The following is a 285,679-nucleotide window of genomic DNA, read 5'->3' as shown; positions in this document are numbered from 1 at the left end:
CAGGTATTTGTGTGTGTATCTGTGTGTAGAGAGATGTTGCGCACATTGTCAGCCATGTTGTCAAAACTGGTCTCTAATTTTAGTGCCTCACTTTCTGGCACCCAACTATTAGACACCTTCCTTGAGCCTGATTTTTTCAGAGTTGTTAATAATAAGACCTAGCTCGTATCTTGTGCTTTTCATCCCTAGATCTCAAAGTGCTTAATAAAGGAGGTCAGTATCATTATCCCCATTTTACAGATGGGGCAACTGAACCACAGAGATGGCACTTGCCCGAGGTCACCCAGCAGCCTACTGGCAAAGCCAGGAACAGAACCCCATAGTCCAGTCTAGCGCTCGATCCACTGGCCCATGTTGAGCGCTCACAGAGCCCATTGGCTTCTAACGGAGTTGTGGGTGCTCAGCACTTTCTGAAAATTATGTCCAAGGTGCCTCAAGACAGACACCCCCAAAACTGAGGCCTCTTAAATTAGTGGCCACTTTGGAACATTTTGGGCCTATATGTTTGTGTGTGTGTCTGCATGTGATTGTATACAATATAGAACAACAGCGTGTGTGTGTGCATTTGAGTTTGTGCATAAGTGCATTACTGTGTTAGGTGTGTATGGGACTGTAGGTGTGTTTTGAGTATACCTGTGCCTGTGGATAGGCCTTCACAATATACACTTGGGTCAGTCTGTCTCAATGTACAACCCAGAGCGGGTCTTTTCTTCCTATTTTTAGTACTCAAGCTGTAGCTTTTATTAAAGGGAGATGGAATAGAAGAAAACCTATTGCAGATTTCTGAGCAATGTTTATCTGGTGTGTCTCGGTGGAATTATATTTCAGTTGGTGTAGCTGTTCTTTTTGATTCGGGCTGATCATGGTGCCTTTCCTATAGCTAGATTAGGCTGGATTCAGAAAATGAATTTCTAAGAAACCCCCAGTTGGGCAGGGGTAGGAAAGGGTTCTCATTAGTCAGTTTACTTGGAGAAGAAAGACCAAGGAAATGAGAAGCATCAGCTGATCCCTGACTGCAGCCATCCAGAAGAAATCAGCATATCAATTCAGTCTTGTTTTCTTTTTCTTTTTCTTTCTTCCACCAACTTGTTGCCTCTTTTATCTGCTCTTTAATTTTATTTTATGGAGCTGGTCCAAACAAGGCTCACATTTTTCAACTAAAATGTCCGCAAACATATTGTCCCTTTTTTCTCTGCACTACGCTTTAAAATTTCTCAGGAATCTGCTTGCCAGCTACTTTGTTTGGGACAAAAAATGCAGCATGTTACAGAGGAGAGAGACGCACCCAGTGCTCTCTTGATATCAGGGAGAAGTTACTTTTGTTCTTTCTTGTTTTGTCGTTTGCCTTAATCTAAAATATTCCTTTGACTGAAGATACATGGCTGCTCATTGTGCATGGAAAATCATAGCTCAAGGTTCAAAGAGTGACAGTGGAGGTACTAAGGTGAGGGCTGGAAAGATGGTGACAATAAAGGCGATGGGGAAATTAAGATGTTGCCAAGGCTGTGGCAAGGATACAGGGAACATCTTCTGGCATCAATAGAGAGTGTTATTTGTTAGCGGCTTCAGCTCTCAACTGACAGTTCTCCACTCCTTCAGAGCCTCTAGCCTTCTCCTCATTAGTAATCCCCACACTCACCCTTTCCTCATCTTGCCCTGTCTCTTATGTTGGTCTTGTCTCCCATAGACTAAAAGCTGATCAGGAGACGGTCAGTGCCTTCTCTCTATGTGTTAGGCACCACGGTAAATTAATGTTGCCACGTAAATGTGTTTTCAATAATAAATGTATTCATATTTAGATGTCCATCTGAGAATTCCTGTCTGACTTGAAATTTAATTTGCTCTTTTCTTTGGGTGAATGGGACAACCTGTGGCCCACGTAACCCGTTCATTGTTGATTGATTGAAATGACTGCCCACAAGCTAGAGATATGATGCTGGACAGCAGTTGCAGTTAGTCCGTGTGGATGTGCCAGAATTTCAGATGACTATGTAACAGACTACTAGCCTGCATCACTAGGCAGATATGCAAATACTGGAATCATGGGCGGATAGAAGGCTAATGGATGGAAGTATTTGTTGTCCTCATCTCTGATTGACAGGTTGTAGTTACTTGGATTGTGGATGTTTGTGTCTGAAGCAAGGACCAATTGAATGCCAAGCGCTGGTAACATTGGGTACACTGAGTTGTGAGAATATTGTAATAGGGTCAGCCGCCTTTTGAGCACCCCCTTGTGGCCAGAGATCTCTCTGTGGAACCCTGACTCTGTTTCCCCCTCTTCAGGGCCCCTTAAGAACTTGCACACAGACTTCTCCCTGGGTTAACACCACCCCTGCCTGGGGCAGGTTTAATAATAGAAAAGGTTCAAAACAGTCCGCAGGTCCCAAAATAAAGTCTGTCACCGTAATACAGAAGTTCATACTGTGGCATCTTCTCTCACAACTAGAGCTCTTTCTTCCATCAGTTTGTTCTCACAGACAGTCCTCTCAGATCTTCCTATCTGGAGCTCAGCCTTCTGGCTCTGAGCTCCAAGCCCAAACACAGGCAGGATTTCCCACACTGAGCTCTGGCCTCCAAACTCTCCTTGTATCAGGGTCTTCTCTGCAGGCACCTTTCTCACACTCTGCAGTTTCCTACACCGCCCCTCTCCTTGCAGCTTCCTGCTGCTCGTTAGAGTGGAATCAGCTGATCTCTCTCAGGTGTTGCTCGTTAGTAATCTGGGGTGATTAGCCCTAGGCCCTCCCATCGTTAACGGGCAAGCCACCTGGTTACAGACAGATTTGTACAATGGCTTCCAAGAACCTTCCTTTGGATCTTCTCACTGGGCAGATAGCTGCTTCCCCCAACCTGCATGCTCCAGCCACCCTGGGCATGTCCAAATCAGACCTGGGTCCTAGCTGAGGGGTTTGGATTGGGATCCAAACGTTCCCTGAACATGGGATGTTCAAGGCTGAGGTTTGGTCCTGCCCCATCATTAGTGCACAGGTGGGGTTTGTGTTTGTGATACTTACAGCTGCAATTTTGGAGTCTGTTTTTGAATGTTTGGTCCTGATGTTGAGCCCTAAAAATGGACCCGAGGAGCAAAATGTGCGTCCTGAGCAGGAGTTGGGTTTTGACAAGCCCACAGTTTGGGATGAGGGCTGGGAGTCTGGTTTGACTCACTCTGAATATAGGGGAAATTTACAAAAACAGAGCTGGAAAATCTCCACAAAGACTGATTCTTTGGATTTTGGGCATCGGTTTGAGACAGTCTGTAAAAGAAATGGTGGCCATGGTCTTTCTGACAATGCAGTGAGGGAGCTCACATTGTCAATTTTCTCCCCCATCGCAGTAACGGCCGCTGGTTTCCTAGGAATGACCTCTGCTGCCCTCTTCCAAGTGGCAAGTAAATATCATCGGGTCTTTGAGTTAACAGACACCCAGCTTGCCAGACTTCACCTCTGTGTGAGCATCTGGCAGAAGTGAAAGGAAATCAGGAACAAATGAATATTCAATCAGCCGGCACAAACATCTGAGTGCAGAATGGGACATCTCTGTGCACAGCGGCTATTTGAGCAGCTTTCCGTTTGACTGCTCCCTCCGCAATTGCCAGGCACCAGAAGCATATGGGTAAATGTGAGTGCAGCAAGAAAAATTGCACCCATTGTAGCCCACGCAGCAGTATGTTAGCCTGTAGTCTGCAGTGCCCAGTAAAAACAAGCAAATGTGTGTTGAGTGTCATGGAATAAATTCAAAGTGTGATAGAACAGGGTTCTTCATTGTTAATATCTAATACCTTAAAAAAGGTTTAGTTCCAGATGGAAATCAATACCACCTGCAAGTGAAGTGATCATTAGTCATGCATCTTAAAGTGAATGGGATGGGTTTTATTTTAATGCAGCCATATATTTTTCAGCTGTGTTTATTAGCAAACATTTACTGCAAAGAGATGCACCTGGCTTTGATTTATGTCACATGAGAAATGTCTTGACCAAGGCAAAACCAGAGAACTTTGAAAGGAAAATGTCCTTTTATTGTGTGGAATTAGAATCTCTCTCTGTGACAATGACAGAAATGTTTTCATGTACGTGGATGCAGAACAATTATATGAATACAGCCTGTATTATAATCTTCATTATTTTACTGATGGTCTGCTTTTCCAACAAAGCACAATACATGGGCTAAAAGTTTTATCTCACACCAGCCTAAATTCATTGGCTTCAGTGAAGTTTACTGTGGATTTATATCAATTTTGCCGAAAGCAGGTGACTCTATATTCATTTTACTTCTCACTGTATGTGTGTGTCTTTGTGGGTGTAGCACATGGGCACTGTGCATATACACTATGTGGGCATGCTATTGTGTTTGTGTGTGTTTTAAAAACATAGGTCTTTTCTAAATTTTGCAAAACAGATGTTAAGACAAGCGTGCTAGTGATGTTCTCTAGAGAATATGTGACATACTACCAAAGTGATGCATTATATGTGTTCTCCATAGTACAGAGGTCTAGAAAGGAGAGGGAATTATATAGTTTCCCTGTCATAGATACTATTGAACTATAATCCCTGAACCTGCGGAGACTTATGTACATGCTTAGTCGTGGACTAGTCACATACTTAGGCCACGTCTGCACTACCCACCGGATTGGCGGGTAGTAATCGATCTATTGGGGATCGATTTATCGTGTTTCATCTAAACATGATAAATTGGTCCCTGAATCGATGCCCGTACTCTGCCTCGGCAGGAGGAGTAATCGGAGTCAACTGGGGAGCTGCAGCAGTCGACTTGCTGCCGTGAGGACGACCGGGTAAGTCAAACTTCGATACTTCGATTTCAGCTACGCGAATAGCATAGCTGAAGTTGCGTATCTTAGATCAACCCCAGCCCTTCCAGTTAAGCCCATGCAGAAATTTCCTAGGATGAGGCTGTGGTGGTAAAGGCTATAGTTGTCTTGAGGTGTGAGCAGGACGCTTGGGTACTGTTCCCACTCTGATTTGCTGGGTGACCTTGGCATGCCACTTCATCTTGCTATGTTTCAGGTGATAATGCTCATTAGATCTGGCTGGAAAATGGGGAAGGGTGAGTAGAGGGACAGTGTAACATTTTTCGAAACTTTACTTTCTGTTTCTCATCAGAATAGGTTTATGTTGCACTTTGAGATCCTTTTAAGGAAAGTCACTACAGTCGTGCAAACTAGTGTGTGTTATTATATATCGCTTCTCTATAGCATGTAGAGCTGGAACGAGAGAGAATCTATAGATTTATCTTTGTGTCGGGAACTGTAAAGGAGCACACGATGCAGGTTGTCCATATTATATAAGACAATAGTACAAACTATGACACAGATTCTCTGTAGTATATAGCAATGACAATACAACTGAGAAATGTTTGGTTGCTTTTGAGGCTTACATCAAAACCACATGCATTTTATTACCATCAAAGCCAAAAGTAGTTTTAGACCCAGTACTCCAATCTGTTAATCCCCAGGCCATCTTCTCAAAATCATTTTGTAGTTGTTCCCATATACAATATAAACATATGCGCTTATAAATATTATTGTATTAGAATCAGTTTGGATGGTGTCCAGCCTATGATTTTTATTGAAATACCACTTGATTGTCAAGATTAGATGACAAATAATTCTCTGCATTTATGGAGCTACATACATAATAAGCATAATTTGAAAAGGAATTTGGTCTTCATGCTGTGGAAACCCAGATTGGCTTCACATGGGATTTCAAATGCTGTAACTGCCTCTCTCAACAGAGAAAACGGGGACAATCCTTTTTACCTTTTAATCATTAAAAATTACGAGGAGAGTATTGTTTAAACAAGACGCAAACCATCTAATTGTCATCTAGGGAAAAGGGCAGCATTCTTCTTTTAGTTACACTGGTGTAAATCAGGAGCAGCTGCAGTGAAGTCAATGCAAATAGAGCCTGATTCTGCTCTCATGACACCAGTGTAAATCCAGAGCAGCTGCACTGAAGTCACTGGAGATGGGACCTGATTCCACTCTGTTACATTGGTGTAAATCAGGAATAACCCCACTGACACCAAGAGAGTGACTCTGGGTTTACACTGGTGTAACTGAGATTTGGGGTGCGGAGGATAAATGTCTTTGATACTGTAACCTAAAATTGGCAGCTTTCCCTTCTCTGGCAGGAGTTTAGAAATGTCTCCATCTGAGATTGTTTTACAAAAAGACCTGAAAATGCAGTCCATTATCTGATATTTTGTAGGAGCTTTTTTAATTAAGGTCTTGGCTAAGTTTTGATTAAAGGCGTGTGGTGGGGTTTTTTCCCTTCGAGATTTGGCATGCACCCATGCCTGTCATCCTACCGATGCTATGGCCCTACTTTTCCCCCTTTGCTATATTTTGAGCTGGGTTTTTTCCTTTTTTTTTTCTTCTTTCCACCAGAGGTGCAGATAAATCAGTATGGTCTCTGCTCAGCTTGTCTCCTGCTCCTGTAGACTAACTTCTGTGTGCTACTGGCTGGTGCAGCTTCGAGGGGGCGTGCGCTGCAAGTCTCCGTGCCTGTGGTCAGTAATGAAGACTTCTCTTTTTATCCACAGATTACTGAGGAACTGCACAGGGCTAGACTGCAGCTCTTAATTCCCTTACTTTTCCATTGAAACTCCACACAGGAGAACGCAACCCTTCCATCCAGCAGATTTATAATGAGGTAAGTAAACACCCTTTTGTCATTTAGGGTTGTTCACTGATGTAATGTGAATATTATTTGTGTTTGGCCTGTAGACGGGGAGGGAAAAAAAATTGCTGTTTGCCACATGTCAGTGTTCTGGGTTTTTTAATACCTCGCTCCCAGCGTGTGCTTCAGTTATTTCCTAGGGTTTTTGTTTTCTTTACTAATCTGCTTTGCTACGGGGTCCTGCATTTGCACTGAAAAGTACCTTTAACTTAACTTTTTTTTTCCTCTTTCCTTTTTTCATTCAGTGTCACAACTGCAAGAGTTAAAAATGATGCTTCTCTGCTCTGAGGTATTTCAGCTATTTGTGTCATCCCAGAGCTTTTTTTAAATAACGGCCTTTTATTTTTACAACTAAAAAGTCCTTCCCTCTACCCCCACCCCCTTTTTTTTTTTTTTTCTCTATTAGCTGTCGATGTGGTCATGCTTCCGCGGGTTAGGTATTCGTCACGGGAACCCCTAAGATAAACATGGCTCAGCTTCTGCTGTCATTGCTCTGTTGCCTTTGGTAAACTCAAACTGCTTGCATCAAGAAATGCTGTGATTTTTCTTTCTCCTGGTGTGTGATAGTCCCTGTGTCTCTGAGAGACAAGGAGTTAATGCAGTTATTTTCCCCCTGAGTTCATCTGGTATTTTTTTTAAAAAAGGATGTGAAGATAGATCTGTTCATCTGCTGTACAGAGACATTGCCTTTGATGTGAGTTCTTCCTTGGTTGTATCTTTTCTTTTTTTTAGCCCCTTTCCTCCTGCCTACTGTCTCTGGAGTGCCCTTATGAAACTGCATTCCCCTGCTGGCTACTACTAGGGACGGTTTAATGTGCACTTGCAAAGTTTTAGGAATCACACATGCATTGTGTCACCAATACCTATGCTGTGAAAACCCCAGTTGGCTTTTCCTTTGCAGAATGCGACCCTCTGGGGACTCTGTCAGTGTCTCCTGGCTTAGCTACTCATCTTGTGGAAAACACCTGGACTTGCTAGGATAGTACAAGAAAATGGCTCACAATGGCATGGCACCTCTCATTGCACAAACCAGTTGCACCTTCACAGCTGGGCAGATGAACTGCATTCTACTGGCATTTGCATGGTTTGGTTTGGTTTGGTTTTCCTTTTTCTCCCATAACAAAGAAAATGGATCCTGCCACTTTAAGACAGGAGTCACTTTAAGTGACTTTCCATTTGCCTCTCATGGAGAGCTGAGAATTGTGGTTTCCTATATTTCCTTTGAATCGTGTGCAGTAGTTAGAGTGAGTTTTTAAAAAAACAACTACTGTACGTTTTGGAAGCTTTTTCTTCTGCAGCAAGGTACAGCCGAGGGGAAGGGAGGGGAATCTCTCCTATATTTGGAGGAGTGAAGAAGTGGAGAGATTTTTTATTTTTCCGTTAGCATTTTATTTTGGCTCCCTCCCACCCCCAACCCCCCTCCTTTTCTCTGTGTGGTGTCTCCATATGATGAATTGTGTAAGAAATAATGTACAATGCCAGATAGGCATTTCCTCAGTACAGTGCGTCCTATTATGAATTGGCATCCGGCTTAGGCTATTGGGGTGATAGATCACGGCTCTCTGCCGTACCACTGAAATAAACTAGGATTTTTTGAGAAAGGTGGACTCTGCGCATCTTGTGTCAGGCGCAAGTTTGCTGTGTTTGCTTGAACTGCTGTGACGTGATTCCAGGGTTCGTGAACTGATGGAGTTAAAAGCAGGCACCAGCTTGGGGTCGGGGAGAAAGGAATCACCAAATTAAATTTCACTTTCTTTGCACAATGTTCACTCTGAAAAAATAAGCAGCAGCCATGAGGGGGGTTGAGGGAAGAGTTCTGTTTCCTCAATTAACTGGGACTTGCCTTCTTTTGACAAACGGAAGACAGTGTGTTTAGACTCTGGATTTGTGGAGCTGTCTCAAAATGCCAAGTCTGGTTATACAGCGACTTTTGAGTGTTAGGTTGAGGAATCTGAGTCACTCTGTGCTACTTAACTCCATAGAGGCTGAACAGCTTCAGAAACTATAACCTAGTCATGTAGAATTCAAACACCAACCCTGCCTGGCATGAGGCTGTTGGCGACTGAAGGAAGCCCTTTGAAAAGAATACGCCTCCAATTCTTACCTCATCTGTTGTGGGTGTCAGTAGCATATTGGCCTTTACCTGTCCAGGTCCTGAATACATGACAGATGGGCACCGGACGGTACAGGGCATGGGTGAATTTTCCAAAACCAATAATAACATCATAATCACTTAATTTTATTATCACTACCACTGTTGTAATAATATCAGTGGGTCAAATATGCACTTCAATGGGACTCTTGAATGAGTAAACACTAAGGACGTAAGTATTTTGCCCAATGATAATATATGATACGAATGTAGTCCCTTTCCTACAAAGGATCATAAAGCAGTCTACAAACACTGTAAACAGGGGTCACTTTTCCCACCCTAAAAGCAAAGTCACATCTGGGGTGGAACATGACAGATGCACAACAGGTTGGGACAAGGAGTGGAGGAGGACACCTTAACCATTTGCAGTTGCAGGGGGAATGCTTGTAGGCAGAACAGAGTTCTCTAAAGTGTAATTTGGCCAGAACACTGAGGTTAACATCTCTACTTGTATGAAAAGTGACCTGGGGTTTTTAATAATCTAAAGAAGCTAGAACTTCAGTTCTGTGTCCCATCCAAGGAAGGCACCACCAGGGTGGGACACTGGGTTAGCATTGACTCAGGCCTGGTCTACACTACGTGCTTAAACCGAATTTAGCTGCATTAAACCGAATTAACCCTGCACCCGTCCACACAACGAAGCCCTTTAGATCGATATAAAGGGCTCTTTAAACCAAATTCTGTACTCCTCCCCGACAAGGGAGTAGCGCTGAAATCGGTATTGCCATGTCGGATTAGGGTTAGTGTGGCTGCAATTCGATGGTATTGGCCTCCGGGTGGTATCCCACAGTGCACCGTTGTGACCGCTCTGGAAAGCAATCTGAACTTAGATGCACAGGCCAGGTTGACAGGAAAAGCCCCACGAACTTTTGAATTTCATTTCCTGTTTGCCCAGCGTGGAGCTCTGATCAGCACAGGTGGCCATGCAGTCCCAAATCCAAAATGAATTCCAGCATGGACTGTACGGGAGATACTGGATCTGATCGCTGTATGGGGAGACAAATCTCCCAGTGCCTGAAGGGTCAAAAACATTGTCTGGGGTGGTTCAGGGTATATCTCGTCAATTTACCCCACCTCCCCCCCCCATGAAAGAAAAGGGAAAAAAATAGTTTATCGCCTTTTTTCAATGTCACCGTTTGTCTACTGCATGCTGCTGGTAGACACAATGCTGCGGCGCTGAACAACAGCATCCCCTCCCCTTTTCTGATGGCAGACGATACAAAATGGCAGAAAACCGTTCTCATCATCCCGTGAGTGCTCCTGGCTGGCCTCGGTGAGGTCGGCCGGGGGTGCCTGGGTCAAAATGGGATCTCTGGGGCTCTGACATGGAGCGGCTGTGCTCTATGGTTCTCTAGTACACTTGCCCCATATTCTAGGCAGGACTGACTCTATTTTTAGACAAAACATAAAGAAGGGAATGACCCGGGGAGTCATTCCCATTTTTGTCCATGTGTCCCCGGCTGATCTCAGTGAGGCCAGCCAGGAGCACCCATGACAGCAGCAGACAGTACAAAAGGTTTGATAACCGTCATCGCCAATTTCCAAATGCAAACGGTGCAAAATGACTGATAACCATCATCTCATCGCCAATTACTAATGGCAGACGGTGCAATAGGGATGGTTACCGTCTCTGCTACCTTGCAAAGGCAAATGAATGCTGCTGTGTAGCACTGCAGTATCGCCTCTGTCAGCAGCATCCAGTACACATATGGTGACAGTGACAAAAGGCAAAACAGGCTCCATGGTTGCCATGCTATGGCGTATGCCAGGGCAATCCAGGGAAAAAGGGCGCGAAATGATTGTCTGCTGTTGCTTTCACGGAGGAAGGATTGAGTGACGACATTTACCCAGAATCACCTGCGACACTGTTTTTGCATTGGGATCTCAACCCAGAATTCTAATGGGCAAGGGAGACTGCGGGAACTATGGGATAGCTACAGGATAACTACCCACAGTGCAACACTCCGGAAATTGACGCTAGCCTCGGTACATGGATGCACACCGCCGAATTAATGTGCTTAGTGTGGCCGCGTGCACTCGATTTTATACAATCTGTTTTAAAAAACCGGTTTCTGTAAAATCAGAATAATCCCATAGTGTAGACATACCCTCAGCTGACTCACCAATATTTCTTCCTGCAATGCCTGGTTTGTCCTTCCATTCAAGTCCTGACAAAGCATAATGTTGCTGCCCCTTGAGAGAGCGGATGAGAACCCAAGGCACAGAACGTGTTTGCATTTGGGTGAAGCAGCATCATTAAGTTAAGAGATTTATTTTTAAACAACCCAAAAGGTGTCACTAAAATCAAAAGGCCTATTTCTCATTTACACTAGAGCCCCATTACACCACTGGGACAGTATAAGGGAGCCTTAACATGAGTGCAAATTATATTTACTTTAAGGCCCTCTTACACTGCAAGTAAATAAGGATTAGGCCCAAAGTTTTCAGCACAGATTACCACATCCAGCTGGAGCTGGCTTGACTCATATTTACACCAAGGTTACTTTTTGCGCCATTTTGGCAGTGTAAAGCAGCCTTTAAAAGGATGCAAATGTACTTAAATATAACTTAAAGTTTCTTACATTGTGGTGTAAAGGGAACTTAATGTAAGCAAGAATCAGGCCCTATGTATATATTAAATTTGACTGGTGAGTATTTATTCTGCAGAAGACTTCTCAGACTTGTATCTAGCTGGTTTTTTAATAATTCTGGAACCCAGATTGAAAGTTGTCTATGTGGATGTAAACAGAGTATAAACCAGTGGAGTTACTCCTGATTTACAGCCGTGTAAATGAGATCAGAATATGGCTCCTGAGGAGGAGCAGTCACTTGAACAAAGTATATTCTTGTTTTGCAAAGTAGTTCAAAACACGTCATAAAAATCTGATGTAAAAGACCCAACAGTGTATCTTTTATCATTTAAAAATCTGTATCTTACTTTTTTTTTTTTCTTTTGGAGGCTGGAACTTGAAATCTGTGTCATTATTGCCATAACTTCCTGCATTGCTAAAGCAATCCCGGTGGTTTGTTATTGTAGGGTTGCTTCTGAGCACTTGGTAATACATGCTGGTTGGTTACTATAGATTGCTTATGAGTATTGGATGTGCATGCAGGCGTTTTATTAATGAGCATGCACTCACACTCACTTACTTGTCATTGTAGGGTAGCTTATGAGAACAGAGATCCTGGCACTTGTATATTTGAAAAACACATAGAAGTGCTTGTGGTAGAGGAAAAAGGCATTAACATTTCCATGGAGATTGCTAGTAGATAAGCAGGAGGGGTGGGTAGATAAATGTAATATCTGAAAACACTGACAGTATTCTCTTAAAGAGCCAGCACTGTGTATTCTACTCTCATGTGTGCCCTGTACATCTTGGATTTGGACATCATTTAAAGGATAGAGTTCAAAAAACTTGGCTAATCTAGAAGACATTTCTGGTAATGCAGCTGCAGCAACATATCCTTCCTTCAGCAGCATGGGCATTTCCTACAAGAGCAAATGTCCTATGTTTTCTGTATCATAAGTAGCCTTGTTCCAGTTCTCCTCTAGAAGACATGAGCTATATCTCAACCAAATGTATGTGGGGAGGTAGGTATGGTCCAGTGAACAGGACACAGGACTCAAGAGACAGGATGTTTGAGTTCTGTTCCTGCCTCTGCTATTGACTTGCTGATGTGTGTCACTGGGCAAGTCATTGCCTTTCCGTGTGCCTCAGTTTCCGCATCTGTAAAAAGGGAGTGGTGCATTAGCTTTCTAAAGCACTTTGACGGATGGCAGGAACTGTGTAAGTCCTAAACGATTATTTATTCTCTCTCTCTCTCTCTTTAACTGGAGCTCAGCAGGACACATAATAGCAGGAGAGTGCAGATGAGTCATCAAGTATGCATTTCATTTTGCTAATGATGTTCCTTGTAGTTTTTACACCCACTCCCCTACTGGTGACTTCCTGGGAAATCTGATAGAGCTCTCGCATCTGCTGTTATCTCAAACCAAACAAAGGAGATGCACAGTGTTCTGTGAAAACCCTGCTCCCCAAGCTTCTTGTGGGGTACAGAGCTCAATCTCCGAGTATTAACTCTGGAGACACAGTATTTTTGTTCATTGTTTGTTTGTGCTCAACTTATTACAAGTCACAGGCTTCTACATCAGTCAAGGCCTTGCCGAGGTGGTTCTTCATTCATAGCCTTAAAACCTGGCTGCCACACCCCAGCAAGCTGCAATATTTAACGTCTTGATCCGAAAATCATTAATCAAAACCTTTCCTCTCATCCCTTCCACGCCGAGCGCTGTAACTTACCTTTTCCTCCCTTGTCCTGCTTTCTGAGTCATCTATTGATGCTGTCATAACATATTCCCAGATTTGGACCTTAGCGTCCAAAATATGGGTGTTAGCATGAAAACCTCCAAGCTTAGTTACCAGCTTGGACCTGGTAAAGCTGCCACCACCCAAAAAATTAGAGTGTTTTGGGGCACTCTGGTCCCCCCAACAACCTTCCCTGGGGACCCCAAGACCCAAATTCCTTGAGTCTTACAATAAAGGGGAATAAACCATTTCCCTTCCCCTCTCCAGGTGTTCCCTCCCTGGGTTCCTGGAGAGATATACAGAAACAAGCTCCGTGAATCTAAGCAGAGGGATTCCACCCTCCCTATTTCCAGTCCTGGAAACACAAATACTTCCCTCTTCACTCAGAGGGTATGCAAAGTCAGGCTTGTAAATCTAACACACACACAGATTCCCCCCTGACTTCTTCCTCCCACCAATTCCCTGGTGAGCTACAGACTCAATTCCCTGGAGTTCCCCACTAAAGAAAAACTCCAACAGGTCTTAAAAAGAAAGCTTTATGTAAAAAGAAAGAAAAATACATAAAAATGGTCTCTCTGTATTAAGGTGACAAATACAGGGTCAATTGCTTAAAAGAAATATGAATAAACAGCCTTATTCACAAAGAATACAATTTAACACCTTCCAGCAACTACACACATGTAAATACAAAAAAACAAACCTATGGTCTTCCTATTTTTGTACTTACAACTTGGAAACAGAAGATTAGAAAAGCAGGAGGCAGAAAAAATCCTCTCATAGCCGAGAGAGTACAGGCAGAAGACAAGAACAAAGGACTCACACACAAACTTCCCTCCACCCAGATTTGAAAAAGTCTTGTTTCCTGATTGGTCCTCTGGTCAGGTGTTTCAGGTTACTTCTTTCCAGGTAAAAGAACATTAACCCTTAGCTATCTGTTTATGACAGATGCCACAGTCCAGCTTTTGTGACATCACAAGTGTTTCAGTGGGGATGTCATCACTGGATTGTCGGATGCGGCTCTTTCTCTGCTCTCTTGTTTATGAGAGACTATAGGAACAGAAATGCAGGAAAAGCACAGCACTTACAGGAGAGTTTAGTGGCTTTTGAGTCACACACTAGGATCCTGGTTATAAGCGAGCCATGAAGCTGTGGGGAGTGTGTAATTTTGCCTGCGTGCACACTTAAATGCACTACTACCCAAATGCCTGCACGTGCAGTTGAAAGATTATCACACCTCTGTGGACAGGTGATAGAACTGTATGAACTCTGGAGTTGCCATTTCCAGGCGGCTGAGGCTTCTGTGTTCCTGAAAGGAGGACCATGGAAATCTCTCATCAAAAATATTAAGAAGCAGGGGATGAGATACCGTGGTAATGGAGGGTCCATTGATGCCAGAGACAGATGTTTGCTAATCCTCGAGGGACTGTTATGGGCACTGGAACCTTTTATCACTAGGTCACTGGCTTGAACCTGGGCAAGGCATATGGGGCTGATCTGATACCCACAAAAGTGAATGGTAAGACTCCCCTTGACTTCACTGGGATAGGTTCAGGACCTTAGTGACCCACAGTAGAAACTGTCTGTTGGCTGGACTGTTCAGTAGCCTATGTGAAATGAGTGCATGATTCTCAGACCTGTTCCCAGAGGATAGGTGCCATCACCAGAAGAGGTCACTGGTTGGCATCCTTTTGGCTAGCTCCAGAAGAAAGTCCAAGGCTGGCGTTAACTCAGAGTCAATGTTTGACCTCCTTTCTCATGCCTAATGGCCAGGTCTAGGTCAGGGTAGGGCGACAGCAGCAGAGTGATGTGTGTGAGGGGAAGGTTGCCCTGCTGTTGCCCATGCCGTACCTGTCCTGTGGACAGTCCAATCAGACAGTAGAAGTCACTGCCACAGGAAGGGATTGGAGACCTGTATGGATAACAAAAATTCTCATCATAATGATAAACATTTTGGCAGGGATATTAAACCTCCTGCTTCAGGGCATCAGCCAGTCTCGAGCTAAAAGACACCAGAATGAGAATTAAAGTGGGGGCAGGGGGGACAGACTACCTCACATCTCTTACTGTGGGGTTCTCTTACCTCTATGTGAGACAGACAGGGGACTAGATGGGTCTCCAGGACTGTTAACTTAGCCCCTTCCACTGGCACCAAAGTCGTTTGATTGAAGTATTTGTGTGCTGCAAGTGAGCAGGATGTTTGAAGTGTATAGTTTGGCTTTGTGACGATAATAAATGTATCGCTGAAGGTGCCTGCCCACTGCAGCTACTGAGTCGTCCCAGAAAAATGATCTTCTAAAGACTTCCAGTGGCAATGTGTAAACGGCAGCGCCCAAATGCTTGCATTTCCCACCAGCCATTTACGAAATACATGAGCAAAATCTGGAGCTCTCTGTGTTAAGTGGGTTTTGGTTTGCTTTTTTATTTTAACTCTGTTTCTCCTCCTACACTAGCGTACTAACAGGTATTACAGTACAGACCGGTTTACGCGCGGATGTCGGGAGTCAAGTTGTCACGACCACGTGTTAACGGATCACAGGTTAAGAGGGCCATGCTGAAATATCTACATATCTATATCTACATGTATCTACACAGATAATAAATATCTATATCTACATGTATAATTATCTAGGATTACATATGTATTCACAGCGTCCCAAATACTGCAGGCCTATCTGTTAACGGCACTTTGCAAGAATATAAATTCAAATGTGTAATCTAATAAAAACATTATTATTACTACACAGGGGTGAAAGCAACTCAGGACACTTACCAGTACAGGGCAGGGGCGGCTCTGGCCCCCGGAAGGGGTGGGGCCTTGGCCAGAAGGGGCGGGGCTATGGGGTCAGCATCCCCCAGCCAGCCCTTGCAGGCCGCCTGGTCTGCGCCGCCCGGGGTTCCCATGGTAATTTAAAGGGCCCAGGGCTCCAGACGCCACTACCTGTAGATCTCTGGCCCCTGAGCAGCTGCTCCCTTTGCCCTCCCGCCTGTCAGCAGCCAAGGAGGGGCAAAAGGGGCAGGGACCTTAAAGCGCTGCAGGGTTCTTTGCTGCAGCAACGCCTTAATGTCCCTGCCCTTTTTGCCTCCCCCGTCTGCAGCCCTGCTGGTAGGGTCCCTAAAGCACTGCGGTGGCAAAGGACCGTCGTTAAAGCACTGCCGCGACTTTAGTGCTTTAATGTTGCTGCCCCTTTCCCCCCTTCTCCCCATCAGTGGTAAAGATGTAGGACACATTTCCGCTCCACACTTTCTGTCGATTTCTGTGTCAGTGAGTTAGTGAGCAAATCTGTAGCACTACATAGTAAGTTCCTGTACTGCAAGTTAACGAGTCTCGCGTGTTAAATAGGTAGCACTGGGAGGCATGGTGCTACTGCGTGTTAAGTGGATTCGCACGTAAACAGGTCTGTACTGTATTTTGAATTGTCATGTGCAATTGGTTTGATCAGCGCACAACTCTGTTTACGCCTCTCTGGTTGGAATTTGCCAGTCATTCTGTGTGCCTGGGCAAGCAAGAGCACAGTACATGAATTGCTCTCACAATAGCTCCGGCTTTGAAAAAGAAATGGTGTCCCTAGCCTCTGCCATAAGCTGGGAATGGGCAACAGGATGGATCACTCGATGATTCCCTGTTCTGTTCATTCCCTCTGGGGCACCTGGCACTGGCCACCACTGGAGGACAGGATCCTGGGCTAGATGGACCTTTGGTCTGACCCAGTATGGCCGTTCTTATGTTCTTAACCATGTGTGGCTATTGGAGAGAGCTGTTTGACGAGGATCTATTTCTCTTTTATGGTTGATCATTCATAGAAATTGCTGTGGCTCCTGAATTTCTAGTGCTGCTGAAGCTGGTGGAGAATGCAAGCATAAATGCTCAGGAGTGAGTCTTGTGTACGAGTGCCCAAGGGCATGGTAGTGAGAGGCCCCAAGGCTGTTACTGCCAACACCTATCTAGCTATCTAGCTAATTTCTGGAGTCCACCTTGGCATTGACATGTTTCTTAATACAGACGTGAATTGCTTTCTTTTTCCTGGTTTCACCCACTGGAGGGGCTTCTCTACCCACCTCAGGATCATGTATTAACCCACCCACCCCCCAGCCTTCTCAGCCCCATATCATGGCCATGAGCAGAGTTGGGTGGAACTCCTTTTGGAGCCAGCAAATGCCTCCTAGCTTGTCCAGAAGAGTAGCAAGGAGCAATGTGAGGCTCACCCTTCCCTCTGGGGAGTGGGAGGGTTGTCAAACTTATTTTAAAGCATGGCAGCATTCGAATTACAAAACCACGGCTGGAATCAAATTTCTGCGTCCCTCCTATAGATAGTTAGGGATCTGCTTATAAAGACTTGAAAAACGTGGCCCAGAGCGATTGTTCGTGTCACTTTAAAAAAAAAACAAAAAACCAAAAGTTCCTCTCTGCTTTTGTATTTGGAGCTGCTTCTTGTTAATTAAGGATACCTGTCTTAGCGCTGTGTGTTGATGGCAAGAGGGAATATCTCGCCGCGCCATGTGTCAAGAATCATTTCATTCCCCTCCTGTCAACTATCATCTTCAGTTAGCAGCCTCTGACTCAACTGCAGCTTAAAAATGCGCTTCAATAACGTGCCGAACGTAGCTCTGGGGGTCTGGCTCGGGGCTTCCCATTCAGAGAAAACACGTCCATGGGAAGTGAGTTTAATGGGACCCAAGTGCTTTGTTCAATGTTGCACAGTAGGTTTGTTTTTCTTCTTAACCTAAACGTGTCTTTGAAATCCAAGGGAATCTCTGGATAATGAACCCATTTGCTCTCTCTGCTGTCAGTTACATGCCGGCACAGCAGCACGGATTTCAGCGCTGTTCCCGTTGGGTTACAGGATGGAAGGGGGCTGATCCTGGGCCTAGAACAGGAGCAATGAATAGCTAGTAATATAACCTAAGGCCTGATTCACCACTGTGTTATTCCAGTATTACATCAGCCTAACTCCACTGACCTTACAACTGGAGTAACAGTGGTACTTTGAGGGGGAAAACCCTACTGTTAATTTTCTTTCCAAAGTCAAAGGCCCGGTTTTAAAGGTATTCAGGCATTGCTGTGGTCAGTGCTGCAATACTGAACTCACGTCTCATTTTCGAAAGGGATTTAGGCACCTGTGAGCCTAAATTGGCTGCCAATGGGATTTTGGTTCCTAAGTACTTAAATTACTTTTGAAAATGAGCTGTAGGCTCCGAAATCAATTAAGCAGTGCAACACTGACTGCAGCAATGCGTAAATACCCTTAAAAATCGGGGCCTAAGTCTGCTCTGATTCTCCTGCTCTTGTTCCCTGGAGATGCAGCAAGCCAGGCACGGCATAAAAATCCTGGACTTTAAAAGGAAGTAGACCTATGGATGCAGAGAGGACATATGTGATTGCAATGCAATATGTTGTAGTAGGCTAAGTATCAGACTCGGGACATGGCTTCTGCTATCAAATCACTGTACAGCCAGTGAGTAGCCTCTGCCTCAGATTCCCTATCTATATAATGGGGATAACAATCCTTATTGCTCATTCACATGGGGGGTGGTAATTCACTGGTGCTTGTCAGAAACACTGCTGATGCTGGGAATTGCCCTCCTGCCTTACCCATGTCTGGATCCAGTGGCCATTCGAGCTGGACTCCCCAACCTGTACTCTGGGATGGAACTGTCTGTTTAAAAGGACAGTGTCTTGCTTTAATAGACTCAGTCCCAGTTAGGGGAACTGGTACATTTGCCACTGTTAGGCCATAGAGAATTGGACCAAACCCTTCTGCTCTCCTGGTATGTCAGTGTCGAAGAAGCAATTTTTTTTTTTTTTTTTTTTTTTGGTAACTGACAAATAGTGAAGAACAGCCTTTTACAGGGATGAGAGGAAGCCGACTGTCTATCAGGCATGCTATTAAATTGGAAAAGGAGAACATCCAGACTCCAGCTCCAGCTGGTGGAGTGTAACTGACCTGGCTTGGCCAGCTCAGGACCAATAATTCACTTGTTTTTGTGTTTAATTACAAATGTAAAAAACCCTTTCTTTTAACAACAACAAAGTCTTGAACCACACTTCAAAGTTCTGGGACAGTTGCATACCTTTTAAAAATAGCCTTCTGAGTGATGCCAAAAGCTAAATAGATTGCAGAGAACAGGTCCTGCACATGGGGCTTTCAAACAGCATGTCAAGTGCTGCTTTGCGATCAGCCGCGCTTTGTGACTCTGCCCAGGATTCTTCAGGAGAAGAACTCACAGACTCTGAATATTAACACCAGGGGAGCTGCAGCAGCACCCTGTATTTCTCAATAGCCTTTAGCTATTATTTCGCTCTCATGTGCTTTTCCCTGCGAGTGAAGGCATTGAAAAACCACAGGAGAGATGAGAGAATGTAATAACAAAGGATGTAATTGGCATCTAAAGCCAGTGCCTTAAAGGGATGCTGTCAACTTAGATGTGCTGAAATTGTCTTATTATTATTGATATTACAGTAGCACCAAACAGAAATCAGGGCCCCATTGTGTGTAGAGCTCTACAAACACATCATAAGAGATCCTCTGGCCTGAACAGTTTATGATCTCAATGAACATGACAAAGGGTTGGGAGAGGTGGGGGGAACTGAGTCAAAATAGAACTCAGGTCTCCTTTCTCCTAGTTCAGTTCCTCTTTTTATATCATCCTGTCTCTCTGTGATGCCAGTCCTAAATCACTATGCAAACCTAGACTAGATTCCTGTTTCTGACACAACTCCCATTAAATAGAATGTCGTGACAGTTGCCTTTAAAATTACCTGTAAAAAATAATAACGATTTTCTGCTTCCTTGTGTGTGGTTATAAGGATCTTTTGAGTTAGTTCATAGTTTCATAGATTCCAAGGCCAGAAGGACTGACCTCCTGTGTAACACAGGCCAAAGAACTGCCCCAAAATAATTCCTAGAGCAGAGCTTTTAGAAAAACATCCCATCTTGATTAAATTGCCAGTGCTGGAGAATCCACCACAACCCTTGGGAAATGGTTCCAGTGGTGAATTCCTCTCAATGTTAAAAATGCGCAGCAGTCTGAATTTGTCTAGCTCCAACTTCCAGCCGTTAGATCATGTTAGACCTTTCTCTGCTAGACTGCAGAACCCGTTATTAAATATTAGTTCCTCATGTAGATGCTTTCAGACTGTAATCAAATTACCCCCTTACCCTTCCCTTTCTTAAGCTACACAGTTGGAGCTCCTTGAGTCTATCACTGTCAGGCATGTTTTCTAGTCCTCTAATCATTCTCGTGGCTCTTGTCTGAACCCTCTTCAACTTATGAATATCCTTCTGGAATTGTGGGAATCCCTTGAAGCTGACTATGCAAGGAAACAGTGAAACGACTATGTTGACAAAGTGCTGTCAAATGACCAGAGTAAATACACTGAAAATAGAGACAGATGGTTTTCTCACTAGCTGCATTCAGTGATGGGGTTAACTTAGGTAAAGGAAAAAAATTCAAACAGAATTATGACTCAGTACTTTAATGTCTGCTTTGATATCACTGGGTAAGGTTTGGCCTGTAGAGGCAAGATATTTAGGTCCCAATTTAGGCAAACACTTAGGCACCTGCTTAAGCCCCTTTGATGTGCAGGAGAATTATGCACATGCTTCAATGTTTTGCTGACTTGGGACCAAATTTGATCCAAATCCCCTCAAAAGTCGGGGAGGTATTTGAATTCAGGATTTTGCCAGGAGCCTGCCTCTTTTTCCAAAGTATAGATGCAGCAGCATATTTGGCGCAGATTTTAAAGAGCAAAGTCAGAGGCTTCCGATGGCTGGGGTCAAACTGTACTGTGCCATATTTTCAGCGTGAGGCACAATCTATGTGCTGGTCAAATGCATGTGCTCGTTGAACCCACGACCTCTGAATTTTGCAAGCACTGATTAGGTAGCTGACCCCCGGCAACCTGCTTGCTCATCAGTTATCCTGCAGCATACATGCAAACAGAAATTATTCATGCAAATCAGATAGCCAACTTCTTCTAAATTATATGTTTGCTGCTTCCTACGGCAAGCAAGAATTTTTAGTGGAAGGTTGTATTAACTCTGTAGAAATAGTTTTCTTTGCTGATCTAAGGAAGATAAGTTAGAGCTAGAGACTAGGAGTCAGGCTGCGTTTTGCTGATTTTTGTCAGTGCCCACTTAACTTTGATAACTAATAAACATTTTGGAGAAAGAAAGCTGTTGTTAAAGATTGCACCTTTCCCCCTGTGAAGATGTTAGAGTTCCTAAGATGCATCTAGGACAGACCAGATTTGACTTTGCAGATATTTCTAAAGTAAAAACTAAGTTAGTGTACAGGAGGAAACGTTTCAGTCTTCCTTGTACATCATAAAGGTACCACTCTGGCAAATCACCTTTTGGACTGTTTTAGTGATGAAAGTGGTAGTTATCTTTGCAATGAACAGTGAATTTCCAGAGCTTTGATTTAGTCAAAGTAAAATTGTGGTTGTACCATAAAAAAAAGGTAGAGCAGGATAAGAGATGAAAAGTAAATCTTATTGCTTCTGCATTGTAATGTAGTGCTTTCAGCCTGGTTTTTGTTTCATTGTTAAGAAAATCAGATGGCAACCGCTCCACTATAGTTCTGCGTTGCTCAAATGGCCCGATGTATCGTTGACAAAGTCAGGTCCTTCAGCTTAGCCATTGGCTTTTCACGTTGGCTCTGTAATGGGGCTTGTTCAGCTTCTGTGGAGGCAGAGGTTTTCAAGACATTATGTTCAGGGAGTGGCAGGTCGCTAGTGAAGTTTATTATCTTACATGGTTTGCATGAAGCCCTGCAAACCAATGGAAGCAAATTGCTATCTTCCGTAGATGAAACTTGGCTCCTGGGAGAAGCAGGCTACATTTAACTCTGGGAACAGCTCTCCATATTTGAAGCGTGCTTTTCTTGGATGTCTGCGCTGTATTTATGCGGGCTGGTATGTGGGGAATAATTAGAACCTCATCCCAGCTACTTGACGAGCATGTTTTCCATTCTCGATGTTGACAGGTCAGGCCATCAGGCTGTTCCTTTGTGCCTAAAAATGTTGATGTTTTATCATTGCTGAAAACAAAACAAGGGCTAGTGGAGTTCTTGGACCACAGAGGAGGATGCTTGTTATTTATAGCGTGCCAGAGGCAAGCATGATGCTTCTCATGCATGTAAAAATGCCAGGTCTCTGCTCCTAAGTTAGACTCAGTACGGTGAGGGAGGATAAACACAGAGCCATTGTGAGAGGCCCTTGTGTGACCGTATGGGGTGCACACAACTTGTGTGGCTGTATAAGTGCTGCTCACGATATCTGTGGCTGGGAAGAAAGATGCTGAATGAGGGCAGGGTCAAGGTGGGGCCTTGGGTCCCGCCCCCACCCCCTTGCTAAGGACCATAGAGCAGGGCCTGTGCACCACAGGGAACAATCTGCTGCATTCTGGTGGAATGGATTGCACCCCCTGGTGCACACTACGCAGCCCCTGGAGCGACAATGCCCTGCTGAAGCGCACATCTCTCCAGCACTGCTCTGCACTGCCTCCTGTTCATGGACAGCGCACCGGACTGGGGTTCTGAAGGCCTAGGCTCTATTTCCAGTTCTGCTACTAACCTGCTGGGTGACCTTGGACCAGGCTCGTCCCCTGTCCGTGCCTCAGTTTCCCCCTCTGTAAAATGGGGATTATGCTGACCCTGCCCGCCCCCCTTTGTAAAGCACTTTGAGACCATCTAATGAAAATGTGTGGGCCATGTCCAGGGTGGAGCTCATCCCTGGAAGGCATGACAGGCTGTTTGAGGTTGCATGGCATATGGAGCTGCTGTTCCAGGAAAGAGGGCTGTTACAATTCATAATTAACCAATTAAAAATAAATGCTAAAGAGCTCTTGATCCTCTTGCTTCCTGGGGTGTAAGATGATCGTGAGCAGCGGTCAGCGATAACACCTCCTTCTGCCCTGCCCCCCATGGGATTGTACGTCAGTCACGAAACGCGCTTTTGGTGTCACTTTACACTTTCCTCTCAAACATTCCTTATAGGCCACAGCTGAAGACACAGTACCAGCTGGTTTGGGATAGCCATCTGTTCTGGTATGCCTGTTCTGAAGCAAATGTATTAATAAAGGGAAAGGATGTTATTACAGTGACAGCACTGGACTGGCAGTCAGAAGTTCTGCGTTCTGTGCCAGTTTCAAAAGAGCTCAGCTCCCAATAGCTCTCGTTCAGTCGGGCACCTGAAAAAGAGGCCACGTTTTCGATGGGAGCTGTGGGGTGCTGAGCGCTCTTGCAGATCTGATCTATGTTCCTGGCTCTCTGATGGGCTCCTTGAGCAAGTCACTTAATAGGCTGGTCTACACTACGGGGGAAAATCGATCTCAGATACGCAACTTCAGCTACGTGAATAATGTAGCTGAAGTCGAAGTATCTAAGATCGAATTACTCACTGTCCTAACGGCGTGGGATCGACGTCCGCAGCTCCCCATGTCGACTCCGCAACTCCGTTTGGGTAGGTGGAGTTACAGAATCGATATAAGCGCGTTCAGGGATCGATATATCGCATCTAGATGAGACGCGATATATCGATCCCCGAGCAATCAACTGCTACCCGCCGATACGGCGGGTAGTGAAGACGTAGCCAATATCTTGGTGCCTCCGTTCTGATGTATCTGAAGTGGAAATAATACTGACCCAACCACTGCAAATTTGTAAGGTGCTTTGAGATCCTTAGCTGGAAGGCATGTTATGAGTACAATTAATTATTGTTGGGAGTGTTCCTGAGAACCTCTGAGCACCCACAGCTCTCAGTGACTTTGATGGACATTACTGGGGCTCACCTCCGCTCAGGATCTTGCCCCTCAATAGCACCTTCCAATCCATGCTCCCAGTAGCTCTTTATGGGCCTGATCCAAAGCCCATGGAAAGACTCCCATTGCCTTCCATGAAGTTTGGATCAGACCCTATAAACATTAATGAATTAGAGATTAAGTGATGGACACAAGATCACAGAGTGAATCAAGTGGCCAAGCTGGGGATGGAACCTAGTCATTCCAGACTCTGCATGCCCCCTGCTCTGACCAGTGGGTACGCTGTCTAATAGATATTTTCTAGGGGTAATTATCATTGACATTCAAGATGCTGTCATTTTCAGCTCCCCTTTTACTCAGCATTGAGGTCTCTATTACAAGCTGTGCTGCTTAAGGATAGGGTAGAACAGCGGGTCTCAAACTGTGGATCCGGAGCCCAAAGTGAGTCGCGGCCCCATTTTAATGGGGTCACCAGGGCTGGCGTTAGACTTGCTAAGGTCTGGGGCCAAAGCCCGAGCCCCACCACCCAGGGTCAAAGCCGAAGCCCAAGGCCTTCAGCCCTGGGTGGTGCAGCTCAGGTTACAGACCCCTAATCTGGCGCCGAAGCTCTTGGGTTTCAGCTTTGGCCCCACTAGGCTTGGGTTTTGCCTCTACCCACCACCCAGGGCAGCGCGACTTGGGTGGGCTCAGGTTTCAGTCCCCTGTCCTGGGGTCATGTAGTAGTTTTTGTTGTCAGAATGGGGTCACGGTGCAGTGAAGTTTGAGCACCCCTGGTTTAGAAGCAGCTGGATTGCTTTTCTTCAGAACTTGGGCTTTCTGTGCAAAACAGCCATGGTGTGGAACGTTTCTTATTTCCGCTCTATGTTAACGAAGAGGTGAAGTGAAAAGTTTTACACTTACACTGACCTAAACCCTAACTAAACATTCTGCAACAGGAACACAATGAGGAGGCTGTTTTGACTGCTCTGGCACTAGCTGCTTGGGCTCTCGTAATACAATGATGTTTTTATTGGCAGGCTTTCTGAGCAGTAGTAGGGAGAGGGTTATGGGGTGTCACAGTCGGGGATGACCCCCACATATTCCTGATAAAATTTCTCCACACAATAGCCTCACATTGTTGGGACTGTATGTTCTTCTTACTACCATATCACCCTTGAACGCAGGCAACCACAATAGGATTTCAGTAAGTTTTGAACCAAGGCAATAGGTTACTGGAGATGAAAGGAATATTGATAGTTCCTGTTTATAATCCCATAGGTGTGCCAATAGCAAGAGTGCTAATATAGTGATATTATTATATGCTGCTTAATCAGCACTCACTTAAATAGTACAGGCAAATTATTGCGATCTGTCCCTGAGAACCAGTTAGCCAGATGCTAATGAGTGATGTTTAACTCTTGATCGAGACGGTATTAGGTAAAGTTCCACTTAATGGGGAAGAGTATTTAGCTAATGCCAAGGGGTTAATTAGTGTTTAACCAAGTGTGACATTCTAAACTGGTGTCTTAATATAGAAACAGTCACAATAATACTATGAAAAGAGTAAGAGAAGAAATGAGGACGCAATGCAGTGAGTACAGTGTTTTATTTCATTTAAAGTGTTTCTGAATGTCTTTTTTTAATGGCCTCTTCACTTATTTGGGATTCTAGACCATTCCTTGTACTGTTCTAGTTGAGAAGAGTCAGCTGCATTTTTGAGGAATTCAGTAAGAGTGAGCTAAGCACACTTTTGATCAGGACAGGGCAACTTGTAGCGTTCATCTATTGCTGGAGTTTTTATTGGGACTCTTGTTCAATAAGGTGTGTGACAAAGTTCCTCCTCTACCTTGGTGGGTCCTGCGCTTATTGGCGGATTTGCTCACCTCAGTGATCTTCCCCTCTGGTGGAATCCACAGTCTAGGTCAACTCCTCCTGTGTCTGATCAGAGTTGGGAGGTTTGAGGGGAACCCGGGCCCGCCCTCTACTCCGGGTTCCAGCCCAGGGTCCTTTAGATTGCAGCTGTCTATAGTGCCTCTTGTAACAGCTTCATGACAGCTACAACTCCCTGGGCTACTTCCCCATGGCCTCCTCCAAACATCTTTTTATCCTCACCACAGGACCTTCCTCGTGGTGTCTGGTAATGCTTGTACTTCTCAATCCTCCAGCAGCACACCCTCTCACTCTCAGCTCCTTGCTCCTCTTGCTCCCAGCTCCTCGCATCCCAAACTCACTGACTAACTGGGAGACTTTTAACTAGTTCCAGCCAGCCCTTGATTGGCTTCAGGTGGCCCATCAATGTAGCTATCTCCACTGCCTTCTAGAAAGATCTCAATTGGCCCAAGGTGTCTTGATTAACCTGGAGCAACTGCCGTTTGGTTACCATGGTACTAGGGATTTGGTTAGCCTGGGGCTAACATGCCTGTTCTTTACTACTTCACTGTAGCCATCTGGCCTTCCCCATCACAGGTGTCATCTCTTCTTCAAATAGGGATCTGGAATATGGATAGGCAGCAATAAGTCAGGGTCTCATAGTGCTCTTCGTGACATCATGCATCTGCCGTATCCATTTAATAATATATTTTCAATTAGTATTTCACCTGCCTTCAGCCTATACCATGCTTTGATAATCTCATTGCAGTCACCTTCCGGCGATGTGAATGGTATGGATTGTAATCAAATCAGGTACATTGGAGATGGCACACTGGGTTGTTGAGATGAAATATTAGCCTTTCGGGTCTTTCAAATTGCTTTTCTGTCCTGAGTGAAGCACGTGGTGAGCTATAATCCAGATCTCAAAATGACCCCATTCTCTAACCATGTGTTCCAAAGTTCTACTCTTGCCAAACTGCTCAAGAAGGAAGCAATTATTTGACTGCTACATACCACCTGTTTATGTCGGGTAGAGGCAAAAAACAAACTTTCCCAAACCGCTGTGCCTTGAAGCCATTGCTTGAGGTCCCACCTCCTGAAGGTAATATTTCCTGGAACAATGTCATACTGTAGGTTTCTGGCTGGTGGGTCTTGCCCACATGTTCAGGATCTAACTGATCACCATATTTGGGGTCAGGAAAGAATTTCCCCCTGGGTTAGATTGGCAGAGATCCTTGGGGGCGGGTTCGTCTTCCTCTGCAGTGTGGGGCATGGGTCACTTGCAGGTTTAAACTAGTGTAAATGGTGGATTCTCACTAATTTGAAGTCTTTATATCATGACTTGAGGATTTCAGTAACTCAGCCAGAGGTTAGGGGTCAGTTACAGGAGTGGGTGGGTGAGGTTCTGTGGCCTGCAATGGGCAGGAGGTCAGACTAGTTGACCATGATGGTCCCTTCTGGCCTTTGAGTCTGTGAGTCTGAGTCTGTGAGTCATTTCCGCCTTGTAACTTCTTTCTCTGTTGAAGCACCATGGTCCTGTTCCAGAAGTGGTGCTCCTGGACATGATATAGTGGTGGAGAATCCACTGCATCCCTTGTTAAATTGTTCCGATGGTTAATTACTTTCACTGTTAAAAACTTGTATCTTATATCCAGTCTGAATTTGTCTAGCTCCAGCTTTCCATCATTGGATCTGGATTTTACATAAAATCAGTATAGTTTCATGAAAATCAGGCCTTGTCAAATGAATCTTGATTGCATTCTTAGACCAGGTTATAAGTCTGGTTGATAAAGGTAACTAAGTTGATATAATATATTTGGTCTTCTATAAAGTGTTTGACTTAGTGCAGGGGTAGGCAACCTATGGCACATATGCTGAAGGTGACATGCGAGCAGATTTTCAGTGGCACTCAACACTGCCTGGGTCCTGGCCACCAGTCCGGGGGGCTCTGCATTTTTTTAAATTTTAAATGAAGCTTCTTAAACATTTAAGTATCAGAAAGGTAGCTTGTTTGTCTGGATCTGCTTTTAAACATTTTAAAAAGCCTTATTTACTTTACAAACAGCAATAGTTTAGTTATATATTATAGACTTATAGAAAGAGACCTGCTAAGAACGTTAAAATGTATTACTGGCATGTGAAACCTTAAATTAGAGTGAATGAATGAAGACTCGGCACACCACTTCTGAAAGGTTGCCGACCCCTGACTTAGTGCCACAATAGTCTGATTAAGAAGCAGAATTATATAAAATCTGTGTGATCTATATTACATGACTTGAATACTGGCTAACTGATGGAGAATTTCTCAGCCCACTGCTATTCAATATTTTTTATCAGTGATCTGGAAGAAAATAATAAATCATTACCGATAAAGTTTGTAGATGACACAAAGATTAGCAGGGTGGTAAGTAACAACAGAGACGAGTCACTGATACAGAACTGTTTAGACTGCTTGATTACTCCCAGCTTTCCAAAGCATATACATTTTAATACAGGCAAATGCAAGTTCACAGGAACATAGGAATTGCTTTACTGGATCAGAGTCATGGTCCATCTAGTCCTGTCTCCAAAAGTGGCCACTATCAGATGAATCAGAAAAAGGTCCAAGAATCCTGACAGTGGTCCAACCTCTGCATAGGTGGTGAGTTATATGGTCCCATGGCGCCCATGCTCCATCAATATTCAGGAACGTGGGCCCGGCTTCACCAGTGTTTGGGGTTTGGGCTTATATTTTCAGAGCCGTCTCGTCCATAGGATGGACCAGGGCAACTGCCCTGGGCCCCATGCTTTGGGGGTCCCTGTCCTTGAGGAGTACGTGGAGCCCTGCCCCTGCCCCATCCGCAGTCTGCCCCTGCCCAGCACCTGCCCAGCTCCCACTTCATCCCAAGCCCCTTTCCCACCTCTTTCCGGCTTCTGTCCCCTCCCCTGAGCGACGTTGGAGGAGGGGGGCAGGCTGGGGCCGGGTCACTCCCTGCTGCGGGCACAAGGCCCCCCGCTAGCCTCCCAGGCCACCCTGGACCCCATATTCCCCTGAAGCACGGGGGCCCCCAAAACGTGCGGCCTGGGGTGGTTGCCCCGGTCTGTCCTGTGGATGGGACGGCTTTACTTGGACCCATTCTGGGCACCACCAAAAATTATACAAACCTGGCGCCCATGATGGGCTGCATGTGTAATTGTGCAGCACCTCCACAGGTAACATACGCTACACAGGAGGTCACAGAGAATGGAGGATGCCAAATGGAATCCTATGTCCCTTTCTGCTATCAGCACTTTGAGAATGATGTTGAAAAATTTAAAAGAATTCAGGTAAGAGATTCAAGAGTGATTTATAGTTGGAAAAATACACCTAGCAATGAGAGACTAAAGGAGCTCAATCTATTTTATTGAAGAAAAGGTTAAGTGGTGACTAGATTACAATCTATAAATACCCATTCAGGGAGAGAATATCTGATACTAGAGGGCTCTCTAATCTGGCAAACAAAGGCATAACAAGATCCAGTGTCTAGAAGTTGAAGTCAGTGAAATTCAAATTGGGAACGAGACATTTTTAACAGAGAGGGTGAGTGACATTGTAACAGATTACCAGGAAGGTGGTAAATTCTTCATCACTTGGAGTCTTTAAATCAAGGTTGGATGTCTTTCTAAAGGATCTGCTGGGCTTGATGCAAGAATCAGAGGGTGACGAGGGTCAGACAGATGATCATAATGATCCCTTGTGGCCTCAAAATCCATGAAATAATAATATCTGAATTTATATTGCACTGTTAATCCCAAATCACTTTTACAAACCTAACAGCCATAACTGCCTACTATGTACAGGATCGTTTGAACCACCAGAAGCAAGCTCTACCTGCTCTGGGGTGAAGCAACAACAAAAGCTGCTCCGTAATTTAGAGCAGATTGTTGTGAAAAGTATCTTTTCCAACTGAAAGAAATTCTTACCAGGGGTATTTAAGAAAAGAAAATATAGGTACCGAAGTTGGAATGTGGGCAGGATAACCCTTGGTTCCCGGTGAGTCCCATGGAACGGTTACAGAACACATGCCATCAAGATCTGTTTTACATCTCCTCTGATTTTACAATTGCATGACAACCATTGGTTTCAGCACACACTTCAGAAGAAAAGTGCAGTAGTACTATAGCACCCACTGCGGGGTTCTTTTGCAATCTCCCATCTAAGTACTGGGAACGTGCTTAGATTACGAGATCTCAAAGGCATTGATCAGGAATGTTATCATATAGAAGACAGGGGCAACAGCAATGCAAATAATCATTTTATAGAGAGGAACCAGAATGAAAACCCTGGATTCTAACCCTGGGTCTGGATCAGGACTTGTATCTTTCCAAAGGACCCACCCAAACCCCTGGGTCCAAATACAGCCAGGCAGGTGGTTGGAAATCAGAGTCAGATGCAAACCTTTCCTAAATCTCCATGATAGGTTTAAGTTCAGAACTTTAGATCTGTGTTTTGGATCTAAGGTTTGGGTTCAAGCTCATCTCTGTTGCCTTGGAAGCCTCATGCTTGGTTTGTAGCCTGGGAGAAGTGAACTGGAAGAGAACTAGGGCCAAATTTGTCATCGTGTGTTACAGAAAATAGGTAGCAGAGATTTTTACGATCATTTCCATTTCATGTTGGGGGCAGGACTGTTGGCTCTTTATTGAACAATCTGATTCAGGAGGTCAGAGGGATGAAAGAGTCTCCATGTATCATTCGTCACAGACCCCCTATGCCCCGCATCATAGACTTAGAACCTCCCAGCTCAAGAGTCTTGACTTTGCAGTTTTCAAAGACATTCTTTGTGAAGGCCAATTCCTGCTTCCTTTGAGGGCTCAAGAGTTACGTGAAAAGGTCATTTATAAAACGTGACTCTCTCTTTCATTGTTAATGCCCCAGCTAGGTTTGGAATTAAACTCCATTTTTATAACACTCTGCTCCTATTTATTTTTCTGATGGATTAGTAAATTACAGCTGTCACTAAACATTAGAATGGCTGTTTCATCAGCCTTCCCTCTGTTAGCTGACAGTTCATTAAAGCATTTTACCAGTAAGGATCTTGCCACCAGCTTGCCGTCTGAAAACGCCTTTTCTTAGAAGCCTTGCAAAAGCAGCTGTGGAAACTGTTCAGTAGCTTTGCACAATCTGAAACATCTGTATAAATGCAGCCAGTGATAAGTTAAAACTAACAAAAATAAAGGACTCCCCAGGTAATGACTTCTCCAGTTATCAGTTCTATAAAAAACTAATGGAAAAGATGAATAATGCACAAGTGTCTGATTATTGGCATTTTTCAGGCTCCATGTCAAATATTTCTCAGTGCCTGGCTACCTGGAGCGCTCGTACAATTACATATTTGTATACCAAGGGATTCCAAACAGTAGCCCCATTTGAAGGAGCCTATGACTTTCCACAAGCCCTAAGTAAACCCCTTGTCCCCCTGTCTGCTTTGATTTGTAACAATATTCGTGGCATCTGTTTTTCATATGATACGTGTAATACAGGAGATGCTGTCTGCTCTTTCTGCTGCCCAAAGCTATTCATCTGGGAGTTGACTAGCGAAAAAAGGAAAGTTCAGTGTGACTGTAAGGCGCCGATAATTGAAAAAGATGGAGACGAAAAGGCAACAGCTGCCTCCCTGCACTTTGAGGCATCAGAGCAAAATAAATAAATTACAAAATGGGAGGCGGGCCACATAGGAAAGTTTCCATGGTTTCTAGCAAAGTGCATATCCTTGCTTGAAGGAAGGGGTCTCTGAGACGGGAGCGTACTTCCAGCCCTGTCGTGGATTTTGGCACTCTGACGGTAGCAACCTCGCGTATGCCCATTGGAGGTGTAAGGCAATATGACTCGACGTAACCAGACAAGGCGTGAGCAAGGTGGGAGGATAGAAGCAGGAAATTTAAAAGGAGGTGGGTTGCTGGAAAATTACGATTCAGAAAACTCTGTGTGCGCGTTAGGAAAAGATCTAGCTGTTGACAAATTGATCCCCGTGTAGTAACATACCAAGGCCCTGAATTTTTTTCAACTGGGCCTCCAGTTCTGCTTTCAGAAATAATTGCGTGCATAGTTTTACAGCACATGGGCATCTGACTATCAGATTTGTGGGCACCATCTTATATGTAGGGTGACCAGATGTCCTGATTTTATAGGGACAGTCCCGATATTTGGGGCTTTTTCTTATATAGGTGCCTATTGCCACCCTCACCCCCAGTCCGGATTTTTCACACTTGCTCTCCGGTCACCCTACTTATATGTCAACATTTTTAAAAAACACCCAGGCAGTTATTTGTGTCTACACAAGTGAGTCTGTACCATACTGGCCAAAGTGCAAAGACCCACACACTTGTCACAAGAATCATGCATGAAATGTGCAAGAATCTCCTTAGCAAAGCCCAAGTGTGATCTTTTTGCATGTTCCATGCTTGAGACATTGGGCCTTGCCTGATCTTTGTCTTTTTTGCTCCTGTGGGAAAGGGGGTTCTCGCCAGGTATAAAATCAGAGGCCACGTTTCAAACTCACTTTTAATCTGTATTATGCTGCTTATGAAACTGGAAAGAAAGGACAGTTATGTGCCCCAATCACAGCACAGCACTGCCAGTAAGTTATGGTCCATGGTGCAAGAATCATTAGTTTCCTAGTTATAGGAAACAATCCTCTTGCTTGACCACGTGATTATTATTCGTTATTATTTCTGTTATAATAGCACAGGGATCGGCAACCTCTGGTATGCAGCTCGCCAGGGTAAGCATCCTGGCAGGCCAAGCAGGTTTGTTTACCTGCCGCGTCGGCAGGTCCGGCTGATTGCGGCTCCCGCTGGCCATGGTTTGCCGTCCCAGGCCAATGGCGGCAGCGGGAAGCAGTGTGGCCAAGGATGTGCTAACCGTGGCTTCCCACCACCCCCATTGGCCTGGGACAGTGAACCGCAGCCAGTGGGAGCCGCGATCGGCCAAACCTGCCGACGTGGCAGGTAAACAAACTGGCCTGGTGTGTCTATGCCTACTGCAGTCACACCTTTGATTGCACACACAGCAGTGCAGAGATAGCCTGAGTGCCCTGAACTGCTGCAATGCTGGGCGCCCCGTCAGGTGGTATTTCATGAGAAAGCTTGGCTCAGAGAGTTCTGGATTTGTGCAGGTTCCCATTCGTTATTAAAGGTCATTTGTTATCATCGTTGTGATGCTGATCCCAGATTAAATTTAGAATGTGGCTAGTGGGATGGATCTGCAAACCACTGTTGGCCTTGCTAGAGTCGGAAACCTGGGTGGCACCTATAAAATAAAAAAGGCTGGCCATGCAGGGGGCAGATGCTGGATGCGGGTCATCTTCTTTTGGAGGTGTGCCGGCCAACTGCCTTTGTGCCCTGTGAGCTCCCTACAAGTGTGGGGGTACACCAGTGCCTGGACTGTCCCTCCTCTGCTCCATCCCTCCCCTCCCCTTAAGCACAAGTGATGGTGGGGAGGGCGCGGAGAGGAGTGAGCAGCAGGTGGGGCCTCGGGCGAAGAGGCAGAGCAGGGGCAAGAAGAGGCGGAGTGAGGGCAGGGCCTTGGAGGAAGAGGTGGAATGGGGGAGGAGCGCAGGCAAGGGCAGGAATGGGGGCAGGGCTGCGGTCTGCATGCCAGTGTCTCTCCCATTTCTGGCACTCCTGGGAGTAGCTTCCCCAAACGAAAGACTCATGTGCCGCCTGTGGTTGGAAACCCTTGTTACATGTGCTGCACGGGTCAGGTTCAGAGGACATGGGGAAGGGGAATGGGTTTTTAGCTCCTAGGATTCTTTTCATTCATCACTTTGGTGCTTTTTCCTTAGCAGAGTTGTGACTGTGCTTCTTGGTGCTATGTATGTCAGGGAGAAGAAGAAAGCCCTCGCTGGCCGAGGGACAGATCACCCCCTCTCATTAGTGTGGTGGAGGGGAAAAAACCATCAGAAAACCCTTGGACAAAACACTGCCGGAGGAGGAGAAGTTGGCATCATCCCCTGCTCGCTCAGCATCACCCCCATGTGACCTCAGTGCGACCGGGCCCCCTTAGTTTAGGAAGGGTGGCTGGGCAGGAAATGTGCATGGCATTGGGTGGAGGGGGAGTCTGTGCAAACTCAGGCTCCTTGCTGAGAGGGTAGAGGCCAAGAGAAGGCAGGGGGCAATGACCCTATGTCTACATCTGGAACTGCTGTTCCAAGGAGACACATGCAGTTCCTTGCCCTCAGCATGAATGCTACAGCAGCCACCCCAGCCCTGCGGTGTGTGGATATCCTCCTTGTGGCTCTTGGGACACCCCCAGGCCTGCAGAACTGTCCCCTTTGTTAGGTGTCCCCAAACAGATGATTCCTTTGCCCTGGGGGAGCTGTCAGAATCTCTCTCGCCCCCAGGCGTGATTCCACCCACTGTGCATTTTACAATCAGACTCAGACTCCCTTGCATATTCAGCACCAATTCCTTCCGATCTCTTCTGGCTGGAGTGGATGTATACAAGCGGACATACCCTGGTGCTGATGTCATGGCTCCAGTGGGATCCCTGCCATCTGATAATGCCCCAAAGTGGAGAGGATTGCAAACACCCCCCACTCGCACCAGCTGTGTTTGCAACCAAAAACGGTGTGGCAGGTGGGAAATTGCCTTATAAAGAGGAATGTTTTTTTTTTCCAGGCAATGGTACGTATGCAGGGCAAGGTGCGTGGGAGTGCTGCCTGCTCTTGGCCTCACTGTGAAATCTGAGGCGGGGTCCACCCTGAGATCTTCATTCCAATTCTGTTTTTCTTTGGGAACTGCCTAGTCTCTCTCTCGTCAAATCAGGGGTGTAGCTTAGAGCCTGAACGCACACACACGCTGATCCACTGTCTTCCCCTGTAATCTCCCAAGATAGTCACCATTACACAAAAGCACTGTAGTTGGATAGCGATCGAGGGAAAATAGCCCTCCAGAAGGAGTAAATTACAGTCAATTACGAAGCACCCTGCACGTCCCAGCCAGTACCTGCCTCCTCTCCACTCTCAAGTTCTCTGCTGTCTCCCTGCTCTTATTTCTGTTCCATTTGGCCTCCTTGCCCTTCCTCTCCATCATGGTTGTGCTGCGTGCTTTCATTTCACTTGCGATGCATTCTGCGTGTGAGCAGCGTAGTGAAACTTATTAGCACCAGGTGGCGTAGAGCCAACGTAGCGGCTCAGCAGCACACCCCTCCCTGCCCTTTGTGCAGAGATCATGGTCGGAGCCCTCTTTTCTCACCCAGCTGATGGAACTGCCCTTTAGAGCACTGGAAGGACAGCTGGGGCTTAGAGCAAATCCATTTGTGCTCTGTCCTCCGCTGGTCCAGCTCTGAACAGAGCTTGACCAAGACAAGATGCTGCTACCCTATCTGCAAGGCGAGATTTAAACTAGCACCTGAAATCTGCTGCAATCCCTGAGCTCTCCCAGCCGGGCAAATAGTGATATAGGCCAATGAAAGCTATTCCGAATTCTTCCCTCCACCCCTCGAAGCCATTAGAGTCATGCTTTGACGCCATCTGTCATTTTAATATAGTGGTTTAATTTTCATAAGCCAACAGCTTGATTACAGCAGCTAGAAATGCTTTCAAGGAAGTGATTTTTATTTTGTCTCTTCCCTCTCTGGACTTCCTGAGATGCGGCCTTTGATTCGGCCTCCTGATGTTATCAAGTAGGAAGCTGCAGCCCTTTGAAGTGAGCTATGATGGGCTTCATGTTGTGCTTTAAACTTCTGGGGGCTTTATACCCTCCGCGCTGTGGACATTTTGTACAGATCGCCCCTCATTTAGATGCATAAACCATGATTTTAAAGGGACACACTCAACTGGTTTGAATGCCAATTTTATAGTTTATGGAGGGGGAAAGAGTGTGATGAAAGATTCCCTCCTTTCACGTATATTAGTTCTACTTAACCTGTTCATAGTGATTTTAATCTTCAGAGATGACAGATGTGGATTGTACTCAAGCCAACAGGATTTGGGCACCTAAGTATCCTTAACAGCACTCCCCTTTGAAAATCAGAGCCCTCCCTCCTTGCAGCTAGCGCTGGGTGAATAGTTAAAGCCCTGATTTGTGAAGAAAAGCAGCTAGTTCACTTCATTGTGATTGTTTCACAAATTTTAGCACAAGCGATCACTTGTCTGAACATTTGCACCGGAAAGTGCATTTTTCTCTCTTCCTTATTTTCCTGTTTCAAAAAGAATCACTCATCCAGTCGGGGGGCAGAAGCAATAGCATGAGACCTACCTGTCCCCACCCAAATAGTGAATTGCTGATGGGGACAGTTTGTGAATAACCCACAGCCTAAAATTGTATTCACCTGGTTAAAGAGAATTGGGCTCAGCTTACAAATGAATTGTGGACCAGAAAAGAGGCTAAGTAACTAACAAATAGTATTAATAATGAATGATTCAGCCAGCCTGCTTAAAGCGGATGAAATGTTGGACTTGATCCATACAATTCTTTGAGCTTTAGTTAGTGAAAAAGCTGGAGCTCTCTGGAGGACGTGATGTGTCAACAATCATGCATGGACGTGCATTGCTAACATTTGTCTTCTCTCTGGCTTGCTGCAATTTCTTCCAGGCACTAGGTTTTTTCCTCAGCACAGTTCCAATGAAATAGACCCAATTTTGTGAAGCATTTCAATGTTTCACGACTTCTTGTTTCGGTTTGTCTATTTTGTAGTATCTGGTACATTATCCTGTAACGGCACATTTTTTAAAAGAAGGTTGAAACGTTTCAATTTGATCAAAACAAAAATGTTTCAAATGACTGGAAATGGAGGGATAGATATTTTCAGTTTTTGCTCAGTCATGAACCAGGACCCCTCTGTATCAGGTGCTGTACAAACCGACAGTCTCTGCCCCCAAGGAGCTTACAATGTAATTATAAGACAAGAGACAACATAGAGACCAACAGGAGAGCACAAGGAAACAATGAGACAGGATTGGTCAGCATGACAGACACTGGCTTGTGCACACTAGCAGCCTAGTAAAGGATGACACATAAATCAGGTGCTTAATAGTTTCTCCATTCTCATCATCTGTGGTGCTATGTAAGATACATAAGAAATGTTTTTCAGGGGCATGTGTTTTATCTAAAGGTCCTTTAGTGTAACCGTAGCCATATATTGCTTTCAGAACACAGTGTCTCTGACCTTGGCTTCCCTCTCTGCTGTGTAGGTGCGGGGGGTCTTGTTTGCACTGGTGCTAGGAGAAGAAACTGTTTTCAGATGGATCGACTAATAGGGAACTAGAAGTCCGTTGAAGCAGCTTAACAAATTGCTGCGAGATGGGCAACTGGAGGCTGAAATCAATGCTACTTAATGAGTAAGCAATGAAAATAATGACAGACCCAAGGGGGAAAAAATCAAAGGTAACGTACAAGTGGCCTAATTCCCTCTGTGTGAACTGCCTCCCTGACTGCTTCGGCCAGGAGCTACATTTGGAACAAGCCGTGTGCTCCATTTTGGCAGCCGGAGATTCCTCTAGCTGGCATTGCTGGCATTTTATTAGAGAGACCTCTCATCTGATTGTGGCTGCAGTGGTATGCGCTGCATCTGATTACACAATGCCTGTCCCCCTGCCTGCCTGGCAGAGTGGGCCTGCACACATTGCTGGGATTGGAAGGGATGACAGACAGCTGTAAAGCAGTGCATTGGCTGAGGTGGAACAAACCTTGCCCCAGTGTGATGATTTATTTTTTTTGATGTGTGGTTCCTCAGAGTGGGTGACCCTGCAAAGGCTCCAGGTCTGGGTCAGCCCTGGATAAATATCCAGACATTCAGATACTCCTGACCAAATCTCAGGCGTGTGTAAAAGGGAATTGGAAACTCACCAGAACAGCCCTCCGTAAGGTGTTTCTGAGCTTCCACCTACAACCCCAGCTGGATGAGACAAGAGTGAAGAAACACTTTCCCATGGAATATTGATGCTTCTGCCTCAGGATCAGCTTCTTTCTCTGGCTCAGTGGCTCATGGAATTAATAACCCAACTGGCACTAACTGGTCCCTACCCTTGTGTTATCCAAGAACTGAAAGGGCCATGGAAAGTGAACCTCTCTCTTACCTCTAGGAGGGGCTCTAGGCCACGGTTGAGGCGTATTAGGGGGAATTAGTGGGGAATATGCTGCTGCTCCCTATCGCTGTTTCTCTTCTGAGGTCAGAGAGAAGCCTTTGGTCTGCAGGGCTGTCAATCAGGCTCCTTTCACGGGCATTAAACGTAGCACCAAAGATACGGACAGGAAGGCGCATGGCTGCAGTCCCAGGGGAGAGATGTGCAATGTGCTCTGTGTGGATATTCCCAGCAGTCCTGTTGGAGGAATCACTGATATGTAGCCAGCACCCTGCTAATTCCAGGAGCTGGTCATGAGCATGGCTGTGCAATCTCTCTGGAGCAAACACAGCCCTGGGATAGTTAGCTGCAGCTCCTCCTGAAGTTGCTGGGAGTTGTGCCTCTTTATGCTGGAGCTGAATTTGCCCTTCTATGTTATCTTGGGGAACAGTGTTGCCTGAGTGCCACCATTATCTCTTGCTAGCATGCCCTCTGGATTCTGAGCCTCTCGCAGAGGAGAACCTTGTATTTCATTCCACTTGAGGAATTCCCACCATGACTTCCCCTAGTTCTCCTTATCTGGCTCTGTTCCCATGAGCTTTCTCCAATCTGGGATCACCCCAGGTCACGCTGAGAGTGCAGTTTCTCCAGGGCAATCACTGTGGGATGGGGAAACAAGAGGATACCCCGTATTCTAGATGAGCGGCTCTCAACCAGGGGTATGCAGAGGTCTTACAGGGGGTACATCAACTCATCCAGATATTTACCTAGTGTTACAACAGACTATCTAAAAAGCACTACAGAGTCAGGACAAACTAAAATTCCATACAGATAATGGCTCGTTTACATTGCTCTGTATACTATACGCTGATATGTAAGTACAATATGTATATTACGATTGATTTATAATTATATGAGGAAAAAGAGAAAGTCAGCAATTTTTCAGTAATTGTGCACTGTGACACTTTTGAATTGTTACGTCTGATTTTGTAAGTTTTTAAGTGAGGCAAAACTTGGGGGAACGCAAGACAAATGAGAGTCTGCAAAACTGAGAACCACTGTTCTAGATGAAGCAGAATGGAGGCCTTGTACAGTAGCTGCAGCCCTGCTCTTTCTTCTGATGCATCTCCCCATATTAGCTCCTTTGTCTCCTCTTGTTCCTGACACATTGTGTGACACCCGATGCTGCAAAGTGACAGAATCTGACCCCAACTGGCCAGTGGGGCATTCCACCCACATAAGAGGGCTCTCCGCTGTAATAAAGTGGTGTAGGTGATTCTTAGGCCAACTGCCCACCCACAGGCTTGGGGGTATATTGAGGACGGGAGTGGGTGGGGCGGGGTGTACCTGTGCACCAGTAATTCACACCCGTATACGGTCCCACGGGGTATGTCTACACAGCCTGCAGGAGAAAGTCTCCCAGCCCAGCTCCATCAGCATGAGCCAGCAGGGCTCACGCTAGATAGTTCTGCAGACAGCGCTGTGAATTGGCAGGGTGGGCTGGAGCTTGGGCTCCAAAGGGCTGTTATTTGTAGAGCGTGAGCCCTGCAAGCCCAACTCTGTCAGCCCAGGCTGGGCAGCTCCCTCCCATGGACTGGGCAGACATACCCGTAGCAGCCATAGCTAGCTGGTATAAGTTAGAACAGCACCTGGGCTGCTCTGATTTACACTGGTGGGCTGGGGCTGTTGAGAATCAGAGGTGTAAATTTCTCCCATGGTTAGATTGCCAGCGTTTTGGGGCAAGGACCATCTTTTTGTTCCGTGCCTAGACAGCACCTAGCAGAAAAGGGCCCTGGTCTGTGGCTGAGCCCAGGGACACTGCAGTACCTATAATCTCTGTCATTAGATTCCAGGATTGTCACTTGTCTGTGTGTCCCTCTGAAGCCTAGACTGTCTTTTGAGTCAGTGTAAAGCAATGGGAACAGCTATGAGCATGGTTGAGAGGTGTTTGGGTTCAGAATATCACCAGCTTCAATCATCGCTGGGTTTCACCATCTGTTACTGTCCTGGTCTTAAGTTCTCAGCCATTTTCTCCTTTTTTTACACATCACGAATTGTATGCATGCAACAGCCCAGCCTTTCTCCCAGTAGGTAATAACATCGCACGCGCTGCACTGAGTGATCCTGGCACTGGGGAGCATGGGGGCCTTTCTTTTTAACTCGGCTGGGGCTATCAGGAATTTTTCTGAATCTTTTCTGGTTCATGACCTGCATAACTGCTCCGTTAATTAGGCGGTTTCTGCTGTTTCCACTTGCCTCCTGCCTTACACTTATCTACATTTTCAATCACTGGTCTCATCATATAATCTCTGGTGGGGGCTTCATAAAGCTTTAGCCTGTTTTGGTTTGGGGAGGTGTGGATGGGGCAGTTGCAGACCCGGAGAAGAGATTTGCACTGGTTTCTGCTTTCTCCCAGGTGAGCCGCCCACCTCCACCCTCATTTGATCTGTCATTGCCTGGTGTGTTTTCTTTTAAATAGTGGGTGTTACTGGGACACCTGCCACTGTCTGGTCAGCATGACTCTGACCTGACACTATTTAAAGCTTCACTCACTCCCATCCTCCTCCCAGTGTGTGTTGAAAGGACATGTCCGCTACATGAACCTGGTAATTCGGCTGGTATCTTTCTCAGTGGAAATAGACCATTTGGCCTCACAAGCAGGGCAAAGCCACAGTCTCCTGGGTTTTACTCCCAACTCTGCCCTGGGCTCACTGTGAGGCCTTGGCCCAGTCTGGTCACTCGGTTTCTCCATGTGGCCATGACACTGCTGCTCTCCCTCAGAGGATTAACTAACTACCATTGGCAAGTTGCTTGGGTGAGCTAAGTGCTGTGTACTCTCTGTCCCTCCTTCCCCACTGTGCCTTTGGCTGATTTCGGTCATCTTCCTCCTCTGGAAAGCCGGGAACGACATGAGTGAGAGTCGGTTGCAGGCAGAGCTGCTGCTCTGGTGCACTTGTCCTGGCTCCTCTGCCAGTTGTTTAAAAACTATTTCCCACTTCTCCTTGCAAGATTTCTCCCTCTGTGGTAGAATTTGAGTCCATTCTTTGCCTGGTGACTCCCTCTTCTCTCAGATCCACCTTCCCTGGAGTCTGACAACCTGCATTGCTTTCTCTCGCTATTATTTCATGTCTAGCAGTACTTGGCCCCTTAGCTTCAGAAATACAGGCCTCTATCCTTTGAGCTAAGGAAGATTTCTCTTAGGAATAGCAGCTCCCTTGTCCTTTCCGAGAACCAGCCACTAGAGAGCAGTAACACTTCGAGAGCCAAACTGGGACAGCAGAATTCCTGTGTGGCACGTAGGTTAACCTATTAAATCAGATGCTCTTAAGCGGTGTACATGGGACATCCGGGTCTAAGCTAGAACAAGGGGGTACGTGCAGTCGTCTTTCAGTCCCTAGTTTTGTGGGCATTTCCCCAGGCCAGAAGCTAGTTATCTGGGAGTTCATTTAAGAACCTTTTCTTTGTGGCCGGAGGGCTCGGAGGGTGAAGGGGCTATAGAGGTGTTCAAAGGAATGAAATCGGATTAAATTCACTCCAACCCCCATTGCAGCTGAGAGACACAAAGGATGGTGCTGAAGCGGAGAAGGATATTTCAGGCCTTCTTGGCTGATATGTAGGGGATGTAATACAACACAGCGACTCAGCAGAGCAGAAGGGATGACATGTGCTACCTGCCTGTGAGTGAGTGATGAGATCCCCAGGCTGTCAGGGCCACCTCCTTGCCTGTGCATCTCTCACTGATCTCTTGCACTGAGGCTATCAAACTTTTGCTTGGGCAGCAAGTGCCTGGCTTATTTTGGCCAAGGCTTTTCATTCAGGAGCTTTCCATATGAACACGGGGTGTTGAGTAGGAGCAGCGTTAGCCCTGTGCCCTGCACCTTGCTTTGATTTACATCTTGCTGAAATCCTATACCATGGATCCCATGCTGGCATTCAATTGCATACTCCTTGGGGCAGGGATTGCTTTTTGTTCTCTGGGTGTGTCATTCTGTAGCTCAGTGGGGCCCTGATCGGATCCCTGCTCCTGCAATACATGTAATAAACGATCACCCCGAATCAGTACCGTGTCCGGATGCTACCAGGTATGTTCCCTAGCACAGGAGGTGCATGTGGCAGCACCGTAATTGAGGGCACTTCATGAATGTATCTGGTTTGTTCAGTATTACAGGAGAGTGATGTACCTGGCACATTCACCAACACTGTGAGTGCCCACTTGCCTTCTTACCTTCTGCAGCAAAGGAGATGCACCCTTGTCAGAGGTACTTGGTACATTTTGCACCATGGGAGATGCAGGCCTGAAATGTACACCTGGCACGTCTGACAGCACAGGCGGTGGCATGCAGCTTGTCCAGCAGCCAGGTATCCTCCTCCTGTTTATAGTCCAAGCTCATCACTGTAGCTGAGATTCATGGCCCACAGACAGCAGTTGTGTCTCTTTAAGTGGACCTAAATAGCCCCATCCCCTGGCAGAGCTGCTAGGAACTGTGCTGAGCTACTCTCGGCCAGCTATTTCCCCTGGCAGGCCTTATAATCAACCCCTGGTAAAATGGAGATTATCCATTTCCTCAGCCCTGATGGACCACGCAGTACCTGAGCCATCCTCATGCAGTAAGTCAGCATTCATCAAGAATGGCTTTCTCAGCTTCCACATCCCAGGAGCTTCCAGAGATGAACTTTTGCATCGTGAACAAAAGCAGCTTTTGATTGTGCAGCTGAGACCACCATAGCGTGGATGGTACCCCTCACTTGATAGGTCGCAGGGAAGATGGAAATAGGCCCTTAATTCCCTAAGAATTTTCCACAGTTGTCTCTCCCCTCTTCCCCCCCGCCCCATCTCTGTCCATGAACTTTTAAGCTCATCCAGAAAGCTCAGCTTTGGGGTATATACATTGATCAGAGGGCAAATGAAGTCACAACCTTGCCAGCAATGCAGGATTTCCATTGAGTTATAAGTGGAAGCAAATGGTTTCAAAGGAAATGAAATTTATAGCTCTCTCAAGGATGCATTTGGTTGCTTTGCCTCTGTCATTCCATAGAGGCAGAGAGATAAAGGCATGCTTTGCATTTGTTCCTTGTCTCGGAGCCCCGAGGCAAAGAGGAACAAGCCCACCAGTCACACAACTGGGCCATCCAGGCTCATCCAAGATCCTGAGCCTGGCTTCATGAAAGTCAATGGCAAAATTTCCGCTGACTTCCATGAGAGATCAGTCTGAAACCTTTGGGGTATTATCCAGGGACTCTCTAGTTGCTCCGCTTCACAAGGGGCTGAATGAATCTTTCTATGTCCCATCCCTTGGAAAACTTTGCTCACGCACTGTGGCAGGGAAACCTGGGTCCAGTCCCCTGAGCAAGGATCTGCTTCCAGTTTGCTCCTTGTTTTGTAGGACAGACGCATGTATGCAAATAATCTGTCTGTAGGGTCGAAGACCAAAGTCCAGGCTAGCAGAGGGGAAAATAGGGAGGCAGGATTGTTAAAAGGGGGAATGTGTGTGGGTTTCTGTGTAACTGACACTGGTGGCAAACTGACAGAAGGCTGCCTTCTTCCCTCTTCCCTGCAAACACATGGGGCCAGATCCTCGGCTGGTGGAAATCAGCACCACTCCATGGAAGTCAGTGAAGCTGATTTGGCCTATCAGCTCACAGGTTTGAAAGCCAGAACTGTTTTGACGTTTTCCAAAACCAAAAAGGCAGCTTCCATCGGTGGGAATTTACCTGGGGCAAATGCACTAAAACCAAGAACCCAATATTGCCAACATTTAAGCACGTGAGTGATGTTACTCACAGAGCAAGTCCCATTTAACTTGGTGGAGCTGCTCATACGAACATAGTTACACATATTCTTACATGTTTGCAGGATCAGGCCCCACATTTTTTCCTGCAGGGTAGAATCTGTCTGCCAGAAGAAACACCATTTCATCCCAACTAAAATCACAGAGAATTGCAATGATGTCCCTTTGCATCTATGAACACACATGCCGTGAATGCGGTGGCTTATTGACTGAGAACTGTGTAACGAGCCCCTGTGGTTTATTAATTGATCTCCACATGTCTTTAATGTGTCTGTAGATGCACTGAGAGTAAATTACAATAAAATATGCACTTTAAACATCTAACCAGTGTGAGAAATTCTAAAGCAGGAATCAAAAAAGAAATAGAGAAAAGGCTATGTCTTAAAGATTACCCGTGTAGACAAAGGGTTGGCCAAAACACTGGGCCTTCCACATGTGCTTTGAAAGCCAACAAAGTCCAGCTCACCGGAGAGAACAAATTCCAGTTTGAGGCCCTCCACCAAGAACCCCCAGGGTGAAATCTCGGCCCCCATTGAAACTAATGGCAAAACTCCTGTTATATTCAGTAGAGCCAAAATTTCACCTCCAGTCTCCAAGTGGTCATCAGCCACTGCACCTGCCTGCAGAATGTACCTGGGTGCCTCAAGTGTATTTCTAGGGGCTGTCAGACAAATAAATACACCTGTTGTGGTGGTGCGCTGGGAAATAGATGGTCTATCAAATAGCCAGGTATCAAACCATATTGGTCTTTGCCCAGTGCCTAGAAGTGCATCCAGAAGCAGATGGGGGCAAAGGTGTAGGGCATTTATGGTGACCTGCTCTACTAGGGAGATGGGCGGATGTATTGTCCGTCATGCCTTTGCCTTAATACATCTGCCAGCTCTAAGCATTTATACCTCACTCATCAGTAGCCGTGAAGCGCCACATCCGGGCCATGTTGCAATGGCTCACAGTGACGATATAGCCTCAGGGGTGAAGATGGCTAACCATCATGTGGTGACACTGGTATGCTGGGGCAATGTCGGCAGGATGTGATGACGTTGACAGTGCCTCGCGGGGCAGATACTCAAAATGATTGCCCGGTCTTCCTGTTGGGAAGATGAGATACAGGAGAGAATTCCCTAGCTGGCTGGGCAGCGGAGATCCCTGCACAGCTGTGAACATGGCCAGAAACCTCCAAGAGGCTGTGCTAACAGAGACGTGGCGCTGTCGTTCTGCGTTCCATAGCCATATGTTGACTTACCAGAAGTGCTCCCTTCTGGGGTTTGTGTAATCGGACAGGACGAACCGGGGAGTCGATTGGGGAGACATGTTGTTCTTATTGACCTAAATTAGTCCTAATGAGCTGGGAAGTTCAACCAATCCCCTTGATGGAGGAAGGGGACATCTGAGGGGCTTTTTCGCAGGAAGCTCATGTGAGCTAGACGGAGGTTTGCTTATTCCAGTTCTGCCTGAGCGACAAAGCCAGTATGTGGAGCCTATTGGCTTGCTGTCCTCCCAGCTGTGTCAACAGACAAGGAAGAAAAGTGCTCTTTATTTGTGCTTAGTTTTTGAAGAGGAGGACAAGCTGATGGCAGCTGTTGTGTTGTGACACTTGCTGCTCGGGACAGGCGTAGGCTGGTGCTGGCCAGGCTATCTGTATCCTTCTGGGAGCCGTTTCACAATGGGGAGGTAACGGAAGAACATCCGTAAAAGGTCTCCGCGCGTTTCTTTCCCGTAACTTTATTGTGAAGAGAGATCAGAACACTGAAGGAAGACGCCTGGAGTGCATAGGACGTTGCCTCTCTCGCCTTCCCAGCTAAGCCAGGAGCTGCAATTCAGTGTTATGTGAGGAGCACACTGCACGCTACAGTCTTCTTGCTTCAGCTGGGACGGTCTTGTATTGACTCAATTTGGGTTCTTATACCGTGGTATCTGAGGGACTGTCCATTTTTCTCCCTTGGCTAAGACCGGGGCACAGGCCGAGCCATTCTCTCTGCTCCTTCCTCTATTCTGACTGTTCCAGGGCTTCTGTCCTCCCACAGCTCCTCTTTCAGTGCATTTCTGGGGCACACATCTTAGGCTGAGAGTTCTGCAGTAACGTGGCCATCTTCCCGTGTGTTGTAACCCATTGGCATTCTCTCTTGCAGTGTATCACTGGGGATCTAGTAAACATGGAAAGCGCTGCTCACTTCCATGGACGCGTACTGCAAGAGAGCAGGCAATGCTAGGTGTCAGCAGTGAGGTATTTAGATTGTCCATGGGTCACAGGGGAAGGAGTGACAGGGTGCTCATGGACCAGATTTTAGTTAACTTTTCCAAAGCAAATTCCACTGATTTTGATGCTGATTTTATCTGGCAGCCTCTGATGGGTCCCTGTAGATTACAAAGATTTCCCAGTAGATCTTTCCTGCCCGTTCCCTTGCATATGCATTACCTGTAGTTTCCATCTCTCAAACCTGTGCGAAGGGTGCCCTGGGAGGCAGAAGATGGAGGGAGGGTGGACTTTTACTTTAGTTCCACCCACAGTCCCAAGTTCCACCCATCCAGCTGCAAAACAGCTCAGTGTTTCAGCTAAAATTATGGGAACTAGTTATGCTGCCATCATGAGGTGGAAAAGGATAGCTCTAGTGGTTTGAGCATTGGTCTACTAAACCCAGGGTTGTGAGTTCAATCCTCAAGGGGGCCATTTAGGGATCTGGGGCAAAAATCTATCTGGGGATTTCCTTCTTTGAGCAGGGGTTGGACTAGATGATCTCCTGAGGTCCCTTCCAACCCTGTTATTCTATGAGTCTTCAGACCTGAAACCCCTTTAGAGATTATCATAGTAGCTTGTACTTTTCCCAGCACTAATATTTCAGAGTGTGTGCCTACCAACTCAAGAGAGAGCAGGGCTTCGGGTATGTCTACACTGCCAAAATAAGGTGCATCCTTAACTCAGATTAGCTCACCCTGGTTAAACTAGCAGGAAAGACAGAGCAACTCATCTTTTACCTCAGGTTAGCAATATAAGGATAACCAGGCTGCCCGTTTGGCTTTCGCTCATGCTGCCAACCCAAGTGAAAAGCCAAATTGCCCTGTCTTCACTGCTCTTTTACCCCAAGTGACTTCACCCCAGTAATGAACACACCTTTTACTATACTCTGACAGTGCATCAGCTCTTATTAGGCACATTTCCATTGTAACCGTCAGAACAAGACAGACTTTATTTTTCCAACGTGAAAACTCGAAATGCTGTAGAAAGTGAGGAGCCGGCAGAGAAGTGCTGATATGGCATAACCACCCCATACCGATTCAATCCATCACTGCCAGCATGAGCCAAGACACCCACCAGGAATGCTTCCTCTTTACAAACAATTGCAGGTGCAGAGAACTACTGCAGACAGCTGTAGTTTGACCCTCTAATGCATTTCCTCTTCAGTGTATCTACATTACACCATATCCAGAATCGCCATCAGCTGTGAAAATAGCAGGAATTGCCCTCCTACATAATGCATGTTATGCAAACACCTCCTCAGTGAGCCAAATGTCCTGATGTGCCAGTAGAAAAGAACAAACTCTAGCAAGGAAAGTCCCTTTTGCCTGCAGTAAAGAGACCCGTGCTCTGCCTCCAAGCTCTGTTACAGCAGGAGAAATGGACTGGCATATGCCAGTCCCCGAGTGACAGCCCTGTGAAATGAACTGGTTTGCTCAGCATGTGTTAGACGGGTGTGCTGAGACGACGGCTTATCAAGGTGCCCAAGATTGTCTCATTGTTTCCTTGTACTCCCCCATCGGTCTGTCTCCTTCCAGTGTCTCTTCTCCTATACTTAGACAGTAAACGCTTTTTGTTGTGTGTTTGTACACACAATGGGGTCCCTGGCACAATGGGGTCCCTGCTCAGTAACCAAGGCTCCAAGGTGTTACAGTAATAATACAGTGAAGCAGACGGTTTACACACCGGCCGCACTACGCTCCTTGTGTCAGCAGCGGGCTTCCTCCCCAGGAGCACTTGCACTGATTTTACTGTCCATGTGAACATTGTGGGATGGTTTCTGAAAGGCAGCAACCGTTAATGTCAGCAATGCAGCGTCTGTGCTGGCACTGTGTCAGCCTAACGACGTTGCCCGAAGTGCTCTGCCTCTCCCAGAGGGGGAGTTAAGTCGATTAATGGGCATGTTACATCAGTGGGAGCCCCATTTTAGTGTAGACGCTTACAGAGTTAGGCCTAACTCCGTAGTGTAGACCAGGCCTGAGCTGTAGCACCTCCTGGGCCTGCTGTTTCAGTGGAGCAGTTCACACATCATACCTTGATCAGGGCTGGGGCTAGCATCACAGTCCAGCCCTAATCTTGTGAACTGTAACAACTTTGCCCACAGGTCACTGATTTTATTATAGGGCTGTCAAAGGAAGTGGGATGTGGGGGAAATTTCAAATGAACACAGTGCCGTGCAATCTCTCTCCACTCTGTGTTAGCTGAACATCATCACTAGTCAACAGTGGGGTTTCTACTTCCAGCAAAAACCAGAAGGGATGCAACAAAATCTAGTGGTTAGAACAGAAGACCATGAGTCAGGACACCTGAGGTCTCTTCCCAGGTCTGCCCCGACTGTGAACGAGGGAGCAAGTTGTGTTATTGCTGTATCTCAGTTTCCTTGCCCATAAAATGGGAATTGGGGGTAGTAATGCTTTTTGCGAATGCGTTGAGATCTTTGGATGAACCGTACGAGGGATCGTCGTTATTATTTATCACAGTCCCTCTTTACCGAGACTCTGGCGCTGACGAGGATGAGTCACACTGGAGAGGAGATAAAGTGAAGTTTCTAAGTGCTACTTTGACTCATGCTTTTCCATGAAAAGCAGCAGATTTACGTTTGCTGTTTTCATGGGCAGCACGATAGAAATCAGCAGCTCTCTTAAGTCATTTCCATTCTGGCAGCTGATTCCCACACATCTATCCATTTTAATCTCCAGTCTGACAGGGAGAAATCCTTCTTCGGTGACGTGGTGGACAGCGAGGGTGCTTTGGGCAGAGGCGGGGGAATCCCTGAGCAAGGGGAAAAATTTTGTAGAAAAGTATCTTTCATCAATTAGGTAAATATTTAGATGGCTGCTTCTTCTGCCTGCCCCCCTCCCCTTGCTGCCAGTTTGGGTCCAGTATGTTTGGAAAAGGGGATATTGCATGCATGTGGAGGCAGAGGGTGCATACTGGTGTGCGTATGCCTATTGCCTTTGAACATGGCTCTGGTCCTTTAGGTCAAATAGCAGTGGCTTATGCCCTTAGCGCTGAAGGGTCTGGGGTCCATCCCTCCCAACAGCCTGCCTAGGTGCATTGTCACATGTGCATTGCACGCAGGGGGTTGTGTGTGCCCAGCGAGTGTGACTCCATGTTTCCGAGAGCCAGCGCGTCCAGGTTTGGCAGTAACTCTCCTGTTGATAAACTAGTTGTTGGCAGCTGGAATGGTGGCGAGGAAAACAATAAGCGATCAGGCTGCAATTAAACGTCCTCCTAATTGTAGTGCTACATAGCACACTTCCTCTGCTTTCTAAGTTTGGTGGTGTAATTACAGCACCAGGGTTAAGACAGCATCTGTGTTCCCTCTGCGCTAAACCCTGTCTTTCAGGAATTTTTGACTTGACTGCCTAAATCCTGCGGAAACTTGGCATCCAATAAAAGAAAATACGATTCATTGGCTTGGCCATTGTAAAACTCTCAGGGCAGAATCCTCCTCTGTGTCTTGAGCTGTGGATCTCCAGTGTGCTTCCTGAGTGATTCTGTGTGAGTACAACTCGCCGCAGCGTGCGTAGGTGGGAGAGCAATGTTAAGAGCCTGAGGTGCTTGAGGCCTCTTGAGAGGGGAAAGGATTTATCTTCAAAATTGTGGGGGGAGAATATTTAAAATGCACTTGTGTGAGAGACGGCATGCCTTGGCGTGGGCGTACGTGTGTGACTGCATGCCTTGGCGTGGGCGTACGTGTGTGACTGCATGCCTTGGAGTGTGTACGTGTGTGACTGCATGCCGTGGCATGTACTTACATGTGCCTGCATGCCTTGGCGTGTATATGCGTGTGAGTACATGCTGTGGTATGTGTGTACATGTGACTGCATGCCTTGGCATGTGTGAGGCGCTAGCCTTGGACTTGGGAGACCTGGCTTCAAGTCGCTGCTCTGCCACCACCACAGGCTCCTTTTGGGACCTGCAGCAAGTCACTTAGGGCTTGTTTACGCAAACATACAGATCACAGCAAGGTGGGGTGTGAACGTAGTCCATGCTGGCCTGCTGCGGTCTAACTGTCCATGTGCACCCAGCTTTGATCTAGTACTCTTTGAAACAGGATCAAAGCGCTCTGATGAACTTCAGTGTGCTACAGCTGGGCGCCTGTGGACAGTTAGACCATGGCAGGTGTGACAAAGTTCCTCCTCTACCTTGGTGAGTCCTGCGCTTATTGGCAGATTTGCTCACCTCAGTGATCTTCTCCTCTGGTTGAACCCACAGTCTGGGTCAGCTCCTCCTGTGTCTGATCAGAGTTGGAAGGTTTGAGGGGAACCTGGGCCCGCCCTCTACTCCGGGTTCCAGCCCAGGGCCCTGTGGATTGCAGCTGTCTATAGTGCCTCCTGTACCAGCTGCATGACAGCTACAACTCCCTGGGCTACTTCCCCATGGCCTCCTCCAAACACCTTCTTTATCCTCACCACAGGACCTTCCTCCTGGTGTCGGATAACGCTTGTACTCCTTAGTCCTCCAGCAGCCCACCCTCAGCTCCTTGCACCTCTTGCTCCCAGCTCCTCACACGCCCACCACAAACTGAAGCGAGCTCCTTTTTAAACCCAGGTGCCCTGATTATCCTGCCTTGATTGGCTGCAGGTGTTCTAATCAGCCTGTCTGCCTGAATTGGTTCTAGCAGGTTCCTGATTACTCTAGTGCAGCCCCTGCTCTGGTCACTCAGGGAACAGAAAACTACTCATCCAGTGACCAGTATATTTGCCTTCTACCAGGCTCCTATACCCCACTGGTCTGAGTCTGTCACACAGGCTAGTGAGGCCTGGGTTCACACCCCAGTTTGCTGCAGTCTCATTGTTTGTGCAAATGAGCCCTTAGCCTCTCTGGGCTTCAGTTGCCCATCTGTACAATGAGGAAAAGAGCCTTTCCCTGCCTCAGAGGCATGAGGATAAATTAATTAAAGCTTGCAAAGTGCTTAGATACTACAGAAATAGGGGCCATATAAGTACCTGAGGTGGGTATTGTGCATGCTTGAGAGTGTGTGTGTGTTGTGCAAGAAAGCACAATTATAGAGCTCCACATACTATTTTCCAAAAGGGTTTTCTTCAACTACCAAGCCTAATCCACAGGTTACGTCTACACTTTGAGCTAGGGATGTGATTCGCTGGCTTCACGTACCCATACACATGGTCGCTCTCAGCGAGCTAGAGCGAGTCTAGCAGTGTAGCACAGGGAGCAGCAGTGGAAACAAGGCTCAGCCATGCCAAGTGTGTACCCATCAATTTCAGGCGGGTTTCTACTCAGCAGGACTCAGCCGTGCTTCCTCTGCCTGTTCTGCTGCAGCTATTCGTGCTCATGCTCGCTCTCACCCAGCTAGTGCGAGTCCGTGTGCACGAGCTCAGGAATCACACCCCAGCTCACACTGGAGACGTACCCTCTAATACGTTTGCAAAAGGAATGTGAGTGCACATCTCCCCCCAGCCGTAATTAATACTCCACCCTTCTACGGAGCACTTTGTTAGGAATCGCCCACAAGCCCTGGGATCTTGATCAGTATTATCCGCCTTTGAGAGCTGGAGGAAAGCGAAGCACTGGTAGTCCAAGGCCTTGATTTTACAAGACCAAGAAGCCCAGACTCTGTGCAGTTACCACAGTTGTGTGTGCAAGTAGCCAGTTGGGAATGCTGTGCTGCAGTCGGTGTGTGTGAGAGCAGCACGTGCAGACGTCTCTGAGCTGGCTAGCTCGAGTACCGCCATGGGTAAAGCTCTGGCAGTACAGGGCTTCCAAAGCCCACCTGGGACCCTGGCAATAACTCGGGTCGCTAGCCCGTGCCGAAGCCTTTGCTGCCATGGCTGCTCTGGTATTAGTACATGAGCGAGCGGGATGAAAGCTAGCTCAGGGATGTCTACATGTGCTGCAATTCCACCTCCTGAATGCAGTGTAACAAATGACAGGCACGCTGTCTGGGCCTGGTGCTGTGGTAGCTTAACCCAAGAAAGAAGGACTCAACCTCTTGAGCTAAAGGTGCTGTCCCATAAGTGGCACTAATAGTACGTCCTTTATCCTCTGTGGGGCCAGCCCCTAATGGAGAATGACACTGACTGTCTGTCTGTCTCTCTCCCCCTCCCCATCCACACCAAATACATCAGATTTGACCTTCTCTGATTTTGACCGTTTGTGTTCTAGTCTGACTGTGACTGAAATGTGGATATATATGTTTTGCGGGGAGGAGTTGTTTGTTAATTCGTTAACTATCAGCTGGAAAGTCGTTAAGCTTTTGAAGTGAAACGATGATCTCTCTAACCTCGAGCTAGAGGCAGGGAGAAAAGTTTGCTGCCTTTCGAAATCTGTTTAAAAATGCATCTGTTTGGTTGATCTCTGTAATTCTGGATTTAGAAACATGTGGAGAGGAAGATTAAAGGGTGGTGGATGTAGAGGTTAGAGCGAGAGATTGGGTGTCAGGACGCTTGAGTTCTATTTCTGACCCTGCAACTGACACACTGTGTGAACGAGTCGCCTAATCTCTGTCTGCCCCAGTTCTCCCTGATAATACTTTCTTCTCTTGGGAGTGAAAAGGTTAATTGAGTTAGGTCTTTGAAGTGGTCCTGACCGCTTGTGCTAGCTGGCTATTCCAGGGTCACTGGTGAGGGGCTGTGCACGCTTGTTTGTTATGGTAGCACTGCCCGCAGAGGGCTGGCCGTACAAGCTTATTTGTTATTGCACAGCTGTTTTGCGGGAGCAAAGCAGGAGACAGAGAAGCCCATTGAATTTCTTATCGTAGGGTTGGTCATGAGTGCCCCTCCTGCTGTTTGTTTGTTTACACAGAAGAGCATTGGAAGCATTTCGTTTGGGAAAGGGGGAAAGATGCAGTGTAAAAATCTATGCGGTGAACGAGAACAGAAAAGCAGAGTTACTGATGGCTGGGTTCGGGGACCAGTGAGACCAACAGGCCAGGCAGTGTCCTAGCAGATGGGCTGTAGGGGGGTTCTCTGTTGAGTTCCTCAGGGACTTGCGGTCCAATCCTGAGCCTGGTGATGTCCATTGACTTCACTGAGAGCCAGCTCCAACTCCTGGTATGTATGTCTGTCGTTAACGCTTGGCCTGCTGGCTTGTCAAGCAGCGGCTCCTGCGGACTCCACCTAGCCGCGCCGGTTGTGTGCTGTGGGTTTGGACATCTGTTGAGTTGATGAAATCACTTTAGAGGAGTTCCCCAAGGAACATGATATATTTAGGGAGTGAGCTGGCTAGAAATAGAAGGTTGCACAGGGAGAGAGGATAAACTGGACCTGCCTTTTAGCACCAACTGATCCACCCAGTTGGTCACTCGTCTCCTGATTTACGCTGCTCAAAGTGAGTGACATCTGTCCCCCCATAGAGGAGCCAATGTAATGGTGACTGACCCTGGTCATCGGTGGGCGGGATCAAACCAGGGACCTCTGGAGCTTAGTGCATGAGCCTCTACTGCGTAAACTACAAGCCAAGTGACTGTTAGCTAAGGCTGTAGAGCTAGGGTGACCAGATGTCCCGATTTTATAGGCACAGCCCCAATTTTTGGGTCTTTTTCTTATATAGGTTCCTATAAGCCCCCCACCCCCTGTCCCAATTTTTCACACTTGCTGTCTGGTCACCCTATGTAGAGCAAACTCATTAATCTCTCTCTCTCTCTCAGTGATCTGGGTGCCACTAGCTGGGACAGAACACCATACCCAGGAGGTGTGCGAGTTACACCAGCATTAGGTCTAGGCAGCGCTGAACCCCCATGAGGCAAATTTCATCCAGCGTCCTCAGGGTTTGGGCACACGGCCGTTCGGAGGTGTGGCACTAAGGCGGATACTGAGGGGATTCCAAATGATTCTCCCCCTTCCCCTCATTGTGAGAAATGGAACCACTGGTGAGCTGTGCCATTGCAGGTCTGCTGGGCAGGGAGCATGGCAGGGTTTGTGAGGACCGTGTCAGGCATGAGCGCTACCTGCATGCTGCAGAATCTACCTCTGAACGGGCTCCTTCCCTACCACTAATCTGCAGGTATGTAGGAGGCCAGGCTGGTGGAGCCATCGCTTTGCAGATCCGCAGGCTGTTCCCCCACAAAGCTGGGGTGCAATGCAAAGGCTGTTCAGCCCTGTCGTAGCAACTCAGAGCAGCTCCATTGCATCAGAGTGGCAGAATTCAGCCTGGGTGTTGGTGTGTGCCCGGGCCAGGATTAGGCCTCAGGTTCAGCATGTATCTGGGCTGTTTCAGGGGCTGTCTGCCTCCAGATTCAGGAACAAGAAGACCCAGCTGTGGTCCTGTTAGATTCAAGGCCAGTAGGTTTCCCTTGCAATATAAGAGATGGAAGCTAAGTGAAAACTCTAAATGAAAGCTTAGAATCTGCAGGAGTTGATGGGTAAGCCTGGCGTAAAGCTGCTTCCTCTCTGCAGGTGAATGGGCAAGTAGATTTCTCAAGCCCTGTATTTAGCAAAGAAGTAAAATGTGAGTGGAAGAAAAATCTCAGTCTTTGCAATCTGTGTCCTTAAAGCATAGACTAGATGTGTGGGAAGGAAACTGGAAGAAAAAGCTGTCGGATGCACCATCTACTGGATTTTGAGGGTATGGGCGACGATTCAGGTCCTCTGAGACCTATGCAGACAAATACATGCTCAAAGGATAAACCAGGGCTTAAATCCTGCTCCTGTTGAAATCAGCAGGAGTTTTGCTATTGACTTGGGAGCATGATCAGTCACTAAGTCTGTTAGAAGAATTATACTGCCTGGGACTCTCCTGGCAGCGGAAGAAGCAGACATCCACAGGGAACGCCATGATGGGGAAGGAGGTGTGTCTGGAGCACCAGGGGCTAGTGCCATTCTGCTGTGGCATGAGGTACCATAACACTGCTGAATGGTGTAAGATCATTGGCACGGCGTGGCTTCTCTGCTCACCAAGTGCAATAAATCCTAGAAACAGAAAGGGAAGAAATCACTCTGGAGTCTAATCTCATCCAGCCTATATTTAAAGGGACTCAAAAGTGGTTTTTCTAAATGACTTCTTTGCTCACTGCTGTTTAGCGAAATCCCTTGGATCCTTGGAGATGAACTGTCTTCTTACCGAACGGCATCTGGAGGGGCTCAGAAAATTCACCTGTACTCCAGAGATAAATCCATGACAATCTTGTTATTATTCTTTCTTTATATTCCAGTAGTACCCAGGATCGAGGCCCCACTGTGCTAGGTGCTCTATAAATACCTAGAAAAATGCCCTGCAGTGCTTATAAGCTATTAAATGATCTCTCACTACATAAAGGTGTTTTTTTAACCAAACCTCTTTAGCCTGGAAATACTCCAACTGTCAAACTCCCATTCAGATCCCAGAACCTCGGCGAATCAGTGCTGAGCTGAAAAATATTTAAGCCACAGCACAGCCTGTAAGGTGAGGGTGTAAATGGCCATAGCTCCATTGCTGATTTCCCCTGGCTGAGGATCTGGCAGAAAGAGTCTTTCAAAGCACAGGGATCTCTGAAAAGCACCATTTTTGCGCCGATACAGGTGTTCAGAAAGGCGATTTGTTCAGTTTGTTCAGCAGATGTTATTGGGCAGCTGCCATGCTTTCACCCCCTGAGATATTGATTACAAGGATGTTGAAAGCACTGGAGCAGACGTCGCTGGAGCAATATATATAATGTGGGTTTAAAAAATCTTGAGATAAATGCTACTTTTTATTTTAAAAGGAGGACATCTTGGAAGGCTCAGAGGGGAAGCTGAATCGCAACCTGTGTTTGAGTGGAAACGTGTCTAGGATGCAGAATGTTTTCCATAACACAGGCCGGTTTGTGTGGGTTCACCTGGGCAGGAAGTTCTGGGGTAAAGTGATACCCCACAAAGCACAGGGATCCTTCTCTGACACCCCCTTTCCTAAATCTGATAGCTGCAGGAGATTGTTAATGAGATAAACATCCACTTTGCAGCAGCTCTTGTGTGCAGGCAACATGTGTGAAAATGATCAGTTGTGACATTTCGGCAGAAAGTGCAGGAAGCATAATGGGCCAAATCCTGCTCGCAGTGCAAACCCAGAGTCACTGCACACTCTTCACAGGAGTTGCTCTGGGTTTGCCCCAGGGTCACTGGAAGCCCAATTTGCCCCTTTATGCTCTTCTTTAGCTTCCACTGAAACTTCGTGGTGTTTTCACACTTCCAGCTTTGTTCCCAGTGAGAATCACCAAACGCAGAGGTGCACACAGAACTAGTGCTCTGGAACAGCTACTAGTGGCATGAAACCATGATCTAGTGAGAGACCCCACTGTCAATCCTCCAAACTACCCAGGCCCCTAATAATTTCTTACTATACGTTCAGGACCTGATTTTAAAACACTAAGCTCCATTTCTCTAGGTACAATTAACTGAAGCTGCAGTTTTGTGCCCCTATACACCAGCGTCTACTCACCTATATATCTACAGGCCTAATCCAGTGCTCATTGAGTCCATAAGACTTCCAGCGACTCTAGTGACAATGGGATCAGGCACCAACCAGCAAATCATGGATTTAAACATCTAGGTGTCCTAATTTGTGGGTGCAAAAAGGCACCCATTTATATGTTGCTCCCAATCTTGTATCTCCAAAAATAGAGGGTAGGTAAGGCCAGGCTGAAAACTTGGTTCTCAATAGCACCCTTTGGAACAACCCCAAGACAATGGGAATTCAGGACATTTAGCCCTTTGTAGGGCTGGAAAATGTAACAACACATTTTGCTTTTTATAGGAAATAATCTAAATCCCAGCTCTTGTTACTTCCCATCTCCCAGCAGTCTGAGGTATTGTGACATTTCTGAGGAAGTCCATCCACTGGAGTGAGAGATATGCCCAGGGGTAAACTTTGTGTATCATGTAACCGTTGGTGTCTCAGCAAGTAGACATGTCCTCATGGCTAATACTTGCAGTGACTGGCTTGACTGGGTCACTTGCCTGTCAAAGATGATTGTGCCAAGTTTAAACATCATTGGATTTCCGGGTGAGGTAACAACCACATTGTTCTGTGAATTCATTGTCAGACTAAGCAGGATTTAATGTGATCCTAAATTCATGCTGATTCAACAGTGCTAAACAGCTGACCAATATAAACAGTTTCTGGTGTCCATCAGATTCGGGATGCTCTCTTCTGGGAGGGAAAAGAATCCAGCATCTGTGTTCATGCCCATTGCAAGTAGATGCTTTCCTTTTTCATAGCTCTGCCAATGCTACTGAATAATGATTTGCAGCGCCTCTGCTGTGTAATGGTTGGGTCTCCCCTAACCAGAGATCACTGCTCATGCTGTGATTAGAGCTGGATGAAACCTATGAATGAATGTTCTTCATTGAAAAACAGCCTTTTCCCCCAAAAAACAGAAATCTTCATGAGAAAATTTCACATTTTTCTGACAAAACCTGAAAACACACACAAAAGAAGAACTTTTCCAGAGGTTTTGGGTTTTTTTCTATCTTCCGCTGTTTCCTTTTCAGTGGCAAAAGGGAAATGGGGGAGAAAAGGAGAGGAAAAGGCCCTGAGGGACAAACGTTTTGAAAACTTTCCATAAAAAATTTGTGAATAAACCTAAACTTGGTCCTTGATTGAAATCTGTGGAATTAAAATTAGCAGCCTGAAGTCTTTGCAATTTCAGCATCAGCTCTAGCAGTGATTTACGTGGCAAGGACATATGTCCTCTTGGAACTTGTCAGAGACCACCAACCCTTGATTCCTTTTCAGGTCATCTCGGTCGTCTCGTCATCTGAGATTCTAATAATTGGATGCATGTGCTTCTTCAGTGGAGTGGAAATCTTGGCAAGCCTGTGAGAAGTTAGTACTCCCTTTTACTAATGTAATTCCAAGCATCCGTGTTCTTAGGGTGACGTCTGACAAGGACCAACAGCCTTCTGAGATACCGAGTATGGAAGGTGCTGCAGAAAACCTTGTTCTGTTCTCTTGGGTCCTTACGGCCCCAAGAGGCAAAGCAGTTACATTTACTGTGAATGTGCTGTAGCTATGTCCTGACTAGGAAGGCATTGTAAGGGCTGGAGGCTGGCACAGGGGGCCGGTGATTCATTACACCTCTAAGTCACTGGTTAATAGTCAGCCTACGTAAGTATCAAGAATGACTGTGGGTGGGGGGTTGTTAAGTAGCCTGGGTTGTAGATCTTAGTGGACAAATGTCCATCTTACCATGCCTCTGGCGCTAATTGGCCTCCTTGCTGTCAGTCTTAGCAGAGATTTGAATGGATTGTGGAGGCTTTCTCATGCCTAGAAGAGTGCCCTCCAGAAAGGGGCTGGAATATATTTGTATGAGGCCTGGGGAATCTTGTGCTGCCGCTCAGCACTGTGTCTGCACTAAGGATAGAGGAGGTCAGTCTCCAGGGACATCAGTCCAACACCAGAGCTGAAGCTGTATAGGGCTGGAGTTACCAGGTTCAGTTCCCAGTGCTGGCCAACCTGTCACCTTGCACACAGTGTTGTGGCTGTTCTTGAGGAGAGCGGGTTGGCTTCCAGATACCTTTTGTTGGTAGGGGGCTGGCATTGTTTCCCTTCTTGATGCTGCCAGAGGCTGAACCTGGCCAGCTGACTGGCACGGAACTCCCTTCACGGGGATCGAGGAGCCCCTGCCAGTGCCAGCTTTTGCCCATCATACAGGCCTGGGGCATTGCCACAAAGCCAACACGTGAGGGCAAGACACCAAGGGCCGCTCCATGCTGAAATGGCCAGCACTCCACCCGCCATGCTACTGCCCAGGGAATGCCCTTCCAAAGGGGACCAATTCATCACTAACTGACAGTTCTCTGGTACACACATACCCCATCCCCAGGGCAAATATTTTGCTCCAAAGAAGAGGAGACTTCCAAGAGCAGAGAGTTTCCATAACCACCCAGGCAGACGGCAGTCTCCAGTTGGAAGTCAATGAGGGTGATTGAATGTCGGCAGCCGTTACAGGCATTACAGCAGTATCCTTAGCTCAGAACTGATCTTACTCAATCGATTTCTTTAGAAGCTCCTGTCTCTAGCTGAAGAATAATATTCTGAGGGAATAGGAACTTCCCAGAATTTCCCAGTCCTGTCTTGGCTAGAGGACATATTCTGGGAATATTTTGAGATGAGTAGTGTTCTACTTGACCAGGGGCAGTGATCTTTAACACGACACCTACATCCCAGCTGGGGTTTGTTGTCCTGAGCAGTGCCGGAGCAGAGAGACATTGCTGCATCCAAAATACTTTTACACCTCGCACAGCAGCGGCGAAAGGAAAATATTTTCATGATGCCTTTCTTCAGCCCTCTGAAATATCCCATTTTAATTTTTTTGAACCGTTGACAGAAGAGTACATTGGAGCGGGAAGGGGATTTTCATCCCGTAGTATTTCTCTGGAGAAATGACCTCCTAACCAGACAGAGGCCAGGCTTGTCTGATGGATGAATATTGGCATTATTCAATCACATTTACTCACGGATGGGACCTGTTTAAAAAAAAAATACAGGCATCCACTGAGTTTCCCTCACCCAGGGTTTGTGGGGCCGAGTTGTCTTGTAACCTGCCATTGTTGGGAGATAGTGATCGTATGAAAGACCTGGTCTATGCTTGGCTTGGCTGGGAGCTGGCAGCCCTCACAGTTTATGAAGTGTGTGTTCTTTCTGTGGTTGCCGTTGCTGCGAGAGATGTTTTCCTAGACACATCTGCCGTCCATGCTTTCTGTCACTGAAGAATGAGGTGAGAAAGGTGAGCGGAATCCTTCTCCCAAAGGATTTAGGAGGCCAGCCTAATTACTGCCTGTTGCGTTTGCCGGTGGAGTCATTGGCTGCCTTTCTGGTAATGACTGGGATTCGTGCTCTGGTAATCAGCTAAGGGGCAGGTGGGAGCCCTGGAGCGCTCTTCATTTGCCTTCCCTACTCCCCCATGGCTTATTACAGAAGCAGGTCCATCCCACTGTATCGTGATGGGCCAAAGTCGTGGCAGTTGTGCGTTTTCAGGGTTAATTTGCCATCGCCAAGTACAAAAGATACTTCCTCCCACTCCCACTGACTTAATTCATCTCCATATATCTGCAGACAAAGGACGTGGGGGGGGGGGCGCGGGGGATGGAGGGGAAGAGACTGTAAATGTCCAGCAGCCATTACTAGGTGAGGTTCATTTTCTAGTTGGCTGTTCACCTCTTTTAAAGTGCTGGGCTATCACTTACTAATGCAGCCAGCATTGTGTTATGCATATACCTGAAATTCACTGGCTTGCTGCCAGCCACCTCCACGATATCCGCATGATGTTCCAGTCTCGAACTTGTCGATGGAGAGAGCAGTTTTCCCCTCTATAGTGTGTTCACCCCACTGTTTCTCTGGGGGGCGCCCCACCTCTTTGTGCATTTTAAAGCATTTTAGCCGGAACAGCACCCACCATAAAATTGAAGAGTCTTCAGAATGTCCGTTGGAACAGAGAACAATCCACCAGGGTGGAGAGTTTCCACAGCACGATTTCTGTCTTGGGGTCTTGTGACTGTGATGTGCCGGGTAAATTGTAGGTTCCTGGAACGAAGTTTTCTGTTCGGAGGCAGTGTTGTCCAGTGGATAGAGCATGGGGCTGGCACTCGGACACCTGCCTCTGCCACTGACCTGCTGGGTGATCTTGGCCTAGTCCCTTCCTCTCTCTGTGACTTGTTTATTCCTGTCTTGTCTGCTGGGGAAGGATTGTGTCCTACTATGCGTATGCACAATCTTAGCACAGTGAGGTCCCGATAACACCATCCCATTAGTAGTGGAAGTACACAGTACAATAATAACAGTCATTTACAGCAGGCATCGCTCTGACTAGAGATGGGCAAAAGGTTCTGATGAGGAAAGCAAAAGGGGGCTGGCAGGACCTGCCTCGAACAAGTTGTCTCATGGGATTTCTGCAACCGCCATACCGGCTCCTGGTTAGGCCAGAAGAACCATGAGATCCACCTTCCCTAAGAGATTAAGGCACCGACTGTTGGGACAAGAAGCTGCAGGAGCCGCCTGTGAATATGAAATGGAGCCGTTCTGAAGCTGCAACTAGGTTTGTGTTGAGGTCTGGCAAATAGGGGAAAGTTTGAGGCTGTCCTTATATGCTTCCAAGCGGGTTCCCTCATTCCTTGTTTCTAACCTGCGCAGTACATGGTGCTGTCTAGATGCTTTTTCATTTGATCTGTTGTAGTGAAGTGGATAGGGTGTCGATGCCCAGCTAGTCCCTCTGGAATAGAATCAGAACTGCCCGCCAGTGTCTCATAGGCCCTGTACTGCTAATAACTCATTCTTTAATCAGGCAATTAAGGTCCGGGCTTTTGGGGTAGTGGGATCTGGGTTTTAGCCTCAGTGTCGCCGTGAAGTTCTGAGTTACCGTGCCCAGGAGTCCACTGACAATCACGTCCTAGGTAGCCTCAGACGTGTTATAATGGAGTCAAACTTTGGTAATTCGGTAACTCGGCCTATTTATCATGTTTCTCCTGTGGAAAAGAAGTGTTTCTTGAGATACTCATGAGAAACAAGGGCCTTTCTAGTGAGAACGTGCCATCTGAGACGTTTTCTTTAGGTTCTGCCTCCTGGCATGATGCCACAGCAGCTGTTATCAGCAGAAGTCTCCTTGTTTACATTCCATAATGCTGCTGGCAGGGCGTTCTCAGAGTGCCACCCTCCTCTCTGCGACTGACTCTGCCACGCGTTCTGCCACACCCTGGATGTGCAGCCCGTCCCAGACAGATGTGGGGTGGGGGTGGGAATATGCTGACTCAGGGGTCAGAGGTGATGGCTGGGAACAGTTCTGTGCCAGCATAAAGCCAATTAGTACATGCTTTCGCTTAGTTGCTGTTTGAAGTTTTATGCCTGTGCGTGATCCACGATTAGTGCCTTTAAACAAATTTAAATAAATAGTTCTCGGTGCTGAGCCGAGCCATGTGCTTCACGCAGGGAGGTGTTACTTCCCTTGTATATGGCTCTGGAGCTCTGCTGTGTTCCTGCCTGGGAATCCCATTACCACAGAGAGATTGACTGACTGATTGGCAGAGCTTGGACAAAAGCAGGAAAGGGAGAGATGTTGGCTGAAACCCTTCCTGGCAACGGGATCTAGTCGTTTCACTGGGACCGCGGGGGGAAACACCTTTAGATGGCATGTTTAAAACTAATGTGGATAAAACACCAGTGAGTGCAGAATAAGGAAACAATCCTACATTGACTGGGAGGGACTGGGTAAACCTCAGCCAGCCCATGAAGCATAGAGGGGGTTTTAAAAAAGCCGAGGTGAGTTAGAAACCCGACTTCCATTGAATTTCCCTAGGATGCCTAACCTCCTACAGTGCTGAAATTTTAACCATGTGATGCATTTCCATGTCAAACAGATGGAGAACTTCACGTTTCACAGCTTTCTTAGGCTGGGAGGAGGTGAAGGACCTGCTGCTACATACAAGGTTGGCCTAGCAGTGGTTCTTACGTTCAGGGAGATGGCCCAGAATTCCGAAGGATGGAGGAAATCCCATCATTTTATGCTACACTTGGACAGAGCAATGGGCGGTTTGAAGAGTTGCGTTCCCACCCCACCACAGTCCGCTCTTGTCTTGCAGCATTGGCAGGAAACACCAGGGAGGAACTGCTTTGTGCTAGAGTGAAATGGAACGGTTGTCCAGTTGGCGTCAGTCAAGGTCAGTCCCAAGTCTGCACCACGAGGGAGTTTCCTCAGCCTAAATGAGCAAGTAGAGCTTAAAAACAAGGGCACAGATAAGAGGTGCAAGGCAAGCTACCATTGCTGAGTTCTCACAGGGCCTCATTTGCTAGACAGATACCTGGAATCAGGGAAGATGGTGATATAAGAGGCCTATGAGGTCATCTTGAGGTGCCCGGGCCAGTGCAAGATTGTTCCCTACTGCATATTGCTTAGTGTTTAGGACAGTTCTGGACGGTGTGTTTCCATTGCATCATGACATCGCATTGCATCATGACGCACACGCGGGGTTAGGTTTGGATCCAAGTTAAATTCAGGATATTTGTGGGAGGTTTAACTTTGCATGAGGAGGGGATGGGGTCTTGGCAGAGGGAATGGTGGCAGCCCTAAGAGAAACATGAGTAGTCCGTACACAGCAGCCATTACCGAGGCACCACTTTGCAACACAACAAATCAGTGTATTGACGCCCCCGGCAGAGAGCCAGTTGGTGACACGCCAAGGATCCAGCTCTATCTGAAGAGCAAATTGCCATGGAACAGAAGCAAGCAGGGATGATAAAAGCCTGTGCCTTAACGAGCCAGGTGTTATGGAGCTGGTCCTTGCTGCTAAGGGTTATTTCTTAACTCTCCCGCCTATAAAATGCTATGAATCTAGCAGGGAATATTATTTAACGTGCTGGAGAGGATGCTGTCTGTGTTATTTACCAAGGGAAATTTTTCTTCAGAGGGGCCAATTCTTAACCGGACTGCAGAAAGCCAAACCTGGTTGTTCTTTGAATTGCCAGTGAGAAGCCATGAGCCATAAGGAGGAGGTACTGCCTACTGCACTGCATCAGACAGAATTCCCTTTGTTCCAGGGCACGTTCGCCTCTGCAGATAATGAGGTTGCTGCAGATACATTCTTCCCTTTTGACCCAGTGCTTCACACACACAATATCCCAACTGAATATTGTCCAAAATGATCACTAGTTCTTCCTGGACTCCAGTATGCCTAGGAATTCTGCAAACTTGCCATGCCATTCTTGCACCTGGTTACCCCCAAAGTTCAAGACCACACAACTGGCTGCATCTCATTCCCTTTGGAGTTGAAGATGGCATTGTAGGAAATGGGAGGCCTTGCTGTTGACAAGTAGCACTGACAGAACAATAGGGAAACATTTCATTACGTATATAAACTGGGGAAATAGGGAATGGGGTCCTATTTTTAAAAAAAATTAATAGCGAGCATAATTTTAAAGAAGGCGTAAATACACAGTAAATTAAGTGTCCAGACAGAAGCAGCTTTAAAAATCTCTCTCTGTAAGCTGTGAAAGTTGGCATGAGTCCCCGTTTTCCAGCAATGACATGTGTGGGTTGTTGTCTTTTGTGGGAGGAGGAAGGTTGTGAGTGTGGGTTTTTTTTTATCAGAATGTCTGTGCTCCAGTTACAGGTCACTGAGAGTCTAGGCTGTCTGGGAGAGCAGCGGGTCTCCCTCTTTTCTGTCTCCTCTTCTCCAGCCATATGTTGGAGTCGTCCTGGCTCCTGCACAGGGGAAAGAGATTTCATCATTTTTATCTAAATACAGTGGGCTAGAAAAGAGACTAATACCTGCCTTGCCTGTTACTCTCTGCCCAACTCTAGGAGCAAAAAGCTGCTTTTTTCCCCCCATAAACTCTGAAAAATACTTCTGTGCCGTTTTCTCAGATTATAATGTGTGCAATGACAGTGTTATCCTTGCACTGGGAACATCTAGGACTTTGCATGGGAACAGTGTAGGAATATGTACAGTGTATTTGAGTGTGTCCCAGTCCTAGGAATACGAAGAGGAAAGGGGATGTCCTTGTGTGTGCGTGTGTGTGTCTGTGTCCCAGTCCACAGAAGATGTGAGACTCTGAAAGCTCCCAGTCACACAGCCTGGTTCTTTCGCTCAAGCTGTAGAGACTTATGCTTGCAGCTCTGCCGGTTCCTGGGTGTGTTGGCCAAGAGAGGAGCTGTCACACATAGATACAGTTGTTGAAGTCGGTGGAGTTACGCTGGTGTATGGTTGTAAGAGAAGAGTTGTACCCCATAATATATATTGAACATACACAGGCTTATTGGTATATATCACAGATCAAGGCTCCGTTGTGCCGTGAGACGTACAAATACATAGTAAGAGACAGCCCCTACCTCAAATTGTTTACAGTCTAAGCAGACAAGACAGACAGGCGGGAGGGAGGGAAAGGGGAGGAGCGCGTAGAAAACAGAGGGTAAGTGTCTTGCCTGGGGGCACATAGGATATTAATAGCAAAGCCTGGACTAGGAGCCGTGTCTTTAATTAAAGTCCAGCATGCTCTCCACTACAGTGTTTCTCGACCTGTTTGATAACAGGGACCAGCTTGCTGCCTTCCTAAACTGTAAAGTCTATGAGTCTCAGGGAGATTTCCAAGGACCAGTCGTTGAGACCATACTGCCTCCCCATGCTGCCTAATCTATTTTAATCTACCCTCTCGCTAAGGCAGCCCTTCCCAGTGCGTCTGGGCACTAGCAGTTAAACACATACATGAATATAGTGACACTTGAATCTACTCTGCTTCCAAAGTAACTTACTGGCTTTCCCCCTCTAGGCCAGTTTGAGCTATGCAGTTGGAACCACGGTGGCTCTTGAATGGAAGGGTTGAGATCTACCAGACTCCATCAGGCCTGACCCCTCTTTGGTTCTTGACATTGATTCAGAGGGTACTCAGCAAAACCTAAATTAATGAGCCCTTGGTATAATGCAGTCAGTAGGGACCGAGGAACCCTTTTAAAATGCAGACTGCAGACCCGACAGCCAGCTGCTATGGATTACCATGTGCTTCCTCCTCCATTCCTGGGCCACTGACATGGTACGCAGCTCTGCAGTGCTGCCGGCTGGACACGCTAAGGACTAGTCTACTCTAGAAGCACTACAGCAGTGCAGCACTGATGCTGTTGCGTTGCTAATGCAGGTGCTCTAAGCTGACAGGAGAGAGTTCTCCCCGTCAATTTAATTACTCCAGCCCCAGCGAGCGGCAGGAGCAGCTGTCCACGTCGGCGCTTAGGCGAGTGTATCGGTGCTCAGGGGAGTGACTTATTCGCACCCCTAAGTGACATAAATTGTACCACCGTAAGTGGTAGTGTGTACAAGCCCCAGGTGCTCTCCCAGGCCCCTCAGGAAGTTGTAATTGTTTGGTTTTTGGGATGCTGCTGCTAGTCAGAAACTAGGTGGCTTGGATCAGGAGTGTAAGAAGCAATCTGAAGCTTGTATGCACAGCCCACAGCATCCCATAATCTCGCAGGCCCTATATGACAATAGACATAACAATAGCTAGCTCTTAGGTCATGCTGTTCATCCATAGAGCGCAAAGCACTTTACAACGGAGGTCAAGATCATTATCCCTATTTTACAGTTGGGGAAACTGAGGCACGGAGCGGCTGAAGTGACTTGCCCAGGATCACCTAGCAGGCCAATGGCAGAGCTGGGATTAGAACTCCTGAGATCCTGTCTAGGGCGCCTATTCCCCTGGGTCACGCTGCAGTCACTCACAGAGAAGGTGCAGCGAGGTAAATCTAGCCATGTATCAGCCAGAGGCCAGACAAAGCTGCTTGTTCCAGTAAGAAGTGGTGCACCTGAGTAATTAAGAATTGTCCTCCAATATGACCTATGTCACCTACTGCACACCCCTGGCAGCGTTCTTCCAATTCCCCCCTTCCTCCCATCTTAGTCTGTGTTGTACAGTAACAGGTAGCAAAATGGTAGCTTTTTAAAAAGGCCCAGTGTAATCTCGAGATTAAAGCTGCGGATGAGGGGTCAGGATTCTTGGGGTACATCTACACTGCGAAGAAAAGCCTGTGGCACTGAGCCTCAGAGCCCAGATCCATTGTAAAACTAGCAGGGTAGACGTTCCCTCTCAAACTGGAGCCTGCAGTCAGAAACCTGGCAAGGGGGGAGGGTCTATGTCTACACTGCTATTTGTAGCCCCACAGCTCAAGACTCATGGGCGTGAGTCAGTTGACCCAGGCTCTGAGACTTGGTATGGCAAGCTTTTCTTTGCAGTGTAGACGTACCCTGGAATTCAATTCCTGGCTCTTCCACTAGCTCACTGTGTAATTTGGTGCAAGCCCCTGTTACTCCTGGGTAACGTGGTAATAGGATCTATCTCACGGGGAAGAGGCACGGTTCCTAATTAGCATTTGTGCAACACACGGAGATCATCTGACAGAAGGTGCTGGGAAAGTGTAACCCCAGGGACTTTCACTCCTGGAGCTTTAAAGTGGGCATTTTTAAGACTGAATCTGAGCAGCTTTCTCCAGCCTAGAGAGAACTGTTACTACTAAGGTACAAACCCTGAAGGGAAAGTCTTTTTGTAATGGAAACCCTACTGGACCCTTAATTATCATGAGCCCTTCAGCTCAGCTTCGCACATACTCTGTCAGACTTTTACACTTCTAATCTACCGAGCACCGGAGATATCTTCCTCCTTTAAATCCTGTGTTACAGGAGTAGGAGATCAGAAGGGAAAAATGATTTACCCCAAAATAGCTCTTGCTGTCAGTGCCTGGGATAGCAATTCCCTTTAGATTGACAAAACTGAGAGCCTGTTTGATCTGAACGGCTGGAAATTAAGGAAGAGGCTAGCTCCTGAGAGAAGGTGCCCATTTGAGGAAAGGCACAGGATTCCCTTTGCAAGGGTATTTACGTAGGTCATTGGCCCTCTCCCTTAGGAAGTACTTAGAGGCTCCCATACAATCTCCTCCTTGCATTTCATCCCTTTATAAAGTTAAGTCTAAAGAGAGGACTCCATATTTAGACAGCTTTGGCTCCCTCTTTGGGAAGTCTGAATAAACAGCATCACATTCCATCTGTGCATTTATTTGTACCACCATCTGGATTTGGTGTTGGAACTTAATGAGTAGAAGGGAGCAGTTGTGAGGGGAACGTCAAGTGTATGTTTGCATAGTTGAAATCTGAATGGTATGTTCTGCAGGGGCTACTGGTTAGTTTTATCTCAGTCGTTCTACTATTATACTAAATCAGGAAGGGATTTTTATTTTTATTTGAAATCTACTTTTCTTTTACATAGAACCAAATTATAATCACTTTTAATTGAAAAAAAAAACTGATAATATTCTGAACCAAATTTCTGGGAGATTAATTAACAGTGCAATAAATCCCCAAAGGAAATGCTCATTAATCTTGCCTTTCAGAAGCAAATTTCAGAAGAGAGCTGATTTAAAACATTGCTAATAATTAGAGGAAAGTTGACAGCTGAACCCCCCACCCCGCCCCAAATCTGGCAAAAGTCTTCTCCTATCAGATCTTGACTTAAACTAGTCCACGCTAAAATAAGTGTAGCTGGTGGTGGAAATCTTATGATCAGAGAGGGAGAAGATGCAAGGAATCTTTGGCATGAACTGTGCAACTAGATCTGGAACAAGACAGGGGATCTCAGCCTTGTTTATTCCCAGGTGGCTCATCACTGGGGTCTGTGAGGGCCTAGGGGAGCTCACCTTTGGAGCAGGACTTTGGAACAAGCAAAGGAGAAACAACTGTCCCCCCAGATCAGGAGCCCTGCCTGGGCATGCTGGAGAAGGGCATTATAGGTGCGTGCTAGCAGCACGTTGCAGACTTCCAGCCCAGTGGGGTGCATTCCCTCTTGCTGCTAGTTCTGTACCAGGATGCAGAATCTTATGGTGTTAATTAAAGATCCCTGCTGCCTTAAGGCCCGATGGGAGTTATAAGTACTTATTGAGACCCACTGCTACATTGCAAAGCACTGGTATTTCCACCCGACCCATGTCCATTCATCCTCTGGGCCCATATGCTGCTCTAGGCAGCCCCATCAGGCAATCTGCAGAAAATCAGCTGCTTCCCTTTTTGGGGGCATCTGTCGGTAGCGCGTCAGTTACATGTGTCACTGGAGCAACCAGGACAGCTGTTTATGTGCAGCTTGGGAAAGGGGCTTTGCTCTGCGCTAGTCCATTGCCTGGTGATTGCAATGTGGCAGCTCTGCTTCCCAAGCTGATCCGGCTCCTGTGTCAGTCCAGAATCTTTGCATAAGTCATCTCCACTTTCATGCTGGTCCAGCCATCTCCCAGCATCAGAGTATCACAGTCTGGTTTGATTTAATGGAAATTTTGCCATTTAAACAACAACGATATTGGAACTGGAAATTGACAACTTTGCTGTCATCACAGCGGTCTGAACTGGCTACCTACCTACCGATCCATCTATCTATCATTGTGGTACCTGAGGACCTTTCACTTAAAATCAATTTCAATAGCAAAATGTCTAGTGGACTTCATGGATCTCTTACACTTCTCCCTGTCTGGGGTCAAAGCGCTGCTTGGGGGTGGGGTTTTTGCTTCTGCTTTGTCATTGCATTAACTGCTTCTATTTTTTTGTTGTTGGTAGAGGTTTTCGGGTAGAGGGGTTGTCAGTGGAGGATGACTAGCATTTTAACTGAGCTGCAGGGACCATCTGGACTGAGCGTCCAAAGCACAGACTGATTTCTCTTACGTCGGGTTTATTGTGACCTAAGGAGGCTGGGATGAGCAAACTGCCCCCGGTGCAAAAGGGCCGTGCACAGCCAGAGAGACCCACATTTGCATCCTTTCTAACATGTCTCCAGTCTACATTGAAATGAAACTCCATTCAAAGCTTTGGACTGTCTGAATCGCAATGAGCCAATTAACTTCAGTGGGAGATATGGGCGTCTCTATCCAAGGGCACAATTTGACCAAATTACTATGGAAAGAGTCTGATCTTTGTTACTCCAGCTCTTGATTTCAGTGGAGTTACTCTGGGTTTAAATTGGGGGGGGGAGCAAGTGAGAGAAAAATTTGTCCCTTGGCATTTGTGTGTGGTTGGCACACTGTGGGCCAAACCGTGCTGCCTATTACGCTGGCGTAAATCAATAATAATTCAACTGATTTCAATAGAGTTGCTTTGGGTTTACTGCACCATAGTCTAAGCGAGAGCAATGTTTGCTCATGGCACTTCATTTTCGTTTCCTACAGTGTGGTGTTTTAACCCAAACAAACACTGCAATGTGTTCCCTAGATGTAAACTATTGGGATGGACACGAGTGCAAAACATGGACAAATCATGTTACTGCCATTTTCCTTTGCTCTGATTTAGCATCTTTCCCTGGTCAGTAGGACCCTGCTGGAACTTGCCTACTCTTCATAGCCCAGTAGTGATCTTCTACCTCCCCATTTGATAGCAAACAAGCGCTTTGTCTTTGTGGCTGTGCAGGTGACCTGCATTAGGTTTCTCTGCTGGGGGCAGCTGGGTTTTATCTCCTCTCTGCATGGTGGTGATGTGGGATTTATTACTGTGGAAATGGGGCCAGGGCATTAGACAAACATGCACAGTGGTGACATTGTCAGGGCAGCTTCAGATTTAGCTGGGGAGGTGGGGTGCCAGGTGAAGTATATTTCATCAACAGGGAGAGGAGGAAATGTTGTCTGCGGGTGACAGGCAAAGGAAGGGAGAGCCGGGGGCAAAAATGGCGTGATCCTACCCGCCGAAATCCAGTGCAGAGCGAAGCACAAGGAATAGGAGCAGCTCTGTGTTGGTTTCTGTTGCTAATCAGTGAGTCTCTTGGTGCTGCTGTCTATATTATTGTTGTTGTTATTATTGTAGAAAGTTACCGATCCAGGTTTGCGATCAGCATGATAATCTCCCAGCAAAGTTCAGTTATTGTCCCTAGCAGCACACCAGCTGGCTCTCCAAACTCCTCCAGAGCCAGCTCTGCCAGTCCCAACGCTGGCTTAGCCAGTCAGGCAGCATAAGGGTGATCTTCCAGAGGCACAGAGCCAGCCACAAGACTTTTATGCCACTCTCCCCACCTCTGCTTCTGGTATAGCAGGGAAAGGAGCCATGGCTGGGAGTTCATATGGCAGGCGGATCCTTGTCTCCGTTTCAGGCCTCCGTGCTGGGAGGACTGGCTCTGCGCAAAGCAGCAGCAGGATCGGGGGAGGACAAAAGTGAGGACTAAACCACTGTGTGCTCCCAGCACAGCACAAAATAGGGTCTGTAGTAACTGGCTAAGCTACCCTCAGTCTCACGAACCTATTCTCCATTTCCTTTACTTCCTAAAGGCAAGATAATATTTGTGTGCTGGCCTGTGCTGGGGTGATGCAGGGCTTCACTGCCCCAGCAGGGTCATGGGGCAAAATGCCTTCTAAAGATGCCCATTGTAAGCTGGAGATGCACCCATGGCCATCCCTTAGGACGGTGTAGCCTGCTTCTCTCTCATCTCTTGGCTAGTAAAAGCAGGGAGCTGGGCGCTTCTGCCAAACAGGGCTTAAATTCAGCTGGAGCTGTCTGGAGCAGAGCTCTGGTAAATATTTTCAAATCCGCAGGAGTCCTTCCATCCCCAGCTCTACCCACGAGGCTGAAGTCCCAAGCCCCAGGGCTCCGGGAAATACTCACTGAGAATTTAAGCCCTTCTGCCAAGGTTTCTGACATTGCAGGGGGAGCCTGGGAAGTGGGGTAGGAGACATAGACTTAGTGAGGGCAAGGGACTGGTAAGGTCTGCAGTTGCGAAGCGGTGATGAGATGAGCTAGTTAGCCAGGGAGGCAGCGCTGGAGGGCAGAATCAAGGTCAAGCAGCCTTCGAGGCCAAAACCAAACCAGTTCTCTCTTGCAAGCCCAGTAACTCCAAGCGGTATTTTCCATAGTGCTCTTCTGTAGGCTGAAAACTTGCATGATGTTTCAGGTTTGCAATGCTTAAGAGCATGACTAGAGAGAGGCCTGAAAAAGGATTCAGAGCTCTGGGAAATGTCCAGAAAGAGCAGCGTTTCAATCTCTTCTTTTTATTTATTTATATTGCTGTAGTGCTGAAGTGTCACGAGCCATGGGTCTCGAACCCAAGTCTGCAGTTTTTATGGGACCTGCCATACTCCAACCCACCACCTGGGACCAAGGAAGGCTAGATACAGTGTGAGGCTCCACCCCTGAAGTCTGATTGTCAGAGACCTGGAGCGGCTGATAGGCCGACTGGTCCTACTTGCGCCAGCAGCAGGTGCAGAAAGCTGAGCTCTAGCCTGCTCTGAGCTGTGTGCCTCCTGCTCCAGGCATCTGACTTGTGGTTCCGGGCCACCAGTGTGTTTCCTGCCTCTAACCTCCTGCTACCCTGACCCTGCCTGAGTCCTGCCTCACAACTGTGGGCTCTGGCTCTGACTGCTAGATCTTGCTGCCCATGACCCAGCCATGATGCTAAGAGACCCAGTCATGGACCATAACCTCATTGTGCTTGGTGCTGTACAAACACAGAGAGCAAAGACAATCCCTGCATGAGACAGAGCTCACAATTCAAGACAAGAGAGAACCACTGGACACAGCCCGATGGCAGAGTACAAGGAAATGATGATCTGCTGCTGGTTGGCATGATAGGCTGTGGTCTCAGCAAGCCTCCCCCCAAGGGGCTCTGCAGATATTAGAGGTACCTAGGGAGGAATGTGCCTCCCTTCATTTTGAAATACCCCACATTTGACAATGGGTTGTGTTAACTGAGGGTTGGGTGCCCCATTTTAAATGTGATGGTGCAATGGAGCTTTCACTTGGGGGCTCCGCATTCACTGCCTCCTACCTCTAAAATGATGCACCGTCCAACAGAAATCAGCTGGGTCATTCTGCAAAGGTGTTCCCTACTCCCGAAGGCAAGTGGGAGGGGGCCCAGTTTGTTAAGGGACACTTGAGAAATGTGCTTGCTCGTTGCAAGCTCCCTGTCCATCCGTGTCCCTACATGACCAGAACTTAAACTAGGAACAGAGGGAGGGAGGCAGCCTGGGACGGACCCAGACTCCAGCAGACAGAAGGAAGGAAATGTGATACTGGTCTGGGAAGCATTCCACTGGCTTTTTTTAGGCCAGGAGATAATCGGAGGGATGCGTGTGTCAAAATGAGACCGTGTCTTGGGAAAGTGGGACAGCAGCTGATATGGCGGCAACAACAACAACAACGAAATAACTGAGTGCTGTATTCAGCCCCTTGGCTATTTCAACTACGGCCCCCTTGCCCCGCCCCCCTGTAGAGCGGAGTTGGGTTTGCTGTCATTAATAATACGGCAACACAAACAAATTACTTCACTTGGCATCGCTATCAAACACTGTGGCTGCATCTCCTCCGTCGCCTCGACGTCAAAAAATGTAACAGCCTGGGTGAGTGAGGAGTTAGTTGCTGACCCATGACCCTGCAGTGACTCATTTGAGAGCTGTATTTAGGTCAGCTAGCATGTGTTGTTTTTCCACCATGCTATTAAAGGGAAAGAGAAGCTGTCTATGAAATCAAAGAGCTGAGTACAGCTCCAGCCTTACGTTCAGGGCCGACTCCAGGGGTTTTACTGCCCCAAGCAGCCAAAAAAAAAGAAAAGAAAAAAAAAGCCGCGATCACGATCTGTGGCAATTCAGTGGGAGGTCCTTCGCTCCGAGTGGGAGTGAGGGCCCCTCCACTGAATTGCCGCTGAATACCTGTAAGTGCCACCCCGCTCCGGAGTTGCCGCCCCAAGCACCTGCTTGATAAGCTGGTACCTGGAGCCAGCCCTGCTTACGTTAAAGGATCAATGGTTCCATGCTGCCCCGAAGTCTCATCCATTCACCCGGGTTATTCCTTGCGATGATACTTAGGGGGTATGTTACCACAATCTGCCCTTCAGGCTTGGATCGTTATTTATTATTATTTGTATTAGCATAGTGCCTGTGAGCCCTGGTCGTGAACCACGACCCTGTTATGCTAGGTGCTGGACAAACACAGTCCCTGCCCTGCATCGCTTACAAGCTAAATAGAGAAAGAGAGACAACAAAATGGATACAGATAGACACAGTGGAGGAAACCACTAGAAGAGCTAATGTGATCTCAGGATGCATGAACGGGGGACTGGCGAGTAGCAGAGAGGTTATTTTACCTCTCTGTTGGGCACTGGTGCGACCGCTGCCCGAACACTGCATCCATTTCCTACAATTCATGTAGGATGTTGATACGCTGGAGAGGGTTCAGAGAAAAGTCACGCGGATAATAAAAGGATTGGAAAACCTGCCTTATCATGATAGACTCAAGGAGCTGAATCTGTTTAGCTTAACAAAGAGAAGGTGAAGGGGTGTCTTGATTCCAGTGTATAAGTATGTACATAGAGGATAATATTTAATAACAGGCTCTTTAGTCCAGCAGAGGAAGGTCTAACATGATCCAGTGGCTGGAAGTTGAAGGTAGACAAATTCAGACTGGAATTAAGGTGTAAATTTTTAACAATGAAAGTACAGTAATTAACCGTGAGAAGAATTTACCAAAGGTGGTGGTGGATTCTCCATCGCTGGCAATTTAATCAAGATGGGATGTTTTTCTAAAAGCTCTGCTCTAGGAATTATTTTGGGGTAGTTCTTTGGCCTGTGTTCTATAGGAGGTCAGATTAGATGATCATGGTGGTCCCTTCTGGCCTGGGAATTTATGAAACAATGAGACAGTATTGGTCAGTGTGACAAGCAGTGGTCTCAGCATGCCAGTTGCCTAACTGTTGTCAAGTTTGCGGGGGAGTTGTCCACAGAGCCTAACTCAAACCCCATTGAAGGCAATGGGATTCTTTCCCACTTATTTCAGTGGGGTTGGATCAGGCCAAGAGGTCACAGAATGTTAAGAAGCAGCAACACCATAGTAATGATATAGAGACGTACATACATACACAGTCACTGTCTTCATAGACTCATAGGCGTGAGAAATGGGAAAGACCCAGGTGGCTATCCAATCTATCTCCCTGCTGGGGCGCCATTGTTGCCCAGTGCACCTATAACAGTGACAGACCCTGGTTGTCGGTGAGCGGGATCGAACCTGGGACCTCTGGAGCTAAATGCATGAGCCTCTACCACATGGGCTAAAAGCCAAGTGGCTGCTAACTAAGGCTGTAGAGCAAAGTCATTTTAATCTCTCTCTCTAAGTGGTCTCGGTGCCACTAGATGGGACAGAACAGCACACCCAAGAGGTGTGTGAGTTACACCACTCCCCAGTACACTTTCACTTCTACCACTGTCATACCCAGTCTACAAATAAAAATCCCAAGCAGCGGGGCATCCATCTCCTCATTTGGGAGACTTTTTCACACATTCCTACATCGCCCTATCAGGAGTGAGTCCCTGATGTTCCTCATAAATATTCCCTTTCTTAATTTCATGCCACAACTCCTAATTTTCTCTCCTCCTTGTGCCATACCAAATAATTGCTCACCCTCATGGTGTCATGGTCCCTTCAAACATCTGTAGACAGGTGGCATGACCCACCTCCCCAAACCCAGCCAAATCCAACGATATGATTTCATAGAATCATAGAACCATAGGGTTAGAATAATCAGAGGGTTATTTGTGTATATTTGCTTCCATGTCCAGAGTTTTGCAAGTGCAAAGAAACTAGAAGCCACTTTAGAAACTTTGGCCTGTTCCATTTAACTCCATTATGATAAAAAAAAACTTCTCAGACGACACAGACCTGGATAGATTAGGAGACCTCACGGCATCAGCAATATTTAATGCCTCTCCAAATCCCCAGTTCCCCAAAGCATTTTAGCATGTGCTTTAAGTCCATCTCGCTGCAGCAAAATGCTTAAGAATGTGCTTAAGTCTCACTGAAGTTGTGGGACTCATAAAGCCATGAACCAAAAAAGCAAGTAGTCAATGGGACTTAAGCAGAGAGGTTTAACCAGAGGGTCAGTGGAAGAATCTTGTTCTGCGGGTGTCAGGCATGGAACCTGCTTCCAAGTGTAAATTCTGAGGGTTATTTTTAAGACATTCATAGAAATACATAAAATGCCTTTGTTCCTGCTAAACAATAGCATCCTTGTGTGATGCAGCAACCTGGTGAAAACTCTAGCAGGGTGGAGGGGGTTAGAATTCCTGGCTGTGCCCTGTAATATGAAGTAGGCAGTTCTTGGTTTGCCTTTGGCACTTGGGAAAATACTTCACTGCTGGAGTGTGAGTGAGAGAGAGAGTTTTAAATGGTGGCTCCTGGAAACAGAAGAAGCTGCTTATTATCCTCTGTTATTGACACTGAGGGTCGCTCAGCAGCAAACGTGTCTAATTAGCCTGAATGAAGATCTGGTTCCACACCGCTTTCTAATTGCAGGTCATGGCAGCTGCTGCTGGGTGAACTCGCTGTACCCACAGCCAGTAGAAGCAGATCAGGCAGGCTGTGAGTGGCACGCACGATCGAGAGAGAGAGACCTCAAAAGCTGGAGTGTTTCATTGCTAATCAAATTACCTCAGAGCTGCCTGCAAGCATGTATGGCTTTAAACAGCAGGGCCCTATAACTGGCTTCAGTTGTGAAAATATAGACATTATCTGTAACATTCATGGCTCCACATAATGAGTCAATCGTTGTCTTTCAGTCAGAGGAACCTATCCAGCTTGGTTGAGGGAGTGGAGTCTAGTAGTTAGAGCAGGAGACTGGGCTCCAGGACTCCTGGGTTTTAGTCTCAGCTCTGGGGAGGAGGGCAGTCTGTTAGTTAACACAAGGGGACTAGGAGTCAGGACACCTGGGATTTAGCCCTCCCTTTACCACTGACTCACAAGATTGTGGGCAAGTCTTGTCACATCTCTGTACATCGCTTCACCCACGTATCGAATGGAGATATTGATGCATCCCGAACAGGCGGGAAAGTGAAGAGGCCTATGTCAATATTGTGTGTAGAGCACTTTGAGATCCTCAGATGAAATGAGGTCAGACCATCCTCATAGTTGTCACCAAAGCAGACTTGCCATCAGGAAGCCAGGGGATGAAGCTTCCTCTTTAATCCTATAATCATTGGAGATTGTAATTAAGGAGTTAATTTTTATTTTTTTTACAGTGCTGCAGTGGAAAACGTACACCCCGGTTCTATACTGAGCTGCTTGTATATCGCTCTTGCGAACGGCGCTGATTCAGTGGCAAGTCTGCTGCTTTGTGAACCCCAGGGGTTCCTCTGTTCCTCTCTGCCTGTTCTTTGTCCTTTGTAAACCATGGTTTTCATTAGTAAACCTGCTCACTGCCTTCTTGTCCCGTGTTCCTTTTATCTCCGTTCTGTTAAATGATCTCAAATATGTGATATGATAAAGACAAACAAACACCCGTTCAATTTAGTTCGCCCTAATGCCAGACTCTACTTTTACCAAAGTAATTAAGATTAATGCAGTTGATAATTTGGGAAGCATTCTTAAATGTACCCTTCTGGCAGCATCTAACATATAAATTTACCTTAGAAGATTTATCTGAACACTCAGGTAACAGATAGTTCCTTAGCAAACGGGAGCATTTAGAAGCAAAATGAAAGATTAATATTTCTTAAATAAGTGTCAAAATAAATCATTCTTTATTACAATCCCACAAAGATGCTGCTGTCAATCCCAGGCCCTCTGATTCATGTAGGAGATTAAAACCACTGCAGGCTTGGGGAAAGGGAGGGGTTAGATGCCATTTTTGTACAATTTTAAGTATATTTAATGCAGTTAAAAAGGTGCCAGATCGACAGCTCTGAAAGTGAAGTCTTCTGCTTATGCACTATGAAATGGACTGCAACCAGCTCCTGGACCTGAACAACCCCAAACTTCAGGAGTGTTTGAAATCTGAATTCAGAATCAAATCCAGCCCCTCTCTTTATAATGGGACATCCCTGGATATCTCACTTCCCCAGCTCTGATTGGGCCTAAATTCTGCAGCATGTCCCATCTCTGATCCATCAGACACGAGAAGAAGCATCACAAATTTCCCACATGCTCTCCTGCTGATGGGCATTAGCTCCTGGTCAGTCAGTTTCCATGGTTCATTCCATCTATTCATCTAGGTCCCTTTGTGGCCCCCATCACTAAAATATCTGAGCACCTCCCATGAGTAAAAACCAACAGCAATATTCCTCTCTCCCTTCCTGCTGACAAGAAGTAGGCTTGGTCCTTTCATTTTGTTTTTCTGTTGGGGCATATGTGCAAGAACACCCGTCAGGGCACTGCCCGCAGGAAAGCCTGGGTGTGGAGGTGGGTTTCATTCCCAGGGTCTGCAGCAAAGAGCACTGGCAGTGATGATGGCTGTTGTGATATTGGCTTGTGTCCCACTTGCAAGTGAGACCCTCCCCCAAAATTATCTTCCCTCCTGTTACTGTACTGTTCCTATTCTGTGCAGTCCAGTCTGCCTCCTTTCATGAGCACCACATCTCTTCTAAATGTGATATTCATCCACATGAATGTGTACTGGGGACTAAACAAAATCTAGTGCCTCTGGAATGAGGAGTTGCAGTTGATGGCCACGTGCAGAGCTCCACACTCAAAGCCATGGACCGAGTCATCCATCCCCAGTGTGACTGCCATTGACTTCAAGGGAATTGGTATGAATTGGTATGAAGTTGACCAGTTAAAGTTAGTCCTCTTTGTTTTGTCCAGTCCATCCCAATGGTTCCTGGCCCAGCATCTGCCAACTCAGCAGATTTCAAATGGATTTCTGATTGCTACCACGGGCAAGAAAGAATCTAAAAATCTCCCTCATCTTACTTATCAGCCAGATGGGCTATTTGACTCTGAGCTGTCCCAAAAGTCAATTATGGTAATTATAGGATTTGCCTTCCCAAGTCACCTCAAGCAGTGCAATCATTTTAAAGTGGATATCTGGATGGGTAACTTTTAGAGTTGTGGGAACCACATTCCATATCTTCCTCCAGTTTCCAACATTACTGACAACCTCCCTCTCATTTCCTGAAAATCATGGCTTGTCCTAGAAAGTACAGCTAAAGCCGCAATCTGGGCTCATTCTACCAGGCAGGTGCCTCTCTCACGAAGATCGCACGAGCTGGACTGAGGAGCAAAGCTTAGAATGTTTGGATGATTATTCAAATAGAACTGATCACCAAAAAGTGCACATTTGGATTCCAAACATCTTTTAGGCCCGGACCATCACTAGCAAGAAGTAACCAACTGGCATTAGCAAGAATCCTCTGGGAACAGCCCTTCTGCTCCCAGGAGTGGTTGGAAGCAGCCCAAGCAAAAAACCAAACAAACCATGAAACACCTTTTTCAGACCTCCTCAAATGGTTCTGTTCAAGCTTTAGGAGTGAGGCTCGGCTCCATTGGTGTTGTGTACAGCCAGTAAGCCACCCATCCCTAGCGCTGGTCAAAAGCAGCATGATATTTCTATCCCTTCCCAGCGAGAGATGGGGTCCAATTTTAAGGCCTTTATCATTTATTTTTTCCTTCCCAGGTGATTCCCACAATGTACAATTGCTGACTAGTTCCCAGCCAGATCTCAGCACTGCCTGGCTTAGAGTACCTGTCTTGCTTTCTCAGTGCAATCCGTTTTGGGTACATTACCAGACTGAGGCGCATGTCCCACCCCCACCAGTGGTAATTTGGGAACTGTGGTAGTTACAGTCTATATCTACCCGGGGCTCTGAAGTGTTTCTCCCCTGTCCACTGCACAGGAAGGCAGCAGTAGTGGGAGAGGGTAGTTCTGAAATATGCTACCCAGGAGGAGCCCTTTGCTTCTCTGCATGGAAGCAGGAGAAAGGAATTATCAAAGCTCTAATTGTTTTTGCTGGTCCCAGACTGGGCTTTCTCCGAACTCTGCTTTCCAAAAGGTGATGCAGAGGCCAGATGCTCCCATTCTGCTTTTTATTCATTTGACCAGGAAACGGGTTAATGTCAGAAAGGGATTAAGAAATGTTTCTGGTTTGACCATGCGATTATTAAACTTCTCGGGAACTCAAATGCCTGTTAACTCTTTGCAGGATAAATTTAGAGCTGCAGAAGTGTCCTCAGTCTCTTGGGAATTATGATAATTTTATAAAACCACCTTGCCTTTTGAATGGTGGCTTTCTTCCCAACTAATTCCAAGAGGCTTTGCAAGCTAGTGTACACTGGAATTGCTTCATCCACCACTGAAATGCAGCCAGTTCTGGGGTGGTATTGTGGTGGCTGTTTAACAGCACGCAACAATGCTACCCTCCCATGCAAGACAAGAAACGAAGAATAAACCTGTACTGAATTGAAATTAAAAAGGAATGTCAGTAGTTAAACTGGAATTACCCAGACGGGGATTTAGCCAGGACACCACAGTTAACACGTCCACTCTTTTGAAACATACCATTGGATATTTACTGGGGATCATGGTTTCCCGTCTCGTCTAAAGACAGCATCTGTAGCAGTGCAGTGCCTGTTGGCACTGAACCAGGCATTGACTTTATATTGTCTTTGGAAGTGGACTGCTACCTCTTGAATCACTAACTTCCTTCAGCAGCGTGGGTTCTTCTTTAAGGTCAAGTCTTCCATGCAAATACTGGCCAGACCTGCTTAGCTTCTGAGGTCTGGTAAGATCACAGCATGAGAGAGTCTGGCTGCAAGATGGCAACAGTGTCTCCTCCACCATGTAAGGAGGATGCACTGGATGAGCCGGAAGAGGCCTCTTCCAACCCAATTTTTAGTATGGGTCTCTGAATGACAGGAGCCCAGCTGGTGAAGGTCTTGTAATTCAGGGGTCTACACAGCCTTCAAGTGGTGGTTGTAGCCTAATTTCTGTCCACAGTTAGCAGTGGAACTCAGTACTGACCGTACAGATCAGCCAGTCCCCTGTTGTTGGCGTTCCCACTGTTTTCAGTAGAAAGAGTTTAGAAATAAATGCCTGAGGGGTTGTTCTGAGGACTTAAGGTCTTCATTGCCCTGTGGGAGACTTGAATTCCATGACCAGCCCTGTTGTCCAGCCCCCACAGCCACGGTGGTGGCTATAATGTCGCTGCAGAAGGGCCCCATGAAGGAAAACGCACCTGGGAGAGAAGTAGAAATGCTTGAGATGTGGGGCTCAAAAAGGATATTGCTAATGCCATGCAGTGGATGTGAAGAGTGTCTGCACAGCTAGGGTCTGATCTTCCCAGGAAGTACGTGTGTGTGTTTGTGTCAGCTCCAGCTGCACGTGTCCACCAAGAGCTGAGCCACCCACCCTGTGACACACTAAACTCACCAGCTAACGGAGAGCTGGCCTGCCACAGGGAAATGCTTGAGCTCCAGCCTCTGGAAGACATGGGCCTGGTGAGAGCTGGATTGAAAACTGCTAGGATGAAAATCTGCTTTGAAATCAGCATATTGCAGGAGTAGATCAGGAACATGGATCATCTATGTCGGGGAGGAGGGGGGGAGGCTAGAAACAAGGCGTAGTTGGTGTTTTATTTGAAAAAATAGCAAAACACAAGAAGGGAAACTTTCTCCCTTGTGTTGATCAAAGTCAACATGCAGCTTTTGGAGTTAAAGTTCTCCCCATCGCACTGCATTGTCTTTGTATCTCTCTTTTTCTCTTTCCATCCCCACACGCACACCCTGTAACTCCATCTATCCCTATGCACACCATTCTTCTGTCTGTCTACCTTTTCATTCCCATATACACCACCCCTCTGTCCATCTATCTAGCCCCATCTACCAAAATAACAATAACAATCTCTCACTTTTTTCCTTCCGTGCCTGTAGGAGAAACTGCTTGATTGATTTTCACAGGTTTGGTTTTTTGCTCATGTGACTGGGGTGGGAGTGGGAGTGGGGGTGTTGATTGTTTGCAGAAGTTTCTGAGGGGAAACTCAGCTGAAGAAGTGAGTTTAGTGGACTTCAGCTGGCACACAGGGTGGGTGCATGGCTAGCGGGACAATGCCGGAAGGATTCTAGTCTGGGGCGCAAACTAAGCTTCTTTCTCCCCAATCCAGCAGCAGCAGGGAGTTCTGGAAAGGCAGCAAATTTAGCGCACTGAGATGGGGCTTCTCCTGACCCTTTCTGGAGTGGCGCCAATGGAGTCAGGAGGGAGTCACACGCCCTTCCCTCCTTGTCTCTGAGGTGAAACTAACATGGGGCCTACAAGAGGGGAAAGGAAAACTGAGGTTGCAGGCAGCTCTGATCTGGAGCTGGAATGTGGCTGGCTTTGGTTAACCCAGGTTGCTGAGAAAGCAGAATAACCCAGGGCAAGGTACTGGGCTGGGAGGGCTCTTTTGGGGGTCTTCCTAACTCCAGGAAGGAGATGATTCTGGAGCGTTTCTTAGCTTTTATGGGACCTCTGAAGTCAGGAACCATTCATCACACACTGTAAGATCTTGAATCCTGGAGAGGGAATCCTGGAGCCCACAGGTCAGCCTGCCCTGTATCCATGTGTTGCTGGGCCACAGAAATGAGCAAACAGTTCTATAAGAAGTTTCCTTCAGGGGCCAGGGACTCCTTAGCACACCTACAGCTGATTGGCTGCTGCCATGGGAAAGAGATGGTTTGGGCTGCTCTCCTCCCATCTAATTTTTAAGCCTTTATTCCATCTTGAATCTCACTTTTTCCTACTGAGTCTCCCTCTGGCTCATCTATTTCCAACCTCTTGGCAGCGATGCACCGGTTTTTAATCCCTCGGGTCCTTAGACGATCACAATAGTCTCATAAAGAAAGAGAAGCCGTATTTTGATCTCCGTACCAGGAATGTAAACCTGGAGCAACTCAACAGAGTTACTCCAGATTTACGGCAATGCAACTGAGCTCAGAATCTGGCCTGTGGGATTTCTGCAACACTGCCATCAACAGCATGGGAGCAGGGAATGAGAGATAGGACTCCTGGGTTCTATTCCTGCTTCTATCACTGAGATGTGGAGCAAACCCCTTTGCTTACCTGTGCCTCAGCTTCCCCATCTGTGGAACGGGGCTCATGCTCCATGCCTATGGTGCCTCCGAGAATGTTGCAGGGATTAATTAGTTAACGCTTGCCAAGTGCTTTGAGAATATGCTATGTCAGTGCTGAGTACTGTTGTTGTTTGGCAAAGGTCCAGCTAAAGCCACAAAACTGACAAGCTGAGTGAAAGAGCTTTTAAGTTTTTGCAGTCGGTGACTTGCTGGCAGCTCCTGGGAAAGTCCAGTGTCTCTGGCCCACTACCCGGAGCTTGCACTTGAAACCGGCTCACTTGAGTCATTCACAGGCGGTGGTGCAGGCTGTCTGTACATTAGTCCCGTGGGAGCCCCCGCTTTCCGCACGTCCAGCAGCATGGCGTACCTCGCCGCGGACAGAGAGCAGTCCCTGCACGTCAAAGCTCGGCTTAGACGCCTGGAGGCTGTGATCCACCATGCCGGCCGCCAAGCCAAACACACATTCTTGACATATTTTTCATTTTCTTTTCAGCCAAGAAATTCACATTTCATGGGAGGTTAAACTGAGCCCCGGCAGTAGCTGAGTGACGGCAAGTTTCCAAGGTATGGCCAGCTGACAAGGCGGGACTTGGGGCTAGCTCTGCAATCCAGACATTCTGGTCTTTATCCTCTGACAGGCTGCAGTGATGCCTCTCCTCCCCGCTCCCTCCATGTGCTGGTTCCATGATGTCCCAGCAAACAGACCCCCCCAGCACACTGCCTGCCCTCCCCTGCTCTTGACCTTTGTTACCACTTTAACTGGAGTCACCAGCTCCTTCGCGGGCTCAGAAGTTTCACGCTAAGCTGCAGCCTAGCAAGAAGAGACAGAAACTTTGCACAGTTCCTGGCTTTGAGAAAGGGCCAGTTGACAAGAGGAAGTGATTTTTCACAGCCCCAGCCAAAGACTTGGCTTCAGAGACTTCTATTTAACCTGCCGGAGTATCATTTAAATCTTTAAGCTGCTGGTTAAAGAGCCTTCTGTATATTCATGGTAGACAAAATAGAAGTGTTTTCATCATCACCCCTCTTTCTCACGGAGCTCTTTTAAAACTAATAAACAAGGCTGGGGGGCGGGGGGACGGGATGGGGATGAGTCCAGAGGCTGCTTTTCTAACTGTAGCCCAATTCTTCCTACACTACAGGGCTGGGGTCTCGTTTATACCCGTCTCCGGAGGGATGCTAGTGGTGGGTGCCACTTCCCTGGATGCAGAGGCAAGCGCTCTGGGGCCTGCTGACAAACCATACGGCTTAGCTCATATTTTTGGCATTTCTCTTGCCCTCATCAGTAAATGGGATTTGCCTGAAAAACCCCACGGGATCTTTTTTTTTCACCACTCCCTCTGTATATTCCTCATTTTGAGCAACTGTGTGTTTTGTGGCTGGAGTTACCGAAAATGATCAGGTCATCCCCGGTGACTTGGGCAGTTCTACACACTCCGATAATCAAACTCAGGATGATTGTGTGTATTATGGTAGTACCTAGGGGCCCTGACCGAGATCAGGGCCCCAGTGCATTAGGCGCTGTCCAGACCCCAAGTGAGATCAGGGCCCCATTGTGCAGGGAGCTGCATAGACTCCAACCAAAATCAAGTCCCCATGGTGTTGGGAGTTGTATGTACATATAGTGAGAACAGCCCCTGCCTTGAAGAACTTATGGGCTAAATAAACGAAACAAACAAAAGACAAGAGACAGGAAATATTATTATCCCTGTTTTACAGCTGGAGAACCGAGTCACAGAGCGATTCAAGTGAGGTCATTGCACAAGGTCAAGGGAGTCTGTGACTAAGCCAAAAATTGCATCTAGGTCTTCTATGTCCCAGCCTAGTGACTTAACAACAATACTATTCATCAGGCTTAAGTTCACTTTGGCAGAAAGGGAGGAATTTTTTCCTCTACATGTACGTATAATATGGCACAATTGGCCGGGGCAGTATGATGGGAACAAGGTGGGAAACTGTCCAAAATTGCAAGAGAAAAATCACAACATGCTTCTTTTTCGGGAAAAATATTTCTCCTCCCCCGGGCCCCTCCACCTTCGCTTCAAAAGCTGCCTGAATATGTTTGCGACATCACAATCATTTCCACCACAACCAGCTGTGGTACACCTGGAAGATCCTGATTCCGGGCAGCGAATGAGCAGCCGGCAGAATTCTCATCTGGGACTGAATGTAGCTGCATTTTAACTCCTGATCACCTGTTGCCCAGAGGCTGCATTGGCCGAAGCAGGAATGGCCTAATTGGTCTTTGTCTGTCTCTATCCTTAGGTAGTAGGATTTTGTGATCTAGCAGCGGAGATCCTGCTTTCATGCAGGTGCGAATAAAGAATGAGGGAGAGAGAGAGGAAAAACGTATGAAAACCCAGCAGAATTGTTTCTAAATTCTGAGGCGATATGTAGGCTGGTTTGTTGGACTCTCAGGGCATGTCTGCACTGCAATAAAACATCCGCAGCTGGCCTAGCTCAGCTGATTCACGCTGAAGGCCTGTAAAATTGGAGTGTAGACATTTGAGCTTGGGCTGGAGCCGAAGGCCGAACGAGACCCGACACAGGAGAAGGGTCCCAGAGCCCGGGGTGCAGCCCCCAAATGTCTACTTTGCTAGTTTTAGCCTCACAGCCTGGGCCAGCTGACCCAGGCCAGCCAGAGGTGTTTGATTGCAGCCTAGACATGCCCTTCTACTAGCTTAGACCTGCTTCCAGCTGGGTGCTCAACATGTGCAGGAGTTTGAACTTACACACTGAAGAGCTGCCTGGAGGTGTCAGTGAAAGTAGGAGATGGCCCTGCCATGCCCCTCCTCCCCTTTTTCGGCATTGCTGTCCGTAGGCCCCTGGGTTTGCGAGTGACATGAGCTCAGACACGGCAGGTCCTCTTCGTAAGTCGCATGCTGGTAAGGGGGTGTGAGTCTAAGCGGTCTGTGCTGGTATTACATGTGGGCTGGGAGAAGGGGTCAGACTCCCTGAGACTCCACTCCGAACTTGGTCAAAGGCATCAGTGTTTGCCATTAGAAATTGGCAGAAGCTCCTTCAAGTCACCCCGTGTTACAGAGCTCCCCGAAAAGGGGCTTTCTTCTCAGAAGTGAGACAAAGCTGCAAGCATCTGCAGTAAAGAAAGGGATCCTACTTCCCTGCCTCTAACATCCAGAGCAATGGCACAAGCCACCCAGGAAATGGGGCCAGACCTGTCTCCCTGCGTGTGTGGAGTATTGAATAGAACCCCATGGGGAGTGTGAGTCCCCAGTGGTGGTCATCTTGTGTTTGCCAAGGGGCTGACAACACGGCCCCTTGCGTCCCGGAGCACTCCTCCAAGGCCTGCCATGCAAGGCACACAAGGAAATGCTCACCAGCGTGGGGCCTGCTCACTTCCGAGGGGAGAGAGGAATGGTGCAGGGCAACCAGATGCTGAGACACTCCGGTGATAAGCACAGCATAAATACACTGATGACAGGATGGGCCAGCAGGGCTATGACTGGGAGAAGTGGGATCACGCTGAGCTCCAGAAACGTCAGGCTGGGCAATACAGTCAAATGCAGCTTCACTTGGTATAGCTCCCTTCAGCCAAGCTGCAGCCCAAAAGCCACTTCCTAGGGAGAGAAACAGTGTTAAAGCGAAACAAGGGTAGCAAAGGGAGAGGAGTGTTTCTGAGGTGCAGGCAAAGGAGGAGAGAGGCAGTGAAAGATGAGAGTTGGTGGGTCAGAGAAATACAGGGAGGCTGCTCCAGGCAGAAGGAGCTGCACAGGAGAATGGTTCTCACCAGCACCATCCAGACTGTTTTCAAATTTAACTTATTTTTTAAATGTAAACATCCCCCAATTCCCACCCCACACACCCACCTGCACAGCTGGGAACTAAAGCTCAGCCTTTGTCTACACTTCAGCGGCATAACTGTGCCGTGTAGCACTGTACTGTAGACGCTTCCTACATCAACGCAAGGGGGTTTTTCATCAATGTAATAAATCCACCCCCTTAAAGTGGGTAACTAGGATGATGGAAGAATTCTTCCATCAACCTAGCAGTGTTTACATTGGGGTTAGGTCAACCTAGGTCACAGAGGGCATGACATTTATCACAACCCTGAGCTATATAGCTAGGTTGCCCTAAGTTTTAGGTGTAGACCAAGTCTTAGAAACAATCCGCTTGTGGTAGTCACCAGAGAAGCAAGAAATGAAATTGACCATAAACAAGAAGTGAAACAGACCAGCCCAGTCCCAGCTGAGGGAAATGTAAAAGAGCAAACAAACAGCATAGGTGGTTATAAGCATATTCTTAGAAAATCTTCCCATTTCCATTTCATTCTCTGTTTTCAGTAACACAGGAGGTGATTTTTTTTCAAGCTGGTTTTTGTCTTGTACCACCAGACACTACAGTACTGAGTGCAAACAGTTGCTTAGAGAGTGTCCCTTTAAAACCAAACACCCAACTTTTTCAAATGTCCCATCAGTAAAATGTTGAAATGACCAATTCCTAAACTGTGTTCCTGCTGGGCTCATCTGTCTGTTGCCACCATGCAAACAATCCACCAACTGCATGTGCAAGGAGAGCTAGTTGCATAAACTGGCCATTTTCATCCCAAATGGCCCTCCCAGCAAATGCCCTCCAGGGAGCAGACTGCACGTGTTATGAGCTCCGGCCTTCCTGGGCACACAGGACATCAGCCTCTGGAGGCTTCAATCTCTAGCATCTCCATTAGCTTTTAAAATAAAATCCAAAGTGATTGCAGGACTGGCTATAGCATGCTAATGCTTGTTAATATCATGGTAGTGTCTAGACGTTCCCATGAGATCCAGGACCCAGTGTGCTGAGCGCTGTACGGACACATAGGAAGAGACGGTCATTTCCCTTAAGAGTTTACCATCTCAATCAGTGGTTCTCAGCCTTTCCAAGCTATTGTATCCTTGAAGCCTGAGCCCTGCCAGCTGGGGCTGAAGTATGTAACGTAGCTTCGCCAGGTCCCCTCTGGCGTGAGGCCCCAGGCAATTGCCCTGCTTGCCATCCCTAATTCTGGCCCTGCACTTGCAACCCTCCTAAACCTGTCCCAGGACCCCCTGGGGATTCACAACCCCCAGGTTGACAAACACTGATCTAGATAAGTTGACGTACCCCCTGGAATACCTCTGCGTACCCCTAGACCTAACTGGACAAGACAGGCAAAGGATGTATTATTCTATTGTACAGATGGGAAACTGAGGCACAGAAAGACCTAAGTGACTTGCCCAAGGTCACACATGAAGATTGAGCTAGAAATTAAATCCAGCTTTCTTGGGTCCCACTCCAGCCCCTTACCCACAAGCCTATCCTCCTCCTGCAAGGAGGCAGCGTCTCCTCTCAGGTCCCTGGCAAGCACACTGTTTCCATGGTAGCTTTGAGCACATCGTTTTTGTGGGTTTTTTCCTTTATTAATAGGACAGTTCCACACGCCACTGGCTTTGTTTATATTTAAACTGCTGGACCTTTGAGCCACGCTGCCTGGGCAGGAAGTTTGGCAGTTCTTTATACTGGCTCCCAGTAATAATGCAACAGTTAATTCAGGCCCCTGCGATGCAAATGTTGCAGTTTTTAGGATACACAAGTGAGCCTTTCCTTCAAAAATGGCTCCTTTATGTGGCTGACTGAGCACAACTGTGATAATGTAACTGGCTCTGGCCTTGGTTATTTTCTCTTGGCAAGGAGCCTGTGCAAATTTAAACAGCCGTAAACAGGCTTTACGACAGGGGCTTGAGTCAGCATAAGTGGCGCATTGTTGTGAACGCGGAATCCATGCATGCCGAAGGGCCGTATGTTAACTTTGGCTAGTTCAGCAGGGACAGGAGAGAGAGGGCTCTGGCCGTATCAGTCTGGGATTCATTTTGCTTAGCGGAGTGTGAAACCACAGAGGAATTCTAGAATGGCAGTGTCTGTTGGCAGCGCCTGGATTGATAGGCAGGTAGATAAACAGATGGATCATAGAGCCACGCAGTCGACAGTGAGGAGCAACCCACCTCTGCAGGCTTCGGTGAAGCCTCCCACAGCCGCGTGGTCGACTGAGTCTCTCGACCTTGGCGAAGCATGTCACTGTCTCGTGTCTGATCGCTCGGCTGCCCTTTGAAGCAGTCTTAATAGGGTTGCTGCTTTGCACCCCTATGGCACCTTCTGTCCTAGGAGCTCAAAGTGCCTCTGAAAAGGATTGCATGTGACCATGAATGCACCCCGGGCGCTCTGTCAGCAGGCACAGCTCTCAATGGGAGTCAAAAAGGATCTGGCCCTACAACCCTATCTCCTTGGCATCAGCCCTGAACAAGGCTGCTGAGGCCCTCCACCATTCCCTGGGAAGACTGGGAATGATCTTAGGTTTCTTCCTTTTAGCAGGATTGTTCTCTAATGCGATGAGCTGGAGAAGATGTCGTGGGGTGTTTCCCCCTCCCCACGAGTCCTATGCACACCTGCAGGCTGCAGGGCTAGGCCGAGCAGGGATTGAGCTTCCAGATTTTTGTCCTCAAATGCATTTGAGGAGGTCGAAGTGCCGCTGCTGATTCACATATATCCCCAGGTGGTAAATATCCTGGGAAGACTCCTGGCCTCAACTGCTCTTACACCCTGGATTCTGAGCCACGCATCAGATCTTGGCGACAGGGGACTTGAATTCTAGAGGACAAGCTCTGCTCCTCTTAGGGGCAGCCTGGATGTATTCAGGGCAGGATTTGGTCACAGGAGGGCAGGAGTACTGAGGGACAGACCCAGTTTGTGCTGAAAGGTGACGGGCGTTGGTGATCATAGAAGATTAAGGTTGGAAGGGACCTCAGGAGGTCAGCTAGTCCAACCCCCTGCTCAAAGCAGGACCAACCCCTGTGAGGCGGGTGCCTACCCTGCAATCACAGGGGCAACTGCAGCCTGTGTGCCTGTACCTGAGCTAGCTTTGACTGGGGTAGCTCACTAAAAATAGCAGTGAAGCCACTGCAGCACAGGCTAACTGTACCAGTACAAACCCACCCGACCCTCTGCTGCCAGCCTGTTCCACTGCTTATAGTGCTGCAGCGTCACTGCTGTTTTTAGCAAGGTAGATCAGTGAGAGCTGACTCGGGTCTGCCTACACAGGCTGCAGTCTGCCTCCCGAATGCAGCGCTGACATTCCCGGGATTATTAATTTGCACTGTGATGGCACTTCAGAGTCTCCGCCATTGAGCTAGCAGCTGTATGCGCAAAACCTCTTCCTCTTCCTTTATGGAAGAGTCCCTGTCGAACTGAATAGGGTTAAAACCAATAGAGTTTTATAGAAATGACTCCAAAAACCCTATCCAAATTGAAATTCTCTCCAGGAGGGTGTTTTGACCCACAGAACAAATAGAATTCTGTCCTAGGATTATTTATAATTGATAGATTTTAAGAGCGGAAGGGACCACTCTGATCAACTAGGCTGACCTCGTGCATAACATAGGTCGTAGAACTTCACCCAGTGATTCTTGTATCTAGCCCATCAGTTTTGATTGAGTTTAGAGTATATCCTATAGAAAGACATCCAATCGCCATTTAAAATCTTCAAGTGATGGAGTGGATGTACCTGTTCTGAGGGTTAATTACCCTCAGTATTAAAATGTGCACCTTTATCTTCAGGTTGTTTCAATTAAACTAACTACTATGGTCTACAGTTCTCACTTTCTATTCAGATCTCTTCCATACAGGATTGTCTATTCAGTGCCATATAGGGCAAAGCTACATGATTCAGTGGCATATAGGAATCCTGTCAAGTCAAATCAAAAGATTTTAAACATCTAATCTCCTCACACATGTTACAATTACATCTTGGGTTATTAAACATGAAAGAACATTAATCAGCTACTTTACTTTTCAGTAATTTTTGGTTTCTTTTTGTTCCCTTGACCAATGACTGTAAACTGATCAATTCCACTACCGCCCTCCTCCCACCCTCAGCCAGTTTCTCGTCAGTTTCCTTTTAGAGATTCCATGCACTAGTCCAATGCTGCAGTGTTTGGAAAGCCTGCAGAGGAATGTTTATTTTTAAAAACATTGCTTTCAGTGGGATTTAAAAAGAAAGACTTGTAAAAACAAAAGTGCACAGTCATTTCAACAGCTTTCTTTCCAACACTTAAATTTGGGGCCTACTTGAGCTGACAGTTTCCTTTTTTAAAAATTGTGTTTGATTCTTGTTTCACAATTAGTGGCTTGAAAGTCTGTATTGTGTGTCATCCGGTGAATTCTTTACTCATTTTTTCGGATCTCATATACTCAACTAAAGGGTAGGAGGTGGCCCTAAAACCTAAAAACTCTACTGGAAACCCAGAGTAACTCATAATGAAATGCTTAGCGAGTTACACTCAAATCAGAAGACATTCCTAGAACCATCACAAGGCTGCCATAGAGACAGAAGCCCTCTTCTGGCTAGTTGATGTAATTGCATGTAGACATGAAAGATGCTGATGTGAACCTCTATGTTGCCAGTTGGCTAGTTGGTTGGTTGATTGGCTGGTCTGTCTGGGAAAAAGCTTTAGTCACATGTCACGGCCCTTCCACTGCAAACAAACACTTGAAATGTAGTTGGATTCATTCTGGGCTCCCTTTCTAAGAGACCGTTTGGGAGGCTGGATGAATCACATCTGTGAGGGCGAGGGAGGTGGGCTCATTGATTGCAGGCTAAAGGAAACAAATGGAAACCCTTCAAAAATAGAAAACGGGTGAAACTGCAACCCTCAGTTCGGAGCTTTGGGAATCCAAAGTAGCCCAATTAGCTGTTCTCCCTGGCAAATATAGCGGGCCTTGCCACTCAGAAGCGATCAGTGATCTTTAATAGTATATATATTATTTAGACAGTACTAGGCTCCTTCCAGGCACGTCTAAAGACGCAGTCCCTGCTGCACTGAGTGTAAGTCTGCAGGAGAAGGGAGTGAAGGCTGCCCCAGTCCATATCACAAACGCTCGTTGCCTTGTGCTTCGCTCGCCGCCTGACCAAGGCCGGATCTACGCTACGAGCTTCAGCCAGCGTAGCTTGTCAGCCAGGGATGTGATGAGGTGTCGTCTGGAGTGACGTAGCTGTGCCAGCAGACTCCCCTTCTGCAGATGAATTGGGTTCATGGTGGGTGGCTTTACAATCCAGGTCCCACTGGTCTAGCTGTGTCCTCACAAGAGGTGCTTTGCCAGTATAATGAGAGCCCTGTGTTTTTTGCAAATCCAAAATAAGTCTAAATAAAACTCCAAAGGATGCATAAAATAACATAAAATGAGATGCTCACCCCACAGTGGCATCTGATGCTGCTCTTGTCCCACAGGGATCAGGGCTGGGCCCATCTCCCCATTCTGGCTTTGTGACCTGGTGCACAGAGCCACGGCGCTGCTCACTCAGATGTGTCCTGAGAGAGGGTTGGCCAGGCTAAACCGGAGCAGTGCTGTGTTCCTATGCACCAGGTCTCAACCCCAGCATGGGGAACTGGGCCCAGGTCCATGGGACAGGAGCTGCTGCTGTGGGGTGAGTGCAGGGTGGGCTCACCTCCAGGGGCAGGATAAAATGAAGTAACACAAGTTCCCCCATCCCCCAGTGGAAAAATATAAAATCTAAAGAGACTGTCATGGGACTGTAAGTATAGTGTGCAGGTATTCCCATCCCAGTAAAGCACTCCGAGTACAGACATAGTCTAAGGGCTGGTCTATAGTATAGTGGGGATTGAACTAAGATACCCAACTTCAGCTACACTATTCGCGTAGCTGAAGTCGAAGTATCTGAGTTCGGTTTACCTGGCCGTCCTCACAGCGGCGAGTTGACTGCTGCGGCTCCCCCGTCGACGCTGCTTACTCCTCCTGCCGAGGTGGAGTACGGGCGTCGATTCGCGGATCAATTTATTGTGTCTAGAGGAGACGCGATAAATCGATCCCCCATAGATCAATTACTACCTGCAGATCCGGCGGGTAGTATATACCTACCCTTAGACTCTTCATATCCCTGAGTGACATGAAGAAGTCTGTAGTGTAGACTTGGCGTTAAGAGAGTCTTGGTGCTGGTTTTTTAGTTCACTGAGTGTTTTGCTTTGTTTTGGGTTTTTTGCCTTCCTCTGGCATCAGGAATTGGCGCCTGCTAGGGACAGGATACTGGCTGTGCCGGTCCAAAGCTCTGATCTGTCTTGGCAAATCCTCTGTTCCAAAATGGATTGGTCTCTAATCAGGCGCTTATCCCTTTGCAACAATCTCATACCTGGTCCTTGCTAGGAGAGCAAAGGGCTACCCTGCTTCAGTCATCTCCGTCAGACCAAAGACATATCTTTGCTCAGCACATATCATAACTTCATGGCCTTTGTCCCCTGAGCATGGTGAGATGACCTCAGTGCCATCTGTGGTGGCCCCAGACACATGTTCCTGGCTGGGGGATTGTTTTTTATCTGCTACTTTATCCAAATATCTCTGACCACATCTTTTGGTGGTACTCATGCTAGCTGTGCCTGTGACAGACAGTAACATCGCGTTGTGGTTTCCTAGGCCTGGAGGACATAACTTTATTTAGCTACCTAGTTCTCATAAATATATATCCTGTATGTGTCTGTCCGAGTGTCTCCCAAATTTTCAAAGGCACATGCACCCTCTTTAGAAGATTTGGGCCAAGATTCCCATGCCTATGGTGTGTTTGACAATTGAGTTGAGAAGACAAGCCCGAGTTACGCTTGTAGCTCTTTATCTCAAGTGAATGATCAGTTCACAGTAAACACCTTTGTAAAGGTGTGTGTGGACACTGCCCAAGTACTGGCTTTTTTTAAACCATGTTACACTAATTGCACTGAGCTAAGCTGATTAATTTTTTTTACCCATGGCACAAGTGATTCTGCCAGTCGCAGCAGTGAAATGCAGAATTGCAGGCTTGATTCCCTCCCACCTTGGACTTTGTGCATCCAAGCGCAGAGCGTGGAACAGGCCACCAATCACAATCCTCCACTCGCCGTGCCACACCCATTCCTGACAGGTGTAACCAAGGACACAAGCTGTGATGCAGGGGAGTTGCTCTGGATTTACATGGGGCTAACTCAGGCTATGTGGCTTGTATTATTCAGTCAGTTTCAGAGATTCAGTCTTGCTAATAAAGAACCTCCTTTCCTACTTGAAGTGCTCGCGTGTGAGGGGAACCACTGCAGGAACTGAATTCCTTCTGCACTGAATGTGTGGGGATTCCCAGCTGTAGGGATGACTGTTTAAGGATACATCTTGATAGCAAGCAGAGACCCATGGCAGTGAATCTCAAAGCCTGGGTCTACAGGCGTACTTGGGGCAGCTAGCCCCTCCCACCACTCGTGCCACCGTGGCTATCCTGCTATTTTTAGCACACTAGTGCAGCCAGAGCTAGCACGGGTATGTCTCCGGGAGCTGGAAATTACAAGCTCCAGTGCAGGCATGCCTTAAATTGAGCTTTAGGACTGGGCCAGTGCCTGCAAGTCATGGGGGGCATTTGTGCCCCATCCCCCGCCCCCAGCTACATCAGGCACAGAGGGCTGATCCAGTGGAATTTAGAGGGTAAGCTCTTTAGGGCAGGAACTGTTCTTTATTACATGTTTAGACGGTGTCCAGCCCAAAGGGGCCCTGTCTGGCTGTGGTTGCTAGGTACTACCGCAGTGTCAATGTGATATCAGAAGCGTTAATAAAGCCCTTACGTAAAGCTCTCCAGAAATCTGCCGACCAGCGAGTCACTAAAAGCAGCGCTTGGACTCAGGAAGGAATTATCGAGACCATAGTTTGCCTGCAACGGTAATCGACACCCCCAGAGCCTTGCCAACCTCTCTTGCTTTCCTAGAGATTTCTCCAGCAGGTGAAGTAGAGCCCTGGGCATGTTGGTCATTGTGACACAGAACGTTTCATCCTAGATGTTTATTTTGACTTGACCGGTGATAAGAGATTTTTTTTCTCCCTTGTAACATTGCGTACCAGCCTCACTAGCTCTCCTAAGCTAAGCAAGGTCAGAGCTGGCCAGGGCTTGCATGGGAGAGCACCATGGTAAAGCCGGGGGTGCTGCTTCAAATGCATTTCGCTCTGAGTCAGTACTGAACCCAGTGTCCCAGCGCAATGCCAGGGGCACTGTGCTGCTGGCAGGATCATTTGTCCTACAAGACGTTACTTGGGGTCATTAAAAATCCCAGGGTGCTTTTTGCAAGAGCAGGGTTGATAAAGGGTGGCCAAATTTCAACGGCAGCTTCAGTGGGTTAACATTCTTTCCTTCATGGCCTGTGCCGTTAAGTGTTGCTGTGTGCTGTTGACCTATTGTGTTCCACCCCACAAGTGGCTGCATTTCATAGACTGATAGACTTTAATTCCAGAAGGCTCCCTCATGATCCACTAGTCTAGCATTTCTCGACCTTTCTGATACCAGAGACTGGCTTGCTGCCTTCCTAAACTGTGTCAGGGAGATCTCAGGGACCGGCACCAGTCCACGGGCTGGCTGTTGAGAAACACTGATTTAGTCCATGGTGGGTGAAACGATTTTGGTATAAAGCACAATATACAGTTGGTAAAGTGTTGTAAAGAGGATGCTTTAGAAGAAATGGCCCTGTAATGTAGTGCGTCCTGGTATCATTAAATGATTCTCACCTTAGCAGAAGCCAGAAAACATGGTCATTCAGTGGGGTTCTTAGGTGAATTTTTTGGAAATGGTCCCTCTCAGCTCTGTTATGGCATGTGTCAAAGCACTGAGCTAGTTGGGGGTGACTGCTTGGACAGCTGAACTAAAGAGCTGAGACAGGGGGGACAGCGTGGGCAGCAGGTATCAGAGGCCAACAGCCAGCCTGCCAAAAGGGCGCCCGGGCTGTGGCCTCACCCGCGCTCCACCCCGAGGCCCTGCCCTCACTCCACCTCTTCCCATCCCTGCTCCGCCCGCATGGGGGCTCGGGAGGGGGCGAAGAGATGTGCCTGGCTAAGCAGGTGAGGGTCCTTGGGGAGAAGATGAAGACATGCAAGTGGTGGGCGGGGGGGCCTCGGGGGAAGAGGCATGAGAAGCAGGCGGGGGGGCCTTGTGGGAGGGGGCCAGGCAGGGACAGGCCTCGGGGTGGGTCCACAGTCCAGGCACACCCAGCCTCCCCAGATGGAGGAGAGGTGGCTCCCCCAGCGATATGATCACTGCCCTTGGGGCAGCCCAAAGCTCCTGTCTCCAAGATTGGGGTAGCGCAGGAGCTGCAGCTGTGGGAAGTCCGGGAAGTCAAAGGGAGAATGTCAAAAGGAGAGCTGGAAAGCAGGGGGCGGGCCGGGCATAGGGAAAGGCGAGCTCTCTGTTTCCAGGGCATCGCTCAAAGGAATGCCAAAGTGCCGAGCCTGCTTCTGCCCATCAAGGCCAGTAATCCATAGGTGGAGCTCTTCTGTCATCTTTCTCTGCTTACGTTGCTAATAAGCCCACAGAAATAGCTTCCAAGGGAAGAAAAGATGCCTCCCTTAGCATGCTTTGCCAAAAAGGCTTATAATGCCCTCTGCAAAGCTGGATGTTTGAGGGGCTTTTGCAGTCGGGGAGAGAAGCTTGTCAGAAGAATTTCTCTGAAATCCTGCTGAGGTTCTTCCCCAAGCCAATATTCTAATCACTCTGCTCCCAGGTGGCGACAGATATAGGAGCCAAACTGCTTTCTTCTGTTGTAGAAATGTCATCCATCTCCGGCTAGCTAGAAGTCAGGCTGCCCAAAATCTTCCCTGGAAAGATACGGGTGAAATACACTCCCCGAGGGACCTGATCCATCCCACCTGGCTCCTTGTGCCATCATTCACATCTGTGCAGGGGGTGGGGGTCAAACACTGGCAAATCAGGATAGTAGCATTGAAAACCCACTCTGTGCCCAGGCGTGGCTAACTCCACAAGGCATGGGACGGGAGAATCCAGCCCCTGGCTGAGCTGTGGCTTCCCCTTGCTCTGTGCTATTAGACATGCCCATGTCCTTTGTCCTGCTTAGACTCACTGGGGTTTTTCTCTATTGTAGGTCCTGTCTGGAAGCATGAGGCGAATCCCAGGTACTCTTTACCAGCGAGACCTGCCCAGTAACCAGGATAGATGTGGGAGCAGGGTACCCCTGCCTATTTAACCAAGCCTCATCCTAGCCACCTACCAACGAGAGACCATGCTCGTGAAGGAAGGATCTAATCGCACAGATGTAAGGGAAACGAGTGCCTTCTAGCCCTGCCCCTCGGTATCATGACAGGAGAGACCCAGCATGTTTATGCCGTCAGTGATACTGAGTCCAGCTCCAAAGATCAAGACAAAGACTTTGCCTTTGAACGTTTCAGTGGGAAAGGTGGGGGGGAGTTTAACGGCAGCTCCCTGGACACCTCGGAGCTGTGCTTGCACAACGGGACCGAGAGCGGGTCCCACTTCCCCAACGTCAAGGACAAAGAGCCCCACAGCCAACGGGAAGCTGTGATCAGGCCGCAGCAAGCAGGCAAGATCGACTTCAAGTCCCTCCACAACAAGCCCAAGTTTTCCAGCAATGGCTCGTGGGGCAGCGTCATGGGGAGCCCGCAGTCTCCCACAGGGAAGAGCCGAGTGAGGGATAAGAACCGGCGGTCTGGGAAAGCGGAGCGCAGTCACCACCAGCTCTACAGGCTAAGCATTAGCAACTCTCGGTCCAACCCCACCATTGGCATCGCCTACCCCCAGCAGAAGGTCACTCCACCCAAGAAGCCAGAAATCAGCCGAGGACCCAGCTTGGGAAGCTACCGATTCCATGTGCCCAGCATCCCCGAGAGGGAGGCAGAGCTCAAGCAAGAGGACTTGAGCTTCAACCAGTGCTTCCCGGAGGTCTCCTCCAGCCTCACCTCCGGCAACTATACCTCACACACACCAGCCGCTGCACGCCAGAATCAGAGCGGGAAAGGACAGCCGTCGGCTGGCCTCTCGCATAAAAACCCTGGCACTAACGGGCAGTTACACTATTTAGAGTTCCAGGCAAATGGGAATAAGTCTTGGCCTTCACCGGACAAAAACTTCCCGGGTGCTAGCTATGGTATCTCTGCTCAGAAACCATACCCCTTCCCCGAGAGTGGCAAAGCCAGCACGCACTGTCTGGGCTCCTTGCCATTTCAATACCCCTTCCAGCCGCTGCATGACGTAGCAAAGGATCCTTTCCATAATGACACTACCAGCCAAGATTATATGGATGTTTCGCTGGCAACTAACCAGGTGATTCATGGTGCTTTCGGCTTTCATTCTTCCTCCAGGGACTGGCAAGATGAGGCTCTGGGCAACGGCTCCTACGAAACCGTAGCCCCAGAGGGCAGGACATATGGCCTGTCTTCTCAACCAGCTCAGTTCCTACATTCCTCGGCCCCTGGGGTCCAGCAGCAGTCCCCTCTGCCTTGCTACAAAGGAAGGAATGAGCATTCTGGTGAGCTCAGTGGTGCTCTCTCTTCTTCTGGTGCTATCGACCAAACTCCAAGCACTTTCCAAGAAAACCAATCTGTTTTCCCACCTAGTTTACATGCAACTAGTATGCCAAAGCCAGTGAGTAAGGGGCAGCCTTCACTGAAAGACAATGGACCTAGTCAAAGGATACTGACCCAAGGTAGCTCTCTGCGAAGGAATATGCCACAGAACTCTCTACCCCAAGTGCACTTTCAGAACAAAGTTTATTGCGGTTCCCCGGTGAGCAGCGTAAGCCCAGGATCGGTGCCTTTTGAGAAAAGCATGCCCAGTGCACCTCAAGCCCACCCCCGGCTCTTGCAAACCTGGGATGGAGCAAATAAGGCGTTCTCGCCTGTGGACCAGACTTCAGCACCTTATTCAAACCCTGTTGGAAGTCAGTTCTCATTCGAGTGCCAGTCCAGCCCTGAGCAGAGGCAGCACGTGCAGAAAAACTCCAGGATGCCATGGCAGCAAATACATCTCACCTCTGCAGTGCCCAGCCAGGACAGGATAGAGCTATCCAGACAGCTCACCAGCCAGAAATTCCCGTTCCCCCTGGGCACCTCGCAATGGCCAGGGGGCAGCAGTCTGCAGAAAGGCACCCCCAGGTATCACAGCCAAAAGCTCCTGGCAGGAGAGGGTCTCTTGGTGCAAAGGAGGGACCCCACCCGGCAGAGCTGCGGCTCAACGAACGCTTTCTCCTTTGATGGTGGGAAGGACACTGGGTCTCCCACATGCGGCTCCAGGAGCAAACCCCTCTTCTTCAGCATGAACCAAACAGTGCCACCAGCCACCTCCAGGAGCTCTCCCAATCCGACATTGGCTCTGCCGCCATCGGCCTTGGTGGCAGCTTCACCATGTGAGTCTCCGCTCCCATCACCTGTCCCCAACCCCACCTGCAGCAGCACGTGTTCTTCTCTCTCGCCTATGTCCAGCAGCCCGGTCAACCACAACTTCGAAGACAGCCAGCTGTCTGCAGCACTTACCCCAGCACCCTTCTTTCACCATCCCTGCCACCCCGCGGACATCCTGAACTCCAGCTCACTCCACTACCACCCTCCAGACTCTATCAAGCCCTTCCACTTCCCCCTGGACACCCCAAAGGACGAGCACCTTCTTAAATGCCTCCCGGAGACCCAGTTCCATAAGCCAGATGTTGACATGGCCAAGAGCTGCCTGGATGCCTTCGAGGGGGAACCGCCTCCCCCGCCTTACTCCTCCCATCACCTGCTGGCGAATTCGCTGAGCAGCGCAAGCCTGGACCAGCTGGACGTGCTGCTGACCTGCAAGCAGTGTGACCAGAACTACAGCAACCTCTCCTCCTTCCTGGAGCACCGCCAGTTCTGCAGCTCGCATGTGGCTTTCCAGGGCGAAATGAGAGATGCTTCCAAGGGGGCTGAGGCCAGGAAGCAGCTCCCACTAGAGTCCACGAAACACTCTCAAGCCAGGCCAGGGCCATCGCTTTCTCCCGACACCCATTCACACCTGCTCGCGTTAAACAAGCCTGTCAATTTCCCGTTAGACGGGGAAGGCAGAGGGGAGGCAAAGGAGGACCCGCTGAAAGGCCACATATTTCATGGGCTAACCACAAATTCCTTGCCACTTACTGCTTCCGACTTAGAAATCGATGATGCCAAGCTGGATAGTCTGATCACGGAAGCGCTGAATGGGCTGGAGTATCAGTCCGATAACCCTGAGATTGACAGTAGCTTCATAGATGTGTTTGCTGATGAGGAACTCACGTCAGTGAAGGGCACGGGCAGCGGGATGCCGCACAAGGTGAAGGATGACCCAGCCTCGGAGAACAAACTGAAGCACGCGGGGAAGGACAAGAAGCCAGCGAGTCAGTCGAAAGCCATCTGTTATTATGAAGAGGATCATCCCAGCGGAGAGCAGGCTCAGAGCAGAACACCGGGGACGCAGCATGTTCCTAAGAGGAGACTGGCAGGCAAGTTCACAGACCGGGGGAACAAAAGGCTGGAGAAATCCAGTGTCAAGGAGCTGGCTCAGAGCAAGGCTGCAAATCGGGTGACGACTGATAAAGCACAGCCTGACAAGAATACCAAGCTGAAAACGGGGAGGAAGGGTGATGGTGGCTCTGTTACTCCAGTGACTATGACCCAACCTGACTCTGATAAAAACCAGCCCAGAAGCCTTAGTGAGGATGCTTATCTGAAGAGTGAAATCAGGCCAAGTGGTACCACCCCAGGGCCTGCCAATAAGAACCCCAAGCTGCTGCGGTTCCCGATGAAGGACGTGAAAAAGCGGAAGCCGAGGAGCGGCACATGGAGCAAGGAGCTCATTCATAAAATCGTGCAGCAGAAAAACAAGCTGCACAAGCTCCATGCGAAGAGCGATAAGAACACCCCGGTCTCCAGAGCCACTGAGAAGCTGCTGCCGGCAGCCCAGGACAGTAAATTCGGCGAGTACGAGTACATTTCGGATTCAGATGACGAAGGGGTGGTGTATGCCAAGCTGCACAGCAGAAAGAAGCTGGGGTCCGCATCGAATGGGCGGACCAAGCACAGCTTTAGCAAGAGGTGCTCAGGGAGAGGGGAGAGGACCAAAGAGAAAGAGCCAACCTGGACCTATAGCCAGAAGAGAGATGGTCAGGAGCACAGGCGGGCCCCAAGCAATGAAGCAATAAAGAAAGATGGCATTGCAGCCAGAATCCGAAGACGAAGCAGCCGATCGTCCACCGGCAGCAGTCATAGCACTAGCTTGTCCAGTGAAACTGGCGCTAGCCCCCCAAGCACTGAAAGGGCCGACTCTGACAACGAGAATGAAAGCGTCCAGAACAGAAGATACCCAGATAGTTCTGAGCACATCACACCACTTCCAAGGAACTCGCTGAGCCTTCTTGATAAAGAGACTCTAAAGATGAGCAATGAAACCAAAGTGGGCTTTTCCAGAGGGACAAGGAGGTTTGGCTCAGCCAAATATTTGCTGACTGCCTCCACGACACATCGCAGTGATAGGTCATGCATTTCTCCGGCAGGTTCTATGAACGAGGAAAACTCACCAGAAAGCAAAGAAAAACAACATCACAGCAGAGATGCCTTCAACAAGGGTCCCATCAGACTTTACTGTGAGGAGGACACAGAAGAGCAGAAAGGAGCCACTAGCCATGCAGGTGAGATAGCGAGACCTAAGCCAGGTGCTCAAGATTCCACTGATTTGACAATGACCAGTCAGAGGCGTCCATTTGCTGCTTATAATGAGGACACCCTCACTTACAATACAGAAGAGTTAATTCCTCCCTCTCACATTGGTATTGATGCCAGCCCTGGACAGGTGAGCGCTACCTATTCGCCTGCTGGAATCAAGTACTTAAAGGAACATGGACTTTGTGATGACCCTAAAGATTATGCTGCTCCAGTCGGCTGTTACAATGGGGATCCTGTTGGAGTGATGCTAGCCATCAAAGGACCCGATACCTATGTGAGCACTGACGACACACTTTATGACCACAAAGACCTGTCCAGTCGCTATGATCCTAACCTTTTCTCAAAGCCTCCAGCCGTGGGGGCCTCACACATTAACAATATGTACTTATGCCAAGATGACATTAGCACCAGTTCATTTGAGCAGAAGCACTCTGATTTCACCCCCTTTGCCTCAGAAAATCAGCAGACCAAAGTGTCTTCCCCTCTTGGCTTTGACTCCTCTTCAATATTCGGAGAACTTCCCGTAGCTGAGTTTGATACTCCATTATACGGCAGCGTCGCCACAAGTAAGGACAATTATGTCCCATTTGGATGCAATCCACCCAGCAAAACGATGCCATTTGAGCAGCAGTATCCTCCATTTCTTCAAGAGAAGGACTGGGGTCTAATGGAGGAAGTGTCTCCAATTTTGTCAGAAGACATTGGTCAGTTTCATACCCTTTCGGTGGAAAAGCCATTAGCTAAGAAATTCCCAGATGAGGGAGCCATAACGCACAATCAAATGTCTTTACCTTTGGCAGACAGGATTGTAGATTATAATGTAGCTTTTATGAACAATATATCAGATGATGAACTGGAGATCAAGCGATTAGTTACGGAACTGGAAAGTCAGCTGCAAACCAGCAAATTAAATAATGAGCCATCCGAAGTCCGTCAGACATCTGAGCAACACACCGGCACACAGCTGAGAAAAGCAACTGACCAATTTTCACCTATACACGTGGATCAAGAGACAGGGAATGAAAAGGATTTGTTCTTGACAGATGCCCTTGGGAATACAAACCTTCTTTCCACAAAAGTCTGTGTGGGGCAAAGTTTAGTGAATGAGAAGCCTACAGTTCCCAACATAGATGGCAACTATAAGAACCACCAGGATTCTTGGCTCTGCCCAGCAGAGTTTAGTTCTTTAGAATCAAGCATGTGTACACCAGCTGCTGAAGATTCAATCTCTGTAGATCATTTCTGTTCCAAAGAGGCCTGCGATAAGCTCCCGGAAGCTCTGAAGGATGCTGAAACTTCCAAGGAAAGTGACTCCAGAGAGATGGAGAATGAACCTTCCCAGGTTATCCCTGATTCATGCATGCCAGACAAATTAGAGGCTCCAATCTACACAAACCATATGATAAAAAGCCCTGCCATTGTTACTGATTCCTTGTTCCCTAAAACTCTAGAGGCAGCTGAACTAAATAAACATGATATTTTTCCGTCCCTGCCAGGTAAACACGGAGCTGACGGGTTTTCCGAGCCAGGGAAAATGGATAAAACCTTTGATGATCCTCCAGAGCTGGAATCTTTCAGCAGCCACATTCCAAATCTGAAATCTGAATTTGGGTTTCAGGAAGATCGGGTCCCCACCTTGGATCTCGCTTTGTCTTCTCATGCCAAAAATGACATGGACTCAGAAGAAAGCCCTCTAGACAAAGCCGAGTCACCCAAAGTGCTAAAAATCTCGCTGCACTTTGAAGGTGATGACAATGGATCTGTTTTATTGGAAGAGACTGAAGAAAGTAAGGATCCTGAAGTCTACCAAACCCCAGGGCCCTTTGACAAGGCTAGCAACCAGAAGGCATTATTATTCGATATACTGAGTGTGTCCAAAGAGACTGATTGTGGTTCAGAAAAGGTGCTAGCCTCCCAAGAAACTACCGCAAACCCATTACAGCAGCTCCAACTGTTTGTTGCCCGGACAGTCAAGAATAATGAAGAAGAGCTGATGATGCCATGCTTCCCAGTACTGCTCTCTGCCAATCACCAACCTTCAAATGCCAATATCCAGTCTGAGCAGGAAGAGGAAGGCCTGGGCAGCTTGGAAGGCGAGAATTCAGTATGTCATCATGCATGTATAGAGGGGAGCAAGCCCATGGAAGGAGAAGCAGAGAGCATGGCTACTACATCAGAAGAAACTGGAGTTTTTGCAGAGGCAGGTGAACAGCTGGAGTCGTTCAACGAAACAGACACCTACACTGCAGAGCAATCCACATTTGCGAACCACAAGCTGCACAATAATGTAACAGAGCTGCAGCACTTAGCAGATGAATGTTCAGAGCCCAGTGACATTAATATCTGTGCAGATGGCGTATCACAAGAGCATAATAACCTCTCAGCATGCAGCAGCGCAACGGTAACCCCATTGCTAGGGCAGGTAAGGAAAGCTGATCAGATTGTGGAGGAGCAAGAGCAAGATAAAAACAAAGCAACCTTGGCATTTAAAAACCACAGACAATCCTATTTAAACCATAGTTTGTTTGAGAAAGAAACATTAAGCAATGCACTGACAGAGACACTAAAAGTAAGCGCTGCTGAAGGTAATGCTTGGTCTGAGGGAGCTAGTCATCAAATGCAGTTGTCATGCACCATAAAAACCAAATGCATAGGGTCAACCAATAACCAGGTGGGACATGAGACACAGCTTCCTTGCAGTGCATGTTTGGGTCCTGCTAGCTCTTTGAATCCTTCTGAAGATCTTCACCAGGAATATAATTTGTTGCATGAAACTAACATCTGTTCAGTAAATGCTCAGCTTCCTGAAGATGGCAATGGAGAGAAAAAGCAGGTCCTTGACGCTTGTCACTCCAAAGAGGACTCTCTGGCCAGTTTGCCTTTGCAAACTAGCTTTTCTCACCACAGATATTTGCAGAACAGTAATAATGAAAATGTAGAGTTCTCGGACTTCAGTGTGCAGCTCTCGGGAGAGGATAGATACACTGCCCCTGTGCTTAACACAGAGACTCAGTCAAGTTCATTTATTGTGAAAAGGTTCAACTCTGACTCAGAGAAAAATCTAGTTTGCTGTTCTACCCAAAATCCTTTAGAGCAAGGAAAATGGAAAGACACACGTGTCTTTCAACCCACTCTTCAGCAATGCAACACCACTGCTCCCGCACCTTTGGATGCTATTGGAAACATTCGTCATTGTCCTGCCAAAGACATTCTAACTAATTTTGAGCAGTCTGAAAAAGAAGGACCGGCAGAACCTCATGTTCCACAATGCCCCGGTGAGCTGGCAGTTTCTGGTTTGGAGCTGGAAAGCCCCCAGAAATTGCAAATGAACGACTGTATTCTTCCCTGCATGCCACCTTTGGAGCAAAATGACATTGGTGATGGGCTGCTGGAAAGCACTTGTGCTGAGCTGTTATGCCCTCTTTATAAAGGAAGCAAGACATGCACCGTCACAGAGACGATTATTAATTCTCAGTCAATGCCTCTGCAGGGCATCCATGCTTGTCAGCCCACACCAGAAACCAAAGATTACTCAATGCAGCCCACTAATCTTTCGCCAGTTGGAGAAAGAGACGGAGAGGTAAACTTAAATCAAGAAAAGGAGCTTAAAAAGTGCCATTATAATGGAAATAAACATCAAAATGAGCCAGAGGCCTCATGCAATAGCTTTGTCATGCAACAGATCCCAACTATTGTAAGTACTGCCTGTAAAAGGACAGCAGATTCTGGCCCTGTTGATCAAGAGGTCCACCGGTTTACAGAGGTGCCAGAGATGATACCTAGTGACCCCTCCAAAAATGTGGATAATAGAGAAAATAATTCAAAAGGAGATGACTTGGAAAGCCATGGGGCAGAGAGTACTGGAGGAGACAGCAGTTGTATGTTATATAACATGGAGCAAGAAGAGGAGAGTGGCATGTTTAAAAATATGCCAAATGCATCCAGAAACGGGCATCTGAAAGAAAAGAAACAAAATGGCCTCCAAGTCACTTGTGATATTTGTTCTGCATCTTTTAGATCCAAACCAGGATTGACCAGGCACAAAGCTGTAAAGCATCGGACAAAAAATGATGGCACATTGATGCCGAGCAAAACTTCAAAGTTCAGTTTGAATTTGCTGGAGAAAACATCTAAAATGTCCAAGAAAGTCTCTAGGAAAAGCATAAAGGCCACTGCCAAGGAGAGAATGAATAGCACACAAATGCCAACCAGCGCTATTGGACACGTCTCCAAGAAAACATGTGCAGGTCAAGAGAAGGAGCCCAATCCACAAATGCAAGAAGTAGTTAGTAGAGTGCTCAGTGACCTCAGTGTCATATCGCTTGAAGTGTGCCATGAACGTCATCACACAGATATTCTGCGTAAAGAAACAAAGACAAAATGTCAGAGCTCAGAGACAGGGGAATTGGATGAATCAGTGACAGAAAAGCCTGGGCTTAAAAAGCAACCAAATAAACGGGGAAAAGGCAGAAGAAGCCAAAGCAAAGATCCTGGAGGGATAAATAGAAATTTAGAGAAGAAACAGAGTAGAAAAGCAAGAAGGGAAGTAAATATGTTTCCCAATGAAAGTGAAGTCAATGGATTGTCCAACCTGGAGAAGAATGCTGCTGATGGTCCTTCCAATGTTCTTTCCAGTAGAATCAACTCTAGTCTGTCAAATGTGATTGAAGATTTGGCTGAGCCAGGCAGTTGCATCTCAGCAGAGGAACAAGACAGGTCATGCTCACCCCAGCAGTCTCACACAGCAAAACGGTCACCTTGCATAGTTAAGCATGCAGATGAAGTGGGTGATTTGGTCGTCTCTTCCATGGAGACAGACAAGCAGGAGTCACTAAAGGTCCCCGTGAGCTGTCAAAAGCAGATGGAAGATCCAAGTCAAGGAGAAAAGGCACCGGCCAAAGAGAAATGGGCAAGTGGGTTTATGAAGCAAGTGGAGAAGGGGTTGAGCAAGGTATGCAAAGAACAGCATGATGGTGGTGTTGGCACAAATGTGAAGGAACATGAGAATTCCTTGGGAGAGAGCAATCATGGGAATCATAGTAGTGCCTTCAGGCATCCCTTGAGTCCTGCCAGACCAGATCTGTCTTTAGAAACCTGTGAATCTGAAACAGCCAACAGGGATCCCACTAAAGGCATGTTGGAAAATGCTTCTGATGACAGCCCTTTTTCGGCAGAGTCAAAGCCCTGGGGAAAGGGAGAGTTATTACAGAGAAAGGAGTCCTGCACTGGTGATGCAACTGAGCCAGACCTGCAGGGTTTATTTGATGATGACGTCACATTCGCACAGCTGTTTCCAAGGGACAACCAGTTCACCCGGAGGAAGTGCACGCGCGTGTATGGGAAACGAACCAAGAAACCCAAACCTGTCACTGATACAAATGTCAGGCCAGTGGGTGCCATAGACTTCTTTCCCATCCGGCTGGCTTCAGATCTCAGTGAAACCAGCTCTTTCTGTGTCACCAGGGATGATCCTTGTGAATATGAAACCATCTCCATTGACGATGCCTTGATGCTAAACATGTGTCACAGCAGTAAGCCAAAGGGGTGTGATGCCAGCTCCAACGCTTCCACAAATATTGCACTGCAGCCAGATTATGAGAAAAACAGCCAAAGGAAGGAGGTCATTGACCTGGAGGATGATAACATGTTAACCTTCCTCTGCCAAAACAACCAGATGGAAAACATTCCGAACATGAACATTTGGGGAAGTCTTGAAAAGGAGGCAGAAAATCTTCCTGCTGATGACGTACTGTTCAAGTCCCCTACGGAGCTTGAAAATGAACATTCAATAGCAGAAACTAGCCCAGAACCCCCGGAGCTGGAAGAGGAACACTTCAACAGCAAGATAAATGAGGACCAAGGCTCACCTGAGTTTCATACAATTGACATTGAGATGTTGAGTGCAAAGTTCAAGATGCAGGACATGTGCTTTTTCAGCCCTTGCAAAGATAATCCTGGCCATTTGGATGAAAGCATGGTGTGTTTCAAGCAGAAGCCAAGCCAGCATAGCAAACACAGCAAAAATAAACTAGAAGATGGAAAGCCAGGCAAAAATCGCAATGATATGAACATCAAGACTAAGGATAAACAATACAAATGCAAAGTATGTTTCCAGTGGTTTCTCACCTTAGGGGAACTGGACTTTCACAAACTCACCCATAACCCTTCCCCTCCACCTACCTGCTATATGTGTGTCCAGCGCAAATTCAGCTCAAGGGAGCAATTGAGGGACCATTTAAAAGAGAAGCATGCAAAAAACAAAGCTGGCCTGTGGGCCTGTGGAATGTGCCTGAAGGAGATTTCCGATGTCTGGATGTATAACGAGCATCTCAGAGAGCACGCCACGCAGTTTGCTCGGAAAGGTCAGGCTCAGAAATCAGCGATGGGTCTGCCCACTTGCTTCAGCGAGGACAATGCTGCGGTCACCCACTTCCTGAACACCATCATGTATCGGAAACCAAGCAAGTCATCCAAGCTGGTGGATTCCACCAGCAAACACCTTGCCAGCAAAGAGAACAAGAGCCTAAAAGAGCCACCCCCCGACCAAGAGGCAAAGGTAACTAAAGACACCTTGGAAAGCAGTGTCAGAATTAAATTAACTTCCTCCACCTCCAGCTCTTCCAAAGGGCCTGCCAGTCCATCTCCAGGCAATATGCCAAAAGGTGAAAGCACTCAGAAAGCTGTCCCCATGCATCCGGATTGCAAGGATCCTTCCAGAGATTGCCATCACTGTGGAAAACAATTTCCCAAGCCCTTCAAGCTCCAGCGCCACTTAGTGGTGCACAGCTTGCAGAAGATTTACTTGTGTCACAAGTGCCCGATGTTCTATCTGGAAACAAAAGAGCTTCGAAGTCACCTCAGTCAAGATCATGGGATAGCAGAGGAGCCGGAGATCAAGCACACCACGCTGTATGCATGTGAGCTCTGCGCGGATGTCATGCATGTCATCAAAAAGTCATTTATATGCAGCATGTGCAACTACACCTTCTCTAAGAAAGAACAGTACGACAGGCACATGGAGAAACACCTGGCGGGAAGCAACAAGACTTTCAAATTCAGAGGGGTCATGAGGCCTGGCATCTCGTCCAAGGATGGCAATGAGAAAATCAAAGAGGAAAACTATCCAAGGATGGACATGCCACCACGCAAGAAAAGGAAGCTCACACACCATGGCAGCTTGGATCCACACAACTCACCTGTGCACTTTGACCATAGTAATGAACTGCAGCTAGCTGATGTGCCTTTACCACCTCCCAGTGAGTCCTGCCCTGAAACAAGTGATGACCCTGGAGCAACTTTGCCCCAAACCTCTGTGAAAACAGAAGACCTTGTGGGTGACTTCTCAGACCTCCTGGATGAAATGGAAAAATCTCAGTTCGATACCCTCCCACCGCCCCCATGCCTGTCTCCTCTGCCCCAGGCTGTCGTGAGTGATCCAGAGCTCAGTTACACCACAATGCTTTCCATTGAAGAACTAGACAAAGGAGCCTTTGATGGGAAGCCTCTTCCTTTCCTGGACTCTTCTGAATTTCGAATGGACCTTGCTAATTTAGCTCATAACCAGGCAATGGACGGAAAGCTATCTCCACCTCATCTCACTGAGAAACATGGGCATGCAGATGGCCAAGCAAAACCAACCACGGGCAATCAAAGAGAACATGTGGTGCGGATATTGGACAATCCCAGTTCACGAGAAGAGCCTGTCGAAGAGATCCCTTTCCTCAAACTAGCTAAGAAAATCCCAGAAATTTCTGCACCAAAAGTAGAAGCTCCACTGGCCAAGGACGCTCATAAAACATTGTGGAGCAGCCCGAATATAGATGGTGCTCCTAGGGAAATTGCATCCAAGGCCAATTATTCAGAGTCTGCCTACCCCTCTCTGCCTCTGAAGGACAAGACAGCATCACCTGTTTTAAACAGGGCTGCCAAAGATTCAGCCCCTCAGAAGAAAACTACAGGCAGTCAAGTGAGTGGCGAAGCTCCCTCCGCTGCAACTGATAATCTGGGCAGCACAGAGGAGATCCAGAAATCCTGCTCACTAAAAGAAAAGGCCATGCCTGAGACAGGTGTCTGTGCCAAAGACGGCAATGCCAATGCCAGTGTCAGAGAAATAGGATGCAATCAAAACAGGTTCTCAAGTCAACTCAAAGATGAGGGAGTGGCCAATGCTGTGAAACACAGCCACTCGGATCCAGGTAAATCCTTGGACAAGCCGGCTCTGAATGGGCCTGGCAAGCTGCACCCGAAGAAGCGAAAAGAGCACAAATCTTCGGGTCACAGAGGCAGCTCAGCGTCTAGGGAGAACATTGAGGGAGATGGGAAGAAGAAGAAAGCCCGAACACCGGGTCCTGGGAGGAGTGACGGGGCTGGAGAGCTCAAAAGAGCCGAATGGACTAATGAGGCTTCTGCCCTTTCCCCCGGGAAGAGGGAAATGCACTGCAACAAGCTGATCCCCAAGCCCAAAATGTCAGGAGTTGGCAACCAGCTGAAAAAGATGGCGCTGGACACCTACAATCAGAAGAAGGTGACTAACCGTCATTCCAATGGAGACCTGAAGCGTAAGAAGGACATCCTGGGGAAAACCTTTCACCATCTCCTAGCCAAAGGGCCCACCACATCCTTCCACAGCTCTTTAAACAGACACAGAGCTGTCCAAGGTGCTAAACCTGCTGACTCTCACAATTACAGGACAGCCGAATCCCAGAACAATCTCCTAAGCCAACTGTTTGGACAGAAATTAACGAGCTTTAAAATTCCTTTAAGAAGAGATACTTCAGAGTAATTTATGAAAGTGACTTATGGTGATCCTCAGCTGCTTTCATGGGGTTTGCAAGGGAAAAATTATCAAAGCATTAAATTCATTTGTGTAGCATGATTTTTCTGTCTAGTTTAAATGAACTTGCACTGCAGCCTCTGTGAAATAGTTTGCTTTGTGTCTACTAATCTACTTTAATTCACCTGATTTATCATGCAAATGCTAGAACTTTGATGTTGCTGATGATTTTCATGAACTGAAATTGTAATCGCTTTGGGCAGACTGAATCGTCAAGAGCAATTGCTTTATTGCAGAAGTGCTGAGGTTATAAGGATACTTGCAAATCTCAGACCCTTTTGAGACTGCTTCTGTGTTATCTTTGTACAAAGTACTTGAAGAGATGAACTTCATTCCATAGACGTCTTATTCAGAAGGTGCAGTACACTGTAGAAAGCAATTTTTTTTAAAGATTTTGCACAAATAATCCTGTACAATTCATTAAATTGGGAACTGGCCTATGACATGATAAATTAAAAAAAAATTAAATTAAGAATCAAGTGCCACATATTTTGACAGCCATTCCTAAGAATTTTTTTCTACATTGCCAAGAAAATAATGAACTAGCTTGCTTGCTGCGTGGGCCTATTACAGTGTTTCAAACATTGATGCCCTTATTTGACCACTGTAGATGATGTAAATGCATGAAAAATGAGAATAACGCTAGCGAACTGCACCTTGACATTTGTGACAAACTTTTTTTGTTTCACGGATAAAACTGTGCCAACTTACCAGACCAGAATAGTACTGTCCAAGTGACCATAACGGTATAACTTCTAAACTATCTTACTGTATTGACTTAGTAGCTATATAGGTATCAGCTTTTTACTATGCAGTTACTGGTGCTATTTTTATTCTGTAATGTGAATACAGACTTCCTTGATTTAAAAATAAAAGGGAACAGATAGGAAGTAGCAGTGACCTGTAAAAGAAATCAAAGCAGGAAAACAAAGCGTTTTATAACATCTTGTATGCTGGTACTCCATAGTGTTAAAGAGGTTATGTCATGTTATCGAGCAGGTATACAACTGAACTTTGAACCAGAAAGAAATCTCAGGTGCAAATGAGGACATGGAAGATACTTAAATACTTTTGAAATACTCCCAAGTCAAGGAGGTGAAGTAATGCACTGATGTGATATGAACAAATAGAGTACTTTGCGTCTGTCCTGCAAACAAAAAAATTTTTTTTAGTTTTAAAAGGAAAAAAAGAGGCTTTATCCTGTTAATATGTATCTTTACTGTCCTTTGTATTGTATAAAAAACTATTGTCGGTAATTTACCTTGGGTGCAATGTGTTATGTCAAAAGTTTTTATTTTGATATTTTGTCAGAGAGGAAAAAGAGAGCAAGAAATGCCTTTTTATTATGTCGTATGTGTGCTATTAAAGTGCCTCTTTAATATTGTTAAATAAAGTATGAGATGAAAATATGGGGTGGTACTGTAAAATCATACCTAATTAATCTTTTCAAATATATTCCAATATTTTCACAGAAACCCCCTGACTCCAGGGAATTTGTCAGATGTTTTTCTTTCTTCTTCTTTCCTGCACTGCATACACACACACACTCCCCAATTTTGCTGGGAGTTTGCAGCCAGAGACTGTTTATTACTCTGTGTGTGTGTGTGCGCGCGCGCGCGCATGTGCAGGTACACACACACTAGGATCTGGTGTGGTCTTATAACCACTAAAATAATAGCTTGCTAGGTTAGATGACTTCTATCCACCTAAGGTGGCCCCATTATCACAGTATCTGTCCTCACAGCACCCCTTTGTGGTAAGGTAGTGCCAATATCCCCCTTTAAAAAATGGTGAAACTAAGGCCTAGAGAGATGAGTGACTTGTCCAAGACCACAAGGCATTGTAGGTTGGAGCACGGAATTGAACCTGCATCTCTCAGGCTCCAAGCCCCTAACTACTAGGCCATCGTTCCTCTTGTTGCTGGATGGGAGTTTTTAAATAACACTTATCTCACTTATTGTGCTTGTCATCCAGACCTCTCAAAGCACTTTACCCAGAAATGATAAGTGTTAGTTCTCCTCCTGCTGCATATAGGGAAACAAAAGGGTCAAGACTTATCCAAGGTCATATCCTGTAGGTCAGTGCCAGAGCTGGGACTAGAAGCAAAACAGCTTAGTGCACTGTCCACTGGGCCATGCTGCCTGGTCCACAACGGCACCATCGCTGCCAGGATTCAAGATGAGGTTCGATAAGATGTACTGGGAAGCGAGCAGTCAGACTGTGAAGGCGGCCGACCCACAGAGGCCTTTCTGGCTTGTGAGGAGAGGACCATCACTGAGAGTGATTACTGATTGGCTGGAGATTAGTTGGGATTGGGTTAAAGAACTATAAAATTTGCCCCCACTTTAAAAGAATCAGTGTAGCGCGGAAGCTTGACTTGGCCAGAGGCCTGTGTGATAGACTCCGGGCAGGAAGCCTAGCGCCGAGAGAGGTAGCTGTAGATTTCAAAGATGGAGCTCAGCTGGGAAGCTTGCCTTAGACAAAAGCCTGTTCCAGTGACTTAGTGTAGCCTGGGAAGTTAACACAGGCAAAGGTTTGCTGGGGAAGCTTGGTTTTCAGCAGAGCCCACTACCAGCCTGAGAATTGGATAAAGGCTTATTCTAGTTCTGGGGGTTTGGCTTTAGCAGGCAATTATCGTCAACTGATTACCTAAATTATTGCCATTTTTATGGGACCTAAAATTACAAGAAAGTCTATTTTGTTCTGTTTTTAATGCTCCTGAGTCTTTTTTCTGCCTCCTTCACCTTCACTGTACCTGAGTCTACAGCCCACAGATTACATGCACTAAATCACTGTGTGACATGTAGGTTTATATACCCCCACAATTCATGACCACGGCATCCATTAGTTCAGTAAATAGAACTGTGATGTAGTGTCCATAGGAACTGCTACACCAGAACACCAGTGGTTCACCTAGTTTGATAGCTTGTTTCTAGCAATGGCAGCTGCTTCAGGAAAAAAAACCCATAATGCACCTGTGTCTGAAATACCAGAAGGGGGACAAGAGAATTTCTGCCTGACCCATAACTTATGCCCTGAAACATGAGGATTCTGACTGCCCTGGTCAGTTTTGCAGGTGGTCAGACTGGTTTAGATCAGATAAGTGAGGCTAGTTAGATTTTGTCTCATTCATTTTTCACTTTCACCCTCCACTGCACTTTTAGGAGGATCAAGGATCTGACCTGCAGCAAGACAAGAATCTGTTCCCACAAGTCACCCAGCTGCACTGGCGGAATTAGGCGCTTGGAATCCTGCGAAACCTCATGATCATCCCCGGCCAGTTTTGCAGATGCAGTAAGTTAGATTAAGCAGCATCTCAACGTCTGCGTGCTTTTCTCAAACAAAAATGACCCTTCTGCGGTTCACCCCTCGCTAGTCGTTGTATCCTAGTGGGTATCATTGCACTGCCCCTGCCTCCAGCCCCCCGCCCCCAGCCGTAGCTCAGCCTGGTCACCCAGAATGAAGTGCTAGAAGCCCTGAGATGTAATGGAGCTGCAGCAGAGCCATGACGACTAGCAGAGAACCACTCTGTCTGCTCCTAACAGAAAGGACCAGTCCCACCTGCCGAGAAGTGGCCCTGTTTGAGAAACACACCCACTCCTCTAAAGCCAATGCTAGATGCAGAAAAGCTCCCCCACTGTTGCCCAGTGTCAGACCTCCCATTCCTAGGCAAAGTCATTGAGAAAGGTGTGACAACCAATGTGACAACAATGTGTGACCACTACCAGCATCCTGGATGCCTCACAATCAGGCTTCAGACTGGGTCAGCTTTTGTGGTTCCAAGACAGCCTCCTCATGACCTTGGATGGAGGCCACAACTCAATGCTCATCCTACTTGACTTTCAGCCACAGTGTACTGCTTCCCAGCTTACGTGAGGTAGCCGGCGTACTACACTGGCTTGAGTCATTCCGTCATGACCCAAAGTGTGGTGATGGACAACTGCTTTTCACCCTTGAAGTCCTTTCTCTGCAGCGTGCAATGGAGTGTTATGGTCGCCTCCAGTTACTGCAATAGCCACATAAGATCACTGGGCATCTTGCTACTGTTCGTGGACTCTTCTGCCAGCAGTGCACCTATCTCACCCAAATGAGTGTCTCTTCTTCCATGGATGCAACCACCACCATCACAAGGAATTCACAATGCCCAAAGGAGAAAGCTACCTGGATAAAAAGTAGCTGGCTTAAAGGCAACCCAGGCAAGACCAAAGTAATGGGAAACTTTGTGTAATGGTAAATTTGGAATAATTGGCCAGGTCATTGTCCTCGCCTTTCCTCGTGGATGCCTGCTCCCCCTTTGTGTAAGTGGTGCAAAGCCACAGCATCCTGCTTCAGTCAGCACTTAGCTTAAATGGTCAAATATCCTTCCACCTCCAGCTGACTAGGGAACGTCCTTAAGTCCAGTAGGGACCTCATGGAGCAGACTTAATTTGCCTGGTAATGAATTCTATAGAAAATCCTCCCCTAGATAGTATGGAGATGAATCAGCTATGTAGCTGATCCCAGGGCTGGAATAGCAAGGGGCAGCAGGTCAAGCTTGAGGGGCACCTACAGAGCTGAGAAAGGAGGGGGCCAGTTCCACAGTGGCAGAGGGGACTGTTGGTCAGGAAGGACATGAACTGGCAGTGCTGGGTGGGTGACTGCAATAGTGAACAGTAGAGGGGAGAGGAGGTTACAGGTCATGATTGGACTGAAATAGCGGTGGCTGACGGTCAGAAGGATAAAATGACTTGTCCTAGATCATGCAGCAAGTCAATGGAAGAGCAAGGAGCGTTACTGAGGTCTCCTGACTTCCAGCTGTCTTGCTCTAACATTGTACCATGCCTCTCCTGATATTGCAGAGCCATGAGCCCCACGTGTTGAGCACTGTGACCCCCACAACTCCAGGGAACAGGCTGGGAGTGGGATTCAAGGACGTGCTGTCATGTGGATGTTTCCCCCACTTGGGGGTATCACTGGGAACTGTCCAAGTAACATGAGATATGGTAGCTGCCAGACAGATAGTTCACATCAGTTAACATTCAGTCCATCAGCCCCATCCCCAACACAAATGGGAGTTGCCAGCATTTTTTCTAAAATGGGTAGGGAGCCTCATAGAAACGCTCATTCCTGAGAAGACTGGGACAGTGTCTGATTGATGGCATTACACCCTGTTCATATAGGTGTGTTCCCCAGAGCCCAAAGAATAGGGCTTATAATTCATGAAGTCTGAAGTTTTCAAAGCTGCCTACTGGATTTAGATGCACAGATCCCATTGAAATTGATAATGCAGTGAACAGTCACAGCTGTACTGGTGCATGATCAGATCAGCAAATGATCACATCTCCCCAGAGACAACTGTCGTTCATGTGACACTTAGAGCAACCAGCTGCTGCCAGGACAGTTTGCACAAAAAGGGTTTGGGAGGAGAAAGGGGGCTGAGATGACCTACTGCCTCAAATGAGGAAAAAAACAGATGTGGAACAAAACCAGACCTCTGACTCCGGGCTTCAGATCTCTGTCAGGGCTAAATCAAAGCCGCATGTGAACATCACCAAGTTGGGGGGCTCAATCCATATGGAAAGGGCCAGCATGTCTCATGTGTGCTAGCTTATCAGGTATGTAAATTACATATATGTGTATGGAATGATCATACACAGTCATGTATGATTCATACCAGTCCAATATATAACAACAATGTTACTTAGATGGCAGTTAGAGATATATTGTCTATAGTTACTTAACATTAGGTTTTGGACTGCTGGGCCATACTACCATCGGGTTCCGGAGAACTGGCCCATATCTGAGGCTCGGGTTTGGGATGGCTGGTCCTTATAATAACACCAAGCTGGGGAATCCTGACCTGTACTCTTGTGCAGGACTGGCCAGAGGTGGCCTTTAAACTTCATCAGTAGGACATCCCAGGGGAGTTTGGCGCTATTTCCCTCCTTGTGCAGCACGTCCTCCATAATGGCTCGGACACAGACTACAAATGAATGAATTTGGCAAATTAACAAGCAGGTCAAAGAGCCAGGGCCATGCACCTTAGAACCCCTTTCTTCATGTCATTTGGTCAAGTGCACTTTAGTTTGAATGTCTGATTGTGTCATCGTGGTCTGTTGTGGAAACGTAATGAAACCTGAGTCACAGGAGAACTCACTGCACTATCTGCTGGGAGGTGGTAGATTCTCCAATTCTGGATGTCTTAAAATCTAGACTGGAGCCTTTCTGAAAGATCCACTTCAGGCAAACTCAAGTTATTGGACTCAATGCAGGGGTAATGGGATAAAATTCTCTGGCTTCTGATATATAAGAGATCAGACTAGATAATCCCACGATCTGATTTGGCTTTAAAATCTCTGAACCATTTGCAAAGAGCCCCCCAATGTTTTTGCATAGTTTATGAGGTTTAGTGATATGCAGATCAACAAGATGCTACTGCATTTCAGAGCTTGGAAGGTAATGAAGTGAAACGATGCTGGTGTCTTGTCCGTGAGGGAGAGGGACGCAGCTGGCACAATTTGGTCAGTATCAGTTTGTCCTCAAGGTGACCTCTGCTTGCACAGCACTGAGGTCTGAAGGTAGGAGGCTGGCACAGAGCGTGAGCATATTATATTCTTTAATTACTGTTGCAATCATAACATTTAAACACTGTCAATGAGAGATAGCTTGTAACCGCAGGCTAGAATCCCTGCCACTTGGGGCTTGTAACTAAAACTGCAGGATTAATTTGATTAATTGATAGAATTATTTTCCAAACTCCTCTTTTGTTTATGCAGGCTTAAAATGCTTGCTGCCTGCACCCTCCTGGTGTGTTGCAGAGTGGAGATAAAGCCGGCTGAAAATAATTAGTATGGCTTAATTTAAGGGAAAAATAACCTCAGAAGAATTTTGCAGAAAATTTAGAGCAGCACGTTTTAGTTGGTTTTGGCAGGAAATATTATAGAGTTGGAAATGGGACTTTTATGCTTTGTCTTGACTCTATTTCACCAGGGCTACAAGCCCACCAGAGAGAGGAATATTTCATTCCTGTTTGCTCTTGCATTTTAATTCCTGCTCCAGGTTCTTTCTGGCAGTGCCTCGAAAACAGCTCGGTGGAAAGCAACAAATTTAGCTGCAGGGCACGGAAGCATCAGGGTTTGATGCTGTCGGTCAGTCATTCTGATTGTCTCCCAGGGGACATTTTGTTCAGCCTCCCTCAAGCCACCCTACGCTAGGCGGTACCTTACTCCCGGGGAGCAATGTGCAGAGCGAGGCGGTAGCCAGCCTCACTAAGGGCTGCAGAGTCTGGTTCTGCATGTCGCTAGCCTAAATAACCATGGGCTGTTGTTACTGTTACCCTTGTCCTTCTGTCCATAGGCTGCCCCACCTCAAATCTTTTACTGGGGGACAGAGGGCAAGAGTTCTTCCTTCCTGGATCTTTTAGGCCTGGGGGTCTTGGAAGCAAAAATATGATCCATCCCTGATCCGTCGTCTTCGGCCAGCTGCTGCTCCAGTTGGCTCTGCCCCCGATGATGATGTAGGTATTGCGCTGGGCAGGGGAAAGGACAGGATGGGTCAAGGCCTTTTAAATGCCCACAAGTCACTTTTTCTTTTTAACGAGACCAAGACTGGCCGCTAGCTCCCCGTGACACTGGCTCCGCTCCAGGGGATGTGGCAGCTGGCTTGGTGCCATCCGTCCTCACTCATTCTGGCCTTAAACAAAGCATCTCTTCCCTAGCGAGTAGGAACGATTCGGCACATTCGACAACTCAGCGGCAAGTCAACAACAGCCTCTCCCGCGTGGGCCCACCCTCCTCAGCGCTCTCAACAGCACATCCGTGCCGCGGGAAGACGCCGCAGGCCGGGAGCTGCAGAAAAGGGACTGGTGTGCAGCCCGGCCAGCTTGTGGTCCAGTTTAGAAACATCCTTTGGCTGGCAGCGTTTGCTACAGGGGAACCCGACTCCCAGGACAAAATAGTTAAAAGGGCGTCTAAGAGGTCAGTTAAAGCCAGCCTGTACTTAACTGATTTCAGTGAATTGTATGTGTCTGAATGTACTGGCACTGGCCCCCGTCCTACCTGGGCAGAGGCATCTGTCTACGCTATAAGACTGGCTTCTGCCTCCGGGTGGGGAGGGATGGGGCATGTTACATGCCCCTCTGGTGACTGCGTGTAAGCCGGTTGTGTCGGGGCTCGTCCCCCTCAGGCGCGGCGGGGAGCCAGGGCGCCTCCTTACGCTCTGCAGTCCGGGTAGGCTTAGCCCTTGGCAGGTGTTGAGCGGGGTACAGGGTCTGTAAACAGGGTAGAGCCCCGGCCCTCTAGCCGGGGTCAGGGCTCTCAAAGTCAATAAGCCCCGGCCCTTGGACAGGGCGGGCAGCAACAGTTCAGGCTCAGGCCTCTAGCGGGGCTGAGCAAACACAGTATCAGCCCGGGCCCTTGGCAGGGCGGGACACCAAACACAAGTCTAGTTCGCTCTGGCCCTTTGGATCAGGGCAGAGCAGCGGCAATAGGCGGGAAGAGGGGGAGTCTGCCACCCGGTTACGGGTGGCAGGGGGAACGCAGGCCCTCCCACTCCACTGCGTTCCAGCCCGGGGTCCTAGCAGCGGTCAAGACCCGCTGCGGTCAGTGGGGATCCTGGCCGCAACACACTGACATGGTTTCGGGCTCTTCAGGAGCCAAACCAAGGTCGGCTATCCCCGGGCCACTTCCAACCTCCCCCTCTCTGGGTACCTGGTCCTTGCCAGCGTCGTCTGGGGGGTCCCAGACCATGGGCTCCTCCGGGTACCGGTCGTGGGGAAGCTCAGGCCACTCCTCGGGGTATCGGGCACACGGCAGGTCAGGCCGACGTTCCTCCGGGTTCCGGGTCTGAGGCAAGTCCAGCCAGCGTTCCTCTGGATAGTGGGAGCGGGGCAGGTCCGGCCAGCGCTCCTCTGGGTAGTGGGCTCGGGGCAGGTCCAGCCAGCGCTCCTCCGGGTAGTGGGCGCGGGGCAGGTCCGGCCAGCGCTCCTCTGGATAGTGGGAGCGGGGCAGGTCCGGCCAGCGCTCCTCTGGATAGTGGGCGCGGGGCAGGGCCGGCCAGCGCTCCTCTGGATAGTGGGCGCGGGGCAGGGCCGGCCAGCGCTCCTCTGGATAGTGGGCGCGGGGCAGGTCCGGCCAGCGCTCCTCTGGGTAGTGGGTGCAGGGCAGGTCCAGCCAGCGTTCCTCTGGGTAGTGGGAGCGGGGCAGGTCCGGCCAGCGCTCCTCTGGGTAGTGGGAGCGGGGCAGGTCCGGCCAGCGCTCCTCTGAGTAGTGGGCGCGGGGCAGGTCCGGCCAGCGCTCCTCCGGGTAGTGGGTGCGGGGCAGGTCCGGCCAGCGCTCCTCTGGATAGTGGGTGCGGGGCAGGTCCGGCCAGCGCTCCTCTGGATAGTTGCCGCGGGGCAGGTCCAGCCAGCGCTCCTCTGGGTAGCAGGCGCGGGGCAGGCTGGGCCCGGCGGAGCCTGGGCACCAGCGTCTGTCCTCTCCGGCAGCCTGCGCCCAACTGAGCGCTGGGGCCAGGCTTTTATACTTCCTGTCCCGCCCCTTGACTTCCGGGGGGCGGGGACAGGCCGTGCTGACTCCGCCCACTGAGGCGCCTGCTCTGGCTCGTCCCTCTCAGGCGCGGCGGGGAGCCAGGGCGCCTCCTTACACTGCCCCACAGCAAAGGTGGGTGACCTAGGACCCGATTTTCAAAGGCATTGAGGTGTTGCTGCAGTCAGCGGTGCAACACCTAAGTGATTTAGGAGCCTAAATCTCTGTTTCGAAGGGGTTTGAGGTGCTTAGGAGCCAACATCTCATTGACAGTGGATGGGATCAGATCGCTTCTGAAAATGAGATTTAGATGCCTAAATCAGTTAGGCGTTGCATTGCTGACCGCCACAATGCCCAAACTCTGTAAAAACCTGGACCCTGGCAGCATGGGCCAGGAACAGGGAACTCCTTTCGTTCCAGTAGCAGGTGCCTGCGGGTTTTGGAACTAAAGGTCCAGCGTTCTAGTCTTCTCAGTGTGTGTGTGTGACTCATCTGGTACTAACTGTACCTGTCATCTGCAGCACAGGATTTCACTGCAGTGAGTAACTGAGAGCAAAACTGTGCCCTGTGTGCCTGGATCTGGACCACTGGTAACTTCCATTCAGGGTAGCATTAGCAGCTTGTGAATCAGATCTCTCTGCCTTCTCCCTTCCATAGCTCCGACCCCTGCCATGCCCCAGGGACGGCAAACCGCTTACGCTCACGCAGGCTTTGGTTCTGTGACTTGGCTTTTGGGCAAGAGACAAGGAAGTGTTTACAGATGGGGAGATACTTGATTTCCTACTTTCCCTTTTGCAGGCAAAATGTGTCATTTTTGTCTCCTCTGAGCCATGGAACCTGAGCGCCCCTCACATTTCAGCTCAGAAAATGGCTTATGCATAATAAGCAGCACAGCAGGACCCGTGCGGGAGCAGGGGAGAATCCCAGCTCGGTGCTCTTGCCTGGGAAAAAGAAACCCCCTGTCCATCAGTCAGACTCAGTTCCCTGAAGCCCTCAAGTTTGCTGAGACCTCCATTATCACCAAGCAGCTCTGGTATGTTTGACACTTAGAAGATTGCAGGCCTCCACCAACGTAATTCCAATGAGAAAGGAAAAGCTGGTTTGCTTTCTGCAGCGAAAGATTAACTCTAGCTGCGCAGCGACTACCCGGGGAGAAGAGAGACTTGTGTCGGGGAAGGCAGGGGGAGAGGCTGGGTGTAATTGGGAGGTCAGATGCAGTTCAGATCTGAGCAGACATAGGAGACACTGACCCAACAGTATCTGTAACTAGGGACAGAGGGGCAGATCCTCAGCTGGTGTCAATCAGTGGAGTTTCATTGATCCTAAGCTGGTGTCAATTGATGCAGGTCCATTGACTTTTACACTGCTGGGGATCCAGTCCATTGACTACAACGAGTGCTGCGCTGCTTCATACCCACCTGGGATCTGCCCCCCGACTCCACTGCTGCTCTCCTGATTGGCACCAGTGGAACATCCAGCCCAGGATTTTGCCTGCTGGATTGGTTTGGAAGTTGGGTTCAAAAGCTAGGTGAGACAATACGCCAGCAGACATGCCAAACCTGCGGGCAAAAATGCAGAAATTGGGCTTGGTTTTGGCTTAATTGGCTTGTGAGTTGCTTGGTGGCTAGTTTTTGGCTTGTAGCTTGTTTGTTCCCTTTTTTGATCAGCTCCTGGCAAGCAGGGGTAAGTGGGGGAGAGAGTCAGGGTGCACAGCGGGCCCAGTCCCAGACTGCAGGCCGGGGGGATCTAGTCACATACAGCGTTGGGGTTCTTAGGGACTGGCTTGCTGTGGCCTTGTTTTGAAATAGGATTAGCTTGATTTTTGTTTTTTTGGGAAAGTTGAGGGGCTTATTTACTGTGTGAATGCTGGCAACCGTGCGTGCCAATACTATGGGGGAAGGGGCTGTGCTGCGTTGTTCTCTTAGTGGGTTATTCCCACTTTGGAAACGTGATGAATTTGCACTTGAAGCCTTTCCTTGCCATCTTCCTGTCTGGGGAGGTCGGTGGGGGTGCCAGCCTCTCTGGGCCCTACAGTGCCTGGGATTCAGGCTGATTCTCCTAAGACTGAGCAAAGCCTAGGTCTGTCTGGAGAAGCCCTGTACCTCCACATTGCCACAACCCATCCCCGAGGGAGCCAGGCAGCCATGATCTTCCCTAAATACCAGTGCTACTCAAACCATCCTCGGGGGAATTGCAGCGCGGAGGGGTGGGGATCTGGCATATGTTAATGCTGCCACTGTCATGCTAACTTGCATTGGGATTTCCCTTGGCACTGGTGAGGACACACGGCTGTAGATAATGTCTGAGCCCCAAGCCCTTTGCAGGGCTGATCGCTGGAGGGCACACGCAGAGGCAGAGGATGGCACATAGCCAGCAATCTCAGCGCCCCTGGGCTGAGATCCATCTCTCTTGCAGGGCATATGAACCCCTCTCTTCTTTTCCTTTTTAGAAGACAAATGGAAACGAACGCTGTCGGACGTTATGTTCATTGCGTAGAGAACTCAGGAAAGCAGCTGGAAAAGCTTTATGCCTGAGCAAATTATGCACCGCAAATAATTGAATCGACCAGTGCAGTCTGCTTTTCTGTCCACAACCTGATTGTGATCTTTACAGGGGGGCTGTTGCTGTTCACAACTGTTGTGCTACATAGTTCACACAAGTGAACATTGGCTTCTGGTTCAGTTGTGACCTGGTCACTGTGTGATTGGTCACGCATGGCAGGTGACGTTGCATAGCAGCTGTTTGGTTCATTTGACCTAAGCTCTGGGGATGAAAACAAACAGGGAGGGCCCTTTTCCTGGTCACACGTCATCGGCGAACGTTCAGAATGGGCGACAGCTACTGCGCAGAGCCAAAAAAACCCAAAGAGAGATGTCAAAGTGGCCACCTGAACGTTTTGGGTGCAAAATGTTCGTGCTGCTTTTCCTTTCCACGGCCGCTCTCATGCACAACACCTTGCTCAGCACAGTCAAATGTTTGCAAACACGTGAATAAAAAGTCCTATGAGTAGCACCCAAGCAGGCTGGCTAGGACTGAACTGTGAGAATCTCCGTTAGGGTATTTTGTTTTATTTTTTGCTGTATGTGCTCAGCTCTATTCCCTTGCAAATCCAGTACTTCTCACAGTGGCTGTTTGCTCCAACCGTGCACACAGAATTCAGCTGACCTGGCTTCTAAACCACATGCCTAACTCTTCTAGCTCTAGGGCTTTAAGCTTCTCCATGATGCGTTGGGTATGACGAGAGGTGCCATGGGCATGAAGCTGCCATCAAAAGCTAAAGGGTTGTGGGTTTTTTTAGGAGACTAAATATATTCTAGAGTTAGAAATGGGCCTTCATTCCAAATTAGTCATGGTTAATCTATCCCCCATTCCCCCTACACACACAAAGAAAATCGGAGCTGGCCATCACTGGTCATTCACAGCTGGCCTCCGCGATGTGAGTGAGCACCCATAACTCTCATCAGTGTCAATGCAAATCATCAACCCTCCACACCTTTGACTATCCTGCCAAGAGAAACGTAGTGCCTGGACTCGAGCAGCATCACTCAACTCTCGGAATGAGCCTGTCTCTTCCATCTCTAGCATCTACAGTATCACTCTGCGATCGTACTAATAAATCACCCTCAAGACAAATGGCACATTCTGTACGGCTCCGGGCTGTGGAGCTCATCGTCAGTAACAGCAAACTACACGCACGCGTGCACACCCCCCTCACATACACACATCTAGAGTCTAAGGCCAGAAGGCACCACTGTGATCATTTAGTCTGCTCCCCCTCCCCTACTTTTATAGCTTGGGTGATGGAACTGCTCCAAAACAATTCCCGGAGCAGATCTTTGAGAAAAACTTCCCATCCTGATTTAAAAACTGCCAGTGATGGAGAATCCACCACAACCCTTGGGAAATTGTTCCAGTGATTAATTACGCTCATACTCTCAGGGGAACACGTCTCACCTCATTGAACGTACAGCAACATGTCACCGAGGTTGCACCAGGAGAGGAGGAGGTTGTTTGCAAGGATTGCAAGAGAAGGGGGGTAGCTGATGGGCAGAATATGAGCGAGAGCGTGATTTGCCTTTGGTGATCTCAGCATTTAGAAGCGAAGGGACAATCTGCTGCAGGGCAGAAATCCCTGCAAATCCCTCCAGGAACCAGTTAGCGGAAGGCAGCTCCCAGGGAGCGCCATTGCTGCACATCGGTGCGACAGAGCATCTCAGGAAGAAATAGTGAGATCAAGAGGAAAACATGAAAGCTGTGGCACTCCCCCTTGCACTCCTTAGCCATACCACCTCCGGCTGTGATCTCAGCACTTCGCACAGCAGGGCTGGTCAGGTCAGTAGCTGGATTGGAGACAACAAAAGAAACCTTGGTGTTGCAGGAAGTGGTGTCACTTTGGCCTCTGAGCCAGTAGTGAACTCCTGCCCCCGAAGAACATCAAGAGACGCTGCACTGGTAGACTTGCCAGCTTTTGCAGATGCCAGTAACCTGAGAACTTTGAATGTGGCCATTAAAGAAACCCCTGGCACTTCCCCCCCAAAGTTCAAGCTGTTACCCGTTTCCTGGTTAAATTACAGTGGGGTAACAGGCTGCCAACCTAAATGTCAGTGTCGTTTATTCCAGATTTACGCAGGGGTAAATGGAAAGCAGAACCTAGCTTTCCACATGGAAGAGCTGAAAAGCAGCATAAGTGTTCCCTAGGGCTGGCGGGCTGGTATTACGGAGGGCTTGCCGAAGCACCGTTTTGGTACTGACTTAGTTGAAACAGCGTTACCCCCCAGTGCAGACTCAGTTACTCTGGTCCAACGGTGTCTCACTGCTTTAGTTTGTGGCAGGACATTAACCAATGCAGATGGTGCCACTGCTCTTTTAATATGGGCCAGAGTCATGTTCGTTGTTGTTTTTTTGTTTTACCTGAAACCTTTCTGTTTTTTTACGATCGTAGATCAGTGTCTAAGAACCCACAGCACCTAGGGGATGTTTGTAAGTGGGGTATGTTAAAAGGCCAGAGAGAGATTGCGGGGGGTTTCCCCTTAGGAAGAATTAGCTTATTATAAATAAAGATGATGTGGTAGACGGCAGAGCCCCAATCAGGATTGGGCCCCCATCATGCTGGGCACTTTATAAACATATAAGATGACACAGCCCTGCTCCAAGGAACTTACATTCTCTTGTCTCTACAGAGCGTCCCATTGGCATCGGCCCTGGCACAGCCGTGCCTTTCTTTGGGCTGCGTTTGACCCGAGGAGAGGCGTAAATGGAACCGATCTGCGCACAGGTGAGAAAAGGTCTTTGAGGCAGTCACTGCAAATTCGGATTAAACCATTTTAAAAGCCTCTGAACTACAATTAATTGTTTGGCAGGGAATCGTCCGGCCTTTAGGAACAAACCAGGGCCGTTGGATGAATCTCGCACACAAGTCAAAAATAGCCTGGCCAGAAGGTGGCAGCACTTTCTACATCACTCTTTGGCGGTGGAGTTTTGAACGTGTGTGTGAGAGAGAGAGAATGACCCTGTGTGCAACAAGCAAGGTTTAAAATACATGGTCTGCAGCTTCGGGGCTCACAGGCAGAATCCTCGGGGGGGAGACTGTTACAGTGACCTCGCTGCATGTTCAGCATGGTGAGGCCTGCCACGTGCCACCGTGTTGTTATGGCCCATTGGGTGCCTCTCTTAAATATCCAACCCAAATCGGTGCGGGTCAGCGTTCCAAAATACAGCCAGGGCTCTCCGCCTGGCCGCCCCCCGCGCTCCCCCTGCACCCCATTGAGCATGCCTGAGGCCCAGCCTCTGCTGGCCTTCCCGTTACATTCCGCCAACATATTCTCGCTCGCTCGCTTGCTCTGTGTCGCTAATAATATCACTACAGATTAATTGGCACTAATACAAATGTACACAGCTCCATAAAAAGATGTCACCTCCCGCACAATGGGAACCAGGGCTGGTTGCATATTATCTCTGCACGGCAGGCATGTAATTCACTCCTCTGGAAAACATTCTATTTATTCTGTTACATTATAACAATCTCTCTACAAACATGACTTGAGCAGGGAAAAACGCGCGTGCGCGCGCACACACACACACACACCTAGCCTTGCTGTCAGAACCATTATCTGTGGTTAATGTCCTTAGTGAATGCTCAGCACCAGAGTCTGCAAGATCAGCTGCACCTCGATAAACGTAATTGGAACCTGTTGGCTGCTATGGCCTGTTGGCAGGATTGGGTCGCCCGCTGCGGAGACTGGCATGGAGATTACCCTGCCTGAGCCCCATTAGGTGCTAGGAGTTAGAGTGGTTTGGGAACACAAGGGGTTGGAAGGCATCTATCACAGTCGTGCAGAACCTCCAGGATCTGGACTTTGGCTCTGGTAAGAGGCACTTGTCCAAAGCAGCTGCAGATTCATAGGCCTTGGGGATCTGATAGGCCTTGGTGTGACTCCAAAAGTGAGCTGGGCCAATTAAAAGGCCCCTGGCAAGGAATGTACAATTCTAAGGACTAAAACCTGGTTCATTATGTCAGGGTGTGTTTGCCTCCATGGTGCATGTTCACTGGTTTGGTATTGCAGGGTTGCTCTCGGGAGTACCAGGCGACATGCTCTGGGTTGTCATTGTTGGGTTGCTTGTGAGTACTGGGACGTATTCACGCTGGTTGAGGATTTGAGGACTGGTTCGTTATTGTAGGGTCGCCCACAAGCCCGGGGCCGTGCACGTTGATTCACAACTACAGCATTGTTCCTGCATGCTGGGCTCCACATTGTGCTTTGTTTTTGTAGGGATGCTGCTGACGGCAGAGCTCTGTGGCTGTTTTGTTACGATAGGGTTGCTCATCGATACGGCTGCCATTGATTTAACACAAAGAACAAGCCCCCAACAGTAACAAGGAAGTGGTTATTTTTGGAAAGAAAAGCTACACTGCCTGGATTTTAAAACAGGTTCAGAATGACCAGTAGGGCAAATGTTTAGCCTTCCAACCTCCAATTAATATACACTCATGGGTGAGAAGGCAGCAAGGCTCCAAGCCTGCAAAGACATGCTTAACTTGACTCCCATGAGTGGGCACAGTGAAATCAATGGGTCCACTCCAAGTAGTAAAGTTAAACACGTGCACAAGTCTTAGCAGGATCCGGGCCAAAACAACGGCAGAAGGTCTAATGGAAACCCAGTCTTACGCTCACCTTCGCCCCCCAGCTGGCCCTCCCTTCACTCACGGCCCATGCTGTGACAGTCCAAACAGCACAGATTCCTTCAAGCCATTTCTCCCTGCATTTCTGCCCCAGAGCCAGCACTTTGTATCTGATTAACCTCAGCCTTGTCCTCATCCTTGGTTAAGGTCACTCGTGTTTTCTCAGGTTGTTGTGACTGAACCAAAACAGTTCCGAAAGTGGAAGAGTTTCGTGTCTATGTGAAAAGGAAAATATAGATAAGCGACACGCTTTCTGCGTTCACTTTGCACTGGTGGAAGTGAAGTTACACTGTATTTACACCAGGGTGTGTACTGAATTTGGTCCATGGTCTATGTGCATTTGCTGTATTGTCTGTGGAACCCAGACTTTTCCCCAATTAATGAAGGTATTCCCCTTTCTCTCTCTCTCTCTCTGTCATACTGCTGTAGGAGCTCAAACCTCAGCAGCTGCGTGGTTTCTGTTTCTGTTGTACTCAACCAAGCAATTTCTCTCATCGTCTGTCAGGGAAGACACAAGCATAAGCAACCAGGTGAGGTGCTCAGTAAATAAATATTACCTTTGTGCATTTATTTCTGAAATTATCTAAATGTATATGGAAATTGGCCACTGCCAATTGGGCTTCTATCCTTCCAGTATGCTCCTTACCTTCACCATGGAGCTCTGAAGGTCTGACACCGCGGCTGTAGAGAGATTCTAGCCCCTTCTGATACAAAGTAAAGATGCTAAATAGAATTTTCTAAAGAGGATGGGCCTGATTCTCCTCTCCCTTTCGCCATTATACCTCACGCCCCCGCCTTTGACGGCGTTAAGTCTGATTGATAATGAGCTGGTGCAGAGGCCAATCGAGTCCCACATGTGAGAAGTTCACATGGGCCCCAATCTTGCAAAGTTTTACACATGTGCTCAACTCGACACACATGAGTAGCCCCACTGCTGTGTGTAAGTTGTGGCAGGATCGAGACCACAGCGCCTGCCTGAACGGGAAGGAGATCTATCAGCCCTACAGTTTAATGGGAACCTACAACCAGCAAGACAAGAAACTGAATTGAAATGTGCAGAATAATATAAACAAACACTATGTGCTACCCAGGCTGCTTAGGGTGACTGGCCCCTACCAATTTGGTAGCAGAATTGACAACTGCAGTGGCAGTGAACCATTTTCCACAGCAAGATCTCCCGCCACCCCTTGGAACTCTTCCTAATTCCTAACTTAATTTATTTTGACATCCTCATGGCAAGCTTGACGTCTTTCCTGGAATCATGTGGTGCTTAAAACTCATTATTGAAACAGGATGTTAATTAAAAACCCTTAAAAAAAAAAAGAGCGTTCATCAATGTCAGCAAGTCTTGCTGTGCTGAGCATTTGCATGCTGGATGGAGATAGCAGTGACTACAGTCCTTCACTACCTCTCCGATAATGCCAGGAATCCACATACCCTGTCATCTGCTCCAAGATTACCATTGCGCGCATAGCTGTACCCTATATACCCCAAAAGCCAGGAGCCAACCTCTCTGATGATTGACATGATGACTCCCAAAAGGCCCTCAAAACATATCTGTTGAATAGGCTGAATTTAACACCAGTTCAAAGGCTGCTTGCAAGCAGCAATGCCAGGGACAGGAATTTCAAAGGGAAATGGGATGCACCGGGTGCTCATTTGCATGCCCATTACCCAGAATGCTCTCTAACCCAGTTCACAGCTATTTCCGGACAGCATTGGCATTTGAGCTCTGGGAACAAATTAACATCTGGGCTCAGCCTGCAGTTACTTTGCCATGTGTTTTAGGAGGTAATTGGTCACTTTCCCCTTGTGCATCCTGTTGCAACAGAAGGCTCACACAATGAGCAGACCCTGACGTTTTTTCCCTGTGCAACAGAATTTTATTTTTCCAACCTCTAGGTGTATTTGGGGTCATTTGCAGAGAGACACAGTAAACTGAAAAGGGTAATTGCTGGATATGGGAATAATCAGAAAAGGATAAGGGATGTAGGCAGTGGCTGGACTGAATTTTTTTTAAATGTGGTTTTAAATTGTATTATACGTATGCTTAGGGCTTTGGGGAGGTTTGTTTCATAGAATCACAGAAATGTCAAGCTGGAAGGGGCCTCGAGAAATCACCAAGTCCAGCCCCTGACGCTGAGGCAGGACCAAGTAAATCTAGATCATCCCTGACAGGTGTTTGTCCCACCTGTTCTTAAAATCCTCCAATTATGGGGATTCCACAACCTCCTTTGGAAGCCTGTTCCAGAGCGTAACTATCTTTCTAGTTAGAAAGTTTGTCCTAAATCTAACCCAAATCTCTCTTACTGCAATTAAACCCATTACTTCTTGTCCTGCTCTCAGTGGACATGTGAACAATTGATCACAGCCCTCCTTAGAACAGCCCGTAATATATTTGAAGTCTCTTTCGAGGGTCCGCCCTCAGTCTTCTTTTCTGAAGACTAAACATACCCAGGTTTTTTTAACCTTTCCTTTTCTAAAGCTAAAGTGAGTTATAGAAAATATGGTTTCCTATTTGCCGGGCTAAAACCTCACTTGATCGAGTGGTTTGATCAGGGCCTAGGAGCCAGAATTCTTGCATTCTGTTCCCACCTCTGCCACTGATCACTGTGTGACTTTGAACAAGTAACGGTGCCTTGCCATGCCTCAGTTTCCCATGTGTACAATGAAAGCAATAGTGCTTCCTTACCTCCCACGGCTATTGCGCGGATAAATCTGTGGGAGAGGCAGAGACAAGCCTACAGTAGTTCACAGCCCTTAAGGCTTGGATGATATAACTGAATTCTGAACAATGGCACATAAACAACTGATCTGAGACAAAAACGATGCAGTCTGCAAAGGCGGGACAGATGGAGAACAAACTCTTGGCAAACTCGTCCTTGCAATGTCAGAAAGCAGCACCACCGGTGAGAATTCGGGGCTCCCGCGGCACTGCAGCCCTGGCAGCTTTCTGCTTCTAAAGCAAAATGTTTACCGAGTGAAAATAAGATTGTCAAAAATTGGAGGGATTTAAGGAGCTTGAAGCTGAAGAGTGGGCCAAGTCCAGCCTCCCCCTCTGTGGGACCCCACTGCTTTCAGTAAGATTGCACAAGTGTAACAGAGCAGAATTTGGCTGGCGTGCTTTACCTTTGACTCCACAAATGTTCTGGCCTCCTTGAACATTAACTGCTCCTAGTCACTCAACCGCCCAATTTTTGTAACCACGGCTGAAAAGTTAGCCCCAAAGTACCAGCATTGCTTGGAGGTTCCAGACAGACGTAGGTCCAGAACCCAGAAGCTATTTACACCTATCGCCCATTGATTTAAATGGAATCTGGGCCATAGGACTTACTGCGAAGAGTTGACAATCCAAGTATTAGATGATGGAGGCTGATGAGAAAGGAAGGGGACAGGGACAGAGGACAAGGGTTATAACAAGATGGGAGGGGTGTCATGTATTCTTTTGTGTATGGTGGTGCCAGTTAGTTCATGCATCATGGGCTATTTTGCCCTTGCTGTTAAACTCCACTGTCACTGCTGTTGGGGGGGGGGACACCCTGAAACTCCCTAAACTCCCATCCCAAGGGCACCTGCAGCTTCCTAGCCTAGGCACCCAGCACACTTTCTCCCATGGCCCAGACTCCCTGGCAGCTTGCCCAGGGGCCCCCCCAGAGGATTCAGGGGGCCTGGGGCAAAGCAATTTGGGGGGGGGCCTTCCATAAAAAAATTGCAATACTATAAAATATTATATTCTTGTGGGGGCCCCTGCGGGTCCTGGGGTAAATTGCCCGATTTGCTCCCCCGTTTCCCCGCCTCTCCTCCCCTGGCGCATCCCCTCCGCTCGGGCTCCAGGACTCCCGCTTCGCCTGGCCCCGGAGCCCGCCCACCCCGCCACAGCGCGTCCACCCCATCCGGTGGGCGTGCCCAGCGGGAGGGCAGCAGCCTATGGGCGGCCGCCGTTCCGAGCGGCCGGGGAAAGCCCCGCCCCGAATGGAACGTTCAGCGGGTTTGATACATTTCAGGTTCCATTGAGAAAAACCGAGTCGGACCCTAGTGGCCGCCGGTGGGAGCCCGGGTTCCCGCCCTCCCCGCCAGCGGGACGGTGCCGAGACACAAGCTGGGAGCCCGGGGCCCGTCTCCCCGCGCCGGGGTCCGAACCCTCCCTCCCTCCCCAGCCCTGGGAGCGCCTGGCGGGCATGAGAGCCGGGTGCCTGCCTGCCACCCTCCCGCGTTGCCACCGACCTGCCGCCGTCCGAGCAGCCGGAGGAGGGACCGGGCGCGCTGACTGCCGAGCAATGTCCAGGAGGAAACAGAGCAACCCCAGGCAGATCAAACGTGAGTGCCAAACTCCCCCGCCTGAGTCCCGGGGCCCCCAGTTTGTGCCCCCTGGGTCGCCCCTTCCCCTCCCGCCCAGCCACCAGCTGTTAGTGACCCTGGGTCGCCCCTCCCCCCAGTCACCAGCTGCCAATACAGCTGGATCCTTGCCCCTTCCCAGTCCCCTGCAAAGGGAATCCTAGCCCAGAGTCGTCGTTCCCCACCCCAGCTGCGAGTGCCCCTGGATCTCTCTTCCGCCCGCTGGTCTGTTTCCCACCTCCAGCCAGTCCAGACTCTCCAACACGGACCATGCCCCTGATTCACTTCCCTGGGCAAAGGGAGCCTGTTCTCCTCCTGCCCAGTGTAGAGCTGGGGGGGTCAGTGTTTGGGATCTTTAAACCACGAGATTTCCAAGCCTCTAACAAGCGGAGCGGCAACAGCCCTGACAGTCAGGAGGCGAATTTAGGAGAGGCGGCTCCGATGGGGCTGGTCCCTAGTGTGTCTGTCAGGCAGCTGCTCGGGTCTAGTCTGTCACTTTCCTCCCCTCCGATGCATTTTCTGCGCTCCTCTGGGCGTCCTGCATTCTCCACATCACCTCTTGCCTCCCACCCGTGGGTGCTGTTGGTGTGCTGCAGGGCTGGCTGTTTGCACAGGGACCTGTAATCTAATATCCACAGAGGGCAGAGCTGGTGGGTGGGTAGGTGTGTGTGTGTGTGTGTGTGTGCTTGCTGCTGGCACTGCGGGGTCCAATTAGGCTGGTCAGGATTTCTGCATATGGTTACAGAAGTTTGTGTCCCGGGTGCCTATTTATATTCTTTCAGTGTCACCCCCACCCCCCGCACCTTTCTCCTTCCCCTTCCCCTCTCTCTCCTTCCACAGAGATGTTTCAGCCTGATACAGCCGCCACTGATCAGAGCTGAGATAAAGCTTTAAAATATTCCATTCAGCAAGTCCCATCCTGATAAGATCGCTCTGTCGGGACGGTCTGAAATTGTGATCTTATCTGTGTTTGACTCACATCCATTGCATTAAAAAAGCCTCATGGAGGAGAACTTTTGAAAAATGTGATGCAAAGTATTTGGAGATCTTTAACTGGGATCATCTTATCGCACATCTGCTCACTGTGCTATGCATATTGCTTTTTAAAATGCCTTTGCAAACCTTGTGACCAAAATGTGCCCTGGTTATTCCCCCCCACCCCCGTCCATTTTACTGTGGGGAGCCCCTGTCCATCCCAACTCGTTCTGCAACCACAATAAGATTTGGGAGAACTGATAAATGTTCTGACAAAAGCCGGGTAGAGACTGCCATTAAGTTGCTTTGTATTTCTGGCTCTGTCCAAGTTTCCCCTGGCTGATGATACTGCCTCTGGATTATCATTCTTCCCGAGATCCAAACTGATCAACCAAGGAGAATCTGATTTCAGGTCTGGCAAAGATGAAAGAGATTATTGTTGCATATTCTTGGGAAATTCTATAAACTGCTGGAACTTTTCCACTGACTAGTTTAGTGACTTTTTTCTTTTCTCCTGATCTAAACTAGTGATAAGGCAGAGATGTTGGGGATAAACTTGGCCATCATGTGATAATATTGCTTTATCTTTCTCTTGAAATAATTGCAATACTGTGTTGCATCTACCTGTTTGCCTGCCTGGGGTGATTCTGCTGATAAGGCTGAACCAGACCTTTACAGCTCTGGAAGGTAAAAATAGTGACTTTCAACTTCTGTCTGCCTTTTTAAAAAAAAAAAAAGTTTCATCCAACTTCTGTTGCTTTCTTTTTGCAAACATTGCTGGTCAAGAAATATCACCTTCTTGGTGGCATTAATCAAATGGCTGGGCTCCTGTGTAACCATCCCATTTTAATTAGCTGAAGTGACTATAGAAGCTAGTGGCAGCACCTCTGCATTGAACACTCAGCTGCTGAAATAACAATGCTGATCTTTTTCTTGATAAGTATTTCAGTATGTGGGATCCGCACTCGTTTGTGACAGGAAGTGAGTGCCCTTCAGATCTGCCAAGACTCCACTGAGGAGGGTACATATTAACAGCACGCAAATTCGTCCTCCAGCATAGATCTGTTGCCAGACTTTATTTTAAACTTTCCATCCAGTTTGTCTGCATGAGTTGTTAGGTCTCGGTGAACCACTGTTGTGCATTTGTTCTCAGCTCCTTTCTTGTCACCTCTGCAAGACGTACTCTGCTTAATAAGGGAGTAAAAGGTGATCTTAAGATGGATTGTGATGTTTGCCAGGATGGGCAGCGTTCTGAATGTATTAGCTGTACTGAAGGCTGGTCTATCTCCTTCCTCTTCTGCTTTCTTCAGAGATATGAAGAAATGATAAAGTGGGAGGCTGATCTCAGGCTGATGGTGATGGCCAAAACTGATTAAAAGCTGAAAGCTTGGAACCCTTCCTGTATGTGTCAAGATGAAAACCGTCATTAGAGATGTCTAGTGCTGCGAGAGCGGCTTTCTGCTGCCTGTACTGCACTCTCCTGAGGAGGGACAAGTATGCATGAATCAGGGGGCTGGTAACTAGACTCCTATAATGTGCAAATGGGACCCGTTTCCATAAAGTCTATACTTACATCGTCTCAGCTGAAGCATTAAATCCTCCCCCAGATTCTTAGCTGCTTATTTTATTTTTCCTCTGTGCTTCTCTGTTCTACTTTTTTCAGCTTGATGTGAAATGCAGATAGCTCAGAAGGGAGATCTCGGGGAGCGTGTGTGATTGCCAAAAGTGATAAGACAAAGATCAGATGCTGGACTATGTTTAACCAACTGTTGTGTGTGTGTTTTAGTGCTGAATGCTTTTTAATTTAACAAGCTCCTTAAATCCTACAGTGCGAACAACCGCGTCCTTGGCCTGCCAGTCCGGAGCTGACAGGAAGGGCCAAAACGCTACAGCCTCATGGCTTGCAGCATAACACTCTGGGAAAAGTGGCTAGTGGCAGGTACCCTGTGAAGCATTGGTTAGAATTGCTCTACTGGAGGCTCTGGAGAAAGGCACTCGGGATGTCTGCTTTCGTTATTCCCCCTGGTAGTTCTGGCCTGGTTTATGCTTAGATGACATGTGGAGTTAAGGCATTAAAAAAGTTGATTGTAACTAGGAACTGATGCTATTTCAGATAGTTGATGACAATGCCCTGTGCATTATATATTTAATGTTATGGAGAATCCTTCTGCTGAGTGCTGCTTGAGTTGCTGGCCCTCTGTGCCTGTGACTGCTAGATTTTGGGGTGGGTGGCAGCAGATCAGGTAATTAATCTGATTCCATTAGTGATGAAGGCTGTATTTCCCTCCCTCCCTCCCCCGCCATCAGTATTTATCAAAGGCTATGAAATTACAGCAAGCTGAGATGCAGCTGCCTGCTCTTTCTTTTCTGTATGTCTTTTGTTCTGCTGTTAGATAGATGTGAATGGCTGATAAGAGGCAGGCAGCTGATCTCAAACCTAGATAGCCTGTTACATTTATTAACTTCAAACATGGGAGTGTGGGCACATATATAAAATGAGTGAATCTTTTGGCAGCTGCATGTTCACGTAGTTACAGTTCTGGCTTTTTAGATGAGGGAAACTGATAAACAAGGAGATTGATCTCATGCTGCTGATGTGGCTGTGTGTGTCTTTTTTTTTTTATTATTATTATTTTTTTTTTTACATTAGCTTGAAGTGACAATTCTCACAGTCGTTGCATGGGCCTGCCTGTTTTTTCCCTTTCTGGTTTACTCTGGGCTAAGTAGATCTGAATTCCTGATAAGCTCTGGGGCCTGATCTCCATACTGATAAAGATTGCCAAGTAAGATAAGGGCTTCTTATCTCTACCAACCAGACTGGAGCAGGATTTGCTACAATAACAAACACTGAAAAGAGGAGGCGAAAGGGCTCCAACAATTTGTTCCATTGCAAATATGATTAAGGCTGGTTTTTAATTATCTGATGGTGGGGGAGGGTGGCCTGCATTTACACTTACTTTATGGAGTGCTTGTGTAGGAAAAAAATAAGTTTAATTTAGAAGATTTCTCGTTTGGTGTCTTTTTTATCAGTTACAGATGTTGCATGAGTTTGAAGAAGGCTGACTTACTTTTTCTTTTTTTGATCGCTATCTCCCAGGCCGCTCCGCTACATGTAGCAAAAATGTTAAAAGGAAAAAAATCCAGCACAATCATATATATTTTTGTGGATATTCTTTAATTGCTAAGAGATGGTGCCAGATAGCAAGTATGTTCTACGTTGTTTAGACTGAGCCTGTTCTGGGCTGAGTGTTTTGTGTGCGTGTTTCATTTGGTTGGCCTAGATAAAATTCATGAGCCTAATTCTGCAGACCCTCACGTGAGTAAGGAACGATGCAAGTATCTCCACTGACTTCAGTGGGATACAAATAAGAGCCAGACCCAGTGAGTAAAGCTTGGGGAATAGGGCCTCGGCCCGAACTCTATTAGTGGTGTCAAGTGATGTAATCTGGTGGGTTTTTTCATTTGATGGGGGAGCATTGGCGTATGGAGAATGCAGGCTGCATTACTCATTAGGGTTCCTGTGGCCCCAGACAAGTTACCCTGCTGAAGTGGGTGTGATTACTGGGAGCTAGCAGGAGTGGGCTCTTACACTCAGCCCTGACAGTCGATCTTCACTTGCATGAGGAAAGATTCCTTACAGACTAGTAAGGATTACTCCTGTGAGCGAGGATTTGCAGGACTGGGCCTTCCCCGATAAACACATTCACACGTACGATAGCTTGTTCTGGAAAATGGAAGCGAACTGCTTGTAATGATTATAGTAGCCAGACTGGAGTCTATTTTTAGTTCCACTGCTTTAACCCCATGGCTTTTGATCCTCCCGCCTGCCTCTCTTACTCTGTCTGTTTTCTATCTGAGTTAGTGTGTTCAGTTCTTGTGCTTCTCTGACGCTTCTACACTTCTGTGCCATTCTACTGGCCCCAATTAGCAAGGCGTTGGGGGACTAATGCAGAGGACACCTGGGTTCTTTCCCCAGCTCTGCCGCTGGTTCACTCTGATCTTGGGTACATTGCTTCTCCTCTGTGCCTCTTTTTCCCCTTTTCACAAATGGGGCAAATAAAACCTCATCTCCCTGGAGGCTGTTGTGAGGCTTACTGAATGCTTGCAGAGCATTCTGGGACCCTCTGCTGGATATTATGTAAGTAGCGTTACTTAATTTATCATGTGTAACTGAGCGTAAATGCTAAACATGACGCAAATGGCCACTGGCGTGAGAAGTGTCCTCAGTGAATTCTGTCATTACTGTTAGGTAACGGAAGCTCCCCCCAGCCCCCCGTCATCTTATTTTCTTTGTCTCCCCATCAAATAACTCTGGGCCGGGACGTTGGTTGGTGTGAATCGGCATCGCACCACTGAAGTCAGTGAAGCGAAACTGATCTGTACCAGCTGAGGTATATGCAGGAGGTGCTACGCCCCTTGTCTTGTGAAACAGCGATACTCTGCCCTCTCCTGTAACTCCTCTTCTCCCGGGACCTGGGGGCTTTGTTTGTGCCACGTGCTTCATGGCTACCGGGGAAGGTGAATTGGCCGTGGTGTGATGTGTGACCTGGAACACAGCGAGTTAGAGGCACCGTTGCTGACGCAACCCAGGCTCCCCGCTGTTGCCACTAAACTGCCACGCTGTGCCTGTAATCCGTGCCTTCCCTTGAGATTGCGCCCCCGCCCAGAATGCAGCCATGAAAACGTTCTCCTAAGCCTGTCAGTCCCGCAATCACCACCTCCCTTTCTCTTGTGGCATCCAATTTCACTCTTTGCCCTCCCCTTCAGACCCAGCTGAACCCCTCGGTTGCATCGCTCTGAGCTGCTTCTGCTGCCCAGTGATGCCAGCCTCACGGACTGCTCCCACAGCTGGGTCTCCGCCTCCTTTCAGGCCTGCCCCGCCCCTCTTGTTTCAATCCCTTTTGTGCCCCTGCAGGAAGTGAGCCAATAGCACATGGGGAGGGATTTTCCGAAAGCCTCAGTGCTGGCCTGGTTGGGCTCCTAGTGAGGGTAAAGCCCCTGCTGGCTCCAGTGGGAGCAGCCCTAGGCAATACACATGCCTGGAAAATCCCGCCCCTGCTAGCTTCTAGTAAAGACAACACACGTGGCAGAACCGCTTTGTCTTGCATGTGTCTGAACAGGGAATTCCATAGCTCCCGTTGCTGTTCCACCTGCCCACCCTTCGTCCCCCCGTGCCTGAAACTTGGACTGTTCGTGTACAGAGCAGAGGCTGCCTCTGTAATGTGGCCTGTAGCACCCTCGTGGGCACTTTAAAATCGCCCATCTAATCGCTCTTCTCTCCATGTGCAACTTGGTGCGTCTCAGTGCAGATCATCCCTTCAGCGTCTCCCCCCAGGTCTCGTTGCCTCCTGGGAAGAGGGTGGTAAAAAGAGGTTTTGAAGGCAGGGGTGAAAGTAAGTTAAAGGACTTACCAGTACGCTGGAGTCCTTGGGAGGGGCGGGGCCTCAACCGGACAAGGCGGGGCCCTTAAAACAAGATTTAAAGGCCCCGGGGCTGTGGCTGGGAGCCCCGGGGCCTTTAAATCACCCCCGGAGCTACCAGCTGCAGAGGCAGCTGGGAGCCCCGACACTCAGGGGTGATTTAAAGGGCCCGGGGCTCTGGCTACTGCAGTGAAGCCCTGGGCCCTTTAAATCACCACCGGAACCCTACTGCCGCTACCGTAGGGCTCTGGCAGCGAGACTCAGGAGGCAATTTAAAGGGACCTGGGCTCCAGCTGGTGCGGGGAGCCCTGAGCCCTTTAAATCGCCAGCCTGCGGAAGCTGTTCGGGTCCGGCACAGTGTACCAGCTCTTGCCGGTAAGCCAAGCCGGACTGGACCGAACCGGCTTACTTTCACCTCTGTTTAAAGGGGAGGAAGGCCTGGAGTGGATTGCCTTGTCCTTGACTACACAACTTACCTGCCGTTTCTATGGCAGCAAGCCAGTCCCAGTACTGTTGATGGCATCCCTGAATGCTACGACCCATCTGCCCCAGAAAAGAATCGTCCTTGTGAAAGCCATTGGTGGTTATTTCCTGCCGATGAAACTGTTCCACCTCATGCTTTTCTCACCCTGTTTCCATGCTGTCCCCTCTGTCTGCATCCTAAAGTGCCAAGTGCCGGCGCATGCTCTTCTCTCAAATCCCCCCTCGTTTCTTCCGCAGGCGCTTGCCGCCCTTGGTAACCTGCTGTTTCCCATTTGTGATATGAAAAGGCATGAGGGAGGGTGGCCTTGTGGTTAAGCTACCGGACTTGGACTTGTTGGGTCTGGATCAAAATTCTCTGTTCTGCCACAAATTCCTTGTGTGATGAGCAAATCTATAGTCTCCTTGCACATCCCTTCCCCATCTATAAAAGCGGGGCACTAATCCAGCCTTAGATTGCAGAGTATCCAGCATCAGGGGGATTTGATTTCTCTTTGAACCCTCTTGGTGCTGTAAAACAAACCCACCAATGACAGGGAGCACTTCCTTCCAAGTTTCTTGGAGTGTCTTATGTTCATCTGCCTCGATTTTCAACTCCTTTAGCCATGCAGTATCTTCCATCTCTGACAGCTCATGTGCCGCAGATCACACTGATCCATCAGAACATGTCCCCCTAGTGTCCTCGCTGGGTTGCTCCACTGCCACGTTTTGTGAATGGATTTTTTTCTAGGGCTGTCAAAATTAGTCACGATTAATTGTGCAGTTAAACAATAATAGAACACCATTTATTTAAATATTTTTGGATGTTTTCCACATTTTCAAATATATTGATTTCAATTGCAACACAAAATACAAAGTGTACGCTACTCACTTTATTATTTTCAATTACAAATACTTGCACTGTAAAAATGATAAACAAAAGAAGCAGTATTTTTCAATTCATTTCATACAAGTACTCTAGTGCTATCTCTTTATCATGAACGTGTAACTTACAAATGTAGATCTAGTGTTACATAACTGCATTCAAAAATAAAACAATGTAAAACTTGAGCGCCTATAAGTCCACTCAGTCCTACTTCTTGTCCAGCCAATTGCTCAGACAAACAAGTTTGTTTACATTTGCAGGAGATAATGCTGCCCGCTTCTTGTTCACAAGGTCACTTGAAAGTGAGAACAGGCGTTCTCATGGCACTTTTGTAGCTGAGGTCACGAGATATTTACATGCCAGATGTGCTAAAAATTCATATGGCCCTTCAACCACCATTCCAGAGGACATGTCCGTGCTGATGATCGGTTCTGCTCGATAACGATCCAAAGCAGTGCGGATCGACGCATGTTCATTTTCATCATCAGCGTCAAATGCCACCAGCAGAAGGTTGATTTTCTTTTTTGGTGGCTCAGGTTCTGTACTTTCTGCATCAGAGTGTTGCTCTTTTAAGACTTCTGAAAGCGTGTTCCACACCTTGTCCCTCTGATTTTGGAAGGCACTTCGGATTCTTAAACCTTGGGTGGAGTGCTGTAGCTATCTTTAGAAATCTCACACTGGTATCTTTGTGTGTTTGTCAAATCTTCAGCATAAATGTTCTTAAAATGAACAACATGGGCTGAGTCATCATCCAAGACTGCTATAACATGAAATATCTGGCAGAATGTGGGTAAAACAGAGCAGGGGACGTACAATTCTCCCTCAAGCAGTTCAGTCACAAATTTAATTGATGCATTAATTTTTAACGAGCATCATCAGCATGGAAGCATGTTCTCTGGAATGGTGGCCGAAGCGTGAAGGGGCATACGACTGTTTAGCGTATCTGGCATGTAGATATCTTGCAATGCTGGCTACAAAAGTCCCATGCAAATGCCTGTTCTCGCTCTCTGGTGACGTTGTAAATAAGAAGTGGGCAGCATTATCTCCCATAAACAAACTAGTTTGTCTTAGCAATTGGCTGAACAAGAAGTAGGACTGAGTGGACTTGTGGGCTCAAAAGTTTTGCATTGTTTTGTTTTTGAGTGCAGTTATGTAAGTTACAAATACACTAGTGCCATCTCTTTTTATGTGTATGAAGTGAATTGAAAAATATTGCTTCTTTTGGTTATCATTTTTACAGTGCAAATATTTGTAATAAAAAATAATATAAAGTGAGCAGTATATACTTTGTATTCTGTTCTAATTGAAATCAATATATTTGAAAATGTAGAAAAAGTCCAAAAATTATTGAGTACATTTTAATTGGTATTCTGTTTAACAGTGCGACTGAAATTGTGATTAATCGTGATTAATTTTTTTGCATTAATCACATGAGTTAACTGCAATTAATCGACAGCCCTAATTTTTCCCTTTGGCACCAGTCACTGCCCCACTCGTGATTCTTAGTACAGCCTGTCCAGAACGTCTCTGTCTGAAGAGAAAATATTCTCCTCTGCTTGAACAAATTAATAAAATTGGCAACTGCTTAGTTCTTCCTAAGAAGTCACTAGAGTAACTCAGGAGTATTGCAGACCAGCTGTTGGACTCTCCTCCTGTCTTAACATCACAGTTATCAGTAATGCGCCTCTATTATGCCCACCTGGTGTTTACTTAGTTACACTGAAAGTGGAAGAAACTGACTGCAATTGGGCATAGCCCATTTCTTCACACAGGGTTTTAGCTGTGCGGTGCCGGTGGCAGAACCTGTCTCATGGAATGCCAAAGCACCCATTCTTTTTTGGTTCTGTGGCAGGAGCTCAGCAGGGATGATGCCAGAGAGGTGGCATGTCATATCATTTGGCGAGTTAGAGCAGCGGATCTGGCTTTGGGCGGCTCCCAGGGCCCATGGGGAGGACGCGCTCGCATTGATTTTTTTTTTGTCTGACGTCCGATCTCTCCTGGTGATCACCAAAGGGATTCTCAGACTATACGTTGGCTCCGCCCTATTTCACTGTGCAGCCTTTCACCTCCAGGGCTGGAAGAAGGAGGCCTCTCGTATTTTCTCACCTGCCCCCCTATATCTTTCACGTCCCATAAAGAATTTCTCACTCACTTGTCTTGCATCTAAAGCAGGGGGCCTAGTGGTGCGACAGTGATAGCCACTTGCTGGGAGACAGAGCTGCTATGGACTTGCACCTACAAACACGCCCAGTGGTGCTTTCCCTTTAAACCAAATGCCCACAGTCGTAATAGTTGCTTGTCATTGTTTCTCCCTTGAGAGATCAAGAGAAATCCCTTGTCATTGAGCTCACCAGCCATTGGCAAGGAGCAATAGTCAGCTTGCGCTCTGGGTTGTTAGAACCCTTTAGCTGTGGCAGGCTGCCCTCTGGATGAACTGGAGGTCCACTGCGGGCCAAAATTCAAGATTCTGTTGCCCCAGATCCAAAGCCCATTGGCATTGCTGGACGAGGCCCTGGTTTCTCTCACCTACACAAGTTGCCAGCTGATCAGCCAGGAGGTGGAAAAAAGTGATATTTTCCCCCCAGGACATTGCAGTCCTGATTATGCAGAGATAGGGTGACCAGATGTCCCGATTTTATTGGGACAGTCCCATTATTTGAGGCTTTTTCTTATATAGGCACTGATTACCGCCCTGCCCCTGTCCCGATGTTTCACATTTGCCATCTGGTCACCTTATGCAGAGAAGGTAACTTGATACAGGCTATCCCTGCTCTCTGCAGAGAGGGCATGAATGGATTAATTCTCCTAACACCCCTGTGAAGTCAGGAATTGTAATTCCCATTTTGCACATAGGGACTTGAAACAGAGAGAGGGAGTGACTTGCCCCATTCCATGAAGGCAGTTACTGACAGAGCTGGGAACAGAGCAGAGCTCCCCAGCCTGATGCCTGAGCGCACAGAAAGTAGGCTCGACAAAAATCTAAGCACTAAAATAAGCAAGAGACAAGGGAAATCTGATCCAATTCAGACTGCATCCGCACAGGTGGCAAACTGCCTCTGATTCACAGAGCCCCAGCAGCTTGTGTATGTGATTCCTGATTGCAAACAAGAACTCCATTTAATCACAACGTTGTTTTCTGATTAAAATGAATCTTCTGCAGTGGGAGGGGCTTGCAGATAGTCCGAAGGATAAAACTTCCCGAACCTCAAAAATGGGACTCAATTGGCTAACAAACCAGAAAGGAGGAATCAGGCTGCTCCTTTTCCTGTGTGTTGAATGAGGCACTATTGGGTCAAATTTGTCTTAAAATGTAGGTGTTTTTTTAAGCTACAAAATGAAATATAAAGATTATCCATCTGTTGAAAATTTAGGCCCCTGTAAGGCATCACAAATTGGGTACAACAGGTAACTTGTTGCTTCTGAAACTCTTGGCCTTTGGGAAGCTTTGTTTAAAGGTTTTCTGCCATGTATGACAGCCAAATATTACAGCCTTGGGGCTAGTGCTTCAGATTTTGAAACTGAAGTTGACTAGAAACTGACTAGTCTGTCTGAATTGTCTCTGAGGTGAGAACTGAAAAAGGAGGCAAACAGTATAGATAGTGAAGAACAGCAATTTAATGGGGAAACAACATTAGTAGGGAAACTTTGTGGGTTTTCTTCACTGACTTGATTTAAAACCAAATCAAACTTTAAAAAAAAAACCCACTATAAAATGTGTTGGGGTTCCTGGAGCTGTTTTTCCAGGACTTTCCTCTGTGTTGAGATGTTTTAGTTAACTGGGCTGCGTGGGAGACCTTGACTCCAGAACCAGTGTTGCCAACTCTTATGATAATTAGTGTGTCATCTTGAAGCACCAGCCCCTGGAATCCTGTGATCATAGAAGCCTTGTAGCTTTCACTTAAAAGTTTCTCACCCTTATGGTGGTGGAGGTAAGCTTGTAAGTGTGCCCTGGATGTTACGTGAAGACTCCAAAACCCAAAGGCAATTTAAAAAGACACCCACGTTTATCACTATGTTAAAAACAAATTTACGTGACTCATGATTTTTGAACCCTGGAGACTGACAAGACAGACCTCCTGATTTATATTTCTCTTGAGTTCAAGTGTTTCCGTGGTAATAAAGTTCCGCCTTTGGCTCACTGCAGCAGTAAAGACTCCTTGTTGTTCCTGTAGCAACATGTTTTTTTGGAAGGGATGAAATGCTGAAAGGAATGTAACTGTTGACCTTGGGCTGGAATAGGGTTAAGGAGTGTATATGTGAGTCACTTCAGATAACAGCCTTCACTGCTTTTTTTCCTCCAAAATAATTCGTTATCTCCTCACTCTCCCATCAGCATATTTCCGTGACATCTCCTATTCAACAGGGTAGAAAGGAAATGTGTTTCTCTAATTTGTTAATCTGATACATTATTTTTTTAATCTCGCATGGTCAGCCCATCGATTATTTTTTTCATTAAAAAGAAACAAGGCCCCCTCCCCCAAAGTGAGAATTGCTTTAAGTTATGAATCAAAATTGCTGTAACAAACTGGCTAATGCGTACATGTAGCACTGCTCATGACTGGCTGGAATGAGAGCTGGGTCATAGACCCTGTACTGCGAATAGAGATTTTCCTTCACCTCATGTGGCAGGGGAATGTGCTATTGGAGCAAGAAATTCAGAGAGCTGTCCCCACAGCGGTGATGGTGTTGAGGGTAGCAATGGGCACCAAGATTTATTTAACATTATTATTTATTTTATTCATTTATTATAACCATGGATTTGCTGAGACTGCAAGTTGCGGGGAACTTGGCTGTAGAGAAACCCTGTCAGCAGGCAGCTTCCTGGATCATCTTGATGCCTTGTGGCAGGTATGCTACCATGTCAGTAGCGACTCCTGAGTGCTGGGAGTGGAATAAGAGGGCTCCCCAATATCTAAAACCTAATATCCTGGCTACTCTGGCTTCCAGCCCCATGAAAAGTGACCTAAATGTGATCTGATCTGTGCAGCTCAAAGGTAGGCAGGTGAGTAGGACGGTGGGGAGGGAAGACTTTGGCTGTAGTCGGTTATTGCCTTTGAGAGATCGGTTGCAGAGAGTGTGTGTGTGTGTGAGAGAGAGAGAGAGAACCAGCGCACTGTGGAGGCTGCAAAGTATGCTGGGATGTGGCACTTCCTAAATTGTATCTCCAGGGTTCTTCCCTCGGACTCACATTCTCTCTGCAAACGCAGCCCTGCATTTTGTTTGCAGACCGTCCTCCTGTTGAGCGGAGCGAGAAGGCCACCTCTCTGGGATGTGGCACCGGGTTCTCCGTGTGTGTCTCTCTCTCTCCTGTGGATGCGCTGCTGGTGCTGCGGCGTGCAACTCGGCGTGCTGAAAGGTGTGGCCTGTGCCGTGGTAAGCTCAAAAGCTGAAGCTGGTGGCAGATGCGCTCCCTACAGCCCAGTTCTGCCCTCAGGCAGAAAAACCCCAATATTTCCTTATGGTGCGAGGCCCTTAGCTCTGCTGCTGGCTGTGGTAGCATTGGGCTCAGCTGCTCGCTGCAGGAAGCCCTTAACCAGCAGTAGAAAGGACTCTGCTGGCTAACCCCACTGGAAGTGGCTTGCACAAACTCTCTGATACTCTTCTGTCCTCATCTACCTATTTAATCAAACTCCCCGGGCCCCGCTTCCAAGCCCTCCTGTTGGCCATGTCTCTCCCCATCCAGTCACTATTTTCCTGGTTCTTGTCAGTTTGCACTTTGGCGGAAAATGCCAGTCTGTCTAATAAACCCCTTTGCTGTGATTTGGGTTGGCTCCTGCCTTGCCCCACCTAGAACGAGTCGGGGTAGGACGTGATGTGTGACTTAAACCCATTCAGTAGTGGGGGGGGAAGAGGGTTAACTCTAAATGAATGAAATAAAGGTGGCTTTTCTGCATGGTTCTGGATCTTCAGATCTCTCTTCCGCCAGCATCTGGCAGTGCATGTTTGGTTCTGATGGCTGGCCAGTGGGCCTGTATGTGGTGGATTTGGTCTTGGTTCAGTTCCCAGTGGACGTACATGTTCCTCTCATAATTCTGCCAACCACAACTGAAGCTGCTAACGGGATCCAGTTCAACATCAATCGGGGATATAGGATTGGCTGAGTCTTAGGGCCTGAACTCCCCGCTGAACCCAGAGGAGGTTGAAGTTGAGATACGCCATTGGGGCCTGGTGGAAGGAAGCTCCTGCTCATGCTGTACTTGTCTAATGGGTAAACAGAGAAGGGTTGTAAATCTGGCATCTTTCACCAACGCAGAGATCTTAAATTTTCACTCGGAAGGAGAGGTGCTGACAGGGGCCAGTGCAAGAATCCGGGTGGAGAGGTGGCCCGGCACGCATGCGCAGTGTTGTCAGTTGTGCGTGCAGTTTTGGTGAGTGTACAGTCACAGATGGCATGCATGGATTCCCAGCGAAATCTCGAGCTCACGGCGTGGATGCGCGTTTCCCATGGCGGGTGCAATTGAGTCGCCCATTGAGTCAAGAGGGCTTCTGATGACATGTGCACCTCGAATGAATTCACATTTCTCTCTCTTTCTGCCTCACTCCTTTACAAATATTTGCAGAAGTCAGTTTTCATAGGAACCTCTGAGGAAGTCAGGCCCACCTGCACTTACACCTGTCCTGTCCTAGTCTCACTTCTCTCTGTCCCAGGTTCCCAACCTGACCACTTCCCTCCCTGCATGGGCCAGTGAGAACAGCCACTCTCATTTGATGACCTCTCCCATCCTTCCATGCCTTATTCCTTTCTCTTTCAGCTGCAATTCCCTTTAGGGTGACCAGATGTCCCGATTTTATAGGGGCAGTCCTGATTCTGGGGTCTCTTTCTTATATAGGCTCCTATTACTCCCCCACCCCCATCCCGATTTTTCACACTTGCTGTCTGGTTGCCCTAATTCCCTTCTACTCTTCGGGTTGTAACTCTGATCTGCTTTATAGCAGCCCTGCTCCATCGCGTTAGGGGCCGTACAAACACGCAACACTGAAGTGGTCCCTGCCCCATGGTCTAACGCTGGTCAGCAGATCTTGGGCTCTGATGTTGGGCAGGGCTCGGGAGGGCTGTCTCATTGTAGCCCTGCTGGAAGGAAGCTTCTCGTTGCTCTCCTGCCTGTGTGACGCTGCCACGTGCCGAGGGCCTGCCACTTGGTTAGGCACCTCCACACAAGTTGCCTTGCACGAGTTATTCGCTGTCTGACCAGGGTGGACTTCCGATGGAGTCTTTCAGATCTCTCCTTCCAGAAACCAAACACACACAATCCTGTCTTGCTCACCTGGGCTTGGCTTCCTTGCCCAGTTTACACGGTCTGTTCTGCCTGTAGCCTTTCAACCTGCTCCTCTTTAATTCTCCTGCTTTTGAATTGATTCATCTGGCTTTTTCTTCCCTCCCTCCAGCCGCCTCCCTGCCCTTTGCTTTTAAAATATGGAGTTCAGCTGCTTACTCACTTTTCTGTCTCCCAGCTGAGGCCTCTCATGCAGGTTTCAGCTCCTATGATAATGCGGAAAGTTGAACTGGCCCCATTACTGCGCTGCGATGGTTGAATTGATAACGGCTTGATAATGGTGGAGATAGCCGGCGCTCAGTAGCCAATAGCTCTCCCTCTTCTCCCATTAACATTCCCCACCACGGATCGGCTGGGAGCTGCCTATCTGCTCTCCATTTCCACTCCTCCACTAGATAAGAATGGAAATACTGACTTCATAGCTCACTGATTAAAGTGTCTGGATTTCTGGATAACACACCGATAAATTATGTTTTTCAAAAAGAAGGTAGGAAAGGGAGTGGGGGGGGGAGGAGGAACCGTTCAGTCCATTTTTAATTTTTCTCTCTCACTGTGCCCCGTTTTCTGCTGTGGCCAGCTCCAGCCCTTCCGGAATAGGGGGTTTCCTGCTAGAATGCATCCGCCCATCAAAGATTCGCATTCGTGTTTAGATTCCGCTGCCATTGAAACCCTGGTGCCGTGAACGGAGGGGAAAGCGGACACTAGTTGGCACCTTCTGGAGCTCACCTTTCCCCGCAATAGGTGCCAGTTTCGCGTGGGTGAGATGGGAAGCCAAGGGCTGATCATTCTCAGACCGAACAAGGGAACCATTCATATCCCAGGCTGTATTTGCCATGCAGCCCAGGCAGGCCACACTCTGTATATTGAATTGTACCTTGAATATGCCTTAGCCATGGCGCCTGGGCTCAGGAGCCACTTAAAACCAAGCAACACACTAAATGCCAGTAGCCAGCACAAATAATTCTCTCTGCCCTGACACCACAACTCCCGCTCCGTAGCCTCCCCAGTCGTGACCCATGCTAGGACAGACGTGGGTGCAGGGAGAGGTGCCTTGCTTATCCTGGCCTTATCAAAACATCCTACGGTCAAGATCCCAACCACAGCATTAGCTCCATTGTCAGCTGTGGTGTTTCAGGCCGTTGCTGCTGTATTTTTATACTGTAAGGGCATTGTCTGTTGGGCAGTAACCTGACCCCGGTGGCCTGCTTGTGTAAGCAACACTGCGTGAATAGTGCCTATGCAATGGGCGTGTAATATAGATATTTCCCATGACTCCGATGAATCTAGGCCATTTCCAGCAGGGATTTGTCAAGCCAGAGCTTTGAAGATTTCAAAGCTTTCTGATTCTCTCCTCTGCCCCAATTTCAATGTAGTCCCTGACCCATCAAGATTCCCCATCGGGGGGGTTTGCCTTTGTAAAGAGATTTTCTTTTTGGCGCAGAGGGTGGGGCGGAAAGAGTTGCTGTCAAGCAGGGAGAAGCTCATAAGAATAATAAGTTGGTTTGATTCTGTAGCCATCTAGCTTTCATCCTGGGATCTGATGTCAGGCGCTGTGGCAGAAAGTGCTTCCCCCAGCTCGCTGCTAAACTGTGCCATCCCCTTCTCCTTCCAAGGGCAGAAGGGAACTTGCTTGCAGGGAATGGGCATAGGATTCACAGGGAGTCTGTCTATGGCTGGCTCTGGGATTTCCCAGCAGGATCTTCCTCTATGTTCTGTGTTTAAGATGTGCCCAGCAGTGCTGCTGGACAGGAAGTGGAAAACACAGTATCCAAGTGAAATATCCGAACCCAGAATTAGTCTAGAACATTGGGGCTACCACTCTGGGGTGGCGCAGGGTTAGGAATTGTCATGGGATCGCCAGTGATAACGAGTTGGAAAGCCTGTGTTTTAGGTGTCATCCGACACCAGAGCCACCAGTAGATGCAGAAGGGGACTCACGGTGGGGTGTTGGTGACCCAGGGACAGGACACCTGAATGGAAGCTGTTGTTTCACTATGACCTTGGGGGAAATCCCTTAACCCCTCAGTGTCCGTCTGTGAATAGGGATAAGCCATACAGACCTCTTGCAAAGCACATTGCACTTGGGAGATAGTGACCCATTCTGAATCTCCATCAGTACTTCGTGCTGCACCCTGGGCTTTCCTTCCGGGTCTCCCATATAGGTCTGCATCAAGCCAACTCTGCTTGGCTTCTAAGCTCTGTTGGAATCACAGCTCATGGTTCTGTGGCTGCAGGTCATAACAGTGATGCAAAGGTGCTTGGTGGAGAACTGAACTGGACTGAGCAAATTTAGGTTGAAAAACTCCATTCCTGTAATGATGGCTTTTTTACTTCCTGCCTATTCCCAAGTCATGGCATGGTCTAGTGGTTAGAGCCAAGAGACAGGATCAGGAGGTCTTGATCCTAGCACTGCTTTTGACGCTGACGCCCTGTGTGATCCTGGGCAGCTTGCTCCTCTGTCTGAGTTTCCTGATTTGTAAAACGCAGCTAACGATTAATACCAGCCTCCTGGAAGGGTTGAGGCTTAGTCGGTTAGTGGCTGCTGAAGGCTCTGAGACTTTCATATGAAAGTGGGTTTACAGATGCCAAGTATTAATATATCCTCAATTCCTCTCTTACCCACTTTATGAAGTGACTGGCTCTCCTGTTTGTTTGTCGTAGAGTAGTGCTAGAGACCCTGACTGAGATCAGGGCCCTATTTGCTGGGCGAGAGACGCCTAGTGAGAGAGACTTCCTGCTTCAAAGGGCTTAGGCCAAGTGTACACTACAAAATTGAGTTGACCTAACTTACGTCCGCACACAGCCTCTGCAGCGGTTACTTTGCTTGTGCATGTCTACACTTCGCTCCTCGTATCAGCAGTGTGCGTCCTTCCCAGGAGCGCTTGTATCGATTGTACTGTTAGCGAAGGGCATCGTGGGAAGGCTCCTCGAAGCCAGTAACCGTCAACGTAAACAAGGCAGCATCTATAGTGATGCTGCATCGACCTAACTGCCTTGACCGTGACTCCACGCCACTTGTGGAGGTGGAGTTACTCAGTCGGTGTAGCGGGACAGTTACGTCTGTGTGAGCGACATTTAAGTGTAGACGCTTTTTCACAGGTAGGTCCACGTAAACTACCTTGTGTTAACCTAACTATGTATTATTAACCTGGCCGTAGTCCAAACAGACAAAGTGTAGGAGATGAAACAGGTACAGCGAGATGAAGTGATTTGCCCGGGATCAGATCTGGGGCAGCGGTGGGATTAGAAAACATTTTTCCTGAGTCCCATTCCAGTCCAAGCACGGGACCATCCTGCCCCACCTTTCAAGCGCTCTGTGTCCCACTGAAGGAAAGCTTTTCCTTTCAAGCCTTGAGGATGATGCAGTCTGATCCCAACAAAAGCCACTGCAGGAAAAATACTCTGCCTCCCCCTGAGGGAGTATTATCTCAGCAAGTGTCTTATGAGCATGACTGATTTGTTAATGCAGTCAGGGTTTGTATTGTTTGCGTCACACCACCCTACACTGGCATCTGCCACGGCAGTGTATATGTTAAGGAATAGGCCCTTACCAAATTCACAGTCCATTTTGGTCAATTTCACAGCCATTGAATTTTTAAAATTGTAAATTTCACAGATTCAGATATTGAAATCTGAAGTTTCATGATACTGAAACAATGGGGGTCTTGATTCAAATGGGAGTTGGGGGAGGGGAGATTGCAAGGCTATTGTAAGGGGGAGTTGTGGTATTGCCATCCTTACTTTTGCACTGCTGCTGGCAGCAGCGCTGCCTTCAGAGCTGGGCAGCTGGAGAGCAGCGACTGCTGGCTGGGAGCCCAGCTCTGAAGGCAGCGCTGCAACCAGCAACAGCGCCGAAGCGAGGGTGGCATGGTATGGGGCGGGTTTTCACTTTTGGGGTAGGGGGGCAGGGCCAACCTTCCAGGTGAGCAATCAGCCAGGATGCCGTAGACAGGGGGAGCACTGTGGTCACCCCCTACTCACACAGCCAACCTAAGGCTCCTTTAGCCCCCGAGTACTCGGCTTGGAGCTGGGGAGGGCAGGGCTGGAAGCACCCCAGCCAAGGGCTCCTACTGTACACCGAGCTCCATGCTCCCACCTCCAGGGTCCTCCCCCAGCTGCCATAAAGGTGGCAATACCATGCCCTGCCAGCCTCACGTCTGTGTTGCTGCTGGCAGCAACTCTGCTTTCAGAGCTAGGCTCCCAGCCAGCAGCTGCTGCTCTCCGGCTGAAGGCAGCGCAGCCACCAGCAGCAGTGTAGAAGTAAGTGTGGCAATCCCATGACCCCCCTACAATAGCCAGATTTCACGGGGAGACCAGATTTCACGGTCTGTGATGCTTTTTTTTATGACCGTGAATTTGGTAGGGCCCTATTTATTCACTTCCCAGCAGGGAGCACTGCTGACGGATATATGGATGTGGCAGGTCAGCTGAAAATTTACCTCCCCTTTCTGCTCACGTCTGTCTGTAAAATCTCTCTGATCAAATCTGTTCCATCTTCACTTTCGCAGTGAAGTCCCAATAGCTCACTAATGCACTATTGTATGCTAGCAGCCCTGCAATGCCTAACCAAGAAATCTGTTTGCAGCTTTCACACGGAGGTCACAAACAACAGTGCACTTGGAACATTGAGTGCCAAGAGTGAATGCCTGTGGTAACCCAGGTGAAGGTCTGGACTCTATTTTGAGCCAAAGATGGGGCTGGATATCTGCCAGTTGTAACCTTTCATTTTCCTCGCTAATGTTCCTTCCGCACCTCTGAGTGGTAATCCTGGTTTTAAATTTGTATCACCACCATTGTCTGCATTCACTGCACTGTCGGGAACCAAGCTCACCTTCCAGCGTGGGTACTTACATGGCACCAATCGTTGTAGGGTTTTAGTGGCTTACAATCTTTACTGTATTTATCTTCACTGCTCCCCTAGGGGGCTGGGCAGTGCTGTGATCCCCATTGTATGTATGTGGGAACTGACCCCACCGAGAGCCTATGTGACTTGCCCAAGGTCCCATGTGAAGTCTGTAGCAGAGCAGGGAATTGAAACCGGGCCTCCCAAGTCCTAGGCTTGTGGATCATCCTTTCTTCATGCTGCCAAAATGTGCTAGAGCTGCTTCTTCCTTTGGCCTGTAACTGAGTCTCATCAACGCTGTGACGAGTTAAGGCAAGTGGGGCACAGAGTCAGCAAACAGTTGCTTTTATCCAAAGCTGCAAGGTAGGTGAATGAGCTTGAAGGGATGCTGGGTTCTGCAGAACATAACTGCTAAATTCTGTTGTGCATAAAAACACATGGCTTGGATCTGGGTCCTATTTTGTCTGACTCATATTCCACTCTGCATCTCCTGACGTTTCTGGGGATCCCACCTTGCCCGCACTTACTACAGATTGTAATGCTTGTTACCTGGACGTCCTGATAGCTTGTTACTTGAATTTCATGGTAGCTACTGCAAGTAGTTCCGTTGACTTCATGGTAGCAAACGCTGTTTCAGTCTGCGGGACTGGAGCGGCTCATCTCTTACAATGCCACATTTTTAGAGTAGCGACGAGGCATGCTGCCATCCGTGGCCAACAGGTAATAAAAATAAAGACCCAAACTTTCTTGAACTTGGTTGCCTAAAGTTAGGCTCTTAAATCCATAATTGGGCACCTAGAACTGTGTGGTCCCCGTCCTGTCTCCTCTCCCCTGCCCCCTTCGTGCCAGTGCAGCATATACAAATCCTCAAAAAGCCAACAGGGCACTGCGCATGCTCAGTACCGTTTGAAAATCAAGTCACTCTTAGGTTCTTAAATCTATATTTAGGCCACCTGCTTTTTGGCGCAAATGAGGAGGGGGAGCCTCTGGCTTCCAAACTTTCAGCTTCTTGCGCTGGGAAAGTATCGACTGAAAATCTAAGTTTGCTTCATCTAAATATAAAACTGAAGAGCAAACAGTATAAAGTTCATTTTTAATGTGCTGCCCCATTCCAGTTGGGCTGTTTTCTTTTTTCTTCCTTTTTTTTTTTTTTAAAGGAACTGTGATAAAAAGCAGCGATAAAGCCAGGACTGTTTTGTGTAGGAGTTGGTATCTGCGTTATCTATCTCCCTTTTTCACTCTCTGAGCAGCTCTGTTGTTTTTTACTCTTATCTCGCTCCACCAAAATGCCAAGAACAAAAAAAAAAAAAAAAGCCTGCACGCACAAACTCCAGTGCCTTGACAATTCATGGACCTGGTGATAAAATGTTATAATTTTATTTTAATGGTAGGTTTTATTTTCATTTTGCAAATGAAGTCAAAATGCAACCAGGCAATGGTGTTGTACTCCCCAGAGCTCACCCCTTTTGTCATTCTCCCCTTCTTTCCTCGTGTAATACAATCTGGGATGATCCGAGTGGCCAGAGAGAGAGGCCTTGTTATATGCTTCACTCTGTTTGCCCAGGGGTTGAACAGTGATAGCACAGCCAGAGGTAGCAAACAGGCTTTGGTGGAAGCTGCTGCCACTTAAACTGCAAGATCATTTTGTGCTTGTATCTAGGACTCTGCCTGTGCACAAAATTCCTGCAGCCAGCAGTGTGGTACCTTGTGTTGCACTCCGTAGCTCATGAGTGAAGCAAGACTGGGCCAGAACTTCTGGGTGTTGTTGTGTTACAGGGCTGGCCTTACCATGGGGCAAACTGGTGTGCCAGTCTATGTGGGGACCCCTAGGACCCAGAGCGTAGAAAATTGTCTGCTGCTGGCGCATATGTATTCACTCTGCTCTAGATGCACAGAGATGGTGAAGTGCGGTGCTGGAGGAAGGAGGGCTCACGAGACATAGCAGGCAGGAGAAAAGGTGAGAGGGAATGACAGAAAGCAGCAGGAGCTGTGGGGGGAGAGAGGAGGAGGAGCCTCTTATGTACCTCTCTAGCACCCCCAGGAGACTGGACTGATTCACACCAGCTTCTCAGGGAGCTTCCTGGTTCCTGCTGCTTCCCTGAACCCACTTGAGGAGAACAGGCAGTCAGCTGAAGTAGTAGGAGCCAGTTAGGCCCTTAAGATGCTGAGATCTTCCCTCACTCTGGCCCTGCTACCAGCCTGCTTATTTGAGCGTTGAGAGCCACTCTAGCTGGCACAGAACAGCAGTAATGAGTGAAAGAAGAAAACAACACTCTGGGGCAGAATTCAGAAAAAGAAAGAAAGCAAAGGAAGCTTTTCTATCTAAGCAGGAAGGAGTTCTCCTGAGACACATAGACACAAATGTTCACGGGGAGCCTTCCGGCCCCAGTGAGGATGGGAGTGGTGAGGAGATGCCTGATCTTCCAGGTAGTCAGAGGGCGGGTGACCTGGCAGCTACTGCAGCATCCATAGCTCCATCTCAGATGGATGGAACCATGCATATTCCTGAAGAAAAGTGTAGCTCAGAGAAGAGTGTGGTGGAGGCACAAGAAACAGCTGCTGCTGAGTTTAGTTCCTTAAGTCTAGATGATCCAGGACTCTGGACCCACTTGAGCAGTAGCCTGAGGGACTTCCTTGTACTGCCTGGGCCACAGCAAGTGAAAAACTTCACGTTCCCCAAAGACAATGAAAACAGAAGTTTCCATCCAACACATTACTGACGTGAAATCCCCAGTGGTGACAAAGTGGAGAGGCCATGGCTTATGTACTCAAAAACCCACAATGCTGCATACTGTTTTTGTTGCAAACTCTTCCAGTCTAATGTTCCAGCCACATTCTACAGGAAGAAAAGACTGGAAAAATCTGGCAAGAAATCTGGCATGCCATGAGGAGACAGCAAATCACCAGAGAGCATTCCGTAGGTGGAAAGAGCTTGAGATGAGACTAAGGTTAAAGGCCACCATAGATGATCAGCATCAAGAGAAGATTGCATCAGAGTCTCATCAGTGTCAAAATGTTCTGAAAATGCCCATTTCCATTGTGAGAGTGCTTGCTACCCAAAACCTAGCACTGTGTGGCACTTCAGATTAGCTGTATGTGCCAAACAATGGAAACTTCCTTAAAATTGTGGAGCTGATGGCTGAGTTTGATGCTGTACTCCAGGAGCATCTAAGAAGAGTCACCACCCAAGAAAAGTACACACCACTACCTGGGAAGAACAATTCAAAATGAGATCATACAGTTACTGGCCACAAAAGTCAAACAGAAGATTGTGGCAAATCTGAAGTCAGCGAGATGATATTACTCTGTTCTGGACTGCACAAATGACTTTAATGGTGAGTTTTGTAATGACAACAGAACCTAGTGAAAATGTCCCTGCAATAGTGACTGTCAGAGAGCATTTTCTAGAATTTATTGACATTGATGATAGTACAGGAGCTGGTATGACAAATGTGCTTCTTAAAAAGCTGGAAGATACAGGAATTGCGACAGCTGACATGAGAGGTCAGGGCTACGATAATGGTGCCAACATGAGAGGAAAGAACAGAGGAGTGCAGACACAGATCTGGGAATTAAACCCTCAGGCTTTTTTTTTTTTTTTGGTTCCATGCAGTTCTTTCATTGAACTTGGTGGTCAGTGATGCAGCATCAGCTTCTAGTGAGGCTGCTGAATTTTTTAATGTAATTCAAAGTATCTTTGTATTTTTTTTCTGCATCAACTCATTGATGGCAAATTTTAAAACAACATTTGGGAACATCCTCTCTGACACTGAAACCACTGAGTGCCACATAATGGGACAGTCAAGTGGAGGTGATAAAGCCTATCAAACACCAAATTGGGAAGACAGATGATGCCATAGTTGCCATTATGGAGGATAATGCTATGACAGGAACTGTACGTGGGAGAACAGTGGGAGAGGGAAATGGAATCACGAGAAACATACATAACTTCAAATTTCTGTGTGGCTTAGTGTTGTGGCTTGACATACTGTTTGAAATAAATGTTGTAAGCAAGAGACTCCAAGGTGTTGACCTTGATATATCTGGAGCAATGGAACAACTGGACAAAGCAAAGTCATACCTACAGTCTTACCGGTCAGATGAGGGATTTCAAAACAGTTCTGAAGAGTGCACAGAAGTTGGCAGAGGAACTTCACACTGAAGCTATTTTTCCCCACCCATTCAAGAATACAAGAGTCACCGAAGAAGACATTTTGATTACAAGGCACGGGATAATCCCATAAGAGACCCCAAACAACAATTCAAAGTTGAATTCTTTAACCAGGTGCTAGATTGTGCAATACAGCCAGTTGAAGAGCATTTCATGCAGCTCAAGGAACACAGCAGTATATTTGGGATGTTGTACAATATTCCAAAACTCCTCACTATACCTGAAGAAGACCTACACCAGCAATGCAGGGCACTAGAGACAGTCTTAACCCATGATGACATGCGTGATATTGATGCGGGGATTTAGGTGATGAACTGAAAGCCCTTTCAAGATACATTTCAGCAGGATCAACCCCAAAGGCTGTTCTGGAATATATGTGCACAGATAAGATAACCACCTTCTTTCCTAATGCTTTTGTTGCTCTGTGCATACTCCAAACACTTCCTGTAAGAGTTGCCAGTGAAGAACGCAGCTTCTCCAAGCTCAAGTTAATAAAAACACATCTACGCTCCACGATGACACAGGAGAGGCTGGTCGGCCTTGCAACCATCTCAACAGAGCGTGAGCTGGCTCAGACTGTGGACCTTCAGGAAGCAGTTCAAATCTTTGCACCCAAGAAGGCCCGGAAAGCCCCACTTTGATTATTCAAACAGATAAACATGCCAGTGTTTACTGTGCAGCCAAGAAAAGTTACATGTGCTGTTCGGGTGTTTGAAAGTTGTGTTACTTAAACTTTTTGAACAAAGCATTTTAAGTTGTTAAGTCTCCTTTATTGGGGTAGGTAGCAGAGCAGTACCTGAGAGGAGTGGAACAGGAAGAAGGCCGAATTGAGACCTTTCAAAGTTTTGGCCCAAGTGAGGGGGCATGGGGCTGTCATTTGAGTTTCCTGCCTCAGGTGCCAAAATGTTGTGGGCCAGCCCTGGTGTTGTAGGAAGTGGTGGCAGTGACTCATTAGGGGGCACCTTCCCTTTGGGTCAGCACTGTCCCGGGGTGGGCTTACAGCGTGGTCTATATTGCGGGAGGTGCGATCCTTAAGGTGAGCGTTAAAGCAGAGGCCATGACTTTCAGCTACCCCATGGCACTTTCTACAAGATATGGTGTGTTTACTTCAGCATCCCACCTGTTAAACAGCTGCCACATGTCAACCCAGAGGTGGCTGCATTTCAGCAATTATTTTTGTTGTTCATAGCTCTGTCACAGCACCTTTAAGGCTCCCCTGACATTTTAAAAATGCTTTGAGGTCATTTGGCTTAGCAGGGCCTGGTGGCTTACTGTTATGCTAACGCCTGTGACACCTTCGCTGGAAATAACACCTTTTGAAAGTCTAGCAATTTCCCCCTGAGAGTTTCTGCAACGTTGTAAGCACATGTGAATGAACTTGTCAGCTGCATGCTGATTGGCTGAGTTACCTGTGACATCACAATGCCACCTCTACAGAAAACTGTTTCCTCTGTTTATCTCCCTTTCTTGCTTTGCTCCTGGCGTGTGCCACCAGCAGTCTTGGGGCTGAGCCTAGGGTGACCAGGTGCCTCGATTTTATAGGGACAGTCCTGATATTCAGGGCTTTTTCTTATATAGGTGCCTATTACCCCCCACCCCATCCCGATTTTTCACATATGCAGGCTGGTCACCCTAGCTGAGCCGGAGGGAAAGAACAGGGGGGCTCTTGCGTCCCTGCTCAGGATCAGTTTCCTGTTTGTCTTCAGTGTGACCGGTTGCTTTAAATTCTTTAAAAAATGAAGTTGCTGGGGAAACCTGGGTGTCCCAAACTTTGGCTTGGCCCAGTTGACTTCTCCTGCTGCATCTGCTCCCCTGCTCTTTCTGGAAGTGACTGGCTGACTGATCCATGGCCTGTTTCTTAGCTTCCCACTCCTAGCCCAGGGTAGAAGAGGCACCCAGACTCCCACGTGGGGGGTGTGTCTGGCGTTGGAGCGTGATACATGGAGTAGAAACCAGACAAGATGTTTGGTCTCCTATAGGGGTGTGTTGGATTCCTGGGTGGTTATTTTATTTGTTTTCCTGTAGCGCCTAGAGGTCCCCCTCTGATTTGAAGGCTTCATTGTGCTGGGTGCAGTACAATCACATGGACCGTCTGTGCCCTGAAAAGCTAAACAATCTGAGTGGAGAAGATCAAGGGTGAGAGGCAGTTTCATCTCCCTTTTAGAGATGGGGAACTGAGGTGCAGCGAGGGGAGGGGACTTGCCAAGGGAGTCTATGCCAGAGCCAGAAGTTGAACCCTGATCCCCACATCCCAGTCTCCTGCCATAACCCCAAGCTCATTCTTGCCAGGAATGTGGAAATACCTTGAGACTGTCAGTTCAGCTCAGATCTGCCATGTTGGCTGGAAAGCAGCCAAATACCATTGGCTGTTGCCAGACCAGTTAGGCACCTAACTTTCAGCATTCTCAAGTTGGACTCTGTTGTCCTGAATGATGGGTTACAAGCAACGTTTTTCCTATTAGCATCCCGTGTCCGAACTCCGCTCCAGTGTCCCACGGTCCTAACATGAGCGACTGGGCCTGCAGAGCACCCGGGTGTGTGCAAAGTGCAGAATGACTCATGCAAGCTGGTGGGCACATCTAAAAGCAAAGCTTTGCTTGGAATCCCATGCCAATTAGTGTGTTGGCATCCACAGGCAGTGAACTCCTGCTTCCCTCCCATGCCCTCGAGCCATATCAGCTGGGATCTAAAATGCCAACTGTCTCCCCGGGAAGCACTTAACCTGGTCAGAGAGTCCATGCAACAGTGTGGGTGCAGCTTCACCTGAAGGAAGGCAATGCTATCAAATTCTTAACACGGAACTCTTACTGAGCGACAGACTGCCCTGAAACGCAGGTCGTGACCCTGGAGTCCCAGCTGGCAACGCCATTGCAGTGTGTGTATCTTACTTAGCGTGCTCTGTGCCAAGGCTTCGTCAAAATGCAATAGCTGCCGTGACTTATCTAAGACCTGTTTATAAACCGACTGAATGGAAACAGGTGCTAGCCACTATGTGGACACACACGTGTCTAGTTTGTGCCTGTATATTTACCAAAGCCAACTAAACTGAATAAGCCGGTCCTGAAGCCAAGTGTCTATACACAAATCTACACTAGATCAGGTTAGGGTGACCAGATGTCCTGATTTTATAGGGACAGTCCTGATTTTTGGAGCTTTCTCTTACATAGGCACCTATTACCCCCCACCCCCTGTCCCGATTTTTCACACTTGCTGTCTGGTCACCCTAGATCAGGTTAAACTGGTGCCAGTTGGTGTGTTGATCAGGCTTTGTGGTAAAATGATGCCCTTCCACAGCGACTCGTGGTGGGACAGAAGGCGATGGAGATGTGGGTTCCTGCACAGCCCAGTGGCTGGGGGGTGGGAAGCATTTAGCATTCCCGCTACTTTACCCCATGGCCATGTGTGTTGCTCCATCGGTGCCTTCAAATCGAGGCTGTTGTCCACCATGGTCAATAGATGAATGTGGAATGCTGTATTTGGGTACCTGCGGTACACTGCAGGATCCTGCCTTGCTTTGCTTGGAAATGGTTCAGTCTGTCCAACATTCGTCTAGAACCCAGTCCCTCTTTGGCCCGAGATTTTGGGTATCCTGGGAGACTCTGCAAAGCTGGAACCCATTGTGCATCACTTGGCCATTCTGAGTAGAAAGACCTCTCGTAGCTTCTCTAGATATTGGAAGGCCGTGAGCTTTAGATTTCTATAACACAGACCTGAAGAACAGCTCTGTAAGCTTAAAAGCTTCTCTCTCTCACCAGCTGAAGTTGGTCCAGTAAAACGTATCACCTCGCCCACTTTGCCTCTCTAATATCCTGGGTCCAACACAGCTCCAACAACACTGCAACTATCTTTGGAACAGTAATTTGTCCCTAGATTAGCCAGATGTCCTCCAGTTTAACCTACGACCTCAATATCGCCAGGTATTGATGATCTCCATATGGGTAACAGGTTGGCGCAAGAATCTAATCTTTTTATAGACTGGCTAGTATTTCTCTCCAGCGATGAGATGTGCATAGATGTACCTAAAGAAACTCTGGGCAGAACTTTTCTTTCTAGGCCTGATTTTTTTCCCCTTTTATTTAGAATCTTTGTGATTTATTCCCCAGGGGCCACTGTAACTGAGTCCTCCCCATTCCACCCCACCCTAGCTTGCTGCTTTCCTTCTGTTTGAGCAAAACCCCGCTGCCTTTGAAGGGAAAGTGGCGGGCAAAGTTAGCAGCGCACCTCGGATGCGCCTCACTCTTCAGCATCCAGTGTCTGTTCCCCCATAGTTTGACCAGAAGGATGCATGACCTGTGTCCAGGTAAAGGACTCAAACTGACTAACCAGTTACCTAGGTGGCTCTCCTGGCCTCCCAGGCAGGGCTGGTGTCAGTCTCGTATGCAGGAGCATTGGGAATATACAGGTGGTGGATTCTGTCTCCTCCTCCATGAGTGGTGTACGTCATGGGGAGTTGTTGGGCAGGGCTCCTTGGCCAAAGCCTTTCTCCTCGATGTCTTTGCTCCAGACTGAAAGGCGACCTGCCAGCCTGGTGCGGCTTTGCAAAAGCGTTTTTCGAACAGGCCTCCCCTGGTGGGGACTTGCCAAAGCTTGGGTATGTGTCTTGGGCTGAAGGGGCCATTTGTTGGTCCTTAGCCTAGTTGCAATGGCGGCGAATGTGTAGGGCTGTCCAGAGTCTGAGACAGCGAGAGGCGAGCAGAAGTAGCTTCTCCTCTTGAGAAGCAACAGCTCAAATTCCAGAATAAGCTCAACCAAGTGGCCCTCACTCAGATTCCATGTGTCAGCAGATCGCCGTTCGGCACTCATCCTGGCTCTCCAGGGAGGAGCTTCAGGGTTTTCAAATGAGATCACCCGCCCCTTGCAGCATGGCGTCTCCTGACTGCTTAATCCTGCAGTGCTGTGACCTTGCTGCAGGAACAGTTGTGATGATGTTAGCAAGTTAGACTTATGGATTCTGGGGAGTCCCTTTGTGCCTGACACTGGCAGATTTGGAGTGTGAGAGTGTGTGCGAGTGTGTATGTGCGCACGCAATAAATCTCTTCTGGAATTTCTCCCCTTGTGTGAAAGTTCCTTTTCAAAATAGCTTCCTTCCCCACTCCAGGACCGATATGTGTCTGCTTCTCTGAGCCATAGCAAGGACAGTCCTGCGTAGTGTCTCCCTCTGCTGCGGTGTCTGAGGTCCCACCCAGATGCGGGGTGGGGGGCGAACTTGTAGAAGTTAGGGGGAGGGAGAACCAAGGCATGTTCCCAGCAAGCTTTGCAAGCAGATAACTAGCCCTGCCAGGGATGGAGGAGCTGCAGAGGAGAATGTGCAGAGATGACGAGGCTGGTGGAGGATGAAAGGAGAGTGTCTGAGGTCCTGTGGCTACTGCTGTACTGATCTTTCTTCCCTCCCACCCCCACCTTGAAAGCTGTGACCATCTTTTAAAGGTGACTCCCCCAGCCTCTCTGTCCTTCCTTGGGGAAGCTACCTGAAATCCACTGGTGACCTCTGCAGCTCTTTGCAGGGCAGCGAGGCTGGCAAACCGCTGGAAGGAATGATTGAACAGAACCTTCCTCTCCCTTCCAGGCAGAAGCCTGTAAGTTCTGTGTGTCTCCTTGAGCCAAACCTGCAGGCAGGAAGCAGAGAGACTGGCTGAGCATCCCTGGGACTAAAACTCAGTGATCAAAACCGAAAGCCCAATCTGCTTCTTTAATGAGCTGTCAGCTGCTTTTGCGGGGAATTCTTCCTAGCTGCTGTAATGGCAGGGAAGTGTTTACAATCTCTCTGGTGCCGCTTACATCATGTGTCTGCATCTGGTCTGAGCTGCCACCTGAGGAAACCACAGAAGCCGTCTTCCAAGGAACAGACCCTTTCCTCTCCGCTGGAGACTCTCTGTGGGCAGGAGCCACGGTGCCTGCCACACAAATGGAGCAGGCAGCCCCGGTGGGGGGGGGAGAAACTCCCACCGAATGTATGGGAGCCTTTCTGAGCTCTGGGGGTAGAGGGGCACAATCATCTGGCCTTCCACACACACACACCTTCCCCCCCCCGCCCGTGTAAATCAAGAGTAACTCCATCAAAGGCCAGAGACATGGAGTGTGAATCCAGAGCAGAATTTGCTTCTGTCTCCATTTCCCTCTCTCTGCTCCCTTGCCACGTGGGAATGAAACTCCTCTCCCTCCCGTGCAAAGATGCCTGGCTTGGAGACTGCTGTTAGTGGGAGAGGAGACTCTGTGCCATCTCCAGCATGCCTGAGGCTAGGCTGGATTGGGTCCATGCCTGCTCTGTGTAAGGAAGACCTTGGGAGACAGGCAGGCTGCTAGACGCTGGGCAGGGCTGGTCTTTGCCAGTCTGGTGCTTGCTTTTTCCCACTGAGGATGGGGAAGGCGGGGGATGGAGCCCTCTACAGGCTCCTGCAGCCTGGGCGTAGTAGCACTGGAGGAGAGGCAGCTGCTCGCCCAGGCAGATTTTCTTGCCCACAAGGGAACAAAAGTGGTTTCTTTACACTCTCGCAGCAGCTGTTGCCTTAGACAAACCTGTCCTGACTGGGGAGAAAGATCATGGAGAGGCTGAATCCAGTGGGGAAGGGGATAAAGACCTGTCTGGATCCCCTTCCAACTTCCACCTTTATGCCCCACTCTGTTCTGGGTCCACCCTGCAGGCCCCCCCAGCAGCACTCCACTAACAGAGCGCGTGCGCGCACACGCACACGCACACGCGCACACACACACACACACACGAATCATGTGCCAAATGCAGTCCTGCGCACTGGCAGGGAAGTCCTGAAGCATTCCTCAAGCCTGCCCATAGCAGATCTCTCCCTCGGGTCCTTCCTGCCCTGCCAGAAGCTGGGGGGAGGGCATTCCTGAGGGCTGCATCTGGTGAGCAAATATTTGCCAGCTTATTCTAGCTTGGAAGAGAAAAGTAAAATCTCTCTGGCAATAGGAATGTAGGAATCCCCATACGCAGCCATCCAATGCTCCATCTTGTCTGTTAGCCCTTCTCAGCCAGGATGCAATAACACTGGCTTCAGAAGGAAGTATAAATCCCTTGTAATGGACAACTGTGCACTGACTTTCCCAGAGGGAAAATTTCTTCCCGGCTGCTGGCAGTGAGTAGCTGACTCGTGCCGTGAAGCATGAGGGTGTATATCCCTGAAGCACTTTTTCTCCTAGCTAGTGCGTGGTGGTTATATTCTGACATTACTGGCTCAGGGTGCTTTACTGCTGGGGCTGTATAGAGCCGTGGGACAGGAATACTGCACCTTGTGTCCAAGCATCTCAAAGTGCTTTATGCTCACTGAGAAAAGCACCCACCTTCATAGATAGAATCATAGACTTTAAGGTCAGAAGGGACCATTATGATCATCTAATCTTACCTCTTGAACAACGCAGGCCATGGAATCTCACCCGCCCACTCCTATATCAAACCTGTGTCTGAGCCACTGAGGTCCTCAAATCATGGTTTAAAGACTTCAAGGGGCAGAGAACCTTCCAGCAAGTGACTCATGCCCCACACTGCAGAGGAAGGCGAAAACCCCCCAGCGCTTCTGCCAATCTGCTGTGGAGGAAAATTTCTTCTGGACCCCAAATATGGTGATCAGCTAAACCCTGAGCATGTGGACAAGACTCACTAGCCAGACATCCAGGAAAGAATTCTCTGTTGTAACTCAGATCCCATCCCATCACAAGCCATTGGGCATAGTTACTGCTAGTAGTCAAAGACCAATTAATTGCCAAAATTAGGCTACCCCATTATACCATCCCCTCCATAAACTTATCAAGTTTAGTCTTGAAGCCATATATGTCTTTTGCCCCCAGCGCTCCCCTTGGAAGGCTGTTCCAGAACTTCACTCCTCTGATGGTTAGAAACCTGCATCTAATTTCAAGTCTAAACTTCCTTACAGCACCTTGCAGGGTTGAGGACCGAACAAGCCTCCTCTCTGATAGAGAAGTGGAGGCACTGGGTGTATTAAATGACTCGCTCCAGTGGGACACCAAGGTGGGAGTAGGACCCAGGTGTCCTGACTCCTTTACCTTTTGCTCCAAGTCTCAAAATCATGTGGCTCCCCTTTAAGCCATGAATAGGACGAAGTTGGCAGATTCCCCAGTTTGTAGGCACCCATCTCCCCTGCTGGTCCCGGAATCCTCCTCTGCCTTTGTCAGCGTCACTCAGCAGCTGGGGTGTGAGAAATGCCAGCAAAGTAACTTTTCTAGAGTCCAAAGGTCTAAGCGCCAGGGCTTACTGGATGCTGTCTGAGCCACTTGTTGCTTTGTTTACCCCCTCGGGTCTCCAGCTGTCTAGACCTCCTCTCCGTCACGGCGTGCTTGATGTGGGGAGTCAGTAGTGTTCTGATGATGGAGAGGTCTAGAGTGCCACAGGAACCCTTCCTGAGACCAGTACGCTCCAGGCCTCGTTCTCTGCTCCACGTAGCTGTGTACAATTGCATGAACCTTCATTGTGATTATTTGCCTCCCTCCCCCAAGGCTGCAGAAGCAGCCGCTGATGGTCAATGGACTGGCACAGCAACTGCACCGATCTCCTTGCAGAGACTTGGATCTGAATCTGCTCAGGTATCTATAGAACCATGGACTTTGGGGGCAGAAAGGGAACGGATCCTCCCAACTGCTCTGCTCTCCATAACTCCCAGCGAGCCAATGGGTGGGGCAGCTCTGAGATCTGGATGGGAAGGCAGCGGGAGTGGGACTTGGCTAATGGATAAAGGAGCCTGTTCAGGGGGAACAGAAGTGGGCCTTGAGTTGCGTGGGGCTTGACTCAGAGACTGTCTCCTCCCTTCTCTCCACTGCTAGCCACGCTGGGTGTTTGAAAGTTCCATCTTTGGAGATGACCTGGAGCATCTGACTCCCCTGGGCATGTGAAACCATTTGAAGCATGGCTCCCGGCTCCTGGCTGTGGGCACATGCTGGCCCAGCATGTATCCCCCAACTTCCTCTTTGCCCGCAGCTGCTAACAGAGGCCTTGAGAGCTCTTGCTCATTCCAGATCCTTTTTTGAAATAGGACCAATATCCTGGTCAGTCCCACTGGGGATAACTACTGTGCATTCTGCCTAACACATGTTGGTTGGAGATGGTGGTTATTCACTTCCTGTCCTAAACGAGTGGTGGCATGCGCTGCTAAACAGCTGTGACTCAGAGCTGGCTGAAGAGATTCTGCAAAATATACACCCCCATGCTGGACATAGCTTGCTTGATCTGGGATTCTTCGGAGTGGAGAGCTGTAAGAACTGAAATCTCCTTTGATTTAAAAGGGAAAACTTACCACTGGGTTAGACTTGTGCCATTCGTCTCCCATTCGGCAGAGCCTCTGAGTGCGTAACTTACATTCATCCTTCTTCAGCAAAGCACTTAACCATGTGCTTGACTTGAAGTACATGGTTCTGGCCCGTTACTTCAGCAGAACAGAAGTACGTGCTGAATTTTGAGCATGTATTTCTGTGCTTTGCTAGGTAGGGATGGGCTGTTGCAACGGGCCCTTAATGAGCCCATGCTTTTGGAGTGACTAAAAACCAGGAAGGGGTGAAAGCGCTGGCTTTACATTACACTTACATTAGTATGGAATTGGGAGCATGGGGTTTTATTTCTAGCCACGACTGATTGCTTCCCCTTTGCCTCGGTTTCCCCATCTGAAAAGTGGCATCCATGTTACTGTCCGAGCCTCTGGATGGAAGGTGCCATAAAAGCCCAGACTCAAGCCAAAGCCCCTTTGTGTCTGGCCTAGTGTGGGTGTAATTTTAAACACTTTTCCCCTTCCGTTTTACAGTTCCTCTCCCCCTCCCTCCTTCCTTCCTCCTCCTCTATCAGATGAAAAGCCAGGATTGCATTAAAAGTCGCATTCTCTTTTGTGAAGCAATCTGTTTCTATCCATCTGATGTGTCGTAGGGCTGGGGATGGCTCTATTAGAATCTTTCCTCCCTTAAAATCTATCAGTGCTTTATCGGCCCTATCTGAAACGTAAAGTCACTTCATTGCCATTGTTCCTGTATTTTTCTTTCTCATTATTTTCCTTTCCCCCCCCCACCCCCACCCCAGCACCTCCCCCTTGTTGGCTGTTTGATATGATGCGGGCTCTCTTACTATTCCTATTAGTAATCGCGTCCCCTGAAGTGAAACAATCTCCTGTAATCTATCAGTGGTTTATCTGGCCTATCTGAGAGCTGAGAATGGCCGGGCCCTCAGATGGCGCCATGCTTGGGAGCTGATAAAGTTACAGAGTTCAGCCAGTGATGAATGTTAAGTAACTACACCCCGGTTAGATAGGATATGGACTTGGCAGAGGGAGCAGCTCCGTCTGAAACCAATCTCTCCGATATCAGCAGGGCTGTTTTTTCTCAGGCTCTGGCTCTCCTTGTCTCTCTCCCCCCACCCCTTTTTCTGGGGCCTGAGCTGCAAAGTTCAGATCCAGCCTCCCCCAAAGCTTTTGAGGGCGAGTGTGTGTGTGTGGGGGGGCATTTCTGTTCTGGGGAGATGATGTTCTGCCGGGGCACCTAGCTCTCTAGTAAAACGAGCAGGGAGGAGCAGCTGTTCACAATGGGAGGGCAGGGTTTGTTCCCTCTCGTTTCCCCACATGCTGCTCCGAGTGTGGCTGATGGAGGCACTACACCTCCTGTGCCCTCTGCTGCCAGTCTGGCCCACTTCCCCCACCCGCAGTGTGTCCTGGAGCTGGAGCCGGCATCTTGCTGGGATTAGCTGTTGCACTGGGATGGGAGACCTTGGGTTTGAGGGTCTTTGCATGGTGCTGGCCCTCCTTGGCCAGGCTGGGAGATGTCCTGCGGAGGGGGGGCCCTGGGGATAGTCTGTGATTGACGGGGCCTGTCTCCTCTAGGCTGCCAGCTCAGAGCCAGGCCTGTAGTGATAGGAAGCTGCCATCCAGCAGGTGTTCACGTGGTACAACTCAGGGTCACCAGAGAGACTCTGACTTGGTTCCCTTTTCCGTCCCCTGCCCTTAGCTCAGGGTTGTAACTTACTGGCCAGGCCCCGGGTGTGGGGGACGCCTCGCTAGTAGTAGCTTGGCTATCGCTGCTCTCTTGCCGAAATGGAGCACTTCCGGAGCACCGCCCAGAGATGCTAAACGAGCACTGGCTCCGGCCAGCATCACGTCGCGGCCCCAGCAGGCCCCCTGTGTAACCCGGCCAGGCCCGTACCCCGCACACGGCTGTGCCATGGCACAGAAAGTCCCTAACCTGTGGCCCAGTGCTGCAAAGGAAGCTGCTTCAGCAGCAGGCAGGGATGCAAGGCTGAGTGGGTGCCATGCTTTCGGGGAAAGGCAGGTGGTGCAAGGACCGCTGGGCTGTGCAGGGCGTGCAGGTCTGTTAGAAGGTGCATCTGAGTCTGGAGGTGGGAGGGTGGAAACCAGCAGACGAAGCGGGGACTGCGTAGCTACATCGGCTGAACTGGCCGGTCAGGACACTAGCAGGACTCTGCTAGCAAGTGCCTGCAGGGCCGGCTTTGTACATCACACTAGATTCCAGTCCTCCGCTTGCCAGAGCTGCCTGACTTATCTCCGCTCAGCATCTCCTCTCTTGTTCCCCTCCCCATTAGCCCCCCCCACGACTTAATGGGTTTACTCATTGGGGGCGGGGACGGATAATGTGGAGAGGGCACCCGTGTTGCCATGGAGACCACCAGGCAAGGTCAGGCCGAGTTTATCTCGGTGTGATAGAGAAGGGCTCCTAATTAGCGATAGGTACCTCTGTAGCATGGGGCTGGGCCGGGCCCAAACATTATCAGCTACTCGCAGGGGACTGATATTAAAACGTATCGGGAAGAGGGGGGAGCCTAGCCCCTGAGATGCTCTTTAAACCTGTCGCTGGACTGGGGGGGGGGGCTGCCTGCTCCCGCTTCGCAGGGTTTCCCACGTAGGAAAAGATCCAGTCGGCCCTTCAGATGCATCCCCCCGGGTGGCTGGCTTGTCTCTTTTCAAAATGCTGTTGGTGTTGGCGCGGTCAAAGGTCAGGATGACGCCATGCCGCCATTTGGCTTGGTGAGCGCTTCCCAGGGACGTGGTGAGCGCAAGTCAGACCCTGGGGCAGGATGCCCCTGAAGTTTGGGTCCGGTTCTGTGCGCTGTTCCTTGAGGGCGTTAGCGCTGGAGAGGGATGCGCTGGCAGAGACATCCGGCCATCACCCCTAGGAGCCACTGCTGGGAAGAGACTCGCATTCCATCAATCTTAAACCACGGCTCAGGGAAGTAAGTTACAAGGGCCTCTCCGCGTTGGGAAGGAGATGCTTCTTTTTCAGCTTCACTAACTCCGCTCTTCCCCGCCCCCAGATCCTGGGCAGGAGGAACTGATGTCAGCCAAAGGATTTCTGATCTGCAGTGGAATGGAGCAATCTCTGGGGCCCCTTCTCTGTGCTGTGCATCTGGCCAAGAGCCACCCTCCTCTTTTATAATAGCAGATTATCTCCCCAGCATCCTCTTCTGCGGTATCCGCAATTATCAGCACGGTCACCCATCCTTTCTAGAGGAGATAGGCGTCTGAAAACAGCCGATGGCATCGCATGCTTGCTTGTGCCTGTGGCCGCAGTCCCGTGCCTCGACTGAGGTGGCTGAGCGAACTCCCTCCCCCACACCTCTGATGGCTGTGGTCTGAGGACGTAAGTGTGGGTGAGGGCTGCCTAAGGAGCTGGCTTCTTGTCTGGCTGAACCAGGTGGTAGGAGGCAGCCAGGGTGGCTGGTGAACGCTAGGCATATCCCACTGGGCTCTATGCCTTTCCAAAGAGCAGATTCGGGGCCTTAGATCAAAGAGGTGTTGATAATGGTGGTGGCTTTTGCTTGTGCCCCACTCGAGCTTTAAACTGGGGAGCGGCAGCTGCCAAACATTTGAAAGGGGTGTCTGACTACTGAGACTTATATCTGTGCTTCGCAGGCATGGTTTTTCCAAAGTTAAGGCTTCTGATAGTGTTGGCTTGGCCAGAACTCTGTGTGTGTCTGGAGCGAGGTTTGGGATAGCTATTTAATACCCTATAGGATAAGAAAGGAAAAATAGTCTAGTGGTCAGGGACCTTGCCTGATACTTGCGAGACCTGTGTTCAAGTCACTGCACTGCCACAGACTCTGTCACTGTGGTCAGTCAGTTTAATCTGTCTGTACCTCAGTTTCCTTTCTGTGCAGTGGGGTAGTAGCACCGTCCTGCCTCCCAGGGGTGTGTGAGAGTAAGTATGTTTGAGACTGAGGTGCCCAGAGACAGTGGTGACGAGTAGTGGGCATTAAACGTACCCACAGGTGATAATACAACGAGCTTCAGTCTAACAAAGAAAACACCCATGACAAATGTTAGGTGAGTGCAGTTGTTTGTTAAATCCCCTCACTTCTGAACTCTCCTGGCTCCTGTAGCCCTAATTCCTCACCCTGAATGTTCAGAGGATGTTAGCGTGGGTGAAGTTGCTTTGGGGTCTTTTGCTCTTGTGAATATAAAGAGCAGCATTCCCTGATGGCTGTACAACTTCTACGCCTCTTTCACTAAGGCCCTGAGTCTACGCTACTGGGCCTGTGACAACCTATGGGGACGGAAGAGGGTTGTTTTTCGGTCGGGAGCTAGGTTGGTGGAAACATTCTTCCCTGGACCTCACTGTGTCTCCACCAGGAACAGGGCTGGCACCAGCACAGCAAGCAGGTGCTTGGGGCGGCCCATAGAGAGGGGCGGCACGTCTGGGTTTGTGGCGGGTCCCTCTCGGAGCGAAGGACCCACCGTTGAATTGCTGCCAAAGAATGAAGCGGCACGGTAAAGCTGGCGCCGCAGTGCTGCCAATCGTGGCTTTATCTTTCTTTTTTCTTTTTTTTTTTTTTCTTGAGGTGGCAAAAAAGCTGGAGCCAGCCTGACCAGGGATATCCCTGATCCCCCAAACTACGTCCACTTCAGTTTTAAGTGTAGACGAGGCCTAAGAAGATGGTGTGAGAGGGAAGTAAAAATGAGGACAAAGGGAGGGAGCTAAAGTCCTTCTTCAAAATGCCTGTAGCGGTGGAGAGCAATGGTTGCCCTGTCTGCAGCACTGTGGCTTTCCACCTGCTTGTTCCCAACAGTGGCTTCCTCTCTGCAGCACTCCCTGGTGTAAAAAGTCATCTGTTGATGCTGGCTACGGCGAGCGTGATTGTCCGGTCAGTGGCTCTGGTGATGGCAGATCACAACAGGAACCACCCTGAAGTTCCTGTGTGCTAGGGCAGTGCTATTAACCCCATTGTACAGATGGGGGAACTGAGGCCCAGAGAAGCTAAGTGACTCTCCCATAGTCACACAGGAAGTCTGTGGCGGAGCAGGGAATTGAACTCAGGTGTCTAAAGCTAGGGCCCTAACCACTTGTCCATCCTTCCCCTGCTGTGTGTGCACGCAGCTCCTAAGGGAGAGACCCTAATGAACCTTGTGATGAGGACATGGGGAAAATGGAAGAGCCTGGATGATTGGCCAAACCTGTTCTACACCCAGTGACTTGTCGGTCACGTGCAAGTGGGGAAGCTCTCATCTCGGGTGCCTGGTCCCTGCCCTCCGGGTATGGTGGTCAGAGACAAATGGTGAGGAGGCAAAAAGCTGTCCCGCATTCAGGGGAGGCAGATCCCTGCTTGGCTTACTGAGCAAAGTTAGTCGCTTATCCCCTCTCCCTTAGCTGGATCTCTGGTCAGACTGGCCCAGAGCAGGAAAGCCCTGGGGAGAACAGGGAAGACTCTCTCCTTGGCTGGAGGAAGACGCTGGTAGAGGGAAGTGTGGTAGCTGGAGTGAGACCTGCGCCTGCATTGGGGCCGAGACTCTTGGGGTCAAGTCGACGGGTGAGCTGGGAGTGTTTTCAAGCCCAGGTAATAACTGGTCTCCTTGCTTCCCAATTGCCAAGTGGCTGGTGGACATCATGCCCATGTTTTACAATCTGGGAGAGTCTCTAAGCTCCCCAGGGCCTGGTGGGAAGCATCCGCCTGCTGACTCCAGTCTCCGTTCTATATTTCTTTTTAATTTGAAGATGAATTCAGGGTCAGCGACTGGATAAGAGCCTGAAGGACGCTGCAGAGACAAAGAGCCATTATCTGCTTTCTATCAAGCTCGCTGACTTTGCAGGGGAACGTGGAGTCACCCCCAGCTCCTTGTGCATGGCCCTCTCATTCCAGCGTGGTCACTCCTCCTGCTCTCCTCAGGGTCAAGTTCCCTCAGAGCCCGGCACTGCTTGCGTGTTAACGCTTTCCAGGAACCGCCAGCTCGAGGAATCTGGGCTGGCTCCTGCAGGTGCCCTGTGCGCACGGCCCTTCTCTGTGTGCACGCTCCTGGCACGTGCACCTATGACCTATCCACTTGGCTAGTCCGGAGCATCTCCTCTCTCCTGCTGAGGGAAAGCTTTGCTAGGGGTGGGCTTGCCAAGAGCCGCCCCAGACGTTATGCTGTCCCCTGCAGAGGGAAGGTAAAGGCCACAGGAGAAGAAATAACCGGGAAGAATTGCACATCCTGCTGTGTACCTATTCTGTTCCCGCCCCCTAAGCATTATTGAATTGTCCAGCTGCTTGCAGCGCCTCCACTCACATGCTGTGTGGCAGCTTTGGAAGTCACCCAGGGGGTGGTGTTGTGAACGAACAGGGACCAGCTCAAACATTCCCATTGCTAAAAGTGCAGTGCTGGCCCCAAAAGATGCCTCCAAATTCCTAACAAAGCATCAGAGCTTCCGACTAGTAATAGCTGACCCTTCCAGCCAGCTGGAATGGACGCCTGATCTAAGTTGGAGGGGGCTGTGTGTGTGTGGGGGGGGATATCTCTGGGATGGCAGAGCCCCTGATTTGGGAGGGCTTTGGGAGATGACGGTGGCAGGTGAACATGGTTCTTACAAGGCTTAGAAACCAACCCTTGTTCCTGCTTTTTAGCATCTTTCCCCCTCTAACTTTTTTTTATCTGCTGCAGTGCTTTGCCTTTCCCAGCTTGGCTTGTGTTTCCTATGTGTGCTTTCCATGAGCTGCGGATCAGCCTTGCAGTGCTCCTGCTGTTAGGGGTCCCCATCTGGAGAGATGCATCCTATTTACCTCTGTACTGCTGGCCGGGGGACAATGCATCCTCTTGGGAGTAGGTGGCAGAGACCTTAGTTTGGGGTTAACTTCGGTTAGTCCTCAAATGTAGCTGTTGTGGGTGGAGAGGATTTATTAAAACCGGCACAGTGTTGAGGTGTCAGTCCAGAAGGTCTCTAAGGGTTTGTCTACACAGCAAAAGCTGTGCATGGCCTGGCCTACGTGGGCGAGCTTGGATCCAGCTAGTGTGGGTAACAGTGGCAGTGAAGGCAGCGCAGCGCCGATGGCACAGACCCTGGGTTGTCTTCATGGCTATTGTTCCCTTGGGGTCACTGGATTTGGCCTCACTCAGGTAGGCTAGCCCGGGCTCACTGTGTAGACATAGCCACCGGGGCAGAACGCCTGTATTGATTTTATGGGGAGTTTATTGCCTGCCTGAGCGGGGTCGGGATTCCAGCCCGATATGGCTGCGTTGAAGTCACAAGTGTCTGAAGAGACCCGTTCTGTTCTCCACACCCTGCCTCCTCAGCCATGATACTGGGGAACCAGATGCTTGGCTAGGGCACCTCACTACCTTGCATGCTTTTAGGGTGCACAGTCAGGGGACCCTCAAACTCCTCTGGCGTCCTTAGGAGCCCTCTAAAACCAGGGCTTGTGGTGCGGCCTGGTCTATCCCCAGCTGTTGGTATGATGGTTCTGTTCCCTCCTGTGCATTCTGCAGGGCTGGGAGTGCCCTGGGCTTGCTGGGAAACCCCAAGCATCTGGGTTGCCAAGGTGTGTGATCTGTGGTGGGAATGACCTCGGCTGCCTTCAGAGGAGCAGGAGCTCTCCCCGGAGATGGGTTTATCTAGCTTTTCCAGGGGTGCCGATCTCCTCCTGCTCTCGCGTCCCCCATCTTCTTTACACAAACAAGGATTGCCAAGGGTGGGAGGACAGGGAAAAGCTCCAGCTACATTATCCGGTCTCTGTCCAATGAATCCCAATCCCTCCTGCTCCTCCTGTTGGGTGGGAGAGGAAGAAGCAAGCTCACTCCACCCCAGCTGTGAGCTCCAGTGGACGAAGGGCTGGGACGTGTGCAGCTGCGGGAGAGGTGGCTGTTAAGGTTCTGAACAGAGCTGACGGGCAGAACTCAATACACTGTTTAATTTGTATTTGTCTTCCGGTGGCACCTGGGGCCCCCGATGCGATCAGGGCCCTATTGTGCTAGGAGCTGTACAGAGAAGGAGAGGGACAGTCTCTAACCCAAGGAGCTTATTGTCTGAATAGGCACGACAGGCAAAAGAGGGAGGTTGGGGGACAGTAACTTGCCTATGGTCACACAGCAAACTGGTGGCATGGAAGGAAGGATTCAGCCTCATTTCTCTACTACCTTAGAGCCACTTCTGGATCACCCTTAAGTCCATGGCAGGCCTGGCGGGCTGTCTGACTCCCGCATGCGCACACCCTGCGAGTTTGCATTCAGCATCTGCATGTGTAGCATTTAAGCTGTTCAGATCCTCTGTAAACCAGCAAAACCTCTCTATGGGGATGGCGTCACCAGCTCTCTCAGGCCTGGAGAGTTGGTGGTTTTTTCTCAGTGCCTCGGCCTCTGGAGTCCTTTGCGTGAGAACCTGTCTTTTCATTTTAAAAAAAAAAGCAGCATGTGTCTAGCCTTCGCGGCTCCAGACAGGAGCTTGGAAATATGGGCCCGAAGGCAGGTAGGGAGAACTCCAAACTGAAAATCCTGTGATTGGTTTCATAAAAATCTAACTGTTTTTGCAGGAAGACGAATAAATTTGTGGATTTTGTTATTTTTAAAGGCTCAGAGGTTGGCCACACTGGGGCCCCTACCCTGTGGCAGTGCAGAACAGTCCTGGAGGATCAAACATATTTTAGCTGAAGATATGAGCCTATTTGTCTTGTCGTTGTCTCCCCTTCCCCCTACCCCCTACATTGGGAGGGCGATGGACGGAGAACAGATTGTAATTTGCCCCATGGAATCGCCGCCTCCCCTGATTTCCAAGCCGGTGGGAAAGTCTGAATCTGTTGCTATTTTCTATCTGTTATCAAGGCCTCTTATCGCTTCGCTCTTGTCTGCATGCCTGCTTTCGGATAGTCCAGGGTCTTTCTCTTGGCAGACGGGAAACAAATTTTTTTTTTCAATTTGCTGGATAAATGAGAAGGATCAAGAAAAGGTTTATTGTTCAGATGCTGAAAGAAGTTTAATTGGACTGAAATGATCAAATAATTACCTGTGTAATGACAATTTTTCTGACCCGCACCCTCTTTGCTTCCTGACTGTGAATATTGCGTCAGTCTCTTGGTGTTAACACTGATCACAGGAAAGCACTTCATTTTGTTTAGTACCATGTGTACAAACTACAGTCTGGTATCTAGGGATTTAGTATGGCAAGGGGGGGAGGAGGGGTGGCTACACAACATTACACTTGCTAAATGGATTTACCTTCTATGGCCATGTGAGGTGTGGAGAAGCACCCCCTTATCTAGCCCCCAACCTCTGCTCTAATCTTCTGGTAATGGAGTGGCCTTCCTAGGTAGTAATTAGACTTGTAGGGAGATGGATGTGCTAAATATCCCTACTCTATAGATGAAATGACACAACTTGCCTGCAGTCAGCACAGGAAATCTGTCACCGGGCCAGGGATTTAACCTGAGTCTTTTCAATCCAGGACCTTTGCTCTTAGACCACCCGTCCTCCCCATATATTTAATTTTTCAGCCCGTTTGCTAGGGCTGGAACATAAACACCTGTTTGCAAATAACCTCTTGTTGTTCTTCACATTCTCCAAGGGGCTCTGCTGTCTGCAGACTCAGGCAGACGTTGCTACATGTATTGCGCTTGGTTTATGTGTTTAAAGATTTTTCTTTGTGATTAATGGCGGTGGCTAGAAATATTTATTTTGTTTTTAATGGAAACATCAGAACCTGAGTATAGCTGAGGAGTGAATCCCACAGACTGGAGGGATGCCACAGCCCAGCTGGTAGAATCTCTTTAACCAGCCATCCTCCTCCCTTGTGCTTCTTACCACAGCTCTGCAAAGTGTTCTTGTCATGTGGCAAACAAAGCTGTGGGGTCACGAGGCAGAGTGGGGCCAGTCTGCAGAAGAGTTAAGAAACTGGGAGGGCAGTTTTGAACTGAGCCTGAAACGCAGCAGGAGGGCTGGGCGAAGTAAGTGGGGTGGAAGTGGTCCTGCTTCTCTGTATTCATGGGAAGGCAGGAGGCAGCATCTTGAACCTGCTGGCAAGCTGATGCCTGGTGCTGACGCTGGATGTGCCATTTTCCCTTTCAAAGCTCAACCTGGCTGTCTCTGTTCCTGCGCTGGTAGCTGCTAACTATCCTTATCCACCCCCTGCTCTAATCCTCTGGTAATGAACGAGTGGCCTTCCTAGGTAGTAATTAGGCTCTGTGGGGAGACTGATGTGCTAAATATGAACCTGTCGTCCTCAAAGTGGGCATTTCAAGGACTCGTCAGGAGATTATCTCGGCTGTCCTGATCCTGAAAGGGATGATTGACAGCCCACACAGCTTAGTTTGTCACTCACACTTTTCCTCTCTCGCAGTGTGTCTCCAAATAAAATAAAGTAAACCCGAAATACAGCTGCTCCAGCCCGCCGCCGTTGTTGCTGGAGAAGGGAGGGGGCTAGAACCCGGCACCAGTCTGGCTTCAGGGCGTTCCGGCCGCTGGCAGGAGCCTTGGTGCGCCAATAGGGGTGTGCGCGTGGGGTAGGCATCTAAGAAATGGGGACTAGAGGTGAAACTCTCCCTGCAGCAGCCCATGCAGAGACCAGTGAGTGGCTTGTAGCAGGAGAGTTGACACACAGGCCAAGATTTTTCAGAAGCCGCTGGTGACTTTGGGAGCCTCCATTTTTGGGGTGCCACAACTTGACACCTAAAAAGGGCCTGATATTTTTTCGGAAGGTGGGTGCTACGTGCTTTCTGGAAAACTGGCTCCTTTAGTGTGTGTCAGATTGGGACAGCCCCTCTCCCCAGTAAGTGATGCCCCAGATCGCCAGTCACTTCCGGAGTTGCTGGGTGTGTAAATGAATCCATGAATCCGTGGTCTGGCTAACATGGTGGTTCTCCCCAATCTCCTGACATGTAAGAGTCTTGTGTCTGAACTCGAATTCTAACCCACGCTGCTCCTCCTCTCCAGAGGGCTTGGCAGGTAGCCCCTCACACGCCCCCGGGGAAGCAGGGGTTATTGTCCCAATCTCACACCCTGGGAACCTGAGGCTCAAAGAGACGAGACTTGACTGGGGCCACAGGTGCAGCGGTAGAGGTTGGAGTTGGTGGGTGCTGACACAAACTTTCTGTGATCAAGGCTGGGGAAGAAAGAGCCGTTGCTTAGCAGCTCTCCCATGTGTCCCACCTGTAGGACAACAGTGAAAGCCTGCATCCGAGGCAGAGTTTGTGAAGGCCCCACACCTCCTAATCCGATGGGAGAGTGGAGCATCTGGAATTCAGTGAGGAAATGAGCTGGGGCTTCAAACCTTAGGCCACCGATGTGCATCACTCATGGGAACATCGGCTCAAAAGCCCTTCTGTATAGAAGGGTGGAGAGTGGGGTAGCACATCTTAATTATCAACTCCTGAAGGCAAGGGAGACGGCGCCTGAGAAGAGAAGTAGGGGAGACCTCGCTCTACTAAATTCTTCCCAAAGGTTGGGGTGGGTTGCTTTGAGTGAGTCAGGAAATAAGCATTTGTTGGAGGATTGCTGGGGGTGGAGAGATGTTGCCCTCAAGAATAAAACTCTCCAATTCTCCTGCCAGTGCCTCTCTCGAGGTGCAAGTAAGCTTTCGCTGCAAGGTGAGAATTGGTGGCAACTTCCTACATCTTGGAGACACATACATGAGGGTGGATGAAACCTGTTACAAGGGCTTGAAGAAACAGTTTGGTGGGAGTAGGTAGGAAGCTGACATGAGAGAAGGCTGTTCAGCTCTGCAGTATCTAGGGGCTTGTTTACCTGGTAAGGTCTCTTGCCAATTATATCAGTAAATTGATCTAATTACACTGGTATAGCCCCTTCCAAATATACAGAAACTAACCTCCCCCCACACACATATGCCTTTTGTACCAGACAACGTGTGTGCATGAGGGGGAGGGATAGCTCAGTGGTTTGAGCATTGACCTGCTAAACCCAAGGTTGTGAGTTCAATCCTTGAGGGGGCCATTTAAGGAACTGGGGTGAAAAGCTGTCTGGGGATTGGTCCTGTCCTGAGCAGGGGGTTGGACTAGATGACCTCCTGAGGTCTCTACTAACCCTGATATTCTATGATAATTATACCAGCATAAATTCACACATTGGCTTATACCAGTATAACTTCCCCATGTAGACAAGCCCTCAGCTTTTGTTAAAACTGTTGGTTTCTAATCCTTGTGCTCTGATGCAAGTCTCCCAGACCTGAACTGAGTGTGCCACTGCACTCCAAGGCTGCCACTGCTGATCAGAGATCTAAGCTGCTGAAAAACAAAACCTGACTAGGCAGTTTTCATTGCTGCTACCTAGGGAGCCGCTCCATGTGAAATTGACAAGCCAGGTCAGTTTCATGCTTGCAGCCTTGGAAAGAGCTGAGAACAATGGTGATCCAGAGCTGCCCTTTGGGGGACAGGGACCCAAAAGAGAGCGAAACAGGTGAGACCTCTGCACCCCAGCAGCAGCTGAGAAACTGATGGAGGGACAGAGGTGGTGTCCCCAAGCATGGTTGAGGTACCTGATGCTTATCCCAGCACCCTTTCACCCTCCCGCTTCTCCAATAACTACGTGGAGGCAGGTGGCTTTTCGCTCAGCCATTGCCCCTGGATAGCGGAGCCTCTTGTCTTAGTTTAATATTGTGGCAATGAGATTTCTGGTCATTTCAGACCCTATGGGAGGAGAGGGGCAGCAGGTAGGGGAACAACGTTGGGATAAGTTAAAGCAATGGAAAGTGTGTGTGTGTGAGAGAGAGAGAGAGAGAGAGAGAGAGACACGCGCACACACACACAGAGTCATGGAGGAAAAAAAATACACCCTGATTAGTGATAGGAAAGAGAGGTGTGGAATGGTGGGGCAAAGCCAGGAATGGAAAGAAGGTAAAACAACAACAGAGGAGATGTACTAAGCTACACTGTTTACGATCTGTTGAGTTCCGTACTGATGGTAGATGGCTACAGTGAACAGCACGCAATTGTTACATTCCTTTAAATTACAGGAGTGGGGTATAGCTTGGGGGTGGAGGACACAGGTGATTGGGCTAATAGGTTTTTCCCAAGTCTTGTCTCTGACCAGTTCTAGTGTGCTGCCCCTTGCACTCTGAGGTATGATGGGCTTGTTCTGTAGGATATTCAGTTTTCTGGAACTTTCAACTACCCCCTCCCATCCTGCCAAGCAAAAATTTTCTACCCCTTCTTCCCGCCACCAGCCAAGCCATAAATTAATGGCTCTGATCTCATCCGGGGCCAGCCTTCACATGGTTAACTTTGTCACATCTCAGATTAATGCAAGTTTTTACAATCGCTGTAATTTAAAAAAGAAATCCTTCCTTGTTATCATTTAAAAAAAAAAGAGAGAGAGAAAGAGAAGGAGGGAGGGGGGATGGAGAATAGTTAATCGTCTAAGCGGAGTATCTTGGAACGGAGCATTTTTTGGCTCATCACCTCTCTGTAAAGCCAGCCTCAGTAATTCAGTTTTAAAGCATGAAAAAAGGGAGTTGATGAAATTCCACTATCAGCACTGAACCAATATGCAAAATATCTCGCCGAAAATCAAATAGCTATTATGTTTTCATTTCCATTTCAGCGTATTTGCTTAATGAAGAATAGACAGATCAGGCAAGCTGAGGGAGTCTGCGTGAGGTGATAACTGTGCAAGGCTTCCAGCAATCCCAGAGAAATGACGCTCCACTCACTGCTTCGTCTCTCTCTCTTTTTTTTTTTTTTTTTTTTTTTTTTTTTAAATATCCAGTAGCTCATTTAACCCGCACAGCTGGGAACATTGTTGCTCCTGGCACATTGCAGCTAGAGTGAGGGGTGCAAAGTTGCAAGTGTGGGGGTGCGAGGGGATGTTGGCGAGTGTATTCCCCAAGCCAGATGGGGCACAATAGCTTGACCTTGTGTGCCAAGAATGTGGGGCTGTGGTGGTGGCACCATAAAGCATCATTGATGGAGATATAAAAATATTTTAGCTCCAGCCCCTGCCTGGCCCTGCACTTTCTCCTGGGCACAGCAGAGATTGGCAGTCAGTTTTCCTTGAACTTCTGCACGTGCATTATCTGGGTGCACAGGCCCCTGGATTGAACCCCGGGATCCTGAGCGCTAGCTACTGAGTGGATGACGTTACTCTCCCTGAAATGCGGTCGTGTCTTGGCCCGGCACAGGGACGCACAGCAGAGACACCCATTGCATTCCATGATGCTGTATGCAGCAGGGGCTTCCTCAAACTGCTGCTGTGATCCTGGGTCCTGTTGTGCCAGAGCTGAACTATTTAATGCTTGGCATCTATCCAGAAGGTCTGGGTGCCTTGGTGTCTGAGAAGTGCCTTTTCCAGTGGAAGAGGATCTCATGAAGGAGAGAGATGGACCTAAAGTTCAACAGGACCCCACATGGACCTTTGTGAGAGTGAATTTGGTGCTGATAGGTGCCAAATTGACATCCCTGGAGACCAGGATCCATTTGTTCTCAGAACACACACAGTACATGCAGTGACACTACAACCTACCTCCACACTGCCCCACAGATGGGCCCTGGAGTTGGATGGGGATGTTCCATGACTCAGTCAGTCTTTGGGGTCTCTCTTTAAACAGAGGCATAGCTGTGGGGATGATGATGCCCCTTACAATGCTGGTGTCCATCTCCTGGTGACGCGGCTGGATGCCTAATCCTGATCTGGGGCCTGGTGGTGAAAGGGCCCTGGTCCCTTTTTTCAATCTAACAAGCCATCCAGCTTTTTCCTCTCATCAGGATTAATGAGCCTGATTCAGAATAAGGAGTGGAAGGGCCCAGCATAATCCATCTGGCAAGAGGGATTCAGGGAAGCCCTGTCTGAGTAGATTCCTGTTCTGTCAGGCTGGATTAATATTATTTTGTATTATGGTAACACCCAGAGGCCCAGGTCGAGATCGGGGCTGTGTTGCAATAGGAGCTGTCAAAACCCTGAGTGACAATCCAGGTAGGAGTGCGAGGATTCTCTGAACAGGATTCCTGCCCTTCGCTGGGGCCCAGAATTGCTGCTGGGTGATGTCTGAGGGTGCGGCTGGGTGGTCAGTGCTGAGTACAAGCAGCCCTGGGCTACCTTGGGCACGACAGTGACAACTGAACAGATAGAAGTCAAGTGTGCTTGTGCCTATGTCTGTGCTACAAGCTAGGGGTGTGATTTCCCTGCTCGTGTCTGCATGCTCGTGCTAGCTCAATGGGTAGAAACAGCAGTGGAGCCACGGGAGCACGGAATGGGGGGAAGGCTGAGCCATGCAGAGTGTGCACCCAATGGAAACCAGCTCAGCTGTGTTTCTGCTACCCCTACCACTGTTACTGTGGCTGTACTGCTATTTGTACTCGAGTTAGCTCCAAGAGAGCTAGCGGGAGTATGCGTCCAGGAGCAGGGGAACCACACCCCTAGCTTGTAGTGTGTACGTCGCTTGTGTCCCGTCTGCCCCATCTGTTCTCCTCTGGCGAGGACTGGCCTTTCCTGCCCACAGCGGGGGAATGGAAGAGAGGGGAAGGAGGAGAGAATCGGGTTAACTTTATCAGACGCCCAAGAGCCGTGAAGGCATGAAAAAAAAAATTAGCCTAACAATGTTTCATTTACCGCAAGAGAAACGATTTGTTAGCTGGCAATTGTTTCTGAATATTATCAGAGTCTTTTTAATTGTGCTGGAACTGAAATTAGCAGAATTAGAATAAATTTCCTTCCCTTCTCCGGCAGCCTCTTTATTCACGCTTATTGTTGTCTGCTTTGTATAGATTATGGGCCCTTTGTTCTCCCGGTGTAAATAGACATGCCTGGAGTCACAGAGAGTGGCTGAGGTCTGGAGAAATGCGCTGTGCGGTTTTATTCCCCTTCCCCTTTTTGGCAGGAGCTGCTTGCCATATTTGGAGGCTGGAGGTTCCAGGCTTGGTTAGGCTTGGAGGGTGCGATGGTCTGTTCCCGGGGAATCGGTTTGATTTGTGGTTTTGTGTTTGATCTCTCTCTCTGCACTGGAGAGCTCATTATCATGGCAGCGTTCCCTTACGCGACTCCGTCATTAGAAGCAGGCTTCTCTTCTCTCAGTGACTACGGTTTTGTTTCTGAACCTGGCTGGTTCAGTCACTGCACAGACTGCTGTGGCCATGGCACACTGACGTGTGGGTAACGCAGACTGCACATTTGACCAGCCAGTTGAAAGTGGTGTAATGGGTGGATGACCTGCCAGGCAGTGCCTCCTGGGTATGGTGGGACTCATTCTGCTACTCCTGCGTACGGTGGAAGTCCCCCTCTCAGCTGCATGGGGTGTGTGTGGGGGGGGGGATTCAATCGTGCAGTGGTTTTCAACCTTTTTTCATTTGTGAATCCCCTTAAAAATTTTCAAACGGAGGTGCAGAACATAGAACACCCATACTGGGTCAGACCAGAGGTCCATCCAGCCCAGCATCCTGTCTTCCAACAGTGGCCAATGCCAGGCGCCCCAGAGGGAATGGGAATGGGAAAGGGAAAGGAGATGTTAAAGCTTGTCTGCGGACCCCAGGCTGAATACCACTGCACTAGCACATCCAAACCTCTCCACGTAGGCCCCAGGCTCCCAGACCAGCTCTGCCATGAGCTGCGAGAGACAGCATTCTGGGTAACAGCATGCAAACGACTTGGCTGGCAGTCCTATTTGGGAATTCCTGTCTCCAGCGCTAGGAGCATTTGACTTGCCCTGAGTTAGACATGCCTGTCTCAACCGCTCGCCGTGGGCGTGTCTGCTGCGAACCAGGTGGTTTCCAAGAGGAGGCCGACTAATCCCTGAGGGGCTGGTCCTGCTGGAGCTAGTCTGTGTGACACAGCCACGTGGCTGCACAGTGGAACTGAAGTTAGAAACATAACGCAACCCACACTCGGATCCGGAGGCTGCAAGAGCAAAGCTGCCTCCAGTTCTGGGGTGAGCTCAGCGTACGTGTGACCCACTGAGGTGTGTGCGTTCCGCGTCCCCTCCTGGTGCCTGATCAGCAGACGATGGGAGTTCACCACCCTCGCTAGAAAGCTTGGCTTGTCATCTCCAGCTATAACAGCTCACCCTCCTAGCTCTGGAGGCCTCTGCTTCAAGCCCATTGTGTCTGCCAAGATGGCATCATTGCATAGACACATGGCCCAGCCATATTAGACTCTGCTCCAAGGAATTCAGACTGTCTTCGTTTATGATTGCACAGAAAATGAGGGCAGAGAATGTCCTTCACACTTTGAGGAGCCCAGTCCCTTAAGGAGCCAGCGTTGTTCTCCCTTGATTTGCCATTCCGTGGCTTTGCTGTCGGTCAAATGGGATGATGATGATAATCCAGAGAAATGTTTCAAACCTGAATTCACTGATGTCTGTAAAGGGCTTTAATGTCTTCCGGAAGATGCTACGGAAAAACACAATGTGTAGTAGCGGCTTCCAGAAGCTGGGAATAGGCGACAGGGAATGGATCACTTGATGATTCTCTGTTTATAGATTCATAGATTCTAGGGTCAGAAGGGACCAATGTGATCATCTAGTCCGACCCCCTGCACAAAGCAGGCCACAGAACCCTACCCATCCACTTCTATAACAAACCCCTAACCTATGCCTGAGTTATTGAAGTCTTCAAACTGTGGTTTGAAGACCTCAAGCTGCAGAGAATCCACCAGCAAGTGACCCATGTCCCACGCTGCAAAGGAAGGCAGAAATCCTCCAGGGCCTCTGCCAATCTGCCCTGGAGGAAAATTCCCTCCTGATCCCAAATATGGCGATCAGCTAAACCCTGAGCATGTGGGCAAGACTCACCAGCCAGCACCCAGGAAAGAATTCTCTGCAGTAACTCAGATCCCATCCCATCCAACATCCCATTACCAACCACTGGGCATACTTATCTGGCGATAATCAAAGATCAATTGCCAAAATTAGGCTCTCCCATCATACCATCCCTTCCATAAACTTATCAAGCTTAATCTTAAAGCCAGATATGTCTTTTGCCCCTACTACTCCCCTTGGAAGGCTGTTCCAGAACTTCACTCCTCTAATGGTTAGAAACCTTCGTCTAATTTCAAGTCTCAACTTCCTAGTTCTGCTCTGTTCATTCCCTCTGGGGCACCTGGCACTGGTCACTGTCAGAAGACAGGACACTGGGCTAGATGGACCTTTGGTCTGACCCAGTATGGCTGTTCTTATGTGTTTGCAAACATTTCAGTATTGCTCCATGCAGCCTGCGGCCTTGCCAGTGAGATGAAGGCAGCCTCACCCCAGAGTAAAGTGAGTGGGGAAAGTTTCCTTCAACCCCTGCCCCCCCTCAACTTCCCAAGGGGCACGTCAAAATAATCATCTCTCTCCTTTGCCCCCCGTCCCTCTCCCCATGGGCCCCAGACGCCAGTGCGGGAATCAGTCTGGCTGCTCCAATCCCTACGGACATTGTGAAACAAGGGCTTTGCGAGTGCCGAGAGAAGCCCGTTCCATTGTCCCAGTCCGCCTGGTGCCCAGCTGCGGGAGTTCATGGCATCTCATGGGTGGCTCCTTGGGATCTCTGTGAAACAAGTGGAGAGGGCTTGGGCCCAGTTCCCTGCATGCCTTAACATGGCTAAAGACATCCTCGCCGCTGGGCCCCGTGTTAGCAGTGTGAGACCAAAGCACTTGCCGGATGGGTGGGAGGCAAACCACCCAGGTGAAACCACGGTGCCCCTGGGACTTCTCACTCTGGATGGGCGGGTCTGTGTGGGAAGGGACCCCTCTCCTTTCTGTCCCACCAGGTAGGAAGTAGAACACCTCCTTGCCTGAGATAACTGAGCTCCCTGCCTCCAGGAGCAGATGGGTTCAAACAAGCTGTGTGATTAGGAGTAGAACCTAGAAGCAACTATAAGCAGCTCCTATCTAGCCATGGCCTCCGCCCCTCTTCTTTTCCTGCCTTACTGGTTTCTTTCAGACCCCCCCGCCCCCCAGCCCGGCTCTGAGCTGTCCAGATTGCTCTCTGCTGAGCAGGTGGCATGTTTGGAGAGCACCATTTACAAGGCACAGAGACATTTGTAGCCTTAATATATTTCCTTCAGTAACCAATAACGTGTGTCTGCGGTGGCCAGCGGAGCTTATAAAAGTGACAATAAAACTAGCCGGGCTTTCTGTTGGCTGGCGTGGGATGAGCCTGCTAGCTGGGCCCGGGGGGGTGCCCTCTGGAGGGGCTGGGGATGAGCCGTATCCGGGTCCTTTTGTTCAGGTCAGTGAAGGAAATGGCCTTCACCCTGGGTGCTGCGATGCGAGTGCCCTGGAGACCCTCCCCTGAGCATTGTTCTTTGCATATTGATCCCTTTCTGGGGGTGCTGCTTGCAGACTCTGCCTACGAGTCAGGGCTGCCAGTGCTCTGATCAGTGCTGAGCGTGGAAAACACTGGAGTCCGCCCTGGGAGGCGCTTCTCAGCTGTTGAATTCTTCTTGCACATAGAGCTGAGTGAATCAGAGCTGGTATAAACCCTGCTCCTGCTCCCCCAGAAGAAATCCATCCTGGCACTCAGTGTCTCTCGCCCCGTCACAGTAATGGACTAGTTCATGGGGAGGAACTGTTGCTTGTCTATCAAGACGCCCTCAATGTTCTCTGTGATTGGAGTGTGTGACTTAGAAATCTGTGTTCTTGCAGGTAGGGTTTTTGGAAGGACCCATTCCACCTGCCCAGGAGAGTGTGGGGGTGGGGTTGGGGAGGAAGAGTATCTAACATTTGGAGTGCTGTGTGTCACTGCAGCATCTTTCTTATGCTCCTAGCAGGAAGGAGAGGACAAAGGAACATATCTCCTAGAAATTAGCATGTGTCTGTCTGCTTCTTTCCCTGGAAGTGGAAGAGGTGGGAAACCTTGGGGAGGAAACACTTCTTGGAGGGGGAGTGGGTGGCTCTCCAAGCCCTGACAAGAACAAGGCACTTAATCAGCATTGTGCTGTGAAATGACTCCCTGTGGAGACGGCTCCTTGACTGTGGATGCTTCAGAGTTTGCAATAGGTGGCTTCCCATCTTCCCTCCCCAGCGAAGGAAAGGTGAGAATCTGCCTGATGGAAACTGCTAGCCAGGCCTTTGTGCCGGGCACCTGCCTGGACATATGGTCCGAGGGCTCTGCCTTCTCGTCACTTACCTGTCCGACTCCTCTTGTGTTTTGAAGGTTCCTTTGGGGAGATGGAGGAAGGTGATGATGCCCCGGCAGAGGAGAATAGCCAAGCTGAGAGAGAGGGTGCAGCATCAGCCCAAAATGGATCTGCAGAGTGTGATGTCTCATGCCCTCCTGGCGGTGAAGGTGAGTCCCTCTCTGGTGGCTTGTGGCTGTGGAGTTACTGCTCTGCTTGCTTGGGCTCTCGTGTAAAGCCGCATATGGTGAGAGAAGCTCCCTGCCCAAGGGCGTCAGTAGCCTTCTACTTAGTGGGGAAGCAGAGGGCGGTAAGGAAAGCAGCAGAAGTGCAAGCCCACCAGGTCGCCCCCTGGCCAGCGTGCCTCAACTCTGCTCCGGAGACAATGCCTGGATTGCTTCTTCTCCAAGGCCTGTCCATGGCTTGGCCTCTAAGGTCCCTTCGAGAACGCTAGTGAGTGTTGATTGTGATTATCCAGTGTGCCCTGGAGCGGGGGCTTTCCAGGGCGGGGTGTTAGGTGAACCAGGTGGAGTCACTCACAGGGGTCCTGGCAGCTCTGTATTTGAGGAGCTGGGGTTCCTCTTGGCTCTCCAGTGGTTGGATCGCTGCCTTTGTTGCAGGATTGGCTCCCTCAGCCTTTGATGTGCCACAGAAATGATGTGAGAAAGAGGTGTCAAGTATCAGAGGGTAGCCGTGTTAGTCTGGATCTGTAAAAGCAGCAAAGAATCCTGTGGCACCTTATAGATTAACAGACGTTTTGGAGCATGAGCTTTCGTGGGTGAATACCCACTTCCTCAGATGCATGTAATGGAAATATCCAGGGGCAGGTATATATATGTGTGCTAGCAAGCAAGCTAGAGATAACGAGGTCAGTTCAATCAGGGAGGATGAGGCCCTGTTCTAGCAGTTGAGGTGTGAAAACCAAGAGAGGAGAAACTGGTTCGATATAGGGTGGAATTTTTCCAGAGTCTCCTTCCCATGTCATCTTCATCATCTGGATCCATGGGAAGGAGACTCTGGAAAAATTCCACCATGATTTCAACAGCTTCCACCCCACCATCAATCTCAGCCTGGACCAATCTACACGGGAGGTCCACTTTCTTGACACCACGGTGCAAATAAGTGATGGTCACATTAACACCACCCTATATCGAAAACCCACCGACCGCTATGCCTACCTTCATGCGTCCAGCTTCCATCCCGGGCACATCACACGATCCATTGTCTACAGCCAAGCACTGAGGTACAACCGCATCTGCTCTAACCCCTCAGACAGAGACCAACACCTACAAAATCTCCACCAAGCATTCTCAAAACTACAATACCCACACGAGGAAATAAGGAAACAGATCAACAGAGCCAGACGTGTACCCAGAAGCCTCCTACTGCAAGACAAACCCAAGAGAGAAACCAACAGGACTCCACTGGCCATCACATACAGCCCCCAGCTAAAACCCCTCCAACGCATCATCAAGGATCTACAACCCATCCTGGATAATGATCCCACACTTTCACAGGCCTTGGGTGGCAGGCCAATCCTTGCCCACAGACAACCTGCCAACCTGAAACATATTCTCACCAGTAACTGCACACCACACCATAATAACTAGCTCAGGAACCAATCCATGCAACAAACCTCGATGCCAACTCTGCCCACATATCTACACCAGCGACACCATCACAGGACCTAACCAGATCAGCCACACCATCACTGGTTCATTCACCTGCACATCCACCAATGTAATATACGCCATCATATGCCAGCAATGCCCCTCTGCTATGTACATCGGCCAAACTGGACAGTCTCTACGGAAAAGGATAAATGGACACAAATCAGACATTAGGAATGGTAATATACAAAAACCTGTAGGAGAGCACTTCAACCTCCCTGGCCACACTATAGCAGACCTTAAGGTGGCCATCCTGCAGCAAAAAAACTTCAGGACCAGACTTCAAAGAGAAACTGCTGAGCTTCAGTTCATCTGCAAATTTGACACCATCAGCTCAGGATTGAACAAAGACTGTGAATGGCTTGCCAATTACAGAACCAGTTTCTCCTCTCTTGGTTTTCACACCTCAACTGCTAGAACAGGGCCTCATCCTCCCTGATTGAACTGACCTCGTTATCTCTAGCTTGCTTGCTAGCACACATATATATACCTGCCCCTGGATATTTCCATTACATGCATCTGAGGAAGTGGGTATTCACCCACGAAAGCTCATGCTCCAAAACGTCTGTTAGTCTATAAGGTGCCACAGGATTCTTTGTGAGAAAGAGGAGTATTGTGGTCTGAGCATGGGCTGCTCCTGGACCTGCTGTGGCTGAAGAGCAGCCAGCCTGGCCCCTCGCTGGGGCTGTATCTGAGATCCGCTTTCCCCTGTCCATCAGGTGTCTGGAGTGGGCTCTGCTCCGGGGAGTGCGAGAGGTTGTGATGCATCAAAGAGAAGGTTGATGTTTGGCTTAGTTGCTCGTGGGGGCTTTTTCATGCTAGGTCCTCCCCAGGGCCTCTTGCCCCAGGTGGGGAGCAGCAGTCGGGCATGGGTAGCACAACCCACTCTGTTGTTACAAGAGTGGCAGAATGATGACATCACAACTGTCACCTGCAAATCCGAATCCCTGCGAGCTCCATGCTCGACCCATCCCTGACCTGCTCCCATCTGGCTTCGCGTAAGGAGACTCCTCCCTGGTGTCGGGGGAGCTGCTGGGTGGGGCTGTGGCTCCATGACCACCATCTCCCTCCGGGCCTCTGCCCCTGCAGGGTTCACAACTCCACGCAACTGTGGGGTGTGTTCGGCTCCCTGATTGGCGATCAGCCTGGGAGGAGCAACTTCCATGGGGCCTGAGATCTGGCGAAAGGCACCCAGGCCTCCACCTTGAAATGCTTCCTAATCTGACCCTCCCATCAGAAAGTGCCCTGGCACAGTAATTCTGACTTTGGTCCAGCCGGTGCCCCTTTGCCCCATCTTCCACCAGTGCAGCCAGTGGAAGGAGGAGATGGGCTCTTCCTCTGGTCACTGTAAGGCCGTTTCTTTACCTGTCTCGCTCTGAGCGGCCCCTTTGCTTGGCAATCTGGTGGAGGCAAACTGAGCTTATGGGGGATGGTATGGGGAGCCAGAAGCAGGCGTGTGGAAACTTGAGGTGTGATACTGACATGGGGCTGACTGCTAATTAATTGGCCTCCTGGCTGCATGTCGATTTCAGCTCTTCTAACCATCCCTGTGCGGTGATCTGAGGACAGCCTCCCCTAGAGTGCACGAGCCCAGCGTAGGGGTACGTCTGCAAGGGGGCGGGGGGATGCAGGAGTGGGAGATCTGGCTAGTAGGTACAGGGCTGCACTGCATTAAATGCGCCAGTGCAGTCTGGTGACATTGGCTACCAGGTGCAAAGTGACCCATAAAGTGGAGCCAGCCTGCAACCGCTGAGGATCGTGGGACACGGTCGTGGATAGCTGGCTCTCTCCCCAGTGGAAATGTGCACATGATGTTGCACGGCTGTCATGGTGATGTCACTGGAGGAAGTTGCCCCGGGTAGGCATGGATCGAGTGGCATGATGCTTGCTACCTTGTCTTTTGCTTCCTGTCCAAACAATCAAGCAGCATCCCTGGCTGGCACGCAGCAATAATCGGCAGCTGCACTGCACCCCAGCCTGGGAGGTGACTGCATTTCAGTGCCGCACGAAGCCATCCTAGCTCTGGGGAGGGGATGCTCAGTTAATGTTTGCAGTGCCCTTTGAGATCAGTGGTGCCAGGTGGTGATAATCAATACGGTCGTGCCCCGGGGTGAGAGGTACCGGAGTCTTAGCTCTGATACACATTTTGGAGAGGGTTAGTTTCTTTCCCGTACTGGAGCTGAAACACCCTCCTATCCCGTGCGTGGTGCGGATCGTAGACACATCCCTTCCTGTGCTGGACCCCACCAGGTGGCTCTGGCAGTCAGCACCACCACAGGGAGGTTGCGGAATCTATTTCCTAGCAGGAACCCACCCTCCGTCAAAGTCCGAGACCTACCATGATAGTGAAGGTTTCTGGAGATAGATGCCACTGGAAGATTCTGGCCTCTGACTTGGCAGTCAATAAACTGGAGCACTTGCCCCCTAGATAGAGGGAAGGAAAACTCCCAGGGGGAGGAGGCCTTGAGCAAATGGAGGAGAATGTTAATCTCCCGATAAGGGGCAGCTAGCGTGGTGGGAGCGCATGAGCTCCTCCAAGCCAGAGTCTTGTCCGTGAGCCTCTGTATCTCCCACCCCACCCCCTGCCCTGTCCTCACTGAATGGGGCCTTGGGTCATCCGCCAAGCGCGATGGTTGTTGAGGTGGTCGGGGGCGGGAGGGCGAGGGGCGTTGAAGGAGGCTCCTTTTGAGAAGTGGTTTGTTGCTGGCAGACTTTGCTCCCCGCTGGGCTGGGCTGACAGAGGAAGCGAGTGGCTCTTTATCTGATTGGGGAGCTCAATGCAGTCCCGAGGTTGGGGGGTTAGGGAGCTGGAAACTCAGCTGGAGAGCTGCACCTGGCACTAGGCTGCTTTGATAAAAAGGTGATAGTGCAGATAATGCCGAGCAGCAATAACGGCCGCGAAAGCTTTCAGCGAGATGGATAAAAATCAATATGCCAGGCACTTTGATTTATAGCCAAAAATAATAGGACTTTTATACCCGGTGATTGATTTATTTGATGTTAATCATCCTGCTTATCACCTGTATTAATATCGCCAATGCCGGTGACGTCACCCAGGGGCGTTCTTTATGGCGCCTATCGATTTGGGCTTTGCAATGGTTATCCGCCCCGGACGTGAAGACAAACATGCACTTTGGGCGCTAATCTGTCGCACTGTCATATGCAGATAGGCTTATCGGCACCATCTTTAACAGCAGTTAATGGAGAAAATAATTGTTATCAAGTTGCTATGTAGACGCCACAAATAGAGCCATGCTGGGAGCTGTATTTCAACAGGCTCCCTGACATGGGGCCCTTGGTGGGATGGAAAGGTAAGGAAGTGCCTTCCCACAGGTTCCCTCAGGCTTCTGAATGTTAATGAGAACTTCCAAGTCCACAGTGAAGGAGAAAGGGGTTTATGTCTCCAGATGCTCACCCGCCCTTGGTATGTCTCTTTGCATGTGTCGCATGCTTGAATACTCCTCTGGCGTGACTTGAAATTTGCAAAAACCAGCACTCAGCCAGTCCCCTCTGTAGCAGAGTGAAGACTCGCCGGCACAGCGCCTCCTGCTAGTCATCTTGGGAATTAACTTTTGTCCAGCCCAGAGCGTCCTCTGCAGACCAGTGTCTCGCCTGTCTTAGGGCCCCGTGTCCCTCCCAGACCCTGGTCCCCCTTCACCTCAGGGTTCTGCCCTCTGCAGTACTCCCACTCTGAGTCTCCCCTCCCTGGGGAACCCCCAACCCTCTATCCCCACCTTGCCTCAGTGGCTACTGCCAATCATCATCTAGCCCTCATTCTCTGGGGCAGACTGCAATCTGTAATGGTCACTCATCACTGGACCAGCTTCCTCTCCCTACCCCCAGGCTACACCTCTGTAGCCCTAGTACCCGCTTTGGGCCTTATCCAAGGCTCCCCATCTCCTCCTGCCTTTCCCCAGCACTGCTCTGTTTCCGGTACCCTGCTCCCAGGCAGCCAGGTCCTTCTCTCTCCACAGATAGAGAGAGAGTCTGACCCAGGTCCTCCCTGAGCCCTTATACCAGGGCCAGGGGCACCTGGTCGGGGCATTGCCCCAGCTGTGGCTGCTTCCCTTTACTCTCAAGAGCGGGGTTACCGTCCCGCTACACTCTCCGTTAGCTGAAGGCCTTGCTCCCACTCGGTTAGTGTTGCGCGATATCCCTCTGCTTAGGGCAGATGGCTGGAGACCGAGGGTCAGGTGTTGGCTACGTGCCATTGCACAGTTGCGTTAGTGGGCAGTATCTCGCTGGTTGCACATATGCAACTGATCACCATTCCCAGAGCATGTTTTGCTGATACAAATCTAAAAATCTGCTCCGAGTTGCTCTTAAATCTACAAATGCCAACTCTTCCTGCCCTGCTGCTCCCACCTCCACCCCCACGCGCATCCCTTCTCGCTTTCTTCTGTGTTGGCAATGCTCTGCTCTGGATCTACGATGAAGTTCCCTTGCATGCGTGGATAATACGAGTCCATTCCAGGTCCTTTCCCAGTCAATCTGCCAGTGCACCTCAGTTGCCCAACCCCCCCTTGTTACTCTAATCGTATCTCCCAGGCCACTGCTCACCACACCGCTTTGCCAGTACTCCTCTGACCTGGGTCCAGCTCTCCGTCGTGTTCTAGCCGTAAGACCCCATTTCACTTGCCCCATACGCAACAATGCTGCTATGTCAGTGGCTGCTGCCCCTGCAGGACTCTCCCGGTACACTGGAGTCTTTACCTGGGGCACATCCGCTGTTCAACTACCAGCCCCATCAATTTGCACAGCAGCGGGTTGTGTATGGACTAATGCCCCCTTGAGAAGGGTGTCAAAAAGGCTGCTGTTCACTTGTTCACAGCTAGGAACCCAGGAGTCCTGGGTGGAAAGGCTTTCTCCTGCTCGCATGCACTGGGGATGCCTGCAAAGTAGACAAGAAGGATTGGGGTTCCTGGCTTGGTGGTATCGTAATGCCGAGGAGATCCCCATGGATCAGGCGCTAGGTGCTTTACAAACCCAGAAGAAAACCAAAGTGCCTGCCCAAGCAGCTTTCAATCCAAATACAAGGCAAGAGGCGACTGATGGAGATGGGCCAATGGGGGAGCATGAGAAGGCCAGAATGACAGGCTGTGGTCTCAGCGCACCTTGGTTAGTTGTCAGGCTTGGTTAGTCGTAGGCTTCGCTGCAGAGAGCCGAGGCTGGAGGAGGGATTTGAAGGGCGAGGATGAGGTGGCTTTGCAAGTGTTTACAGGAAGTTCTCCCCAAGCGCGGAGAGCAGCGTGGGAGAAAGAACAGAGGGGCTCGTTTGAGAAGGTAGGAACTGGACAATGGAGGCTGGCATTGTGGGCTGGTGGGGCTTGAGCTTCGAGGTTTTGGAAGTGAACGCGAGATGAGTAGGGTGGGGAAAGGCCTGCAAACGGGCCGTGGAACTCTACTCCGTGAAGAACATCCTAGGGCTTTGCTTGCTGTTGTCTCCCGTTTGTGGTGGCCCTTTTCCGGTGGTTTTTTGGGCTGGCAGAGGAGTCCCCAGCACGGTGGGAAGTTGTATCTGACGTTCCTTTTAAGCTTGTACGACATGGTAACAGGGCGTTTCTTCCATTCCAGAAGCAGAGTCCAAAGAAGCCTCGGAAAGTCCGAAGGAGTCAAAAAACGAAGAGCCTGGAGAAAATCCGCAGGAGCCAAACCCATGGACTGGGCCAGGTAAATCCCCCCCGTCCCCAAAACGTGTCCTCTGCCCCATCCTGAACCCTGCGGGGACACCCTGCATCTTAAAGGAGGGAGGGCTCAGCAGCGTGTATCTCCACGGTTTCGTTTCCGTGCTGTCCCCGCTAAGAAGCATGGCTTACACTGTCTTCCAGCTGAAAAACGCCATGGCTGGAGCTAGGATGGAGGCAGCAGCCATCCTGGCTTCCGGGTTTGATGGCTTTGACCTTTCTCTCTTGCTGCTCATTGTCTCTGGGCTCTTCTGTTGTTGGCCGGTCATGTATGACCAGGCAGATATATGAATGTCTTGAATGTCAGTGTCTTCCCAGGCCATTTGCCTTTCAAAGGGCTCCGTGGAGGCGGCTGGGAGCAGCTTGGCCAGCCAGTGACCTTTTGAGAAGAATGGGCACCAATGTCTCAGGAGGTCTGTTCACACAGTGACACTGGGGTGATAGCTGGAGGGGGTGGGGAAGCAGGTGTGCAGTCTCCTGAAGTCAACAAGGAGACCTGAATAATGTTACATGGGGAGGAAGCCCCACCCCCGCAACACAAGCAGATTTAGTAGTGAGTGGGGCAAGTTACAAACTACTTGAATGTGTGGCCCAAGAAATGTGGGCGTTGAGAGAAATATAGCACCAATGGTGTATTTAGCCATTGTAGGCAGCAGAGACTCAGGATCCGAGCACCACCAAACTTCCTGCATCTGAAGGAGGGGAGAGGGTTGGACTCTGAATCCCAGATCCGAATGCCACATTTGTCCCCCCAATATTCCTAAATTCCAAGGCCAGAAGGGACCACTGTGATGATGTGTCCCATCTCCTGCAGAATGCAGGCCAGAGAACAAAGGAAGCTCAGGCGGTGGCCGAAGCCTGGGATTGAAACAGGAGCTGCATTCACTCCCCTGTTTTGTACCTTCAACTCATCTGTGGTGTGGCTTGCAGGCTTTGTTGCCTCCAGCCTCAAAACAGGTGCCATTGATCCTAAAAGAGGCCCAGAGCAGGGTAACAACGGAGATTGGGGTCTAGTGGGACCTGTGTGTGATAGAATATTACAAACCTCAGGATTTAGCAAGGAGAAAGGAAAGAGCCGGAGGGGACCCGGGTCCTGGCCCTGGCCCTTAACAGAAGAGTATGGGGTCATTTGATGACATGGTGAAGGACAGTATATTTACCACTAATAGGACTAGATGTAAACTCAGCCAACCTGTGGAACTCACTGTTGCAGGAGAGCAGGGACCTGTACTACAGTTGCTTTTCTTTCAAAAGGGCTTGAATAGCTTTTAATTGTTTATTATTTGTATTAACGTACTGCCTGGGTTATAACTGCATGCTAATATCATGCTGAAGATGCTTGGATCTCCATTCTTCAGGGTGAGAGCTAAGTAGCATGTGGTGTCAGGAAGGAGGAGTTATTGATATACAGTGTGTAAGGTGATCCAGGGATAACGTTTTTCCTTTCTTCTGGAAAAAACTATCCGGCGCTGACCGCTATGTGATTGCATTTGCAATACCAGCTCTGGCCATTGGTCTACATTCCTACGCAGTCACAGTGGGGCTTTGATAGCATCATGGCAACCACAAGAAGAGAGCTAGAGTGGTTAGTGATGTTATCAAAACCCCAAGAAGTGTCTATAGCCGTATATCGCCGTCTTCCTGTCTTGTCATCTCTGTGTTTTGAGTCTGAGTGTCTTTGCGTGACGGCTGCCAGACAATACAGTGCTGTGCATGCTATCTGGGCCCTTGGTGGACCTATCGCTGTGGTATCTAGAAACCAAAAGGAAGACACAGTCTTTTCCCAAGGAGCTTACAGGCTCGTCTTGGTAACGTTTGGCCATGGTGCCCAGGTGGAAGGTTCCTCCCCCTAACCCCCCAAATCTGGGCGAGGATCGCTGTAGACCTGAAACGTTAACAGACGTGCAGTGTGTGTGGATATCCTCCTTGCGACCGAGAGGTGTGTCTTTGCTCCCTGCATGGACTGAGGCAGGGGGAAAGACCTAGCTTAGAAAGACCTAGGTGAAAGTTAGTGGGGGTGTGGCTGTAGTTCATCCATTGAAGGAGATGGTCCCTGTGTTTCCTATCCTACCATTCAGCTGTCCTCTTTGTAGGTCAGTTTAAGTCTCCCTTATACTCCCCCGTGCGTCTGGGCGCCGCTGGCAGTGGTGTCACACTCCTATCTAGCGGAGCTGGGTGGGATGGCGGGGCGGGGGCGAACCGCTGCAGAAAGAGATGTCTACATGCATCTGAAGAAGTGGGTATTCACCCACGAAAGCTCATGCTCCAAAACGTCTGTTAGTCTATAAGGTGCCACAGGATTCTTTGCTGCTTTTGCAGAAAGAGAGACATTGGGGTTGGGTTTTTAAACAAGGAGAACTGGGTTTCCCTCCCCACTCGGCTTGAGCCCTCATTGCATGCTGGGAAGGTGTGACTTTGAGGCTCGATTGCTGCCGGTTTGACTTTGAATCCCATACCCTCTGGGGAGAAGGGCCTGTGAATCCCTTGGCTCTGTGGCTCTGCCTGCGTGTGCCTTATTTAATGGAGGCCTTCCTCCCTTCCCTAAGTACCACCCATGGCAAAGACCAGCTGCTGAAGGAATGGCTTCCAGCCCTGGCTTAGGGCTGCCTAGCTAAGGGCCAGATTGGAGATTGTCCCGGCTCTGCTATCAAAGCAGCATGGGAAATACCGAGTGCCAAGGCACATGTGCAGCTCCCATGACCCCGTCACCAGTGGCTTTGCCTCATCTGGTGAAATACCCACTGGCAACAGGCCCCGTGGCACTGAGCAGGCCCCATGCCAGGGCTAGCCCTGCCCATCCCCTCCCAGGGGGCAGACGCTCCCCTTGGTGCAAAGCAACCAGGAGTGTGAGTGGAGTGTGGAGGGGCTGTGCCAAGAGTGGGGATCAGTTCTGTCACCTTCCCTCTGGGGCCATGCCCATTGGGGATGAGAAAGGCCTGGAAGAGCGCTGGCCCCGTCTCTTGACTGGGGCAGGAGAGTTAACCAGCCTCCTCCCCAGCATGAATCTCTCTGCTGTTTGCTGCTGATACTGTCAGTGGTCCCCTCCCTCCCCCTCTTCCCCCGTTTAAACTCATCAAGGAAGGGAAATGTGCTCCAGTTGATATCCCTGGCCCTTCCTGGATGCGTTGGCAGGAAGTATCTGTGCGGCTTCCACTTCACCAATCTCCTCTTTATCTGCTCCCTCCCACCCCGGCCCTTTGCCCTAGTGACCATGGAGGAAGGCGGAGGAGAGATGACGTGATGTATTCTTTCTCTCCGACCTCTCATCCTCATTAGCCTAATTGCTAATAAGCAGCCTCAGCCCTGGCAGCTCTGCCTCTTCCTTTTGCAGCACTGCTTCCAGCCAAGCAGCTTCCCCGCTTCCTAGCCCCCATATTCAGAGCTCTCCTCTGGTTCACTGGTCGCCTGGTGGAATGAACTGGGAGGCAGGTGAAGAGGTTGCGGGCTGAAGCAGCCTGATCAGGACCCCTCCAAGCCAGGGAATAAAAAGCAAAGTATTCCTATTCCCTCCCCATCCCAGCAGTCGGCAGTGCCAGGGAGATAATTATGGGGTTGGATACTTAATTTAATTGGGTTACTGTGATAGTATTTTTCATAATACCTTAAGTAACTTCATCTCACTGCTCAGCATCCCTTAGGAAGCTGGGAGGTCAAATCTCCCAGATAATTTTCTTCCACAACATGCCATGGGCAACCTGGTAGAGTTACCTGCGAGTCCATCCTGGGAATGCTGTTTTGCGACGAGGTTGCTGGCTGGTGCTGAGCCACTCACCTTGGGTTTGTTTTTGTAGGGTTGCGTATGAGTCCTGAGCAGAGTGCCCTGGCTTGTTGGCAGAACTGGGGGCTCAGAGCAGTGTGTGCACGCGCATATTTGCGGTTAGCGGCTAGAGCGCTTGTTACTTTTATGCTGGGAGAACGATCCACAGTATGATGGGGCTGCCTGTACTGGCACGGGACGAACCGAATGACCCAGGAATTCCCGTCTAGTTCTGTGTCCCTAATTACGCTGCGTGCAAACTGATCGATCCAGCATCCCTGCCTCTGTCACTCTCCAGCTGCCTGAGAGGCTGAAGCAGCAGTGAAATAGAACAGACTGCACCGCCCCAGCTGTCCCTGTGTGTTGTCTTTCAGTCGGCTGAAGGTGTGCGGGGAAAGTTGTGCCGCTTTTTTCTCTCCCTCCCCTGCCCGCGCCAGAGTGAGTTATTTGCATTCTATATGTAAAAGAGATTTTATTATCGCCTTCTCCCAGCCCATCTCTATTCTGGTAATTGGAGTGATATTAATTTCTGTGTGGCTGGGAGTTGATGGCAGTCCGGCGATGCTGGAGCGATAGGGAGTTCCTTTCGTGCTAACCGCCGCGATAGGCCGTCTATCAGCCTCCGTGCAGGCACTGCACTTATCAGGAATAGAACTGGCAAAAAGGGAAACTTTGAGCAGCCTGAATTTTCTTTTTATCTGGCAGGATCCGCCATATGTCAGCAATGGCAGCTGTGAAGATGCAGTGTGGGGGGGAGGGAGCGGCTTTGCTCCCAGACGCTTTTCTTTGTGCCTCTCTGGATCTCGCTTCTAATCTGCTCCGGTGAACTTCCTTTGGGGATTGTGGGGCTTGGCGGGGGAGGGGATAGGTGTATCTCTGTATTGCCTGGAGCTGCATGGGGCACTTGCTGTGGCAGCATCACTTTCCCTCTGGGATCGTCTCGAAGGAGGGAGGCAAAGAGGCTAGGTAGCTCGCCGTCATGCCTCACTTGCTGACTCTCAGCCGCCTCTCAGTGACAGAGGAGGCTCTGCCTGCGATGCTAAGTCCTGGGGGACGACCGGTGTATGAATTTATTTTGAGGGAGGCCGTGTAACGGAATGACTCCCTTTAAAGGAGATGCTGTCGGGTGACTCCACATTGCTGACTGTGACCGAGCTTGGCTTGGGAAGCCCCCGAAGAACCGATCTATTTCCAGGATTGTTTTAAACGTATCAGTTCATGGCTTGTGTAACTTGGGGGGTGGGGGGAAGCAACACGTTTTTGTAGGGCCTACAGAAGTGGCTTCCACTTTGCTCTGGGCACAAGCAGCTGGCTAACGAGGCGTCCACGTTTTAAGCAGTGGCCCCCTTGTGTAGGATCATGGAATCCTGAGTGAGGAAAAGGGCTCGTTCTGTGCCGCAGACTGCCTGGTGATTGGCCACTGATGTGGAGAAGAGATGGCTTGGCCCTGCTGCATCCATGTTGGGAGTGTCTCAACTCCACCCCTTGGGCTGGCTGGACCTTGCTGCCTGAGCTCCATCTGCCTAAGAGTGTTTCTCCTCTCACCCCTGTTGGCTTAACAGACCTGGGCCTCCTGCACACATGGCCACCGGGTGACAACCCAATCCTCTCCCCTCTAACATGCCACAAGGGCGTCTTGAGCAAAGGCGGGCTGCAAGCCTACATGTTGAGGGCCATACGTGTAGCTGGCCCCGCCATCTGCATGGGCAGCTAATGACACCTGTCAGACTGGCCACACCCCCATTCTGCGGAGGCCAGTCTTGCTAGAGATGCAAAGGTTTCGACCCCCACTTCCTTGACTGGCACATGCCAAAGAGGGGCATGATCCAGCTCAACTCAAATTCGTGTGTGTGTGTGTGTGTGTGTGTGAGAGAGAGAGAGAGAGAGAGAGAGAGAAATTTTGGCTGCAGAGTTGAGATCCGAACTCCCAGCATGCAGGGCAGATCAGATCTTTAGGTTAAAGAGAGCAAGCATGAACACTTCCCTGCATGCTCTTTCCCTCTCTCTCTCCCCCTCCTCCCATTTCTGTGTAAAGTTTGCCCCTTGTTAGGAATTCACAATTGTCACTGCAGTAGCACCCGAAGCGGTACATAGACTCATGAAGACATAATCAGTATCACCATCCCCTAGAATTTAAGAGATCCCATAAAATCATGTGATGGGCTTTAAAATCAAGGTTAGTTTTTGAAGGGGAATTCCTTTGATCTCCCTTCTGATTTTTGGTCCTTTGGGGTGCTCTTGAGGGACATTTTCAAGCTTCTCTATGAAACCATGAGACCTGGAAACTTGCCCTGTCTTTTGAATGAAAGCTGGGCTTGCCAGAGACATAGGAGTGGAAGGGACCTCCTGGGCATGAAGTCCAGTCCCTGCTATCTCAGATGATCCCGTTCATAAATGTATCCAACTCCACCATCAAGCTGGGGGGTTGTTTGGGAAGCTGTTCCAGAACCTCACTCCTCTGATGGTTAGAAGCCTTCTAATTTCCTGCCTAAATTTATTCATGGCCAGTTTATCCCCATTTGTTCTTGTGCCACCATTGTCCTTTAGCTTCCGGGGTTGTTCCCCTCCCTAGTGTTACCCCTGCTGTGTTTACAGAGCGCAATCTGGTCCTCTGTGTTTGGCTGGGCTAAATAAGCTAAGCTCTCTTAGCGTAGGTCGAGGCCAGGTCTGCAGACTCAGACTTGCACTAGTGCAGTGGTTCTCAAACTAGGGCCACTGCTCGTTCAGGGAAAGCCCCTGGCGGGCCGAGCCAGTTTGTTTACCTACCGTGTCCGCAGGTTGGGCCGATCGCGGCTCCCAGTGGCTGCGGTTCGCTGCTTCACGCCAATGGGGGCTGCAGGAAGCGGCGCAAGCCAAGGGACGTTCTGGCCGCCCTTCCTGCAGTCCCCATTGGCCTGGAGCGGTGAACCGTGGCCAGTAGGAGCCGCAATCGGCCGAAACTGCCAACATGGCAGGTAAACAAACCAGCCTGGCCCGCCAGGGGCTTTCCCTGAACGAGCGGTGGCCCTAGTTTGAGAACCACTGCACTAGAGCCTGAAAAATAGCTGGGTCAGTGTTCCTGCTTCTTCGGCTCTGAAGCCCGACGCGGAGGTGGATCTCAGAGCGGGAACATCTATCCGGCTGTTTTTAGCGCCATTGTACAAGCCCAAGTCTGTAGACCTGGGCTCTGAGACTCTCTACTGCGGGGTGGTTTTGCAGTGTAGACGTATCCAAAGTCTCCTCCCCTAAGATCGGCTCTCCGTACCCCTGGTCATCCTAGCAGCCCTTCTCTGCACCTGCTCCAGTATGTGTTCCCCTTTCCTGAACGTGGCTGGCCGGATTAGTACACATTTTCCACGTGAGGGATGGATTTAAAGCCCTGGCTCCCGGAGAGAAGTAAAACCCTAAATATCACCAGACTTAGTGATAGAATCACACGAGTGGGCAACTCTGTGCTTCCAGCCTCCTCAGGGTGGATTTTCCCCCACAGCCATTCAAGGGTCCCAGAGATTCCATTTGAAGGGGCCGTGTCAATGCATTGGATCACTTAGTGTGAAAGCGATTGAAACACCCAGCGTGCTTCCCCCTGCTGGTGTTTATCTCTTTGCCTCCACACCTGAAGCCAGACTGGTCCGTTTCACTTCCTGGTTCTGGTGCACTAGCACAACTGTTTCCAGCCCTGCAGGGGTTAAACTTGCTAGTGTCCCTTTAGCTTGTCCCCTTCCCCCTCTGCCACCTGCTCATCTGGCTCCATTTTTGTTTGTCTATGAAGCAGAGCAGCTGCCAGCAGAGGGGAAGCCTGGAACCTGACCTGGTGCAGCTGCCTCTGAAGTCTGTAGAAGTTCCCCATTGAGACCGCACAGGATCAGGCCCATCTCTCCCCTTCTGCATGTGCCCCGACAGGTTCATTTCTTGCTGGCCTCCCTTCTGCTGGGGAGGAAAGACCCCCCTTCCCTCCCACAACACACACACTCTCAGTGGTGGCTGGCAGGGGTGTAGATTTTTCCTTCTTGCTGGAAGACTGATCCAGGGCCCATTCCTTGGACTCGGGTGGTCGTGCTTCGTATGGTCAGTTTCTTATGGCTCTAGGGACCTGGGGCTCTTCCGTGAGACTAGATCTTCCATGTCCTTCATTCCTCTGTGTCTAGGCACTACCCCTCTCCCATGCCCCCATTTGGATTTCTCCCACTCTGCACCTCCAGTCTCCTTTCTGGTGTGCCCCGCACTGTTTCATTTCTCTAACCCGGTAGCACCCCCTCCCATCCACTCCCCCGGGGCTGATGGAGCGCCCAGCACTGGGCTGTAGACTTCTCTGTTCGTTGGGGGGACCCCTGCACATGTCTCCGTGGTAATCTCTCGCATGGGTTGTGTGGCGTGCCGACTGAGCGTGAAAGGCAGGGGAGAAGGAATATTTTTATCTTTGAAATGACCTTGTTCGCTGGAGGTGGCTGGCTGCTTAAAATTCTGATATGCAAATAGCTGATAGCTATAATCTATAATCCTCAACTTGGGAGCGTTTACAGAGGTACTGTGCCGTTTAATTTTCCTCCTGTTTTGTAGGCTGGCTCTTGCGCTGACCCCAGTGCTACCTACTCAAGTCCTGACTGGCCAGCCAGTTTGTTGCCCATTTCAAAAAGAGACCCTCACTTTCCTGCCCCCCTCCTCTTAGCATAATCCTCCCACCATGAAAGTGGCTTCTACCCGGGATGGGCAAGTGCCTTCACAAATTGCTGCCTTTGATCACTAAGGCTTAGCTTCTAGCCAATCCCAGGAGAGAATAAGGTGCATGAGTCTGTTTTATGCTGATTTCAGATTCAGTAGCCCCCTTCCAAAGGATAAGATGCTCTCACCCTTCCCTTCCCTTCCTTCCTACCCTGGTCCTCTGAGGCACCATGCCCAAGACTGCCCCCTTGCAGAAGCTACTTTTTTAAATTCCTTGATACCCCAGAAGGAGGCACCATTCAGAGATTTGAGCTGCTGGAGAGACAACCCCCATCTCTTTGGCTTTATCTGAGTTGTGCATGTATGTTTCAGTATGAACGCAGCAGGCTGGGGTTCCACTGGGGCTCGGCCAGCGGTTCAGGGATAGAGATGCAGTCCTCATGCATCCATAGCTGTAGCTAGATGCTAATCCAGGCCCTGCATCCAGTTGGCTGGAATGTGAAACCCTTCTGGTTCTGGGAGATCCGGTGCACTAGTGATCAGACCCCCAGAGTAGGCCAGCCTGTGAGTGTCTTGTCCCTTTCCTTGGTCCGTGAGCATGTACTATAATATTATGGAGCACCATTGGTGACTCCATATCAGCAGTGTAGCTAGCTTTAGATATCCATTCTCACTACACCCAGCTTCCTTAAATCTTTTTACTGTTTGTGATTGGCTACGAATAGTGCACACAGGTACTCATCCCTAACACACGCAGTCGTTTGCCAGCTTCTGGTCTTTTCATCTCCACCTGTCGTCCTTTGTCTTCCAGTTGCATCTCTCTTTGGGGCTGGAGCTGCCACGTACTGGGGGGGGAGTTTTTTCACTGAGTCTCGTCCCTTCCTCCTAACATCTGGTTAATCTGGGTTGTAATCTAATCTGAATGAGATTCTTGTCAGAAATGGCATTGTTCTGCCACGGAGCGCGGGTCGCTGCGCCTCATTATAACCAATGATATCTGTTACTTTAGTCTAAAAAACAAATGCAATTCCTAGACCAAACCCTTCAAGAAAGATGTAAATTCACATCCTTGATTGCAGCGAAAAGCCTCACTGGCAAATTCGTGGTTTTTAAATTGCCACCAACAGCCTTACTCTGACTCTGTAATGTCCTCTGCCTCCTCCACCCTGCGTATAGCAGTTGTAATAGCCCCAGATGACCTTCCCCTTCCCCTTTTGATGTATATTGGTACCACAAGAGACTAATTACCCAATTCCCTTCCTGCAAGGATTCAGAAACTCCACTGTGAGATTGCTTCTAGAACCAAACCTCCAGGTACCTGTCTCGAGGGAAGTGGGTGAGAGTTAAGGTTGTTTATGAAACAGTAGCTATAAATTTATTTGGCTGTCGGTTTGGTTCTCCAAGGTTTGGCTGGGATTCTGGTATCTCCGAAACGTTCCGCTAGCCTCTTTCTGTAGCCGGTGTGCTTCTGCACAGCCACAGCGTCAGAGTTCTTAGCTAAGTAACTTGTCTGGGAATTGCTGGTGCGTCTGGGGGAAAACCACCAGAGCATCTGGTTCAGGCATCAAGGTTGGGGAGGAGTAATAAGTTCTTCCCCTCATGCATCACCAGGCGAAGCTCTTTATTGGCAACCTTCTGCAACCCAGGCTAGCTCAATGTCGGAGTATGGTAGATTTACTGTAGCAATGGCTCTGCTGCCCTATTCAGATCTGATCTGTATCGACTGAACTACAGACTGCCAAGCCATAATAGTGATTTAGGGACGGTGAGTGTCTTGGCGACTGCAGGGGCTCTATAATTAGCCTGAAGAGCAGAGAGATGGCCGCATACAATCTCTTGCTGCACTGGCACTTGGCTAAACGGATGCTGTTGCCATAAGTCATACTGGGAAACCCCAAATTCCTACTGGAGTTACTGAAATTGCTTTAGACCACACTGATTAAACTGCACAGGCAAACCGTCGCACGCAGCCGTGCAATGGAAGTGTGTACGTGGAGTTACCAGAGATGCACATGCAGCCTGGGTAGCTGCATGTCCAAATGGCGAGGGCGCTACCTAATTGGCTCTTTGCACACCTCGGGTACACACCCTGTCTACCTAGTCCCGGTAGCTGCTATTTGCACATGCAAATGAGTTCACTTTTGAAACCCCGCCCCTTAATCTCTCAAAATCCTTCCACGGTTAACTTGTGCTTGCAAACGTTTTCTTTTTAAAAAATTTTGCAGGGTGCTCGGCTTGGACAGTGAAACTAAGCTCCTTGCTGCTTGTGCCCTGGTGTGATGGGGATGACATTCCCTGCCCCCTACACCATCTCCCCTCCAGTAGCCCACATTATTTTCAGTGCCACTTTTAAAATCTCAAATGCACTATTTATTTAGAGGCGGGGTTTACAAACCTTTTCCCTCCCCCACCCTTTTTTTTAAATGTTCTAAATCTGAGTCTTAAATAGTTCTGTAGTGTTTCTTTATGGGAGGGGGAATTTAGTTCTTCCCAAGACAGGCCTCTGTTTGCTCCTTAGCCCCCCCATGGCAAGCTCTCTCAGCTGTGCCGTGAGTAATCTGAAAGGCAAGCTGGTCCCTCTTGGAGGCAGGGGGCACTGGGGAAGTGTGTCCAGCGGTGCAGATGAGAAATAGGGGAGGAAGATTGAAGCGTGCTAATGTCCCAGCTTGCTGTCTCTCAGGTGTTGAATGGAATCATCCCATAGCCCAGACTCTAGCTCGAAGTCTCTCCAACAGCTGGACAGCAGACGGAGAAGCCTCTGGGAAGTGGAACCATATTGACTAATGTTCTCCCATCTTCACTGGCTTCCTGAGTTTTGTGCTCTCTCTTCCCTGTCTCCTTTGCTCCTTTCCCAGATGTGGCTGGGAGGAGAGGCTGGGACAGGCTCCTCCTGCCCTCTCAGCTGCAGAGGGGCCGGGCAGCAGCTAGGAGGGAATCTTCCTGGTTCAGCCCCCAGCAGAGCATCTTCTGGCTTGAGAGGTGGCTGGAGGGTGGGACGAGAGTGGAGATCGGCATCTGGTCGGGGCCCAAGTGGAGCAGGCAGGGGGGTGGGGGGAGAGGGAGCTGGTTGCCATAAGCCTGAGGTCTCTCCCCTGACAGCAGTGGCACACCCCTTTCCCTGCACTGCCTGGGGTGTCCTTGTGGCCCCCTGCTGCTGCAGTGCTCTGAGCCCGGCACAGGAGCGATTTATTCAAGGCTATTACGGGACCGTCTCCCATGCAGGGCCGATCGATGCGCCATCCTTCCGCTGAATAATGGGTGCGCTCTGCAGCTAGATCAAGGTACCTGCCCTTCATCATGGCAGCCTTTCGGCCCCCACAAATACCATTCAGCCCTGTAAAAACGGAGAATTGAAAACCTCCACCCCCTCCTCCGCCGCCGAGCTATAACTCTGCCCTTTATGGGCTCTTGTCTTTCCGTTTGGTCCCCATCAAAGATTTAAGTATATCTGCAGCCTGTGGGCCTTTTAACACTGCCTCGTTTATTTGGTTTTATTTGCCTCTGTCCCTGGGTGCGCAGTAAAGTTTATTCACTGTTAGTTATAGAGAGCTGGGGTAGCACGTTCCCCAGTGCAGCTGCCTTGAGAGTCCCGCAGCTGGGAGCCAGCCGGGGCGGTTTGTTTGCAGGTGCCAGAATTTATTTCTGCCTCCTAAAGATTGACCTGGAATTAGCAGGTCTGTGTGAGAACTTCCAGGCAGAAGGTTGGAAATGCAGCCACTTCTGGGGTGGAACGCGGGAGCGATTTGAAAGTGCACTGGAAGGCAGTGGAATGGCGCAGGGCAGGAAGTGAAGGAGAAGATTGTATCAGACTGAACATGCAAGCAGACAGAGTGGGGTTGGTGTAGAAAAGCAGGGTCTGTGAAAACTGCCACAATGGTAGGTAGGTATTTGTGGCTCAGTTTTCCATCTCACGTGGAAGCAAGCCCCTGCCATGCTGTGGTACGCCGCTTGCCAAGTTGGGTCTTTAGATCAGCATGGACCAGAGCGGGCTGCCCCCTCACCCCCACTGAATCAGAGAAGTTTCCTTCATCTCTTTGAAAGGCTCCCAGTGAGCAGCCCAACCCCGGTTAGCTTCTGTTCTTAGGCTAGTCCCATCCGGACGCTGAGGAGGGTTTGTCCTTCGCAGTGCCAGCTTCTTGGCTGGGTGGGGAGGTAGCCCCGAGAGCCATCCCATTTCTGTGCCTGCTGGAAGCCCGTGTCTCTCAGGTGACACGGAGCATGGCTGTGCCTACCCCCGGCGGGGAGGGTATAGAAATCCCCATTGGGCTGTGATGTTCTGACGTCTCTGAGCAGCCCCAAAGTGGTGGGGTCCAGTGGCAGGGGACGCCGGCTGCTCCCAGAAGGGGGTTTGACTCCATGTAGCCCAGGGACTCTCAAAGCACAGGTCTGAACAGCAGCTACTAGCCCGGGGAGGCTAGCCTGGGCCCAGCTTGTGCTGTGTCTGAGGCCGGCACATGGCTAGCGCCATGGGGCTGAAGGAGGGGCACAAGCAGGGGAGTCACCCAGCTCACTCTGCAAAGGGCAGCCCTTGGCTGGTGGGTAGCTGCTGTGGGCGGTGACCGGCCTACAGCCAGTGATCCTGAGCAGCCTTGCTGGAGCACTTTAGCCGTCAAGCCCCCTGCCCCTGTAGTGTCCTGACCTCTCCTGTTGCCTTCCCTTTCCTTTCGCTGCGGGCTGCGTCTAAAGCAGTGGCTCTCGTCCGCCCCCTCACTGGATTCATTCCTGCTGCCCTATGCCCAGCCCATGCAATACCAATCCCTCAGCCCTGCTGCGTCACCTCTTTATCACAGGATCGCCAAGCCCTTTCCAGATGCGGCCGAGCCTCACCCCACCAACCAGGGCATAACAGCCTCCCATTGCAGGGCCGGGAAAGAGAATGAATCAACAGGTGGTGACTTGGTATGCATCAGGGAGCAGGTGGGAACCGTTGCTAGAAATGGAACCCAGGAGTCCTGCCTGGCTCCTAGCCCCCTGCTGTAACCCCTGAACCCCACTGCCTTCAGCACAGAGCAGTGGAAGTATGTGTGTTGGGGGGGAGAATAGCCACATTCCCATTTATAGAACCCCTAAATGTGGGAAGGTCTGATCCCTCCCACCCCAGTGAAGCTTCCCAGTTCCCTATAGCACCCTGGTCCCTCGCTGTGTGGGAAGGGTGGGGTCACTGTCACTAATTAAAACTGCAAACTCTTCCCCCCACCCTTTTTTCTCCACTCTCTTGTTCAGTTGTGTTTATCTGCACTGTGACTCCTGTCTGTATAATCTCTCTCAGCCTGGAGTCTGTGTGCAAACCTCAAGGTTTATTATCGGGCCAAGCAGGGCCCAGGGAGGCGGGACGGCCTGCGCTGATGGACAGGGCCAGGAGAGATCCTCCCGATTAGTGCAGTGTGTGTGTGTGTGTGTGTGTGTGTGTGTTTTCCCTTCCCTTTGGTATGTGTGGGTGGGAAAAATTATTCCAGCTATTTTCCTTTATCACTTTGAGCTGAGTTTAACACCAACTCGTTCTATTTGTTTTAGATTAACTGGCTTTGGGGGCGGGGGGAGGCAGCACCTGATCCTCTGGAACTCGCCTGGATCCAACACGCACATGGGCCACATGCAGCCCTCCGCCCGTGGCCTCTGGCACCCTGGTGTGTCCCCTGCACCGTTGATAACTCTGCTTGCTGCTCTGGCTCTGTGCTGGTGACACAGTAGGGGGCACTTGTGTGTCTGATCCTAGTCCAGCACTAGGGGGTGCTGTGCAGCTGGAGGTGCGCTCCTTCACCTGAGTTCCCAGCCCCTGTGGGATCATGGAAGACCCCCAAGGCACATCGGTGTTTAGCCCCATTAACCTGACTCAGTCCCAGCCCTGGTCGTTACATTGACCTTCTATGATCTGAGCCAAAGCTGCTAAACTTCCCCCTTGGCAGCGTCCAGCCCTGAACTGTTGTGTAGTGTGGCTGTGAGCTGTGAAGCAGCTGCCACGTTCCAACCCAGAGGTGGCTGCGAAGCAGTGATGGGTGAGATGTTTGTGGGCCACTTTGGAGGTGCTGTGGGGGAATGACAGAGATGATGCAGGAGCTGGGGGATGAACCAGTAGACCTCCGCCTCACATTCCCATGTGAAAACCAGGAACAGCGCTTCCTGTAGCAAAGTGCAGGGAGATCCTGGGGAAAGGGGGAGAAATGTGAGATAAGGGCAGGGTGCTGAGAGGACTCGCTAGGGCCTTCCCTTCCTTAGATTCCCCTGGCTGCTTGTGTGTCTGGTGTTTGTTCTGGTGGCAGACTGAAGTCAAGGCCGCATGGTGCCTGGCGCTGCACAGACAAACAGTGGGAGCGAGAGTCCCAGCCCCCAAGTGCTTCCAGTCTAAACAGACAAGACTGATAGATGGACGGAGGGGAAACTGAGGCACAAAGCAATCACTTGTCTTGCTAAATATCACCCAACGGGTCAGCAGCAGAGCCAGGAATAGAACGCAGCTGTCCTGGCTCCCAGTTCTGGTGTATCACCTACTGGACTGCACTGCCTCTTTGATAATGTTTGATGCTGGATATCTTTCTGCTACCCCTCCCCTGGAGTAACATGGGATGGGGAGGGCAGCTGCGGACCTTCACTGGCCAATTCTCTGCCAGTCTGTACCAAACAGGGAAGCTCTCGTCTGCCATTGAGGGGCCTGTTACCCACATATGGGGTCATTGCCCCATCTAAGCCTGTTGGGGGGGGGAGGGCCCCAGCACAGCTGGAATGACCTTCCCTGCCCCCAGGAAAGTATGTAGTGGCATTGTGGTGTCCCTTATGGGGCCAGCTGGGAGTGCCCAGGCCAGGGTTTCACCACGTACCAGCGGGGATGTTGTTCAAGCCGCTGCCAAGATCCCAGGTGCTGGAGACCAGGGAAGGCCAAAGGGCTGTTGCCCTCCCCCCTCACGCACATTTTTTAAACAGGAAGGCCATCCCCCCGTGGCCCCATTTTTGAACATCTGAACTCAGCAGTGGGGCGGGGCAGCCACCCTTGGCCCCAACCGAAGCTGGATGACAAAACGGCAGAGCCCCCTTCCCAGCTGGCATGACAGAGGGAGCAGCTGGGCCCAAACGTGGCCTGTTTGAGTTGCTTCCCCCTTCTCCCGGTTCTGCAGTCCTTGTGATGCCAAGACACTATTGCACGCAGGTGTGAGGGGCTGGAGCGATTCGGTGCCAATGTGCAGGGGCTGGCAATCCGTGCATCGCAGCAGCTCTCTGGAGTGTTGTGCTGGGAGGCGGTGAGAGGTCGGCTGCAGGGCTCCATCAAGCCCCCAGAGGGTTGCACCAGCCCTTGCCCCTGCCTGGCAGGAGCTGCCTTGGTGGCCAAGGGGGAGGTGGGTCAGGATCTGGTGGCCCACGTGCTTCTGGGGCTGCTGCTGAGACTACAAGGTGAGGGAGGAGGGGGCAGCCAGTGCCAGTGGGGAGGAAGGGGATGGTCTGGCCTGAGCCCTGAGAGCTGCATGCACCTGCCCCCACCCTGCTCAGAGCCGCCGGAGCTGGGGTAGGGGCAAGAGGACTGCAGCGAAGGCCTAGGGCCATGCAGTGGGTTCAGGTGAAGCTGCAGAGAGGGAGGGTTATGGGGTGCCCCGGCCGGTCTGAGCTGGAGGCCCCTGTCTCCTCCACAGCATGCGCTGCCACAGTCCCTTCTGACAGGCTCCGCTGTCCGGGGAGTCACTCATAGACTCTAAGGCCAGCAGGGACCATTGTGATGATCTACTCTGACCTCATGCACCTCGCAGGCCACAGAACCTCCCCCGCCCGCTCCTGTAATCGCCCCCTGACCTCTGGCTGGGTCACTGAAGGCCTCAGATCATGGTTTCAAGACTGCAAGTGACAGAGAATCCACCATTGACACTAGTTCAAACCAGCAAGTGACCTGTGCCCCATGCTGCAGAGGAAGGAGAAAACCCCAGGGGCAATCTGACCCCGGATATAGTGATCAGTTGGACCTGAGCATGTGGGCGAGACCCACCTGCCAAACACCTGGGAAAGAATTCTCTGCGGTAACTCAGAGCCCTCCCCAGCTCATGCCCCATCATTGGCCATTAGGGTCTAGTGGGCCCGGCACCATATCCAGTGGGGCCCACGGCTTAAATGGTAGCAGCAGGCTTTTCTGGGCCTGGCTTCTCCGCCTTGGCCATTTCCAGCCGGGAGAGCCCAGGCTTTGGGCCTGCCCTCCTGCTCCCAACCAGCCCAGGGCTGAATGTCCCACTGGCTGGTTCCCGGGACAGGATCTGTCTCGTGCTTGGTGGCAGCTCGTGGCTCTCAACTCTGCTTTCTCCTCCTGCCCTCGCTTCCTGAGAATGGGCCCTGGCTCCCCGGCCCAGTTGGCTGGAGGGCTGGGGCAAAGAGATGCCCCCCACCCCCAGCTCTGCCAGTGCCCATCAGCCCTGACCCCCAGCCTCAATGGCTTTTCCAGTGTTGGGCTTCCCTTTCTTCCCCATCACCCCAGCTCTGCCTAGAATGGAGTGGGTCGAATGTTTTTTACTTTAACCCAAATATGGAGGCGTGAGGGGAGGAGGGGGCAGGTGCTTCAGCAGGGCACATGGGAGACGTCACGCTGCCGTTCAAGGCTTCTGATGGAGTTGGGCTGGCTCCAGTCAGCCTGTTTATAGAAGTTGGGAAGGGGCTGTGGGGGGGTCACCCTCCCCGCACCCACTCCCTAGAACGGCTGAGAGAGCCCCTTCCCATGGCTAGATCTTCTGCTCCCCCCACCGTTCCGTCCCTCCAATGCAGCCAGCTGTGCAGGGGCTCTGGGGGAGGCCGGCAGCTTCTGGGAGCCTTAAAGTTATCTTCTTTCCTCGGAAGGATTTTTTTAATTTATTTCTAATTTTTTTTTCTTAAAGCATTTCCCGTTCAGCCGGCCCTGGCCAGCCGCCCCCGATACCATCGCAGCGCGAGAGGTGGGACAAAGAGAAGGGTCTGATCATATCCTGGCTGGAAGGGCATACATTCAGGCCTGAAATGAACTGCGATGGTATCTCTTGCCAGGGTTATGGTTATTGTCTGCAATAAAAGGGTGGGCTCTTTTCTCCTCTTTGGAGCTACCGTATTATCTTCTCTGACGCGAGCCCCGCGCTTTCCACCAGCGTTCATTTCCCCCCGGGGACAGGGGAGGGCTGTGGGACCGGAGGGGAGAGCCAGGTCTAGGTGATGGCAGCTCCAGCTCTTCAACCAGGGTCCGTCTACACTAGGAAAGCTGCAGAGGCACGCGAGAGTGGGGACGCTCCCGGCAATGACAGGAGGGTTCTGTAAAAATCCACCACACCCAGAGGCGGTAGCTAGCTGCACGGCAGAATTCTTCCACCGACTTACTGCCGCCTACACCGGGGCTTCGGCTGGCTTAACGACATCACCCGGGGTGGGGCGTTTTTCACAACCATGAGCAGCAGAGTTACGCCGACCGAACTTTGCCGTGTAGACCGAGCCTAAGAAACTGAAGTGCCAGTGTGCGCGGTGGACACTTCCCCGACAGCCAGCAGCAGCCGCTGCTGCAACATCAGAGACACCTTCTGTGCAAATCTCCCTCAGAGGAGGAGTCGGCCGGGTGCTTATCTGTGCACATCCTGCTTGGGCAGGGAAGCTCTGGCATGGGTGCTAAGGAGCACACCTGTCAGCTGAGTGCCAGCCAGGGCAACGGGGGCCAAGACTGGGTGCAGCCAGCCAAGGTCGTGTTCTACAGGATGGGGGTGAGGGCAGCCTGCACAGGAGATAGTGGGAGCAGAGATGGAGAAATCCTGCTGGATCTTGGAGTCGATTCCTTCCTCCCCCCGCCCCGCTCCCATCCACAAGCAACCAAGCGCAGGGCTGAATACTCACCCCAACCCTCTGGGATGGGCGTAGAGCCTTGCAAACCCCAGTGGGACATGAAGGCAGCCATCAGGGCGGTTCCCCTCCTCTGAGCCTCCGCTGGTTCTCCAGGGTATACTTCTGGCATCTGCCAGCTGTCAGTGTCATCAGTTGACAGGGCAATCTCCGCGCTGGGTCCCTGGAGCAGGTGTTGTGCTGAGCTCCCCACGCCTGCTCCAGGAGCCCCTGGCACAGCTGGGTGCTCTGCGCCTGTTTCATCCCCACACACACCTGCTGGGGTGCCTGAGGCGGGAGGCCGAGGTGGGGGTCAAACCCTTTAATGAGCAAAGGGAAGAGAAACGGGATCCTCTCTGCCACGCTCTGTGTTGGGGATCTCTGCTGACACAGAACGCCCTGTGGTGAGGAGTTCCACAGACCAGGCATGTGAAGCCCATAGATTTGTAAAGCCTAGAGGATGGGCTTGGGCTCTGGATAGGAGCAGCATCTTCAGTGACCCCCGTGAGGCCCTTGTGTGCGTGGGTTGGTTACACTGGTCCTGGCCCTGGCCATGCCCATTGCATAGACAGGAAACTTTTCTAAGCCACGCTTAATATCTAGGGCAGCCTCGCCTGGGTCCGAGCAGCCACACGTTCCCCCTGGGAGGACGGTTTTTCCTAGCACCCCGAAGGCTCTTCACCAGTTCAGCCACATCAGTGGCTGCATCCTTGGGGGTGACAAAATTCGAGATGAAACAACCGAGCCCTGGTGCTTCGGGGCTGGAGCTGTACCAATGCTGTGCAGTGCTCAGGAGTATCCGTGGTGGGACGCAGGCAGGCTACTGGTCTGGTTGGAGCTAATGATCTCCTCTGCAGAGCTGGAGCCTATGACCTTGGGCACTGAAATGTTACCCTGCCCCTGCTATAAAATACGGGGCGGCCCCAGCGTGCCTAGTGCGGACTTCCCCCCATGCTCCATGAGGGGTAGGGGGCGCTCAGCCCAGATCGGTAGCTGTGGAGTAACTGACTGGCCCTCTGATGTGGTAGCGGGGATATGCAGAGTACACCTCCGTAAAATCACACCCACTGCCTCCGTCCCCTCACTGCTTCCCTCCTGGAAGGGCCAGTACGATGCGAGCGGCAGGCTCTGCGCAGGATCGGCACCGGCGAGGGGCTGGGAACCAGGCCAGCAGACTGGCCCATTTTGCTATTCAGGGTAGGTAAGAGCTCCTCCATTAAGCGGGGTCAGGGTTCGGCGCGATAAAGATTTGCTGTTGTACTGTGTCAAAAAATCAATAACTCCCAAGTGATGCTGGGAAGTGATAGCAAGGAGAAACCCCCAAACCCAGCTCGCGGCTGGAGGGTCTGTGTCTATATTGGCTCCTGGCTGGACGGGGAGAGGGGGCTTATGTTGAAAAGGGGGGCTGGGAAGCCCCTAGAGATGGGAGTGGATGGCGGGGAGGGGATGGGACGTTTTCTCCTATAACGTTTTCTCTTCCCCTGTAGAGGTTACAGCAGTGCCCATATCCAGCATTAAAGGGACATTTTCCTGCCAGGCAATATGGTCTGCAAGCGGAGGCAGAGAGGCACAGAGCCTGAAGAGGGGAGCAGTGCTGGGGGGGGGGTCACGGAGCTCAGAGACAGACCCCACAGTCGTGTATGAAGACTCCTGGGTGGGAGGTGCCAGTCTGGCCCTGCCTGCTACTCAGTGGTGGGACACTGTGCTCCAACATGGCCTGGGGGCTGAGAGAGGGTCTGGGGGGCATCTTTCATGGAGCCACCCTGTTTCCTGCCAGGGTCAGCCCCTTGCCCTCATCCTCTCCTTTTGCGCTCCCTTCTCAGTGCAACGGCCCAGCTGCCTCACTCCCCTTCGCTGCGCTCTGTCCTCTGCTGCCCCTGTGCCTGCCTGAACCTGGATCTGCCCCAGCCCCAGTCCAGCCAGCTGGCATGGCTGGGGGGCCACCTGCGGGAGTGGGCTTGGAGAACCCACTGGAAGCAAACTGGGAGGCTGCAGGGCCCTCTGCTGGCTGCTTCTGGGAACACACTCGTTGGCCCCCCTTTCCAGCACCCCCAACCCTCCTTCCTTCCATGGTGGAGGGGGGTGGATGCTGGGGGGTGCATTCCAAAGGGTTTCAGCTGATGGGCAAAGCCAGCAGGGCAGCAGGCAATGCTGTCGTGGGCCTGTGGATCTGAGATGTACCAAAGGTCTTTGCCACCGTCCCACCCCCCCCTTCTGCTGCCAGTTCCCTACAAAATCCTCCTCGTTGTGCTCCCCCAGGCACCCCCATTCAGCACAACAATGGGCCATAATGGGCAGGGGGGACAGCAGAGGGATTTGGGGTCCCCTGGAAATGTGGCAGAACAGCAGCCTGCCCCTGCCTCGAACACTCCCCCCCCCGTCGCCCGCTCTAATTGAAGCCCTGCTCACTCCTTTGTGTTCCCAAGGCCGCCCTGATTACTCGAGCACCCAGGACGGCAAAGCTGGGATAATCTCCTTAGCCCCTTTGGAGTGATTTCCTTTCATGAGTCAAGGTGAAGAGCGAAGATGCTGCTTGTATGTAGCTTAAGACTCTCCCAGTCGCTCCTCTCCATCTTATCGGCCCGGTGCCATCGCCTCGCTAGTAGAGTTGTCAGGATTTACTCCTTCTGTCTCCCGGGAGCGGCTGCTCGAAGCCCCAGGCTCTGGCGTGGGTCTCGCCCAGAGGCCTGCCAGAAGGCAGGGGGAGCTAGGCCTTGAGAACTGAGGACCTCCTGACCACTGCCATCAGAGGTGCTGTGCTGGACCGCAGGGCCTGCCCCGGTGGCAGCTACTTGCAGTGGGGTACAGAGTGGTGAGCTCCAGGCTGGAAATGAGGGGCATGGGGGTAGCGGTGGGGAACAGGAGGATTCCCCAGGTTGAGCCTGGGCTGCGGTGGCGTACGGAGTGGCGAGAATTGAAGCGATTCCTTGGTGCGTGCGGATGCTGCATCTTGAAGGCAGGAATGTGCCAAGTTGCCAGGGTTCAAACAGCTCATCAGTTGCAGCTGGGAATGGACTAAAGGACCAGCTGGCTGTGATCAGCTTGTGTTTTCCTGTTATCGGCCTGTCCCAGTGTGACGTCATTAGTGATAAAGGCACCTACCGCTTGGAGACCCCAGGCCCTAGATTTTCCCAAGTGCCCGGCAGCTCCCACTGAGCTCTGTGGCGCATAAGTCCCATTGAAAGCCACTGGGACACATGCTCCTAAGTTGTGTGGAGCAAGGATTTCAAAAGGGCCTTGGTGCCTACAGGGGAGCTGAGTTGTCTGGAAAACCAAGTCCCAGTTGTACCTTTGTAAATCTGGCTGTAATGAGGATTAGCCATCTGGTGAGTGGGCAAGGTGTGCACGCTGCAAATGCAAGAATCCTCTCCTACCTGGACTCACACAGAGAAGGAAAGAATTTACCGTACATTGGGTAGGAGAGTATGGCCTAATGGTTAAGCATGGGGTCAGAAGCCCTGGGCATTCTTTCTGGCCATGCTAGCAGCTCCATTTGTAACCAGGGGGCAAGGCACCAAACCCTGTGCTCAGCTCCCAGGCTCTGAGTAGAGCAAGTTGACATTTTCTGTCCCCAAAAATGTCCCCATCGGCAAATACGGCTTTGTCGCCATTTGAAATTTTCCCCATGAAAATGTCACTTCCATGGACGGTGTGGAACCGTCTCGGCGGGAGACTCGGAATGGAACTTTCTGTGCTGAAAAGTCCATTCAGAACTTTCAAAATGAGTGTTCATCCCCAGGACGCTTTTCAGAGTTCGACTTTTCATTCCAATATTGCCCACTCTCCCCCTCCAAAAAGATAATTTTGAAATGTTGGCATTTCCTGCCAAAAGGAGATTTCGGTCTTTTGAACAGCGGAGGGTTGATAGTTACAAGTGTGTATATAGCGCAGTGGTTCCCAAACTCGTTCTGCCGCTTGTTCAGGGAAAGCCTCTGGCGGGCCGGGCTGGTTTGTTTACCTGCCGCGTCCGCGGGTCCGGCCGATCGCGGCTCTTAGTGGCGGCAGTTCGCTGCTCCAGGCCAATGGAAGTAGCGCAGGCTGAGGGACATACTGTCTGCCGCTTCCAGCAGCCCCCATTGGCCTGGAGCAGCGAACCGTGGCCAGTGGGAGCCACAATCGGCCAGACCCATGGATGCGGCAGGTCAACAAACCGGCCCAGCCCTCCAGGGGCTTTCCCTGCGCAAGCAGAGGAACAGGTTTGGGAACCACTGGTCTATTGCATTAAATCCTCAACGTGACTTATAAGCATTTAACTGCCTCGCCCTGCCAACCTCAGTGGATTAGGGCAGGAAGCGCAGAGGCTGGGTACCCCTGATAGCAGCGTTTATCCAGATGCTCTCCTAGAAGTTCCAAACACTCTAAAGTCTTCAAATAAAACCTACTGCTGACGGGCAGAATTTTTTCATTATTCCATGTTTTATTAAGGTGTCAAGAAAAGGGGGTGGGGTGAAGTGGGGGTCGTGTGAAGGAAAAATCTCTCTCCTCTTCTGCCCCCCAGTAAGGTGGGATTTCGGAGCATTCGGATCTTGCACAGACGGGGCACTGAAAGGTTGGGGAAAAGGGAAAACTGCACATGAAAAGGTCCCGCTCGTGCTAAAAGCAGCGATCGGCTACGTGGGTGTTATAGTCTGTCATCTCCCTGCAGCCTTTTGGGTCTGGAGTGGACGCACATCCCCTTCCCCTGCCTTTGGGATTTGACTGTTTGTGAATGTCCAGAAATGCTCCTCTATCCACAGTGCTATTCAGAATGGGAAACAAACAGGCTGGCTCTGGCTCTGGCTCTGGCTCCAGCTCCAGCAGTGCTGCCATGATCAGTGCTGATATGTCAGCTATCCACCCCCCTCTCCCTGGTCGCTAACACATGAACTGGAAGGAATTTTCAAATCTCATTCATGTTTCCCCCTTGGTGCTTGGCCCTGTGAATCCAGGCTGGACAGTTACGCCTTTTTGTTTGGTCAGTTTCACTTTCTCATGTTTCTGCCTCCTCCCAGCGCTCTCTCCCGCTGGAAGGGAAAGTTAGCAGGTTTCCTTGGTTATGTTTGGGTTTGTTTAAGCCATGAAAGCATTTTCATTTGTACTTTTTTGTGCAAATCCAATCTTGCAAAACCTAACTTCAGCGGTTTGGGTGAAGCATGGTCTTTGTACAACACCTGGGACAGTAGGTCCGTGAGAGCATTCCTGTGCGCAACCACAATACAAATAATAAATAATAATCAAACATTCTCACTTCTGCTTCCTGCTTTTTACAGCCCTACGGATTCCCACACTAGAGACTATTAACTGCACATGCTTGGCACATGAACCAAGATTTACACTTGGGTTTAGTTTTTCCTCTCCCCTTGGTTGTAAGATCCTTTTCCGAATGCTGGAAACTGAAAAGGCCCTTTCCCCTGGTAAGTTTTCCATTTGGGTAACTGTTAGTATTCCCCACAGCCCAGCCCCGTTGTTCCTTATGGAGCTTAAACCTACCCAGCCCCTTTGATTCGCATCTTTGTGCGCTGCATTGTGGATAGCACTGGAATGGTTTTTTGGTATTGGACATACCAGAGTACTGCAAGGTGTTTATTTTAAGCGTGAGCGCCCTGGATTTGACTAGGATGCAGAGCTCTGGTTAAATTCCAGACTCGGCAGTTGTGTCACTTTGGTCTTGCCTGCACTGAGTTTACTCTTCAAATCCCTCTAATGAAACTGCACCGCTACTACAGCGATAGCAGGAGATGCTCTGTATAGACACAGCCCATGGGCCAGTAGGTGTGTTGTGCCTCAGTTTCCCCTTATATAGAAGACGTTTATATCCTTTCCTCGTCCACAGGGGAATAGTGCAGCTTAATGGATGAATGCATGAAAATATTGTTGAAATCTTTTGATGAAAGGAGCTACCTACGTGTGAAACAGAGCAACATTTGTCTAGGTCCTACATAAGCAATGTATTAGTGATATTTGCAAGCTGGAAGATTGGGGTCTAGTTATTTGAAGGCAGGTGAAATCTTGCTCCTTTAAGCTGTCATTGTGTTTGTAATTAACAGTGGGTGTGTTGGGGGCAGTGTTGAAGCTCTGAACGCTTGGAGAGCAGTCTGGCAATGAACTGAATTCCTATGTGGGGGTTTACACAGTTTCCTTATCTGATCCTGGCTCAGTCCCACTAGGGCACTGGTTTTATGAGCATGTCTAGAAGAGATGGTTTTTGGTGGCAATTGAATTATTTAAAATGAATTTATCCACCGAAAAATTACAGCGTCATGCCGATGGGATTCATTTTTGCTCTCCATCTCCCACGCGGAAGGGCTAATCCGTTGAAATCTTTGGCTGAAAAGATCAGTGCAAAGCACGTAACGTAGGTGGGTATATATAGTGCTCCCAGTGGGGAAACTGAGGCAGGGAGACATGGAACTGATTGTACTGCGGTGTCATTGGCAGAGTTGCTGTTAGATGCTATGTGTCTCAGTGGCTCATCCTGGGCCAGAATCCCACTCCATTCTCCACCTCCAGCCCCAAATGCTCTGAGACTTTAACATTGTAGCCTGCTTGGGGTGAGACGAGAGGTTTGCGTCCCCCTAAGAATAAAAAAGGAAAGTCCAACCAGGAACATGGAGGCAGGGAAGTGTTTTTTTAAAATGTAACCGACTGTCAGCCAGGAGCCTGAAATGGCCTCAGCTTTACCCCATCAAAGAAATATGGGGGAGAAGCACACCTCCCTGGCATACAACGGAGAAAAGCGATTAAGATTTTCAAGCTGCCGATTAATCAGTGCTAAAAAGCCTGGGAGGATTGCCCCTGAACTAGTGTGTGTGTCTGTCACTGACATGTGCTGGGTTTTTCAGAGAGCTGAATTCTTGGGGGTTGGTTTTGTTCAGGTCACTTTTGAATTGAATTCCCTTCCAACCTCTGCCCACCCAAATACACACCATCCACGCAACACGCCCAGCCAGAAGAAACTTCCGTTCGGCCCCTTTCTGCAGTGCACATACGCTCTGACTGCAGCCATGCTGCTGTGGGCTATAGCGTGGTGCGATCTCGGAAGCTGAGAAGCCCTGCTGTCATGGGAGACCCCCCGGATAAAAGCCTGGGTGCTGCAAGGAGTGGCGGTGTTGAGACTGTAGGGAGAGCTCTGCCCTTCGAGACGGTAATAAAGCCCACTGTGGCATTAGCGGGTGGCTTCTTACTGCACAGGACTCAGCTGAGCCATCAACCTGAATTTTCACCGAAGGGGTATTGGCCTCTGTCCTGGTGGATGCCCCATATAGTCCCCATAGAGGCCGTTTACCGGCTCGACTATCAAGGTGATTCTGCAAAAGCCTTGGAGATACTAGAGTCCCTGCAATCCCAACACCCCAGTGTCTGCTCCCTGTTTGGCATTTTGCTTTCTGCTGTCCCCGGGTCGGGGCCTGCCCATTCTCCTGCACCCTCCGGCCTGGTTTTGGGGGTGAATGGGCAGCAAGGCCTGCTATGGCAGGAGTTGCAAGGGACGGCTCCAACGGGCTGCCCTGTGCTCTGTAGGGGTGTGTGGTGGGTGAGGCGTTTGGGCCTTGAAAATGTTGATTTTAAGCTTAGTTTGACTCCACAGATACCAACTCCCACCCCCTTCCCCTGGGAACTCGCGCTAAGCAAGGAAGGTGCAACCAATGAAAGGATGCTGGATGTGCCAACCCTCCTCCTTGCTTCCTACCGATATTTCCCCTTTCCCACAGCGATGGTCCCCTGGGCAGCAGCATGGCTCTTAGGGGTGAGGTGGCTGAGACTGTGATGGGGTTCTGATCCTCCCCACCCATCTCCGCTGCTGGAAGGCGATGGGCTGTTATGTCAGAGGGCAGGGTGACTGACTTCCCCTGCTGGAGCCCGCAGGCTGGGAGGGGCGAGAGCCCTTCCTGAGTCATAGGTATCTGCAGCGAGGGCAAAGGCAGAGGAGGAAGGGACTGGCCATGGGGCCTGCTTTTCAGAAGCCTTTTTCTGTTGCTGCCCTCGCGGGATCAAAGATGGGAGGGACTCCTGCTAGCCCCAGATGCTAAGGAACAATCTCCCAAGCCCTAGCCTTTGGGGAGAGGCAGTGGCAGGGGTCCTGAGGCCATCCCAGTGGAGGAGGTCCCTAGGCATTGTGATCCCATGTTCACTGGGCCTTACTACAGCAGAGTCAAGAGCTGCATGAACTCAGCATTAACAGTTTATCCAGCCTGGGCTTGGACCGAGAATCTCAAGTGTGCGCACGTGCAGTGGTGTCCTGCAGCATGCCTTTCAATAGTCCATGCAGTGACCACTCTGGGTCTGCTGCATCTGTGCTTCCTCTCGTGTTCCCGCTGCGGCAGGTAGGGGTCTGGGCTAACAAAGAACCCCATTGCTACTGCAAAAGGCTTTTTAGCAAGAGCTGTTCCATCAGTCTGTGTCCTGAGCATGGTTCCCTGAGGGCCAGAGCTCTCTGGTGTCCTTGCTGGTGCCAGTCAGCAGAACGAGCTTCCTGTTTGCGCTGCTGCCCCTTTGCCAGGTTAATGTTTAACGCCCCCATTGCTGGCGGGCTGAGGTCTGCGTGTGCTGTTTGGTATGCCGGCTGGAAGAGCCGGGAAGCCCCTGCCAGATGTTTATAGCCGGAGCTGAATGTGTGAGTGGCTGTGAAATGGCACATCCTCGCTTCCTGCTTGCGCTAAAGGAAACGCAGGCAGCGCTGAGTGCCAAAGGCCGTAATCACCTCCCCCGGCTGAGTGCACAGCGACACTTGGCTCTGTTATCTCATCCGAGGTGGGCTGTGGCTGGAGCCGGCATGGTCTGTTGTCTAGTTAGAGCGAGCCGGACACAGAGAGAGCCCGGGGGGTCATGGGCACGCGGCAGTGGTGCCGACGTGGAGTCAGCGGTTGCAGTCTGCTAATCCGGCCTGTCCTCGGGTGGAGCGTGCTGGAAGGAAAGGCGCTGTGGGGTTGTTGTGGGGAGGCGGCTACGTTACAGAAGCAGGAGAAGTGTCCCATGTCATACGCTGGCTGCGCTGGCCCAAGTCACCTTCTGAAGCCTGGTGTTGTACCTCGGCAGCTGCTAATAGCTGACCCTTCTGAGGAAGGGAGGGGGAGAGAGGATGTAATGTCCCTTGGGAGGAATGGGATGCTCGCCAGTGAGATAACAGCGTAGGCTGATGCTGCTTCCAGGGAGATGCTTCACCAGTTTCATGCCCCTGTGCATTGCCTAAGCCAGGGTCCCATTTCCCTTTTGGTTCATGGTGAGTGAGCCAGGGCGCGTCACGATAACACTGCTTCCAAATGATGCAGACCCTCCCCAGGAGAGCGTGGAACAGCCCAGGCAGCACTGCTGCCGGGCTCGCCGCAGGGCTGTCTCTGGGCTGTGGCCTTGCCTGACACGTGCCAGGCTCATCCCCGCCCTAGTCAGTTGCGCTTTCGGGGTCCCCAGCTGTAACTGGCCTATTGCAATTTCCCTGTTCCACCAGGGGCCTCCCTGGCCTCCCAGAAGGGTTGTGAGCCACGGAGAGACTGTTTTGTCGAAGGAGTGAGGGCACATGGGATTTCCAGCTCTCCCTGCTCCCCCTCCCACTCCTCCTGGGGACTGCTTCAGCAGGTGAAATCCAACAAGGCCAAACCTTGCTGACTACATCCATTTTTTTCCCTCCCCTCTGCCCCCCACCCACCAGCCTTTTGTATTTTATTTTTTATCCAACGCAAACAGCCCGATTTGGTTAATGATCCCGGAGATAGAAATTATTCCGATAACTTCCAGACCAGCTGGCTGGCGGGAGCCAATCGGATACCAGCTTTGCCAGGAAACTGATGGGGAGATAAGATAAGTGGGAATTGTATTAACCTGCAGGGTGGTGAAACTGAGAGCCAGCGCCACAGATCCTGAGATTACGGGCAGAGAGAGAGACACACACACATACACACACAAGGAGAGAGAATGGACTTTGTCCCTTGTGATAATCGGAGAGATTGTTTTGGCTATTAGCAAGCGAGGCCCGGCTCTTAATGATATGCACGATTGTCCCTGACTTGATTTGTTTTCAGCTGCCAGGGCGCTTGTGCATTCGGCAGGGGCACAGATGTGCCGGAGGAATGGCATGGTGCTCGCAAGGTGGCTGTGGAATCCCTTCCACTCTCTGTTCTCTGCGCTTCGCAAACCTCTCCTGGCTTTGTTCTCTGGCTGGCGATGCTGCAGGTGTCTCTGAGCGGTAAAGCCCTCCATGGTGACGGTCTCCCTTCAATCTACCCGGGATCTATGTGGGACCCTCCCGACACCTGTTAGCAGCCCCCAGTAGAGAACACATGCAACCACCCCCTGTAGTGCCAAGGAGTCAGGATATTGCATAAATGATCATAATTAAGGCTAAAGTGTAATCGCGGGTATTGTTAGTAAAAGGCACGAACAGGTATGGAAATAACAAAAATTCACAGCCCATGACCTGTCCATGACTTTTACTATAAACACCCCTGACTAAATCTTAGCTGCCCTGGGGTGCCGCTGCTCTGGGGGGGCCCAGGTCCAGCCCAGAGGCTGCTGCTCAGGTGGTCCCAGGAGCCAGCCACACCAGGCCGCCCCCGGGACAGCTGCTCAGGCCCAGGGCTGATGAGCAGTGGCTGATGCGGCTGCCTTCAGGGCCGCTCCAGCAGCAGCCGTTGTGGCTGGCCCTGTGGTCACCGCTGCAGCTGCTGAATTTCACGGAGGTCGTGGAAAGTCACGGAATCCATGACTTCCATGACCTCCGTGACGGACTCGCAGCGTTAATCATAAGGCAGCGTGCACTCCCCGTGCGTCACTAGGGGGGCGGGGAGGGGAGGTTCTGTGCAGGAGAGGTCTAAGGCCGCATGCACGTGGCCAGGTTGTGCATCCCTTGCCCACGCTGGTGAGCGGTTGCTCACGTGAGTAGTCCCTGTGAAGGCTCAAGGTAGGTGAGATGAGCGGATGCTGTACTGAAACCTGAGGGCTGGATGTCAGAAGTCATGGGACCTGTATTCTGATCTGGTAGGATCAAAGCCACTTTTCCCCTAGATTCGGCTACCCAGGCTGTGCGTGTGTGTGGACACATGCTGCACCCTACTCTGGAATAGCACCTAGACCTTTCTACAGCCAGGCTAGTTAGTTCTCACAGCACCTCTGCAGTGGGCTGTTGTCCCCATTTCACAGATGAGCAGGTAGGTCAAGAAACTTGGGCAAGCTGGTGCCAGAGCTGGAGTTCAGGCATTAGGAACTCCTGAGTGCTAATCAGCTCTTTGCCAGCTCGACCCCAAGCAGCCTGGGTTTGCTGAGCTGTGCATACAGTGTAGGGCAAGCTTCCCACAGGGCCTTTGCTGCACGGCCGGCACTCAGATCAGCTAATGGACTTTGCACCTCCAGAACTGCAGGCCTGGTTATTTGGAGATGTCGCCGAAGCAGCCACGATGCCATCCGAACGCAGAGGGGAGGGTGGGTTACACCTTGGTCATGGTTTCCTTGTATCACGCACCTGAAGTGTAGTTAGATATAAACCCACTTTCCTCTTTTTTTGAAGGCTCTCTAGTGTTAGGCTGATGGCAGCCCCATCTGCCCGTCTTCCCCTCCTCTGGGAAGAACATGAGCAGAACCTGGCTTTCCAATGCCCCTTCAAATGCAGCTTGTAGTACTGTGACGTGACTGAGCTGAGCAGAACTCATGTTCATTCGCATCCCCTCGTGCCTTACCAGGCCAGCAACCGAGATGTCCCCTTCATGAGGGACCTAATTGTCCATTTCCCAGCCTTGACTGGTGCCTCTCATTGAAGAACAAGTGGCATCATGCCCCTCTGGGTTTCACTTCTGCTAGTTCACTGGCTCTGGGGTCGGATTAGGGGAGCAGCTTCCCTGAGAGGAGAAGCCTGCCCCAGCCCCAGAAGGGATGCAGTGTAAAGTTCTCTCTGTCTCTGGAGTGCAGGAGGGAATTAATTAGCAGATTTCTTTTTAAGGGCTAAGACTATAAATACGCAGAATCTGAAATGTCTCGTTTTTTCCTCTGCTGTGCTGGAGGGGAAGAAATGGAAATAACGTAATACAGCATTGTTTGCCTGCATTATGTGGATACTTCCTCTGGTGCTGTTTGCATAGCATAACTCAAGCAGCTGTGAAAGTTGTGTGGTGTGAACAAGAGCCATGGGGAAATGGTTTGTTGCAGGGGCCAGACATGTGCATGTGCGTCTGACATAGCCAAGAAGGAGTGGGGATCCCAGCCATTCCAAAACACTAGAGGGGGGTGTGGTTTGAGCGCAGGCCTGGGAGTTCCCTGCCCTTGACTGTGTGATCGTTCCATGCCTCAGTTTCCACATCTCTGACATGGAGGTTGGTCTTGCCCTGCCCTGCCTGACTGTGAGGAGAAGTGAGCTAGTGTTTGGAAAGTGCAACGTTACCAGCCAAAAACCTTTTGTCACTAAAACAAGCCCAGGTTGCTAAGTGACCGCAGAGCAGTTACCCGCCGCGTCACTTCTCAAACCCATGCACCCAACTGACTGAAGACAAAGCGAAATGCACCTGAATCCAGCTCAACGCTGGGCAAACACCCTAGAATAGTCCTAAAGATACACGCTCTCCTTCCTATACTTACACCTAGAATGGATCCATCCCGGTGATGGCTGAACTAGATCAATTCATGGAGGTTAAGTCCATAAATGGCTATTAGCCAGGCTGGGTAAGGAATGGTGTCCCTAGCCTTTGTTTGTCAGAAGGTGGAGATGGATGGTAGGAGAGAGATCACTTGATGATTACCTGTTAGGTTCACTCCCTCTGGGGCACCTGGCATTGGCCACTGTTGGTAGACAGGATACTGGGCTGGATGGGCCTTTGGGGTGACCGGGTATGGCCGCTCTTATGTTCTTATGTCTTATGACTCATACCAGCAGGCCGCAGTGGAAGAAGCAGGGGCATGCTGGGCACTGCTGCGCTGGGTTCCTGGCACTGCCAGGGCTTTTGTTGGCGAGGGACAAGTTGTGGCACAGTTCTGCTTCAAATCCCCAGAACTCTTTGGCTACAACCTGAGATTCCTCCAGTTGATCCAACCCTGAATTTGCAATAACTATGGACTAGAACAAAGCGATCAGAGCTGCTGACAACTTCGGAGGCACTAATCCCTCGTGTGCTGCTCCGGCATGACCGCACCTGGAATATTTCATTTGTTTCCAGCTACTGCACTGCCACGAGGATTCTGACAGGCTGGCCAGAGCTCATAGAAGTGCGATAAAAATGATGCTGTAGCTGGAGGGAGGGACGTAAGTGACATCTGTACAGCTTGGCTCCAAGATGGCTAAGATGGGGGAGGGGCTAAGACCATTCTTCAGATATTAGCAGGGTGGGAAGGAATTATTGAGTGGCGGATTGGGGTGGGGCTAGGGGCTCTGGAATGTGTCTGAGGCTTTGTCTTCACTGCCAAGTAAAGGCCTGGCTATCTTTTGTATTCATCCAGCGCCCATCACCGTGGTCTCTGAGCCTCACAACATTTCGTGGATTTATTCTCACCACAGCCAAGGGGCGGCAGTGCTGTTATCCCCCTTGGACAGACGGGGAACTGAGGAATGAAGTGACCCTGCCCTGGAGTCACATGGGAGAGCAAAGACTTGAAGCCGGGTTTTCCAAGTAACCGCTGGACCAGCCTTCCTCACTGTGAAAACTGCAGGGGCCTTGTCTCTGCTAAGATTTTACCCAAGGGAGGCAACGGAAGCCCCATTCCTTAGACCACTCGTAGACTAGACTCTGCGACCGAGTGGAGCAGGAGCGGAGCTGGGAGTCAGGAGAGTTGGGGTCTCATCCTGGCTCTAGCAGTGACCTCAGGCAAATCATTTTGCCTCTGTTTCTCTTCCCACCTCCTGTCTGTTTGGATTGGAAGCTCTTTGGGGTAGGGACTGTCTCTTACCATGTCCACAGCACCCAGCGTGCAGGAGCCCCGCTTTCTCTTAGGGCACTACCATAATACAAATAAACAGAGAGGACAAACCACTGAGGGCATGCATGGTAGGAAGCAGGCCTGGCCTGGCTGGGGCATAGTGTGGAGACTAGCAGCTCATTCCATCTCTGACTTGTATGATTCTTCTCTGTAGCTGCCTCCAGCTAAAAGTCTTAAAGGTGACATTTAATCCGTAATTAACCTTCCCGAGACAGGTTTTCTGCAGGCCTCTGTGGCTGCGTCGCGTGGGAGCATGGGGGCTGAGCATCTTGGCAGGTGCCATTCAGGAGGCCTGCTTGGCATGTGGCTTGTAGATGGAGGCTGGGAACTGGTTGGCCTCAGATTCCTGGGAGCGGGTGGGCAAACTTTGTTTCAAGCTGCTCCCAAGTCTGTCGTCGTCTCTTCTTCCTTCCTTCCTTCCTTCCTTCTCGCGCCTCCTGCATTTCCACCCACCACCCCCATAAAGCGATGGAGACGCTCCGGTGAGCTGCTGCAGGACCTGGACCGCTGCGCCTTGCACCCTGCCCTTTCGGCTCCGTCAGCAGGGAGCAAGGAGGCCTGGATTTCACTCCACACTGGTTCGCTGTGGGCAGGCTTAAAGCACGGCTTGACCTGAGCTCGGTGAGGGGCGGCCCTTGAGTTATCGCTCAAGCTAACAGTGTAGTGAAGAGTGGAGACACGTGGGTGGCGATGCAGGTGCAGAGTCTTCATTCCTCGGCGGTTGTTGTTGTTGTCGTTTCGATTTTGCTGCTGGGACTCGCTGTGAATTTCAGCCACATGGTGCATGAGTTAGCGGCGTAGTTACACCCCCCACTGCCCAGGCTGGGAATGTGCCTTGCCGGCAGCTCAGCTCTGCCTTGGTGGTCAGTGGCTCAGAGCACACCATACGCCCGCACTGCAATCACTCTGCGACAATCGACCACCACCCTGCAGGGAAAGAGCAGGACATGTGGGACCCACAGGCCACAGGCAATTGGGGATAATGGTCCCTGATAGAGGGAAATATTGACCTTGCTGTGGCATGAACTCCAGCATTGCTGCGCTCATCCCATACCGCTTTGCTGCGGCCGCCAGCACGTCTGACCTGCCCACTTGCCTGTTAATTGGCAGGCCAATGGCAGGGTCATCCGCTCGCCCCCCTGCATCCCCAGTTGCCATTGGCACGGGCAGAAGGCTTGCGGCCGGCTGGCGCAGGCTGCTCTATTTTTGTCCCTTGTGTCTGGAACGGTTGTCTTTTATCAGTGGCTGTGTGTTTTCTCTGCTGGGGATTGATACACAGAAGATGGAGTACTCTGACATGGAGAGTGTCAGGCCAGCGCTCTTATCTCGGAGACGTGGTCTCCTGACCCAAACGCAGCTGATTAGCCTGCGAGACGCGGGGACAGGGTGGGGGGAAAGGAACAGAGAGGCTGGTGGGGGTAGGGGCCAAGGAGGGGAGGTGGCCGTTAGGCATCAAATCAGCTCCTTTTCCAAACTGGCCAGGAACGCTGCATAACCCCCGGGCCCGTCCAAGCTGTCTAGGGTGTCACCGATTTCCCCTGAGGTTTCCTACAGGAGGAAGCTGCTCGAATGAGAAATGTACGCAAAGAACCAGCTGCCCCCACCCCGGCCTGAAAAATACAGCGCCACCTTATCGCTGCAGGGATTCCTGTCTGCTGCTGGGCCAAGCAAACAGCAAGCTCCTTGGGCCAAGCCATCGGGGCCGTACTGGGAGCCAGATCCCTGCACCCCAGAGCTCCTCAGCGGGGGCTCCTCCAACAGAAAGCCCAGTCCCAGCCTCCCTCCGCAGCGTGTCGTTCCTTTGCTCCTCCTGGGAGCCCAAGGACTCTCTCTCGAGCTCAGGGGGAAAGGAGCGTGGCCTGAGTTAAAGGCTCCAGGGTTTAAGCCCAGGGGTATCTTTAATGAGCGAGGTTGCTGCTTTCTGGCTGGGCCCTGGGAGGTTGACTGGGGAAATGGGCTCACAGCCCTGTCAGTAATAAAGGGAGATACCGGGCGTCCTGACCCTGTATCCACTTGCTGGGATTTTTAACAGCTTCAGGCCTGGCCCTGGGGTTTGGATTTAGGCTATTAACCCTTCAAGGCCCAGTGTACTCTGTCTTTTGGACAAGTTCCTACAAGCCTGGGAAAGGCAGGGCTCAGTGGGCATGCCGGCCCTTTCTGTATGAGTAGGGATTCACAGCAGTGCCAGGTGCTGTGTACCCGCTGGCTGCATTGCGGGGGGCCAGCCTCTGTGGCGCGTTGGGGATCATTTCAGGGGGAAGATGCCATACAAATGTGAGTCGTTGTTTGGGTAACAAAGTCCAAGGGCCAAAGTAGGTGGAAAGTCCAGATTCCCGGCACTGAGCTCAGCTCTTGGTGATGTCTTCAGTGGACGAGACAAGCTAAATCGGCCGGGTGGCTCGGTGTCTGTTCCCCATCGTCTCAGTGCTGTGCTTTCCTGCTCCCGTCTCAGGCGGTGACTAGTGTGGAGGGACCTCCAGGTGACCCACCCGCTCTCTGAGCTGCAGAGCTCTCCCTTCTCACTGGCCCAGGAGAGCTGGGGAGCCTCAGCCTCTCCAGAGCCAGGCAAGGTTGTGCTCTTGTTGCACGGGGAATAGACACGTGAGATTGAAGCTGTCCGTTTCCCTGACCTCGGCTCTCTGCAGCATGGCCGGTGCTTCTGGAGCCCAGCAGCAGGGCCTGGGCCCCTCACAGGCTGGCGCCTCTGTTCAGCACCCTGCTCCGTGGCTCAGATGGTGCATGTCTCTACAATGAGCCTCTTCTCCCGGTGTTTGAGGCTGGCTCAGAGAATTCCGTGTAGTGGCAGGTCTCGTGCCGGGGCAGAGTGGGCAAGTCCCCTGCGTGCGCTAGGGCAGGCCCTTCCCAAGGAGCGTTTCACTTTGTACCCTGGGAAATGGGAACTCGGAGCCCGGCTCTGTTGTGCCAATGTGCAGTAACAGAAACTGCTCCAGCATCACGCGGTGCCCAAGTGCCGCTGAGAAATGCAAATCTTGCCACCGAAGGGAAGTATGGCTGTTGGGGGGGGGGGCAGGGAGCCTGGCAGGGTGGGCTTGGACACTCTCAGAGAGGGGGTGGGGGGGGAAGAGGGATGGGACTGATTGGGGGAAGGAGACATGTGCTTGACTGCTGTTTTCTGAGCAGAGTCCATAAAATTTAATGGAGGAGATGCAGGCCAAAGAGACCCCAGGGAAGGTGGCCATAGAGTAATCCCCCAAACAGAGCCTGTTCTGCCGAGTTCTGCTGGCAGTGTCCTTGCAGCAGGTTTCGTTTGGGAGCTGATAGGGTGTCTAACCCGCCCCCCCCCATCACCCCTTTATTCCTCACCCTTGGCTTTTCAGTTATCTCAGCATGACCTCTTCTCCCCTCCAGTGCTGGCTGCATTTTGCCCTCTCCACAAGTGGTAGCCATAAGTCAAACTGGTCAGGAATTTGTCAACAACCCTTCCCTATCTGCCCACAGAGCTGAAAATACTGAGCCATCAAAACTGAAACGTTTTCCAGGAAGGTCTCTGAGACCAAACTTTTGGTGGGAAGGTTTCTCAGGTCCAGGTCAAAACGAGAGACCCCAGAACCGCCGAATAGTCTTGTGCTCTCTGGCCCAACAAAAAATTAATTATTGATACAAAGCAGAACAGCTTGAAACTGATAGTGCCGCTGAACCAGGCAGAGCAGCGATTTGAGCTTGGGTCTCTCCCACATCCCTTGCAAATGCCCTAACTGCCAGGCTGTCGGCGGTGCTCTTCCATCGCCAGCCCCGGGGTGTTTCTGAGCCGCAGACCCCTGAGCTGGTTTGACAGGTACAGAATCTCTTCACTAGTCGGACCTTGGCACCCAGGCCCCATCCACTGATGTAAGAGGGGTTCTTTCTGGCGTGCCCAGAGCGTGAGAGGAACCGTGCGCGGCTGGTGGTTCATCCCAAGGGAATCAAGGCTACGGCGTGAGGAGCGGAAGCTCTGCCTGTAGGACAGCGTCGTAGGCAGGGATACTGCCACTTTCACCCTCTGTATTTTCCTCTGCTGGTGGTAAAGTTGTAGGTCTGCCCTGATGGGCCCAAGCCAGTGCTGTGTGTCTGGAGCTGTCATAAACAGATAGCTAAGGGTTAACGTCTCTTTCACCTGGAAAGAAGTATCTGAAACACCTGACCAGAGGACCAATCAGGAAACAGGATTTTTTCAACTCTGAGTGGAGGGAAGTTTGTGTGGGAGTCCTTTGTTCTTGGTCTTCTGCCTGTCCCTCTCAGCTATGAGAAGGATTTTTCTATTTCCTGCTTTCTAATCTTCTGTTTCCAAGTTGTCAGTACAAAGTTGGTTTGTTGTTTTGTATTTACATGTCTATAGTTGCTGGAGTGCTTTGAATTGTATTCTTTTTGAATAAGGCTATTTATTCATATTTCTTTTAAGCAATTGACCCTGTATTTGTCACCTTGATACAGAGAGACCATTTTTATGTATTTTTCTTTCTTTTTATATAAAGCTTTCTTTTAAGACCTGTTGGAGTTTTTCTTTAGTGGGGAACTTCAGGGAATTGAGTCTGCAGCACCAGGGAATTGGTGGGAGGAAGAAGTCAGGGGGAAATCTGTGTGTGTTAGATTTACTAGCCTGACTTTGCATTCCCTCTGGGTGAAGAGGGAAGTACTTCTGTTTTCCAGGACTGGAAATAGAGAGAGTGGACTCCTTCTGTTTAGATTCACGGAGTTTGCTTCTGTGTATCTCTCCAGGAACACCTGGAGGGGGGAAGGGAAAAGGTTTATTTCCCTTTGTTGTGAGACTCAAGGGATTTGGGTCTTGGGGTCCCCAGGGAAGGTTTTTGGGGGGACCAGAGTGCCCCAAAACACTCTAATTTTTTGGGTGGTGGCAGCTTTACCAGGTCCAAGCTGGTAACTAAGCTTGGAGGTTTTCATGCTAACCTCCATATTTTGGACGCTAAGGTCCAAATCTGGGACTAAGTTATGACATGATGTGCAGCGTAGTGGGAAAGATAGAATCCAGAAGCCAGTAGGAATATTATATTTTTCTTTTCTCTGCTAGGGGCTTTTTAGCGAAGAGAAACAGTTTGGGTTTAAAAGGGAACCAGAGAGAATTTTTTTTTCTGCTCTCTCTGGCAGTTGTGGCTTGCATATTAAGCAAGAAACCATTAAGGAGCTATTAAGGGTCTTTTGTGACAATAGCACTCCCATTGAGAGTCATTACCAGCACTATACACATGCAAATAAAGTGGTTTTTCCGGTTTACTTTACATTGAAAAGATTAACTAAAGGAAGAAAGGGAAAAAGGCACTGTTGCTTGGCAGACGCCAGGAGGCAACAGAGCCTGCAGTTCAGACAACAAACACCAGAGGGCACCCCAACACAAGAAAACAGGAACCATGCCTTCCAATACAAAAATGGAGGCCAAAGAACAAATCAAAGAAGCTGAACACAGGCGACAACTGGAAAAAAGACAAAAAGAGGTGGAGCTGAAATAAAAGGAAGAAAGCATCAAACTGGCAGCCTACAAAAGAGAACAAGCAGCCAAAGAGGCAGCCCACAAAAGGAAACTAGAAGAAGAAGAGGTGGCCCACCGATGTAAACAAGAAGAAGAGGTGGCACACAGAAGGAAACAAGAAGAAGAAGATGCAGCCCACAAAAGACAGATAGAACTCCAGAGGGAGGCACACCGCCAGACCCTGGAATTAGAAAAGGCTAAGCAACAGGCTCCAGTCAATCCTAACAATCCTCCGCCAATTATGGTTCCACAGCACAGGAAATTTCCCACCTACAAGGCAGGTGATGACACCGAGGCCTTCTTGGAAAATTTTGAAAGAGCCTGTCTTGGGTACAGCATCCCTGAAGACCAGTACATGGTAGAATTGAGGCCACAGCTCAGTGGACCTTTAGCAGAGGTGGCAGCTGAACTGCCTAAGCAGCAAATGAACGACTATAAACTTTTTCAAACCAAGGCCAGATACAGAATGAGGATAACCCCGGATCATGCCCGTCGGCGTTTCAGAACCCAAAAGTGGAAACCAGATGTGTCATTTCCCAAACACGCCTACTACGTTGGGAAAAATTATGAGGCCTGGATATCAGGACACAATGTTAAAACCTTGGAAGAACTGCACCTCCTCATACAAATGGAGCAGTTCTTGGATGGTGTTCCTGAGGACATAACACGGTACATACAAGGTGGAAAACCCAAAAATTTCGCTGAGGCGGGGGAGATTGGAGCCAGATGGATGGAAGTGGCAGAAAGCAAGAAAGCTACGGTCAAGGGGAACGAATACCCCAGGGGGCACACCAACCATAAACCGAGGGCAGCCAAAAACCCCACCTACAACCCAAGTAAAGCCACAGACACACTATTCTTCCACCTCACCAGTCTCCAGTAACTCACCTCGGCCCAGTGATCCATCAGATGGAAGATGCTTTAAGTGTAATGAACTGGGACATATCAAGGCCAACTGTCCAAAGAACGCCATCCGAGTGCAATTCATTACACCACCATCACCCAAAAGATCCCCAGGCCCAGATGCCTCTCAAATACCCTTGGAGCGAAGGGAAAATTTGAGAGTGGGCGGAAAGAAGGTTACTGCGTGGAGAGACACGAGGGCACAAGTATCAGCTATCCACCAATCCTTCGTAGACCCCAAATTCATCAACCCAAAGGCCCAAGTGACAATTTACCCCTTCATGTCACAAGCTGTAGACTTGCCTACAGCTGAACTGCCTGTCCAGTACAAAGGCTGGTCAGGAATGTGGACTTTTGCAGTCTATGACAATTATCCTATCCCCATGCTACTGGGGGAAGACTTGGCCAACCAGGTGAGGTGGGCCAAGCGAGTGGGAATGGTTACACGTAGCCAAACCAGGCAAGCTCCCAGACCCATTCCTGTTCCTGAGCCGTCCACAGACACCCCATCTGTGTTACCAGAGACCCAGACAGAGGTAGTGGACCCGGATTCCATGCCAACCACTGAAGCAGCCACAGCATCTCCAGTCCCAGGCCCGGAACTGGAACAGCAACCAGCACCAGCAAGTGGAACTACATCTTCAAACTCAACACCAGAGGGCGCCAGCGAGCCAAAACTGGCAGAAGCAACAGACAGCCATACCCAAAAGGCTCAGCCAGAGCCTGAAATACCCTCAGGTGCACCAGCGGAGAGCGGTTCACCGGCAACGGAAACCACCCCATCACCTACATCGCTTCCAGAGGGACCAAGCCCAAGTCCACAGTCTGAGGAAGAACTGGTGACCCCAGCCTCAAGGGAACAGTTCCAGACTGAGCAGGAAGCAGATGACAGCCTTTAGAAAGCTTGGGCGGCGGCACGGAGCACCCCACCGCCTCTCAGCTCTTCTAATCGATCCCGGTTTGTTATAGACCAAGGACTTTTATACAAGGAAATTCTTTCTGGTGGACACCGGGAAGAATGGCAGCCGCAAAAACAGTTGGTGGTTCCAACTAAGTACCGGGGGAAGCTCTTAAGCTTAGCCCATGATCATCCCAGTGGCCATGCTGGGGTGAACAGAACCAAGGACCGGTTGGGGAAGTCCTTCCACTGGGAGGGGATGGGCAAGGATGTTGCCAAGTATGTCCGGTCTTGTGAGGTATGCCAAAGAGTGGGAAAACCCCAAGACCAGGTCAAGGCCCCTCTCCAGCCACTCCCCATAACTGAGGTCCCATTTCAGCGAGTAGCTGTGGATATTCTGGGTCCTTTCCCAAAAAAGACACCCAGAGGAAAGCAGTACGTACTGACTTTCGTGGACTTTGCTACCCGATGGCCGGAAGCAGTAGCTCTAGGCAACACCAGGGATAACACTGTGTGCCTGGCCCTAACAGACATTTTTGCCAGGGTAGGTTGGCCCTCCGACATCCTTACTGATTCAGGATCTAATTTCCTGGCAGGGACCATGCAAAAACTGTGGGAAACTCATGGGGTGAACCACTTGGTTGCCACCCCGTACCACCATCAAACCAATGGCCTGGTGGAAAGGTTTAATGGAACTTTGGGGGCCATGATACGTAAATTCATCAACGAATACTCCAATAATTGGGACCTAGTGTTGCAGCAGTTGCTGTTTGCCTACAGGGCTGTGCCACATCCCAGTTTAGGGTTTTCACCAATTGAGCTTGTGTATGGCCACGAGGTTAAGGGGCCATTACAGTTGGTGAAGCAGCAATGGGAAGGGTTTACGCCTTCTCCAGGAACTAACATTCTGGACTTTGTAAGCAACCTACAAAGCACCCTCCGACACTCCTTAGCCCTTGCTAAAGAGAACCTAAAGGATGCTCAGGAAGAGCAAAAGGCCTGGTATGACAGACATGCCAGAGAACGTTCCTTCAAGGTAGGAGACCAGGTTATGGTCTTGAAGACGCAACAGGCCCATAAAATGGAAGCATCATTGGAAGGGCCATTCACGGTCCAGGAGCGCCTGGGAACTGTAAACTACCTCATAGCATTTCCCAATTCCTCACTAAAGCCTAGAGTGTACCATGTTAATTCTCTCAAGCCTTTCTATTCCAGAGACTTACAGGTTTGTCAGTTTACAGTCCAGGGAGATGATGCTGAGTGGCCTGACGGTGTCTACTACGACGGGAAAAAAGACGGTGGCGTGGAAGAGGTGAACCTCTCAACCACCCTGGAACGTCTGCAGCGGCGACAAATCAAGGAGCTGTGCACTAGCTTCGCCCCATTGTTCTCAGCCACCCCAGGACGGACTGAACGGGCATACCACTCCATTGACACAGGCAATGCTCATCCCATTAGAACCCCACCCTACCGGGTGTCTCTTCATGCCTAAGCTGCTATAGAACGGGAGATCCAGAACATGCTACAGATGGGTATAATCCGCTCATCTACCAGTGCATGGGCATCTCCAGTGGTTCTGGTACCCAAACCAGATGGGGAAATACGCTTTTGCGTGGACTACCGTAAGCTAAATGCTGTAACTCGTCCGGACAACTATCCAATGCCACGCACCGATGAGCTATTGGAAAAGTTAGGACGGGCCCAGTTCATCTCTACAATAGACTTAACCAAGGGGTACTGGCAAGTACCACTAGATGAACCTGCCAAGGAGAGGTCAGCATTCGTCACCCATGCGGGGGTGTATGAATTTAATGTCCTTCCTTTTGGCCTTCGAAATGCACCCGCCACCTTCCAGAGGCTGGTAGATGATCTGCTAGCAGGACTGGGAGAATTTGCAGTTGCCTACCTCGATGATGTGGCCATTTTTTCAGACTCCTGGCCCGAACACCTACTACACCTGGAAAAGGTCTTTGAGCGCATCAGGCAGGCCAGACTAACTGTTAAGGCCAAAAAGTGTCAAATAGGCCAAAACAGAGTAACTTACCTGGGGCACCAGGTGGGTCGAGGAACCATAAACCCCCTACAGGCCAAGGTGGATGCTATCCAAAAGTGGCCTGTCCCAAGGTCAAAGAAACAGGTCCAATCCTTCTTAGGCTTGGCCGGATACTACAGGCGATTTGTACCACACTACAGCCAAATCGCTGCCCCACTGACCGACCTGACCAAAAAGACCCAGCCAAATGCAGTTAAGTGGACTGATGAGTGTCAAAAGGCCTTTACCCAGCTTAAGGCGATGCTCATGTCTGACCCTGTACTCAGGGCCCCGGATTTTGACAAGCCATTCCTAGTAACCACGGATGCATCTGAGCGTGGTATAGGAGCAGTTCTCATGCAGGAAGCAACAGATCACAACTTCCATCCTGTCGTGTTTCTCTGCAAGAAACTGTCTGAGAGGGAAAGTCACTGGTCAGTCAGTGAAAAGGAATGCTACGCCATTGTGTACGCCCTGGAAAAGCTACGCCCATATGATTGGGGACGGCGGTTCCAGCTACAAACTGACCATGCTGCACTAAAGTGGCTTCATACTGCCAAGGGGAACAACAAGAAACTTCTTCATTGGAGTTTAGCTCTCCAAGATTTTGATTTTGAAATTCAGCACATCTCAGGAGCTTCTAACAAAGTAGCGGATGCACTCTCCCGTGAGTTTCCCAGAATCCAGTAGTTAAAAAGTGTTCTTAAACTGTAGAAGTCTGTTAGTTATATACGTAATGGTATATGTAACGATGCATGTGTTGTATTAATCTGTAAAGTTTAAAGTTCTAGGAGGAAATCGCCTCCAGTGAGCTTCCCCACTGTCTGCAATTTGGGGGGCGTGTCATAAACAGATAGCTAAGGGTTAACGTCTCTTTCACCTGGAAAGAAGTATCTGAAACACCTGACCAGAGGTGTTTCAGATACTTCAGATACAGAGGAAACAGGATTTTTTCAACTCTGAGTGGAGGGAAGTTTGTGTGGGAGTCCTTTGTTCTTGGTCTTCTGCCTGTCCCTCTCAGCTATGAGAAGGATTTTTCTATTTCCTGCTTTCTAATCTTCTGTTTCCAAGTTGTCAGTACAAAGTTGGTTTGTTGTTTTGTATTTACATGTCTATAGTTGCTGGAGTGCTTTGAATTGTATTCTTTTTGAATAAGGCTGTTTATTCATATTTCTTTTAAGCAATTGACCCTGTATTTGTCACCTTGATATAGAGAGACCACTTTTATGTATTTTTCTTTCTTTTTATATAAAGCTTTCTTTTTAAGACCTGTTGGAGTTTTTCTTTAGTGGGGAACTTCAGGGAATTGAGTCTGCAGCACCAGGGAATTGGTGGGAGGAAGAAGTCAGGGGGAAATCTGTGTGTGTTAGATTTACTAGCCTGACTTTGCATTCCCTCTGGGTGAAGAGGGAAGTACTTCTGTTTTCCAGGACTGGAAATAGAGAGGGTGGACTCCCTCTGTTTAGATTCACGGAGTTTGCTTCTGTGTATCTCTCCAGGAACACCTGGAGGGGGGAAGGGAAAAGGTTTATTTCCCTTTGTTGTGAGACTCAAGGGATTTGGGTCTTGGGGTCCCCAGGGAAGGTTTTTGGGGGGACCAGAGTGCCCCAAAACACTCTAATTTTTTGGGTGGTGGCAGCTTTACCAGGTCCAAGCTGGTAACTAAGCTTGGAGGTTTTCATGCTAACCCCCATATTTTGGACACTAAGGTCCAAATCTGGGACTAAGTTATGACAGGAGCCCCATTCCACCCCACCGAGCCTTTTCTTCAAGGGGGAGCATGTTCACATTTGTGCCTCTGGATGTGAGTCCTACCCCTGGTTTCTGGCCAGGACTGGATCAGCAAAGGAAAGTGTCCTGGCTCTGCCAGACCAGATTTGTTGTGTTTCCAGATGGCAGAAATCTTATGAGACCATCTCATTCCCCCCGCCCTCCGAGATTTCCACCGTTTGGGGCCCAGCGCAGGGGTTTCAGCCCTGTCAACTTCTAGCTCTGATTCTGGCTGGAACCCGAGCCCCAACCCTTAGCCTGATCCGAATAGATTCTGAGTCCTTCCCTCCTTGCCCGTCTCTGATTGGAAGGGACTGTGGATTCGGTTGCTTTTCCCTCCTTGTTCCTGCTGGGTTTTGTTCCCTTTTCTCAGTATCCCCTGGGGGTGAGGGGTATGGGGTAGGGAGTAGCTCCCGCTGTGCCCAGCACCTGTCCTTCAGAGTCCTTCACACTCCTCCGGGAGCCAGGGATTAGGTGGGCAGGTGGCTACTGCCTCTGCCCTTCCTTCTCACCTTCAAGAACGGGGAAGTAAAGCAGGGCTTGTGTCAAAGCAGCAAATCCGATTGAGCTCTTCAAAGGCTCATTAACAGCAAGGGGTCCCACGTGGCTGGGAGCTCCCAGGAGAGGAGAGGCCAGGGGATCTGTTTCCTCTGCTCTTTCCCCTCGTCCCTCTGCCTCTTCTTGCCAGGGAGATGTGGCTTTATTCTGTCCTCCCCTAATCCTCTCATCCCAGAGTGAAGCTGGTTTGTAATGGTACCTAAGGAGGCCCAGTCAGCAGGGACATGCTGATGGGACGCTGGACGGGCAGCACCATCACCGTGTTAATTTCCTAAATCAGGATAAACCCTAAGATACAAATGTAGCCTGAGTCCCTTTGGCCTCTAGGAGGATAATGTCTGAGAGCAGCATTAGCTAGTCGTGCACAGAACAGAGTCAGGACTCCTGGGTCCTATAGCCGCCGCTGCCATCCGCGCTGTATGAGCCTGAGCAGTGGACCATCCTGCACTGAACTATGGAGAAAACAAGCCAGGGGCTGGCTTAGGACCTGTCTGGCTTCTCCTGACATCACCGCTTCTGCCAACAGCTTACGGGTCGAGGGTGTTTGGCTCGCACCTTCTGGGCTGATCCCACGCTTCGGAGGGAGAGAGACCTCTTGGATCAGAGCCACCCTCAGGGAGAAAAGTGGAAGGAGCAAACCTGGAAGGTTCTCTGACAGCTACAGGAAAGATGCTTCTGACCCCCCAGCCCCACCCCAAAAGATGGGGCCAATCAGCTAGTGAGCCCCATGCTGGAGGCTGTATTTACTGCACAGTGTTGGGCTGTTGAGGTGTTCTGTGCTGGGAAGAACAGCTCAACAGCCCAACACTGTGGCCAGGACTGGCTCCAGGGGTTTTGCTGCCCCAAGCTCAAAAAAAGAAAGAGCTGCGATCACGATCTGCGGCAATTCAGCGGGAGGTCCTTCGCTCCGAGCAGGAGTGAGGGACCCTCCGCCGAATTGCCGCCGAATCCTTGAAAGTGCCCCCCCGTTCCGGAGTGGCCGCCCCAAGCAACTGCTTGATAAGCTGGTGACTGGAGCTGGCCCTGACTGTGGCATTTAATTTCAAAAGGAGGAACTATACAAAAATGAGGGGGTTAGTTAAACAAAAGTTAAAAGGTACAGTGACTAAAGTGAAATCCCTCCAAGTTGCATGGGCCCTTTTTAAAGACACCATAATAGAGGCCCAACTTCAATGTATTCCCCAAATTAAGAAACACAGTAAAAGAACTAAAAAAGAGCTACCATGGCTTAACACCCATGTAAAAGAAGCAGTGAGAGATAAAAGGACTTCCTTTAAAAAGTGGAAGTCAAATCCTAGTGAGGCAAATAGAAAGGAGCACAAACACTGCCAGCTTAAGTGCAAGAGTGTAGTAAGAAAAGCCAAAGAGGAGTTTGAAGAACGGCTAGCCAAAAACTCCAAAGGTAATAACAAAACGTTTTTTAAGTACATCAGAAGCAGGAAGCTAAACAACCAATGGGGCCCCTTGACGATCGAAATACAAAAGGAGCACTTAAAGACGATAAAGTCATTGCAGAGAAACTAAATGGATTCTTTGCTTCAGTCTTCACGGCTGAGGATGTTAGGGAGATTCCCAAACCTGAGCCGGCTGTTGTAGGTGACAAATCTGAGGAACTGTCACAGATTGAAGTGTCACTAGAGGTGGTTTTGGAATTAATTGATAAACTCAACATTAACAAGTCACCGGAACCGGATGGCATTCACCCAAGAGTTCTGAAAGAACTCAAATGTGAAATTGCGGAACTATTAACTATGGTTTGTAACCTGTCCTTTAAATCGGCTTCGGTACCCAATGACTGGAAGTTAGCTAATGTAACGCCGATATTTAAAAAGGGCTCTAGAGGTGATCCCAGCAATTACAGACCGGTAAGTCTAACATCGGTACCGGGCAAATTAGTCGAAACAATAGTTAAAAATAAAATTGTCAGACACATAGAAAAACATAAACTGTTGAGCAATAGGCAACATGGTTTCTGTAAAGGGAAATCGTGTCTTACTAATCTATTAGAGTTCTTTGAAGGGGTCAACAAACGTGGACAAGGGGGATCCAGTGGACATAGTGTACTTAGATTTCCAGAAAGCCTTTGACAAGGTCCCTCATCAAAGGCTCTTATGTAAATTAAGCTGTCATGGGATAAAAGGGAAGGTCCTTTCATGGATTGAGAACTGGTTAAAAGACAGGGAACAAAGGGTAGGAATTAATGGTAAATTCTCAGAATGGAGAGTGGTAACTAGTGGTGTTCCCCAAGGGTCAGTCCTAGGACCAATCCTATTCAATTTATTCATAAATGATCTGGAGAAAGGGGTAAACAGTGAGGTGGCAAAGTTTGCAGATGATACTAAACTACTCAAGATAGTTAAGACCAAAGCAGATTGTGAAGAATTTCAAAAAGATCTCACAAAACTAAGTGATTGGGCAACAAAATGGCAAATGAAATTTAATATGGATAAGTGTAAAGTAATGTGCATTGGAAAAAAATAATCCCAACTATACATACAATATGATGGGGGCTAGTTTAGCTACAACGAGTCAGGAAAAAGATCTTTGAGTCATCGTGGATAGTTCTCTGAAGATGTCCACACAGTGTGCAGAGGCAGTCAAAAAAGCAAACAGGATGTTAGGAATCATTTAAAAGGAGATAGAGAATAAGACTGAGAATATATTATTGCCCTTCTATAAATCCATGGTACGCCCACATCTCGAATACTGTGTACAGATGTGGTCTCCTCACCTCAAAAAAGAAATTCTAGCACTAGAAAAGGTTCAGAAAAGGGCAACTAAAATGATTAGGGGTTTGGACAGGGTCCCATACGAGGAAAGATTAAAGAGGCTAGGACTCTTCAGCTTGGAAAAGAGGAGATTAAGGGGGGATATGATAGAGGTATATAAAATCATGAGTGATGTTGAGAAAGTGGATAAGGAAAAGTTATTTACTTATTCCCATAATACAAGAACTAGGGGTCACCAAATGAAATTAATGGGCAGCAGGTTTAAAACAAATAAAAGGAAGTTCTTCTTCACACAGCGCACAGTCAACTTGTGGAACTCCTTACCTGAGGAGGTTGTGAAGGCTGGGACTATAACAGTGTTTAAAAGGGAACTGGATAAATTCATGGTGGCTAAGTCCATAAATGGCTATTAGCCAGGCTGGGTAAAGAATGTGTCCCTAGCCTCTGTTTGTCAGAGGATGGAGACTGATGGCAAGAGAGAGATCACTTGATCATTGCCTGTTAGGTTCACTCCCTCTGGGGCACCTGGCATTGGCCACTGTTGGTAGATAGATACTGGGCTAGATGGACCTTTGGTCTGACCCGGTACGGCCGTTCTTATGTTCTTATTTATGTTCACCCCCCAGAAAGCAAAGCCACACCCCGCTATAAAGCATCTGAGGAGAGGCTTCTCTCTGCTAAAGCTCACTCCTAGTCAGTGGGCAGAGCGGAAGGGAGCAGGAGTGGGATGATTGGGGGAGGTAGCCCCACGTGGACAGGGGGCTCTGAAATTGAACTGGGGGTGGTTTCTCATCACAGGCTACAGTGGCTCGCCGGGAAGGCAGCTTTGGACTGATTTGATCTGTAGGAGCCCAAGCCCACAAGCCAAAGGGCTGGCCTAGGCACCAGGCGCCGGGGATCTCACCGAGCAACCATGTTGAAAGGACATGCATCTGTGATGGCATTGGAGCTGCCTGGTGGCTGCTGCTACCCTTGAGCCCTGGAGGAGTGTGATCCCAAAGACACTGCCCTGGGGGACGTGCTGAGCCACCTTCCTATACAGCAGGGATGGTGATTCTGCCCTCCCAGCGGCACTGTGTGCGAGGCTCTCCGACACCACGATGGTTAGAGCTTGGGCAGTCCCCAGACGGAAACCACACCTCTGCTCTTCTGCAAGGTTCGTAGCTCATGGAGATGAGACCTAGAAGGAGGCAGCTGAGTCTGGTGTGGACCGAGGAACAGCTCAGATTAATCAGCCCCTCCTAGCCAGGCATTCCCTCATGGATGATGCCCCTTAGTGCTGTAATTCTCCTGAAATAACCCCGGCTCTGAGGATACAGACACTGAGCTGCCAACACCCTGAGTGCAGAGAGACCTGCTGGGTAATAAAACCCTCATCAGGCTCTGAGCTATCCAACCGGCACATTATTTTTGCCTCACGGTGTTTCTAATACTAAAGCAACTTGCCTTCAGACAAGCCCCGCCTCCTCCCCTTGGCCTGCCGGATCCCATGGCTGGGCTGAATTTCCAGTGGGGCAGATGATGCCATTGAAAGACATGATAGACTGGAGAGGCAGATCCAGGCAGGAAAAGGAGCTGGCAGGTAGTGGAGACCTCACGAACATTAAGTGACTTTTAATAGCTGAGAGGGAGCACGGACAAATCTCAGTCCAGAATGTTTCAATATTCAACTCTGCATTAGACCGATCCAGGGCCGGGGTCGGGGAGCTGGGCATACAGACATCTGATGTGCGTTTATAAGTGGCTCTGAGTGTGTGTGTGTTAGTGCTGTATTTGCATATGCAAATTGGGTATGCATAAATGTATGTATAATTGCACACCCCTAACTTTGAAAATCTGGCCAACGTAGTCTATGGAGTCTCTGTTTATTTTTTTTTCCCCTGGTTTATTGCAATTGGAAAGTCCATCTTTACTGAGTGAAAAACCAGTTTTAGGAAAGCGTGGGCCTTTGCCTGCCTCTGAGGTTAAGAATATATTGTTGCTAGCAGTGAGTAGAGTTGCTCCCTTAGCTCAAACAATAAAGGCTTAGATTTTCATCTCTGAAGATCAGAGGTTTCAAACCCAGCTGAGGGCCCAGCCATGAAGAGTCGGCCGGGATCAGTCGGTATAGCAGAACTGTTTTGTACCTCTCCTGACACAATAGGTGCTCAGAGGCTGGAATCTCTGCCTTTCTCCCACCACCTCCTAGATAATCTGCATGGGTGTTCAGAGCGAAATGAGCAATTGTATTTCGTTGACAGTCACCAGCCCATGTCATGGACAGCCAGGCTGGGCCGCAGCCAGGTCAGCTCCACAAAAGGGCAGCCTGCATGTACAGCAGTCTTTTCGATAAGCCTTGGGACACCGGGGACATTTAAAAAAAAAACAAAAGTTGTACCAATGTTTTAAAAGAGTAAATGGGATGACTCGGGTAATTATAGGCCTGTTAACCTGACATTGATCCCGGCAAGATAATGGAGCAGCTGATCTGGGAATTAATGCCAATCAACATGGGTTTTTGGAAAACTGATCCTGTCCAACTAACTGGATATCTTTTTTTGAGAGAGAGATTACAAGCATGATTGGTAAAGATAATAGTGGTGATGTAATATACTTAGAGTTCTGTAAGGCATTTGACTTGGTACCCATGACATTTTGATTTAAAAAACTGGAACAGTCTGAAATTAACATGGCATAGATTAAATGGATTAAAAACTGGCTAACTGATAGGTCTCAAAGTGTCATTCTAAACAAGGAAATATCTTGAACGGGTGTGTTGCGAGTAGAGTCCTGCAGGGATTGGTGCTTGGCTACTTAACATTTTTATCAATGACCTGGAAGAAACAAAAAATCATCACTGATAAAGTTTGCAGCTGATGCAAAAATTGGAGTGGTAAATAACGAAGAGGACAGGCCAGTGATGAAGAGTGATTTGGATCGCTTGCTAAGCTGGGCTCAGACAATCAATATGCGTTTTAATATAGCTAAACACCAATGTCTACATCTAGGAACAAAGGATATCGGCCATACATACGGGATGGGGGACTTTATCCTGGGAAGCAATGACTCCAAAAAGGAGTTGGAAGTCATAGTGAATAATCTGCCGAATGTGTGACACTGTGGCCAAATGAGCTAATGTGATCCTCGAATGTATAAACAGAGGAAACGTGAGTAGGAGTAGAGAGATTTTTTACCGCTCTGTTGGGCAGTGGTGCAACCGCTGCTGGAACAGTGTGTCCAGTTCTGGTGTTGACTATTCAAGAAGGACTTTGCTAAATTGGAGAGGGTTCAGAGAAGAGCCACAAGAATGATTACAGGAGTTAGCTGAACAAAGAGAAGGTGAAGGGGTGACTTTGATAGTCTATAAGTACCTACGTAGGGAACACATACGGGACAATGGGCTCTTCAGTCTAGCAGAGAAAGATCTAACAGGATCCAACTCTTGGAAGTTGAAGCCAGACCAATTCAGACTGGAAATAAGGTGTAAATGTTTAACAGTGAAAGTAACTAGTCATTGAAACAATTTACCTAGGGTTGTGGTGAATTCCCCGTCGCAGGCCATTTTAAAAACCAGATGGGCTGTTTTTCTAAAAGCTCAGCTCTGGGAATTATTTTGGGGAACTTCTGTGGCCTGCGCTATGCAGGAGGTCAGACTAGATGTTCACAATGGTCCCTTCTGGCCTTGGACTCCATGACTCACTCTCTCTCTCTCGGTGCAGGTTTTCTGGGGATGCAATTGCTGTCCCCTTTCCACTGGCGTCTTCACTTTAACCCTGCTGAGTGGGGTGATGGGGCCTCCATTTAGCACACATTTGAGTGTTGGTTTGCTGCCGACTTATCTGCACTTGGAAAGACAAAAGCGCAGTTAAAACATTTTAGAGCAGCATTCATAGTGTATTTACCTGTTATCTAACCCATTAAACCTAGAAACTTATCAGATCATCAAGGCCATTAAGCCCTGAAGCTGCCTCAACTTAGAGTTCTCGGAAGTGAAATGGTTCCTACTGCCTCCCTTGTGATGGAATGCTGGGGTGCGTGATGGAAGAGGCTTTTCACTCCATGCTCTGCCGTGGATGCAGACATGAGCACCTGGGCACAGCCTCTTTCATGGTGAGAGGCATCGACGTAGTGCAAATCAATGTGCTATGCGGAGTTAGATTTGAAAGATGCTGTGGAAAAACAAGCCGATAGGAGAGACCGAGCCCCACCAAGAACCGTGATCCTGTAGGGCACACTGTCCTGATCGTAGCAGGAGATCCCAGCTCAGAGATCCCTGCTCAGAGGTCCAGAGGAAGACGTTAAGCAAAGCAAACCCAAGCTGTCTGGAAATGTGCCCCAGGTGAAAATGATTTCATAGAATCACAGAAATGTCAGGGCTGGAAGGGGCCTAGAGAGGTCGTCATGCGTTGAGGCAGGACCAAGTAAACTTAGACCATCTCTGGCAGGTGTCTGTCCAACTGAGTCTTAAAAACATCCAACAATGGGGATTCCACAACCTCCCTTGCAAGCCTATTCCAGAGCTTAACTATCCTTAGAGTTAGAAAGGTTTTCCTGATAGGTAGCCTAAATCTCCTTTACTGCAAATTAAGCCCATTACTTCTTGCCCTGCCTTCAGTGGACACGAAGAACAGTTGATCCCTGTCCACTGCATAACAGCACTTAACAGTCTCCAAATATGTTATCAGGTCCCAACTCAGCCTTCTTTTCACAAGACTAAATAGGCCCAGTTTTTTTAACCTTTCCTCATCGATGCTCAGGGTTTCTAAACCTTTTATTGTCACTCTCCTCTGGACTCTCTCCAATTTGTCCACATCTTTGCTCAAGTCTGGCACCCAGAGCTGGACACAGGACTCCAGCTGAGGCCTCACCGGTGCCGAATAGAGCAGGACAATTACCTCTCATGTCTTACATACAACATGCTTGTTAATACACCCCAGAATGATAGTAGCCTTTCTTTGCAACAGCATCGCCTTGTTGACTTGTATTCAGTTAGTGATTTGCTGAAACCCCCAGATCCTTTCCAACAGTACTCCCGCCTGGCCAGTTAGCCCCCACTTTGTTGGTGTGTTTGAGTTTTTCCTTCCTAAGTGCAGTACTTTGCACTTTTCTATATTGCCGGTCATCTGGTTGATTTCGGACCAATTCTCTTATTTGTCCAGGTCATTTTGAATTCTAATCCTGTCCTCCAAAGTGCTAGCAACCTCTCCCAGCTGGTGTCAGCTGCAGATTTTATAAGCATCCTCTCCACTCTGCTATTGAAGTCATGAATGACAATACTGAATAGTACCAGACCCAGGACTGACCCCTGCAGGACCCCAACCCTATATGTACGGATCAGTCTGATCCCCCGCATGTGAGCGCAGGTCCCTGCACTTACACATATAATCCTTCCCTTGAGCCTGGGTTGCAATTCCCTGCTGTTGCCTTGAGTGGAAGATGGTTCTGGTTCTCTTGTTCCTGACAATTACTGGCAGGAGCAGCGGTGTGTTTAGGTTTCTGTGGCTCAGGATGGCTTTACATGGGAACAGGGCGAGTGGCAGGATCCTTCCTGCTCCAGCACTGAGGAAGAGGCCTTGCTAGATAGCACTGTTTGCCTTGGACTGGTACTAGACTGGGAATTATTGCAGCTCTGCTGTTATTCTGCTAGCAAAGATGGGGCAGTGCCGTAGTCTGGCTTCAGGTGTCCTCACCACCGGGTAACATCATCCTGGTCATGTTTGCACACCACAGTGGTTAAAAATGCCAGTTGCCCGTCTGCACCTGGCTAGAGCCAACTTGCTCAAAAGTCGCACCGTACACGAGGCCTTTCGGACTTGACCTTGCCTGACGCTTTCTGCCCCGGCAGCAGCACCGGGCTGAGCTGTGCACACCTGGCAGGGCCGGCTCCAGGCACCAGCTCAGCAAGCAGGTGCTTGGGGCAGCCAAGGGGAAGGTGCGGCATGTCGGGCTCTTCTGTGGCAATTCAGTGGTGGGTCCCTCTCAGAGGGAAGGACCGGCTGCTGAATTGCTGCCAAAGAAGAAAGTGGTGCAGTGGAGCAGGCACCGATCGCGGCTTTTTTATTTTTTTTGGCCACTTGGAGCGGCAAAAACCCTGGAGCCGGCCCTGATGCTGCTGCTGCTGAGAAAACGAAACTACTTCTTAAAGCGTCTTGACCTCTGCATCAACTCACCTTCAGATGTTGCCCACCACTACTCCCCCAGCTCCTATCCTACAGTGCTGTCCACCCCACTCATCTCATTGTGCCTTCCTGTGTGCGTTCAGCCTTTGCTTGATTCCCTTGATTTCAGCCTGGTTCTCCAGTTTATCAGCTCCACCCTCCCCATGTGTGTGCAATCTCTCCCTCTACTCCTCATTACCAACTCAGTCTCCTCCACTCCAGCTGCTGAATTGCAAAGGGTGGTTTGCCTTGGACCCAGAAGATATTTCTGTCCCTGTCTGCCCCAGCTGTGCAGAACACAAGCACTGTTGGGTTTTGTGCATTTCTATTTTAGGTAGCTGCATATCCATGTTACACACATTCCCCCTCTCAGCCACACCTAGTTAATCCCTAGACATTTCCAGAGGGAATTGACATGTCGCTCAGATTGAAAGAGAACACAGTGCCTGGTAAACAGGAAGGGCTGCTGATTCTATGCAGCAAAGCACCCAAAAGTTGATCCTTCTCTGAACCAGCTGAGAATCTCTTGACTCCACCAAACTGACCTGGAAATCTCCTGCAAACAGGCCTCGATGCTCACTTGCTTCCCGATGGGCTGCAGGTCCCATGAGAAGTCGGTTACTTACATGTATTTAAATCGCCAAGCAAAGGTCTGACTTTGTTCCTGTTCAACGGGGACCATTTGTAGTCTGGAAGGCAGGCAGTGCTCTTCGGTTGGCCTTGGCTTTGACGGGTTACTGCTGTGCCCTTTGAATGCTGCCGGCTGTCATGGGGCAGTAGGGTGAATCCAGGCCCCTCCCTCACCCTCCTCTTGTCCTCTCTCTCCCCAGATGAGCTGGAGCTGGTCGCGGTGGAGGGGGAGAGCAGAGTGCGTGCTAGGCGGAGCCTGCCGGAGGGATTGTCCTGGGGTCCGTACCCAGGGAATATCCACAGCGAGCCAGTGTCTCCAGGGCAGAGCGAGACGGTAAGAACCACTCTCTGCTCCCATTGTTTGGGCCCCATGCAGCTGGTCTGGGTGAGGTCTGCCAGGGCCTCTGTCCCCTCCATGGGAGAACCAGCCCTCACAGCCCTGCAGCAGCACTCCGGGGGTTTCCTTGCTGTGGCATCTCCAGACCAGCTCAGAGATGATGGTACTTTTGCCTGGTGCTGTCACTGTCCGTTTTTTATTCTTTCATAAAATGCAGGTGAGATGTCCGTCCGTGTTAAGGCTGACGGCTCAGAGAGTTTATGCAAATGACTTGTGGCCCTGATTTACATATTTGCCAGTATGTTGCCTTATTTACATATCAGCAAATACCCTGGTTACCGGCACTTAAGCCTGACAAGGCTGCATCATGGAATGAGCTGGAGGAACACAGGCATTGTCGTGCTCCTGGCTGGCTCTGGTATCTCCGGGGGTTGTGTCCAGGTCACGGTGGTGGCTCTGGAATGGTCCTAGCCATAGAGATGCAGCCTGGAATGTCTTGTTCAGGAGATTGAAGCTCCTAGGCAGGAACAGTGCAGAGAGCAGCTACACGCAGGCCCCAGCAGAAACTGGCCGGTCAGGGTGTGGGATCCCTCTGCCTGTCCACAGAGACCCCCGGAGGGCTCCTCACAACCCCAAGAGTGGGGCAGCTGGGGCACCAGGAGCCGCCAGAGTTGGGCTTGGCCTGCAGGGGACAGCACTGACCCCAAGTTTTCAAACCAACCCTCTTTTCATTTAAAAAAGGGCTTTTCCCCCCTTTCCCCAGAGGAAAAATCTCATGAACCATTGTCTTATCCATGGACAGTCTCTGCATGGCTATCGTCAATCTCACGTGCTGTAACCCCGGGTTTCAGCCAATGGGAACTATCAATCATTGTTCTGATTTATTTTTTTTAATCAAACACTTTTCCCTGCCAAGAAATCTAGGGAAAGCCAGCTCTGCCCAGGAGCTCCCCATTCAGCATGCAGTCCCCTAGACCCTCTCTAGGGAGAGGCCATTGTAACTGTCAATACCCCGTCAGCTAAAGGGTGCCAGTGAATTCTCTCCTGTTTGCTTATTGAAAATGGTGGTGGTGGACACAGGGTGTAAATCTCTTCCAAAGAGGGGCGGTTGGAGGGAAGAGTTAGAGTTACAGGCAGGAGGACTTAGTTGGCTCCAGATCTAGACTCTGGCAGGAATTTCCCTCCCTACCACAATCTGTGCACTGTGGATGCGCTGTTCCTCAGTGACGGTCTCAACTGGTATCTCCCTCCCTCACACGTGCACACTCGTCCCCTGGAGAAGTACCGCGGCTGACGTACGCTTTAGTCTTCGGTGGTGTCGGATGGTGCCTGGAAGATGTCTTCTTGTGGGGCATTGGTCCCCTCTTTGGAAGCCTTTCTTGCGAGGTTTGGTGCGAGCTGTGGCTGGCCATGGCGATGAGATTACTCGTCGCTCACTTTGGCAGGCTCTTGAGAATTGCTCCGTCCCTCTGCGAGTGACTGAAAGGGGTTAAAATCTCACGCACTCAGCCCCCCTTGAGAAAAGGCCGGGCCCAGTGCACAGGTCTGGTCAAGATGATGGATGGGCTGCGTTTGTTCTCTCGTTACAACAGAGTCATCCTGGTTCTGTCCCCAAGCTGCAGTTTGGCACAAGGCTTAAGGTTTGCTTTTCCCACCGCACCGGCTGTCTCCCAAGCTTGTGCATGCCTGACTCCCTTTTCCCCCAGTCCCTTCCAAACACCTGGGTGTAATTATAACACAAAGCCGAGGCCCCAGTTCCCTGGTGGTGGAACGTGGCCATTCACACGCGGGATGCGAGCTGCCATCTCTCCTGTTCCATTCATCTCATTAATGCCAACCCTGGCAGGGCTGTATCACAGCAGCAGCAGGCTTTAGAAGTGCGCTGATGAACAGACCTGTGATCTCTTTTGAAATCCCAGCTGGAGCTTCCTACCTGCTGGGCTTAATTTCTGAGTCCACCACTGTCAGTGGTGCAGAGACCCAGCCAAACTTGTTCCATGCTCTTGTCTCTCAGTGTGCGCCCCCCTCCCCGTTTCATTAACCCTCATCAGATGTACTGCGGGGGGAGCATGTCCCCCTCCCCACTAGAATTTCTTCTTTGCTTTGTAGTACTCTTGATCAGACGCATGACGTTGTGATCAGCCTGGCCAGTTCCATAGGATGATAGATAGATCTTCCAGGCACTGCACAAACTTTTATTAGTCTGCTTGGAAGCTCTGTCCGCACTTGCAGAATATGACAGAGGCTTTCTGTAGAGTGTCAAGGACATTGGGGCAGGAATGGCTCCAGGATCAGAGCAGCACACTTGGGATTCTCCGGCTCCTGCCAGCGAGCACAATCCATTGTTGCCTCCCGTTCTTCAGCACGGGTCCAGATTCTACAGGTGCCCGTGGCGCTTCGTAGACTGGCAAACCTACAGCTCCCTGCCCCCAGGAACCTGCACCTGTCTAGACCTGGGGGAATGCTGCAGAAATGGCTCCCCAATGCTCATTCACCTTTTCAAGGGCCATGCTGTGCCTGTCTCGGCCACTTGTGTTCTCGCTCTCAGAGAGCAGCCAGTGGGTGAGGTGGCTGGCAGGAGTGTGCGCGGAGTCCTCACATCGGACTGCCACAGATGCAGGGTGGGCGGGATCAGCCAGAGGGACACACCAGTTTTCCCCTCCTGCTCTATTAAAATGCCCCAGGCAGAGCTGCAGTACAGGGCAAGCCACCCGGAATTCCCAAAGGGCTCAGTCATCGCCGCCCAGCTCCCAGGAGGGTGCCACAGTGCGTCCCCGTAGCAGGACTATCTGCGGCCCACGTCCAGTTCACCGTGTCAGGCCTCTCTGCACACTTGGAAGCATGGGCCACCCCAGCCCTGCAAATACACAATTGCAAGGTACTCAGAGTTACATTCATCCAGTCAGGGAACTGAAAGAATGCCGTGTGCCCTACGGCCAGGCAGAACTGTTCCCGGTTCAAATAGTGACTGCTGGATCCTCGCAGTGAAGTTTGTGGACAATGTCGTTTTTCCACTGGACATTTGTCCAGTAGCTGCCAGTGCACCCAAACTCATGGGAGCTGAGCCAGGCAATTCACACAAAAAATCAATGGCCAAAGTCAAAAAAGAGATTGTTCGCTGCTAATAGTTTGCCCCGTTCTGGCCCGGTGGAGGGTAGGAGGAGCATGTATGACTGTAGAAGAACTGACGATGCTTTGGTAACATACTCTTCTTGTCTCATATATGTAATGTTATAGGCCATATTTTCAAGCAAATGCGTGCGTAACTGCCAGCTGAAGTTGCACATCCACTTACTGTTGTTGTGTGTGCATTGTCATGGTGCATGTCTCTGAGAGCACAGGGTTTCTCTTCTGGTCTGAGGGAGCCGAGGGAGCCGGTGTCGAAAGGTTCTGGAGAGAGGGATGGCCTAACAAAGACCATGGGCACTATACAAGGATCGATCTAAACTGCAAGCAGGGTTTCTGCACAGAACTAGCACACACACAGAGTTTGGAACCCATTTGCCACTGGAAAATAAGAGACAGAGACACGACAGTGGTGCCTTTCAGGAGGGCAGTTTTGGTGTCTCAGTTCCCTGGGGGCTGAAGGGATGCGGACCTTTTGGCTCGGGCTTGGTGTCTTACCTGAGAGGGTGCAGGGATGCAGAGCAGCCTCACGCGCTCTGTGCCTGTGGGTTGCAAACTCTAATCCTGACCCTGCCACTGACTCAGAGGGTGACCTCGGTTATGTCACTTCTCTGCTCAGTTTCCCCAGGACTAATATTGAGATGATGCTCTTGACCTGCCCACATCGGAGTGCGATGTCTGAGGCTTTATGTATAGTGTTTGGAAATCACGGCACTCCGTGGATGGACGGTGCAATGAGTGCTGTACGGTATCATAAATACACATGGGGTGTGAGACCCGAGGCAGGGCTAGAGTGTCTCTATAGCAGTCACCTGCTTTAATGAACCAAGTCAGGCTCCCTGGCTGTGAGTTACGAGGCTGAGTCGGGGGCCTGTGGCTGTCACGGCCCCAGTGGTACTCATGTGCCTGGCCAGACTCTGCTCACTTTAGTGCGCTGGCAGAGCCCCCTGCCCAGCTCGGGTGGTACTCAAGGTGCCTTTCTGCTGTGTGGGGGGGGTGATGCTGGTAGCCCAGGGAGCTGCACTGGGCGTAGGGTGAGAAGCAGCACAGAACTGCTGCTGGGGGGCAGATAGGAACATCCCAGTGAGTCACAGATGGCTGCATCAACCAGTCAAGGGGCAGCAATGGTGACTCCGAGGAGACCGTGTTCCACTCTCCTCTCTGGAAGATGCATCTGCAGCACTGGCCATTAGGCCAGGGAAGGGAGGTGGTACAAAGTGGGAGCAGACTGGCAGACCTGGCGTAAAGCCAGTGCCTCCAGGCCCCTGTTCCGAGTGTGCTGCATTCAGCCCACTCATTAATTAATCTGCGTGGTGCCCGCCATCTGCCAGGAGCTTACGGGCTCTGGGGGCTGCCAGCCTAAGAAGTATCTGCCTTTCTCCATGGACTGGGAGGACCAGGGGAAAAGCCAGCTTGGAAGCGGGGTGCAGAGTGGCAGATAAGCTAGCAGGGATGGCTTGGCATTCCCTCACCCCAGCCTTCTCTGAACCAGACAAGCTGCTGGGAGCAGATGTCCTTGCTGCGGGATTGGGAGCCTGCTCCCAAGCCCGGGAGAAACCTGTCCAGCGAGCCATCCCAACACTTGAGTCGTCCTGGCAGTGCCGTCTGTGTGTCTCACGGCCCAGCCTGGCTCGCTGGGAGCTCAGCCACTCCTCCGCGGGGAGACAGATTCCCAGCTTACAGAGACAGCACCATCTCCAGTAGGACAGGCTGAGGCGACAGCTGTGCCCTCCGTGGACTTCCCTCCCAGCCGCGGCCTGAGGCTGCGGGGGCTTGGCCAGGCCCCACCATATCTTCAGAAGCCAGGAGGGGGCGGTGGGATCTTCCAGAACTTTAAGGTTCTTGCAAGAAATATTGGGACAAAGTCTTGGCTGTGTCTTTCTCTCTCTCTTTTTTCTTAGCTCAGACCCTGTTTATCTTTGCCGAATTAAATCCTTGATTAACCCTTATCTCTCCATTTCAGCGGCTATCTCTCCTTTGGCGCCGTATGTCCAGACACCCGGTACAGGATGATTGATTCCTTAAAGATACGCGCGGCTTTTGGGATACTTCATTTATTGTCTAAATATTTTTGCTCCCATTTCAGCAGCTCCCTTATCGAGCCGTGTTGATGATTTCCAGCCCTGCTTTTCTCTGCCGCTCGCCTCCCTTCCTATCTCTGCCCAGAGAACTGAGGAAGGAATCGCAGCTCCATCCCTGATAGTGACTATCGCCCTTCAGTCGATTTTCCTTTGTTGTTTTTGAGGAGGGGGAGGAAGAACAAAGCACGGCCTCTCCGGGGCGTCTGGTTACAGGCTACCATCCTGCCCGGGGACAAGCCGCGGGGCGCATGCTCCAGGCCTGGCTTGTCTATCTCGCTCTGATTGTTGTGCCCGACCTGCGGGGAGGCAGCTGGGGGGACGTCACACTTTGCAGGAGCGTAGTTCCGATCTGCCTTGGGAACTCTGGGCCAGCCAAGTTTCTGGGGCAGGCAGGCTGCCCTGGCTGCTGGGGTAAACGTGGGTGCACCCAATGCTTACAGGCGTACAGTGACATCCAAACAGCAAGTGCTCTTCAGAGGGATGCCCTGCTCCCGTCACCTTGCTGTTAGAGATGCACCACAAGCCGTCTCCACTGTCGCTGGCCGTGGCCATCTGCTCAAACTATGCAAAGTGCAGCCTGGGCCAGCACAACTTTCCACCTAATAATACTAACACCAAGCTGGGCTACGGATGCAGCACTTCTTGTCTGTCACTCTCCAGCCGCCCTACAAAGGAGGGCAGCGTCAGCTGTAAAATGGGGAAACTGAGGCACAGAACGGGGCAGTGACTTGTCCAGAATCGGATGGTGGCAGTGGTGGGTAGTTCTCTGGAGTCCCAGGCCAGTGCTTGAGCCACTAGGCAACACTGCCTCCCCTTAGGCTCTAACCAGGCAGGGTTCTCCTGTCCCGTAGTAGGGCAAAGTGAAGTCCTGCACCTTGTCATTGCCAAGTAACCAGCCTGGCCTGCAGCCCCCCTGGAGAGGAACCCAGCTAGGAAGGGGTGGCCCACTACCCCCATAGATAAAAGCCCTGGCATGTCTCCACTGCTGGAGTTACTCCTCTGCTTGGGACACAAGGATCCAGGTGTCCCACTCTGCTTATGAGCCCTGTGCAGCAGCCCTGCAGGGCCGGCTCAGGGCCACTGCCGTTCAGGCAAGATGTCTGCATCACGGTGCCATCTGAGTCTGGCAGGGGATTGGATCTAAGCCTGGGCTCTGCTCCCCCACCAGACAATGGGGACACGGATGCCTAGGGTCCCCCGAGAATGTTACTGGCTCTATTGTGCTAAGGGGTGGGCACACGGGTGTTGTGACTATTCCTTGCCGATTCTCTGCACTGCTGTCAAAGCCAGCCTGGACCGGTGCCCGTGAACCACAGAGCTGCCCAGCCCAGCTCTGGGGGCTCCCCAGGCTGTTTGCTGTAACAGGGCCTGACCCTGCCTTGCCTGCATCCTTATTCTCCTCTCCCTCCCCCACCCAGGTGTCTCCCTCCCCCAAAGCCCTGGACAGCCCAGGCCCAAAGTTAATGGCTAACTGGTGGGGCCGATCCCTGCCCCCACCCAGCCCCAGGCGTGCCTGCTGGTGTCTGAGCGGCGGAGCAGGGGTCGGCGCTGCCCCAGATAAAGCTTGGCGAGCGGATGCAGTGCAGATAGGGTTTCTGATGGTTATCGGGGCCGGTTCAGAACCGAGACACTGACCTCATTGTTAAGAGAAAAACAAGGAGAGTTGTGAGAGCCACCGGGCAGCTGTGGGGGGGACCAAGGCACAGCATGGCCCCGTGTCGGGGGTAGGGTGACCAGGTGTCCCAATTTCATAGGGACAGTCCTGATATTTGGGGCTTCTTTCTTATATAGGTGCCTATTATCCACACCCCGGTCCCAATTATTCACCCTTGCTGTCTGGTCATGCTAGACGGGAGCACGTGAAGGGGGAGCCATGCCAGGCGGCCAGCAGTCATCAGTCAGAGGGGCCGGGGGACTTTGCTCCTCCCCGATCCGTCCTCAGCATTGTGCCAGGACACAAAGGGAGACTGGGCCTGGGCTGATCCCTGCTGAATTTGGGGAGATGGGGGTGCAGGAGGGAGATGAGCCATTGTATTTGGATGCAGTTAGACCAAACCAGTGTAAATGTGGGGGCGGGGGGGATTTCTAGCCCATTCCCCTCCGTTCTGTATGCGCGTGGCTGTTGCTTGCTCCCTCAGCAGCACTAGGCAGCAGGGGTCACTTTTTATGTGGGACCCTGGGGAACGGTTCATTATTGTAGGGTTACTTGGGAGGCAGGGTCAGTTTGGGGTTGGAGGGTCACTGGGCCGGGCCATGGGGGGTGGTTCGGGGTCACTGGGCTTGGCCATGGGAGACGGTTTGGGGTCAAGGGATCACAGAGCCAGTTTGGGATAGGACGGTGGCCCAGGCCACAGGGGCCGATTTGGGATTGGAGGGGGGCTGGGCTGAATCGGGGGGGGCAGTTTGGGGTTGCTGGGCTGGGCTGCAGGGGTCAGTTTGCAGTTGAAGGTCGCAGAGCCGTGACACAGGGGCCGGTTTGGGGTGTTGGGCTGGGCCACGGGGTCTGGTTTGGGGTTGGATGGTCGCTGGGATGGGAGGGGGTCGCTGGTTTGGGTCAGAGGGTTCCTGGGTTGCGATGTGGGAGCCTGTGTGGTGTCGGAGGGTCACTGGCCTGAGCCATGAAGGCTGGTTTGGGGTCCTGGACTGGGCTGCAGGGGCCGGTTGGGATCAGGGGGTCTCTGGGCCGGGCCGTGGAGGCTGGTTTGGGGTCCTGGGCTGGGCCACAGGGGCCGGTTGATATCAGAGGGTCTCTGGGCCGGGCCGGAGGGCTGGTTTGGGGTCCTGGGCTGGGCCGCAGGGGCCGGTTGGGATCAGAGGGTCTCTGGGCCGGGCCGTGGGGGCTGGTTTGGGGTCCTGGGCTGGGCTGAGGGGCCGTTTGGGATCAGAGGATCTCTGGGCCAGGCCTTGGGGGCTGGTTTGGGGTCCTGGGCTGGGCCACAGGGGCCGGTTGATATCAGAGGGTCTCTGGGCCGGGCCATGGGGCCTGGTTTGGGGTCCTGGGCTGGGCCGCAGGGGCCGGTTGGGATCAGAGGGTCTCTGGGCCGGGCCGTGGGGGCTGGTTTGGGGTCCTGGGCTGGGCTGAGGGGGGCCGTTTGGGATCAGAGGGTCTCTGGGCCGGGCCTGGGGGGCTGGTTTGGGGTCCTGGGCTGGGCTGAAGGGCCGTTTGGGATCAGAGGGTCTCTGGGCCGGGCCGTGGGAACCAGTTTGGGGTCAGATGGTTGTTGGGCTGGTTAGGCAGTAGAGGGGTTTGCTCAGGTGGCCTGGGCCATGGCGGAGCTCACAGGCACTGGGCGAGGGGGGGAGTCTTATGCGGCAAGAGAAGGTTCGATGCTGGGAGGCTCCATACAGAGCAGTACGTCCAAGGACTCTTATGTCCTAGCAGGCAGCGGGTTGGGGCACTTAGGGGCTGTCAGCAACCTCCCCATTCGCCCGGGACAATCCCAGAATGCAGCTCATGGGATGCCAGCGCATGCGCTCCTCCCACTCCCAGGAGACGATTCACCCACTCCCAGATGCAGCCAGAACTCCTGTGTCTGGGGCGAATATTTAACCCTTCCAAACACCTGCCCAGCACGGGAGGCAGCAGGTGGCTCCCACAGGGGCAGGCCGGACTCGCTTCCTCTTGGGCACCGATGCTGGGGATTGCCTCTAGTTTGGGGGAGGGGGCAGAAAAAGCCAGTGGGAGTATCTGCAGCTAACTGGGCTCGCTGGTGTGGGGTAGATGAGCACATTCCATTGCCCAATCCTGGGGGGGCCTGAACCCCCCTCATTTCCATAGCCCCACCCGCCTCTCTGACCTTGGATTGCTCCGGCCATTACATCTTTTCTTTTCTTTTCTTTTCTTTTAAATATATACAAAAAATTAGGATCCTTTCTGCACCATCAGCAAAAGTAAGTGTGTGTGTGTGTGTGTGTGTGTGTGTGTGTGTGTGTGTGTGTGTGTGTGTGTGTGTGTGTGTGTGTGTGTGTGTGTGTGTGTGTGTGTGTGTGTGTGTGTGTGTGTGTGATCACGCTAGGAGCACTCTGCTCCTTGTGGTGATAAGGCCTAAACCGACCAAACCTGTCAGTCGGAGTGTGAGGGTTTAGAAATATTGGGAGGAATAATTAGATTTCATATCGTTACCGCAGCAGCCATCGAAGGATCAGGCAGATTTTTTTTCTTCCCTCCTCTACTCATTAATATTCATTAGAGATGCGTGAAGGCAGAGCTGGTCTGAGGCCAGACACGAGCAGGGAGTGGGAGGCAGATGCTGCTGGAGCCCTGATGCTTTGCCGGGGGTGGTGCATCCCGGCTACTGGGGCCTCTTTCTTTCCCCGAGGTCCTTCCAGAGGAGCTCCCCTTCTCTTTGTAAGCTCCCCGCCCTTCCCCAACAGACACGACTCCTGTGGTGTGTGTTGGTGCTTTCCCCCTTGTGCATTGTCTTGGTGCTCACGCCGCTGGTGGCACAGCTTGGGAGCCAGCCAACCTGGTCCGGGACGATGCCATGAACTGGTCGCCTGGGAGAAGCTGGTGTGTAACTGGTGGGGTGAATAAAGCTGGACTGAAAACTTGTGGCTCCCTAGAGATGGGGCATCCCTGTGTCCCTCTGCCCATGCTTGAACCTGCTGGGATAGTTGTTGGGTTTTGTATTATTGTAATGGCTGGGAGCCCCAATCCTGGAGCAGACCCCCAATGTGCCAGGCGCTGTACAAATACAGTCCCTGCCCCGAAAGCAGCACGGTGCTGTGGGCCGGAGCCTGCTGCCTTCAGTCAGTCCATAAACTCCTAGATTCCAAGGCCAGAAGGAACCACTGTGATCATCTCTAATCTCCTGTATAGCCCAGGCCAGAGAACAGCTCCCGAGTAATTCCCAGAGCAGAGCTTTTAGGGGAACATCCCAGCCTCAATTTAAAAACTGCCAGTGCTGGAGAATCCACCGTGACCCTTGGTAAATTGTTCCAGTGGTTAATTACTCTCTGAATTTGTCTGGCTTCAGCTCCCAGCCACTGGATCGCGTTAGCCCTTTCTCGGCTAGGTTAAATATTGGTTCCCCGTGTAGGTACTGCGATCAAGCCACCCTTTAACCGTCTCTTTGTTAAGCTACACAGATGAAGGCATGCGTTCTGCAGGCACCCGGTGCCCTGTGAAGTGCTGGCCTGGCTCTGCTGCTCCCCCAAGGGCCCTGTCCCCAGTGAGAGCAGCTCATGGGGCTGTGATCAAAGGGGCACGTGAGGACAGTGCTCAGTGAGGCTCCCAGCTTGGCCAACGCCCCAAGTGCTAGCATCTTAGCTGAGCTGTTCTGGGGGGTTGGCTTTGAGGCCAGCCTCCCTCTGCATTTTTCAGATTATCTGGCGGGGCCCACAGGAGCAGCTGGAAAAGGCAGGCTCCCCTTGTGCAAACCCTCCACGGCGTGGGCTCCAGCCCTTGGAGAGGCACCATCTCTCCTCGCCGTCTGGCCATGGCACATGTGATCAGCCAGGCCTCTGGGCGCCAGCGTTCTTTGTGATCAGCCAGGCCCCTCGCTTGGGACTCCTCTCCCGAACCTGCTGGCAGAGCCATTGGTTATCAGCCGACAGGGCCCGGTGGAGGCCAGGCCCGTCTCTCCACCTTTCAGAAGGGCATGGTGGGGCTGGGTGTAACTGGCTCTGGTGGGGGGTCCCACGTGTCTTGTTGGCCTTTTCCTGTGCACAGAGGTGGTGTCTTGGGTATGTTTAGTCAGGAAGAGTCAGCGTGACACAACCACGTCTCCCTCATGCCCGTGATGGCAGGGGCAGGTTCTACAAGGCAGATGGCTGCCCCCTACCACAGCGGTAGGGGGCAGCATCGGTCCCCGGTGCTTCATGGTCTGCTATTGCCACCACGTGGCCTGTGCAAACGTTTTCTCGCCCCCGTCGGATCCCCGAGGCCGCGGCAGTGCGTGGCATGTGAACCCGGGGCCCAGCACTGACTCTGCGAGGATGCAGAGTGCTCTGTGATGCCCACCCCTGCTGGCAGATGCCTACTGGAATCCTGCTAACACCAGGACAAGCAAAGACAGTCCCTCCCTTCTCTTCCTCTCTGCCCCCAGCACTGGCGCTACGCCAAGGCCAGAGGTGATGCGAGTGTTTCCTGTGCAGGGGGCACGCGGGATTGTTAGACCCCGAGTTAAGCAGCAGAGGAAATAACATGCTTGTCAGCGCGAGTGCAGAGCACGCCAGCAGCGCGTGGTGCCGGAGGGGCGGCTGGCCAGCGGCCTGCACGGCACGCTGCAGTATTGCTGATGCCCGTAATGGCAGTGGGCCAGGGGGAGGGGCTGATCTGGATCCATGTGCAGTGTAGCTTGGTCAGGCACAGACCTAGGCGAAGTGTTTCAATGCCCTGGGCTCACCTCGTGGGACAATCAGCAGAGCTGGCTCTGGGGAACGGGGCCGAGGTCGATCAAATGGGAGGGGTTCCCCAGCCGCTCTGTGGGGAGGACGCTGCTGGGAGCTGATCCAGGACTGCGGAGAGGGGGGCCGAGAGGAGCCCACCTACCTCCAAGCGGAAGGAGGGTGCAGGTGGGGGAGTCGGGGTGGGGCTCCACCCTTCGGTGCTGGGGCTGTCCTGATCCAATGCCCTGAGATTGGTGTGACAGGAGAGGACCCCGAGGGCTCTCAGACCCCGCACATCTGTCCCTGTTTGATGCTGCAGCAGCGACTGGCCGATGCAAATGCTGCACCGTTGCTGAGTGGTAACCTGGGCTGGTGCCTGGCTGCATCTTCCGTACTCAGAATGGCTTCAGACCCAGCATCCAGCTACTCAGGGCAGGGCAGGGAGGGAATCTTGAAGGTCTGGGGAACGGAGGGGCCTGGGTCAGGAGTGACTCTCGGGAGTCAGTGCAATTTGGCCGCCAGATGAGATGATCTCAGTGGCGGGTAGTGTGCATGCGACAGCTCATCCTAGGGCCGAGTTCTGCAGCAAGCGGTACGCATGCTGGGGATGCAGGGGTCTCTTGTATGTACGTGTGGGCGTGTATCCAAGCATGCACATACCCTACCGTAAATACGGAGACATTGCAAACGAGTCCAATTTTGAGTGGGTCAGCCAGGCAAGTCAGTGCCCCCTCCCAACAGTCTCGTACCCCCAGCCTGTCTCCTCTTCACCCACCCCCAAGGGGTGGCCTTGTCCTGCTGCTCTACACCCCGCAGCTGCCTGGGGCTGAGCTTCCCTGCGGGGGTGTTACAGTAGTGCTGGCAGCTCTGTGCCCCCAGAGCTCTCCAGTTCCCTATGCTGGCCTGGCCAGCAGCTCCTTCTCCCCCACATCAATCCCCGTAGAGCCCATGCGTGCCTCTTCGCATGCCTCAGCACCCCAGGAGAACTTGCCACAGCAGTGCCTACGTACAGAATGGGGGTGGGGCTTATACAGTCCCCAGATCCTGCCAGGAGGAGCTCAACTCTGGGGCTCTCCCCTCCTTCTGTGTGTCCCCCACCCCCAGGACCTCCACGGCTGGGCTCTTACCATTGGGGCACAGGCGAGTGGGTACCCCACAGAGGTAGCTGGGTCAGGGCTTGTTTTGCTCCCTGCTGGGATGGGTCAGCAACAGCCCTACATTCACTCGCGTCTTCTCTCCTGTGTTTCCCCTGTTGGCAGAGTCCGCCTGTGACACTGATGCTGGGGGACGAGCGCTGCTGGCTGTCCAGGCTGCCTCTGGTGTCCGGAGAAGCCGACGCCAACTCGGTGATCTACAGGAAGGGTTGGTATTACACGTGCTGTGTAGCAAGCCAGCTGGCCACTTCTTGCACCTACCACATCCTGTCCACTGGGGACTTTCATGTTTAAAGGGCCAGCGTCACTCTGAAAATCAGATTTATTCCCCCCACAAACACACTCCTTTGGGCCAGGTTGTCAGGCCTGGCAGAAAGTAACTGCAGCTACTGCTCATCACGTCCTGCCCGTCACTCGGCTCAGGCAGGCAAATGAGTGCCCGTCAGTTTGACGCTCTGGTTCTGGTCAGTTTCACTGGCTGGTTCCCTGCACCAGTCCACGCCCTGTGCCTGCAGGTTGCGGCTCGTTGCGGGAGAGCGTCAGTGGCAGAAAGCCCGCTGTGATTGGAACTATTGATCCGTGCTAACGCAGCCCAGCTCGCTAGGCTGTCCCCCCAGAAGCCCAGCCCGGGCCGTGAGCAGGGAGCACGGCTCACTGTGCCCAGGACGTGGGTGTGTCGTGCCAGCCACAGGGCCGCCGTCCTCTTTATAGAGCCAAGGCGCTTGCTGACAATTGGGCTGAGCATGGCTGGGGGGGAAGGCTCCTGGGATGGGAGGGGGACAGAGCTATTAGTTCCCATCGGGTCACCGTCCCATCTCTCCCCACTGCCCTACATCGGTCTCCCTCGCCGTCTGTATTCTCTGCTCCACAGCTAGAAGTCCTGGGGCGACTGTTCCCCAGCCTCCTGGCGGCTGGGCAACTGTTCCCCTGGAGAGGGGCCCTCCTGGGGGCTCCCTGGTTTGCAGGCCATTAGCAGCTGGGCAGGGAGAGGTCCAGCCTTAAGTGTGAATAGGCCACTATAATCAGCTAAGCCTCAGCACGTGCTGACACTGCCACCTCCAGGCAATTGTGGGTATTACGAGCTACTGTACAAAGGCAGCTGAAACCCTTGGCGACTGTAAGCTCACCTCTCAACGCTTGGCAATTTTTCTTGGGCGGATGGGATCAGAGGGTAGAACTGGTTTTCCAGAGTCTGTGCTATATGCTGGAGAGGCAGCTGTTTTGCGCCTTTAAAACAATCTGGCGTTTCTCATTTGCATGTCGTTATCCAGAAGGCTTTGCAGCCCCGGGCTCCTGCTTCATGGGCTCGCTGGCATTGCAGTTCTGAGCACACAGAGCCAGAGCAGCTTTGAGGGATCCCCACTCTATCAGGCTCAGGCAGCCCCTGCAGTCACACTTGCTAAAAGAAGCTTGCTGGGGGCATCCATCCTCATGCTTCAGGGCATAAGTAGATCATCAGTTGAGGTCAGGAAGAAGTGTCCTCCCCTTGCATAGTGCTACACAGTGAGGTGCTATGTGTGCTGGATTTACCCTTTCCTCTGGTGCATCCACTGTGTGCTACATTGGCCAGGCTTTCAAGGTCATTACACCATTGATCTGTCCCTAGATGGAAAGCTTTTCTCTTTGCCCATCCCCTCCCAGCACTGAGGCAAGGGGCACTGGGGCGGACAGAGGATGCTCAGCGCTCCTGTAACCAAAGCTTTGCCTTCTAGGTGAATTGATCTGGTGCAAAACCACCCAGGCCATTGTGGAAAAGGAGCTGCTGAGTGCCTTCGTTATGGCCGAGCCGCAGGGCATCCCGAACCACACCGTGAAATCGGAGCCCGGGGACTCCACCTACCCAGCCATGCTGCATGCGGACATACAGCTTCTGCCCCAGCAGGCGGGCATGGCAGCCATCCTGGCCACAGCTGTCGTTAACAGTAAGTCAGCAGCAGCCACCGGGCAACCCTGCGGGAAACGATCCAGCTGTCCTCCGCCTGGCTCCCGGCAGACACCCACCTGCATCACAGAATTCACCACCCCAGAGCGATCAGGCTGGACCCTGCCCTCCAGCAATCCAGGGCAACAGATCATCCCTCAGCTTCATGCCATGAGCAGGGTTTGCTCTGGGTGCTGTTCCTAGCTCTGCCCCGGGCAATGCTCCCCTGAACTGGGCCTCGGTTTCCCTATCTCTAAAACTGAGTGGAACCTCGCTCCCGGGGTCGGGGACTGAACAGGGTCTCGGCAGGGCTCTGAGGCGAAGGGAGGATAGAGAAGTGCTGCTCGTCTGAAGTAGCATTGATTTAACCCTTTCCACCAACTGCCATCACAAGGAGCGTGTCCCGGGGAGATGCTTGGCTGTTCCCTAGACAGGATGCTCCATGACCCTGCTGGGCCCACCTTGGCCAGGATCTGCCCTGGGCTTGAGGGAGGGGACTCGTGATCACCTCTGCCCTTCTCCCCTTCTTTAACGTGGCTTCCCCTGGCAGAGGATGTCTTCCCCTGCAAGGATTGCGGCATCTGGTATCGGAGCGAGCGGAACCTGCAGGCCCACCTCATGTACTACTGCGCCAGCCGCCAGAGCTCCAGCTCGCCCGCCGTGGACGAGAAGCCCAAGGAGACCTACCCCAACGAGCGCGTCTGCCCCTTCCCGCAGTGCAAGAAGAGCTGCCCCAGTGCCAGCTCCCTGGAGATTCACATGCGCAGTCACAGCGGTAAGGGCGACCCCGGCAAGGCCCAGGGAGGTGGCACAGGGCTCGAGGGTGTGTAGCTTCAAGCCAGGCTGGGGGGCTGGCTGGCTCGAGGGCGGGGGCTGTGATGCAGGGGAAAGCCTTTAGCCTCTGGATCGTTGGGGGCAGGATCAAAGCGCAGGTCTGCGGGCCGTGAATCCTCCTGTGCCATCTCCTGCTTTGTTCCCTAGCAGGGAGAGAGAGAGACTCATGTCAGCCCATCACAGCCTGTGCTGTCACACATCCTCCCAGGCCTGTGGCTGGCGGTGGCTCTAGCCGTTCCCAGCCCGGGGTGGAGGGAAGAGGTGCCGTGCTGGCGTTCAATGCCACACGTCCCAGAGCCTCGTGGAGCTGGGCGGAGACCGGTCATCCCTGGTCACAGAGGATAATGCTGAGATTCGGAAATTCTCTGCAAGCCAGAATTGTCTTCCTCCCCCTGGCCGTGTGACTGCAGCCTCTGGTCGGGATGAGGCCAGCCAGCCCGTGACCCCTCCATGCTCCCAGGCACAGCTTCCCTTGGCACATGGAGTCAAATGAGCAGTGAGCCCATTGCATCCTCCAGGGGCAGGGTGGGGCTGCCCCACTGGGGAGCTGTCAATCATCTCTCTGGCAGAGCCCCACCACTGCAGTACTGTGCATCCATCTTTAACACTGGGACCTCCCAGTCGTCCCCCTCAAAGCTTTGAGACCCGCATGCCAGCAGTTCCCCTGCTCCCATTAGCTGTGTGGCCGAGGGGGGCTGCACTGCACTGGGGTCTTGCTGCCGGGCATCCCAGGGCCTGGGCGCGCAGGCTCTGATGGGGGCAGGGAGCAGCACGTGTTCTCACGCTCGTCTCTCTGCCTTTCAGGAGAGAGGCCGTTCGTGTGCCTGATCTGCCTCTCCGCCTTCACCACGAAAGCCAACTGTGAGCGTCACCTGAAGGTGCACACGGACACTCTGAACGGTGGGTCCCTCGGTTGGGCTCTGGGTCGCCGTGTCCCCTGTGGCTGGCTCGCCACGCAGCAGGGAGCTGCACGCTGAGGCTCTGCTTAACAACGTGCTGGGGAGGGAGGAGGAGTTGGGAGCCCATCTTGGTGGGATCAGGGTGTCAGATCGGGACTCTCCCCAGCTGGAAATACAAACAGTGCAGTTCACCTGCTCCAGAGCTCTCGCAGTGCTGAGTGGGAGTGGGGATGTCTACACTGCCAGCTCGGAGCCACTGCTGGGAGCCTGGGTACGTGCTCAGGCGGCTGGCCTAGGCGGCTGTGCCTTCACGGCTGCTGGGACCTGAGCTAGCTCACCCCAAGCTGGCAGCGCGCCGCCGTCACGCCCCCTAGCTGCAGCACAGCCAGAGTCCCGCACGACCGCTGTGAAGCTCGCCGGCAGCGATCGCCTTCACAGCTCTTCCTCTCGCTGTCGTTGTTCCTGTGACTGCAGGAGTCTGCCACAGCTGCGGCTTTATCTCCACCACCCGGGACATCCTGTACAGCCACTTGGTAACCAACCACATGATCTGCCAGCCAGGCTCCAAGGGCGAGGTGTACTCCCCTGGGCCCGGGCTCCCAGCCGCCAAGCCGCTGGCGCCAGGTGAGTCCCTCTTGTGCCAGGCCCAGCGTGCCCAAGGGTGGCAGAGCTGGCCTTAGTCTGCCAGGCATGGGGAGCCCAGAGGCGCTGAGGGGCGTCATTGCCGATGTTAAACTGCCTGGCCCATAGCCCCTGCCCCAACTCGTCTGCCTGTGTCGATTGTACTGGAGCTCCAATTCCAGCCGGGGAAGCCCAGCCCGCTGGAGCTCCTGGCTTGGGCTGGGCTTCCCCGGCTGGAATTGCCTCATGCCAGTGTGGACAGAGTGCTGGCCCCAAACTGGATCGAAATGATCTGTGATCACCCCGCATGGCAGGGGTTATTTGTGCAGAACCCCTCGGAAATTGAAACTGACGAGCGAAGCAAACGATCAGCACCAGGGCCCTGGGAAATGGCCCTGCCCTTCTCTAGTGATTCCAGACAGAGGCTTCCAGGGGACAGGAGAGCTGGGCCTGGGGTCTCAGCTGCCAGGCGGATTTAACCCCAGGGCTGACTCAGGCTCGCAGGGCACCTACCTTGCCCCTGCCCTGCCCCCCAGGCCCATGGGAACTCCGGCTCCCTGGGGCAGAGTTGGCCCTGGGGCAGGGCAGACGTTTGCCATCCAGAGGCATATCCTGTAGGCCCCCTGCTTGTGCCCCTCGCCAGGCAGTGCTGTCCGCTCCAGGCCTCCGGCCAGTGGGGTTGGGTCACTGAGCGCCCTGCACTTGCTCCAGATGGGATCCAGCAGGGTGGGAGGGAAAGGAGTGAGGGAGGAGAATCTCCCGGCCCTAAGAAACGCAGCCACGTGGCTGGGCCTGTGGTTCCTGCCCACTGAGGGGGCTTGGGTAGGTCATGGGGCCTGTTCAGCCCCCACAGTTCACAGGGCCTGGCCAGGCAGGAATCACACACTGATCCCCCACATTCCCTCCCCACTGACAGGTCCGAGCCAGCCGAGCGGGACCCCCATCCTGAAGTGCAGTCTCTGCGGCTCTGTGGCCGACAGCCTGGCCAGCCTCCGGCAGCACGTGGTACTGCATGGCCCGCTGCCCGCTGTCTTCGGAGGGGCAGAGCCCACATCAGCCCTGGCACAGCCGGAGTCCCCTGCCAACACCCCGGCGGTGAAGCCATCCCTGGAGGACGAGGTGGAGAATGGCGAGGCCAGGCCCCGCCATGCAGAAGGCTGCCCCTTAGCCTCGTCTTCCTCGAGTGAGGTGGCACCACCCCTCAGGATCAAGGAGGAGCCCACGGACAGCCCTGGAGGGGAGGGTGAGGTGGCCAAAGGCATCTCCCCGGCAGAGCCGGCTGCCAGCCCCAGGTCGGAGCCGGAAGCCTCCTCTAGGGCCTCGTCCCCACGCAGCCTGCACTCGGTGAAGGTGAAGTCGGAGATTGCCAGCCCCACGCCGGGGTCTAGCCCGGTGCCCAGTGAGCCAGGGGTGGGCACAGCCAGCGGCACCGTCTTCCTGCCCCAGTACATGTTCGGCCACGAGGCCACGGTCATGCCCCAGGCCTCCGAGATCCTGGCCAAGATGTCCGAACTGGTGCACAGCCGGCTCAAGCAGGGGCACGGCACGGTGCCCCCGGCCCTCTACCCCAGCACCCCGGTGCCCAAGGGCGCCACCTGCTTCGAGTGCGAGATCACCTTCAACAACATCAACAACTACTACGTGCACAAGCGCCTCTATTGCTCCAGCCGCCACCTGGCCGAGGATAGCCCGTCCAGCGCCCGCAAGGCCAGAGCCCCTCCCACCACCCCCAAGGGCCCGGCCACGCCCGGAGCTCTGCTCTCACCCCAGCCGCCCGCTGCTGTCGAAGGCCAGGGGCCGCCCTCGCAGGAAGGGGAGGCTGAGAGGGACGCCAGCCCAGCTGCCCCTGCCGCAGAGGCCAAGCCGGAGATCAAGGTGGAGGAGGGCGGTGCCGGTGCCAAGGCAGGCTCCCCCGAGGCGGACGGGGCCGGCCGGGTCAGCGAGGACAGCCAGAGCCCCAGCAGCTCGGTGGATGACGCGGACGACGACCCCAGCAAGACAGTGTGCGAGGCGTGCAACATCTGCTTCAGCCGCCACGAGACCTACATGGTGCACAAGCGCTTCTACTGTGCCTCGCGCCACGACCCGCCCCTGCGCCGGCCCAGCGCCCCCAAGGTGCCCTTCCTGCACCAGCCCGTCCGCACCCGCAAGCGCCGCAAACTCTACGAAATCCACGGCGCCGCCAGCCCTGCCCTGGGACCAGCCCACCACCTGGTTGAGCAGCTGGCCGGGGGCCTGGCGGGCGCCGCAGACCCGTTGGCAGGGGGCACCCAGCCCGAGGTCCCTCCCATGCTGTCGGCTCTCATCTCTGTGGCTAAGGTCCATAGCGCTGCCCCCTCCCCCAGCTCCAGCCCCGATGCCGACGGCCCCATTGACTTGAGCAAGAAGCCCCGGCTGCAGGGCGAGGTGCTGCCCACCTCACTGCCGCCCCTGGCGGACTACCATGAGTGCACGGCCTGCCGCATCAGCTTCAACAGTCTGGACAGCTACCTGGCCCACAAGAAGTACTACTGCCCCGCTGTGCCCCTTCAGGCCGGCACCCTGCAGCAGCTGCACCAGATCAAGGGGCCCGTGCCCCCCCCCTTGAAAGGCCGGGGCAGTGGTGCCCCTGAGAGCCCGGACATACCGGGCGAGGAGACTGACAGGGTGCGGGTCAAGGTAGAGAAGGCAGTGCTGTCAGCAAGCCCCGGGGCCCTGGTGGCCAAACCCATGGCCCTGCCAGCCACGTACCCCTGTGCCTCCGGCGTGGACTCCCTGCAGCGCTACACCAGCCCCAAAGCCCTCCCCCTCATGGGGGCCAAGGTCCCGCTGGCCGGCTGCCCCTACTGCCCACTCAATGGGGCCGTCAAGGGAGACCTGATCGAGCACTTCCGTAATGCCCACGGGCTCCTCGGAGCCAAGCCAGGGGTGGGCCCCGGACTGCCAGAGGCCGTGCTTCAAGCTGCCGCCAGGACACCGGCCGGTTGCGCTCCGGAGAGCAGCCTGCCGCCCCTGCCCGCGGCCTCCCCACCCCAGCCCCTCGCCAGGCTCCGCAAGGACAGCTTCAACGGCAAGGAGCTCACCGCTTCCTCGGCCTCCAACGGCAGCCCCCTGCCCGCAGGCTCCCCCCGACCCAGCCTGCCCATCTCGCCCGCCACCCCTTTGAACGTGTCACCAGTGCCTGAGGCTCTGAGAGAGCCTGGGCTCACGTCCGGCTACACGGACAAAAGCGTGCAGACCGCGCCCAGCAAGGCCCTCCCCAGCCCAGTCCCCAACGGCAACCACAGGTACTGTCGCCTTTGCAACATCAAGTTCAGCAGCCTGTCCACCTTCATTGCCCACAAGAAGTATTACTGCTCCTCCCACGCCGCCGAGCACGTCAAGTGAGCCCTGCTCCACCCCAGTTCACACCCCATGGCCGCTGGCTCTGGCCCGGCGATGGAATCTAAAGCAGGACTCGCCCCAAGCCAGGGCCCTGCAGGAGGCTGGAACAGGGGGCGAGGGGGCGGCTCTGCTGAAAGTGTCCACTGAGGTGAGAGACGGACACACCCAGCCTGCGCTGGACCCATGCCCATGGCTACATGCTGCCCCCCTGTGTGTTACACAAGCTGGAGGGAGGGAGTGTTCCCTGCTACTGCAGTTTTGAGCTCTGGGTTGTGTATGTCGAAAGGCAGCCCCCCCTCGCCCACCTTCTCCCCGACACACCCGCCCACTGCAGGGGTCTCGTTCTGACTCGGTGTTGGTTCTGCAGCTTGGGCTGCCTCCCTGCTCCCCAGTGCTGGTCAAGGCGATTTTCTAGGTTTGGGGACAAATATGCAGAAATTCGATTCTCTCCTTCCCTCTCCCAGGCCTCGCTCCAGCCTCTCTCAATCAGCATCCAACAGGTGGTTTGGCACTTTGGTTTGGAGATGGGGAAACTGAGGCACGGATTCTCTCCCCAGGTCATGCAGGAAGTTGGTATACAGCCCAGCTCCCCTGACTCCCAGCCCTGCGCTGAGACCCGCTGGGCCAGGCCGGCTCGTAAACAGCCTGTTGGAATAGCAGGGGGTGTTGGCAGCACAGGCCGAAGGGGCTTGAGCAGAAAACCCTTCGCCAGCTTGTGTCCCTTGGGCCCAGAAATCCTTTAGGGGAGCACTAGCCTCATTCTCCCCTTTGCCAATCCTTTGGCCACTGGCTGAGAGCCTTGCGCTGGCATAGGCAGCTCAGGGAGGCTGCCTGGCACCCTTAGCACAGCACTGGGTATCCCTGGGTGCCAACTTCTTCTGCATCGACCTGAATGCCTCTACCGGTGCCCAGTTGTTCACCCAGACTGTGCCCCTGGGCACGGGGACAGTTCTAGGGCATGTCCCCTTTCGCGGTGGAATCCTGCTGCCCGTGGGGCCCCAGTGGAGTTGGTGGAAGCTGTGCCCGGGCAGCGCTGTGCCCTAGGATGAGGTTGGAGGTATTGGTGGCTCTTCGCTCTTGCTAGGGCGAGGGCAGGCTGGTGAGGGCACTAGGTTGGTTTCTCAGAGCTAGCAGGAGAGAACAGGAATCTGGGCAAATATCCCCCCTCCCCACCTGTCTGCAGACTCCCTTCTGGAAGGGGCTGCCCCCTGCACAGCACAGCCATAGCAGTGATGCCTGGATTCTCCTTTCTGGGGGCCCGGGCAAGGGCATCCACGGCTGGCGGCTCACAGACCCCTCCCCCTGAGGCCCAGGCCCCATTCTTCTTTGGAGCCACCCTCTGGGTCTTTTCTCCAGAGCTCCCTGCGTCCTGTGGGCCCCCTCTCATCCCCCATCGAGCCTGTGCCGGGGTGGGGCGGGTGAGTAAAACCAAGGGGGACTGGAACAAGAAACAAGACAGCACTGAAGATGAGAATGAAACCTACACGTGTGTGTATAAGCATGTACATAAATAAATATGTCTAATGAACCTGTGTCCCCCCATGTGTGTCCAGAGGGGCTCGCACAGCATGCTTGTGGGTCACCTCCTGGGCCGTGTGCGTTGCCGGAAGCCTTTGGTGCCTGATCCACAGCGATAGAGGTCGGGACAGGGCCTGGCTCTTGTGTTTTTAGCTGGGGAAGCCCCCGTGTGTCGGCCAAGTGGGCAGCTGTCACACAGGCCTGTAGAAGTGCCTGCGGGTGGTCTCTATACGGGGCATAAGGCTGCCCTCAAACCCAGCCGGGAGCTATCCAACATGCCTGCTCTTTGCACGGATATCGTGTGGAGTGTTGGCCACGTGACACTAACTCTTCAGCCATGTGACCTCAAGGTGAGAGGTGCTGGTTACCCCACAGCACTTGCTTGGCCCAGGACTCTGCCAGAATGGAGGAGGGGGGAGCATCAGAGCCCCAGTGAATGGCTGCAGCTGGGGAGGGAAGGGGCTGCAACGTAAGGGCGGTGGGAGGGCAGAAAGCACCCCCATCCTCAGCCTTCCCACAGTTGAAGAAGGAGGCCTGATGGTTTAGATCCCTTTGAAAGGCATTTGATCACAGCTGCTGGTTTAGCAGTAACAGGGAGAGCTGCTGGCAGGGGCAATTGTACGCACTGCCCCCTAGTGCTGGCTGAGGAGGGGTTGGGGGAACCAGACAGGGATACTCACTGGAAACAGGCCAGATGAAACTGGCCAGGGTAGCGTGGCTGGGCCAGGTGCTAAATGGGGAGGTCCTTAGCATCCTCAAAATGTGCTGGCAGAGCCCCAAAGCCGGGCGGGCAAAGCATACTCTGAGTCTAGCTGGGATCTCCCCTCCTCCCCCGCTGGCTCTAGGGGGTACCAGCATCGCCAGAGAGAAGGCGCTTTTTTCATATTTCCAGCTGCAGCCTGCTTTTTGTGGCCCGGGATCCCTTTTACAGCATTCTCCACCATCAGGGTGTCTTTTATTGGGTGAGGGAGTGCTGGGCTGGACGCCACCCCTGCCAAAGCAGCTCGTGTCCCTGCACAGCCTGCCGGGACTGGGCCAGAAGCCGCCCTTGCTAGAACGTCCCTTCCACAAGCGGTCTCTGCTATTACCATGGCTAGGGATGTGCCAGCTCAAGCCATCGTGCCCGGGAGCAGTTCATGCTTCTGGCCAGCGGGTGGCAGTTAGGTCATGCCAGTGGGGGGCTTGGGGCACACTGGCGTGTTTGTAGCTGGGGCGCGTTTTCTTGTCCCATCCAGGCAGGCCCTGCAGGATGGTGCCTCTGGCGGGGCTCGGGCCACAGTGGGGCTGCTTTCGGGAGGGCAGCATAAGTTACCTTAGCTGTACCTCTGCGCTCTGCTGCAGCAGCCCGGGAAGGGACGACTGGCCACCCCCGCAGCCCATTGCCTCTTGAGCTGCTGTCCTCTTCCAGGAGGCGGGCTCAGCCCTGAAGACCCTGGGCTGTCTTGGAGTCTGTGCTGCAAGCCCCAGTGCCTGGGCCGATGAAAGGCCCTGCAAGGAATGGGGCAGGGGTGACCCCCAGACACGTGCTCCAGCCTGGCTCACTGACCGAAGGGAGCCATTTGGGCACAGCCTCCCACAAAGGGTGCGTGACAGGCGAGGGCAAACACCGCTCAGCATGCAGCTCAGACGGCTGGAGGCTGAGAGAGAAACGGGTGGCGCTTCCCGCTGGTGAGGCTGCAGGGACAGGGATTCTGAGGAGGGACAGAAAATGGGCTGCTGCAAGGGAGCTGAGTGGAGACAATGGATGGAGACTGGGGTCGTGCAAACCTAGCACATCTGCTCAGCTCCAAAGCAGGGAGGAAGATGCTGGTGCCTCAGCCTTCACCAACCTCCTCCCTGCGCTGGGGGGTTTGGCACCATAGCTCAGGGGTGAGAGCAGTGGTCTCGGAACCCCAGGGGCACAGGTTTGAATCCCACTGGGGCCACGGCATTAGTGCAGCTCTCTGCCAGGGCTGTAAAGAGGTGCTGCTGTAGTGAGGCCTGGTTAGACCCAGGGTGCTGCAGATCTGGGCCCGCTAGAGGGAGCCGTGGGCTGGGATCTTGGCGAGCAAGCACCCAACTCAGGGCCGGTTTCCCAGCTGAGCTCTGCCTGGCAGGTGCTGAAGTGGGAGCTGCGTGGTTTTGACCATTTAACCCAAAGGATCCAGCCGAGTCCTCAGCCCACTGTGTGGGCCTGCTCACAAGGGCCATTGCAACAGGCCTCTGGAGAGCAGCTGTGCCACACGGTGAATCACCGCGGGACTGATTAGCCAGCGCTCGCTCTCTGAATAGGCCTTTGTGGTAGAGAGCAGGGCACCGCCATGCACCTCCCTTCCCACACACACAGGCCAAGGGAGGGAGGCTGCGTGGCAAAGGGGGGGAGGGAGAGGAATTCTGTGCCCCTGCAGGGCACCAGAGAGGGGTTTGCATTTGGATGGTGATGGAGCACTAATCAAGGAGCGGGGCAGAGGCAGGGGACATAAGGGGCTCAGCCCCCGAGGGAGGTGCAAAGGTCCAGGGTGTGATCCTGTGTCTGTCCTTCCCTGCTCGGGGGCAGCGCACTCTGCCCAGCGCCGCAGCCTGCCCCAGGCGTGCTGTATGGGAACCGCACCTGCTCCCAGGAGGTGCCGCTGGTTAGGGGCTCTCACAGGGCACGCTACCCCTTTAAGGGGGTGAGGGCCTTAGCCTCACCTGTACCAGGTTTAGCCACAGCCCCAGGTGGAGGGAATGGGTGCCAGGGTCCTGGCTGAGGGCACAGGAGATCAGGAATCAGGCCTGTTGGGAGAGCCCGGGGCAGTCAGGGGGAGGGTGCCTAGATGTGGGCATGGGGGCGCTGTTAAAGAGTGGGGGACCAGCTAGCGGCATGGCCGGGCCATAGGACGAGGAAAGTCAGGGCCGGTTGGATCACAGACCAGCCGGTCCAAGGGCTGGACACAGGTAGGAGAAGATGGGTGCAGGTTCCCCCACAGCTGCACTGTTGTGAGGGGGGGCAGCCACTCCATCACTGGGGAAGGGCCTGGCTGGGGCCTAGAAGTGCTGAAAGCCAAGCCCAGGAGAAGGGGTGAAGTGGCCATTAAATGAAGACAACCATCGGGGGGAGGGCTGTGCCCGGGGAGGAGAAGACTGGCCTTTGGACTCAGTACTAGGGCTACCAGACAGCAAATGTGAAAAATTGGGCCGGGGGTGGGGGTTAATAGGAGCTTATATAAGAAAAGGAGCCAAAAATCAGGACTGTCCCTATAAAATCGGGACATTGGTCACCGTACTCAGTACTAACTGCCGGCAGGCTCCATGCCCTAACAATGCTGAGAGCTGGAGGGCCGCAGTGGGAGGGGAGCCAGTGAATTGACTGGGGGGAAACTGAGGCAGCAGATGGGCCCAAAACCAGACCAGGACACCCCTCTCCTCCCCCTCGCCACCTTCTACAGGGCCAAAAGCTAGCCCTGCCGCCATATTCTGCTCCGTGGTGTGGGTACAACAGCGGAGTGAAGGGCATGGTGCTAAAGCTCTCTCCCTTACGCTGTGATAACCCCCCAGGGGAGGGCACGCTTGGGCCTTTGCTGGGGATGAGTGGAGGGGGACAAGTAATTTGATTTATTCGCAGTCTTAACCAGAAGGGCCATCGCCAGACCCAGGCAGGAGGCGGCGACACCTCCTGTCTGTGGCTGGGTGGGCTAGGAGCCCAGTTTGGGCCCAGGGCGGCAGGGCCGGCCAGGCTGCCTGGGGCGAGGGCTCAGGATGCCAGCAGGGCTGTGCGTGCGGCTCCCATCCCAGCGGAGCTGCCGGCACAACACCAGGGTCGCAGGGCGGGGAGTGGGCCTTACACGGCAGGCCAGGCTTTCAAGAGCGCCCTGCCCCCACCTGCTGCCATTGTACCCCCCAGGGCAGGGTGGAGGGGCAGGCGTCCCAGTGGGGGTGGAGACTGAGCATGATCGTGCGGGGGCGGGGGGGGAGATTTGTGAGCTCGGCACTCGGAGCAGGGCTAGCAGGGCTAGCAGCCTGAGCTACCATCGGCCAAGCTTGCTGGGGCAGCAGTAGCCATGAAGGCAGCAGCAGCATGGGCTAGCAGCGCGATGCCCACCCAGCATCCCAGATAAACACAACCAGCAAACTCCCGCGCTGCGACTCGCCCGGCCAGCACCACGCTCCTGATCACAGGCAGAGCCGATGAGCGTGGAACAGGGCCGGGGCCAGCGTGGCAGCCAAGGTAAGTGGACAAGCGCAGTGAGCGCACCGGCCAGCTAGTTGTGTTGATTTAAGAAAATATTCCGCCTGTTTATTACAGTGGTGCCTACAGACACGCATGCCCAGCCCGCCGTGTGAGGCCCTGTTTGTGCCATGCACTAGCCAGCCCCTGCCTTCACGAGCGGCCGATCCCAGCCGCCGGGTGGGGAGGGGGATCTCACACCGGCAGAGTGAACCATGTGATGGCTGCCAAGCATGCGGTACTGCCATGAGTTTTGGGAGTGGGTTTAGGTGGGAGAGGCTGGCGAAATGGCAAGGAAAGTGAAGGGCTCGGGGACAGGGAAGGGAAGGGGGCGAGGTTAAGAGGAGAGAAGCTGAGATGGAGGGCGAGGGCTGGAGCGAACTGCTGATCAGCCCTGGGCAGAGAAAGGGGAGTTTACCGAATGGTGGAAGGGCCCTGACTTACTGGATTACTGGGCCGCGGCAGCAGTGAATTGGAGGCTGCGGACTCAACCCGTGTGCTCTGAGGGCTCAGCGGTACCACAGGGAAGTGCAGGGTAATTGCATCGACTTCAGCCTTACGGGGACAGAAGGCAATGCCTGAATAACCCCACTTTCCCGACGCCAAACACGGGCTGCGCCCCGCATCCTGTTGGGGCACTTTGCTGGCTCCAGTGAGCGGGAGGATGACCTGAGGGCAGAAAGGGGAATATGCCCATGCGGGTCAGTGACGGAGCTGCCGTAGAACCCAGGCGTCCTGAGCTGGTCCCCCACTCTAACCACAAGGAGAGCACTGGGTGGAGGCAGCCCGGCAGTTACTGACCATCGCTGTGCCCGCGGGACCCCTCGCCCCTGTTGGCCGGGGTTACGAGGCCCCTAGGCAGCCTGGCACTGATGTCACAGGACTTGGTTCTAGAAGAGCGGGCAGTTGGGAGACACTGGCTGCATCGGAGTGGAAGGAAGCTGCTCCCAGAGACTGGGGAAGGGTGGATGTTGTAGGGACTGGATTACCCCACAACTAGCTGCCATCACTGCCCCTGGGAGAGGGGACACGTGGTGGTAAGACCCAGCTGCTGCCATATCCCCAGACAGACGCCAAAGCCACAAACTCCCCTCCAGCCTGGATGGGGGAGAGGAGGGGGAGAAGGAGCCCCCGAGGGACACGTGGCTCCAGCTGGTCGCGCCTGGCTAGAGTTGGGGGTGGACAGTTTAGGGGCTGCCTGGTCCTGTCTGTGCTGCCCCAGGGAGATGCCGACGCAGGAGCGCAAAGCCCAGCTGGTGCGAAGGGCAGAGGCTGGCGAAATGCAGCCAGGTGCCAGTCTTCCTGCCCAGGGAGCGTCTGCCCCAGAACCCACATAAACGCATCATCCAGTCACCGAGGGGCAAATGCATGGCCAGCACCTGCACCTGGATCCAGGAACGGCTGCCCCCTGGTCCTACTGGGACCCCTCTGTGGAGGAGGAAGGATTGTGTACGGCACGTCATCTGAACCCAAGCCACCAGCTTCTTGCAGGCTGGCCACACCACCCTCCCCAAACCCTCGCTCGCAGCAATCCCGGCACGCACTCCCGCCAGGGGCTGATCTCTGCCCATGATGGTGTGTAGGGACTTGGAACAACCCACCACCGGCACTGGGCTCCCCTGTCCCCACCCTGCCTGGCAGGGAATCGCGCTGCCAGCATCTGCTCCTTCCCAGCAGGGACCTGCCTGTCTGGATTCCAACCCGACAGCCAGGGAAAGGTTCTCAGTTAGGCCTGAAGGCAGCTCCATCTCATCAGCCTATGAACGCTTACCCCAGGGCTCTTAGGCCTTTAGCGAGCTGGTGGGTTTGACCTACCCCTCGGCGTTCAGGGACAGGCACGGGGAGATGGGCCATGTACCAGTGGGGCAGAGTAGATGATCCAGGGGCCTCCCCCTTCAGTCTCTGTTCTGTTTCCTAGGGGTGGATCAGCGCCCCCATGGAGCAGAGCATCGCGGAGAGGCTGGGCTGCATTCAGGGCCAGCTCCACGTGGCCAGGGCCAAGCTGAGAGCCAGCCACGAGCAGGCTCAGATTCAGCTGGCAGCCGCGCAGGCCGAGCTGGTGGCTGTCCTGAGCGAGGTGAGTCCCGCACAGGACCCAGGGGTGAAGGCTGCAAGGGAGAAGCCAAACCGGGGTGGCCTTGGGCCCAGCCAAGTGGCCAAATCCACATACAAGCTGTGGAGCAATGGGGTGAGGCCCGTGCACGACGACGCAGGCGAGCTCCAGCAGGACCAGGCCACGCCTGTGGAAGATCCCCTGTGGGACCAGCTGCAGGCCCCACAGGAGCAGCCGGAGGTTCGGGGGATGGCTGGTGGGGAGGCAAAGCCTCCCTGGGCCCCGAGGACCAAGAAGATTGTCTGGAAGAGCAGAAAGCTGGGCTGGAAGACCAGGAAGTCCAGCTGGCTGCCCAGGATGGAAAAGAAAGGGTGGTGGAAGCGTTGTAATGCTAGACGCTATTAGAGAAGGCGCGGCCAGGTGCACAGGAAGGGCTAGCAGGGACCAGAGATAATGACCTGCTGCTTGGACTCCTTACAAATAAACAAGCTGTTCGGACAGGCATCGCCACCGACTGTCCAGGCCGGCTGTCTAGTCTAGTGCTTGTTAATCGACTCTCTTTCCTCCTTTCTCCCGACTGTCCAGGCCGGCTGTCTAGTCTAGTGCTTGTTAATCGACTCTTTCCTCCTTTCTCCTGGTCTCAGCACTGCACTCCCTGAGCTCAAGGAGCAACTCCCATTTCAAGCTTCACAAGCCATGTTTTGTAAAAACCCAGCTCTCGAGGTCTCCCCTGCCCTGCAGCGTCTCCTGGTCCTAACTTTGCTGTGAGGGGGGCTGCCATCCTGGACACAGCGGGTTTCCCCTTGTCCCACTCTGGGGCACCTTCCCCTACCATGGCTACCGCCAGGGGCTCACCATGGCTGAGCCAAGGCTCTTTTTTTAATGCCAGGTTAGTTGCTTTTTAAAAGCAGGTGCACTGAGTCTGGAATTCCTGGAGTTTCCTCTCTGCCTGGCTCTCAGACCTGGGATGGACGGACCCCCTCTCTCCTTGTGGGCTTGCTGCCACGTGAGTCTCTATTGCATTCCACTGGAGTGTTGGGCCAAGTTTGCTGGCAGTGGCTCACCTGTCAGCGTGGACAAGGCCTAGCGTTCAGCATTGTTGGCATGTCCACCCTGCTGCCAGCAGCGCTGACCTCCCACTTGCTCTTGTCTGCACTGTCAGCTAACTGCGCCCCTCGAGTGTAACACAGTGACCCTCCCAATGCAGCCCAGCCCCCTCTGCGTAATTCCCAGGCACGGGCAATAAAACCCGGGTGGTTCATTCTCATCTTCTCCTGGAGAGGGCGTGGGGGGTGCCCCAGACTCGAACAGGTGCTGCTAAGCCAGAGGAAGGAAAGGGGGCTTGAGGAGAGGGATGGAGTTAAGAAGCCTCACCCCTCCGTTTTCATTCTATTCTCTCTGCTAGGGGTGGAGAAAGGTTCCCGTAGGCCAGGTCAGAGCCCCCGGGGACCAGAGCATCGGCGATCAAGCTGAGCTAAAGGCTGGTTGGGAAGAGGTGAGGGCTGACTGGGACAAGCTACAGGCAGCGTGGGAAGATGTGCTGACTGACACTCAGGTGAAGGCCGCGGCGTGGGCCCCTGCCAGGTTTCTGCAGGCCCCAGCGAACACCACACAGACCCTCTTCCATCTTCCGCAGATCCTCATGCACAGGGCCCAGCTCCAGGCCCGGTTTGCGCAGCTCCAAGCCAGCACTGCAGAAGCCCAGCTGAAGGCTTTGCAGGCCCAGGAAAAGAACTGGCTAAAGAATGCACGCGAGTCGGCCCAAGCCCAGGCCATGTCCGGGCCCATCCTGAAGCAGGTGTATGAGCAAGTGGCTGCGGCTGTGCACGATATCCTGGTGCTGGCCATGCAGGATCTGGAGAGGGCTAAGCAGGCCCAGAGGCTCCCCGTACTAAGCCAGCTGACAAGAGCCGTGCATGCCCATGTGGAAGTGGCCCTGCGGGGTATCCTAGCAAAGGCTGCACAGGAGGTGGCGACGGCTGATCGGGTGGAGCTGGCCGAAGCGCTGTGCAGCCAGGTGGAGAAGGCGGTGCAGGACGTCATTGTGAAGGCGGAGCAGGACTGGGGGAGGCCCAGGGGGGCCGTGCCAGGAGGGAGCGAGGGCCAGGGTGGAGCCCAGCCAGGTGGAGAAGCCGTGCTGTGACAGAAAAGGCGGGTGCTCGGGAGGGCTGGCCGGGGGAAGAAGGCTGCCTGGAGGAGGAGGAAAGCTCTGGTGGAGCAGAGGCAGGTGAGCCACAGTGGGGGTCTGTGTCGTTGGCCAACACGGTTACTTGGGCTCCCGTAAACAAACCAATAACCAAATAAATCCAGCAGCTCACAGCCCCACTGCTGCCCTCGATGCTCCCTGCCAGCTTCCTGTTCCCTGCTAAGCTTCGTTCTCCCTCCTCCCACGTTCCTCTCCCCCGGAGCTCAGCGCCTCGGCAGGGAAATATCCGACGAGAATTCCCCCAAGGGCGAGTCGTGATCTGAGCCTGCACTTGCCATTTCCCCGCCTTCGCTGCAGGGGGGCTGCCGGCCTGGGCACAGCAGCTTTCCCTATGCCCTGCTCTGGGGCCCCTCCTGCCAGCGCGGCCGGGTCTGGGCCTCAGCTGATTGCTATTGTTTATCGTAAGCCAGACACGATGAGTCGGGAATTCCCGGAGATCCTGGCATCCCCTTTCCTCCCGACTAGACCCTCTTCACTTGGCAGCCACAGCTCCTACGAGCTGGGGTCTCCCAGTTACAGCCAACAAACCCTGGGAGCATGGAAGGGTGCAGGGTCGGGAAGCAGGGGATGGGTTGGCCTAGGGCTGATACAGCCAATGGTGCAGAGGTGCACTGGCAGAGATGGGGGGGCGGAAGCAGCGAGAGGGGCAGGCCAGGAGTATCGGGGGGTGCTGGGATGCTTGGGCAGAGCTGCCTGGTGGACAGCAGGCACAGACCCCCGAGCTGGGCTCCTGGGAGTGCTGTGTGCCCCTCACTTCCATGAGGCTTCAAGCGGAAAAAGGTGCAGAGCCGGTTGGGTGGGAAGCAGAGAACAGGACATCGAGGCTGGCTTCACTGGTGGGGCAGACAGGGCAGGGGTGGCATAATGAGAAACCATGGCAGCACTCTGTGGGGCTTGGATTCCTCCACTCACGCCTTCTGCTGGCACCTAAGAGCTATAACCCAGGCACTGGGGGGAACCATTTCTAAAGGGAGTTAAGTGCTTTGGAGCTCAAGGCTCCTTGACTTTCAGTGGGACTCCAGCTCCTAAGTCACTTGGGTGTTGAGCTGCCCAGGCTCTGCAGCTGGAGGAGCAGTGGGTCGCCCGGGTCAGCTGATCCCAGCCGGTGTCACTACAGACGCTCCGCTCATTCATGGCAACGCCTAATCTGCCACTTAACCCGCAGCCACTGCCTCAGGGAGGCACTGGGCCGCCGACAGGTTATCCCGAGGGTTTGCCCAGACCCGACCAAGCGCCTGGAAGGGGCTCAGATGCTGCGGCAATGGGCACAGTATAAGCACCGGACTAGAAGAGAGGAGGGAAAGCTCTTGCACGTGTACATGCATCCTGCCCGCCTCGGCCTCCCCGTCAGACGCGGGGGAAGGTGCGCAAGACTCATCCATAACCTACTGCTTCAAAATAGCCACGGTGCAGGCAGCAGATGGGCTGGGAGCCGGTTTTGTGCTAAATCCGCTCGCACGTGCAACCAGTGAGCCACCAACCAGCTGGCAGCAGCTAAACGAGAGGAGAGAACTTTGGCAGGCTGGCAAAATACCATCAGCTCCACAGCTTCTCTGCCAGCTGAGCACAGGCAGCTCATGGGAACAGCCTTGCACGCCAGACACTTCACACGGCTCAGCTTGTGTTCGGCAGGCACAGCCCGTAGTGCGCCTGCCACATCGAGGCCTGGGCCACCTCTGTCTCCTGCTCCCCTCTGCCAGGGTTCCAGGCCATCCCTACGTGAGCAGCTCAGACATGGGAGTAGCTGGAGGAAATAGCAGATCCACAGCACATCCCAGGAACACGTGCTCCTCGCCATGCGATGGCTGCCCTCTTGGCCACCACTGGGGATTGAATCTGGGCTGGCCAGACTGGAAAACATGAGCCTCTGCAGAGGTCACGGCCATTGAGTTCTTGGCCTGTGACAGAGGGGAGAGCTACACCATGTGCTCTCATGGGGACTTGACCTTTGTTCTTTCTTAAAGCTGTCTTTAAGCTACAAATCTGGCAGAGTGGGGCTCTGGGGCTGCTCTGTGTTTATGGAGCACCATAGCAGGCTGGTACTGCATGGTGGGGTGCTGGAGGCTGAAACTAAGTCTGGGCTAGGCCCAGTAATGGAGGCTTGTCCCCCTTCTCCAGTCCAGCTCCCCATAGCATAAATGGAAGCTCTGCGCAGGCACCATGGGTAGAAACCAGTAACAGTGCCCAGGACAAAGAGCTAGGGCTAACTTAGCAACCCCCCACCATTTTGTGCAACTACTCTGGCACAGGGCACTGACTGCCCCCCACCCGCCTGTCACAGGCCCACAGAGCTGGCTGAGCGCATACATCACGCAGCGGGCTCAAGGGCACAAGCCAGGTGTCCCCTTCTTGGGTGCAGTCAGCTGTGGGTGCGAAAGAGGGCGCAAACCGTAGAGACCAGCCGGCGTCTGGCTGAAGATCCGGCCCTTCGGTTATAACAAGTGTCCACCTGGCAAACCAAAGGGGGGACTCGGCCTTCTCCTCACCCCTCTCTCCCGTTAGCCTCTTCTCTCCCCTAACTGTTATCCACAGGCTGCAGTAACAAGAGGGTGTTCTTAAAAGGCTCAGCAGAGACAGCGAGCCCAGCAGGCAATGAAAGTAACCCCGAAACGCTCCCTGTTCTCTAAGCTACTATTTCACTGGCTCTGGTCAAGGACTCCAAAGATGACCATATACATTTCATCTTTCTTTTCATTTTCCCCTGCTAACCATTTCTCCTGCTACTTCCCCCTGGGGCAGGCCAGTCAGCTAATCAGAGCTGGCCTTGTTCCCTAGCTAGTGGTTCCTTCTGAATTGGACCAGGCCAAGGGAAATGCAGCTGGGTCAACGTTCAGGGACAGCTAGTGTGGGATGTGGGATTGGACGCGCCCATCAGAGTCTGTCCTGCTCTAGCTTCCTTCAAGGCAAAGTTTTGCCTACGGGGTCCATGGGAGACTCACAAAGCTCCTCGCCCTTTTGGAAAAGGCCTTTTGAATCCAAGAACGATGAGCCCAGCAGAGGGCTATAGTGATTATCTGAAACCTACTGACCTCAGCTGAGAATTATCTCCATTCTCCCCAGTTTCCAAAATACTTTCCAGCCGCCCACACCATGGCAGCACAAGTCCCCCTTCCCAAGCAAATTGCACCAGCCCCTCATCCCTCGTGATGTTTTGATTCACAACCCACAGAATGGCTGAAACCTTGCCCCGTGACCCAAATCTCACTGTCCTTTGCACCCACCAAGGGTTGTGGGAAGGGGTTGGCTGAAGGAGGATGTTTTGCCCACGGTGCGGGGCATGAGCTGAAAAGAGGGTGACCCTCCTTGCAGTAAGGGGATCCTTCCAGTGGGGTTTGGACCACCTTGTAGAACTATAATGTGGGGTCTAGTTTTTGAGTCACTTCTGGAAGCTGTTTAACTAAAAACCCCTCAGCCGGTTCTCCTTCTCTCTCTGGAATCTGACAGGCTGGTTCCTTTTACAAACAGCAGCACGTCCACTGGTTGTTATTTTATTTGTTCATGTGCACAGAGCCGCTAGTAGCATGCAAAGCGCTGCCCGCGCACTACCCAGAGCGACCCCCAGCCGTTCCGCTGCAGGTAAGCGTGTCTCCTCCACCCGGCCTTCGCCGGTCAGCCTGTTCCCAGGTGAGCGTCCATGCACAGCCGCTCCCCGGGCTGCAACAGCCCCCTGGGTGGTGGGAAGCCCGCAGGGCCCTTCCTTTCCAGTGAACAATGGGAGGCAGCGGGAGCCCTGCTGACCCCAATTATTTTCAATGACATTGTTGGTGACGTGCCAGCCGTCTCTGGGATGCTCTGATTGCACATTAATTGCCTGGCTAATGAACAGCTCCGGAATGACACTCGTTTCAGGGAGAGCTGTGCTGCTGAGTGCTGCTGGCCGGTAGCCAGGCCCCAGGCAGCCGCTCTCCGAGGGGTTTTACAGCTGGGCTCTGATTTAGCCTGGCAAATCCAATTGCACATTCCCCTTCCCCGGCCTCGCAGAGCAGGCAGGCGTACGCCAGCAGAACAAGGACGGGGTTCAAACCCTTCTCTGGGAGCAGGCCAAAGAACCTGCCTCTTCTGCAGACAGGCCTGAGCTGCAAAGAGGAAGAGCCCCTGGCTAGGGAGCTGGCTGGGGTGGACAAGGCCACATTGCCCTCCGTCCCAGACTACGTTGTAGCACCCTTGAGTGGTGTGAGCCGAGGAGCTGGAGGAACCGCCCTGAGACTTGACACTCCGCGAACCCTTCCACCTGCTTCCCTGAGCCTTGTGTTGTGCGGTAGGGCAAAGCCAGGCCCCGTCTGATCCCATGCCTGCAGCAGTGCATCTGCTCAATACTGGGGCCAAACCTCGACCCCCCACTGATACACCCGCACGTTGGAGAGTCTGTGCCCTGAATCCAGCCCTTGCCATGAGAGGCACCTGCCCAGATACGGCTGCCCTACAGCCCCTTGCCCCCTCAGTGGGGGGAGGGCACTCGGTGACCGGGTTGCGGGGCCTTCGCTCCCTTTCCGCTGTAGTGCGCCCCTGCTGGCTAGGTGCCGCGAGGCCCCCAGGCTGGCCGACACAGCGTGCTTAGTGCCGGAGGGGGAACCCCTTCCCCGGGCTGGGAAGCAGTTCCTGGCCCGTGACGCTAGCAGGGCTATGTGAGTGAGCAGCTGCTCCCCGTGCGAGCAAAGGGGTCTTAGGCTGCCCCCGAACTGGGGAATCGCTGCTCAGGTCTGGCTGACAGAGTGTGTGGGGGCCCCTCCAGAGCACCTGCTGCGATCTTAGTCCTGGGAGGAGGCTGGCCTCCCAGGGGCGTGACACCTTTCTATTGCACAGGGCGGCTTCTCTTCCCTTCTTCCCTGTCGTGTGCGTTCAGCCGGAGAAGAACACAGCCCGTTGTGACTCATGACAGCTCCGGGGGAGGCAGGGAATTGCAGCACAACTTCACTGGAGCAAGGGTCAAGCAGCGGCTGCGATCACTTGGCGCAGCTCCAGCTGCTTCGACCTCACCTGGAATAGCCGCTATGAAAACGCTCCTGGTTTCCTGGCCTGCCACAGAAATACGCTCGATCCTGCGTGGTGCAAAGCTACCCCCGGAGGTGCTGAGCGGCTGTTCCCCATGTTGCTAGGGCCCCATTGGGGCGGGTGTCCTTGTTCCCGAAGAAGCGGGCTCGACAGCGTGCTGTTTGGTGGAGCAGCCCTGGGGCTTGTGAGTAATGGTGTCCGGGTCCCACCATTCACAGCGCCTCCTAAGGGCAGAGTTTATTTAACAAGCAGTTCTGAAACAAGGAAAGCACCATACCCTCAGCTGGCCAGCATCTAAGCAAATCTGGCTTGTCCCTGGGCTTGGTTCCCCTGATTGCTGCCCTGCTACACACATGCAATCAGTTAGGCCCGACAAGCCTGCCAGCCGTGGCAAGCTGCTCTAGGACTCTGAGCTGAATTCTCCTCGGGCTTCTGAAATGGAGCTTCTCCTGGCCCCTAGGGAGCCTGGGAACAAAGTGTTTAATCCCAGGGAGCAACAGTCACTGCTTGTCATTGCACGCCCTGGCTCTGAAGGGACCAAGGCACCAGCCTGTCTGGCTCTTAGGTGTAAGCAGTATTGGCTGTTCCCAATGCTGGAGCTCCGCTCAAGGGACATGCTCTCCTGGGAGTGGCGTGGAGAGGACGCTGTGCCAAAGCCAGAGGTACAGGAGCTCCGTGGGAGTGGCCAGGAGAGGTAAGTCAGTTACTCTGTGCTGCCCAGGCTGGACAGGGGAGGTTTCTGGTTCAGATCTGAAGTGGTGTCCGGGGTGACGTGGGGTCTGTGCTTCCTGCTGTCCCAGGGAGCCTCTTCCAAAGATCAAAAGCTGAGGGGAGCTCAGCTGTTACCATTTCACACCCCTCTACCCAAAATGGAGGAGGAGAGAGGGTTTATGTCCGAGTGATGTTTGCGTGGTGCTTCTCCCCTTCCCTGGTCTGTAAGATGGGCCAGGCAGGCTAACAGAAAACATGTGGTGGTCCTCCCATCCCACCGCATCACCATGGCCACTTGCCTGGCTTTGTCTGGTCTGATCACTGCAGGAAGCAAGCTCGCCGCTGCTGCTTTGTACTGGATGAGAGTAAAGGGGCTTGACACCACAGTGTGATTAAAACCCTTGAGAGGAAAGGGCTTGACCTGTTAAGCACCTGCCCTGCCCTCTTTATGGGAGGCAGCATGGGAGTTCAGAGACCTGGGTGCTAGTCCTGCATCCACCACTGTCTCCTTGTGTGGGTGTAGTCTCTCTGTGCCTCAGTTTCCCCATCTGTAAAATAGTCATATTAATGCTGACCTGCCTAACTACCTAACTTATAGGGCTGCTGATGTGAAGGTCTGGAAGGCATTTTGAACTCCTGCTGCTGGAGCCTAAGCTTCCTTTAAATCATCCTCACCACGCGCACACCCTCCTCCACCAAAAATAATCTGAGGTCTCACAACATCTGCCAGCTGAGATTCACTGCCTGATATATGGATGGGGAAACTGAGGCCCAGAGAGGCTGAATGACTCACTCAGTGATAAACTTGGAACTACAGAACTCAGCTCTCTTGACTCCCTGTGCCCTGCCCTCACCACTTGACCGGCCCACCCCTCCTGGATACCCTAAGAGGTTGAAAGTATACTGACGCTAGAGGTGGGCTCAACCTCAAACCCTTTATCCAGACACTGTGAACACAGGGGGAGGTGAGATTTGAAATCTGGATCTGGCCCAGGCCAAGGTCTGTCGCTTGGCAGCTAGTTAAGGCGGGAGATGCGGCACTCTGGAAACACGTCTAAACCCACATGAGCAGCAGTCTGTGGCAGAGGAAACAGCCAGTGAGGACTGAGAGGCATTGGAGGGACTGTAGGAAGAAATGCAGGCCTGTAATAGCAAAGGGGGTGCCGCAGGCTGATTCAGATGCATCAGCCGAGCTGGTCCATGCCATGCTTTATTATCCACTCCCTCTCTTGAGTGCTGTATTTCACCTAAAAATGCGCAGGTGCAGGGGTGGGTAGATATAGCCTTGGCGTGCTTGAAATAAGCGACTGCTTCTGAAGTGATGATGCTGAGCCTAAGGCAGAAGAGGCAGCCCGCTCTGGTGGAGTCCTCACTAGGTGTGACTGTCAGACCCCAGGGCTCATCCTGTGTGATTAGAAGGTGGAGAGGGGCACACAGAGGGTCCTGTGTATTTGTGCTCAAGGCCTGGCTGCTGAGAAGCTTGTTGAATGAACAAGTCCTGCTCTGAGCATCATATTCTAAGGTCCGTGTCGAAGGGCTCACGCTCAGCGGTAGGAGAGGGAGGGAGTGCATGTAATTTCACTGGACTTCATTTCTGAGTGCATTTGTATCTGTTAGATTTAGATAAACAGCCACAAAAGATGCCCAGGCACCTTTGCCGTCACATAGAAACCATTACAAAGCTAAAAGAACAGCACTGTCCTCGATGCACCTCTAGCATGTGCAGCCACCAAGCAGCAAATCAAGATGAAGCCAGTCAAAATCCCCCTGGCTCCCAGAGGCTATTCAAAAAGATGGATTTTTGCAGCATACCCTGAAAACCAATATGTCTGGGCCAATAGGTCCACGGGGAGTGAATTCCAAAGCTGAGGGACTATCCTCATGGAAAGCTCTGTCCCTCCAAATTCTCAACTTAGGGCAAAGTTTGAGCCACTCTCTGAACTGCTGCCTGGTTCTTACTTTGCAGAGCCAGAGGCTGAGCAAAAACGTCTTTTAAGTGAGAATTTTTGTTTGTATGGCAACAGCTTCCTTAGAGCATCCATCTGCTATAGGAGATGAAGTGGATTTTCCTTCCTGAGCCATGGGGAGAACAGAATTGCCTACAATGCTTTCAATATGCTTCATAACACTCTGCATTAAGACAACGATTGTAGTCAAATCTCATGCTTCAGGGCTTCAACCTTGTCATAAACAGATTGTTAAGGGTTAATGTCTCTTCTACCTGTAAAAGGTTACAAGCAGGGAACTGGACACCTGACCAGAAGACCAATCAGAAGACAAGATACTTTTAAATTTGGGTGCAGGGAAGCTTTTGTGTGTGTTCTTTGTCCGTTGTGTGTTCTTCGCTCAGAGGGTCTGAGAAAGACCAGACATTACTACAGGCTCTCTAAGTTTCTTTTCAAATAGTAAGTAAAAACAGGCGGTTTAGGCTTTTTGATTGTTTTACTCTATTTGCAATTGTGGATCTGGCTGGTTAACGTTTATATGTGTAATTGCTGGAATATTTTGATTTGTATTGGTACTGGGGGGAAAGTCTCTTTATGGTGTCTGTAAGCTATAGGACCCTGTAATATTTACATCTTGAAGTTACAGAGATAATTCTTTATTTTTTCCTTTCTTTTATTAAAAGATTTCTTTTTAGAGAACCTGACTGATTTTTTTTCTTGTTTCCCTTGTTTATTCCAGGGGGTTGGGATAACTCACCAGGACGGGTGGGGGAGACGGGAGGGGGGAGAGATAGAATCTCTCTCTGTTTTCCTTGAATCTGTTTGCCTCTTTGTGGAAGGGAAGGGAGATGCTTCTCTGTATGGTGATTTAAGAGGTTGGATCAGTATCTCTCAGGATAGCCCAGGGAGGGAAATTCTGGGAGGAGGAAAGGTGGGGGAATGGTTTATTTCTCCTTGTTTTAAGAACCCAAGAGATCTGGGTTCTTGGGGTCCCCAGGGAAGGTTGGGGAGGTCAGAGTGCCCCAAAACACTATATTTTTGGGTGGTGGCAGTGCTATCAGATCTAAGCTGGTAATTAAGCTTAGAGGATTCAGGTGCTAGTATCTCATTTTCTGAACTCTAAGGTTCAGATCTGAGAGGGAATGCTATGACAAACCTGTAGCTTGTTGGAGTTCAGGTAGGTTCCTCCCCACCCTCGGTGACCAATTGGCCTGATGTATGCTAGGAGATGTTTTTTTTTCACCTTCCTCTAACACATCTGAGATTCCACACAGCTGTAGACAGGACACTGAATGGGGTGAACCAGTCTCAGGGGTGGAACAGAAAATCTTCTTTCTAAAAAGCTGGTGATATTCTTGCTGGCACGCTAACTGATCACCAGATTTGGGGTCAGGAAGGAATTTTTCCCGCAGGTTAGATTAGCAGGGATCATGTGGGTGGGAGGGTTCACGTTTCTCAGCAGCATGGAGTGTGGATCAGCTGCTGGGATCATGTAGGCATGTCTCACCTAATCAATCAATGGCAGAGGTTTCCAGGGGTCTCTTGCCTGTGGCACAGAACAGTTTTGTCGACTGAGGACTGAAATGCTTTAGCCGAGCTGAAGTCATTGGACTCAATAAAGCAGTAACTGGGTGAGATGTGATGGCCTGCAGTATAGAGCAGGTCACACCAGTTGGTCCCTTCTCGCCCTAAACTCTATGAAATCTAAATATATTCAATCCATTTCCCTCCTGTAGATCAGGCTGCAAGAAGCATGTGTTTACTGAGGCCATGACCAGCAAAGGCAGCCTCTCTTCTGGCAACCTTCCCCTCTCCCCACCACAGCTAGCGCCCACTAAGGCAGCCCGTGGAAGCCAAGCCCCCGGAGAAAGAGTGGGACGGAGAATGTAGATCAATGCTCTGGCTTTGGTTTGGGGCACTGAAGATAGATGGAGACATATATGGAGGGTTTGTTACCTTTCCCTTATAAAAGGGGGTGTAAGGAAGGGGAAATGGGGATTATTTCACAACTCCCAAACTTGATTGTAATTACTTGTCTGTAGCACTGCAAGCATCAAAAAATGCAACACACACACACACACACACACAACCGCACTCCCCATTTCTTCTGTGTCTATATCTGGAATGCTTTTTTATCCGTTCGATGCCCAGCCCAGCCGTGCCCCGTCTCTCTCTCTCTTCCCCCCTCCGCTTTGCAAGCCTTCCTCCCACACATCCGCACCCCGGGTATTCAGATTGGTTGGGAGGCTTCATGCTGTAGCCACTAGCTACATTTTCCATTTACTGATGGTTTCTGCTGTGCGGCCCCCAAATGCAAAATCTTCGACACCCACTGATGCCTCGCTCGTGGGAAAGCTTAAAAAGCATTCTACTTAGAGACAATTCAGTCTCCATGTCATGTCCACTCATTTTGTTTTCCTGCTTTCATTCGGGTTATTATTATTAGGGATAAATGCATAACCAGGTCTTCAGTCTGTCAGGGCACATTTTCAAAGGCTCCCACACCCGGTCTCTAATTTGACATTGCAATTGCATGCCCATCCATAGACGGGGGCAGTTCTGAGCGCACCCAGCTCATGGTGGAAACGGCACACTCAAATGGGATTTTCATGAGGTTGGCAAATCAAGCGTGTAATCTTGATTTTTATAGCTGGGTGCAAATTTGTGCCTGTAAAAATTCAAATGTGTTTGCATATTTCTTTTGCATATGCCACTAGCCAAAGAGGTGTGTTACTGGTGGTTTGGGTGCACAGGTACTGTGACTGCACGTGTCAGTTAAGTATGCAGGTATTTAGCTGCAAAGAGTTATCAAAATCTGGCTACATGGGCCAGTTCTGTGTCTTTGGGGGCAAATGGTAGTTTTTGCAGAAAAGCGTGTGTGTGCATGTTCACGCAGATGTGTGCAAAAACAGAGCCCATGTTTTTTTTTAAAAGTTCATCTGCTCTTGCTGCTTCACCTGAGTTTATTGTACCAAATAAAGATCCCGGTTTAGCGGATGATCTTCGCTAACTGGGGAAAGACAGGACAATGGCAAATGTAGAAGCAGCACAGTCTCCAAACTGCAGGGGCTTTCAAGTGTCATTAAGGTTGAAGAAGCAAACTCTACCCAACAGCTATCACCAAACAAGCCCCTCTGATCCATACAGCATTCCCAGGCCTTTGGAATCCACTTGACACAACGGATGTGCTGTAGTTGGGAAGAGGAAAGCCCAGCCTGTGAATGTTCCCCATTGTTGTAT

At 50.7% G+C, this 285,679-nt stretch overlaps 2 protein-coding genes and 1 long non-coding RNA gene across 9 annotated transcripts; 2 read left to right on the top strand and 1 right to left on the bottom strand.

Moving 5' to 3' along the window:
• Nucleotides 1-63,742: 63,742 nt before the first annotated feature.
• LOC127034124 (uncharacterized) lies at nucleotides 63,743-82,072 on the bottom strand. Its single transcript, XR_007769310.1, has 2 exons — nucleotides 82,000-82,072; nucleotides 63,743-63,916 (listed from the first exon to the last, which is right to left on the bottom strand). It is a non-coding gene; the product is annotated as an uncharacterized LOC127034124 (long non-coding RNA).
• Nucleotides 82,073-96,129: 14,057 nt separating this feature from the next.
• ZNF469 (zinc finger protein 469) lies at nucleotides 96,130-110,743 on the top strand. The gene has a single exon (XM_050922583.1). The coding sequence runs from the start codon at nucleotides 96,130-96,132 to the stop codon at nucleotides 109,282-109,284; it is 13,155 nt and encodes a 4,384-aa protein (XP_050778540.1). The 3' UTR covers nucleotides 109,285-110,743.
• Nucleotides 110,744-130,029: 19,286 nt separating this feature from the next.
• ZFPM1 (zinc finger protein, FOG family member 1) lies at nucleotides 130,030-265,719 on the top strand. Of its 7 annotated transcripts, none has more exons than XM_050922584.1 (10): nucleotides 130,030-130,335; nucleotides 183,645-183,776; nucleotides 190,851-190,946; nucleotides 244,362-244,495; nucleotides 257,295-257,397; nucleotides 258,902-259,111; nucleotides 259,661-259,885; nucleotides 260,749-260,844; nucleotides 261,318-261,467; nucleotides 262,381-265,719. In XM_050922584.1, exons 1-10 carry the CDS (start codon nucleotides 130,197-130,199, stop codon nucleotides 264,828-264,830), a joined length of 3,735 nt encoding a protein of 1,244 aa, XP_050778541.1. In that variant the 5' UTR covers nucleotides 130,030-130,196; the 3' UTR covers nucleotides 264,831-265,719. The 7 variants fall into 7 exon arrangements, with proteins under 7 accessions (XP_050778541.1, XP_050778543.1, XP_050778546.1 ...); XM_050922590.1 differs by lacking the exon at nucleotides 244,362-244,495 and adding an exon at nucleotides 132,639-132,822 and having other exon boundaries at nucleotides 130,280-130,335; XM_050922587.1 differs by lacking the exons at nucleotides 130,030-130,335; nucleotides 244,362-244,495 and adding exons at nucleotides 142,894-142,941; nucleotides 143,320-143,466.
• The last annotated feature ends 19,960 nt before the right edge of the window (nucleotides 265,720-285,679 follow it).

The sequence above is a fragment of the Gopherus flavomarginatus genome, chromosome 14 (genome assembly GCF_025201925.1).
Source record: "Gopherus flavomarginatus isolate rGopFla2 chromosome 14, rGopFla2.mat.asm, whole genome shotgun sequence".
Taxonomy (NCBI): Eukaryota; Metazoa; Chordata; order Testudines; family Testudinidae; genus Gopherus; species Gopherus flavomarginatus.
Note: the sequence above shows the minus strand (reverse complement) of the source record. Positions and strands in the feature narration are given on the sequence as shown.

Excerpts from the sequence above, each read along its gene's own strand:
- ZNF469 (XM_050922583.1), top strand. The coding sequence starts at position 96,130 with ATGACAGGAGAGACCCAGCATGTTTATGCCGTCAGTGATACTGAGTCC.
- ZFPM1 (XM_050922584.1), top strand. The coding sequence starts at position 130,197 with ATGAGAGCCGGGTGCCTGCCTGCCACCCTCCCGCGTTGCCACCGACCT. Across the intron at positions 257,398-258,901 it reads CTCGGTGATCTACAGGAAGG|GTGAATTGATCTGGTGCAAA; the intron begins GTTGGTATTACA and ends TTTGCCTTCTAG. Across the intron at positions 260,845-261,317 it reads GCACACGGACACTCTGAACG|GAGTCTGCCACAGCTGCGGC; the intron begins GTGGGTCCCTCG and ends CTGTGACTGCAG.